General features: G+C 39.1%; 5 protein-coding genes across 10 annotated transcripts; 4 read left to right on the forward strand and 1 right to left on the reverse strand.

Moving 5' to 3' along the window:
- Positions 1–4133: 4133 nt before the first annotated feature.
- Positions 4134–28098, forward strand: sft2d1 (SFT2 domain containing 1). The gene is made up of 8 exons (XM_084390930.1): positions 4134–4316; positions 5274–5360; positions 7079–7164; positions 14439–14520; positions 16454–16489; positions 16583–16641; positions 20654–20683; positions 27612–28098. Exons 1-8 carry the CDS (start codon positions 4251–4253, stop codon positions 27649–27651), a joined length of 486 nt encoding a protein of 161 aa, XP_084247056.1. The 5' UTR covers positions 4134–4250; the 3' UTR covers positions 27652–28098.
- A 2442-nt stretch (positions 28099–30540) lies between these two features.
- prr18 (proline rich 18) lies at positions 30541–32673 on the forward strand. The gene has a single exon (XM_084390524.1). The coding sequence runs from the start codon at positions 30769–30771 to the stop codon at positions 31531–31533; it is 765 nt and encodes a 254-aa protein (XP_084246650.1). The 5' UTR covers positions 30541–30768; the 3' UTR covers positions 31534–32673.
- Positions 32674–62391: 29718 nt separating this feature from the next.
- On the forward strand, positions 62392–70417 carry tbxtb (T-box transcription factor Tb). Its single transcript, XM_084391916.1, has 8 exons — positions 62392–62603; positions 63017–63281; positions 63374–63508; positions 63617–63678; positions 64138–64199; positions 65277–65453; positions 68558–68687; positions 69671–70417. The coding sequence occupies exons 1-8, from the start codon at positions 62398–62400 to the stop codon at positions 69939–69941; spliced, it is 1308 nt and encodes a 435-aa protein (XP_084248042.1). The 5' UTR covers positions 62392–62397; the 3' UTR covers positions 69942–70417.
- Positions 70418–81194: 10777 nt separating this feature from the next.
- On the forward strand, positions 81195–216251 carry pde10a (phosphodiesterase 10A). 5 transcript variants are annotated; one of them, XM_084390925.1, is made up of 22 exons: positions 81195–81570; positions 172209–172340; positions 186781–186809; positions 189732–189855; positions 192261–192310; positions 193088–193228; positions 196723–196878; positions 198187–198237; positions 199240–199298; positions 199959–200010; positions 201506–201648; positions 203526–203618; positions 204401–204587; positions 206547–206689; positions 207199–207282; positions 207784–207934; positions 208882–209037; positions 210282–210454; positions 211434–211545; positions 211700–211780; positions 211973–212061; positions 215616–216251. In XM_084390925.1, the coding sequence occupies exons 1-22, from the start codon at positions 81336–81338 to the stop codon at positions 215734–215736; spliced, it is 2562 nt and encodes an 853-aa protein (XP_084247051.1). In that variant the 5' UTR covers positions 81195–81335; the 3' UTR covers positions 215737–216251. The 5 variants fall into 5 exon arrangements, with proteins under 5 accessions (XP_084247051.1, XP_084247052.1, XP_084247054.1 ...); XM_084390926.1 differs by having other exon boundaries at positions 81196–81570; positions 189735–189855; XM_084390928.1 differs by lacking the exon at positions 81195–81570 and adding an exon at positions 133158–133576 and having other exon boundaries at positions 189735–189855.
- LOC311279337 (uncharacterized protein) lies at positions 99755–107248 on the reverse strand. Of its 2 annotated transcripts, none has more exons than XM_084390756.1 (2): positions 103452–107248; positions 99755–100307 (listed from the first exon to the last, which is right to left on the reverse strand). In XM_084390756.1, exon 1 carries the CDS (start codon positions 104376–104378, stop codon positions 103455–103457), a length of 924 nt encoding a protein of 307 aa, XP_084246882.1. In that variant the 5' UTR covers positions 104379–107248; the 3' UTR covers positions 99755–100307; positions 103452–103454. The 2 variants fall into 2 exon arrangements, with proteins under 2 accessions (XP_084246882.1, XP_084246883.1); XM_084390757.1 differs by having other exon boundaries at positions 100163–100282.
- Positions 216252–244139: the final 27888 nt, after the last annotated feature.

A 244139-nucleotide genomic window follows, 5' to 3' on the forward strand; every position in this document is an offset into this window, starting at 1 on the left:
TTTTAAAAAAAGTGAAAAAATATAGTTCGAACTAGACGACCAAAATGTATAACATATTGTTAAGGATTTGGATCAATGATCTTGAAAACACATGACATGCTTTATGTACTGAGGTCATCATCTAATACACTTACATTTATCCATTATAATCTTCTGTTAGATGATGTGAGAGACGACCTTAACCAATATTATATCATTCTTCCATCAGAAGTCATAACTTGCAGTAACACTTTATTTCGATGGCCCACTTAAGACATTCTACTAACTATAAGTAACTTTGCAACTACATGTCAACTAACAGTATAATTGCAGTATTCTTAATACTTAATATCTGCTAACACTTTATTTTGATGCTCCCCAACAGACATATACAGAATATTTGCAACTACATGTCAACTTAACCCGAACACTATCACCGAACAGTCTACTACAGTCTACTCTAATTAGAGTTAGTTGATATAGGTGCAAAGTTACTAATAGTAGAATGTCTAATTTAGACCATTGAAATAAAGTGTAACCCAACTTGCCTATGCATTAGTTAATAACCATGTATTAGAAGATCTGCTCCACATAGCACTCTGTTTAATCTGACATTTTATTTGCATGCCATACACAATGTGTAGCATCCTCTGAAAGTTTAATGATATCAGTAAAGATCAAAATAACCTTACTTTTGTATGAAAAAAAAAAGACTCTAGATTGAAGACCAGTCCAGTATTTTTGAATGAATATGATCAACACCTTTTCCGAAAAAAATTTCATTTTTTGGGCGAACTATCCCAAAAATGTTTGTTCACCCAAAAAGTTTCTTTCTTCTGTTGAAAGAAGATATTTCGAAGAATGTTGGTAACCTACAGTTGATGGTAGCAGTTATAACTTTTTAATTAATCTGTTTGAGATCGAATTAATGCTAAATGGTTTGCTATAAATTACGGACATGGCATCTGAGGACTATTTCTCATTTTTCTCGGTTATTTTGTTTTATTTCCAGATTCAATCATACTTACATACTAGAGCACGTACGCACGCTTCAAAAACGACGCAGAATCTCTTGACAAACATGACATTATGTATTCTAAATAAAATATATAGATTGTACTGAATAAGCTTGATTATTTGGCTCAAGATAAGGACATACTGAGCCCACATGTCATGCAACCATGAAACTATGCATCTAACCACAGGTCTAGACTTGTCCTTCCAACGACACTTTGCGATGCTCTTTGCGAATGTTCGTTGGAACTATGGTTTCGTGGTTTCGGGAAACACCGCCTCGTTGAACTAGGCTGATAACGACGGAACTTGCGACCATAGTTGGCTGAAGCTTTTGGGAAACGCAAACTTGGAGCAACATGTGGGTGAGTAAACGATGACAGAATTTTAGTTTTTAATTAAAATTTGGGGTGAACCGTCCTTTTAATCAGAGAAACACATTCTGGTCTGTGAGGTCCTTCAGCCAAACACTAAATCTTTTGCTGATGCGACTTATTTTTTTACATGTGAAATCTGAAGATTTAGAAAATATATATATATTTTTTTTTTACAAAACCCAGGAACAGGTTTATGTCAGTGCATCAGTGGTTCTACTAGCTAAACTAAACTACACAGTTTATGCTGATCATCAGGTAGAGACAGTGACTAGTCATACACAGCAAATGTATTAAGATCTGTCCTTGCTAAAGAAATAATTACTTTTTTGTTGGCTTGCATAGGCCTACACACACACACAAAAAAAAATATATATATATAATAATAATACAATAGGTTAAAGAAAGAAAATACATAAAAATGTTATCAAACTGGTGTCAATTTTATTGTGTGATATAGGCATGGACCATGAATGTGATCTTAAATGTGGACCTTGTCATTTCTTGAAATGTAGGCTATATGGTTATAGACTAGACTGTGTGCAACTGACCAGTCGTTCTGCATTAAACATATTCATAACATAGGGATATAACATAGGAACAAAGGGATATTTTCAAGTCGTGTGTCCATTTGCAAATATCTGATTCCCAATGATTCCCTTACAAATATGTCCTGAGCTTTTTAAAGTGAAAGAATAAAAAAGAAAGACACCATACCTACTTTCTCCATCCTGACGTCAAAAAACAAACGGTACAAAATTGGAAGCAATTAAATTGAGTAATTGTTCGATTTTAAAATGTATACAGCGGTTTCAAACTCAGTTCCTGGAGGGTCAGTGCAGAGTTTAGCCAAAGTCGTATAGCCAAGTTTTTGGTTCTTTGGTTTAGCTCCCTCCCTCCAAGCCTAATTAAACACCTGATCCAGCTAATCAAGGTCTTCAGGATTACTAGAAACTTTCAAGCAGGTGAGTTGGTTGGGACTATACCCTTGAGTTTGAGACCAATACTATGGCAAGCCGTTTTAACATTTAATCCTTAAAACCTACTAGTATCTATTTTCATGCTACTAGTACTTATTGTTTAGATACTAGTATCTTTTCCATTAAGTACTAGTACTTATTCATTAGCTACTAGTGCTTATTCTTTAGGTATTAGTGCCTATTTGTTAGATACTAGTGCTTATTCTTTTGGTACTAGTACCTTTTTAAAGATACTAGTACTTATTCATTAGATACTAGTGCCTATTAAATTGGTACTAGTACTTATTCATTAGATACTAGTACTTATTCATTAGTTACTAGTATTTATTATTAGATACTAGTACTTATTAATTAGATACTAGTACCTATTAAATAGATACTTATTCATTCCATACTAGTGCTTATTTCAATAGTGACTAGTAACTATTATTTTGTTACTAGTAACAAATTAATTTTTTTGCCATTGACTTCTATGGGGATCTGTCATTCAGATATCAACTATTCAGTTCTGACTAGTATGTATTCCAACTGTGACTAGTACGTATTTATTAGATACTAGTACTTATTCATTAGATACTAGTACTTATTAATTAGCTACTAGTACTTATTAATTAGCTACTAGTACTTATTCAATAGATACTAGTACCTATTTATTAGACACTAGTATCTTTTGTAATTGTTACTAGTAACTATTCTTATTTTACTAGTCACAGCTGCTTTTTTACTCGTCTTATGTTATGACTAGTCAGAACGGCCACTGTAGAGTTCATATTAAAAAATCTTACTAGTAACATTTGGAATAAATACGAGTATCTAATAAATAGGTACTAGTATCTATTGAATAAGTACTAGTAGCTAATGAATAAGTACTAGTGTATATTTAATAGGTAGTAGTATCTAATGACTTAGTACTAGTATTTATTGAATAAATACTAGTAACTAGTAATAGGTGCTATCTAAAGAATTAGTACTAGTACCTAATGAATAACTACTAGTATCTAATATATATGTACTAGTCACAATTGGAATACACACTAGTCAGAACTGAATAGTTGATATCTGAATGACAGATCCCCATAGAAGTCAATGGCAAAAAAATAAAAAATTGTTAGGCTACTATTAACAAAAGAATAGTTACTAGTCACTATTTAAATAAGTACTAGTATCTAATGAATAAGTACTAGTATCTATTTAATATGTACTAGTATCTATTTAATAGGTACTAGTATCTAATGAATAAGTACTAGTATCTATTTAATAGGTATTAGTATCTAATGAAGTACTAGTATCCAATGAATAAGTACTAGTAACTAATGAATAAGCGCTAGTATCTACTAAATAAGTACTAGTACCAATTTAATAGGCACTAGAATCTATTGAATAACTAGTATCTTTTAAAAAGGTACTAGTATCTAAAGAATAAGCACTAGCTAATGAATAAGCACTAGTACTTAATGGAATAGATAGGCCTACTAGTGTCTAAAAAATAAGTAGCCTACTAGTAGCATGAAAATAGAGACTAGTAGGTTTTAAAGATTAAATGTTAAAACGGCTTGCCATACTACTGCGCGAAAATGCCTTGTCTTGTCCAAAACACACGGTCGGGCCCGTCAAAAAAAACGAGAGAGATCGATAAAATCTGCGCATGCACGTTCCACCTACATTTTTGCAATGCCCGCCTTCTGTATCAGGATTGGCTAGCGATCTTCCAAATCTGTCTACGATTGGGTAGTTTAGAAGTCACTCATTATAGCACGCCCAACCATATCAGTCAGAAGTGCGATGAAGGGCGGAGCTCACGGAATACGGGTGGGGAAAAGTAACGTCTGATTTGTGTCAATGCTGAACTTCGAGGAAGTGTTGGATAATTTCAACTGAACAATATTTCACCTGACGAGCAACGATGGACAAGTTGCGTCGTGTATTAAGTGGTCGAGAGGAGAATGAGGAAGTGGGACTTACAGCTCAGGTATTTGACTACGTTAACGTTAAACGTGTGTTTATTTGTAACGTTAGTCTGTAATCGAGAGGCCCCACAGAGTTTGTCTAGTACTGTAACTTGACAGCGTTGGTATTTTTAACTTCATTTTAGTTCTTACGAAAGTACTATAATGCAGACGTGAATGATTACCATATCCATATAACATGATACTCTAGTGTCCTTCAAAGAATACGATATGGTAGTATGGCATTACCATCATTACAGAGTTTAAAAAAAAAAAAAACTTGATATCACCATGCTATTGTTATAACAAATCATATTAATACCAGAGTACATTTTCGTAAGGGGTATTTGTCTACATACAGTGATGACATTGTAATGTTGCTCTTTTTTGAACATTAACGTTACTTCTGCACCTATTTGTTTGCAAATGTTTATGTGATAATGATATTTGTTAACACTGCTGGTTTTACATGCTTCCTGAGGGAAAGGATCATGTGAGGTAAGGTCATGACCTCCGGATGTTGTTTTATTCTTGCAAGCCAATCTGAAATATCTGACACTGGGTTATAAACAGTTGCTAGCCTTCTTTATAGTTGTTTTGTCCTTTTTTAAGACACTACTGTATGTTAAACATACCTAGTTACATTTAAGAGTTCATATAATGAGTAATCACATTTTCTTCATGAAACCATGATGCAACTTCATACTATGAAAACATCCTGTAACAGTAATAATGCAGTGATGTTCTTTGTAGTTATTCAGTTATGTAAATCCTGTTAATCAGTTTGATAGGTGGCATGCATGTGTCCATTTATATGGAAAAGCTAGAACAATAGCATGTTTTATTCCTGTCTTGTTCTTCCTGTGGGTCAGTGGTATTTTAATGAATCAGATGCAGTCAGCATGCTAAAAGCATGATCTTTTGGTCTTTGTTGGAGGGGCATTATGAACCATGTGACATCCTGTGATTCTTCTCTGTAGATCCTGGACGGCACAACACTCAGTTTCAGCACACGGGTGAAGTGGTTCGTCATTTGTTTCGCTTCAGGGATCTTGTGCTCAATACTTGTGAGTTAATTTTTCTCATTATTTCCCCATTAAGGTCTTTATCTCTCCAGTAATTTGTTCTTTCATCTGCCATGCTCTCATATTGGCCTAGTTGATTTCCAAGACCCACGGTCATTTGGTTGTTACCTTAGTCTTTAAAGGTGATATTATGCCCCTTTTCACAAGATGTAATATAAATCTATGGTGTCCCCAGAATGTGTCTGTGAAATTTCAGCTCAAAATACCCCCCAGATCATTTATTATAGCTTGTCAAAGTTGCCCCTTTTCGGGTGTAAAACAAAAACGCACAGTTTTTGTGCGTGTCCCTTTAAATACTCAAGCTTCGGATACAATAACAAAACACGCACATAATCTCACTCATCCAAAATCTCAGAAATAACCCGTAGCGGAGTGCAGCCTTATGGAGAGACTCCGGAAGAGGTTGCAACTTTTAGACGCACCTGGGCGTTTCTGAATAGTTAGTGGATACATACATACATGAATGTAGTTGTTGTGGAGTTACATTGATTAATCTCATCGACTTGCATGTACCATCATGTTTAAGTTTTACACAAGTTGACACAGGTCACTGAGGTCTTTATAAGACAGCTGTGACATTTTTTGGTCAAATAGTGTTCAGTGTTATAATAAGATCCCCTTCCTACATCAGAAGGGGAGCGAAATCTGATCAGCTTATTTTTTGACATGCTTGCAGAGAAAGGCTTTACCAAAACAAAGTTACTGGGTTGTCACTTTTCACGTTTTCAGGGTTGGTAGATGCACAGGGGACACTATTATAGCACTTAAACACGGAAAAAGTCAGATTTTCATGATATGTCCCTTTTAAAGAATAGTTCACCCTAATGAAATTTATTTTCTCACCCTCATGGCTTTTCAACCCCAATTTACTTCTTTCCAAACAACAAAATTGGATGGTTATATTTGTACTGCCAAGCTTAAAAAAGAACAAATAAAAACACACCATTAAAGTAGTCTATAAAGACATTTCTATTATATGGTTATCTGAAGTCTGACTAAAAGCTAATCTTCCCAACAAATCTCATTCACGCTTGAGTTTAAGGCAAGTTTGTAAATAAATACCTGATCATAAATAATATTTGAGAAGTTTGAATAATTTGAATAACTGCTAAGATTTTGGTTTCTCACACACACAAAAAAAGGTAATTGACAGCAAAACACCATTGGTTCTTGCATTTCATGCAATGCAACACATGTAAAACCATGATCACAAATGTGTGAATGCCCTAATGACTCCACCCGGTTCCTACTTTCAGTTTGTATGTGGTCTGGCCACAGTAGAGTGATAACACTTGTACTGATAACACCTACAGCAGCGACCATAAACTACAAGTAGACTGCTGTACAATTTACCAAGCTGTATGAATCAGAAATCTAGACAAGTCATTGCAAACATGGACAACAAGTTACTTCTAATAAAAGCTTGAGAATCATTTAGCATGCCATGTTGTGTGATATTTTGTTATCTGATGCAACAACATTCATACAGTTTTAAGTGTAAACACTTTTTGGGCCCACTCTGTATTTTTATGTAACATTGCCAAAGCATTGTAACACCACTAGGTGGCACAACTGTTTAATGTGTTTGTACCCAGAGTTTGTACCATCAGAGTGATTTTACTTTATAACAGACAAGACATTTTGTTTGATTGAAATGTTTGGAAATGGACTGACAAGCCACATTACATCTTCTGAAACAGGGAACTGCACTCCTTTTCTTGCCTAAAGCTGGCATTAAACTGTTTGCTGTATTCTACACCCTGGGAAATATTGCAGCGATTTCAAGGTAAGTGTAATTATGGCTGCGTATAGGACATGCATACGGTGACACAGTCTCTTAGATGTTGATTCGGTGTCATTATTTTGTGGGTGTGATTTACTGCATATTAAGTACTACATATGGAGCAGGTAATAGACACAAATTCCACATTTATTTGGGAAAATGATTAGGTATGTTACATAAACTATTATCTAACATAAAATTAACAAATAGTGACATTTTATTAATAAATAAATAGTAACAGTTTTGCAGACATTACATTTTAGTGTTGACAAGCAGGTTCAGCCATTCAAACTATCCAAGATTATTGTAGCAATCGCATCTTTAATTTATGGGAATGTTTATCAATAACCACAGCATTTGGTCCCAAACTGTTCAGCCGCTATTGAGTGACCGCTTAATTTTGGTTAAATCTGCAGTCCTGTTATCCTTTTTTCCGCATGCATAAAGTATACTCATGTAAAGCAATATCTACCGTATAGCAAGTCTTAACTGCCTGATTTTTTTATTTCACTGCAAAATGTAACTGTTACTTATCGCACAGCTCTTTATATAAAATTGGATAGTATTGCATACATGCAGTATACTTTTGTAGGGCAATACATACTATATAGCACATCTATAAAATGCTTGATTGCTTTATTGTTGCAAAATCTAAACTGTATTATTGCCCAGCTCTAATATGAATGCGATGAAGGCATGAAGAAATTAAAGTCAGCATGAAACAGAAGTTGCAATAGTCTCTCAACCCTATGCATTTAGCAGATACTTTTATCCAAAGTGACTTAGACTGCATTCAAATTATACATTTTTACCAATTCATAAACAAACCCTTTTTAACTGTTTAGACAGGTCTCATTTTTTGTGAAAAAAAATCAATAAATCAAAATCAGAAAAATCAATAAATTGCAAAACTCATAAAATGATGGCAATACTTTACATTTCTATTTGTTAACGTTAGTTAACATGAACCAACAATGAAAAAATACTTCTAAAACATTTATTAATCTTAGTTCATGCTAATCTCAACATTTACTAATACATTATTAAAAAATCAAATGTTATATCTGTTCATTTATTATATAATGAGCCCAATCTGACATGAACTTACAATGAACAGTTAATTCCATATTTCAAACTCAATGCATTAACTAACATTAACTAATGGAACCTTGTTGTAAAGTGTTACCAAAATTATTTTGAAAGTAACAGCTCATTTGTTATTTCCTGAAGTTTCAGCACCGTCTTTCACAGACCATTTGGTGCAACAACCACAAAAAAACCTTTTTAGGCTCTATGTTCTATCCTGTTTGTGAAAAGTGAATTATGCATGATCTGTTAGCGATTGCTTGCGTTGCTTAGATCAGCTATAGAAGCTGCCCCGTTCTTTTTTTTTTTTTCATATTCTGTTAGCTGAAGACCAAGTCATCAACTGCCACTGACCCAAAGTAGCCACAGTTGTCCTAAAATTAACCTGGACTTCAGGAATCTGTCCATGTCTCTGTTACATATCAGTGGGAGGCATGATTGCATAAAGAGGCTGAGAGGATTAGTCCTGTAAAAGAGTGCATTTGGTATGGTTTCAACACTTTTTTTTTTTCAAGTTGTCAGACACTTGTAACTTCCCTTCAGAAATGTTCTTTGTCTTTTCAGTTGGGCTTAGAAGTTTGTTCTCCTCCTCTTACAATGTTGTTAAGTTGCCATGTGGCAAGATGTTCTCTTCCCAAAGACTGAAACGGGTCTGTCTGGTTCTCTGAAATCACCAGCAGGCTGAACAGTGTCTGGAATTAGTGCAATATTTTAAGTGGAAAGGTTTTTTTGTGTGTGTGTGTGTGTGTTTAGTACAGTGTCACCAACTTTTTGTTACTTACAGGAAAGATATAACACATTGAGAAAGAAACCAGGTCTTCTTGCATGAAGACATCAAGGCCAGATGTATCCTGCTGCTCATGATAGTCCATACCATGGCCATCATGAATAAAAAATCAAATATATAATAATATAATTGAATGTACACTATGTAACTTTTGGCCCTCTAGCGGTTAACAAAACAACGGCATGCATTTGGCAGAAGAACATTGTTTTGGTTATGATTCGGCTCTGCTTGACTGCGGATGAATATGGCTCTTTATCCTAAAAGAAAATGAGAGAGATTATCCTACTGCTCATAAAACATTCATTACTAGGCTTAAGAGAAATAACCAGTTTAGAAGGAAAGGATCTCAAGCTGACTAGCTGAAGACGTTACTGTAGCGTTACCCATTAATAGACGTGGTACTTTTATTAAAAAATAAATTCCAACACAGCTCTACAACAACCCATAATAAAACGACACTTTGCAATAAATAATGCTTTGCAATCAACTCTGTTAGAGAGCTACATATGGCAATTTATCTGATCAATAAAATATCTTACTCGCCTGTTGAGTAATAAACGCCATCTCTGCGTCGCTTTTACAACATTTCAAATCCCTTCTTGCCATCTCTGAAAGCCAAGCCAATGTTTACTCCTGTTTTATTACAAGCTCTGTCGCAGTCTCTTTTTGCCAGCAGACTCCCCTCTTCTGCGTTTTTGTAAAATGGGTGATTTCCCGGAGGTTTGGGATTTAGTGTGCTCCACGTCAACCTTTCTCGCTTGTTGTGACGACCAACCTATGCCTTAGGGCTCCGAACCGTTTCAAGGAATGAAAACAAAAACCGGAAACAGACGAAATTTTAACAGGAACAAAAACTAAATCAAGTTTAAACGTTCTGAACAGAAACACTTATTTGAAATTACCATTAACCGGTTAATAATGTTTATTTTATTGGTCTGTTTAAGATTTTAATTTGGCAGTCAACCAATCATGAATTCAAACACTATGGCCTATGCAAATGTGACGTTGGCACATCCAATGTGAGTGAAATGCCCTCGGTTAGCTGTCAGATCATCCTATGTAAGTCGCAAGGCATTGTGCTGGCACTAGTGGTTGGATTTTATCCGAGGATATGTTACCATGGCAGGTTATGTCCAGCGTGGTGTGTTTTGAAACCAGTGAAAATTGCAGGTTATTGAAGAACCGCTTCTATTTAGGAAATAAATAGGAATAAATTGTTTTCTTTTTTATGATTGAGTCAAAGTTAGTAGTGTGGCTATGTATGGTCAGACACTTACGTGTGTTATATTATTAATTGTCTTTTGTCAGTAGAACGGTCGTGTCTGAGGCTGCAAGTGCATCGCATTAAGTTTTATCAACTTACATGTTAAATGTTATTGTAGATATGTGGCCGCTCAGTTTTTACTGTCATTTAATATATTTGTAAAAAAAACTTGTTTTATAAAAGACAAAGTGTTACGCACATGCTGTATTGGCTACGACTAGATGGCAAATACCAGACTAAGACACGCTACTCAGCTCCTCAAATACATAAAAAATTTGCCTTTACACACATTGTGTTTGAATAAATAAACCATTGTACTTATTCAAAGAGCTAGTTTTTTATTTACCCTTGCACTGCAAACAACCAGAGACAGTCTCCAAAATGTGTGCAGGACTGCAGATGGAGCCTGAATGAGGTTTTTGCCAGTATTTTTTCTAATCAAACTATAATGTTACAGAAGGAACACATGAATAGAAACGGTAAAATACAGATTTTTCTCAGAGTAAACTTTTTTTTAATGTATTTATTTTTTGTTTGTTTTTATACCCTGTCACTCCCACACCATACACGTGTCAAAGTAGCCGGAGCAACTTTTCTCTATTTACATATATGATATAAGTCACACACTGGCGAGTGACAAGTACGCAATTTCCCATGAAAACCATCCTGCGCGGTCTAAAATATAAGTACTTATATTAGGCTTACCATAGTGTATCAGAGTAAAGCAGAAGTGCGTGTTGGAAGAAAGATTGATGTTGACTCATTTAAATAGTTAATTTTGAAGAAAAAAAGTGTCGTACATTTCATTTCTTTCTTTTTTCCCCTCTTTTTTTTTTTTTTTTTTTTGCTTTTGAGTTTAGGGTGAAATACTGGAATGTTCTGGGTGTAAAATGTGTGTAATGTAGCTAAAATTCCAGAAGAGCATGACATTGGTGTAACACAGAACTCTTGCGGTCAGCTATTTCCAATCATGATGAAGGAAGAAGGAAGAAACCCAGTTAGTAACCAGGGCAGTGAGATGTAAAAATGACCCAGAAGAATTCCCCTGGCATTCTCCCATACTGCACCTCTGCATATCCGAAGATTGCTTTTTACTTTGAAGGTCTTAACTCTGTAAGAAATCATTAAACTGAGCCATTCGGCCACTTAAGTTAAAATCCAGTCGAGTTTGATTAGTAACCAGACTCTATCTTTATTCAGAGATTTGTCCTGACAGAGCTACAGAGGTTAAGTCTTTAGTGTGACAGGTCATGCTGTCTGGGTTACCTGCTTTAAATACACACAACATTGGTTCTGGTCATGGTAGCGGTTTGGAAACCTACAGGGATGACATTAACTGGTAGCATCAGGAAACTTCATTTAAAGGCTGTGACCCAGACTGAAAAGATGATTCAGATCATGATATTTATTTACAGCTCTGCATTTACATCCAAAAGACCTGTTGATCTGAATTAAAGTTTGTTGTTATTACTTTTGAAATATTATCTGGGCATGTTTTGACAAGTTTGGATCATTTGAATCTTAATCATATGAGTCTTTTCATTGTTTGCTTTTAGCTTGAAGTAACTCATACTGTAGATTAAAGGAGAAGCAAGTGAGCAAGCCCTGTTTCTTTCTTTAGAACATTAGAAAATGTCAGATTATGGCTGCCCTAGATGCCCGTTCTCATAGGAGAGAGGATGACATCATGACTGGCTCATGCATTAGTGTTTCTGTGATCTAATGAGTGTCCTGGTTAAGGTTGCTTGAGTAATGCAGGGTAGATGGGTTCAGCCCCCTGAGACCTGAGCACAGTCCATCTACTCTCAGTGAGTCTGCACCCCCTTCTGCGTCATTGCAATGCTAACTGATTTGGCTGATGTCTTGCACCATAAATTAATAAAAGGGCTGTATGGATTTAGGAATTATGCTAATTTGTGCAGTTGGTGTCTTCCTGTCACTCAAATGAATATCAATAAGATTTTGCTTTTCTAAGGTCAGTAGGTTTTTTGTAATGGCTAAAAACCAAGGGCTGGGTAATATTTGTGTTGATTTTGCTTGTGGTATTAAAATTAAGCAACATGAATATCACAATGATTCTAATGTGTCTTAAATTTGCCTGTTACATTTTCTAGACATTAGATTATGCATACTTTACATGTTTTAATCGCATCTAAAATGTCTTCGAGTTGTAAAGTAAAATTTTTGTCAAAATGTGTTTTTATGCTACATTTGCTTTTATTAAAGGGTAACTCTCGCCAAAATGCAACCTAGGGTCTTTTTGTTAATCTACCCGAGGCAAACTTCGCTTTTGTTCAAAATCTTTCTTTTTACTAAACTCTGTGTACACAATGTTCTCAATGCTCGAGTTCATGTGTAGAACCCCTGGTGATACTTCGAGCAAAGTTTCATGTTGTGTTGAGCCTTCTTAGTGTTTTAAAAATAGCGATTTCTGATGCTATCATAGTAGTGCCCCAAGCACTCCCATTCAAAAGGCAATTTGACCGAAAACGAAAATACGGTCAAACTTAAAAGTGGTGTTTCCATTAGGGCTGTAATCAACCAAAGAAAATCTTGGTCGACTGAAGTCCTGAAATTATCGACTAAAAATTACGTTAGGAAAAAAAAAACTTAGCTGCGCACTGTGCACAGTACTTGGTAGCCTTGTTGTCCGCCTAAATGAATTATAAATAAACATAAAAAACTAGTAGGCTATTTGCAGTATATTAAATCGTTTTGCACTGAAATGAGTCTGACACACGAGTCTGTCGGCTCTGACAGCGTTGCATCACGTGCACCTGCGCAATATCATAGCCTATGATTTCCGAAAATAGTACTATGTTGTCAACTAGTGATATCATCACAAGAACTTTTGAGGAATATGCAACATAATTTAGACAATTGTTTTTGTTATATTATAATAACTGACAGACACTATCATTTCAGCCGCTCTGTGCAACTGAACATAGGAGCTCAGCTTCGCGGCTGAGACACGAATAGACTATTAACTTTAAAAAAAAAATGCTGCCACACTGCCGATGTCTTTGTTGACATGGTAAAAGAGGACTGACTATGAATTAAACACTCTCACAATTAAATAAATAATATTCAGCAAACCTTCTAGTAGCCTACTTTCTTCAAAGTAGCCTACTTGTCTCTCTTCTCCAGTGGGTTGGGCTAATCCAAAAGAAGTGAAAACAAGGGGGTGTTCTGAAGACAGACTGTTACCTGTGAAACAGAGGTGCTCTGAAAACACCCCCATTAGCAATTAGTGCTTTCCACCTGATGAAATGAACCCGTCAAAACTGATGAAATGAACGCGGCAAAAAATCGACCAATCAGAATTTTGGTCGAGCCAGAACGTATCGACCAATAATCGACTAATCGACTGCGAGATTACAGCCCTAGTTTCCATCCTAATTATGCTTTTAAACGAAAGTTTGCCTCGGCTAGATTAACAAAAAGACCCTAGGTTGCATTTTGGCGAGAGTTACCCTTTAACACTATTGGGTATGTGTAGGGTTTAGTGTAGGTGGGACTTTATTTTCAAACGTGATAGAGCATTAACCTTTTAGCACCACTCACCAGACATTTCAATTCATAACTGCCGTTATACGACCAACGTATTAAAACATTTTATCGGATTCATTTTCATCTGTTTCGGATAAAAGTTTTTTTTTTTTAGCGCAGTCAAAAGTTAACTTTGAAAGTCTTGCACGCAAAACGTGCATGACGCAAAATATTATCATTTTGCAGAAATGCCGCACATACAGACATGTTTTTCCAGTGAGCCTGGGTTGGACTTTTCCCAGTAAACTTTTTACTACTGTTGAAATCTGTATCTAAAAAGCTCAGTGTGATACACAATAGCATAGACAGACAGAACAGTCATTATTGTGTAGTAAGCAGTCGGTATCTAGAAAAGTAGAACAAAAATGAAATTAAACATTGTCAACCTGGTTGGCTATAGAAATTGTTTGGTCAAAGTAATGTTAAAATTACACATTTATGTCGTTTTGGAGGAAATGTATAAATTTCAAGAAACTCAACAAATTATTTTGCTTTTGTAAGTTATTAATGTACTTTTAGTGTTACTGTGAGTGATGGACACATGTGCCCTCCTGTGAATTGAACTCATTCTGTGTCACTGTTTTTCCACAGCACCTGTTTTTTGATGGGTCCACTTAAACAGCTGAAGCGTATGTTTGAGCCCACCAGGCTTATAGCCACCATTATGATGCTGGTAAGAAAGAGCCTCTGGCACACACCACACTGCGTCAGCACTGGAGAGATAATGAGAAAAGACATTTTGGAAAGGCAAATTTAACCTCATAGCTGAACAGTTGACTCATCCTTATTAGATATTCTCCTTGTGTTCTTTTTACCTTGTCATTGTATTAGATAACAAAGTGTCAAACCAAGTGAAATGGGTTTAAGAACAAAATCGCACAAGCACACTTTTCAAATGAAATTTTTTTTAAAAAGTAGATATTTTATATGTGCAAGATATGCACATGCAGGTTAGCAGTGCTAAAGGAATTAGCCTTTGACAGTCACAAATCTGGATGGTCTTAAGGGGACTACGAGGCATTAAGAGATTCAAAGGACTGCTGTAGAAAATCACTTTCCGTTATAATCTGATTTGGTCTGAATCTGTTCACACCCAGTCACTCACTCAAGCACAGCACGATATAAAGATGTTATAACCAGACTATCAAATGATTGTTACATATTTCTGTGCTGAAGTATGATGGGCACTGTGTGGAGTCTTAGACCTTCTTAAAATGTTTTTTATTATTATTGTAATTCTAATTATAGATTTAAAATATGAAGTGCTTCACTGGCTGTTTAATTACTCTGAATTACCGCGAACTATGAAGAGAATAATGGATATTTGACTCATTTCACAAATATAATATTATCTGGGTTATTCCTATATTGTTTACCTCTTCAGCTGTTAAAGCGCACCTATTATGCCCCCTTTCACAAGATGTAAAATAAGTCTCTGATGTCCCCAGATTGTGTATGTAAAGTTTTAGTTCAAAATACCCCACAGATAAATTTTTTTAAGCATGTTTAAATTGTCACTTTTTGGGGCTCAGAAAAACGCACCGTTTAAGTGTGTATCCCGTTTAAATGCAAATGAGCTGCTGCTTCTCATCTCACAGAATGATAATATCAAAACAGAAACTCTCAGTAGCGGTGTTCATTTCGACCCGGAGTCGGACAATAATGCCCACAGAGCCAGAGAATATATGCTGTATGGAGATAGAACAGATATAGTCTAGTTTAATTACGGTTATAACTTATTTTTCATCTTGCTTTTATCCACTATTAGTACAAGCCTGTTGTTGTGGACAGCGTCCGAATGATGGCCAAAAATATACTGATGAGTTTAATGAAGTTTATTGTATCACACAAAAGATGAAGCATTAGGTTTACTCCAGAGAATCACTGTAATAGCTGAATAAACACAGTATAAAAAGTGCGCATTCAAATCTTATCCATAAACTCTCTCTCTCTCTCTCTCTTTCATTATCATCAACATACACAGCGAAGTACACAAAACAGTAAACAGATATACAGTATACACACCTTTTCAGTGGGTGCTTAATAAACGGGTAAACTTTATATTCGTAAAACGACTCAATGAGCTGTCATAAAGTGCGCACGCCTATCGCACAGGAAACTGTAAGCTGGATCACAAACTGTTGATACAGATCCATCCTCGAGTAACAACGAGAGTAAATGAAGACTGCTATGTTCATTCTTACATCCAACAACAAAACACCTCAATCGCTTAGGAGACATTCTTGTCTACAGCTGCTCTGGCGTTGGACTGTGTACAGCTCACTCAGGACGGGTCTATGCTAAAGCTGCAGTGTCCATTAACAGCCGTGGGAGGCAGGGGCTTGTGCAAAAGTACGTCACAATGCCCCGAATCTGAGAACGGCTTTAAAAAAGCACTGGGTGGATTTCTATCATTATAGGGTGGTTGTGTACACACACATTTATGTTCAAACGCCATGTAAAATTGAATTTTGCGTAATAGGTGCCCTTTAATAGGGTCATTGTTTCCACATGTAATGCAAGTATATAATCTATTAAAATAATTTTTGCTATGCCTTATGGGTATTTGATCACAGTCTCTTACCTTGTGTTTGCTCTTCCCCCAGTTATTCCTTGTGTTGACATTATGCGCAGTGTTTTGGGTAAGCTTCATACAAAAGAGGTTTATTGCTGATAATTAGTGTGCTATTCACTTGAGAAAATGGTCATTACTCATTTTTTTTTTCTCCCTGCAGTGGAACAAAAAGGGTCTGGCGATCATTTTCTGCGTTTTGCAATTCTTGGCCATGACATGGTAGGTGATAGACATCTGTCAACCATCCTTTAAAAAATGTTTGTTTCAAATAATAAAATGATTATTGTTTGAAACAAATATCATAAACTCTTTTATTTTCCTCTCTCCTTTTTATTTTTGTCAGACACTTCAGATTTGTGTTTTCTTCAAAAAAATGTTTTGTGTGCTATCAGTGGAACTGATTGAAAGTTTTTCGAGACAAACCTGGAATGTTGACTTGATAAAACCTTAAAGTCCAATTCACACTGCACCAATGTGGGCAATCATCAGATTGCAGGACATCACTTCTCAAATATTCCATGACAACAGGGACAACACTGATCCAACAAAACTTGACAATTACAGTGTGAATTGGCCTTTAAAAGTAACAAAATAAACTAAACATTGATGTAGTTTTTAATGTGATAAAGCATTAAAGAGTTAGTTCACCCAAAAATGTAAATTCTTTAATCATTTACTCTCCCTTATGTATTTCCAAACCTGCATGTAAGTTTATTTCTTTTTTGAACTAAAAAGTTACCATTAATTACCAGACAGTTGACGGTCAATGGCTACCATCAACTGTTTGATTACCAACATTCTTCAAAGTATCTTCTTTTGTGTTCAACAGAAGAAAGAAACTCATACAGGTTAGGAACAACAAGAGGTTGTACAATGATGTCAACAATGATGACAGTATTTTCATTGTTGGGTGAACTAGGCCTATCCCTTTATGTATGAATGGATGGATGGATGGATGGATGGATGGATGGATGGATGGATGGATGGATGGATGGATGGATGGATGGATGGATGGATGGATGGATGGATTTTCATTGTTAAAAGTAGTAATTTCCTCAGTAATTAGAGATCCCACACCAAAACAAGTTTTTGAAGACAAGTTTTACAAACAGAAAACCATTTTTAAAGCATTTACACTCTTTCAGAAGTAAGCCTATGAAATAATACATTTTAATATAATGGTTTTAATTATAATTGATTCTGCACATTAAAGGTAGGAGAGACAAAAAACACATTTCAGTCTGATTGGCATCTGAATGTCATATAGTACTTCCCTCATGAATTGGCAGCTTGTTCAGCTCTTCTCTGGAGCCTTTCTGCCGGGGCGTCTCAACTAGTGTAGGCTGATTACCTGTTCATTAAACCATGTGTGTCGTTTGTCATCAATGTCTGGCAGCAGATTTAGAGGCAGGGGGTTGAGTACTTGGCAAGGTGAGAATATGGGCCAAAAATAGACCCATGATCAGGGTGAGTGATGTGACAAATGAGACGAGTGATTATATAGGTAGATTGTTGGTGTGATTACAAAATGTGTTTATTTTAGTCTTTATGAACACCATTTTCCAAGAAACAAACTAAAGAATGCAAGCATTTTATAATTATTTGTGGTGTATGCTAAGGCAACAGTAACTACATGTCAGTGACAAAAAAGTCTGTTGTCAATAGTGTAGCAATGTATGAAGCACAGTTCGCACACAAGTTACTTTCAAACCAAGCAGTTTTCTGTTGGGCAAATTTAACCTGTTGTGAAATCTGCGTGTGTAAATCTTTTACCCTCATACGCAAAATTCCTGATTGCGTGCAGCACAAGCTAATTAAGAATATTCATGAGCCATGTCAATGTAGTGACATCACAACCCACTCATCTTTGACCCTTTGACACCTTTAAGTTTATTCACACTTGAAGACCTCTTAAAGGCTATTCGCTGCCCAGAATATAAGGTGGAGATGGGCAGATGGGCAGTATTCCCATGCCACTAAAGCAGCTAAGTGGAACTGGGAAGCAGAAATAATCTGATCCTCTAAGCGTGTCTTGACCTCGAGCAGTGTACAGGTGCGGAAGCAGGTGGACGGGGCTCAATGCTTCACGACTCTGCTGCAAACTCCACACGACAAGAGAAGAATGGGATTTTCATTTGCTACATTAAACCCAAACGTCTAACTTTATATGCATCACACACATGGTTTCTCTCAGTTAGATCTAGAAAAGTTCTTAAAAAAAACTAGATGTTGATTTGACAAAGCTTTGCATGAAAGTTTAAGAAAAGTTGAAAAAGGCCTAGGACATTGAAGCATATATATATATATACAGTATATTAAGCTTTTACACAGCAAGGCTACTGGTTTGATAGACAGATGAACAGAGAGGGAACACTGTTTGTGTTTGTGTGTCTGTGTGTGTGTGTCCAGTTTTGCATGCGTCAATAGGCCAGGTTTTATCAGCCTTGTAATTACCGTCAGTTTCACTGTGAGGACATTCTCTTCTTTCACACTGTAACACAGCCTTCCTCTGACAGCGATCACTCTGGCAACCTCTTGAACCACATGTATGAGGTCAGAGGATACTGAGAAATAGGAAAGAAAGATTCCTTCATGCTAGACATGACTGAGAAGCTGTCAGCACATTAGCATTTCATTTGAAGTCAGTTATGTGTAACAAATCCCTAATCATTGTTTTAAAAATCGGTTGAAACATTATGCTAAGCATACAGCAGACTGTATACGGTGTCCTTTTTATATTTTAATATTATACAGTCTAAACTGCATCCACGCGCGTGTGTTTTAAAGAAATTAATAATAAATGCTTTTCTTTTAAACTCTCTTCATCAAAGAATCCTGAAAAATGTATCAATTTTTCATTTAAACATTTAAATAATAAGCAGCACAAATGTTCTTAACATTGATTATAATAATAAGAAGAAAGTTTTTCTTGAGCTTGAAATCAGCATATTAAATGATTTCTGATGGATCATGTGATACTGAAGTCTGGAGTAATGGTGCTGAGAATTCAGCTTTCCCTTTACAAGAATAAATTACATTTCAAAATATATTCAATGTAGCAAATTAGCTCAATGACATTTGAATAATTAATTATAATTCATGATACATATTTGGATCAGTTAATAAAATTAACTTGATGTAGCAGAATTAATATTCAATCAATTAACCTGTTCATTAGGTATAGTACAACACAGAGAATGTAGCTGATCACATCATTCAAGAGACTTTGTTTTGCAGGTAGTGACCGCAGAATCAATACTTGTTAAACTCGTTAATTAAAAAAAACAAAATTATTTAACCCTTATGTTGTGTTTGGGTTATTTTTACCCGGAGAGGATTTCCTTTTTCCCAAAAATGCTTGTTAACGTAATTATATTGGACTAAAACTTACTGACTTTACTCACCCAGGGTATACCTACGTAACCAAGACTTAACCAAATTTTTTTGTAGAATTTTGGTATTTTTTTTACCAAAAAAAAAAAAAAAAAAGTGTGTGAGGGGTATTTTTTAGTTTTAGTTTGTTTTAAAATGCTTTTTTTATCAAAATGGCACAAAGTCACACTTGTGTTATTTGTCAAAAATGACCAGCCTACAAAAAAAATGCTTATAAATCTCTCATTATGCTATATTATCACCAATTATTGTATTCAGCCTTTTTGTCTACTTGTTTTCTTTCAATTAGGACAGGTTTTGTATTTAATTTTTAAACTGACTGATTGTGGGCCTCATTGATCTGAGGCTGAGCTTATATTGGTCAAAAATGACCATTCATTAAAAATGAATGGGGGAGATCAAAAATAAGAGAAACATTTAGTGTTCAGGAGCGTCTTGGCTCTTAGTTTTGTTGTTGGGTTATTGGTCTGTTGAATTATTTATTAAATATAAAGAATTAATTGTGTGTCTGATTGGTCCAGCTGCTAAATCAAATAGAAAATGAGTATTTTTAATTGTAATAATATTTCACAATAATAATGTTTTTACTGTATTTTTGGTCAAATAAATGCAGCATTTGTGAGCATAAGTGTCTTCTTTCAAAAACACTTTAATGAGCTCAATGTAAGCACATCTACTGTTACATCATTTCATTACTTTAAAAGCAAGCTGTTACTGACGTACTTATGGATTTACTCTTATTTCAGATCGTTTTGTTTATGAATCTATTCTAAGCCTTTAATGGGACATTAGGTATTAACACTGTGCATTTTTGTGTGTGTGTGTTTTTTTTTTTTAGGTACAGTATCTCCTACATTCCATTTGCACGGTAAGTAAATACCTCCTCACCTCTTAATGTTTCATATTTACTTCCAATTTTGCCTACATTTGATCTAAAATCTTTAATAAAATTGACTGATTGTTTTATTATTTTATAGAATATATGAAGAGTTCAGACGCAAAAGCCTCTAAGTGCCATCTGAAATTTTCTTCTAGAATGATTCTTTTTATCAAGCTTGTATATTTAAGTTAAGTAATTTCACTTAAATGACAATTAATAGGTAATTTGCATTGCCATTTAAGTGAAATTATTGAACTTAAATATACAAGCTTGATAAAAATGATCATTCTAGAAGAAAATTTCAGATGGCACTTAGAGGCTTTTGCATCTGAACTCTTCATACATGTTCTAGACTGAAATCTGATTAGACTGTAGCACACTTTGCAAACATGGCTCATCCACTGGTAGAAAAGTTGCACAGAAGCATCTAGTTAAACCTGATATAACCTAGGCTTTACTTGTGATGTGCAATACTGAAGTTAACCGTAAGTCAGCTAATCAACTAGATTAGCTCAAATGCCAGTTTAAATCCCAGTTAACTTCAGTGGAAGTCAGAAGTTTGTCTTCAAATGGCAGCATGTCAGACTGTGACACCCTCTCTCTCTCAGTTCATGTTTGTTGGGTGGGATTGGGTTGTGTACACATGGGGAGCTGAATTCCCTGAATGAAAACATGTTGTTATTTACTCGTGGCCTTTCGGCTGTTGGCCTTCACCATATGGCACTAATCCCCTACTGGAGCGTATTGCTCTCCCAGTGCCATGCAAATGGCTGCTTGTTTTTCATCTTGAGCCTGATAAAGTTCTTTATCTAATGCCTTAAAGTTGTTTTGCTTATGTTTCTTTGTTTGAAGCTTTTTTTTGTGTGGCAACTTACTGAGACTGATTAAAGAACGTACAGGCTCTCACCTTGTGAAAGTGTGCTATATCTTGGAAGAATGTTTGAGCTGCTCTTTTCCATACTTTGAAGCAAATAGGGTTTCAAACTTCTAAAAGGGCAGAAAAAAGCACCATAAATGGGCCGTTAAAGTAGTCCAACTTCAGTGGAGAGGAAATGTATCAGTGCGTAATGAATTTTGGTCTGTTCATCAAAAACCTAGCATATTGTTTTCAAAGGCTTGAAATATAACACGCACTGTAAGCTTTTGTTCAATGGAAAAGAGCAGCATGAGCATTCTACAGAATTTCTCTTTGTGTGTTACACTGAACGACATGAGAGTGTGTAAATTACAACAGACTCTTTATTTTGGAATCAAACTCTGTTTTACAGATATTAAAATCATTTTAGGCAAAAAAAGGCATCCAGAAGATTTAAGTGAAAACCCTAAAAAAGGGGAGGTGCAAAAGAAATGAACATAACAAAATGCAATCTAGCTTATGATAACATTCTAAACTAACTATCATAAACAAGTAGGCAACGTAAACAACTTACGACACACACAATACATTCTAGGACGGGCGGTCGCCTCATTCGCTGGAATCTTGAGCATTATTGGATCTCCAAATACAAAAGAATCGTTAAAACGTTTTGCATCTCTTGCTGAACCCGGCAACCCCCCTTCTCTCCAGCCAGTGGTGTTTCTGATGGATTCTGACAGCCAGGACACCCCCCACCCCCCACCCCCACCCCCCCACACACACACAACCTGACACCCTCCCTGCTTCAAGAACCTCTTGAAAGAGGAAAACAATTCCTCTGTATTCCACCTGCTGCTTTCGTTTCATTTTAAGACCAAACCCTTGACTCATCTTTCCATTTATCTGTAGCTGGTTCATCTTTAGAAGCCCCTCTCACCATTGTTTCATTGTTGATTGTTTTCCGAGAAACAGCCGCACCCTTCATCAAGCTCAGTAATGCTGTTTTTGAGTGGCTTAAAACTGTGTGTTAGGGCTCTTTTCATTGTTTTTACTGGATTAGCATGAGCAGGCTCGACGTCATGAGCTGTTTATCCCACTGATCTCTGTTTTGAACGTTGGGCTGTGCACATGTTTTTTTCATGAGCTTGATGCATTTCCACAATCCAATATTTTAATGCACTTTTTGAACCATTAAGATTCCTAGAGACCATGTCATTAGGTTAGATTGATTGTTTTTTTGTCTCTCGAATACGAGTGTTAAGATGGTTTATTAGTGATTTAAACATAGTTTTTTCAAACATGTGTGACTTTCGTCTTTTTTCCATACAATGAAAGTCAATGAAGTTTGGATCCCAACATTCTTCAAAAAAATAAATATACAATACAAATTAGGTACTGATAATACAGTACTGATACATTTCCTTGAATCAGACTGTCAATTTCAGTCAATTCAAAACTATAATTATATGATTTACAGTACATCCCTCAAAAATGCTCTGCGTGGCATTTTTTTTAAATATATTTAATGTTTTTTATGTATTTTTAATGCAGTAATTATGCCTTGTAATGCACCTTATAATGCATTGTATGGTCTCATGAATAATTGTAACCACAGTTATAATACATTATAATACTTATCTATTCATTGAACACACCTTTAGAAAGTATAATGAATTAAAACGCATGACAAACAACCAATTTCAGAATGCAAATATTATAATGCATTTTAACTTTGGTTACAATTAATTATGAAAATATATCATGTATTATAATGTACATTATAAATACCTCTATAATTCTTTATACATAAGGGCTTTAAGTAAAGAATCTTGGCAGATTGGTGCCTTTTAAAATGATGTTTCCCCCAATTTTAAAAATAAAATAAATTAATCAAATATTATCAAAAAACCTGACAAATAACAAGATCCAGCCCTAATATCTACCCCTCCTCCTCTGTTATCTCCTTATGTGTCAAGTAAAAACATAAATTGTTTGTATTTTTGGAAATAATATGCTAATAATAATCCCTTAATGTGTCTGCTTTTGTTTTAGCCCTTAATGTTAGCCCCCCCACAAGTTATGGCTTATTCAGCTTTTTTTTTTCTTTTCTTTTTTTTGACGGAAATCCACCCGCTGTGCTGGAAAGCCGGGGCATACGTTGCGCCGATATTTCATCAGAAAACAGGGGGAGTTAATCATCATTTATTTACGTGCTGTATGTGCAGTGCTTTTAAGGCTACACACTAAACGCTCTCCTGATCGCCGCGTGGGTGCATGTAATGCAAGCGTTCGTCAGTCTCCTTATTTCAGTCTCTCTCTGATTCTATACTCTTCCTTTTAACCTTGACTGCTTTCACACCTCCTCCACTTCCTGTGAATTTTGAGCGTGACAAAGTCTGCATAGCAACACATTTGGAGAGGGTGACAGAGGCGGAGGCTGAGGCAAGGAAGGCACCGTGACCTTGTTCTGCTGTTGCCTTGGAGACCGTGATGGTTACCTCATCTTTTAGCTCCATATCAGGGCTGGGCGATATAGATACAAATATTTTTCATCCAAATTTTTTCAGTATCTCAGTGTTTATTATTTAATTGCTCTTTTTCCTAATCGGAGAGAACCAGTATTTTCAACCAAACTGCCAGTATTGTAATTACTCTAAAAATGAAATGCAGCAAAAAATGTAAATCTTAACCGACTGTGAAATCTGGTTACATCACACACATAAGGACAATCTTCACAGATTTTCTCCTTTCACTCTACAAGATTTGAAAATCGTGGCTCATCACACACTACAAGATTTTCTTGAGATTATCATGCCAGATTTAGCACCTCAATGGGGGAAGCGGATGTAAACAAAATGGATACTGTCGCGGCAACTAGTGTTAATTTCGTTAACGAAATCATGACGAAAAATATTCGTTGACGACCTTTTCTTCCATGACTAAGACGAGAGGACACCAACGTCATTAAACGATAACTGTGACTATATCAACATGCAATATCATTGATGAAAAAAGACGAGACTAAAATGTAGGCTAGTTAAAAAATAAAAGCATTATTAAAACCTGTTTAAAAACTGTTAAAAACTGTTTAACAAGCCGCTACGAGCTTTCATGCTTGTGGTTGCCAGATTTCAAGAATATAAATCCCCAAACAGAGCTTTTCTGTTAAGCAAACAGAGCTTTTCTACCCGATGTTTTACTTAATATTTGCAATCTGGCAACAATGCTTTGCTCTCTCTCTACACTGCTGAAGAAGCGCGGATGATCTGAAAACATAACAAAAACAGACAAACATGTAAGCTGGAGTTTAGCGATCTCCATTTGAGATATTCTGCTTATATGAAAGTGTCATTCAGTCAGACTAAAACTGCGATCAAACCTTCTGTAATAATTCCAAACATGAATCTCGACTATATGAATAAATTCACCTACGCAGCTCTAAATCTTTTTTTTTTTTTTTATAAAAAAACAGCAAAGTAATTTGGAATTATTTCACCGTTTAAATTTTTGAGAGAAATGTCTTGTTTTCATAATGTAGAGAATGGGTTAATTAGCCTATAAAAAAAATCCGGAAACTAGATTAGGTAAAATAAACCATGCATATGAGTTCTATGAGAAATGATGAGACTATATGAGACACTCTAGATTTGTACTTGTATGAAAGTGCAAAAATTCAGATGAAATGCAAATATAAATTTCTCAAATGACAACAATTGTTGTGATTATAATTTTAAGCAAAATAATCGTTAGCCTATTATAAATTTAACCATTATGCAGCATGACGAAAATTTGACTAAGTTTTCATTGACTAAAACTGGACTAAAATGTGACTGAATGAAAACAGGGCAAGGTTGAATAAATATGATAAAAAATAAAAAGTACATTTGCGACAACTTGCTGTAGACATTATATGAGGAGACATTATAGAGGCAGTCGTGTTGTTTCCACATTTCCACCAGCCGTTCCTCCTCCTCTGTCGTACACCGGACCCGTACAACTGCTTGTTGTTTCGCAACAAGTTTCGTAAATAGCAGTCCATTTATTCTTGCCTGTCGTCTGCCATGTTGGTTTATTCTAAAGTCACGTTTGACCGTGAGAGATTTCCATTTGCTAGATTTCCCAGGTGGGACTCTGGTTGTTTGTGAATGGAATCTGTTAGTGTGTGTTGTGCTGTCTTGGTGACATCGTGGCGCTTTAAGAACAAAACTGTTAAATCTATGTTTTTTTTTTAATCATCGTGTTTGTAGTCTCTTACATTTTGAAAATCTGATAAGATTTTAAGGGCCAGATTTACTAACAGTTTACGCCAGCGCAAACCCTCTTTTGGCGTTAAAAAACTACTGTCAGGATTTACTAAAGGCACGCAGTGGAAAAATGTGCACTGAAAAGCCGTGGACAGGGTTATTTTTGCGGCTGACCTTATTGCATAGGCATCTGTAGGAGTTTCCCTTTCAGACGCAACATTTATGAGAGGAGAGTAATTGAATCATGCAAGGTGATTTACTAAGGTTTGCGCTAGTCAATTTATTAGGATTTGCGCCATTATTTAACAGAAAAAAGCATGGCTTAATCCAGACGCCAATTTTCAGATGCTCCTGGTAGATTGTGTTGGTCAATATTGGAAATGAAACAGCTGTGTCTGTGTTCTTTAATTTACGTGTCGTCACGTCAGTAGATCACGCACAGAACTTTCCACTCCCATCTGCACTCTCACGCTAATTTTGCCCTGTTTAGTTAGCCTGACTTCGTCATACTCATATTCTAGGCAGAATGTGAGTGTGATACTGCTCCATAGGGCTTTGATTATGAGGCGTGTCTTAACCGAACCAGGAAAAAAACAACAACTCTGCACTCAATTGGATAGACCTACAACCAATCAGAGCAACGCAGTAAGTGACGTATGTAGAGCGAAGCAACACCGTTTTGGACAGAGCTCAACTGCACACCCGTAGGAAGAAGTAGTAAAGTAATGAGTAAAGTAATAATAAAGCGCTCTATGAGTGCGACCAAAGGAGAAACCACAATGACCACAGGGTTTTCATTGCGTCCCATCTTCTTAGCGACCATCGGAGTCAGCTGATAAATTAAACTTTTGCCGAATCCCGGCAAACACATTTTTCCGATCGACAAATGCCTTGATTGCGGTTCTCTGTTCGTCTTTTAAAATTAATGCGCTGCCGATTTCTTTTATAACAGACGCGATCTAAACACCTCAATTCTCCTAAACATAGCGGAATCTAAACATCTCAATTCTCCAGCTGCAGTCGTCTTTGTTGAAAACCAATTCAACCCAAGCGCTCTTTGGTGACGTGGGTGATTACGTAACCGCAGATCATCTGTCCATCATCGATTAAAGCCCGCCCTGGCAATTTGATTGGCTCGGCCTTCTGGGAGCCGAGCATAATTACTCCTCAACGGATCGAGTCCAGACCGAACTTCCCGACCAAAAAATGTTGTGGGCGGGGTTCGGGCTGGCACCCAGGCTACTGTTTAGTCAATCTGGCCCTTAAAATCTTTTAGTGTGGGCCAGCCTTTAGGAGGTTTGAAATGAATTGAATTTACCAACTTCTTGTAACAGAAGTTTTAATCTGAGACGTGAAATATCAGAGAATCATACTCTCTGAATGAAACATTGAAGCTTTTTTTGTTGTTGCTAGACAAAACTAGCCTAATAAAATGATCTCTAGGAAAATGAATACCCTGAAAAGTGCATTACAATCATCATTATGTATAAACCGTACTCCATACCTGGAAAATGAGATTGATCTGCTTCTTTTCATGCAATGTATTCCCACCAAAACATAATAAAATATGCAAGAGCTCCACCCAGTCACAACAAAGGAAAAAAACAAGCCTTTTTTAGAACAAAGAATTAAATTGCATGTTGAGGTAATAAACCACATTAACAGCAAGCTATCGGTTTATTTAGGATTAAGTATGATTTTCATCATAGTATTTTCATTATCCATCTGTTTCTGTGGATTTTGCTGCGAGCCCCCACCCAGATATAATACTCTGTTGAGCCGTCAGCCATAAACAAATGTCTTTTCATTATCACAGGGATGCTGTTCTGAAGTGTTTCACCTCCTGTTTGAGCTGAAGAGTCCAGAAGTCCTTCTGACGACAGGTCCTGCCGAGTGAATATGAAAAAAAGGATTGTTTTTCCCTTTCATTTCAGAACCTGCCACTTTACTCTCCAAGACCTTAAAAACTTTCATGTTTTGTCTTAATATTTTTTTTAAAATATTGTGTAATATTAAGAGTGAATATGTAATATTTGCATTTATTACAAGCCTTACTTGTTTTTTTCTAAAGTTTTTGTTATTTTTATTTTGTGTGTGATGGATAATTACATGATATACTACCAGTTAAAACGGAGTGAAGTGCTTTATTACGTGTGATGTTTATGAATGAAATCAACTACTGCTCAACTTTTGTACAGAAAAATACCTTTCTACCAAATTTATTAACAAAAAAAACAAAACAAGAGAAAAAAACCTATTCATATGATGCCACATGCACACCAAATAAATAAATACAATACTCATGCTTTGTTCGTTGGATGTTTTGGAATTGATTTGCCTGCACAGGGAGTTAATGTGTCATATGTTATAATCTTCTGACTGGTGTGTTCAGAATAATGATGATTGTCTGAGCCCAGGGCAACAGAGACAGCTGTCTCCCCACACTGGATCTCAGGAGTCTACCTCGCTTTCTTTTTGTGTGCTTAATCTACAAAACAATAGCTTTTTGTTCAATAAACCCTTATGATTGTCTCTTGGATGCTCAGAAACAGGTTTGTTCCTTACCTCCAGGCGTCACATGTTCTTAACGTGACCTAATAACCTAGAGTGGCTGGTCTGTTTTTAGACCGCACAAGCAAGGAGAGACTGATGCGGTTTCCATGACAACTGTGGGAGCGCTCTGTTTTCTTGAGCATCCCTCCTCCACAGCACTCTTCTACGCACAATGCTGATCACGTGCTGATCGGTTCATCACTGTGGTGAGATACTGGGTACAGCTGTTGGTGGATCCTCCAGCTTATGGCTGAGAAGATGCTTTACACTCCAAAACACATTCAGTCAGAACACTTTCATATTCAGTGAGAATATGTTGGCTGTTCATCTGATAGTGTACGGATGTCTGATGTAAATCTTTCCCATTGCATAATATATGAAACCAGCTCTCAGAACATTCTGCACAGCGGGTTGTAAACTCAACTGATGCCATTAAGCATGAAATGGAATAAATTAAGATCGTTTTTCGTTCTATATCACAGATGCTCTTCAAACAAAGCTACAGTCAAACCAAAATGTATTCACATTGAACATTTCTCACATTGTCACAAATGGTAATAAAATAAGGCTAACTCAGTTGATATTTCACTGTTTTGGCCATCCTTCTGTTAGACTGTCTCACAAATGAATTAGATTGAAAATCTGTCAGCTGTTAAATTTAACTACACAATTAGATAATGCCAATTTAGGTCAACCAATTGCAAAGCAATGCTTAATTTTGTTCAGTCTGTGGTGTAAAAAGGTTGCATTAGCAATTAAAGAAAAAACACTTCAAACATGGTCAGGTCAAAGTGTCTGGATCATTTTCAGTCCCAAATTTGTATACATTTTACTGGTAGTCCACTGTATGAAGAATTTTGGGGTATAATATGTCAGTTTACTCTATTTTGCTATCCTCGCTTGCATAAATGAACGATGGTGTCTGAATAATTTTTGTTTTGACTTAGTTATGCGACTGATGCTTGTAGCTTCAAAGCATATACAGTGTTTAATTACAGGCATAGAATCTTCCCTCGGTTTTCACTTTGGATCATTTTAAAGTTATCATTAGCAAAAAAAAAAAAAAATTCTTCACTGTAATCTCTAATTTAATTCTGTCAGCAATCTATGGACGTTGATTGTGAAAATAAACATCTGTCTTTGTGCTTCTGAACAGTAAGTATAAGCCTATTGATTTTGTTCCTCATTTCACTGTGGCTGAAACACTTTGCAGTGGCTGGGTGACAGAACGGATGTCACTGTGAAATTACCAATTGCTGAAAGGAGGGCGACGGATCAATACCGATGGAGGCTGCTTGTCTTTAACCTCCTCTGTGCTACGCCCAGGTCACCAAGGAGAAAATATTGACGATCAGTAAAAAAAAGGTTCTGCATTGTAAAGCTCTGCTAGCTGCATTCCAATACAATACTGTTATTCTATAAAAAATTAAATAAAAAAAAAAACTATTTTGACACTTTTAAGACATATTTAAGATTCAATTCAATAGTTTGTTGCTGACTAACAAATTTTTTTTTTTTTTTTTGATAATTTTCTTTAAAAAGCAAAAATCAAGGTGATATCATTTTATTAGTTGTTACATTATGTTGTCATTGCATCAATGTTGTAAAATTGGCTAGTAAGCGATTGTTGTTGTTTTTTTACACTAAAATCATGTTAAAAAGAACTTTGTTAGGTTTAAATAAGATAAATACTGTAAAAAAAATAATAATAAGACAAAGGGTGTCTTAAAGGGATAGTTCCCCCAAAAATGAAAATTCTGTCATCATTCACCCACCCTTGTGTTGTTCCAAACCTGTATGAGTTTCTTTCTTCTGTTTAAAACAAAATAAGATATATTGAAGAATGCTGGCAATCAAACAGTTGACCATAGCCACTGACTTCCAAATATATCTTTTTTTGTTCCTACTATGGAAGTCAGTGGCTACCGTCAACTGTTTGGGTGCCAGCGTTCTTCAATATGTCTTCTTTTGTGTTCAACAGAAGAAAGAAAACAACTTGAGGGTGAGTACATTTTTCATTTTTGGGTGAACTATCCCTTTAAGGTGACCTGATCAGTATTAAGGTGATGAATTAACTACACCAGTGTTTACAAAGCTAGGACACTTGTGTGAACTTGGCTGTACTATTTTGTATTGTATAATGCAATAAACCTTCTTTATAAGATACATTCAAATACAGGCACTTGCATACGCATGGCTTTGTTGTTTTAACCTTTCTGTTGTGACCACGCCCCTTCCGTATGACACATTATAAATCCCGCGGATGCCCCGCCCCTTGTCAGTCTAGAAGAGAGATGAGGAGTGCAATGGACTACTGCGTCTAATATCCAAAGATCCGGTGGACCGAGGCGAATGGACGCATTTCTCCCATCATTCACGCACAGGTTTCTTCATTATTTTGCGCATCGATAGCGTTCAAAATGCCTTTTCCGCCGATAAACCTGCACTCACGGATATCATCGCCAAGAAAGGAGCTGTTCAGGAGAAAGAAGAGCAGGGACAATGTCGCACCTCCTCAACCCACGTACAGTCAAAGGACAGGAGACGACAAGGAATCGGAGAAAGAGAAAATATCCACATCGTGGCCGTCGGCCAATTTAAAGCAGCTTGGACGAAGTAAACCGAGCAGAGTCCCTCGAGATCCTGAGACGGACAGCAAACATTCATGGTTGAGCGTCCCCAAACCCTTGGCTACCTCATGCGAAAGCGTCCCACGGTCCAGTTCTGGAGAGTCCAGCCATAAATACGCCTCCAGGACCTCTATAGCAAAAGAAGCCGGCGAGCAAGAGATCCACTTCTCCCTTAGCCTGACCCCTGAAGCCATCCTGGTCATCCAAAAGCGCAATCTGGAAAAGCAAATGATGGCCAAGCAACAGAAGTGCTGCGCTTCCGCGGACTTGAGACACCGGCGCGTTTTCCCATCCAAGAGAGCTCAGGGCAGCTCTAATAATAAGAGCTCCGGACCTGTTGCCAAACTGGACGCTTCCAATGACATAAGCACCATTGTGAAGATCTCTCTCCTCAATGATCAGTACAAATATGATGATGTTGAGTATGAGGAAGAGGATGGAGACGTGGACGAGACTGTCATGAGGAAATGTAAAGAGTGGCTGAAAGGTGTGGAAAGCGCTGCTGCTTTTGGGAAAGTTGATAAACTGTCATCTTTGCCTCATCTTAAAAGTTGATGACCTCAAAATTCCACAGAAGAAAGGTCCACTGTGAAGACTTCAGTCCATGAGTTATGTGTCAAACTCAAAAGTCACCTAATTTGCTTTTAGAAATATTGTTGTCTGAGGGTCATTCACACAGGACGCGTTCTTGCGTTCAAAAACAGCGGGACAGAGCGCAATGGTATTGAAGATACGCGTTTGTAGAAGCTGAACTATTATTAATTGGACACGCCGCCTTAAAACGCAAGTCTCGTGACCGTTTGACGTGTAAAACAACACAAACGGAACGAAGGAAGGCGCACATATAGGGCGCGCAACAATGCATATTTTTAACGTGCCTGGGCGTCTTAAAACGTGGCACGAAAAAATTAAAAAATAAAAATGCGTCGCATTGTTTACATAGACCAAAAATGAAAATAGAGAAGAAAATAGTAATGCAAGAAGGCGTCATATGTGAACGTTACCATTCACGCAGGACACGTAGTCGGGTTCATAAACGCTCTACCAAATTATTGGAATGGAACAGAATGCATATAGCTTAGGCCTTTTTAAAAGTTGCATTTTTTCAACTTGACACACCATTAAACGTGCTTGCGCAGAAACGTCCATATGACGCAGTGCACATAACGCAACAATGACCAGCGCAGAATGAACGCAAGAACGCTTCCTGTATGCGTGCACAAACTCAGCTTTCTTCATGGACTGACGGGAATGTCTGAATGTTTCCTGCATTGAGATGTAGGCTATTGCTGATCACTCAGAGAATTTTCTGCAGGTTACCTTTACACAATGACTGGGGAACAGTAGTGTTTTTTGCACATTGCTATTGTTTTCACTTTGATGGGCTGAACGACTGATGTTTGTTTCAAACTGTGGAAGTATTGAAGCGATTGACGACCCGTGAAATGCATCCACAGGCCACGGTCCTTCCTTTGTGCCAGAAAACAATAGCTGTCGAAGACGACACTGTCTGAGAGACTTAGAACAGACACTTAATAGCCTATTTGAGACTTGTTAAAAGTATGTGTGTAATATGAACTAAAGGACTGTTTGATCGACGAACCAGCCGTGTACAGTATTTATTTTGCAATTTGGTGTTTATATGTGTTGTTCCAAGTCATTTTTAAGGATTCTGATAATAAAATCAAAAAGACATGTTTTTTTTTTTTCCTTCTTATTAGCATAATTGAATGATCAAATGTGAACAGTGTGTGTATTTATATATAATTATTAGTTATATTGGTATAGCTAGCATACATTTTCTTAATGTGAAAGGCAGGCACAGTCTTTCGCTACAATCCTTACAAGGGGGTTTTCTTACAAATATTACTTTAATAATTGGGTAAAACTTGAGCACAACAGGGCTAAAATAAACAAAGTGAAATGAATGGGCTTTAAGGAATCAATAGGACTGAGGTTGTGTAAGCTTGCACTATGGCAACGATCCCTTAAACACAGATCAGACCTGAAACTCTCAACACTTCTCTTTGAGCTCTTACTGTCCAGACGAGTTTGATGCTACAGAGAAAAATACTTAGTCATTCAGAAAATTGCTTAGGTTATATCAAATATATAACCATTACAGTAACAGAGTTGTTAGGTTGTTAGAAAAGCTGTTTAGCCTGTTTGTGGGGTGATTCTTCAAACTGTATTTAAGTCGCTTAGAAAACTAGTTGATTGTTAGTAGCCCTAAAATCAAAAGCTCCAGAGAGCAGATTTTTATTTCTAAACTGGTAAGTTTTTATTTATTTATTTATTTCTAGATTTAAAGTTAATGTTTTCTATGTGATAACTAAATTATGGGAATCCCACTGCTGCTGTAATTCAGAAATTAATCTGATTCCTTGTTGACATCAAAATAATGAATTTGGTAGTTGACCATGCAAAATGATTCTAATGTTAATTTTATAATTATAATATATGCATTATGACTTCATATCAACTGAGAGCCAAATTTTAATATTTGTATTTTTACAAATTAATTTCTACTCATTTAAGTGAGTCATCTTTTTACAGAAAACTTACAGCACATCAAATATTTAATTTCTCTGATACTTAAGTATTTTGTCCTAACTACATTACATCTTAATAGCTCACTGGTCTGATTATGACCATGAAAACTGAAGATGTTCATCATGTCAGCTCTCTTCCCCCTATCCTGGATTCTTACCAGTCAGCACAGTGTCCAGAAAAGGTAGGCCTATGTGTTAAAAATAGTACCCAATAGCATGCATAAAAACACAAATGAACCAGACAAAGCAAAAGTTCCCTCCTTTCCCATATACAGTACTATTCATTTGTTACACTGTAAGTGATTTCTGTTGTTTTCACAGCATTATACTGTTTTTCTCAACAGTTTCTTGCTGTATAACCTATGTATAGTATGTTACTGTAGATTGTGTTGCTTTCACAGTATTATTTTGTATTTTCAACAGTTATGTACTGTGCACACAGTTGACAGTATGTTACTGTAGATTTTCAATGCATTCTGGAAAAATATTTGTTACTGTAAATCTAAATACAGCAGAGCAAATTGATATGAGTGGACAGAATATTTATCAAATATTTATCAGTATTTACTATAGCCCTGTTTTAAAGACCAACAGTTGGAAATACTAAATAGCGTATTTTCTTTGGCATTCATAGCCCAGTTTATGATATGCACACACTTTTTAGAATATTCTATGTTGGGTAAATACAGTAGGCTACTTGGAATGCCACCAATGTCCAAAACAAAAAGTATTGGTCACACTTTAGTTTGGGGAACATATTCACTATGACTTCTGCCTCAATAAACTCCTAATTTACTGCTTATTAATTAGTAAGGTATTGTTGTAGTGGTTAAGTTTATGTATGGGGTAGGAATAAGGGACATAGAATATGGTCATACAGAATAAGGCATTAATATGTGCTTTATAAGTAATAATGAACAGTAATATGCAAGTAGTTAGAATTGGTCCCCGAACTAAAATGTTACCAAAGTCTTGTATCAAAACGTTGTGGAATATGGTGTTCAGACTTCTATGGACACTATGTGTCTGTGACAATTACAGAACAGAAGAGACATTGAAGAATAAAGTAGCTTAAATGGGTAAATTAAAGTGTTAAAATCCATTAAGATGCTATTGATTAAGACAACAACTTGAGGATGCTGGCATTTGTAATGATTGGTGAATTGAAAAAAATGAGGGAGAGCTGGATCCAAATGCACAAAAAATAAACAAAGTTAAGCAGTTTTGTTTTCTTAAGAACAAGTATTGTTTCTTAGACAGACAATCAAGCCACATATTTCTGCATTTCAGTCACTCCATGGGGTGTTGACTGAGTTCAAAGTGACAAGCAGCATCAACTCTGAACCTTATACAATCCCATTCCTTTGTGCCCTCATCCCCATCCATGGAAAATAGTAGAACAGGGAAAGTACAAATGAACAACTGCTGAATTGTCACCCTGGTTACAACTATCAACACAGTCCCCAGGTCAACTTCACAAGTCCTTTTTAATAGTCAAAAGCTCCTTTTCTTTCCACGAACCTTTGCACATTCATTACCCAATTCTGTTAGATTCTTTGGTTACACTTTATTTTAAGGTGTCTCTGTTATAGTGTATACATTTAAGTATACACTATACACTATAACACTATAGGGTCAGGGTAGGATTAGGATTTGGTTGAGGGTTAGTTGCATGTAATTATGCATAATCTATTGTTATTATTATGGTAAGTACATGTAACATATGTAACAAGGACGCTGTAAAAAAAAGTGTTACCAATTCTTTGTACCATACTTCAGGGTTCTTCTATAGCCCTATAGGGATGAGAACAGAGATACATTTTAAACAACAGAAAGAAATTATTTGCATGAGGTTTGGTTCTATTGCCAGTTTGAATGGATCGTCATACTAAAATATTCTGAATATACTGCTAAAACAATCCAGCAAGTGTAATCTGATTCCAACTAATATGAGCTGGTTTGTAAGTGAATCAAGAACATTCAGCGTGTGGTGTAGCCTAATCTGTTTCTGGAAGCAGTGAATCTTAGTGAATCAAAAATAATTATGAATCTGTCGGAGCAATTACTGAATTCTTCCCACACAATTACTGTACTAAGTTCACTTCCATGAGGCCTACAGATTTTCCAGCGTGCATTTTTCATGATGATGCTCTGGATGTTTGTTTTTGCGACTTTTTATCTCACAATATTGACTTTTTTCTCAGAATTTCGAGTTTATATCTCACATTTCGAACTTTATAAAAAAATTTGAGTTTATATTTCACAATTCAGACTTTATAACTCAGTTGCGAGTTTATATCACAATTCTGAGGTGGAAAAGTGTTATAAACTGGCAATTGTGAGAACTCGCAATATACCTTTATTAATTGCATGTTTACTGTAGGCTATATTTTACAATTCTTATTTTTTATAAATCACAATTCTGAATTTATTTATTGAAGTTATATCTAGTCTGAATTGCAAGATATCTAAACTTGCAAATGCCAGAAAAAAAATACAGACAACACAGTTAAAGATAAATAGTTGCAATTACCTTTTAAAGTTTTATTTCACGGCGGAAGCAAGCTTCCATGATGCCGATAGAACACTGACTTAAAATATTCTTCTGATAGTGTTTGCTGCACGACTGACACCGTAATACAAGTGCACCGTAAAACCAAACCGATCCCACAGAAAAAAAATATAGCCTAACTATTTTGCGAGGTGGCGATTTCGGCAGAAAAGTTCTCCACGCAGATCGCCTCATGTTCAAATTGGTCATGTGAATTCGCCACGCAGGTCAACTGAAAGCTGTGGTTTGAAAGTGAATTCTGTGTGAGGTCTACTTACACCTCTACTCTGTTGACAAGGGACCCTTTTTTCACACGCTAATGTTACCGCACCTTGTAGACATTCACCAAAACATGTACATGTTTATAGTGCAAAGACTAGGCTATAGTCAGATTCCAGAATGAATGGCTCTCATAATCAGGGGCGATTCTAGCGCTTCTCGCTATTGCTAGCCTCTCCGAAAATTGCCTACCCTACCTTTAAATTTTTAGCTAGGCTACTTATATTGCACCTCGCACTCTTTCACTGTTGGTTAAAAGCATTGTGTTGAAATTCACATGCATCTTCTGTTAAGGGTAAGCCCTGTCTTCTTTTATCTGATTGGCCATCACAGAGTCATTTTGACATTGACCTTTAAGTCATCGTAGCATCAAATAGAGCAGTGCGTAATGGGGTGCAACAGAACAGCATTAAAAATATCATTTACATAGCAGTGAATTATTTGCACCTACAGTTTATTGACTAATGACAGCCTAATGATCGCGAATGTGTAGAATTCATTGAGCGCTAAAAATCTTCAGCGCAGCGACTCATTTACAGTGCCCTCCACAATTAATGGCACCCCTGGTAAATATGATCAAAACTGGCTGTAAAAAATAAATCTGCATCGTTTATCCTTTTGATCTTTCATTCCAAAAATTAGCAAAATTCTAACCTTTCATTGAAGTAAAAGAATTGAATGTGTGTGTGTGTGTGTGGGGGGGGGGGGGGTCACATTATGAAATAAATGTTTTTCTCCAAAACACGTTGGCCACAATTATTGGCACCCTTTTATTAAATACTTTTTGCAATCTCCTTTTGACAAGATACCAGCTCTGAGTCTTCTCCTATAATGCCTGATGAGTTTGGAGAACAGCTGACAAGAGATCAGAGACCATTTCTCCATACAGAATCTCTCCAGATCCTTCAGATTCCCAGATCCATGTTTGTGCTTCTTCTCTTCAGTTCAGCCCACTCATCAGGTCAGGGGACTGGGACGGTCATGGCAGAAGCTTCATTTTGTGCTCCACAACTAATTTTTGTGCTGATTTTAATGTTTGTTTTGGACTATTGTCCTGATGGAAGATCCAACCACGGCCCATTATAAGATTTCTAGCAGAAGGCATCAGGTTTTGATTTTTTATCTGTTGATATTTGATAGAATCCACGATGCCATGTATCTGAACAAGAAGTCCAGGACCTCCAGCAGAAAAATATGCCCACAACATTAAAGATCCAACAGTATATTAAATTGTACACATGGGGTACTTTTTATCCTTGTGTTCACCAAACCCATCTAGTGTGTTTGCTGCCAAAAAGCTATTTTTTTAGCATCTGACCACAGAACCCTGTGCCGTTTGAAGTTCCAGTCATGTCTGACAATTAAATTTGCTGGAGTTTGTTTCTGGAGGAGCAAGGAGGATTTTTCTTGAAACCCTCCCAAACAACATGTGGGGAAGTAAGGTCTTTCTGACCCCAAGACTCAACTAATCTCTGCAATTCTCCATCTGTGATCCTTGGAGAGTCTTTGGCCACTCAATCTTTCCTCCTCGCCGTGCATTAATACAATATAGACACACGTCCTCTTCCTGGCAGATTCGTAACATCATTAGTTGATTGGAACTTCTTAATTATTGCCCTGATGGTCAAAATGGGGATTTTCAATTCTTTAGCTATTGTCTTACAGCCACTTTCTATTTTGTGAAGTTCAACAATCTTTTGATGCACATCAGAACTATATTCTGTGGTTTTACTCATTGTGATGGATGATTAAGGGGATTTGGCCTTTGTGTTTCCTCATATTTAAACTCCTGTGAAACACGAAGTCATAGCTGGACAGTTTCATGTTCAACATTACACCTAGTCACCCTGGTGTACTAAAAAAGGTAAATATTAATGGGAATATACTTCAGAGATATTTTACTCGTAAAAAATTCTAGGGGTGCCAATAATTGTGGCCAACGTGTTTTGGAGAAAAACATTTATTTCATAATGTGATTTCCCCCCACTTTCAATTCTTTTACTTCAATGAAAGGTTAGAATTTTGCACATTTTTTGAATGAAAGATCAAAAGGATAAACGATGCAGATTTATTTTTTACAGCCAGTTTTGATCAAATTTACCAGGGGTGCCATTAATTGTGGAGGGCACTGTAAATGCCTCTGATTGGCTGTTGAGTTTAACAGACATGTCTGTAATTGGCTACAATGCTCAAAGCACATCGTAAGTAGTAACCTTTGAGGCAAAGAGGGATAATATAACTATTATGCATATGCACTTTTCATGATTAGGTAATCGCAGCAGTTGTGATTGTATTCACTATTATCAATCGGCCCTTTACTGAATCAACTTATTCAGACTCATTTATCGAACCGCAAGTTATTACTTTCGCCATATGACAGTATGCTGGACTAAAGGCTTGTGAGAATCAGTGTGACAGTTGTTCATGCATGACAATATGTGCCTCATATTGCCCCGCTGTAATGTGAAACTGTCTAGCTTTGATTCATGATTGCTGACACAGATGATACTAAAACCCCCACTTCCAGCCATCCTTCAATGACATTGTCCTTATTTAACAGACAAGATAACTATGTGCCCCTTCACTCTCCTCTTATTGCTGTGGCAACAAACTGATTAAAAACGCCTTCCTCTAACGTTCTTTGTGAACGACCACAAAGCATACACTTCCTAAACGGGTCAAGCCTGTAAAATGAAGGAATGTTTGCCACCCCGCCTGGCCTTTTCCAGAGATGGACATGCCATGAACTGCCTGTACAAGAAAAAGGACAGTCTGCTCTTCCCATTGTGTTTCATGCTTCCTTAAAAGAGTCATTTATTTCATAATGTCATTCTTATTGCCTTATTTAATACTTGATGAGTGTAGACATTTGATGCTGCTCTTACATAAAAAATATATATATATATATATATATATATATATATATATATATAGCTAGGGAGATCTTTTCATTAGCAAATGTTTCTCATACAGTACTTTTATAAGAAATGGTTGGAAATGTTTTTAATTATCGTAAAGATTATGTTGAAACTCCACCCTCACCTGTTTCTGAAATTCACAGGACACCAGTTGCATTTTCTCAGACACCTTTGAAACAATTCAAACTATAGTATATGTCAAACCTTTACCAGTGTTGTACCAGCCAATATTTCCAGAACATTCCTTAGTCAGTGCACCGGAACAATGCACAGAAAGAGTTGTGCAACAATAAGTGCCCAGCATCACAAGAGGCCATTATTACATAAGAAGTGAGTGCCAGCAGCAGGGAATTATCTGTCCTGGACAGATGCATATTGGGCTTATGGCAAATAACAGCCTTATAAAATGGATTTCTGGGAGACTAACAACAAGTTTACTGGCTCTCTGTGTATTTGATTGTATAAGTGAAATCCAAAGTTTTGACATTAAATGATGTTTTATTAACAAAGTTCGGGAGAAGCACATTCAGATAATTAATCTAAGCGTCATGGGAGGAGCTCATCCAGTCAACTCTTCTATGACAGTTTTCCAGCATCCCTCCACCACACCATCTCTTCACTAACTAGTCCTATCCCAAACCTGGGATGGGGGAGTACTCTGGGTTCGGACCAAATTCCGAGCTCAGAGCCCTGCTCTCGGACAGCACGCCAAATACGCATATCCTTTACTCTATCTAATTAAATGCAAGTGTGAACTCGTGAAACTCTGGATGGCACAGGCTGATAGATCCTTATCTCAGTCTGCTTGCAATCACATCATTCTCTATAGGGCAGAGCTGATTGGTTCCTGCTGTATCAGTAGCCAATGATCTTGCATGCTTAACCTTCAAATACTTGGTCAGCATTTGCTATAACAGTGCAGCGTGCTTTCAGAAACCCTCCACTTCCCCAGCTCCACCTGTATAGATCTGCAATGGATAATTCATGTATGCCTTTTTGTATAGCAGCGGCGTGTTGTGTATGTATTGGCAGTAGCAAGTCCCATACTCGCTCTGCAGCAGCAGCAGCAATAACAGCAGCGACGTAGCAGATCTATTCCTCCAAGAACAAACATATCAACATTGTCACATCCATTACCTACATTTTGATTGTATGAGTCACACATGAAGTAAAAGGACACACCCATGAATGATGATTCTATATTAAAACACCAAGATGCATATATTACTTATGGAAAAAATATTTATTCTAGTTCTTACAATAAATAAAAAAAAGAATTACAGTATTTAGCATTTTATCATATTGATGTTGCTGCCATTTTTAAAAGCAATAAGCCATTTTTAAGGTGTTTTAGGTTAAGAAAACCCAATTCCCTTTCAGTCGGTCACGTTTGACGTAGTCGCCTGATTGATTCTGATTGGGATCACGCTAGGGAGCCTGTCACCTTCGAATATTGTAAAAACGAGCCAATGGACATTGCAGTGCGTGAATTGCATCACACGCCCCGCCCCGCAGCACGGGTATAAATACGGAAGTGGATGCACGCACCAGTTGTCCGTTCCGTTCAGGTTCCGTTGCGGTGGTTCAGCTATCTACCTCTAATGCTGCGTTCACACCGCACGCAAATTGAACGACTTCTTCGCTTCTATCGCGTCTAGTTGGACGCTTGAACATTTTTTCGAGTGTTTGTTCGATCACTTCTGTGCTTCCTTCCTGCAGAAGATGGGTCAGAGCATGGCTCTTCTGCTCCACCCTCAAAATGATGTTGCCCTTATATTAACGCACATCAGGATGCAGCCGAGATATAGGAAGTACGACTTGATCGTCAGGTTCCTCAGCGATGCAAGGAGATGAAATCTTCCTTGCACACCCTCTTTACGTTCTTGGGACCTATCTCCAGTGCTACTGCACTCTGAGACCTCCCCTGAGCACTGCAGGCAGTTGAGTTAAAAATTCTGTTTTTAAGAAACAGTTCTCCTGCTTGCTTGCTCTATCAAGAAGGTAGGGGACCTGCACACATTTTCAGTCAACAAATCGTGCCTAGTTTCGGGCCAGCTAACTCTCACTAATATGAGACCCCGGCCTGGATATGTGGCCAAGGTTCCTACCCGGAGGAGGCGGACTCAGCCCTGACTTTTCTCTGTTCCTCCCGTCTTATGGTTATTCAGGACAGAATGCAAAGTCACAGGACCTCTCCAGCTCTCGTCTGTTTCGGAAACCAGCAGAAGGGAAGGAGGTTTCTATGCAGAGGTTGGCCCACTAAAAGATTAGTGTTGCCATCATCTTGGTGAGTTTCCCAAGGTGCACCGTGCCCACCTGGGTAGTAAGCTCCTCCAAAAAGAGAGTATAGCTCCTTCCTGGGCGTTGACACAAGTGCCTCGCTGACAGATTAAGAGCTGTGGGCTGGGCGACACCAGCACATTCGCTAGGAAAATAGCCTATGTGTCAAGCCGGTTGCTTTCCGTGGGCTCCCTTCACACAAAGCCAGCTTCAACTCAGCCCGGTCCCCTCCTATGGACTGGATAAGTGCGCCTTTTTGCTCCAGTTGAGTTCCCTCTTCTGAACCCTGTTGAGTTCCTCCTCACCCCATCGGTGTTGGACGTGGCGGAGTGTCCGATGCTAGACCTATCACTTGTATGCTTATGTAACTTGTGTTAGGTGGGGTCCATATGTTGTGATCCCTACGGCAATCCCATATGTGTATTCTTCCACGGTTTGACTCCCTGTGGTGAGCTCGTGTCTTCCCTTGGCAGAGCCTGCTCTGCCGTCACTGTCTGGTTGTGTCTCCCCCCTGTTATAGGCTGGAGCCACCTCAGTGACATGCCATATGTTGTACTGCCCGCTAAGTTCGCTCAGTCCATATGTGTATTCTCCACATGTTACCTCCTTCGGGCAGGATGTGGCTTCCGCAGCGCATGCCTTCCAACGAAGGTACGCTTCCCAGTGGTCCTGTGGAACAGCAGTGATTTTCCTGGCCTAAGCCCTGTCCTATATCCACCTCAATATGCGGGAAGATCAGGAGGCTTTTGTTTAGACACTGGAAGGTGGCAGCACTAGTGGCGTTTTAGTAGGGATCCCAATCAGTCGACCGACTGAAAGGGAACGTCTCGTTTACGGATGTAACCCTCGTTCCCTAAAGGAGGGAACGGAGACGTAGTCCCTCAGCCACTATTGCTGTACCACCGCTGACCGGGTTCCGCTCGGCTCCTCAGCTAAAAACAATTGGTGCGTGCATCCACTTCCGTATTTATTCCCGCACTGCGGGGTGGAGCGATGCACGCACGCCAATGTCCATTGACCGTGGATGGATGGATGGAGTGTGATGGATTGTAGGACGATAGAAGATCGGAGCTAAACCATTTACGGCCTTATAATTGTGTAAAAACACTTGGGTGTCTTATTTGATAGTGCACTTAAATTTGATAAGCAAATCAATTTAGTGGTCAAATCAAGTTTTTACCAACTAAAAGCGCTGGCTAAAGTGAAGAGTTTTCTTTCTTTTAAGCACTTTGAAACAGCGATCCATGCTTTTATTTCTTCTATTGTAACTCCCTGTATTTGGGAATAAACAATTCTTCCTCCTTACCTAGATTACAACTGGTCCAAAACGCAAGACTTTTAACTGGTGTTCACAAACGTGAACATATTACTCCTGTTTCAATGTCTATACATTGGCACCCAGTCCGCTCTAGAATTGACTTTAAAGTGCTTCTGCTTGTTTTTAAATGTCGCCCCCTCTTACCTTTCGGACTTGTTGTGTATACACCATTCATCGGACTTGTTGTGTATACACCATCCATCGAACTTGTTATGTACACCATCCATTGAGAACTCTTAGGTCTGCCAACCAGAGTTTGTTAACTGTTCCAAAGTCAAAGTTAAAATCTAGGGGTGACCGATCTTTTCCATTTTCCACCTAAACTTTGGAACAGGTTATCGATTCATATTAGAACTGCACCAACATTACATTTTTTAAATTAAAATGAAAAACGTATCTCTTCTCTGTAGCCTATAACTTGTGATGTCCCTTGTTGTTTTGTTTTATTTGTATTCATTGTTTTTGGCTTTAGAACATTGAACAGCACATTGTTCAACTGTGGTTATTTTTAATTGTGCTTTATAAAGAAATTAAGATTGAGATTGAGATTATAGGTCAGTAACAATACTTAGTAATCGATACGAACTTAATAGATAACCAGTGTAGAAATTGGTGTTATATGATCATATTTTCTTGACCTGTAGCTTGTTTATTGAGGATGCAGGACAACCAGCTAGTAATGCATTACAGTGATCTAGTCTAGAGCAGCGGTCCCCAACCTTTTTTGCGCCACGGACCGGTTTAATATCAGACAATATTTTCACGGACCGGCCTTTATGGTGAGGCGGATAAATACAACAAAATAAAATGAAACGACCGGCATAAAAACTGGGGTATTTTTTAAATATAATAATAAACATGAATCCAATGTGTAGGCTTACTCGCAATTTTATTAGCAGCGTCCTCGTAACATCGCGCCTAAAGTCAACTGAGAAAGCCTGAACACAAACAAAATGCCCCCCAAAAGAAAAAAATCTCCATGTTTTCGGTGCTGATGCGTTCATGTAACGTGTAAGGGTGGCGCTGCCAATAAAGCACCTAAAAGCTGTCACAAAGAACCGGCAAAATTAATGATTATGAATATGTAAAATATAGCAGGAGACATTTTAATTGTTTAATAATAAACAAGTGTTTTCTGTGCAAAGATGAAGTTGACGATGCTGACTCGCGATCTTCGCAGTAGTGAACGCGCCAGAGAGAAATGCACATTTCATACGAATTAGCCTACATAAGCAGAGAACAGTCAGTTTTCTTTCGTTTTGAATTGTTCTGTTTAAAAGTAGACATTTCAAGCTTTCTATATATGTCTCAGGTCTGTAAGGCAAGTAGGCTACCTTATACGCTGAGTTTCGGTTCATTTATGAGACCAGCTCCAGTTCACGCGCCGGCGCCTCCGTGTCGTGATGATCTATTTTCTAATATATTTACTTCTTATTTATTAAATCCAGGCAATTGGTTGATGAAACATTGATTAAAATTAAGATACAATTAATACAAAACGAAATTAAATTTAAAGACAGGCTTTGTGCTTTCTGTTTGAGGTCTCTGTGAAAGTTTTAAAGCAGTCTTTTAGTGCCGCTTTCAGAGCGCTCACGTCTGTGACGGAGAACTGTCCCGTCCGTAACATTTATTATTTTTTATTACTTTTTATTTTTTTGTGAAATACATTTCTAAATAAATGCGACTTATAGTCCAGTGCGACTTAGGCTATATGTTTTTTTATTCTTTATGACGCATTTTTTGACTGATGTGACTTATACTCCGGAGCGATTTATAGTCCGGAAAATACGTTAAGTTATATATTCTTTCTGTGCGGCCCGGTACCAAATGTCCCACGGACCGGTACTGGTCCGTGACCCGGGGGTTGGGGACCTCTGGTCTAGAGGTTTTAAATGCATGAGCTAGCTTTTCTGCAAACAGATAATATGGTCCAATAAATTGGAGTTAATCAAATTCATTACTAATACCTACCAAAGTTTTGCTGTTTGCTTCCAAAAGTTATGTCACTTTCTGGCGTATGTCATTAAGGACCTGGATTTGGTTAAAGAGATATTACAAAATGATAATAAGACTGACACTGAAGACATAATCTATTACCAAATGCAACAGTATCGACCCACCAAAAAATTTTGCATTTTGATTTTAAAAAAAGAGGGGGAAAAAAGAAAAAGAGATACACCAGAAATATTTTTAAATAAATCACCATTTGCTCTTTAAATCATAAAAATTTTATTTTAGAAGTTTTCAGTGCAGGACATAAATGGCAACATCCAGTGAAACCAAAATAGTGAAATTATTTAAAACCCACATTCTTTAGCCATGGAAAAATCAGTGCTACAAATAGCATCTTGTGGCTTATTACTGTAATTTGCGCTCTTTTGCAAGCTTTTACTAGCTTAGTTTCTTTGCCATTTGATACTGATTACTGGCCAATTCAGGAAAACCCATGCAATTACTCACGGGTGTGTTGTGATCTCTGTGACAAGAGAAGACAAGAAGCACAGCTGCTGTTGTGTCTTGTCAACCAAGTGTGATTTCTCTCTCCAAAAGGCAGCCAGTCTATCTGACCGTCAGAAGAGGAGACTACAAAACCCCAGCAGAATAGGGCCGATGGCAATGACTTCTGCTTATGCTGTGGATTCTGATCAAGTCCTTGAAAGAAAACGAAAAGCTCTTCTAGATCAGGTACTTTCAGTAGGCCTATTCTGTTCCTAATCAAATGACAATCAGAATGTGCTTTATGGAACCGTAGAGTAAACATCATGTCAAATCACTCTCAAAGTCCAGAATATTTAAGGTAGCCTGCTTAAATTGGCATTAAATTGCAGATGCGCATAATAAACCCAATTAGTAGGCTTATCCGAATGCATTGATGGATTGAAAGACTAGCTGCATGCCAACAAAGGCCCAGGTGCAAACACTGTCAACTGTTTCTGCGGATTACCATAAACACAAAGTGAAGTCCATATAGAAACCTCACCTATGAGGAAAAAGACCACAGTGTGCTAGTCTCACTTTACTCTCATCACTTTACTAGACTCTCACAGTCTCACTTTATTTAGTATCAATATACACTTCACTGCTGCCCTGTAAAAAAAGAAGAATTTATTTGATTATCTTTTACAGTTTAATTACTCACACTGGTAGCTGTGGTTGCCAGAAATGTGCCATTAAAATGAGCGCATAGGCCTATAAGGTGCGTTCACGCCATGTCGTAATTACCGTAATTATGAGAGTTCAACTTCAACAACAAAAGCATTCACCTACTCGTATAGCCCGTAATTACAATTTGTAAACTGGAAATATTCTGAGAGCGCCTATACCTTGTGTAGGCTATACCAGTAGGTCTATAAGGTAGAGTGGGGGAAAACGCCCCCCTGGGGTAAAACGCCCCCCCACCTGTTTTTCCCAAAATAACCACTAAAAGTGTTCAAGATACATTTTTACTGTTGCTATGCACTACGTTGATAACGGGGATATACAAATCTCTATGGAGAAGCTGACACCAACAACATATTTGAAGAGAAGAGGATTACATGGTAAATGCTATAATTGTCAGATATTTGTAAACAAGTGTTTAAGAGAATATTGTTCTGCAGGATATCACAGTGATGTATGATAGATGAATAGTGAAGTCTGTAGTTTGAGATCATATGCTATTTATAAGGAATATAATTATATATTTTTTTTAAAGTTGTTTTTTTTTTTAAAAGTCATAGCTTGTGGGGTAAAACGCCCCCTACGCTGAGGGGTAAAACAACCTGGGGGCATAGTTTCTCTCTATCATAATTACTATAATAAAATATTTCTGTCTATCAAATCCTTTGTTTTACACTTAATGCAGTATAACTAGGTGGTAAAATCAAAATATTTGAACAAAACATGAAAAAATTACCTCAAGTGAGCATTAACTAGCTAGCTTGCTAGCAAAGTTAGCTCACTGATGGAAGGTAGTTAAATTTGGCTATTTTGGACATTGCTGAAATAAATATTAATATATATATACATGTTGATACATTACTTGCCTTTTACTTTTAGAGATTAAAAACTATTGTCTGTTAATTTTGCTGTTGATCTATGAAGCAAACTGGTTGGTAAGAAAGGGGGCATTTTACCCCACCGCTGGGGCAAAACGCCCCCTTTGTACAAAAATATTTTTCAGTGAAAATACTAATTAATTATGAAGGCTGAGCAATTTTAATATTTGGTGAATAACTCCTGCCATAGTCACTCAAAACCGGGATGGCAATTCTAGTCACATTTATGTTTTGTTTCACTGTAATGTCACATTTTCCTTAAGGGGGACGTTTTCCCCCACTCTACCCCTATAATTTTCAGTAGTCTAATCAACAATTAAACAATGAAACTAAATGATCTAATTATTTATTGTAAGTAATTCTTTTTCTCTATGAGTATATGAATCAATATTCTGTATGGATAAAAGAGTTGACAACAGTTTCACAAATTAATTGTTCTGTTTTGCTCTCTTATGTTCTGTCACACGCTGATGCTTTCGTTCTCTTTTTCTTACATTCTAGCGCCATCTAGAGACATACTACAGAATACACCACTTGAAAGACATGCTTTCATATCAGTATGCTACATTACTGAGGGAAAAAGTTCAAAGACAAAGGCAAGAGATGAAGCCCCTTGATTCAGATAATACCAGACTCGGGGAAGGGCATAAAGAGAAGGTACACCCTCCTGGAATCAATGACTAATTATTGCTAAATTGTTTTCATTATAGAGAGCATAAAACAAGAGTAGCGGTTACTAAATTTCGCCAGTAGAAGGCAGTGCTGAGAAAAGAAGACTTGGATAGAAAAGGTTGGATTGTTTTCCCGTGTTTTCCGTTGTATCTCTTTATATTTTAGGAAGCACATTAGTGGGGGTTGAGAAGAAAATCGCTATATAAATGTAATGCATTATTATTATTATTATTATTATTATTATTATTAAATATATCTATATAGTTTTAACGATTTATTTATTTTATTTTTTATTTTTAGTTATTTTAGTTAATCACGTTTAACTGAATTTAAATGAGAAATGTTGGCTTGGCAACTAGTTGAAATAAAAACAAGTCTAAGATTTTTATTTATTTATTATTATTTAGCTTTAAGTAATTAATGTTTTTTTTTTTTTTATGGTTTTAGTTTTAGTTAACAGCAAAACTGGAAAGGTAACATTTAAAAATATCAATCTATTGTTTTGGCCAATAGAAATTGTAAGTATAATGGTATTTAAATGGTGGACAGAAATAAAAATGTATTGTTCTTATTTAGAATTATGTGTGAACTAGGTTATTTAGAACTAGTTTGTGAATCAATGCTTGGTTTTTGTTATGTTTTTTTCACTGCAAGGGAAAAAACAAACAAGATTTTATGCAACTGGATATAGTCCACTTCCCCTTACAGAACATCCCTTAGAATAAATAAGGTGACCTTCTGCACGGGATAGTAGGTCTAGTATAATTGAAGCTCTCTTCTTTGCACACGGTTTATCATTGTGAATGTTGTTACTGGTGTTGTTGTAAACCAATCTCACATGTCTGCCTCAGACTTCCTCTACCATCTGAAATGAGCTCGTAGACATTCAGGCCAAAGCCAATCACACCCACCTGACACGTACACACATCTCCATACGTTTGAGGAACAAGCACATCACATCAGCCATTAACATTTCAAATAAAGTTACCCGCTTCCTGTCTCTCCATCAGAGCAGGAGAAGAAGTCTCTGTGCTGCAATATTCATGACAGTGCTCCACTGAAACCTTACCAGCAACTGTATGGACAGTCATACGGTATTCATTTCCTTACTGTGGCTGCGTGACCCTGAAAAGTTGCGACCCTAACCTTGCTAAACTCCTATAGAAAAGAAAAAAACAACTGAGAGAAAATTTGTTTTCCTAGACAGCAATTAAATTGAGCTCAAATTGAGGATTTTGCACCCTACTAGTGTCTCCTGTAGAGTTCAGAAGAAATATCAACGTCTCAGACTGTTTATTTGCCAAGACACCAAAGTCTGCAAAAGTTAGAGATCTTACCCTCAAAATGATATTCATCAAATTCTCCCAAGACCAAATAAATGTCAGTTATACTGTCCACATTTTATAAGTCTATACTCCTACTGAATGTCAACAATTGTCTTAATTGTTTCTTGTGTGTATTTCTATTCCTCCTAAAAGGACATTTAGAAATTCAACTCCATAATATTAGAGCACCTACTGTATAACCACACACACACACACACACACACACACAAATTCCTCTGGCTTTACTGAAGTTAAGTTAGGCTAAAACATGTACAAAACAGCATGAGCAAAAATTGATCTAGATGTCCATTTGATGTTGCGCTATAGTGCAACCCATTGTAGAAGAGTAGATGCGTGTCTCACAGTGCCACTTTGAAGTGTTACTGAAGTCCTGAGGATTGAGGAAGCTCCTCATCTTTGTAATATGGGGGAAGTAGTTGGTGTGGACTTGTGATTGACTTTGATTTTGGCCGTCTGGGTTGAGGACAATAAGAGGTAGAAACTGGGGGGTAAGGATGTGGAGAAAGGGTCTTTGGCTTATCAATCTCCTCCTATAAAAGCAAGCCTTCTTCAGTGGGCTGTAATTGTGTCCTCTAATGACCAGCACTGGAGGGGAGGACAAAGGGAGAGCTATAAAGGACTTTATGGGCTGCCAGTAGGAAACCTTTGGTACAAATTGCTGAGCAAATGAAACTGCCCTGTTGTTTCCTCAGCTCAGGCCGAAAAACTTTGTCCAGACTTCATGATGATGCAGGCCGAGCCATGGACACCTGCTGGGGCCTAATTGGTCCCTGTTGCAGTTAATGGCTTCCTGTGGTTGCATGTTTACTTCTCATTCGTTTTGTATGCTGGGGGTTCCCAGCTCTACTAAAAGACAGGGGTCCTCTCTGGAACCTCGGAATGGGAATGCCAACACATAGGAAAAAACCTCAAATGAAATCTCAATTGTTCCTCTTTGACTCTTAAATGGAGAACAATTCGAGCTTAAATGTCAGATTTTTGAAGAAAAATACCTCATGTGTCTCTTCAGTTTTAAAAGAAATTTCAAAAATGCTACGTGTTCCCAGATTTGTTATCAGTGTCTGCGATCAAGTTAGAGATTCCTTTTTCAAAGTTCATTCTCTTTCCATCCTCAATTTACTCTTTCAGTCACAGAAGTTTGTCACCATTCAGAGGGTCACCAGATCAACCCTCACACACAAGGACGCATACTTGAGGTGTTTACCTAAAACATACCACTACCTGGTGAGACCAGCATTACTGCGCATTCTCTCTCCATTGATATTAACTAAGAGATAATATTTGGGTTTAAGAATGAACGTGCATGATTACTCATCTAATGTAATCTCTAATCTGGCCTTCATGAGGTTCTGGAACTGCAGAAACAGCTGACCCGACTCGGGTATCTTCAGAACCGCAGGGAGCAGGAGGTGTTCAAGGTCTGGGCGGAACAACACAGAAGCACAAGTCAACTAGAGAAGCAACTACAGGCAATTGGCAATGGTATTACAATGTTTTTCTATAGTAATACCTTGTGATGGGTAATATAACCCATTATATTACCCAGTACATTATATTGAGAGATAATGTACAAAAATGTACACTATACATTCAAAAGTTTTGGATCTGTAAGATTTTGAATGTTTTTAAAAGGTCTCTTTTGCTCACCAATGCTGAAAAAAAAAAAAAAAAAAAAAAACTGTAATATTGTGAAATATGAATACAATTTAAAACAGCTGTTTTCTATGTGAATATATAGTAAAGTGTAATTTATACCTGTGATCAAAGCTGAATTTTCTTCAGTGTCACATGATTCTTCAGAAATCATTCTAATATGATGATTTGATGCTCAAGAAACATTTCTCATTATTATAAATGTTGAAAACAGTTATTTGCATTTCTATTTCAGGATTCTTTGATGAATAGAAAGTTCAAAAGAACAGCATTTATCTGAAATAGAAAGCTTTTGTAACATTAAACACTACCGTTCAAAAGTTTGGGGTCAGTAAGAATTTTCGTTTTATTTTTTTGGGAGAAAGAAATAAAATAAATCAATATTTTTATTCATCAAGGATGAATTAAATTGATCAGAGTTACAGTAAAGACATTTATAATGTTACAAAAGATTCTATTTTTGATAAATGCTGTTCTTTTGAACTTTCTATTCATCAGAGAATCCTGAAACAAAAATTGTACACAACTGTTTTCAACATTGATAATAATAATGAATGTTTTTTGAGCATCAAATCCACATATTAGAATGATTTCTGAAGGATCATGTGACACTGAAAACTGGAGTAATGATGCTGCAAATTCAGCTTTGATCACAGGAATAAATTACAATTTAAAATATATTTAAATGGAAAACAGTTATTTTAAATTGTCATGATATTTAACAATGTTAAATTAATAAAAACATTAAAATATCCAAAACTTGTGACTGGTAGTGTATACTTGTACTGAAATAGGAAAAACTTGTACTGAAAAAGGAAATAAATCAAACTTACCAACTCTAATGCTATTTTGTTGTTGTTGTTGTTGCTATAATTCACTTTTAAACTTCACTGACATTTCATGCTAGCAGAGAACAGCAGTAATTCCAGCCCAGATGTGACTCTTAAGGACATGCTAAAACAGAAGTCTGGATCTCTACCGAAAATTCAGATCACACCTGATGACTCCACAGCACAAAATGAACATGTAAGTTTCTGCTCATTAAATAAATCACTGACCTTTGCCTTTCTGTCTTATTTCTTTGCTTTGCATTTCTTAGCTACTCATTTTTACAAAAATGGTTTCAGTTCATTCTATGAAACGTTGAAATTAGCCTCTATTTAGACTATTTAAAATATTGCTGGGATTGAAAAGGCCTGCAACTCTCTTCTCTCCCCATGCTGTTTGCACTGCTGGCCTTACACAAGCTCACATTCTGCTGGAAGCCATTTTAACCTCAACTCTATGGGAAAAGAGAATTGATTGTTCACATAGCAGTGAGATGACCCTCAGTAGTGGAGGAGGATCTCCTTCAGTCAGCACATCATGGACAAACATCACCCAGGGGAGAATGTCTAATTCATTTCACACACAAAAGAGACTGACCAATTTGGCCTGGGATGTCACATCAAGCCAGAGGTCAGGGAATGAGTTAAACTGTTTGGAAAAGATCTTCTGGACCTTAAACAAAAGGTCTCTCTCTATATAGACTGATCTCAGATTTCCCCTACACAGCAATGAGTTTAAACCTGGGGGGTCTTTTCTCCTAAAGAAATTACCTTAGCTCATTATCTCATAATATCTCCTGTAGATTTTCAGAATAGATTTCAACAATATCCCAAAACCATGCTCGGGTTTCCAAAGGGTTACTGTGATTTTGCCAGGTAAGACATGTTCCTGAATCAGCATGTTGTTGATCCTGGAAAAACATTCCTGTCCAAAAATGTAGTTCTAACCCTGTTCCTACCTAAACCTAACCCTAACATATCCCTAAAATCAGAGGGAAATGATAGGTGAATAACAATGATGTAGAAGCATATAACCCTGTTTGTAAACCTTAACTTGACATAAACTGTAAACTTGTCCCTTAAATGTGATTCGTTCATTTGAATGTTGTTTAATGATCAACAAAGATTTTGATTCAGGAACTTGTTTGGTGAAATCACGTTCACCATTTGGCAAGATACCAAAGTCTGTTATTGAGAGTTTTCTATGAAAAATTCAACTATGAAATCACACATTTCTCATCATGTTCTTCCAAGACCTAATTATTTGTGCTATGCTAATCCACACTGATTTTATCACCAATAATGGTCTTGGTTGTTTCTATTTTTATTTCCCCTAAGGCATTTTAACTGAGAAATTTGTAACATCTCGTGAGCTATGAAATAGCAACCTCTGAGCAATTGGATTTTCCCCTGGGTCACTGTTACTAAGTTCTATGTGGCAGGCTGGTTACTTAGTTCTGTACAGCTTGTCAAACTTCACAACCACAATAATCACAGCTTTGAAAACTATTAATTATACATTTGAGTCTATTTCTTTTTATATTTACCTTAGATTGTTTGGTTTCTATGACAGATACTGAGTCACAACATCTATCTGCTATGTTGAATTTCACACTTTTTTATTTTCAGGATGGACAGTCAAATTTGTCTGAGGAACATTGCTCCATCATCACTGAGTTGAAAGGAGAAATACACGGAACAAATTGTTCCCACTATATTTGTGCACTTACACACCCATGTTTTTCCCCCAGAACATACATTTTGAATCCAATGTTTGTGGACTCTTCTTATAGCTAAAATCATTCATCAACACAATCTTCCTTTCCTACACAAATTAATGTTACTCTCATTCTCCCTGTCGGTGTCTAGTGTACAGGCTTGTTACAGGTCTTTTAGCTGCTATACAGTGCTTTGAGGAAACACTTCCCTGCACTGTATCACTCTGGAGGGCCAGTTTGCACCCAGCAGACAAAGTGTGTCCTCACCCGGGTGTGCAGTGTTATCGGGTGTGAGCTGGGCTGTGTCCGAGGATCTTCTTGAGAAGTAGCACATAATTAGGAACATATTAGGAACTATGCTCACTCCAAGGATTGCTTGCATGTATAGCTCCTGTATCTGGCCATCTTGCAAAGTGGGAAAAATGTGGAGATCTGTCTCAGAGAGAAATAGAAAAGCAAAGTCATGTCAACCAGGCATTGTGTTCATTATGTTCATCCTCAATAATGCAAATTTAAAAGGATGATTAATTAAACTGAAAAATACCTCTCAAAGTGGTGTTGAAGTGAAATCTGAGTTATAAATTGTAATGTCTGTTTGTAATGTCTGCTCTCTTCACAGATGCCAGTCTCACGAGGGGGTGGAGGAGGGGTGAATGCTTTCCAACAGCAGGGCAAACAGACCTGGGGACAAGACGAAACTGAGCTCATGTTTCCTGAAGTAAGTGTCAAACCACAGCGTCTGATCCCAGTAAGCAGGAACATGGAGGCAAACACACCTGCAGCAGTTGTGCGCTTTGTCATATATCACACACAAACATGCATAACCCTCACAATCATCTACACTTAGAGACTAACTAGAGACTTTTATATTGAACTTTTAAAATAAGAATTCATATTATAAAAAGAATACTAGATTTTTTTTACTTATTTTTTTAAAGTTTCCAAATAGGAACCAAAAAGCCTAATGTCATACGACCTTTTTAAGCTCCTCAAAAAAACAGTGTTTGCTGAACAGAACTGATTTGATATTCCTCAAACATTCTGGTTGCAGGGTTTGTTTAAAATCTTTTTGAACATGAACAAATAAAAATAGACACTTTACAGTTTCGAATGATGTCTTACTCTTATCTGACCAATAATGACAGAGTATTTTAAGTTATTTTCGCTCTTATCAGGAAAATATTAATGTGCCAGAACGCGCTGACGCGTTCATCAAACCGAGTTTTAAACTTCTGCAATTAATTCAATGGCACAGTGTAATTGTGATTGGTCTATTTTCTGGCATCTCTTTGAATTCTGAATTCATCAATTTGCAACATCAAGGACTTTTGTTACATCCAAGCTCCAAGCTGGGCTTGAAACGTGATACCCAGCATGTATGCGCTAGTGTGCCTCTTGAGGCCAGGAGAGTAAGTGTTACCTGCACATCCATCTCGTACCAGCTGGCCTCTGTTAAATTCACCCCTGTAAACCTCACTGTAACACATTTTAAGTTCAGGGAAGGAGGAGGCGGGAACCGGTGAAATAAACATAAACAACAAAACAAAAGTAAAGTGGCAGTCCCTCACGGACTATGCTGCCCAATCAAAGCACGTGACAGTGGTCAGAGAAGAACACCTGAAAAAGGTGACACAGTGGATGATACTCATCTGTATTTGCAGAACACAAGCCGTGGTTTAGCTGTGCATGACAAATATGTGAAAGCACAATGGGTGCGTGCTGCTTCCGCTCTTTAAATACACATCCAGTGTGAAACAAGCATCAGAGCGTGAGCCCGCCACGATGCATGAACCAAAGCCCTGCATGGGGGTGAAGCCAGAAGCCAGAGCCCAGAGCCAAAAAATGCCATGTCTGACCAGGTGCGTGAGCCGACCCTCACTTCCCCCAAGGAGCACTCCTAAGGCTACCGTTGTCCCAGAGCCAAAGCCTAAAAAGGAGTCTGACCAGGTATGTGAGAAAGTCCCAGTGTCTGTTCCAGTAGGAATGGGAGAGAATGGAGTGGAGCTCCGCCCAAAGTACTAAGGCTGCTGTAAGTGTGCTGAATTTGAAGCCCATTGTAATCACAGATAAGAGTGAAAGGATTAGCACTAAGCCTGTTTTGTCGCCTAGCACCATACCCTTTTCGTCGCCCAGCACCATGTCTGTTTTGTCGCCAAGTACCAAGTCTGTAACGTTGCACAGCACCATGTCAGTGTGGTTTGTGATGCTCCTACTCTGCTTCCACCTCTTCTGCCTGTCCCATTTTGGCCAAGGAGGCTGTTTCTGAACTCTCTGCCTGTACCCTATCAAGGAGGCCACTTTTAAACTCTGTACCTGTTCCGTATCGACCAAGGAGGTTGTGTTTGACCTCTCTGCCTTTCCCATATTTGCCAAGAAGGCAGTTTTTGAAATTACTGCCTGTCCTGTCACAGCCAAGGAGGTCGTCTTGTAACCCTCTGCCCGTGCCATCCAGTTCCTCTGCTCTGTCTCCGTTGGCTCCCTTCAGCCCTTTGGCTCCTCCTTCGCTGACACCTCTAATTAGCTCGATTCCGCCTTGGGCTTCTACCCTAGTGTGTCGACCCTCTAGCCTCTAGTCGACCCTCCAAACTCGTCACTCCACCTCAGCCCGTCGATCAGTCGGCTCCACCTTGGCTCCTCGCCCCCTCAGCTCCACCTGGGACGTCATCCTTATGGCTTCACCAGGCTTCCTCGTCCCTCTAGGTCTGACTTGGCCAGTCTAGGTATTCGCCATGGACTTACGAGCCTTCTGCTGTACCTCGTCCCTCCACCCCTTTGGTTCCGTCGGGCTCCTCCTTCCATCCAGCTCCAACTCAGTCCTTAGTTGCACCGGCCTCTAGTTGCACCGGCCTCTTAGTCCTCCTGGCTTTACCTTGGCCACCCGTCCCCGCAGCTCCGCCTCGGCCTCCAGGATCTTTTGGTGTTGCCCGGTCTCTTCGACTCCAGCCGGGTCTCCACCTCCACAAGCTCCGCTTCTGTCAGTCATCCCCCCATTTGATTTGCCCTCATGTGTACACCGGTCTTGTTAATTATTTTGTTCAGTCTCTAGTCTTTGTCAGATCTTGCTGTAATTTTGGTGGTTGGTCTGTATATCATGTTTTGTTTCCAAAGAGCCTAAGAAGTGCAATCCTGAGTTTATTTTGATGAAAGAAAACTGCTTGCAAATATATCCAGCACTTTTTATTTATACCTTTTTGCACCCCCACACTGACAATATGTTTCATAATGTCTGTGAAATCTAGAAAGTAATCCAGCACATCATCCATACTTTTAAAATATTAAAGTTACTAAAAAAAAAGTTGTCTGAAAGTCTAAATGTAAAAAATAAATTAATAAAGCTTAAGTTTGTAGAAGACTTATTTACTTCGAATACTTTAATAGATATTAAAAATATCTCTCAAGTCAACTGAATATTGCCTTAGTAGAACTCTTTGGGATATTGGAAGTAAGCAAAAAGTCAAAACAGCCCGAAGGACTAAGGACTAGTTTAACTGAAAGTTCTAGGAGTTCTTACAGTAAAACATTTTACAGATTACAAAACATACAGTTTTTTTTAGTTGCCTGCTATGTGAAAACTAGCATTTAAGTAGACTAGAGTTGACTGCAAGACACCAGTAGTTGCCAGAGTTCAGACCGCATAGAGGCGAGGTAAGGAGGTTGAAGAGTAGGAGTAAATCCGGGATGTGAGTGGAACCTGCAGAAACACACGAAAGGTTCATTTTTCTCACACCTCCCTGTCATAGTGGATGTGTGCAAACAGAGCATGGGTCTGGAAGAGGGATAGGGGATGGCAAACAGAGTTGGGAAGGACCAGTAGTCATATTAATCGGCCCTGCGGCCCATTTACGGTGTCATCACATAAGAAAACACAGTCAGAATCACATGGAAAAAAGGTACCAGACATCCATCACATGGACAGACGCATGTGTGAGAGAATATAGCCCTTTAGAAGACATCCAAACATCTCTCTTACACTTCCATGAGAAAATGTCTGTTTTACTATGGCTGCCTTTGAGCTGAATACTTTATTGTATTAGAAAATCAGTATTTCATATTTTAAGCAAAACATTTTTTTGTTTCAACAGACACAAGAAATTACTTGGTAAAGTTTCAAGTCAGACTCTAATTAGTGTCTCTGAAGGCATTTTTTTTCTTTTTTTTTTTTCTCGTGTTTAATAAACATAACCTGCTTGCTTTAAAGCAATCTATTGTATAAAGTGCTATATAAATAAATGTGACTTGACTTCACTGGAGTGCCAAATTACAGTGCACATGCAAACATATCCACATCGTTATGATCAGATGTTTTCCACCAGGATGGCTAAATTGGGGAGGGCAACAGATGAGAGAGTGGGGAGCTTCTTGCAACTTAGTCCACCTCAACTTTCATCTGTCAAGCTCTTAAGGTGGTTTGGGGGGTGTTAACATTGTCTTAGCAATGTCACCTCTAGCAGCACTGGGGGTAGAGCAATCGACACAAAACAAAGTTGCATCATTTCACCACAACTAGCATTTTTTTTATTTAAAAATTAACCTTAAAAGGATGGTTCGCACCATGACATCGAGCCAGACACCCCCCCAGAAGCCTTTTTTCCCTTGGTTGAACATTATTGAAGTTAGAGCTTATTTAGAGATACCAGGCGAATGGCTTAGTGCAGGCGCTAATGGCTCCAAATTTGTATCTCGTAAATGACCCCACTAATAATGCCCAGAATGGTACCAAACTTCTACAGTAGTATAGGTTCTGTACTCATAAAACGGGGCATTGGAAAGTTTGTAAGTACATCAGGAGTTTATTTAAATAACACTTGCCTGACGGCTCATGCTACTGCTAACCCGGACACCAACGTCACTTCACTGAGTTGAGAAAAGCACGTAAAAGTCCTGACAGAAAGCGATGCATAAGGATGTAGTGTAACAACGAATTATAATTTTTTCGGAAGTGTTGACAACTTAGTGTTAAATAATAATTGTTATAAACTGGTACTACCAACAAAATATTAGTGCATTCCTGGAACTGGGCGTGCAAAAAAATGTTTCCCTTTTCTCCCATACAATTAGGCCTACTTCTAAAGCATCACACAAAGCACTCACTCACTCACTCACCAGCAGGTGGCAGTAATGGCAAATTGTATGAAAATACCAGCCCATTTCACCTGTCAAATCTCTCCAGTACCACTCAAAACAATCACTTCAACAGCAACTCAGTGTTTTCACTCACCAACAGGTGACAACAAAGGCTAATTGTATTAAAATAAGAGCCAGTTTCAACAGTCAAACAGATCCAGAATACAATAGCAACACACAGTGATTTCAGCCAATCAATTCATGATCTATTTATTGTTTATGTTTTGGATAAAATAATGCAATGTGTAATGCAGGGTCCCTTTTATACGCATGGGCGCTCACACTTGCTTCAGACACTGGGTTCCATGGAATTTATTTGAAATACATTTTGCCCGGTAAAAAAAAAAGAAGCCATATGGGGGATATGTAATTTTGGACTTCTTGTAGTTAGGCATGTAAGTGTAGGCATGTAAAATCAGTTATTACTTCTCATGTAAAGAGTTGAATGTGATCTAATGTCACTCTCACTTTGGTTTACAGGGATTTTACACAATGTTACACCTGTTCTCCACTTACATTACAATGTGCTTGCATATGCATGACTAACAGTCAAGGCTTTACCACTGCAATTGTTGCTGTTGCGTAGAAGCTGTAGACGTGAGGTCCACCTAACATCATTCATTTTGTGACGTGTGCGAATAAGCACCTAAATCAAGTTCAGCTGTCCCAGATGGCTCCCTCGCTCAAATCCTGTCACCTCAGGGTGTGAGACAACACACTGTGTGGCTTGAAAGATTGTGAGGTGCACAGAGTGGCACAGCAACTGAGAGAGATGACACTTGTGCTGTCACCTCTGACATCCCACTGACATCATATAACCCATGGAAGTGATGAATAATCACCAATGAAGGAATACACACAACAACAAAAAAACAGTTCCTATTTATGTTGAATGAACATTACAGGAAGAAACTGAGACACACTAATCAAGAAGAACTGCGGCAACATCTCCAAGATGCCTGAAGAAACTTACTAGCAAAGCTTCCTGAAAAACTATGTGCAAGTGTACCGAGGACAAATGCTGTTTTAAACGCAAAGGATGGTCACACCAAATATTGATTTGATCTGAACTTTGATTTAGTTAATAGAAGTTAATTGATAATTAAAATCTATTTATGACATTATTATTGAAAGCATCCTGACTTTACACTATTTTTACACAAGTGTCTAAAACTTTTCACAGTACTGCAGCTTTGCAGGTAGGTTTCTTCAAGCGTCTTGGAGACGTTGCCGCAGTTCTTCTGGATTTAGTCTGTCTCAATTTGTAATCACAGACAAACTCGATGATGGTGAGACTGATATTTCCTATTGACACAGTACAGTAAAAGATATAAATAACTGGCTTAAAACTTATTAAACTTATATATAATATATATATATAGCTACTGCATATACTGTATATACTGTATATCCAGTGCATTTTGTCTCCACAGGTCTTCACTCGGGAGTTCAAAGTGCCAAAGTTTTTCACTCTGCAGTCTACCTTCCTGGAAAAAGTCAGCTCCAACTTGCTTTTTGGGGTACCTACATTCACATTTATTTATTTAGAAGACACCCGTCTCCAGGGGGAAATCAATACAATTATAGGGCTATCAGTTAGGTGCACATGTTTGGATTATGTGTCCATGTTTCTCTGTTTTCATCATAACAGAGAACCCATGAGCCACTGATCAAGTCAAAGACTACTGACATTACCCACAAAATGAGATTAATGCACAACCTCTCGCTTTCTCACATGGCTGACACCCAGAGGTGAGAAATGTACACGTTCATCATCTAATTTAAATGAATTAGACATTTGATACTATTATAACTTTTTTTATGTGAGCAGAATCATGGCAAAAAATGGAAAATGGAGATTACAATGCACAGATGGTTTCAGCATCAAAGAATTGGTTAGTCACACAACACAAGCTTTCTCAGCACTATTCACATGAGTGAACTTTTTTATAAAAGGAGTAGGTTAAACAAGATGAAATTTACTCACCATCTTGTTGTTTGGACACATTTTGTTTTCTTTCTTCATGAAACCCAAAAGGAGATTTGAGGCAGATTGTCCAAGCTTTTGTTTTGATCCAATGATATAGTTTTGATGATTTATCGTAACAAATGATAAATAAAAGAGTAGAAAAAGAACATAAAAGTATAATGAAAGTAAAAGTAGTCCATAAGATTAATGCATTATATTCCATGTCTTCTGAAATTCAACAGTACCTTTTTCAAAGACCTTTTTTAGACCCTTAATAGTCACTAATGATCTCGCCCTCTACAAGCCTCTATCAAATCCAATTCACACTTTTGTTCACTTCAAAAATTGTGCTTTTAGATGTGTAAATGGTGACTAAATGTTCATTGTGGGGCACCTATTCCTTTACCTATAATGTGCTTTTATAGTTCACTTATTGCTCAACATCAAAACTTTTTTTTTATTTTGAGGAGATGAAGCATGAATGTTCTCACAACGTCCAAATTCGAAAGACCAGATGCCCTGCAGAGCCTGACCCTATACCTGAGAACCCAGAATCCTTAAGTGAATGTTCAAATGCACATTTCTCACCAAGGTCAGGAACTATATGAATGAAGAGTGTTTAGGAATGTGTCAGTCATTTTCACTTTCAAACTTTGTAATATTTCATTCATGCACGTAGTTTCCAGCCAGCTGGGAAAAGCACAGAGGAATCCCCATCAAGTTGTGCTGGAGATCCTCATTTATCATATACAGATGTGCCTCTATGCTTATCTGACATCTATACTGGTCATGCTGTTGAGGTACTGTATGTATTTTAATCATTTAATATAATGCACTTATTGTGTACATTGTATTTATAAAAAATATAAAAAATAAACTGTATGTAATTACAATAATTAATTGTATCTATAACTACACTGTTGATCTATAACTTCCACAATTAAACCTGACCATGCCACCAAACCTGTCCCTAACTTTAAGTAAACTGCAATTTTACTTTGTTTCAGGTGGGAAACTGTGACGTGAAAATGTGGACAAATTATACATAGACCACTGTGATGATCTGTAAACTTTAATGCTGTTAAGAGAACGGGGAAAATATTACCTGCAAATTATGTAATTGTAATTTTCATTGCATTATTTCATTTACTATGAATTTACTTAATAAATAACAAAATGATCATCTAGATGCCTATACGCTTTACGCACTTTCTGTTATGTTTTAGGCTACTGTTTAAATCATGTCTGGATGAAGGCTAAAATGTCAAGCCTATTTGTTTTGGTATATTTTGGTATTCAGATGCTTTTTAAATAAAAAAATAATTCCAGAACGGTTTTGTTGTTCCAATGAAATGTCAAACATTTTTACCGGAAGTTTTGTCGCCTAGATGACGCTTTCACGCTATTTTATGAACTCCCATTGTCCTGGAACGCGTCGAGTCGGATGGCGTTTCCTCTGCTTTTGACACCTCTGGAGAAAGATTCCCACGGGCTTTAAACTCATAAACATCTACTATAACGTTTCATCAGCACGGCCATGGACTTACACAGCCATTGGGTGTATAATTATTTTATTAATCTTTTACAAATCAGACAGAACTTTTTAAAAAATGATCTAGACTACTCGATCAAATATGTTTTTTTTGTTTTTTTGTTTTTTTTATTTCCCCCAGTGGTATTCAGCAGATAACATAGCCTACATCATATTACAGGCATACATTCAATTTTTAATTAAAAACGAACAATTTATTCCCACAGTTTTAAGTAGGCCTGTGAAGACATAGCCTAGGCTTATATGGCTTAAAAAAAAAAAAAAAAAACTTTTCCAACAATGTAACCCTATAATTTGACCTGCATTGATTTTTTTTAATCAAGTTTTTGTGAGAAAATCGTCAATAGATCCGTTTTTAAATGTGCCGTTGTGACTATAGGCTATGTGTAAATATTTACGCATTTCTTTACACCAGATCTCTGAACCAATGACTGGTCAGAACGCACACATCAAAGCGGAGACCAGCCAATCAGAGCTTTCCTGAGCAAAGCATGAAGAGAGTTTTACCTGGGTAGTATTTAATTGGATGCATCTCTTCTAGTCTTGGGCGTGTTTTGACTGAAGAGCTCGCGCAGTTTTGGCAATTTATTTATTTATCGTGTTGGAGCCGATTGGATAGAAGAATGGCATCTGGGGCTAGTGACTGTCCAGAAAAGAACATCCAGTATCGGGTGGATCATTTATTAACGGCAGTAGAAAATGAACTTCAAGCTGGCAGCGAGAAAGGAGATCCAACAGAAAGGGACCTTAAAGTCAGTTTGGATGAAAATGAACTTTGGCAGAAGTTCAAAGAACTGACGAATGAAATGATAGTGACCAAGAATGGCAGGTAATTTTTTTTAGCCAGAAGAAACATTATTCATATTAGCCTATTGTCGTATTTTAATAAGCAATAGAATTACACTCTAAATCCAAATGTGCAATTGTTACCTAGACCATTATTGAACTGTTGATTAGTTGATTGCCATATTAAATAATATTTATAAAAGTAGTTCATTCAGGTTTTGCCACATTCAATTTTAGGTTTCTATTTTATTTTGTCAGTGTAAAAAATTATTGCCATAGTAGGCTACATAAAATAAAATAAAACCGTTCAAAATAACGTTTTTTCCCCTCCTCATTCTTCTTTTACGCTATTATATATTAATTTTAGCGGAATTAAATTATTTAATTTATTTGAAAGAGAAATCAAATACGATGATGCCTCTAAGTCGAAATGTCTCTGTTCATTGTTGTGATCAGGCGCATGTTCCCAGTGCTAAAGGTGAATGTGTCCGGTCTGGATCCAAACGCCATGTACTCCTTCTTACTGGATTTTGTGGCAGCAGACAATCACAGGTGGAAGTATGTGAACGGTGAATGGGTACCGGGTGGCAAACCCGAGCCACAAGCCCCGAGCTGCGTCTACATCCACCCAGACTCGCCAAACTTCGGTGCGCACTGGATGAAAACCTCAGTCTCCTTCAGTAAAGTCAAACTCACCAACAAATTAAACGGAGGTGGCCAGGTTTGTGGACGTTGTCATGCGAAAACAGTATTGGAAAATACAAAAAGAAGTTTGTATTAAGAAGTTGAAAATATGTCCCATTTTTTTCATAGATTATGCTGAATTCGCTACACAAATATGAGCCACGTATCCACATAGTGCGCGTTGGTGGCCCACAGAGAATGATCACCACTCATTCTTTCTCTGAGACACAATTCATAGCAGTTACTGCCTACCAGAATGAAGAGGTAACGCGTTTTATTTTTCTACAGTGTGATTTTATAAAGCATGTCAACAAATGAACAATGATATTGTGCATAATGACACTGGATGACATCTGCAATTTGCTGTTTTAGGTTACTGCTCTCAAAATTAAATACAATCCATTCGCCAAAGCTTTCCTGGATGCCAAGGAAAGGTATATATATACTTTAATACATGTGTATTGTAAATACATGAGTTGCCATTTTTAACTCCAGTTTTTTTTTATGTTTGAAAGTAATGTTTTGTGTAGACACATACCTGTTGTGGTAAACTGTATGCAATAACAATGTATAAAACACATATTTGCCCTAAAATAATTGTAACAAACTTTGGAATTTCACTTTGGAGGATAGAATTAAATTAAAAATGTCCTAATTTGCAAGGGTTTACAACTGTGTTTTAAACCAACTTACAAATCCAACTAAAGAGAAAACAAGCATTTGTATAATTGTTTTTTTAACTCAGGACTTTCACCATGGACAAATTTCCCATGTAACAATTAGCCCAAATCCTCCTCCATGTGAATATTTTTGAGGACTTGTATTGTAAACTAAGAAACTAGTTTTTGTTAGAACTAAGATGAAATATAAATGTATCTTGTTTTTCCCACCAGAAGTGATCATAAGGACATACTAGACGATGTCAGCGAAAGTCAACAGTCTGGCTATTCTCAATGTAAGAGTATCTCAATAATCATAAATGTCATTCATTTTGGAAAAAGTTATTTCACAATTCTTTATTACAGTTTTTCTCAGTCGCTTTGGTGCATTTCTCACATCACTATTTACATTTGCACAACAGTTAGTTCAACCTCCACAACATTTAGTCATTTGTGCACATCATAGTAGCAGTTTCTCATTCCTTCCAGCAAATTACAAATGCTTTTGGACATGCATCAATTGCTTTCATACAACTCTCTGCTGTTTTATAACATTATCATTTGCTTATGTCATGTCAGTCAAAATTAACTACTTGTGAATGCTGAATAGTCATTCCATATAAAACTAATAGTCCTCATTTCATTGCTTGAGTCATTACATACAAAAATGTTAAACTAGTTGACAAAATCTGTCAAGCAAATTTTTTAATCTTTTTTTTTCCTGAAAAAAGCAAGACCCTTTCTCTTTTTCTGATTGCAAGAGATGATATTCGCTGTGATGTAGATGTAAATTATGTGGCCAGACAGAGAGGAACGTCTGGATGTGCATGAATGATTACAGTACTATATATGTTGTATGTTCAGTTCCAATATGTACTGCAGTATTGTTTACAGTTGTGCACAGCTCTACCCAAAGGGAGTTTATGTTTGTTGTAAATAAGGTGTATTTTTTCTTTTGCACAATGCTGTGAACAAATTAGAATTGCAAGGAGCATATGCAGTAAAATGTGAAACATACATATTCAGTGTCTTGTACTCAGTTACCTCACTAAATACAGTAATGTGTAACTTTACTGTATTTTTCAGATGGCTGTGCAAATAGTACATAGTGCTGTCTTGAGCATTTTCAGGTAGTGTCACCAAGATCTGACTTTTTTGCATTGGAAAACATTTACAGAGTAAAGTGTCATAATGAAAACATGACAAAGCCATTTGACTATCTTGTTCATAAACAGTGGTGTCAGGATTTCAGGACTGAGAAAAACTGTAAATGTGGACTGATCCTGTCCAGTTCATGTTGTGCAGCAGTTATAATAATTTCAGTGAAGTGCAAAATGAATTTCATATTGACTCTGATTTTCTTGTTGGTCTAGTCAGTAGCTGGTTTCTGCCAGCCACAGGGTCTCTCTGTCCTTCTGCAAACCCTCACGCACAGTTTGGCAGCCCGCTGTCTCTATCCTCACCCCATGGCTGTGAACGTTACTCGACTCTGAGAAGTCACCGGTCTACGCCATACCCCAGCCCATATGCCCACCCGACTGCCTCTCCCAGTAAGTTACGCCATATTGCGACATCCATATTGTCCAGCTTCTGCAAAACATACTTCCTGCAAACACAAACATACTTTCTGAAATAGACAATGGGCTAAATTGTGTCTCATATCTCATTCATGCTTCAGCATATTCAAATATGGTTGAATTGGATCATCAAAGACATTGTTTCATAAAGTGAGAATAAATGCATTAAGTATATTTGTGTAGTTTAGCATTTAATTATTGTAGGTTTGCATAGTATTATGAGTTTACTTTTCAATGCTTTTATTCACTACAATAACCATCATGTCCATACAATGCACACAACACATCTGCACCGTACTCACAAATTTCTCTCAACATGGGGACAAGAGAGTTGTCAGTAAATACATGGGAAAACAAAGTAACTTGCATTACTTATTTGAAAAAGTTAATCAGATCTTTTGTAAATGTAAAAGTATTGCATTACTTTACAGTTGCTTGAAAAAAAAAAAAGTAACTTGTTTAAAAAAGTTTACAGTTTTTCTCAGTCGCTTTGGTGCATTTCTCACATCACTATTTACATTTGCACAACAGTTAGTTCAACCTCCACAACATTTATTCATGTGTGCACATCATAGTAGCAGTTTCTCATTCCTTCCAACAAATTGCAAATGCTTTTGGACATGCATCAATTGCTTTCATACAACTCTCTGCTGTTTTAAAACATTATCATTTGCTTATGTCATGTCAGTCAAAATTAACTATACATGTGAATGCTGAATAGTCATTCCATATAAAACTAATAGTCCTCATTTCATTGCTTGAGTCATTACATACAAAAATGTTGAACTAGTTGTCAAAATCTGTCAAGCAAATTTTACACATTTTTTTAAATCTTTTTTTTTTCCTGAAAATGTCTCCTAAATTGAACAATTTCTCTCAGGTGAATCTCAGCTTTCACTGATGAGGAACGTCTGGATGTGCATGAATGATTACAGTACTATGTATGTTGTATGTTCAGTTCCAATATGTACTGCAATATTGTTTACAGTTGTGCACAGCTCTACCCAAAGGGAGTTTATGTTTGTTGTAAAATAAGGGTGTATTTTTTCTTTTGCACAATGCTGTGAACAAATTAGAATTGCAAAGAGCATATGCAGTAAAAATGTGAAACATACATATTCAGTGTCTTGTACTCAGTTACCTCACTACAGTAATGTGTAACTTTACTGTATTTTTCAAATGGCTGTGCAAATAGTATGTAGTGCTGTCTTGAGCATTTTCAGGTAGTGTCACCAAGATCTGACTTTTTTGCATTGGAAAACATTTACAGAGTAAACTGTCAAAATGAAAACATGACAAAGCCATTTGACTATCTTGTTCATAAACAATGGTGTCAGGACTTTTCATTTTGATGACACTGACACTTTCATTGACATGAATACTTGCTTTTGAGGAATGAGCTATCCATTTTGAGCAAGTGACACGCTTTTGCAGGTTATCAACTAGGTTTTGCAGTTTGTACTAATTGTTTTGAGAACTGAATTAACTGTTGTGCAAATGTAAGTAGTGATGTGAGAAATGCACCAAAGCGACTGAGAAAAACTGTAATGCGTTACCCCCCAACATTGGGGTACCCAGATAAAATATTTAATCTTTTGGAATGGTTGGAAATTATGCAAATGTGTAAATAAAGCGAACCTAGCACATTGCGTTCCCAAAATGCATGTTGAACTCACTGTTCATATAGAGATGAAGTTTGTGAGAAGCAGCATATTGTGAACTCTAAGATGCTGAAAACACTGTAAACATGGTAACACTCTTCGCTCTGAAACACGCAGCGCTACAGTCTATATATCGTACTTATTTAATTTGATAATTGAACTAAGCTATATTGCGATATCACTTTTACACAATTTACAAATGTATACAATTTACACCTGTCCCTATTTACTTTACTGAATGGGAACAAGATGTTGGATATTCTGCTGAAGGTTTGGCCTTTAAAGGGTTTGTCCTCCCAAAAATGATCCCATAATTTACTCACCCTCAAGCCATCCCAGGTGCATATGTCTTTCTTCTTTCAGCCAAACACAATCGGAGTTGTATTAAAAAATATCCTGGCTCTTCCAATCTATATAATGGGACTGAATAGTAACTGAGATTTTGAAGCCCAAAAAAGCGCATCCATCCACCATAAAAGTGCTCCACACGGCTCCAGGGGGTTAATAAAGGCCTTCTGAAGCAAAGCGATGCGTTTTTATGAGAAAAATATCCATAATTATAACTTTATAAACTGTAATCACTAGATTCCAGTAACGTCCGTTCGCACGTTCACGAGAGAGTCGAGTGAGAGTAGACGCCGCTCGCAATTCAAACAAACCGGGCTGGGCAACAAACTCAAGCTCCTCCCACATTTCTCTTTAAAAATTCTCATTTTAGACTTCTAATTCGTGACTGGTGTTTTGTTTTGCTCTATCCTCTGCGCTCGTCAATACGTCATGCGTCAGGTCAGAGGTCACTCTTCGGCTAGAACTCGACTCGGCCGTTACTAGAAGATTATAGCTGATAACGTTATAATTATGAATATTTTTCTTACAAAAACGCATCATGTCGCTTCAGAAGGCCTTTATTAACCCTCTGGAGCCGTATGGATTACTTTTATGATGGATGGACGTGCTCTTTTTGGGCTTCAAAATCTCAGTTACTATTCACTCCTAATATAAAGCTTGGAAGCTTATTTTTTTATATAACTCCAATTGTGTTTGGCTGAAAGAAGAAAGTCATATACACCTAGGATGTAGGCTTGAGGGTGAGTGAATTATGAGATAATTTTAATTTTGGGGTGAACTATCCCTTTAATCTTGTTTAATGAGGGTTATAATGAGAATTTCCTTCTTAGCCTGAACTGTTTCCTTTAATGAGCCACTCAAACAAGTTCTACTGACCGCAGAGTGTCTGACATTCCTGCAGCTTTTGTGTTTGAGTTCACCCTCATAAACAGGGGAACTTTGGTGGTGGAATGCTTGAACGCTCAGTCACATCACCTCCAGGTGTAAGAGAGAGATTTCTAAAGCTATTGACCGAGCAGGTTTGAAACTGTTCATGTGACTAGATCCTCTGTGTTGTTTATATTGCAGCTGGTTTCTCTGAAAGCTCAACCTGTCTCTCCATGTTGCCGTCCCATGATAACTGGTCCAGTTTGCAGATGTCCTCCCACTCCGGTGTGCTCCCAATGGGCCACGGCTCTCCCCCAAACTCAAACTCTAGGTGAGAATGAATCACACACTTTCACTACTACTTAATTGCAACCAAGTGGTTTTTGAAGTAATTAACAACACACTACATAACTTCCCTTGCTTCTTCCTTCAGCTCTTAAACATCCACATAGGAAAGTAAAATTACAAACACAATCTCTTTAAAGGGATAGTTCACCCAAAAATGAAAATTAGCCCATGATTTACTCACCCTCAAGTCATCCTAGGTGTATAAGACATTCTTCTTTTAGACGAATACAATCGGAGTTGTATAAAAAAATGTCCTGGCTCTTCCAAGCTTTATAATGGCAGTGAATGGCTGTTTCTGTTTTGAAGTCCATAAAAGTGCATCTATCCATCATAAAAGTGCTCCACACTGCTCCGGGGGGATAATAAAGGCTTTCTGAAGTGAAGCAATGCGTTTGTGTAAGAAAAATATTCATTTTTAACATTACAAAGTAAAATTCTAGCTTCCGGCCATACGCAGTCAACTTGCCCCTAATCCGCAACTTACGAAACTTGTGACATCAGAAGTACGTCATGGCGTAGTGTAAATATCAGCAGTACGTCGCATTACTCGCATAAGTTGCGCTAAGACTTACTGGTAAGTCGAATCCGTATGTTAGTTTGGCCGGAAGCTAGTTATTTTACTTTATAAAGTTTTAAATATGGATTACACAAACGCATTGCTTCACTTCAGAAAGCCTTTATTATCCCCCCGGAGCCGTGTGGATTACTTTTATGATGGATAGATGCACTTTTATGGACTGCCATTATAAAGCTTGGAAGAGATCTCATCTATGTCTCAATATGCACTCAAACATTTTCCAGATTCTTTCAAGACATCATTTGAGTAATGTAACATCATGTATAAACCTTTTCACATTTACAGTTTTTAAAAGCCCTCCCTTGCAGACCTCTGAGTGTTTCCAGTTTGAAAACTGCTAATCTGACCAATAATGTTTTCCTCTTGGTTATTTTGTATCCTGTTTGCAGCCAGTACACCAGCTTGTGGTCTGTAGGGAACTCACCTTTGACCCCAGTGTCTCAGGCTGGAAGTATGGCCAGCAGTCTGGGCTCCCAGTTTCTCCGTGGCTCTGCCAGTCATTACAGCAGCCTGGCTCACCCAGTCACAGCGCCCTCTTCTGGCTCTCAGGTATATGACTCCATGGCAGTGACTGAAGTGCACGAGGCCTCACAATATGACAGCTCAGCCCATGTACGCCTTCCTACAGCCTGGACCCAAGTAACACCACCCTCTTTATAGGAAGTTGACCCTATGGAGTAAATTAAAGCTGTGTACAGCTGAACTATTATTGCTTTTATGCAATAGCTTTTGATGCAAATATATTAGATCAGCTGGTTTCTGTTTTTTTTTTTTTTTGCAGTGGAATTGACTCAAGTTAGCATTATTTGCATGCATTACATACAAAACTAATTTCGAGATTTGTATGCTTTACATTAAAAACTAAAGCCTATTAAGACCTAACCGAAATCTATCTTTCTTTCTTCAAAACTCTAATTGTAAACATGTTTACATTCCTGCTAATTCAGTCAGTTAAAGTCATGTGGGGGTTTTAAATATGCAAGTCATTATTTTAAAGCATATTGTACATAATGCTTATTTATTTTGTCTTCTTATGAAGGATACTATATGTGCACAATTGTGAAGAAAACTTTTGTAAAAATAATTAATGTTTATATTTTTGGATTTGAATTCAGCATAGATAAAAATGTAAATGCTCTTCAGATTGGTTTATTAAACACATTTCTGTCAATTTATTTAACAACCTGATTTTTTTTCTTGCTGCATGTTTAGTGAGTGAAAGACCTGGTTTCACAGACAGGGTTTAGATTAAGCCAGGATTAGGCCTTAGTTCAATTAGGATATTTAGGTAGCTTTTATAGACATGCCTTGAAAAAAAAAAACCTTACTGGTGTGCATCTCGAGATAAACCAATGGCACTGACAGATACGTCACTGCAAGTTGCTTTCAATTAAAACAATTTTAGTCTGGGACTATAGGCTTACGCCTTGTCTGTGAAACCGTGGGCATGTGGTTTAAAGATAAACTTAGTCTAACAGAGTTTGAAGAAAATTGAGATATGAATATTGCTATTGGAACCATATAGAGAGTTTTTACAAGGTACAATTTATGTAAATTGATAAAAGAAACATGAATACTTTTTAAGACCACCTATTTTCCACTGTACATATGGCAATATATATATATAATTTGTTTTTAATCTTTGTTACTGGAGCTATTTTATGTCAAATATAGAACAAATAGAAAACAATTATAATGCATGTATAAATGCATACAATAGATGGTTAAAGCTTTTAAGTCCACATCAATATAGTCAATTGTGTCAATTAAAAAATATTAAATCTATCTTCATAAATAATATTATTTAAAACATTTCACAGACATCTTGTCCCTTGTCATTTCAGCATTAAACTAAGTGTTGAACTTTTAAATGGATCTAGATCCTTCTTTTGAGATCGCTTTCACCTCATGGATACTCAGACGTCATTGCACCTTTTTTCCAGGACTTTTATATATGATTCTGCACCCAGTAGGTCAAAGCTGTGTTGTCCTCTCTCATGTGAAAATTCCACTCACTTAGGTGAGGAATTGCATCTATCTTCAGACACTTCAGCAGTTTAACAGTGGGGCCAGAGGGAAGCATGAGTGATTGCCAAAACTTTCCAGTGTCAACACAGGAAAAATACTGAGGTCTCTAAAAAATATTAGTCATTTTAATTCACACATTAGTGAGAATGGAATAATTAAATCCAGAAATGTTGTTCTCTCTCTGTCGTTTTAGTTTTTATTCTCATTAAAATGCATACAATTTCTCCATAACTGTCTATCTGACAAAACAAATTATAGAATAACCAGAATTGTATTAAGAAAAAAAGTAACCTCTTTAATGTAATATAATATAAATTAAATTTATTTGTACAATTTGTGGCACATTTAATAAATGTGACAGACGCACTTAAGACTAATTGTATTAATAATAATAATTACTAATGTATTGTTCAGTTAAATATAATGATTGTAATGTCTTCTAAATCAATGCAATATGAATAACACAATAAGCTCTGTTACAGTTAATGATGAACTGGTGTGCTTGTAACCATTTTTTATTAATTATCCACATTGACCACAAGATGGCAGGAAAGCAAAAATATTTTAAAAGCACAAAGCTGGACTAAAATTTGCCAAAATGGTCTACAGAATAGAAAGATATATATGAAGAAATAAATGTACAACCATTTCAAATAGTTATCATATTGCAAATATTAATAAAAAATGTTTAATCAAATTTTGTGTACAAATAATAATGATGATTGCTGCTCACCAATAAAGCTAGTGAAGCTTTCATGGTCTTTTTGGTGAAGCTGATCTAATGACGATTATAAGACCATCACATTGCAAACCCACTCATATGGTTTTGCAAAGTCCCCAAAAAGAGAGCTGACTTTTGTTGTGAAACTAAACATGGACAAAACTGAGATTTTTATTGGAACTCAATCACTCGCTAGCAATATTCCTACTGATTTCACCTGGCTGGTACTCACATCAAACCCTCAAGTACTGTTAAAAATCTTGGTGTTTTTGTCTCCTTTCTCTCCTTTCAGGCTCATATTAACTCTATCACCAAATCTGCATTATTTCAATGTTCCGTCCCTTCATAAGTGTCTGTCATCCATGCATTGTGAAACTGTCATCCATGCATTTTTCTCATCATGTCTTGATTACTGTAATTCCCTTTTCATTGGTTTACCTGCCAGCTCCATTTCCAGACTACAATATATTCAAAACTCATCTGCTAAAATACTTACCCATACCAAGCGTTCTGCTCACATCACCCCATTTTTGCATGATCTCCACTGCTTTCCAGCAAACTCTTTGTAAACTGCTCCTCCTATGGCCTATCGTATTAAATACAAAATTCTCCTGCTCACTTTTAAATCTTTGCATGGATTGGCTCCCACCCTCTTTGTAAACTGCTCCTCCCCTACACCCCGACTCGCTCACTACGATCTTCTGACTCTGGCCTTCTCTTTGTCCCTCGGTATCGCCTCTCTTCAATGGGGGCAGAGCATTCAGCGTTGTTGCACCTAAACTATGGAATTATGTCCCCAATCACTCTGCTGTGTTAATAATGAATTAAAAAAATTATTCAAAACGCACTTATTTTCTGAATGTTATCATTCTTAAGTTGTGTTCTGTATTTTGCTGTGCCTGATTCCATTGTGTTGTATGATGCCCTGACTATATAATGCTCTTTTACTGTTCTGTATTCGTTACACTAACCTACTTACTATTGTTTGTCATCATTGTCTACCCTATTGGTGTTATCCTTTCCTTATTGCATGTACATTATAAAGCGTCCTTGAGCACTGGAAAGGCGCTATATAAATACAAATAAATAATTAAATAAAACGTATTATTATTGTTCATGCCTGATAGTACAGGCTGGGTTTGTTGTGTTCAATAAAGTGAGGGTACGCAACTATATCTGCGTTAACCGTTCATTCTATTAATAGTACAGCCAAGATAGAATGAAACAGCCTCAACCTTAGCTCCCTTGTCTGCCAGTATCCACCCTAAATTTTCTAGTCAAGTCAAGTCACCTTTATTTATATAACGCTTTAAAGAATACAGATTGTTTCAAAGCAGCTTTACAGGGATAAACAGGAGAATAATGATTAAATAATGTAAACACAGTTCAATTCTGCAGTAAAGCAGCTCTAAAAAGAAAATAGTGTCATTGTTTAGCTGAAGACAGTTCAGTGTTGATTCAGTTCCATTCAATAACTGTTTAAAGATCATCAAATACAATTAAATTAGTAATTAGTTAGTTATATTATTGGTTATCAATTAGGCTATAAAGCAGCTCTGTAGAAAACAGTGATATCTTCATCCAGCTCAGTTCAGTTCTCATCCAATAGTGCTAGTACAGTGAAATCAATAATATTGCTGAATTGTAGAATGGTCTCATTCATCATTCGTCTATTGCGATCTCAAAATTCCGGCCAGTTGATAATACCTAGAATATCAAAATCGACTGCTGGTGGTAGATCCTTTTTAAAGACTTTTGAATCAACATCATCATCATCATCATTATCATCATCTTCTTCTTCAACCCAGTGTGACAGATGACCGGACCAAGACAAAAGATAATGGACTTAGCATCTATCAGTGTTTCCCCTTGGAGGGTGAATGAGATGTTAGAGGGAGAGACTTTTTTTTTTTTAGAACGGTCATACCCTGAAGGACTACGTGGAGGAGTTCCTCAACACCTGCCACAGTGCCCGCTGTGATGATATCTGCCGTTCAATCACCAGCCTCACCTGAGCGAGAGGATCCTTTGGCTCTGCCTCCGGCCTCTGATCCCTTCGCTCCACCTCAGCCCATTAACCTGTCGGCTCTGCCTTGGCTCCACCAGAGACCCTCGAACCTTGTGGCTCCACAGGTTCCCTTGTCCCACCGGTTCCACCGGTTATCACTCTACCTATGCCACGGACTTACAATCCTTCCGCTGCAATCCATCTCTCCACCCCTATGGCTTCGACAGGTTCCTCCTTCCGCCTCATCACACCGGCTCCGCTTTAGTCCTCAGAGACTCTGGATACACCTCAGACGCTCGTCACCGCCACTCTGCCTTGGTCTCCAGTGCCAGCAGTGTTGCTCTGTACCATCGGCTCTTCGCCTGCACCATGGGATCCATCGACTCCTTCGTTGGTCGTCATCGCCCGAATGTCGTCAGCCAACGTAACATCATGTCTCCTCCCTCCTGCGACTCCGCCATGGGCTGTCATCCATGCTGTGCTCTGAGTCTCGACCACCTGGTCGCGCCTTCCGGGAGGGGGCGTTATGTCATGATTCTGTGTATTTAGTTTCAGTTTCATGGATTTTTAGTTGAATTCCAGTCACATGTGTTCTTTTGTTCAGTTTCCTGTCACTCTTTAGTTGTCATGGAGATTCATTTAATCTGCACAGGTGTTAATCATCATTACCCTCATTTGCTTTGTATTTAAGTTGCAGTCTTTTCAGTTCCCAGTTGTCTGGTCATGTCTATGTCAGAGGTAGTGTTTTGTTTGCATGCCTGTTTGGATTGCCTTTTTAAGTGGATTATTAAAGACTTTTGAAACTTTCATCTTGTTCTTCCTTCAACCTTGTGTGACATCACTGCTCCTTTCCTGCCTCCTTCCCAGCTGTTTCCAGAGTGGCCCCCACTGCCTCTGCAACTGGGAATCGCTCTGGTGGCATCTTTGCATACCTCTGTCCTTTCTTCCTATAACCTTCCTTACACAAGCACAGAACCTAGCGTGAGGCTGCCTCCACAATAGGTGCCTGCCCCATTTCTCCCCTTCGCAAGGGGTGTTTTGACCCTCTTAAATGTGATGTGGCATTGCTGTAGCATCTCAGTTCAAGAAGCAGCACAGATTGCGAGCCTTTCTTCTACTTTAATACAAGTTATAGCACAAAAAACATGCATGAACATCAATGGGTATGTTGAAAAATACAGTACAACTAACCAAAATGTGTCATGTCACAGGTCAATTTTTTTTTTTTTTTTACAATATGACACAACGTTGCATTTACCTCAGGAAAGTTATTCATTGTTCACAGTTCGTTAATTAGCTATAAAAAAAAACTCTAGAGAGGAGCTTATTTACTGTTAATTATGTATGTTTGAATATATTTGCCATGAAGACAAGTGTTTTTGAAAACTACCTTATGTGCAACTGAGTTGCATATTTGAGTGAAAATAAATATTCCTCTATTATTATAGTTGTATACCAAATATAGTTTACAGCATTAATTGGGAGAGTTTTTCTTTCCCTTAGGAAAATAATAAATTAAAACTACTTACTACACTAGGTTGTTTTGAGGCCCACTTGTCCAAATCTCCACTTGCCAGCAGCTATCTGAGATGGTCAATCAGCTTTCTGGCCCCATCAGCTGTGTTTAGGCTCTGAAGACAATTGTCAACATAGAAACTCATAGACATCCACTTCTCTGTCTCGTTCCACATCCTACAGCTACAGAATACTCTCTGAATCTTATTAGGACTTCAAGGAGTCCAGACCAAGTACTGGGCCAGGTGAACTGGAATGAGCAGTTGAAGATCTGTCGATTTTTGTCATTGAGGCTGACCATATGATGTTGTATGAATCACCTCTCTTTGCTCTGTGGTTCTTTGTCTGTATCCAGGTTGGTCACATACCCTTCTTCCACCAGTTTCTTGATTTCTGCAAAATAGGTTGCTGCGCATTCAGGGTCTTTCAAGAGATGCCTTTCGGTTCTCTGAAGGTGTGGCATTACTGCTTCTTGGTTAAGACAAGCCATGCTGGATTTATATAATGGGAGTAGCATACCTCTGGATGTGGTTTAAGTCAACTCTGACAGTTCCTTTGTTCATGAGTTTATGGGCCGTGCAGTGACTTTCATCACACGTAGGGCGAGGTCCGTCGCTGTGCGCAGCTCCTGCATCCACCCTGGGTCAGAACTACCCTCGTACAGCCCTTTGAGTGCCTTGGCCTGGTTGACAGGGTGGAGGTGGCCTGTCCAGCGGCTCTGTAAGCCTTGGCCATAAGCACAGACGAGAACTTTCAGGCCTTGGATGGGAGACACGGATTACCCCACCAGGCGCCAGCGCTTTGTGGACACAATTGCATCACAACCGCACGCTCCACTGGATCTCCACGTACTCCTTGACCACCCCACCATCAAGGTTAGTGATGGCAGAGGAGGCACCAGCTCGGTTTCGGGCAGAAAAAGGTGCCTTCCATGATCTGGTAACCTCATTGTGCACTTCCTGAAAGAACTGGGGAGGGATGCTGTTGGTGAGCGTGCGCCGCCCCGAGATGCCAATCGTCCAGCCTCAAGTGTTCGGGACATGGTGGAAAGCATGGCCGTTAGCTCTGGGTCAGACTCGAACAACACCACTCTCTCGGAAGGGGGCAATGCAGCCGAGTCTTCATCCCCAGAGGACTCTAGCCCACCCTCCAATGCAGCGATCAACATCTGACCCTCTGCTGGAGCCCCGAATGAAATGCTAGGTCCCCCATGAGAAGGAACAGCAATCTCACCCGGAAGCTCCATAGCTTGCAATGCGCTAGAGGAGTGGGGGGCCCACAGAGATGAACTCTGAACTCAGAGATGAACTGTGATCATCAGGTCACCCCGTGTACTCATCGAAGTAGCCCTCTGCTGGGCAGAGGAACTAGATCGGTGCAAAGCAGAGGGGACTCCACCTGCAGCACCACAATGGTCATCTTCCCCCAATGGGTACATGACTCAGAAAAAGCCACCTCAGCGTGCTTTAAGCCCAGACATGTGAGGCAGGTATCGTGACTGTTAGACGGGGCCAGGAAACATCTGCATCCAGAAACACATGACTGGAATGGCATCTTTAATAAGATGCAACGTCACACCTGTGCTTGCTCTTTTAGGGAAAAAAGCTCTTTTTTGTGCTGAATCGCACAGGGAATGTTAGCTGCACAGTGTGCAAGACTATTGGAAGCTTGCAGTGTGCAAAGGGAACTCTTTTAGTTCAACTGCAATGAATGCAGAGAAAATGCTCTTTTAGGGTTCACCGTCTCTTTAAATGGCGACCACCGCTGACACGCCGTCACACTGACACTCTCTGGAGAGCGTCCTCCAGGTTCGTAGAACACTCGTACTGATGATTGCAAAGCAGAATCGACGAAACGCATTTTGGCTTCGAATCGAAGCTTGAATGTGTGAGTGCAAGCGCACTTCCTTACATACCTGCTTCGCGGGGTGGGGTGCGCAATGCAAATCTTGCAAGCCAATGTCCATTGAACTGTCACACAGTGAGATTCGAATGACAAACGACTCGTTGATGTGTAAATAAAAAAACTTTATTTATCGTGCACTTTCGACTTTACAACTTTGCAGAATGTTTACATTGACAAACAGTCATTACACTACACACTGAAAGGGAATATTCGAAAACCATATTAGGGGTACTTTAATTACTGACTATGAAAAAAGGAGCATGCACCAATTTGCAAATCACTCCTGAACTGCTCACACTATATCACGCAAGAGCAAAGCATTTATGATGCTGCACTGGGAGAGTAGTCAGGCCTAAAAAAACATTGACGTCATAGTTTCGTATTGCGCTAACACGCAAAGGATTTATTCTGCTTTCTAATGTGTTCTCAGAAGGGGGTAGGGGTAATATTCTGAGTCTGCCCCCCTACAAAAAAATAACAAAAAAAACATAAGGCATTGATACTTTTTTATTTATTTAAGCTGTGTTGGATTGCAAAAAATATGTGCCTGATTTGTAATTTTACATGTTGTGAATAGTAGGTTCAAATCATGGACCTAAAAAGTACTACAATTTATATTGAGCGCACAAAGCCTACACCCCATGTGGATCTGTAGAGTAGCCACACCTATAGATTATACATTATAGTTCTATTTCACATTTTAATATAATCCATCACACGAGGGGCTGAAAGTGCCATTTTACCAGCATTGAAAAGGCCTGTGGGCATTTTTCTATAATAATCCTATTAGGATCCAAGAAAAAAAAAACTCTTTCTGTCAAAGAGAGAGCATTGACGCAAGCAGCTCTGACGTCAATAGAGCTGCAGTGTATGGGGGGAGGGGGGAGGAGCGCTAGCAGCCTGTTTGCCCACAGAAAACACTGAAGGCGAACGTCACTCGAAGTGCTAGGGTGATCTGAGATAGTCCTCTCACAGCAAGTGACAATGCAGCTGGTTAAATACAAAATACAGAGTTATGAATGTGAATTATTTATGTCCAGGATTACGAAGGAACCCACGTTATTACTCAGCAGTCGCTTATTATTGGATTTGTTGCATACCATTAGCCACACTTGTTAAAAAAGTACCCTATGGCATTTTGTTTACGATTTATTCGGAAAATTCTTTTTTCAATTCACATTTATTTGTATAGTGCTTTTCACAATACACATAGTTTCAAAGCAGCTTTACAGAAAATGCACGAGTCCACATTACAATTTAGAGTGATCTTTTATCAGAGGTAACTGTCTAAGTCATGCAATTTAGAAATGTACATACGAATCATAGGTAGCTAAAAAAAAATTAAACAATAGTTTCATGCAAAAAATGCAATACAATGAACAATGTAATAATTTAAGGCAGAAACAATTAGCTAATTGAAGTAATGAATTTATCTACAATGATCTACAAACATAAACATTGTGCCTCAACAGGTTTCCAATGACTGAACTTGTGGTTAACTGTCTTAATTCTTTTTCTGAAAGAGTGCTTTATTGACGATTTGTTTAGAGCGGTTTTTGACTTAAGAAAATTTGCCAACATTTGTTGAAAGTGAATGAAAGGGATAGTTCACCCCAAAATTAAAATTCTGTAATCATTTACTCTCCCTCATGTTGTTCCAAACCTGTATGAGTTTCTTTATTCTGTTACACACAAAAGATCATTTAAAGAATGCTGGTAACCACAGACAGTTGATGGCACCCATTGACTTCCATAGTATTTTTTTCCCTACTATGGAAGTCAATGGGTGCCAACTGTCTGGTTACCAACATTCTTCAAAATATCTTCTTTTGTGTTCAACAGAAGAAAGAAACTCATACAGGTTTGTAAAAACCTGACGATGAGTAAGTAATGACAAAATTTCCATTTTTGGGTGAACTATTTCTAATAGAACTGGCAATCCAAATAAAAAGAAAAACAAAACAAAAAAACAACCAAAACAAAAAGAAAACCGGGAGATTAGGGTTAGGGTTAGGTAGTAATGGCAGAAACATGGAACAAACGAAGAAATAGACTGTAGCAATTAATGAGTGCATGCGTTTACATGCTAGATATCTATTATTCTTAGTAACCCGTGAACATGCAATTTAGAATGTGTTCTGGAAACTGTTATTTAATGCACTTATTTTGTCAGCACACAGAATTTTGCCCATTGTCCTGATTTCGGCATATCCAGTGTGTGAATTCATAGGGTGCTGTTTTTGGTTTCAAAAATTCATGTTAACATTTTCTTATCTTTGTGTGTGTGTGTGTGTGTGTGTGTGTGTGTTTGTTTGTGTGTGTGTGTGTGTGTGTGTGTGTGTGTGTGTGTGTGTGTGTGTGTGTGTGTGTGTGTGTGTGTGTGTGTTTTACACACACACACACACACACACACACACACACACACACACACACACACACACACACACACACACACACACACACACACACACACACACACACACAAACAAACACACACACACACACACACACACACACACACAAACAAACACACACACACACACACACACACACACACACACACGTGTGTTAAAGATGCATATGGGTAACAGCTAAAAAAAAAAAAAACCTGGTTAGCCTAAACTGGTTTGCTGGTTTTACATGGTTTAAGTCAGAATGACCAGCGTGTCAAAAAATCGTAAAACCAACCAACACAGTACAATCCCTCACGTGAGCACATCACCTAAAACATGTTTAAACGTGCTCCAATGTGATAATTGCACAAAAACAAATAAGTGACTGAATGGAAATTTATTTGCTTTACTTTTCTTTGGCTTTTTCTATTGGCAAAAAAACAAAAAAAACATCAGATTTTTGGAGCCATCACATGTGAGGTCTGGCAAACGGGTCATTTCGAATGTTATTACGTAAAATACGCGAGATTATCTTTTGAGTCAATCTAAGCTGTAGCCTTGGCACCACTTGCGGAGGAGGCTACTGACGTCATCCTGTCTCTGGAATGGAAACGCCAAAGCCCTGATGATGATGCTGCTGCTGATGGAGCCTTAATGATACAGAATTCTTAAACTGTTTCGTGCCACCAAACACACACCGAGCGTTTACCCTCAAAAAAATACGAAAACTATCTCTGCGCAAAGTTAAAGTCACATAAAATCATAAATTATGAATCCGTTGTGGTTTCCTAGCAACCGGACTAAGAAGTTTTGAGAAGAGGCGACCGTCATTAATGCATCGTTGGACAGATGATTTCTATTTAAGAGCAAAGGTACAGTTTTGTGTTCTGTCCGTCCAGTATTTGATGGTATCGATCGGAGCTCTACCCAGACAAAGAGAAAATCTCCCTAGATGACTCTTGTTTTTGCGTTGATTTGAGTAACAGACAACGGTGACTTTTCAAATCGACTCTTTGCAGCTCGTCAACAAGAAGTTCACTGGCTGTAAAGCGATCTCGGCTGACGGACAGTTGGATATATCTAACATACCTGAAAATGATAGTACTGTTGTGTAGCACAATAACATGGTCAATACTGTGGGTGTTCGTGCTTCTGCGAAGAGACGAGTGCGATTTGAGTTGCAAAATGTTGTGGATGCGTACTTTTCTGCTTCAGTATAATCCCGGGCACACGTGATGCCCAAACCACTTTGTAGCAACATCTCTCATTTGTCAGGGGAAATCCGTGCGTGTTTCTTATACTTTAAGCCTGAAGCTTAACATATTTGAAGGTTTTTTTCGTCTTTCTTTCTTCTTCTTCATCTTTTTTTTTTTTTTTATTCACACGTTTCTTTACCAGCATCATCACCCGCGCACCATGCCAACTTTTGCTCCCGTTGCGCTTGTTTCGTAGTGGAGAAAATTGGACACTGGATGCCCAAATGAATGGGGATCGTGCTTTGTGAAGATTTCAACTGTCAGCATCCTGTCAATTTTATGTGCTTTCCCAGACAATTGAGTGTTTATCGTCCTTATTCGTACATCTGTTTTGAGCCAAGAACAAATAGACACCAGAGATCGCGTCATATTAGACCGCCAATGTCGAAGAAACGCAAAACTCCAGACGACGGTGGTGGAGGCGGTGGGGAGCTTGCGGGCACTGAGGATTCCCTTCAGCAAGGTATGAGCTAATTCCTCCATACTTAAACTGGATTCTCATGGTGGGGTCATTTCAGAAAAATGACGGAATCAGCACAATATGCAGCTTACCTATTTCAAAAACCAAGCGTCGTGTTTATCACTGTTAAGAACGAAGAAAAACATAATAGTATTTTCTTATTTAACCTCTTATTTTCCGTCAGATTATCTGAAAATGTTCTTCTAACTTGGTCTAAATCTTGGCAGAAATAGTTGATACTTAACCCCCTATTGTATTAACCCATAGGTAAAGGACAAGTGCCGCACTGATGATAGATAGATAGATAGATAGATAGACAGAAAACTACAATTACAATTATTAATATGGACAATTGGCAAAAAAAAATACGGTGTACATCATTCAAAAAAAAAAAAAAAAAAAAAAATGGAAAGTTCATGGAAAGTTTAAGTCTGTTTTGATTTTGTGCTGAAATGTGTCTTTTAGCTGCAACATTCTGACAGAAAACTAACACTTTTGAGTGAGCCACTATATGGCCAAACTCATGAGAAAGAGAAGAACTTTGAAAGAAAGATGGAGGTGGAGTACAAGATAACACATTGGAGCTCCCACAGTGTGAATTCAGTAATATGCAGTCAAGCACTAAATGTCTACCATTGCTTGCATGAATTATAAACTTAATAAATGATCAAGTATCATGACATCACAACATATTGCATTTATAATGTACCATATAGCGTAATAGTCCATGCACCCCACAACATGTATTGTTGACTTGGGCCTTTCAAGAATACAATGACATCACAACACATTGCATTTATAATGTACCATATTAGCGTAATAGTCCATGCTCTGCACAACATGTATTGTCGTCAAGAGTATAAACCTCTCAGAATGTATTTACATAGAAATTTTTTATCCATATTCATTATCCATTTAGCATGTCAAAAGTTTGTTTGCTGCATGCATTTCACCAAAATAAGCAAACACACAAGCACAGCTTTGCTGCTAGCAGGCTCTGTGTTGCTATGTGAATCCATGTGAAGGTCAGGCCTCTCTCGGGGTGACTGGAGGAGCACTGTCATGTTGTCTACACACATTGTGTGACCCAGCAGCAAGTTTGTTGGCTGCATTTTGTGAGTGTGAGCCAGAATGCGAGTTTCCCTTGGCTAGCGCAAATGGGGAAGTGGGCACTTCCTTTAGCCTGTGGAGTGTGGCATCTGCGTAACTGTGCAGGCTTGTACACAGTTCTCCATGTCCATCGTGATCTCACAAACAAACCATTAACAATGTCTACATAACTCTATGTTGAAAAACCAGGTAACACTTTAGTTTAGGGTCAACTTTTCGGATATTTGCTGTTTAGTACTTATAAAGCACATATTAAAGAAAAAATTCACCCAAAATTTTTAATACTCTCATTATTTACTCACCCTCAAGTTGTTCCAAACCTGTAAATATACAGTTTACAATAAAACCTGTATTTGTTCTGTTGTGGGGCACTATTGACTTCCATAGTATTTGCATACCATGGAAGTCAATGGTGCCCCACAACTGTTTGGCTACAAACATTCTTCAAAATATCTTCTTTTGAGTTCCGCAGAAAAAAGAAATTGATATAGGTTTGGAACAACTTAAGGGTGAGTAAGTGATGACAGAATTTTCATTTTTGTGTGAACTATCCCTTTAATGTCTTATGCTGCATGACCATATTCTACATATCTTAATCCTACCCAGTACTGTACATACACCTAACAACTACCTTACAAAGGTAGTTACCTTATTAATAAGCAGTAATAGAGTGGTGCAGGTATGACATTACTTTGTAGGCCAAAACGCGGAAGCGAGTAAGCATTTTAGCCTTTCCGGTTCTATCATCCCGAAGTCAATGGGTTTTTTGAATGGGGTTTTGGTTAAATGGCTGAAATAAGGTCTGTTTAGCTCAAGACACTTTCACGTTTTTATTCTACGACATAAAATACATCAATATTACCCCACTCGTTATTTTTTAAGCTGTTACGTGTCTTGAAAAAGGCCATTGCTAACAAATGGCTAAATGGGACTACAGAGGCTTTCGAGGAGATTAAACATCATCACGCCGAAAAGGTAAGCCCAGTCTGCTTCTACAGCAGCGTTATGATTATAATTGTGCTTTTACAAACTATTCTTACTCAAACTTTCTGGGAATTTTTTTTTTGAAAAATACTGAAAGAGTTGTCAGAAGCTTAGTGATGGTGACATTGAATTCGTGGGACTGTGGTGTAGTTCTAGCCTACCTTTGGCTTTTAACTTCTGGCGACTGCATTTAGGCTTCAAAATTCATAAAAGTTGTGTTCATCTCTGATAATTATCTTGATTGACAAAACGTGCAAGTATCATAAGCTTTGTTGTCTCAGAGCTTGTTTTTGACGATAATACAAAAGCTATTGGGTTTTTGTCGAGGGAACCAGCGTGAAGGCTAACTCCCCACAAAGTGATGTCATACCAGCACCACTCTATTAGAAGTTTATTAAAGGATTAGTTCACTTCAGAATTAAAATTTTCTGATAATTTACTCACCCCCACGTCATCCAAGTTGTTCATGTCTTTCTTTTTTCAGTTGAAAAGAAATTAAGGTTTTTGAGAAAAATATTCCAGGATTTTTCTCCATATAGTGGACGAGGGCTACACACGTGACTACATACGTAGTGTGTTTCTAATACGTTTTTAAGGAGTTAATCAGTTAATCGACGATTAATCGCCTTATCGCGAACAACTTCCCATGCCACGAGTATATGGAAGCATGCAGCACTCACTCATTAGGTTTTCGTTGAGGAGCCAAGCCAGTGCCCAGTTGCTCATCGGTGAACACAGGGATTGTGATGACAGGACTTAATGTCTCTGTTCCCTCCTTCAGGGAACTGGGGTCACATTAGTGACATGTTCCCTATCAGTCAGTCACGTTCAACGTTACATGTTACATCTGACAAATTGGGATCCCTAAGAAAAACGGCACAATCGCTAATCAGTCTAATCTAAGATAGATAGCTAAGCCAATCTAATCCCCCCGCACCTGTTGGGGCAGAGAAATGACAGGGTTTTACATAGAGGATACCAATCACTGCTGTTCCTCTTACCTATACAGAGAGACTATTGGATAACACTGGGGAAGAATGCCTATTCCAGGCGGAAAGGGATGCTACGGAGACCACGTCCTGCCCATAGTGAGGTAACATGTGGCGTTACACATATGGACTGGCCATATGTGCTACATATGTAAGACTGGCCATAAGTGCTACATATGTAAGGTCTCTGCGGTAGATCCTGCCTTGCTAGGGTTGAGTCAATACCATGCAGAAATGACAGTGATGGCTCTGTCAAAGGAAAAACACAGGCTCGTGGAAAGGGAAGCCTTAGTGTGGAGAATGCACCCATGGGATCACCCAGGAATCACAACATATAGGCACCTAGTCTAGCACAGGGGCTGACCAACTGGGCATGCACACAAGTGCTAGACCTGGGATCAGATGCCTTCACAGTGTCTGACTGCCGAAGGGTGCTGGAGGCTCCATCCAGGATTCACCAGCCAGGTAACTCGCCTGGGCAGCAAAATGGGCGCTCATATCGCATCCTCAGAGGGGAATGGCACTGCAAGTGAGACACAGAGCCAGCCTCCCACATATTACCTTTTTGTTGCCAACACATGGGAAGAAATAGGCTCTACTCAAAGATTGTAGAATCTCGCAAAAATATTAGGTGTCACCCAGCCCGCAGCTCTACAGATGACGCCGTGCGTCAACGACCGAAGGAAGACAACACTCAGAGTGAAGTGAGCTCTCACCTCAAGGGGGCTCATCTCGCCTTGGTACTGGTACGCCAAGATGTTGGCATCCACTGTCCAGTGGACCAACCTCTGCTTAGAGACAGCCTTTTCCTTCTGCTGGCCTCCATAGCAGACAAAGGGCTGTTCTGAAGTACTGAAACTCTGCGTGCGGTCCACGTACAATCGCAGAGCGCGAACGGGACACAGGAATGCAAGGGCTGGCAAGCGCTTGCAAGTTCACCACCTGGTCCCTGAAAGGAGTGGTGGGAATTTTGAGCATGTATCCAGGCCAGGGTCTCAGGATTAAGTGAGAGTTAGCTGGCCCGAATTCCTGGCACGTTTTACTCACCGAAAATGCCTGCAGGTCCATAACCCTCTTGATGGAAGTGAGGATCTTAATCTCAACTGACTGCAGAGGCTCAAATGGAGCTCTCTGTTGGGCTGTTAAGACCAGGGAGAGGTCGTATGAAGGAATGAGGCGAGGTTGAGGAGGATTCAACCTCCTTACGTTCTTCAGGAACCTGATGACCAGGTTGTGCTTTCCCACAGACTTACCGTCTACTGCATTGTGATGTACAGCGATAGCGGCAACATCCACTTTCAGGGTGGAGGGAGACAGCCTTTGCTCCAGCCCTTCCTGTAGGAAAGAAAGGACTACTCTGATCTGGCATTCCCGGGGGTCTTCTCGGTGAGAAAAACAACAATCAATGAACAGACTCCACTTCAAAGCGTAAGCGCACCTCGTAGAGGGGGCTCTAGCTGAAGTGATAGTGTCTACTATTGCTGTGGGTAGGCCACCTAGGTGCCATATGGTGCCCTGTCCCTGAGAAAGCAGGTCCTTCCTCAGGGTAATGCGTCAGGGAGGGGTTTTCGTGAGGAGCATGAATTCTGGGAACCAGCTCCAAGTGGGCCAGCACAGGGCACAGGGCAAGGAATACTGCTAGCAGCTCAAGGCATTTGATATTTGCCGCTGCAGACGAGGTCCTGTCCAGGAGCCTGAGGCTGTGTTCCCGTTGCACATGGCACCCCAGCTGGTGGTGGAGGCATCTTTTGAGACAACAACAATCCTGGACACTTGTTCTAGGGGAACTCATGCCCATAGAAAAGCAAGGTCTTACCATGGGCTGACAGGCCGGTGTGATTGCCACCCAGTGTGTGCCACAGTGCCATGCCCATCTCGGGACTCGGCCATGTAACCAGTGCTGAAATGGTCTCATATGAAGCAATCCCAGCGGCGTGACTGCGGCTGCATATACCATATGCCCCATGAGTCTCTGAAACAGTTTCTGTGGAACCACTGTCCTGTTCAAGCATTTCAGCACTGACTGTGCACACTCGCTCGTGAGACATGCTGTCATGTTGACAGAGTCCAACTTCATACCAAGAAAAGAGATACTCTGCACGGGGGAGAGTTTGCTCTTTTCCCAGTTGACCTGAAGCCCCAGATGGCTGAGGTGCTTGTCTGCCACTGAGGTGAAGGCTGTGCCGCCTTCCTACGGCCAGCTCCACGTTGCAGCCTGGGTGAACTGTGCTGTTGTGGCCACACAGGAGTGGAGATTGAGGCCACGGGGGATGCCCTCAGCAACGAGCAGGTGGGGGGACTGCCGCAGACGGATTGGTGGAAGCAGCAGCAGACCACCAGGGCAGGATATATTTTATCGCCTCGATCTGCTTCTGTACTGCCAATAACTGCTGGGCAAAGTTCTCGACAGCGTTGCTGAAGAGGCCGGCCTGGGAGATGGGGGAGTCAAGAATGCGAACTTTGTCGGATTCCCTCATCTTAGCCAGGTTGAGCCAGAGATGGCATTCTTGGACCACAGTGGGCCCTATCTTACACCCGGCGCAATGCAGCGCCAAGCGCGGTGCAAGAGTTTTTTGCTAGTTTCAGTCCGACAACAGTTATCATTTTTACGTCCTTCGCCACGTTGTTTAAATAGCAAATGCATTTGCGCCCACTTGTGCGCCCATGGGCGTGCTGGTCTGAAAACGAGGTGTGTTCTGGCACATTGTTAGCGCGTTGCTATTTTGAGGCAACATAAATAGACTGTGCCATTGACCAACTGAAACCTGGTCTAAAGTCAATGGCGCAATACATATATGTATATATATTTTTTGTTATTTAAAGAGCGCGTTAGTAATGTGTGCCTATAGGGGGGTCCACAACGCGCGTACATTCTGCTTATTAAACACACAGGGTTTACAGCAGCACACAAACATGCCAAATATTACAATTAAAAGGATTACAATGTAAAAGATTATTATTGTGTACACAAAGATATGGTGGAATCCGGCTTGTCCCGTAGATGGTCTGCTTGCACACTTTTACCTCGCACACGAGCAGTTCCGTTTGCGCTCTGGAGACGGCTTCGGTCTTTCCACTATCAAATTCCGTCATGTAAATAGCGAATCTGCCATGGTGTGAGCGCAACTGGCATTTAAAGGGAATGGGAGATGAGACTCTGATTGGTTTGGAAAAGCATGGCCGTTAGCTCTGGGTCAAACAACGTTACTATACCCGAAGGAGGCAACATTGCCGAATCTTCATCCCAAGAGGTGTCTAGCCCACCCTCCGATGCAGTGATCGGCAGCTGATCCTCCATTGGAGCCCCGAATGAGATGCTGGGTCCCCCATGAGAAGGACCAGCACCACCACCCGGAAGCTCCACAGCTTGCGATGCGATAGAGGAGTGGGGGGCCGTGGTGACTGACCCAGTGGGAGAGCCCCTACTGTAACCCTCAGATCACCCTCTGTATCAACCAAAGTAGCTCTCTGCTGGGCAGAATAACTAGAGGGGGGTAGCAGAGGGGACTCCACCTCTTTCAAGGTACTTAAAGGGATAGTTCACTTTGAAATTAATTTTTGATATGTTTTAGCTTACCTCAAGGGCATCCAAGATGTAGGTGTCTTTGTTTCCGCAGTAGTTTCAATTTTGATATTTTTAGGTCAAACCGTTCTTGTCTGTCAGTCATATAATGCATGTCGATGGTCACTGGCTCAAAACACAAGCACAGAGTCCAAATTAAAACAATTCCCCATCGTCCAAATGAAACAATTCCCCATCATAAGTACACATTGATGGCCTAAGACACGAAACGAGTGGTTTGTGTGAGAAAACGAACAGTATTTATATAGTTTTTAGCTCTTGAAAACAGCACACGTCCAAATGGTCTGACGGCGCGGGCGAGTATAGATGTATACATAGATGTCGCCTTGGCTACGGTTTCGTTCCAATGAACTGCAGTAGCGAAGGCGACATCTAGTGTATACATTTATACCCGCATAGATATATACACTAGATGTCGCTTTGCTACGGTTTCGTTCCAATGAACTGCAGTAGCCAAGGCGACATCTATGTATACATCTATACTCGCCCGCGCCGTCAGACCATTTGGACGTGTGCTGTTTTCAAGAGCTAAAAACTATATAAATACTGTTCGTTTTCTCACACAAACCGCTCGTTTCGTGTCTTAGGCCATCAATGTGTACTTATGATGGGGAATTGTTTCATTTGGACGATGGGGAATTGTTTTAATTTGGACTCTGTGCTTGTGTTTTGAGACAGTGACCACAGACCTGCATTATATGACTGACAGACAAGAACGGTTTGACCTAAAAATATCAAAATTGAAACTACTGCGGAAACAAAGACACCTACATCTTGGATGCCCTTGAGGTAAGCTAAAACATATCAAAAATTAATTTCAAAGTGAACTATCCCTTTAAGTCTTGATCTCAGCATCGCGATGGTCATCTTCCGGCAGTGGGTACATGACTCATCCACAAACACTGTCTCATGTTTACAGCCCAGACACATGAGACAGTGATCGTTGACTGTCAGCCGGGGCCCGGTATCGACCGCATCCAGAAACACACGGGTGAAATGACATCTTGAAAAAGTCACACCGGTGTTTTTTTCTTTTAGGGAAAGAAGCTCTTTAGTACTGAAGTGAACTGAAGTACCATTTTTTGAGCTTCGAAGCTTCGGTAGTAATTCATTACTAATGAACATCGAATATTCGAAGCTTCGGAGAGAGGGGGCTGAACATATTCTTCTCTCTAATAAAGGCAGGAATCTCTATGTGTCTGCATGTCCGTTTGCATGTTGATTATTTCGAGAACCGTTCATCCAGTCGACTTCACAAGGGAGTGCAGTGTGCAATATCACGCGAGACACGACACATTCAGAATGAATAAACTTTTAGTAAACTACAGAACAGTGCGTGCGGGAAGCGGCGCACCTCACGCGGGCAGGGTTTATATGCTCTGAGAACGGACACTGCACTAGTGATATCAAATGCACACAGGTCTGTTAACTTAAGCAATACTTTTAATAAGGTAGTCTAATATTTTTCTGACTAACAAATTACTGACACAGTAAAGGGTAGATTTAAATAAAGAAAAACAAAATTTAAATAAAGAAAAACGAAATTTAAATAAAGAAAAACTAAATTTAAATAAAGAAAAACAAAATTTAAATAAAGAAAAAACGAAATTTAAATAAAGTAAAAAGAAATTTAAATAAAGAAAAACTAAATTAAGTTACATTAAAAACGAGATTCATTTAGATTGATAATAACGGGTAAAAAGGCTAATACATTTTGTTTCTATTATTCTATTTTCCACAATGTCAAAGCAACAGCTTAACCCAAAACACAAGCTCAGGCATGCACTTCGGTCCATACAAACTCCACTGTTCTGCACTCTAGCAAGAGAATACTCCTGTTGCTGGAACACTTAGGCGTCGGTTCTATTTCTAGCATGCACACATTTTACGCGTGGCTTGAGCCGCGCCTGAGAGGTGTCTCACTCAGGCAGTGTGCAAACTCCAACCTGTTAACATGGGAGCCGAAATAAAAACGGACACGCCACGCAGCCAGTGTGTCGCCGGCCTTATTCAAGCGCGAATGAGAACCGTTTCGCGGGGGATCCCAGGTGTGAAAAAAAAAAAAAAAAAAAAAAAACGAATATTCTAATGGCAGATTTTCAAATCGAATACCAACCCACCGAACGAATATTCGAATATTCGGCTCCAGCCCGAAAATCTCACTCGCCAATGTCCATTGCTTGTTCTGTTACCAATCGAAGGTGATTGGGCTCCCTGAGATCTATTCGTCAATTTAGTTCTGAGGTTACGTCGAATGTGATTGACTGATATAGGGACAGCTTGCACCAGCGTAAACCCCCTTGTGGTGTTAAAAAAAACCCAGAATATTATTCGGCTGTTATTATTTTTGCGGCTGACCTATTGCATAGGCATTTATAGGAGTTTCCCTTTCAGACGCAAAATTTATGGGAGGAGAGTATTTAAATAAATCATGCAAGATTTGCGCTAGTCAATTTACTGGTATTTGCGTCATTATTTTCCGCCCAAAAAAGTATGTTTTAAACCAGATGCTAAATTGCGCTGCTCTTGGTAGATTGCGTTGGTCATTATGGAAATAATCCGGCTGCGTCTGTGTTTTTTAATTTGTGTGTCGTCAGTAAATCACGCGCAGAACTTTCCACTCCCATCTGCGCTTTTTTGTAATTGCGCTCTCATGCTAATTTGCCCTGTTTAGTAAATCTGGCCCATAGTTTCATAGTGTTGATATGGGCTTGGGTTTTATATGGCTGATAAAAGAATGTAAATATAGTCTTATAAAAGCTGTTGGTAGATTTGTGAACTGACACTAGGTGGAATGTCCACATTTAACAAGGCAAATTGCGGTTATCTCAAAAATTAGCTGACAACTAAACGAAACCCCAGCAAATCTCTGACACTGTAAAAAAAGATCTGCATTGTGTGTATGATGCTTGTGCAGCCCTTCTAACAGTAATAATAATATACCAAGCACAATAAAAAATATAATCTGAAAAAAATTCATCCATGAAGATACTGCTTGTCTGTAAACAGATAAACATAAAAATTGCAATAAAAATAATCAACAATCTTTATAGGAAGATTTATAAAAAATTAAAATAAAAGTTTGAAAATATACATTTTTGAGTATCTATTGAGTACAGTGCTTAACCATCATGAAACACATGTAAGTCTCTCTGTCAGGCGTGGTGCAGTAAGCCAAGGATGTGGAAAAGGATGAAAGTTAGGCTAGTTAACCGAGAAACTAATAATTTATAGCATAATGCAATAATGTTTATTGATGTTATTATTAATAAAATATATTATTGTTACTAAGAAGAAAAAAAAGGCATAGCTAAACCTTTTAACCACTAGATGGCATTAAAGGTTTGAGTCACTTCTCAGGCACTGAAGCAATGATTATCATTCATCAGCATCACACTTATCATACAAAACAGTCACAAAAAAGATTTTTATTTTACTTTTATTAGTAGATTGTGAAAAAAAAAAAAAAAAAAAATATATATATATATATAAAATCAACAAAAAGAAAAAAAGAAAGAAAGAATGTATGAAAATGTCCATGTTATATGATGATGTTATATAGGCAACAATTTAGATAAATGAGAATTAATACTAATAAAACACTTAACTTGTGTAATAAGGGTCATACTAGAATTAACATGACATTATAGAGTTCTGATAAATATTAGAAAAACAAATGTTCCATGTAATGTGTGTGTGTGTGTGTGTGTGTGTGTGTGTGTGCGTGTGCGTGTGTGTGCGTGTGTGTAGTCCTGGTAAAACCCTATGTTATGGGGACAAAATGTCCCCATAACCACCTTTATGAGGTGACAGTAATTGTAAGAATATTTTTGTAAACATATTTCTCATTTATTTCTGTATTTGTTTCCTTTCTTCATTCAACTGTTACGTTACTATGTTGAAGTTGAATGTATAAATTGAAAAGATGGTGTGGTATAGTGATGAGGCGTAGCCAAATACTTATTTTAATCAGATAAATTTGATTACCACAATACATATACTTCTAGTTGTAATATTACAGTTTTAATTTTAATATTCTACTTGAATATTTCTCATATAACTAGCTCAAACAAAATGTGTTACAACACTCCCTGGTCTCTCCTAAGACAATACGACATCTTCTAAGAAAAGATTTCAATTTTATGTTAAAATCTATCTAAACAGAAATTATATTTAGGATCTGTCAAGAGATTAAAATAATGAATCTTGAGTAATTTTTTCTCTTCTTTACAACAGTACAACTTCAGTTGTTCCCCAGAACTGTCAAAGCTTGTGATAGATAGACAAACTTAGTTGACTTATTAACATTTACATTTTGTACATTTTTAGTAGTGACATAATACTGAAGTTCAAGAGTAAAACATGATCGTACAAAACACAATGTGTTCATAGGAACCATAATTTTATGGTTATTATGGATGATAAATAAGGCATGTAACATGCTGTGTTTCTTCATCATGGGCACTTTTTGCCTGTGGATCCTTAAAAACACACTCACTTATTTATTTAATGAACATTTCCACAACGATATCTTTTCCACCACATTTCAAATTACTGTATGTGTTTTATGTGTATTCTCTTTAAAAGCAAATGGTGAAAATGACTGTGATAAAAATAACATTTCAAAAGGCTTTTGTCTTGCTATAAGGCTAATTTCATAACCAGCATTTAAAATTTAATTTAATAATATTTTCTCATGTTTGACATAATTTGACATAATTACAGTTTACTGGAAATGACACACACACACACACACACACACACACACACACACACACACACACACACACACACACACACACACACATACACACACACACACACAATATTCTGTTCATGAGTGATTTTCACCTTGATTTTTCTTGAGATTTCTTTACTCATAACATGCCTTGATGATGCCACAGCTGTGGGACAGTTTGTTTAAAAATTGAAGTTAATCCTTTATAAGTATTCCACCCTTTGTTTAGATTAGTAGATTTCACAATGTAATAATTAATTTCTTCATATTTTAAGATGAAATGTCTGGGTCTGTGGTAAAATAATAACATCTATATATAAAAATGCAGAAGGCATGGTAAAAAGTTTCCAAGATGACCCCATGGAACATAAAAGTGCCCATATTTGAAGAAACACCTAATGGCATTAACAGGACAGTCATTATCGGTGTGTATTTTCCTTGCAATTATTGTGCTGCCGTAATTTCATGAGGAATTCAAATTAGATGGAGACTATTCACCACTGCAGAATAAATGCATTATTCTGAGATCGCTCGGCGACCCAAGTTTGTTTTAAGCACAGAACACGGCATACTTCCACGAGAATGGCATGTACTTTCCAGGGGTTTGTGAGCCAGCATTAGAAAGACACAGGAGGCCGTATTACTTCTTTGTTCTTTCTTCTTGAGAATAAAATATTCTGTAGCAGGCATAGTGGGACCCTGACGGCAGTATGACATCACTCGTGTGTAAAACGGTGCCGTAGACGTTAGGTGGGGGTTGAAGCGGATGCTTTTGTGCAGGATGTACAGTGCTGACAGCCTCAAACTCTTAAACTCTTGAAGATCTGTAGTGAGCATGCACACTGTTTTTTCCATTTTTCAAATTGAAAAAGGAGAGCTGATAAAGAATGATTAAGGGAATAGAGGTTATACATCCATCCTTTGAAGCCTCTGACATAATGAAATCACTGAGCACATGAAGCATGCATGGACACACTCATATGAATCAGTATAAACTGACACATTCATATACATTATACCTTTTCAAAAGTTTGGGGTCAGTAAGATTTTCTTTTTTTAATTTTTAAAGAAATGAATACTCTTATTTAGCAATAAAATGAACTGTAAATATAATGCATTAAATTAACTGTAAAGACTCTTACATTGCTACAAAATTGTTTTTATTTCAAATAAATGCATGTGAACTTTCTATTCATCAAAGAATCCTGAAAAAAAAAAATGTGTCATGATTTCCACAAAAATATTAAGCAGCAAAAACCGTTTTCAACATTGATAACAATAAAATAAAAATTCTGAAGCACAAAATCCTCATATTAGAATGATGTATGAATGATCATTTGACACTGAAGACTGGATGCTGAAAATTCAGCTTTGCCATCACAAAAATGTATTATAATGTATTAAAAGCAACTCTTTTAATTGTAATAATATTTCATAGTATTTTTATTTTACTGCGCTTTTGATGAATAAATGCAGCCTTGCTGAGTGTAAGAGACTCAGAAACATACAGTAAATAAAAGAAACATACAGTAATGGTAGTAGTAATAATAATAATACAGTAATAATTGAATGGTAGAAGGGTAAACCTGCATATCAAGCTGATTTCAGTCACTTAAATTTAAAGAATGTTCCGGCTTCAGTAGGCTACAATAACCACATGTAACATGTAAATATGTAATATAATATGCATTTACATTTCTCGCTCATTAAAAAGAGAAGAAGCAAGAAATGTGGTTACACTAACACACTGAGAATTTTTTTTTTTTTTGCCGAAACGTATTACTTATAAAAACGTACAATAATAAAGCTTGAATTTATTAAGTAATTTTTTATTTGAGTTTATTAAGTAAGCTATTATGTAAATAAAAATAATTCATGGTTTAGTGTAGCGCACAGATTCAGAATTATATCTGCTGATGCCGATACCGATTTGTTTGATTTTCTTTAAGGAGAAAAAAAATTCTCCCAATTATTCCCAACTACACAGGGAATCCACTCATGTGATACCGTTTATTGGCCGATACATGGGTGCATCCCGAGTTTAGTGTGTGGGTGTATATACTGATAGTACAATTTGTACAATTATATAAATAAATAAAATAATATAATAATTTTAGACTGCTCTTTATAATATTTTCATGTCAATGTTTTTTATTTATCAGTAAACCTCATGCAAAAACCTTCAACAACACATTATTTTCAAAGGTCAAAGTAATATCAATAAATACAATAAAAATATATTTTTATTCAAATTAAGTTATCAAAATGTGCAGTTCTGTGACTGTTGTACGATCCAAAACTATATGTGTTGTTAATGAATTCTTAAGATGATTGGAATACATGAAAAGTACAAGTGTGTTTCAGCGAACAGGGGTGTGTTACGTGTGCTTGGTTTAATGTCACACACGCTTAGGAAGAAGTGTGAAGAAAAAAAATGTGTGGAGCCGTAATTGTGCGAGCTTTGATGTTACAGCACGGCAAGCTCTTTTAGTCGTCCCTCACTGACGTCAGCAGATCACAGAGTGTAATATATGGTGCCTAAATCCGTGCTTGTTTTTTTTTTTCATATGTTTTTTTCCCCTCTTCACGAGAGCCCAGGAGATAGTGACGTGGTCATATTTATCATCATAATCAGCTTTCGGAGTTAATGAGGGCAATGATTCAGGTTCAGAACGGCCTCTCTGAAATTCCAGGTCACTGGTCTCAATGGATGTCACATGCGAGAGAGTAAGTGTGTGTGTCGTCCTCCATATTGTCTTCAGAGAGTCACAGTGACGTAGAAAGGGAATGTTTAGGGAAAACTGTGTCAGGTGTGCTGATTGATTATGAGAATTGTCTGACGTTTAGCCATCACGGACATGTGAGGCCTCCTTCCCTTCCCTTTACCTCTGTACAGATAAAACGTTGTCGGGATAATTCTGGTTCACATGGCTACGCGGAAGCGCTAAAAAATTCTGTATTATACATTTTTCAAGGCTTGTACCTTGGAACCTATTTCATGGTTTGCGTTCTCGAGCCACCAGGCACTGTTTTGTACAGATGGGCGTTTGGATCACATTAAGGGTTTTCTGTTAGAACGGTGTCGTGTAAGCCTAAGTTAATAACTAATGATCATTGCGACGGGAGTGAATCAATCAAAACTAACTTTAGCTGGACAATAACTTTATTCTAGAGCTGCTGTAAAGCCCAAATAATCTCTGTTACTTTAATTTCCTATTATCACTGTAAAGCTGCTTTGAAACAATCTGTATTGTTAAAAGCACTATATAAATGAAGGTGACTGGGTTCGGGTGAACTCAATGGCTTTATTGGTGTGACAAAATTCTCGTTAATGAGATGGAATCCAAGAAATCAGCCTCTGCTTTTTGCCCTCCAGACCACTGATAAAATATTCTGGGAGAGTCTGTACAGAAAACACAGAAGCTCTTTAAAATGGGAGAGGCAAGGCCCCCCTCCTTTGTCTCTGATGCTCAGGCTCGACTCGTCTAATGAAGTCAATGTGCCACAAAGCCCTTTCTTATTTTCATTGGTTTTAAGTTAGCAAGCAAAGATCACTTAGGCTTTGTGCTTTGCAACAGCACGAAAAAAAAAGATAAATTAGAAATAAAGATTTTTTTCTAACCACAGGACGAGAACTGCAGTTCCATCTAGGGCTGGGCGATATGGCTAAAAATATTATCACAATATTTCTATCATGACAACTCTCTGAAGATTTTTAGCATGGTAATTGATATGACAATATTAATGTATTTGGTCTTGGCATGGATCTGCTGCTGCTGCAGAGCAAGTACAGGGACTTGCTACTGCCAATACATACGCCGATACACTGCTGTGAGTATGTAAGACATACTGCTGCTGAACAAATAGCATCTAAATAGCAAATAGCACCCTCTCCCTCTCCCCTGCTATCTATGTGTGCCTGGGACTGCTTTGCCGAATGGCTTAACGCTAGTGGACTATTGTTGTGTGTACCTGGTCGCTATTCCAGATACTGTAGCTTAAAACTAGTGACTTGACTTAAAATGTGTATCTGGGCTAGTGAAGCCAAGATAAATTAAATAGTGGCTTAGCAATGTGAACCTGAGTGCCGTACCCTTAGGTTTATTTAACTAATGACCTAAATAGCTATGTGTGCCTGAGCCAATATAGCTCAAACTTACCTAGGTAGAAACACACACTATGTCTATGTAACAAACAGGATATGATGTTGCAAGCTGATAGAGATTAAGAAAACAACTTCTAGCAACCACTTGAGCAAATCGTTTTAAATTCTTTGCCATTCGATTGTTGTCATACTTTTCATTATAGTCAAGTCATGTTCATTTATATAGCGCTTTTACAATATAGACTGTTTCAAAGCAGCTTTACAGTGATAATAGGAAATTATTGTAACAGAGATTGTTTTGGCTTTACAGCAGCTCTAGAATAAAGTTATTGTCCAGCTAAAGTTAGTTTTGAATGATTCACTTCCGTTGAAAAGATCATTAGTTATTAACTTAGGGCCGCTTACACGACACCGTTCTAACCGAAAACCCTCAACGCGCTCCGGCCCGCTCATTCGCACAACAGTTTCTGGTGGCTCGAGAACGTAAACCTTAAATAGGTTCCTAGGTGCAAGGAAATAGGTTCCTTTTTTATCTCTGCACAAGCTTTAAAAACGCAAACCTGTGAAACCGCTGACGGCATGCACATGCGTATTACGTGTTTAGTCTATATGCACGTTTGAATATAAATGTGCGCAGGCGTGCAGTCTTTCTTTACAAATTGACCTCAACAAATTACTTGTCTGGCCTTAAAAATGTATAATACAGAATTATTTATCGCTTCCGCGTTGTAATGATTCAGGTCTGTGTTCCTCTGTCATGTCCCGTGTTCATCTGTTCCCCATTATGTTGATTAGTCTCCCCAGGTGTTTCAGATTGACCACGCCCCCTTGTTATCTTGTTTAGCTTGTTTGTCCTTGTATTTAAGCCCTGTGTTTGAGTTCAGTCTTTGTGTGTTCTTGTTTGAGTTGAGTGCTGTTGTCTTGCTTTCCTGTCCTGAGTCATGTTCCTGGAATCTATGTTTGTGAAGTCTAGAGTCTATTTAATAAACTACACTGCATTTGGATCCCGCTTTCTCCTTGTCTCCGCCGCAGCATCACAGAAGAACACAACTAAAAATGGATCCAGTAGCTGTAAACAACGGTGCTCTAAGAAGTTGGCTATCCTCTCTGTTCCAGGATGGCCAGCCCATCGAGAGGTATGCTAAGGACTTTTTGACATGCTGTCATTTAGCATCATTAGAGGACTCTCAGCTCATGGACATATTTTGGAGTGGGCTAGATGAGGAGATCGCTCTGATGATGCCAGATGATAATGCTGGATGGACCCTAGAGGGGTATATCAACCTTGCTCTTCTCCTGGGCGGTTCATCATTTTCTGTGGGCTTGGTAGTTGAAGAACCCCACAAGCTCACAGTACCCCCTGAGCCAATTCACGCCCCGTCCGTCCAGCCTGAGTACATTCCTGTCGAGCCTGCACTTCACTTCAGTCCTGTTGAGCCTGCACTTCACGTCACTTTTGCTGTTCCAGAGATGCTTCACGTCAGTTCTGCAGATCCAAAGATGGTTCATGTCATATCTGGCGATCCAGAGACTGTTCACGTCATATCTGTTGATCCAGAGACTGTTTACGTCACGTCTGCTGAGCCTGAGTTTCTTCACGTCAGCCCTTCCGAGCCTGAGTTTCTTCAAGTCACGTCCGCCAAGCCAGTGTCTTCTGACAAGATGGCCGCCGCTGAGCCAGTGTCTCCAGACAAGATGACCGCCGCCGAGCCAGTGTCTTCGGACAAGATGGCCGCCGCCAAGCCAGTGTCTCCGGACAAGATGGCCGCCGCTGAGCCGGTGTCTGTTCCTGAACCGGTGTTTGTTCCTGAGCCGGTTTCTGTTCCTGAGCCAGTGTCTGTTCCTGCCCATGATCCCATGGACGCCCCCAAGGAAATTTTTTGGGGGGGCAATAAGGCCCTGCCGTGGCCGCCCGAAGGGTCGTCGTCTCCTCCCTGGCCGCCCGAAGGGTCGTCTCCTCCCTGGCCGCCTGAAGGGTCGTCTCCTCCCTGGTCACCTGAGGAGTCGCCTGCTCCGCCCTGGTCGCCTGCACTGCCTGCTCCACCCTGGTCGCCTGCTTCGCCTGCTCTGCCCTGGTCTCCCGAATTGCCGCAGTCTCCAGACCCTCTTCCGTTTCATGGTCCAGGCCCACCATTGCAAGGTATTGGTCCCATTCCCTGTGCGGGTCTGGCCCTCCATCCCTCCCCCGGGACCGCCTCTGCTTCACCACCCTCCTGGACTTTTGTTTTCTGGGGAGTGTCTGGAAGCCACTCTTAAGGGGGGGGGGGGTTATGTAATGATTCAGGTCTGTGTCAGAGAATGTCTAATATGGCGAGAAGTTTCACTCTCACTACACTTCCGGCTTCTGAACTGGTTGCAGTTCCACTCTGATTCCATATGAGGGCGCTCACAGGACGAGTGCAGAATGAATGGAGGTCAATGGCGGTATACCCCTCAAAATCCACTTTTCTCAGGATATAATTTTTTGTCTAGTAATTTGAATGTTGTATTCGAAAGGAGATGAAAAGAAATTACACATTGCTGGGTGTTAGATTTTTTAGAGTCACTTATTTGCTTTAAAAAGTCTTTCAAAATGTCAATGACGTCAGAATGCTGACGTCATTAGCAGAATGCTAGCGTGTTATGGGCAACAACAACTCAACCTGTAAGAAATCAAAACGACATAATTCAATTCAATTCAATTCAATTCAAATGTATTTGTATAGCGCTTTTCACAATACATATTGTTTCAAAGCAGCTTTACAGAAAGTGCATTTCAGAAATGTACATAGAGAAATACAGTTAGTTAATCATGTATTGATTTAGGGCATAAACATATCGCCAGCGTCGAGTCGTCTCTTCACGGGCGTCGAGTCGTCTCTTTACGGGCGTCGAGTCGTCTCTTCACGGGCGTCGAGTCGTCTCTTCACGGGCGTCGAGTCGTCTCGTCACGGGCGTCGAGTCGTCTCTTCACGGGCGTCGAGTCGTCTCTTCACGGGCGTCGAGTCGTCTCGTCACGGGCGTCGAGTCGTCTCTTCACGGGCGTCGAGTCGTCTCTTCACGGGCGTCGAGTCGTCTCTTCACGGGCGTCGAGTCGTCTCTTCACGGGCGTCGAGTCGTCTCTTCACGGGCGTCGAGTCGTCTCGTCACGGGCGTCGAGTCTTCTCTTCACGGGCGTCGAGTCGTCTCTTCACGGGTGTTGGGGCATCTGTAGTTTCCATGGGAGGCTGGATACAAACTGGAGCTGACGATCTGTATTTATAACAACAGAAAAGCAGATGGGAAATAATTAGCGTAGCTGCTGTTCATAATATTAATGCATTCAATCTGATTCAACTGTGGTATAAAAGGTAATTATTATGTGAATGCTTGGCTAAAGAGATGCGTCTTTAATCTAGTTTTAAACTGGGACAGCGAATCTGAGACTCGAACAATATCAGGAAGACTATTCCAGAGTTTTGGAGCTAAATGTGAAAACGCCCTCCCTCCTTTAGTGGACTTAGATATCCTAGGAATGACCAGAAGCCTCGAATTTAGTGATCTTAAGGAGCGCGATGGATTGTAGGGCGATAGAAGTTCCGTTAAATACAGGGGAGCTAAACCATTTAGGGCTTTATAGGTCAGTAGTAATACTTTGTAATTGATACGGAACTTTATAGGTAACCAGTGTAGAGATGATAGAATTGGTGTTATATGATCATATTTTCTTGATCTAGTAAGATAGCGGCTGCATTTTGCACTAACTGTAGCTTGTTTATAGAGGATGCAGGACAACCAGCTAATAAGGCATTACAGTAATCTAGTCTCGAGGTCATGAATGCATGAACTAACTTTTCTGCATCAGAAACAGATAGCATATTACGTAGCTTAGCAATGTTTCTAAGGTGGAAAAAGGCTGTTCTTGTAACATATGAAATATGATTTTCAAAAGACAAGTTGCGGTCTAATATAACACCCAGGTCTTTTACTGTAGAGGATAAAGTAACAGGACATCCTTCTAAATTGAAGTTGTATTGTAAGAGGTTTTGTGGGCAGTTTTTTGGACTAATAAGTAATACCTCCGTTTTATCTGAATTTAATAGCAGAAAATTACACGTCATCCAGTATTTTATATCTTTAACACACTCTGTCAATTTAGATAATTTATTGTTTTCATCTGGTCGTGATGAAATATATAATTGAGTGTCATCAGCATAACAGTGGAAATTAATTCCATGTTTTCTTATAAAATTTACCAAATGGCAGCATGTATATTGAGAATAGCAGAGGGCCTAACACAGATCCTTGCGGCACTCCATAGTTTACTGGAGTTATGATCGATTTTTCCCCATTTAAACAGACAAAATGGTAACGGTCTGATAAGTACGATCTGAACCAGTTTAATGCCTGTCCATGAACACCAGTGTAGTTTTGTAGTCTATCTAAGAGTATTTTGTGATCTACAGTGTCGAACGCAGCACTAAGATCGAGTAAAACTAGTATTGAGATACAGCCTTGGTCAGAAGCTAGAAGTAAATCATTTGTAATTTTTACGAGCGCAGTTTCAGTGCTATGATGCGGCCTGAATCCTGACTGAAATTTTTCATAGATATCATTTTCTTGCAAGAAAGAGCCCAGTTGAGCGGACACAACTTTTTCTAGTATTTTAGACATAAATGGAAGATTTGAAATCGGTCTGTAATTTGCTAGATTATTATGATCTAATTGTGGTTTCTTAATAAGAGGTTTTATAACTGCCAACTTGAATATTCTTGGAACATGACCTAAAGATAAAGACGAGTTAATAATATTGAGAAGAGGCTCTTCCACTACAGGTAACACTTCTTTCAGTAGTTTAGTGGGTATTGGATCTAATAAACATGTTGTTGTTTTAGATGAAGTGATAAGTTTATTTAGCTCTTCCTGTCCTATAGTAGTAAAGCGGTGTAGTTGTTCTTGAGGGATAATTGAGGCTGAATCATAAGACACCATTAAAGATTGTACATTTACAATTGTGTTTCTGATGTTTTCTATTTTCTCAGTGAAGAAATTCATAAAATCATTACTACTAAACTGTAACGGAATATTTTGCTCAGGTAACGTCTGTTTATTTGTTAGTCTAGCCACGGTGTTAAATAAAAACCTTGGATTATTTTGGTTATTTTCTATTAGTTTGCGGAGGTGCTCAGCCCTGGCTGCTTTTAGGGCCTTTTTATAACGTGACATACTGTCTTTCCACGCGATTCTAAAGACCTCTAAATTAGTTTGTTTCCATTTACGCTCTAAATTACGAGTTTCTCTCTTGATAACATGCGTAGCACTGTTGTACCATGGTGCTTTCGTTTTCTCTCTAACCTTTTTTAATCTAATTGGTGCAACGATGTCTAATGTACTAGAGAAAATGGTGCTCATAGTGCTAGTCATTTCCTCTAGTTCATCTGTTTGTTTGGGTTCACTGAGCAACTGAGATAGATCAGGCAAGCTATTTGAGAATCTATCTATAGTGGTTGGAAGGATTGTTCTGCCTGGTCGATAACGTGGCGCAACATGACAAATTTCAGCAGTACGTAGTATGCAAGTTACCATGTAATGGTCAGTGACTTCATCACTTTGCGGTATAATATCTATATCGGTTGGATTGGTTCCATGTGATATAATTAAATCTAGCGTATGATTAAGACGATGAGTGGGACCAGTGACGTTTTGCTTGACCCCAAAGGAGTTTAATAAATCTGTAAACGCAGCCCCTAACGCATCATTTGTGTTATCTACGTGTATGTTAAAATCTCCAACAATTAATGCTTTATCGACATTGACCAATAGATCTGAGAGAAAGTCTGCAAACTCTTTTAGGAAATCAGCGTAAGGCCCTGGCGGTCTATATACAGTAGCCAAGGCTAGAGATAATAGGGATTTCTTTCTTACATCTAAGAGAGTAACATTTAGCACAAGTACTTCAAACGAATTAAACCTGTGACCTGTTTTCTGGGTAACATTAAGAATATCTTTATAGATTGTTGCAACACCACCGCCAAGACCAATCAGACGGGGCTCATGCTTATAACAGTATCCAGGAGGAGTAGACTCATTAAGACCGAAATAATCATTTGGTTTAAGCCAGGTTTCAGTAAGGCAAAGTACATCGAAACAATTATCTGTGACCATTTCATTCACAATAACCGCCTTAGGTGTGAGTGATCTAATGTTTAGAAGACCTAGCTTTATAAATTGTTTTTGTACACTAATATTGAGATTTTCTGGTTTAATCACAATTAGATTTTTCCTAGATTCTACAGTAGATTTAATGTTTGACCTCACTAAACGAGGAATAGACACAGTTTCAATATAATGTTCTACATTGGTACTTATATCAATTAAGTTTGGACAGCAAAGAGTGTGATTTGGACTTTGACTTACTAGTCATATGGTGTGTAGCGTCTTGGAGATGTTGTCCGACAGAATAGCCGCTCCGATTCTGCTGGGGTGAAGGCCATCAGCGCGGAAGAGCCTAGGTCGCTCCCAGAACAGATTCCAATTATTTACAAAGAGCAGTTTCTGTTCATTACACCATGACATTAACCATTCATTTAGAGCAAATAATCTACTGAACCTTTCATGTCCTAGTCGGTACGTGGGAAGCGGTCCAGACACGATGATCGTTGTTTCAGGCGATGTGCTGCGTACCGTCTCGATCAGGCTCCTGTAGTCCTTCTTCAGAACCTCCGACTGCCTCAGCCTGATGTCGTTCGTTCCCGCGTGCAGTACGACAGCTCCGATGCGCTCGTCACCGTTCAGGATCTCGGGGACCTGCGCAGCGACATCAAGAACACGAGCACCAGGAAAGCAGTGAGTGCGCACCTTACCTTTACCTATGGTGGCGTGGACATGCCGGACGATGGAACTGCCGATGATCACAGCGTCGCGTTCCGTCTCGCGTAGAGGGGAGAAGCGGTTCCGTGTGGAGATCTCGAAGGCCGGGAGGGGCGGAGAGGTCCTTGCTCTGGTCCGGGCTCGCATCTTCCGCTGTGGAATCACCCAGGGTCCATGGTGTTGTGTCGGTACCGGAGTGAATGAAACTAGGGATGATCGCGTCCTGGGCAGAGAAACACACGGAGTAGACGAGGTCGGAGTAAAAAGGTTAACGTTACTAACCACTGACTTGTGAGCATCGGCGCGTGATGTTTCAAGCGCGGATCGCCGATCTCGCAGTTCGGCCTGTCTCTCTAGTAGGTCGCGGATCTGCTTCTCCACGGATTCCAGCTCTAACTGCACAGAATGCAGCTCGAACGTGTCCTCACCTGCACTCAAAGGTAACGTTAGACACACATCCGTTATATTCGCCATTATAGCAGATGTGCTATGATGGCGAATTATAGCTTTCAGTGATACGGGTGTAAATAAGACGATCGATTGGCGCGACCACGCGTGCAATGCTAGCGGGCTGAGGCTAGTAGCGGAAGTTTGGATATAAGTAGCGATATCAAGGCAATCCGATTGTTTTTTAAAGAGAATAGTATTCCAGATATGTTCACACGCTATAAAAATGAAAAAGTTCGTTTGTAAAAGAGTGTAAAGAAGAAAATCAAGGTTTCTGAATTAATTCGACGGAGCCCCAAACACAACAACGACATAAGTACTCGTTCATTCAACTTTCGACCTAAAACCCATGTTGAACTTGGAAAATCTACAATCAGATCTGAGATTTCTCAATGGCAATCAGGTGAACGAGACAAATTTAGCCGTCTAGCCCCATTGACTCCCATTCATCTTGCACTCATGGCGATCGCCCCCAGTGGAACTCTGGTGGTACTACAACCAAAATTCGGTACAATAGGGCTTAATAGGGAGTGGGCAGGCTCTCCGTAGACGGGCTCTGTCTGTGTTCCTCTGTCATGTCCCGTGTTCATCTGTTCCCCATTATGTTGATTAGTCTCCCCAGGTGTTTCAGATTGACCACGCCCCCTTGTTATCTTGTTTAGCTTGTTTTTCCTTGTATTTAAGCCCTGTGTTTTGAGTTCAGTCTTTGTGTGTTCTTGTTTGAGTTGAGTGCTGTTGTCTTGCTTTCCTGTCCTGAGTCATGTTCCTGGAATCTATGTTTACTCTATGCTAGAGTCTATTTAATAAACTACACTGCATTTGGATCCCGCTTTCTCCTTGTCTCTGCCGCAGCATCACACGCGTAGCCATGTGAACCAGAACTATTTTGACAACGTTTTTATCTGTACAGAGGTAAAGGGAAGGAGAAGGGGGCCTTCACAGGGGAGAGCCTAGTTGACACTTCAGGACTGCGTTGTCGTCGTGTCCAGGCGCAGGTCCTTCATCAGATCTGGATACGGCGGACTGTGGTAAACCTCGGGATAAACAGAGAGACTAATATTAGCGTAGATGCGTTATAGCACTAAGACAACTGCATTCGGCTATTTTCTTCTTTTTTTTCTTCTTTTTTTTAAGAAAACAGACACGCAGCTCTTGGGTTCGCATGCTAATAAGCTCACCCTTTGAAAATAATCTATTTTTGAAGGTTTTTGAATGAGGTTTATGTTGAGGCATGGAATACTGTTTCACGCTCTCAGTAGTAGAAAGAAGTAATTACCATTCATCATGAATGGTTGCATTCTTGCCTGGCGTGTCTCAGACCAGCACAAGACGAACAATTTGAAGCACTTCAAAGCCCTTTGAAACTGCATTGATTTAGACTTCCACAATGTGGTTTACCGTTGAAGTCCATTGTGTGGAGAAAAATCCTGAAATGTTTTCCTCAAAAAACTTAATTTAATTTCCACTGAAGAAAGAAAGACATGAACATCTTGGATGGCATTGGGGTGAGTAAATTATCAGGAAATGTTCATTTTGAGGTGAACTAATCCTTTAAGCAAGATGCTGCAGTAACTTTATTTACGAGGGGAAGGCCCTCGATTGAGCTTCATGGACTTCATTGAGTGGGTGCTGGTGTCCTGTAAATTGCCACTCACCGTCGGTCCCATTGACTACGACACCATCCCTACTGAGTATCCAGTGCCCAACCAAAACCATTCCGACTGCGAGGATCGGCATCATGAGCCCACTGCAGGCTGCAAGAGGGACTTCGCCGTGACGTTCGAGCCAATGCCAACAAGGGCGACCAAGCAGAACATCACCACGGAGCCTGAGCAACGCGAGTCTGACCAGGTGTGCCAGCCGGCTGCACCATCTGTCGCCGAGGGAGTGCTAGTGGAATATGAGGGTATGGAAGTGAGCCCCACCCACCCAGAGCAAGTTTTTGGCAAGTTTTTTATTTTGGAGAGGTTAACTTTGTGCCCAGTTTGCTACCATCTGCCGTTTGCCGTTTGCCTGGCGTGTCTCAGACCAGCACAAGACGAACAATTGTGGTTAAAAAGTAAATAATTTTTTTAGAAAATGACCGATCGTTTCGCTAGATAAGACCCTATTCCTCATCTGGGATCGTGCAGAGCCCTTTGAAGCACTTCAAAGCCCTTTGAAACTGCATTGATTTAGACATCCACAATGTGGTTTACCGTTGAAGTCCATTGTGTGGAGAAAAATCCTGAAATGTTTTCCTCAAAAAACGTCTCAGGTTACGACTGTAACCTATGTTCCCTGAGAACAGGGAACGAGACACTACGTCAGAATGACGCTATGGGGAACGCCTCAGGCGTGACAGGTGTCTGAAATCAAATATCATCTCACAGCAATCATGCTGACCGGCGACAGCCCGTGAATCATTAGCGTGAATGATTAACGTGCAACCTGCAAGTATAAAAGGGGCGCTTTGCAAACATGACACCATCCTATCGTCTGAAGGGACTGTTGCAGGCAGGCCCCGAGGCATGGCAGGAAGACGTAGTGTCTCGTTCCCTGTTCTCAGGGAACATAGGTTACAGTCGTAACCTGAGACGTTCCCTTTCGAAAGGGAACTCTACACTACGTCAGAATGACGCTATGGGGAACGATATACCAACGCCACCATGCTAAGGGGAGTGCATGCCAAAAGGCAGTGACAACTGTCAGAACCGGCAATTCAAATGAACGCTAGTACCACTCACCCCCAGGTCACACTGAGCTGTCAGTGACAGCACTCCCTACGGTCATAGCCCAAGCTAAATGACACCACAGAAAACCTCCATAAACATAGTTTAGTGAAAGGTCTACCTGGGCCTGCTCAAGGGCCAAGGACCACAACTTCAACTTCTTAGAAGGGGTCCCTTCTAGGGAATGTGGCTAGGGAACCTGAGGAACCCCAGCCAGTCACTATTCAGGGGAACGTGCCACCTGAAATGCCACCAGGCAGGCCTGACCTGGTGTCACCATATAAGACACTACAGTCTGGCCACTTCCTGTCTGTCCGAAGACAGAGCCTCTGGACACTTGCCTTTAGGAAGGCATCCAACCCGAGGGACTGTGAAGCAGGCAGTGAACCACTCGGACCGGATCTCAGAGACGGGATATCCTGGAGAGTATGACTCAGCATAGTGCTTTACAACCCTTGCCAGCGAGGGGAGTTTCTCTACTCAATCCACGGATCAACTCAGTGTTTGTTTCAAAACACTGAGGAGGCCTGTGAGGGCCTAAGGGCTGATCTAACTGGGAGGCCTCAAGAGAGGCCTACGACCGACTGACCAGACTCAGGAGACCACATACTCATACTGACCCTCAGTGAGGGGAGGAGCATTAGATCTACCTGGTAGGCAACCAGGCTGTAGCAGGAAAAAGAGGTTCCAGGAGGGAACCCGTAGCAGAGAATAAAAACTTGAGTCGAGCCAGGGCGCAAGCTCACCTTCGCTAGCTGCCTGATAAGGTCTGCTAAACTGAAAGTAAGCGGCCACTAGCTTACAAAACCCAGCACCACAGTGAAACTACTCAGGGAGACCTGGAGAGGCCTACTACCTGACAACCACAGTATGTGGGAGCTCACCTTCAGAGAGGCCTGGTGAAGCCTACTATCTGATAACCACAAACGTGGGAGCTCACTTTCAGAGAGGCCTGGAGAGGCCTACTACCTGACAACCACAGTATGTGGGAGCTCACCTTCAGAGAGGCCTGGTGAAGCCTACTATCTGATAACCACAAAACGTGGGAGCTCACTTTCAGAGAGGCCTGGAGAGGCCTACTACCTGAAACACCATGCTAAGTGGAAACACACAGTAAGTGGGAGCTAACCTTCCAAGGAGGCCTGGAGAGGCCTACTACATGATAACCACAGTATGTGGGAGCTTAACTTCAGGGAGGCCTAGTGAGGCCTACTACCTGATAACCACAGTGCATGGGAGTTCACTTACAAAGAGGCCTAGAGAGGCCTGCTACATGACAACCACAAAACGTGGGAGCTCAACTTAAGGGAGGCCTAGTGAGGCCTACTACCTGATAACCACAGTGCATGGGAGTTCACTTACAGAGAGGCCTGGAGAGGCCTACTACCTGACAACCACAGTATGTGGGAGCTCACCTTCAGAGAGGCTTGGTGAAGCCTACTATCTGATAACCACAGAACGTGGAAGCTCACTTTCAGAGAGGCCTGGAGAGGCCTACTACCTGACAACCACAGTATGTGGGAGCTCACCTTCAGAGAGGCCTGATGAAGCCTACTATCTGATAACCACAGAACGTGGAAGCTCACTTTCAGAGAGGCCTGGAGAGGCCTACTACCTGACAACCACAGTATGTGGGAGCTCTCCTTCAGAGAGGCCTGGTGAAGCCTACTATCTGATAACCACAGAACGTGGGAGCTCAAGAAAAACCACATTAAGTGGAAACTCAAAGTATGATGGAACTCAACTCCAGGGAAGCCTGGTGAGGCCTACTACCAGAGAGCCATGACATGAAGGAGCTTACTTTCAGGGAGGCCTGGAGAGACCTACTACCTGAAAACCACAGCTGACAGTGGGCCAGACTGGCAGTCCAGTTGACTGTCTATGGGGCTTTGCCTTCAGGGAGGCCTTATGAGGCCTACTACCTGATAGTTCAACCTCAGGGCCACTTAGTACCACAGTATGAGGGATTCAGCCCTCAGGGAGGCCTAGTAAAGCCTACTACCTGATCCCCACAAAAAAATGTGGGAGCCCATCTTCAGGGAGGCCTAAAGAGGCCTACTTCCTGAAACGGTCTAATCAGCTGGATGTGTACTGCTGCTGGGGACTCGCCTAACAGGGAGGCCCGGTCGAGCCTACTAGCTGATAGCGAGTCTTTCTGCTACTTTAATGAACACTGCTGGAACCATACTAATAAAAAACTTTCCTAAAGTTTTGACCTAGTGTATGCTCCACAATGTTGTGACCCACCTCCGAGGAGGCCTGTTAAGACCTACTACTCGGTAGTGAGTCTTCTGCCCGAACTACCAGGGCCAACCAACGAAGGTGAGCTGGCCTAGGAGCCCTATCTTAGGGGCTACCCGGTCAAGGAGGCCTGCTGGGGCCTACTACCTAACTGTGCAGCCTTCAAGGCAGAAAAACTGTTACTACAGCGCTTACAGCATCCTGGTACCTAATCACATTGCCAAAGGCAGTGTACTCAGCAAAAAGCAATACCCTCATAGCAGGGGAGTACAACATACGCCACTCTGCCTAGTGGAGGCCCCATTTTAAGGGCCTGCCTACTAAATGCATGGGCGTCAGCTCATGGCAATGCTCTGGCTTCAAGGGAGCGGAGTTCAAAAACCGGAATGAAATGTAGTTAGAACTCCCTGCTCAACCGGAGCCATCGTGGTGTGAGGTAGATAATACAGAGCTGAGAATGGATTACTCAAAACTACCCCGCGTTTAGTGGGGGAGTAACACCATATGCCCCTGAAATGTTAGACAGGGAGCGGGCCTGCAAGTGGCTCCAAAGGGTAACAGGGATTTGTCCTGTGCCCAGCCTGGGGAAGCGGGGCTTGCTTGCAAGCCAACCAACCTTCACCCCTCGTTCGAGTGGTTCAGCTCGACGGGCTGAGTGGAGCCAGCTCTAGAGGCCTAATCCAAGTAGCTCTGTTCGGCAGGGTCTGGCAAACTATCACATCGCAGAGCGAAAGACAGCCTAACCCTGCCTGAAGGATCATACCTCAACTACCACCCTGCATTACTCTACCACCCCTGAATGCAGTGAAAGGGGCGGGCCTTGGCCAACAACTCCCATTTAAGGGAGGAGGCTGAAATCTAGGGGAGGAAGCCTAACACATAATGAATGTGGCAGCTATACTTAGCAGAACGCCTCCAACATCCCAAACCTAGCCTAGGCCAGCTACAGAGGCGGCCCGGGTTAGGGCCGACCTACAAGCATAGATCTACCTGAGAGCTCGGAGGAGCCACAGCCTACTTAATTGAGAGGCTGAAAAACACTCACCTACTGACACCTTACAGAGCTCAGGGGAGCGAAGTACTCAGGATACCAATGTCACAAACCAATAGGTAAGACATAAGATCTATCTGAAGCGCCAGCGTCAGTCTAAACCTAAAGCAAAAAAGTTCTTTTTTTTTTTTTTTTTTAGGAAGACCAACTACTCTACCCCAGGGTGGCTAACAGCCCTGCGGCTAAAAAGAAATGAGCGGTGGCCCACCACGCATAAAAAATGTTATGACAGGAAGGCCATCACATACTCAAAACGGAAACCAATTTTCCTTGAGCTTCTCGTTAGATCGTTCCAGCCACCAACAGGGGAGGCTTCAGGGCCCTGAAGTTCCATACTTTACCTTTTTATTCTAAGAATGACCCCTAGGTCTATACAGGGAACAAGGCTTCTGTAGAGAGATACAGATAAGTGTTAGTTATACACACAAATTCTCCAAAAACCAAAAAAAAGTTCACCTGCGGCGTGCGGAGTGAAGACTTCACCAGAAAGGTCTCAACGAACCTGGGGTCCACCACTTTTACATGCCTAAAAGAGGCACTCACATCAACCAGTTGCTACGGCGGGCCATCAGAACATAGTTCTCATCATAGGCCCAACCCCAGGACTGGTGTAACGCAAACGCCTGGGGAGTAAAGAAGAGGGAGAGGGCCGGTAGAAAAAGCCCTCCAGGGAGGTCATACCCTTACTTCCGCTGAGCGCTGCTCCGCTTGCGCTGAATGACCTCCCTTAAGTCCCTCTTCTTGCGGGAGGCTCGCCTTCTCTGCGTCCTACTCCTCCCTGGAGGGGGCGCACGAGAGGCAACACTAGACCTCTGGCCCTGTCTATGGTCCTCGGACCAAGACGGACCAGGTCCTCCCGCCTGCCTGGGCCGGGGCCCGGATCTCAGCGGTATACAAGTTTTAAATGCGGCTGAGCGCGCCTTCGCCTCCCTAAACTTTCCAACCACCGCCTCAACGGAGGTGCCGAAAAGTTTAGTGGGCGAAACTGGTGAATCAAGGAGAAGGGCCTTTTCCTTCTCCCCGATATCAGCCAAGTTGAGCCACAGATGCCTCTCCGTGGCCACCATCGCCGCCATCGACCGGCCGATCGCGGCAGCAGTCTGTTTAGTGGCCCGGAGAGACAAATCTGTGGTCCGGCGCAACTCAGCGACCGCCTCAGGGGACAGCCCCGTCCCCTGGTCGAGATCCCGCAGCAGATCAGCTTGGTAGGCTTGGAGCACTGCCATGGTGTGAAGGGCAGCACCAGCCTGACCTGCTGCCATGTACGCTCTGCCATTCAAGCGAGCCGTGACTTTAAGAGGCTTGGATGGCAGAGTCGGAGCTTTTAGTGTCGACGCCCGCCCAGATACGAGATAGTTCGCAAACGTCTCGTCAATGGGCGGCATCGACACATAACCATACTCCCCGATCCCCTCAACATCAGCGAAATTACCCCGCTGATGTCGATGAATACGGGCCGAGTATGGTTTCTCCCATGCCCTCTCGATCTCAGAATGAAGATCCGGAAGGAATGGGAGGCTCCGTTGAGCTGGTGGTCTATGTTCAGGGAGAAATCGATCGTCTAACCGGCCGCGAGCGATCTCTCCCTGAGCGCGCTGTTTCCATGGCAACTGAAGCTTGTCAGTGGCGCGCTCCATAACTTCCACCAACTCAGCGTACATGGGGCAGGATGGCTGACGAGGTTGAGGATCTGATTCATCCTCCTCAGCCATCTCTTGCCCAGCCTGAAGAGCACTCGCTGCAGTATCAGTAGGAGAATCTTCTCCGTCATCCACCTGCAGCTCACTCTCGTCAGTCGATGACTCGTCCGAGAGGTGAACAACCCTCTCGAGACTGTCAGCGAGCTCCATCTGGGAGCCCCATGAAGCGCGTCGCCGCTCTGCCTTGGCACGAGCGGGACCCGATCCGCGAGGACCAGATGCTGAACTCTCTCCCCTCGAGAAGAGAGCCAGACGAGAGCGGAGCGTTCTCATAGGAAAACACTCACAGTTTGCACAGGATGCTCCCTCGAGAACATCCCGTGCGTGCTCTTCACCCAGACAGTACACGCACATCTCGTGAGTGTCACCCGGCGACAAATATCTTGGGCACGGGTCAACACATTTAACAAATTCCTTAGGACTTGCCTTGGACGTGCGTTTCATTTCCTTGCTGGAGTAGACGTTTTTAATTTACAGACAAAAACAGTCCCTGAAGACGAAAAGGATGGTGTCATGTTTGCAAAGCGCCCCTTTTATACTTGCAGGTTGCACGTTAATCATTCACGCTAATGATTCACGGGCTGTCGCCGGTCAGCATGATTGCTGTGAGATGATATTTGATTTCAGACACCTGTCACGCCTGAGGCGTTCCCCATAGCGTCATTCTGACGTAGTGTAGAGTTCCCTTTCGAAAGGGAACTTAATTTATTTTCCACCTCGGGGGGTCGTCGCTGCAGCTTCGTCGCGGTCGCCAAGGCCATCGGTGTCCCCTCGCATCATCGGCTCTCCGGCTACGCGGTGGGTTGCAACATATCTATGGCTCCTCCCTCCTGCAATGCCGCCGTGGGGTGCAGTCTCAGCTGTGGCCTGGATCAGTCACCATCTCCCTCTGTTCAAGGCCATTCCCTGGATCACTCCTCTACCTACTTCACCCTGGACTATTCTGTTGAACCCTCCCCCGGGTCCCCGTATTCCACCTAAGCCATCCATCTGCCGGTGCGGGGTCGTGCTTTCCGAGAGGAGGCGTACTGTCGCACACATACACACCGTTTGGACTTTGTTTTCAGTTTGCAACGTTTCTCTTAGTTTATTGTCATGGTTATTAATTGATTAGTCATTAAGTTCAGCTGTGTTCACCCGTTATCACTCTGTTTTAGGCTTTTAGGTATGTGTATTTTTTCCACGGCATAGCTCCTAAATGGAAGCCCGTGTCTTTCCTGCCGTCTCTACCAGGTGTAGCCTCCTCCCTAATAGGGCTGTCGCGATAACCGCAAAATTGTAAAACCGCGCTACTGAGAAGCCAACCGCAGAAGAATGCAAGAAACCATAGCAACCGCGATATTCGCATGTTTTCTTTTTTCATAAGGCTATACCCTTCTTGTTTTGAACTTTGTGCTTGTGTATTGAATGTTAAATAAGTTAATAATGATAACAAGACTGTTTTTATCATGGTGATTTGTACAGAGGCTTCATTGATTTGCTCTTAAGACTTAACAGACAGTGAATGAGAGAGATCGACTGAGCGTGTGCAATTACCTGCGTCTGTCTTTGAGGTCAAGTCAAGTCATATGCGTGAAAAGCTTTCCGTGTCCAAGGAAAGCGAAATATTTGTCGTGTCATCCTCTTAACGTTTAAGGGGATTTACCATGAATGGCATCAGCGACAGCGCTGGTCAGCATTCCACAGCGCAAGGAAGCCGCGGGAATCAAAAAGCAATGAGTCACGCATTGAATCAATGCCATTTAAGCGTCAGCTTCAGCGTTACCCATGCGATGCATTGCGCATGGTCAGCTCAGCCTTGAAAAGTGGAGCTTAACAACTTGTTTCATTACTATCTTTTAAAGAATCAGCGTTTTTGAACGTGTTCGTTGAATGAACGGTTTAATGATTCACTCAAAGACAGTCCATTGCTGTAACAATGTAATGCGCGCTGATTGACAGCCTTTCAATGCGCAGAGACGCTGTTTAGTTTCGGTTACATTGGTTACTGAAAATGTAGGCTACTCGTTTTTGTGCATGCTGACCACATGGTAAAACCTTTTTATATAGCAACAAATAAATATAAATATATCTAAATAAATAAATAAATAAATGGCGATAATACCGCATACCGCGCTATTGAGCCACTCAAAATTACCGCAACGGAAATTCCTTCACCGCGACAGCCCTACTCCCTAACTGGGCCAGAGCCACCCTAGGGACATTCCATGTGTAGTATGGCCCTAAGGGGTTAGTCCATATGCTTAAATTCCACAGAACACCGCCCTGCAGTAGGTTGTGGCTTCCGCAGCTTTCCACTGGAAAAGTGCACGCTTTCCCAGTGTTATCCAATAGTCTCACTGAACGGGTCATGCAGAACAGCAGTGAGTGACATTCTCTGTGTAAACCCTGTCCCATCCTCCACAGAGGGATCAGGAGGCTTTCACAGGGCGCTGGAAGGGGCAGCATCTGTGGCGCTTTGGTAGGGATTCCTATCCGTCGGTCAGTCCGACGTGGCGTTGAATGTGACCAACTTAAAGGGAACATCTCAGTTACGTATGTAACCCTCGTTCCCTGAAAGAGGGAACGGAGACGCCACGTCCCATCGCCACAGTTGCTGTACCACCGCTGGGCGGCCGGGTCACTAGCTTGGCTCCTCAGCGAAAACCTGAAAATGCAATGCACCGTGCTGCAAGGCGGGGCAGCAGATGTAAATATCACATGCTAATGTGCATTGGCTCGTTTAGTTACACTCAAAGTAAATTGGCCTCTCTAATGAGATTCCTATTCATGGTCAGTCCGACGTGGCGTCTCTGTTCCCTCCTTCATGGAACGAGGGTTACATACGTAACTGAGACGTTTCTTATTGTAATAGACTTTATGTTTGATTCTGTTATGATGCATTAATTCTGGATGTACTGGTGTCCGTTGTATATATGTGTGTGTGCAATGCTTTTTCCCCACAGGGCTTGCCACAGATAGGCAAGGGTCATGCACACTTTTGTACTGGAGTGTCGCAGGCTTTTGGGTTTCTTCGCACATGTGTGTGATGCTTAGTAAAGTCGAGGAGAGTTCAGATGGCTCTCATTTATTGTTTTCTTATTCATAAGTATTTAGGCAAACCCTGCACAAATGCTCGGTCACATTATGTTAAAAAGCTTATTTTTCAGGCTGGACCAGCCAATGCGCATGTGCAATAAGCACGCATCTCAGAACATTGACTGTTTCTATAGCAACTGGAGCTTCTAACGGCACCTGCAATGACAAGATGACTTTATCAATCAGCGATTGGCGCTTTTATTTATAAGGCATTGCACTTTCTCCCATTCATAGAAATATGAGTGCACCACCTTTCTACATATAAAGTCTTATTAGATACAAAATACAGATGCTTGTTCACTTTACTCTACAAGCTTGTGTCTGCCAACAAGCGGACAAACGGAGGAGTAAATAGAAGCGTAAAAGAACGTTAGTTTTGACATGCCTGTTTAAAAAGCTAATTTGCATCGGGCCGAATTGGCGATTTTATGAAACGGTGTCAATCGCCAGTTGGACGGTAACATTTTTATGAATTCTAACAATGCAATATTGTGAGAACATGAACATGAACAAATGTGAACGATGCTTGGGACAGTTAATGCTTGGAACAGTTAAACTAAACTAAATAACTAGGATTCATCTGTTTCATAAATATATTAAAAGCAGAAAGTACTTTTTTTTCATAACAAAACGGTAAGGAACATGATTCATGACAAACCAAATGTGTTATGCTACTTAAATATGTCTTAGTTATATTTTAGTTATGTATCCCTTGTTTTTATCCAATAATTGTGTTAGGCCTACATGTTCACCGGTTTAGTTTTTCTTGGTTTTGCTAGTGCATTTTCATTTTCATTCAGATTTTTATTCATTTGACTCGTGGGCTATGTTAACGTTGCTGCTCAGTGCAAAATTACTTTGATTAAAGTTTACGAGGACACATGAATAAAAATAAAATAAAATAAAAAGAAATGCATGGAGTATTTATAATAAATACTGTAATATTTCATTTAAAAAAATTCAATTTTGATTTTATGGTGACTTCACCCAAAAAAGGAGGGTTACTTATGTTGATCAAAGACTTTTATTTATATTGATTTATTTATACTGAAGACAATTGTGTCATTATTCAGCTCAATTTAGATCAATGTTGAATCAGTTTAGTTCAGTAACAGTGTCAATGTTGCAAAGTTTCACACTACCACTATTTCCAAAGCTCATCGGAGTTGCTAGGGTATTCTTAGTGGTTGCTAGGCAGATGCTTACTGGCCCTAGTCAGCAGAGCCCAACCCCAAGAATAATAAGAAAAAGGAACAAATTATATTGATTGTGATCAATATTTAAAATCAAATAATTATTTTGTTCAGGAATGAAAGATTTCATAGTGTGCACATGCTGGAGCTCGTCCTGTCCTAGATCAGTTTAATGACGGTGGGCCGACAGATATGAATGTGGTGTCTCCCCCCGTGCTCTGCTACTGTGGCACCTTCCGCTCATATTCTCTTTACGGCACTGCTCTGGCAACACTATAACGCTGCCTTAACGTCATTCTAATCTCAATATGCATCAGCGGTACGTCAGTGAATTTCGTTTAACCAATGATCACTGAGATTGACTGGCTTCAGAATTACATACAGTACCAGCTATACACATTTAAAAAAACTGTGTTTTATCTGTATTTGCTGATTATCTGGTATTGCTCACAAAAGATATCTTGAACGACACAGGCAGCAACGTGGAGCTCATTTAAAAAAGACAAAACTGTCCAGGGAAAAAATTACAGTCATGATCTAGACCATAATAATATGAAAACCACAAATGGTGTGTGTATGAAAGCACCGTCATGCATGTCATTATAGTCTGGATGCATTCTGGGGTTTTCTTTTTAGGCGCTGTCTAAATAACGGCTAAATGCTTGCCTCTTATCATTGTTGAAATAGTTACTAGCTGTGAAGATGAGTATAAGTTTCCTCAAGCCTCTAGGGACTCATTTTCTTTCATAGGCCTGTCTCTGACGTCAATGGCCCGGCTGTCCTGTGGATTGTCACAGCAGACGTTTAAAGAAAGAGAGAATGTGTGTGTGTGTGTGTGTGTGTGTGTGTGTGTGTGTGTGTGTGTGTGTGTGTGTGTGTGTGTGTGTGTGTGTGTGTGTGTGTGTGTGTGTGTGTTTAAAGATTGCAGTAGAAGCCTGTAACCTTGCACAGCAGTACGTAGAGGAGGAGTTCAAAATCATGTGTTGTGTTTGTGGGTTTTAAGTACATGTGCATGTGGGTGTATCTGTAAAGAAGGCTTTTGAGTGTGCATTTGAATAAAATTTTCAACAGAATGTTGAATAATTCCTTAAATGTTTTGTCATCGCATCATTAAGGTTGGAATATATTTTATATAGGTGGCATTTCAAACATAATGTTTTTGAAATACTGAATAATGGTGTGTTTAAGTGTTGTTTTTTTTTTTTTTTTTTAATTCTTACTGAAAATGTAATATATTATTGAAACTACATTTACAGCAGTTTCTTTGAATTTCATTGGATTTCAAGTCTACTTCCTTATATTCTACTTATAATGCGAATTATAAGCAAGCAATAACTTATTTTCTATATTGTATTTAGAATAAAATAAAGCACCACTAACCATGATCCTAATATTTCGCTGTTAGTGCTAAACTGCCACGTTCAAAATAGCTTGAAAAAAGATTTTTTGCATAATAGAATATTATTCAATAAGTGCTATTCACAAAATGGACTACCATATTTTAATTAAAAAAATAAAAAATAAAAAATCTTTGTTTAGAGGTTTAAAAGCATCAGAGATATCAGCAAGCCGAGTTTAGTTTGTTCTGTGATGCATGAGGAGGCCTATTTAGTTATGCATTTTAACAACACAGTTAAAAAGCTTTGTTTCCATTACTTTTGTTTCTTGATATGGGATTTGAATTACATAAAAAAGTCAAGTCAAGTCAAGTCATCTTCATTTATATAGCGCTTTTAACAATGTAGATTGTTCCAAAGCGGCTTTACATTGATAATAGGAAATTAAAGTAACAGAGATTGTTTTGGCTTTATAGCAGCTCTAGAATAAAGTTATTGTCCAGCTAAAGTTAGTTTTGATTGATTCACTTCCGTTGCAACAATCATTAGTTATTAACTTAGGGGCCGCTAACAAGACATGTTTTTACACGTTTTAACAGAAAACAAACAAAAAAAGAGAAAATGGTACAATAATCAAAAGAATTCAAATTTATAACACCTGATTTAAAGTAGCATTATAACATAACTTTCAACACACTCAAATGTATCTAATATGATAAAACAACGCTGCGTAACCCCACATACTCATGACCGGAAGAAGCGGAAGCGGTCGTCTGCGGGATAATAAAAGCTCCACTGCTCTAGAGCCTTGTGTCGTGCTTGTCTCTCTTTAACAATCGTTCCATCGGCCTCGTTCCGCTCCAACGGCAAGAAGTAACTGAAACACAGGAATATATATACAAGATACAAACAAAGGAAACTAGATGAGAAACAGGTGAACTTAATGAACTAATCAATGAGTTTGACAATGAACGGAACAAGAACTAAACACAGAAGGAAACAGGAATCAAAGGACATAATCAGGACAAAGGGCAATGATAGCTAAAACAACTTTGTGTATGGCAACAAAAAAGGTGCTAATTGAGTCAATTGAGAAGCTTAATTTGTTACAGTGCATAACAACAATGATGACTCTGATTAAACTATGATCTCCAAAACTCCACAGAAAGCTAAGCAAATTTATGTAGAATATAACACCCACTATTCACAAAGTCCCCTTGCGTATTTGTTTATTACTATATGCAAAATATGATACGGTTTATTGCAACCTGCTCACTTTTACAGGTACTCACCCTGCACCATCTGTGAACCAGTGACATTGCTATGCCCTCTTCCTCTCTCAAGGCAACTTCTTCCAACTTGGTTGAGTTAAGGGCGGGGAGGGATGCTTGAAGGTGGAACCAGTGTCCTAGTTCCACTCCCGCTCTCCATCTCCAAACTCAAGATGTTCTTGGCCCTTCGCCATATTGGTTCTGCCACCACTCATTTCGTTGTATCCATATCCACCGGGATACTGACTCTGTCTGGTAATGTTTGCTACTTCATGTCCTGGCCGTCAAACCCAAGCAGTCCAAGGGTCCTCCAAAGTGACTGCCCTGTGAAACCCCTGTAGCCAACCTCCACCAGCAGGTTCCAAGCCTTCTATCCTTCCGGTTGACACTCGTGAATCAACGTCTGATATTTCTTAAGCTTACGCTTGTGTGCTTCCCCCATTCTTTCCTCCCAGGGTACTGTCAGCTTGACAAGCCAGGTACTCTTCAACCAGAGCACAGTGTCAGGTCTGAGGCTAGAGTGGATTATTTCCTCTGGGAATTTGCTTCTTAATGTCTGCCAGCATCTCCCAGTCATTTGTCGTGGCCAGGACTCCTTTACTCCTCATCTCAGTTGCCACTAGACCTAAGAAACTGAATGAAACAAGGCCCCTTAACAAGTTGTCTTGGTTTCTTTCTTGCCTGCTCCACTCTGGCAGTCAGCTGAGTCAAAATTTGGTCATGCCGCTACTGAAATTTTCCATCTGCCAAACTTGTTCTGCGTGAGGAAAGGTCATGCTTAAGGTTAGCTGGTCTTCCACAGAGCATGCAATTGGGGCTTTCTGCTACCCCCTATGTAAGTAGGTTTGATGGAGTAGGTAGGATGTCATACACGGAATACAACAAAAACTTCATCCAGTGCTCTTCCATGCTCCAGATATTCTGTCAAGTCAGAACCCTCTCCCGCACACCCTCCCACCTCATCCAGCTGCCCTGCTTATTCATCGCTGCGAACTTAACATGCCACCTTTTCTCCTCTGGCTTACGGACCTCCCTCTGCACCATGCCACGCTGGTCCCTCGGATTCGCCTGCTTCCAGCTTGCCCTGGTCGAGCAGCCTAGCCCTTGCCTTCCCTGGATTACTGACCCGACAATGTCAGCATGATGCAGGCTCTTCTCCGCCTTTGACCATGTACGACCCGTCCTGACCTCAGTGTCTGCCTGATGTACTCTTGGATCTTTACTGTCTCGCAGCATCATTGCCTGTCGTGTTTTTGTTACATTATACTCCTCCACCACTGATGTTACAGGCAGCTGCAGCTTGCTGCCTTTGCTATACAGTCCAATGGGGCTTTATATTTTAAATTTTAAGCTACAATTAAGAGTACAGGCCTATTATCAATCGGTTTAACAGACTGCACCATATTTATATCTTCTCTGAAGTAATGTTTGAAAAAATTAACAAATTAATTTCTATATTTACAGAATTATAGGTGAACAAAATGTAACATGAGATCATACATGCATGTATGCATCATTTTCCATTTTACTTTTCTATTTAATTCTATAAAGTCTATTGCATAAACACAACAAATAATGTAAAATTACATTATACCTTACATGACCCATTTGTAGTTTTGGTTAATGTGTCATTGTTCACATGTTACAAAACAATGTATTTCATAAGTGTTTGCGCAGCAATTTTATGATTTATTTTATGTTTATGTTTATCCATTTTATGAAGATGGTTTTGAATCAATTTTTTTACAATAATGTTTGCATGTGTGCAAAAACTAATGCAATGTGCTTGATTTCACCTCCCATTTGCAATAACCTTGACATAGTCAAGGCACAATTCTTTTACATCTTTCATATACTCATGATTTGACTGAAATAAAAATGTGAAATAAATATTATATTCATAACTTTCTGAATTAATAATGCAATGTTGTGAGGATATGGTGACAATATTGTAACACTCATTGTTTAAAAAGATTTATCATTGCATACTGCATACAGTTTCACATATTGTACTTAAATAAAAGTCAGTATACAGAACATACTGTGCATTGGGCAGTAAGCAGTAGGCTGAATAATTTAATTATTCAGATTATAATTAAAATAATTCAGATTATTATTAAAATAATTTAATAATTTAATTATTCTTATTAAGCTTTTGCCACGTTACATCATCACAACCACATTCACCCATTTGCAAAAGAAAACGGGGGCTCATGTTTCAAATAATCTTTTTGGCCTGTAACCAGAATTATAGCATAGCACTGTATTTCAGTGACAAAATACTTTTGGATAAAGAAACATTTAGTACTTCAGTAAAAAACTATATTATACTAAATTTTACATTAGAGAAAAAAAAAAATGAAAAAAAAAAAAATGTTACAGGATCTCAATAGAAATCTGTGACATGGAAATCTTCATTTCCAGCACCTCTAAGCTCGCTGATGTTAAGAGTAATACCACTTGAACATACAGAGCTTAGGAAATCCCTAAAAGCCGAATGACATAATAACCACAGTCTGGTCTGTGAATATTTCCTTTGCCTCCTGGCTCTAAACACTGGGTGGTTAGAATTGGAAAAAAGAGGTAGCTGTAAAATTACTCTTTTAATGCCTTGTTCACAAAGTCCCGACTGACATTTCTGCTTTACATTTTCTTAATGGATCCGCATTCATCAGCCCTGAGCTCCCCACCCACGTCACTGTTGGTCTTCCCTGATGTGGCGTTTTACTGTGTTACAGGGCAGGTTCCATCATCTGGTTATTACCCTGTAATTCGCTGTGCCAGGGTATACACAACTATTTACAGTGTGGTTGCATGCTAAAAGCAATGAAGTGGGGAACTAGAGAGCTGCTGTATGTCAAATCAAACAGGCAAAAGATCTCTAATATGAAAGACCTTCTTAATGTAAGTTTAAATTGATTGTGTTCCTTCAAAATTTCGATTAGAACACCTTTCTGGGATTATTGGACTAAAATAATTGAATTTAATTCCCCTCACATTATAACATCTTAGATGTCCTTTGATAAAGGTAGTGACTTATCATAAAGGCTGTTACAGTGCAATTAATGAACATATTCATTGGAGCATGAAACTGAAGTTGTGATCTTTTCTTCCCTATTGTGATGTATATCTATGAAACAGCTTCTCGAACAAGAATAAATGTAGGTAACTTGCTGCTTAATTACCATAGTACGAAGCATAATTGATGAAATCAACTAGCTAGTCACATCTGTTTCCCGAAACCGTACTCTCACAAATATGTCATTGGTTAGTGATGTCACGCAGGTGGTGGAGTAATAACTACTTTTAATGAATCTGTTTGAGTTCAAATTAATGCTAGATGTTTTGCTATAAATTACGGACATGGCATCTGAGATTGAATTTCCAGATTGAATCATAGGCTCGTTTTTCAGAATCAGAATCAGAATCAGAATCAGAAAGAGCTTTATTGCCAAGTGTGCTTGCACCCACAAGGAATTTTTCTTGGTACTGAAGCTTCCAGTGCACATATACAAATACAAATACAACAAGAACATAGTAATACAAATTCTAAGAATGAAAATATATAAAAAATAAATAAAAATAGTATAAAAGTAAAAAAGTAGGGTCACAAGTAGTTTTACATACTAGAGCACGTTCGCACATGCGCACTCTTCAAAAACGGAGCTTTAAATCTCTTGACAAACTAAAAGACGTAAATTTCTATGTATTCTAAATAAAAGTTATAGATTGTACTGAAATCAGTGTTCTTATTTTGCTCAAGATAAGAATTTATTGAGTCCACATGTCATGCAAACAAGAAACTATGCTTCTAACCACAGGTCGAGATCTGTCGTTCCAAACACACAACTTTGTGATGCTGTTTGCAAATGTTCGTTGGAACTATGGTTTCGGGAAACACAAACTCGTTGAACTATGCTGATAACCAGTGGTTAAAGTGGGATTTGGGAGGTGGGGGTACCCTCAAATTTTGTGTAGGTGCAACAGGGAAAAATGTGAGGTAGTTAGGGGGGTTCGGAGGCATGCTCCCCCTGAGGAAATTTTGATTTCTCTGACCTACATATGTGCAATTTAAGACTTTTGAAGGCCAAAAAATGGATAAGAAATAGCTTTAAAACCATGTCAGTGGGCATTAGATTATTTGTCAATACCTGCTCTCTCCTCATCTTCATCTTTCTTTTTCTCTCAGTCTCCTTATCCTGTCCTAATTCTTCCCCTCCTAAAGCTGAACTTTGACTGATAGTCTTTTCATTTTCGTCTGTGTCAGTGAAGAAATTAAACATAGGCTCAACTGATATTTATATGTACGGAAGAGGATTAGGGCCAAGCAATAATAAAAAAAATAAAACCATCTCGAGATTAAAGTCATTATAATGCGAGATTAAACTTGTTAAATTTCGAGAAAAAAAGTCGAAATACAATCTTGAGAATAAACTCATTAAATTTCGAGAATAAAGTCGTTGTGTTTCGAGAAAAAAATCGTTAAATTTCGAGAAAAAAGTCGAAATACAATCTTGAGAATAAACTCATTACATTTCGAGAATAAAGTCGTTGTGTTTCGAGAAAATACTCGTTAAATTTCGAGAAAAAAAACTCGAAATACAATCTTGAGAATAAACTCATTAAATTTCGAGAATAAAGTCATTGTGTTTCGAGAAAAAACTTGTTAAATTTCGAGAAAAAAAGTCGAAATACAATCTTGAGAATAAACTCATTAAATATCGAGAATAAAGTCGTTGTGTTTCGAGAAAAAACTCGTTAAATTTCGAGAAAAAAAACTCGAAATACAATCTTGAGAATAAACTCATTAAATTTCGAGAATAAAGTCGTTGTGTTTCAAGAAAAAAAGTCGAAATGAAATGTAGAGAATAACGCATTCGATCAGTGTTCATTGCATAGCCTACTGATATCAACCTCATCGAGGTTTCGTGGTTTCCCAGGATACCATAAAACGCATTATTAATCGTTGTTGGTTGTGTACGCCTCCATCCACAGAAGGTAACGACTGTAACCATCTATACAGCCATTAAAGGCAATGCCGTACGGTTTTAATTTATCATAGCTGTCCATATGCCAGAGTGCATTTGGGCCAGCACAAGTGTACTGGCGTCTTCTCAAGCGTCTCCTTCGTCGAAATTCCACACCTTGAGGATCAACAAGTTTAATAATGCGTCTTATGGTATCCTGGGAAACCACGAAACCTCAATGAATTTCATGTTGGACAAAAGCGAGTAGGCCTACATCGCGCAAATTGGACTGATTTTTTCTTCTACAAAGACCTAGCCGACCTAGACCTAAGAATGTTCTATTTTACTTCAGTAACTAATGTTACTGAAAGAAAGTCTAAAATATAGCTTGACTAAGTGATCCAACTCTGCCATGTCCTCTATCAGTAGGCTATGCAATGAACACTGATCGAATGCGTTATTCTCTACATTTCATTTCAACTTTTTTTCTCGAAACACAGACTTTATTCTCGAAATTTAATGAGTTTATTCTCACGATTATTTTGACTTTTTTTCTCGAAATTTAACGGGTTTTTTTCTCGAAACACAACGACTTTATTCTCGAAATGTAATGAGTTTATTCTCAAGATTGTATTTAGACTTTTTTCTCGAAATTTAACGATTTTTTTCTCGAAACACAACGACTTTATTCTCGATATTTATGAGTTTATTCTCAAGATTGTATTTCGATTTTTTTTCTTTAAATTTAACGAGTTTAATCTCGCGTTATAATGACTTTAATCTCGAGATGGTTTTATTTTTATTATTGCTGGGCCCTAATCCTCTTCCGTATATATGTTTTATTAATCATTTTCTTAGTTAATTTACTTGAGGCTACCAGGAAATCTGTAGCCTAAGTCAGTATTGCCAATAAGAACCTTCTACAAGCTTTGGAATTTGAAAATCTGTTTTTAAATGTTAAAAGTAATTTTAAATAATACAAATTACAGGCTACGTTTAACGCAGTTGGTGGAATTAGCAGACGTTCCCTTAGGCATAATGCGCTGTGGAAACATGTCAAAGCATTCTCAGGTATAAATATGCAGCATTAACGCACATAGGTGATTTTGAATGAATATTTCATGTCGATATACAATGGTTACATAATGTTAAAACTAATCCTGCTATTGATATCTTTGTAAGACTGCTGACCCTATAGAACAGTGGCATGGGAAAACAAAACTAACCTAAAACCTAAAACTAACTTTACCGTGCTCAACCACCGTGAGTGCATTTCACACATTTGTAATTGCTGGCGTTCAGCGGGGAGGAAGGGAGGTCGGCCCATCTCGGGACCAGGCCGGCCGTTGCCGATTGGGCCAAATGCTTAACATTTACTATTATTATTATTGAATTATTATTATTATAACCACAATGAAATCGTGCAAGCGATAAAACCTGTCCTATGCGCTGTCATCATTTAAAAACAATGTATTAAAAAAATGGTCTGGCCCCTCTGGCATATGCCAGAATTCGCCCCTGGCAACTGTAAACACAATGACTTTGTCTGCATGCGTAAACCAGCGTAGATGCACTCAAATCAGACTGGAGAACCGTGACTTAGAACATAATGTCGGGAAGCTTGTTTGTGAAGGCGGGGCCAGGGGGTGATATTATGTTTTGATTTGATGCAGAAGGACTCCTTCCAGGCTGGCTGCAATTTGACGGTGCACACGTCTTTTTTTTTAACAATAGCCTACCATCGCGCTATCATTGATATTAATGAATCTATTTATTTATTAGGCTAATTTATCTGAGGTGCCGGAACACAGTTCCGGACCGTTCTGGCCCACTTTAACCCCTGCTGATAACGACAGAACTTGCGACCATATTTGGCTAACAACGCTTTCGGGAAACGCACCCCAGGCCAGTGTGCACACGACGATGGCCAGAAGTAGTCCCATATTGGATTTCAATTAAGTCATTCAACTGTGCTTTCAGAGTTACAAGTCCGGTCCGGTGTTGCTCATAACTGATAGGGATCACGCTTAGGGAGCCTGTCATCTTCGAGTATTGTTAAAACGAGCCAATGCACATTGGCGTGCAATAATTGCATCACACGCTCCGCCCCACAGTGCGGGAATAAATACGGAAGTGGTTGCTCCGGCACTGGTGACGGGTCCCATTTCCTGAAAGAGCAACACGGGTGTGTTTGCGTCTTTTTCAAGATGCCATTCCATCTGTGCGTTTCCTCATTGAAGGGGGATCCTCATCTCCCCTTTAAGGCCTGTAAGTTCTCATCCGTCTTTACGCGCAAGGCTTACAAAGCCTGTGGGCAAGCCGCTTCCTCTCTGCATGCCGTGGTGCTGCTTCAGGTCCACCAGGCCCGGGCACTCATGAACATGCACAAGGGTAGCCCAGACCGTGAGCTCATGGGTGAGCTCCGCACTGCAACCGACCGTGCCCTCCACGGCACCGAGGTTGCAGCTCACGCGATCGGTCTGGCGATGTCCACCTTAGTGGTCCAGGAGCACCATCTCTGGCTCATCCTGGCAGACATGAGGGATGCGGACAAGGTTCGGTTCCTGGACTCCCCAGGAACTTCGCCCAACAGTTCTCTGCCGCCATCCGGCACATCCTGCCCTGGCGGCCCACTACGGCCTCCACCCGTCCGCCGGGGGCAGATCCTCCGCTGGGGGCAGCCATTTACCTACATTTTCAAAGAAAGAGCAATTTTCTCTATTCCTGGGTCCCAAGAGGGCCAGACTGGCAGTGTGCGACCCTGTTAAGCTCCTCAGCCCTCAGTCCTTAACCCTCAGCCCCCTCTTGTATCGCCAGCTGGTAGCTGGGTGCGGTTCAAAGACCTGGTCACGCCTTCTCACGCACTCTCTGTCATTGTGTAGAGACAGGTAAGTGTTGCACCGCACACTCAGACCCCGCTTAGGCCGCCTTCGGGCCTTCTGAGCCGGGTCCCTGTCCTCTACCTCACTGCCTCACCCCGGATATGTCTGTGGTACCTCTGGTCCCCCTGGGCCGGTTCGTAGAAGCCTAGAAAGTGCTCCCAACCGATCCAGCTGGCTCATCCATACCAGCAGACTCGGCTATATGATTCAGTTCGGCCGGCATCCGCCCAAGTTCAGCGCTATTCGTTACACTTCGGTGTTGATCAAATGCGCGCCTGTCAGGCGCGGTCATCTCAGTCCTACTGGTGAAGGATGCGATTGGGCCGATCCCTCCAGCCGATATGAAGACCGGCTTCGATAGACCGTACTTCATTGTACCCAAGAAAGGTGGTGGGTTACGGTCAATCTTGGACCTGCGTCTCTTGAGTCCCTTTACAAGTTGCGAACGAAGAAGCACATTTTCAAATGCTCCGTCCCTGAGATTGGTCTGCAGTGTTCGACCTGAAGGGTCACTTCTCTTCAGCGAAGATCTCTATCCTTCCACAACGCAGGCCATGCCTGTGTTCTTGCGTTCAAGGGGTCGAAGTTTCAGTACAAAGTCCTACCCTTCGAGTGCTACACAGCCAGTTGGGTCTTTAGGTCAACTGGGAAAAGAGTAAACTCTTCCACGGGCTGAGGATCTCTTTTTCCGGTATGGAGATAGATTCGGTCCAACACGTCTCCTGAGAAGAGCGTGCTCAATCGTGCTGCTGATGAGGCCTCATGACAGCCTGTGGCCTGGAAGAGTGAGACTCCATCCCCAGGCGGTCCAGCTGGTCGGGGACCACTTCGAGGCCTGTTTGCCTCTCCGGACTTGTCCCGTTGCCAGTTGTTCTTCTCCCTGATCGAGTGGAAAACCCTCGGCACGGAGACACTGGCACACAGCTGGCCCCGGGGCCTACGCAAAGATGCGTTTCCCCAGTGAGCCTTCTTGCACAGTACTGTGCTAAATCAGGGAGGAGAAGGAGCAGTTCTTCCTAGTTGCCCCTTAATGGCCCAACCGGACCTAGTTCCCCCGAACTTATGCTCCTCTCGACAGCCCCTTCCTGACCCTTTCCTCTAAGACATCTCTGGGACGGGGCACCGTTGGCACCCGCGTCCAGACCTCTGGAACCTCCATGTCTGGTCCCGAAGCGGAGGTTCTAGGTGATCTACCACAAACATGTCGTAGACACCATCACTTCTGAGAGAGCACCCTCTAAAGATGAGACATGCTTATGCCCTGAAGTGGAACCTGTTTGTTGAGTGGTGTTCTTCTCACCCAGAAGACCCCCGAAGGTTTTCGATCACTTCCGTGCTTTCTTTCCTGCAGAGATGGGTCGGAGCGAGGGCTGTCTCCCTCCGCCCTCAAAATGTATGTTGCCTTTATATTAACACACATCATGATGCAGTGGATGTAAATCCGTGGGGAAGCACGACTTGATCGTCAGGTTTCTGAGGGGAGCAAGGAGACTGAATCTATACCTTCTTGGGACTTATCTCTGGTGCTACTGCACTGCAGAGACCTCCCTTTGAGCCACTGCAGGCAGCTGAGTTAAAAATCCTGTTTTTAAAGAAACAGTTCTCCTGCTTGCTTTGCCTCTATCAAGAAGGTAGGGGATCTGCACGCATTTTCGGTAGACGAATCGTACCTGGAATTCGGGCCGGCCAACTCTCACGGTATCCTGAGATCCCAGCCTGGATATGTGCCCAAGGTTCCTAGCTCTCCCTTAAAACGGGACCAGGTGGTGAGCCTGCAAGTGTTACCCCGGAGGCAGACCCAGCCCTGGCTTTTCTCTGTCCCTTCCGCTCCTTGCGGTTATAACTGGACAGAACGCAAAGCCTCAGGACCTCAGACCAGCTCTTGTCTGTTACGGAGACCGGCAGAAGGGAAGGCTGTTTCCAAGCAGAGGATGGCCCACTGGATAGTGGTTGCCATCATCTTGGTGTGTATTTTCCAAGGTGCACTGTGCCCCCTGGGTGGTGAGCCTCTCCAAAAAGAGAGCGTAGCTCCTTCCTGGGCATTGACACAGGGTGCCTCGCAGACAGATGTTTTTAGGGCTGCGGGCTGGGCCAGAAAAGATTTTCATAGAAAAATATTTGCTAGAAAAATAGCCTATGTGTCGAGCCGGTGGCTTCCCGTGGGCTCCCTTCACATGAAGCCAGTTTCACTGTTAGCCCGGTTTGAAGTGTCGGCTTGCTGCGCCATTCCCCTCCTATGAACTGGATACGTGCGCCATTCTTGCTCCAGTAGAGTTCCTCTTTAGCCGAACCCTGTTGAGTTCCCCCACACCCTTCGGCAACGGACGTGGCGGAGCATCCAATCCCAGGCCTAACACTCGTATGCACTGGTGGAACCTGTGCTAGGCTGGGTCCATATGTTGTGATCACTACGGCGATCCCATACTGTATGTGTATTCTTCCACGGTACAGCTCCCTGAGGCGAGCCTGTGTCTTCCCTTGACAGAGCCTGCCCTGCCGTCGCTGACCGGTTGAATCTCCCCCTGTTATAGGCTGGAGCCACCTCAGTGACATTCCATATGTTGTACTGCCCGGTAAATCGCCCAGTCCATATGTTTAACCCTCACATTTTACCTCCCTACGGGCAGGATGTGTATTCCTTCCAACGAAAGGGGAACGCTTTCCCAGTGGTTTTGTGGAACAGCAGTGACTTCCCCGGCCTAAGCCGCATCAATAATGCGGGGGGATCAGAAGGCTTTTGTTTAGGCACTGGAAGGTGGCAGCTCTAGTGGCGTTTTAATAGAGGATCCCAATCATTCGACCGAACTGATAGGGAACGTCTCGGAAGGAGGGAACGGAGACGTAGTCCCGTCACCACTATTGCTGGACCACCGCTGACTCCGGGCTCCGCTCGGCTCCTCAGCGAAAAACAAGTGGTGCGTGCATCCACTTCCGTATTTATTCCCGCACTGCGGGGCGGAGCGTGTGATGCAATTCTCGCATGCCAATGTGCATTGGCTCGTTTTTACAATAAAGAAAAATATTAAATGAACTGCATGTTAGCTTGCTTGATCTATGTAAATTCACATGTCATACCACAGGTGTAATCCACATTTTAAGATTTGGGTCACTCTTCCACTCTTTACTGTAACTACAGTTTATATGTATGCCACTTTGGCATAGCGATCGATCACTTGAAGCTACAAGCTAAAAACCCATCACTCATGAATCATCACGTCTGCCTGCTATTGCTCGTGACTGGCTAAAAGTGTGGGCTCATCAGCGACGTCAACACCAACGCCAGCTAACTCTGCAATTGGCATGTGTGTTTAGTAACGTCATGATGACTGATTGAATGGAGTACATGGACACTTGGATTTTGTTTGTTAACCAATTATCCTATAAAATTTTAATGTTTGAAAATCACCACACTGATCCCAAAACAGCCCAAAGTTTGTTCACCCGCCCAAACCAATTTTGACTCGCACAATCAAATTTAAAACTGCCCAAACTGGCAATACTCTTGTATGTTACATGTGCACAAGTGCAAGCATGAGCAATAAGTTGCTGGCTGCAGTTCACTTAACGGCCTCCGATGTTGCTCATAACAAGGGTTTCTGAATTCTACATATAGCCCCTTTAAATGGAATGAAAGATATGGAATGTACTGCATGTTAGCTTGCTTGATCTATGTAAGTTCACATGTCATACTGACAAGAAACTATGCTTCTAACCACAGGACGAGAGCTGTAATTCTAATCACACAAGTTTGCAATGCGGTTTGCGAATGTACGTTGGAACTATAATTTTGAGAAACACCGATTTATGTTGGTAACGACAGAACTTGCGACCACAGTTGGCTAATGATTGGGAAACTCACCCCTGGATGGTTGGCCAGTTCATCACAGATCTATCATCACATTGCAAATGAGCATGTTACTGTATTCCATCCCAGAGTGACATCAAAAAGACATTCAGTTCTTGCAGACTTGTTATGAACTTGGGAGAACTCCATGATAAACTGCTCCAGTGATGTTCACACTAATATACAATCCAGAAAGCAACCAAAAAGCAATAATTTTGTTAGTTGTTTAAACAGTACAGTAGTCCCATTACTAAAACACTCATGTCTTCTCAAACTAGTTTCTCTAACGTTTTAAACTAATTAACTGCAAGTCTTATTGATTAACCACGTCTGACTATGCACAGTTCTTACCAGATGTACTCTTACCAGATGCAAGCTCTTATTTTCTCCAATGACTCGAACATCTGAATGCTCAGTCACCAGATGAAGAAATATTTCTAAGTTTTGGAAAGTGTGGGGCCCAACAGACGTCAATGGGACGTCAAAATGATACAGGAAATCCTTTGAATAAACCTCAGGGTAAAAAAGGATTCTGGAAAAGAAACCCAACTCCTGTAATAATTATAAAGAACTGAGCTGCAAACTTGTGCACAGCATACTGAAGCAACAAACTGAAACTTCTCAAAGGTGAAGGTGAAAGTGCATTATTGACTCAAAATAATATGAACAATACCAGTGAAACCATATTTTGCATTATTATTTAATTTTTGCATGAATTTGGCAAATGGAAACCTAAAAATATTTTAGCATAGTTATCTTAAATGTTTGTTCTTTCGGTAGTCTGAAGCACTATACACATCTTTAGATGTTTCAGGCTATATATATAAAAAAAAAAACAGTATTTAAGAAATGAATAGATTCTTTACATATATAGTGTGTGTATATTTAAAAGGATATTAAACCATGATGAAGTTTAATCATTGTTAGTGCTGTAACTGACACTGATCATTTTGGACAATATTCAGATAATGATCATACTGTGCACTATGGCTTTGCAAAAAAATATATATATAAACAAACACAGAAATCACATAAGTACATAAAAACAAATAAAATATAATGTAGTATAATAACAGGCCAAGGGAGAAACTTTTTTTTTATTTATTTTTTTTTATACAAAGTAACATTTAATTGGAAATGTATTTAAAAATTGGATAACAGCAATAACACTTAATCTTATTTCAAATTTATACAAGACTGATTTAACCTCTTCTCTGATTGTTGTCCTGGCCTATTTTTCCTTTTCCCTTTACTATCTTTGTTCCCCTTCATTGGATATTATAAATTTATTCTTTATAGCTAATATTATAGTGATTGAGTCAGCAAAATAGAAATAACTATATATATTAAGCTAATTTAACACGTGGTCTTAATTTTCTAGACTGAATAGGAATTGCACTTTCATGATGGCCAAATATGAATAGAATTTACTTTTAGTAATGGAAGAATACTGTATAGACATTTATAATTATGAATAAGCCTACATTGAAAAAAAAAAAAAAAAAAAAACTAGTGTTGGATTTACTTTGGAAAAAATGTCACTCATGAATTGTTAGTAAAATTCAATGCAAGTAATGCATTAAATCAAACATTTTAATGTAGAAAGACTGAAATAGTATTTTCTTGTAAAACATACTTTGAAACTATACTTGTGTCCTGGATCTCAAAATCTTGTTTTTTACTCTCTTCAGATCCACTGTACAAGCTTACATTGCTTTCATTTTATTGTTTTAGATTAGGAGCAAACAACATATGGTGCACTTGAGATAACATAAAAAATATGTATGTATGTTATTATTATTATTATTATTATTAATAAAGGGATGTGTTTTTAATGGCATTTTCAACATTAATTAAAACTGCAAACGAATGTTTGCACAGAAATAATGCTACGTCTGACGGTACCGTCATTAGTTTATATAAATATACATTTTTGGAGGGGAAAAACGTCGTTCCTGCAATAGTTTGTCGTTAGTACGCTGTACCAAAACGAAAAACAGATTTGTCCTCAACCACACACACACACACACACACACACACACACACACACACACACACACACACACACACACACACACTCTCTCTCTCTCTCTCTCTCTCTCTCTCACACACACACACACACACACTCATTGACGCGTGCTGACGTCAGAGCGCGTCAGTCCGCAGCAGCAAACAGTTGTTTTCTCCAGTTCTGCTGCCTGCCTTGTCACTTGTCTTGCAGTCGTTTATGGCTCCTGACAGTGTTGTTTTTACGCACAAACAGTCTTACGTGTGTTAAAGTAGTACTCACTGTGACATCTAGAAGTCAAAGAAACAAATCCGAACTGTATGTACTGAGAAGGACCCGAAATGCACCAACATGTCTTTATAGCGAAGAATGGCCTCTAGTGGAAGCACTTATACGCACCCATATGTCCTTAAACGCTGCTTTTTATATTAATTCCCCAACGTCCTGCCTCGACACTATAACATAAGAGGATGTCCAACCCTGAGAAATGACGCCCCCATTCCCCCCCGAGCAGTGGGAAAGCACACTACAGCAGTCCGGAGCTGAGCAGCTGCGCCAGAGTGCGGCGAGCCGGGGAGGAGATACGCGAACGCCGTTCTCCGGCTCCACTCGAGACGAGCCCTCTTCGCCTCTTGCCTTCATTTTATAACATTATTCTAAGAGGAGAGGACGTGGCGAGACTACATACTGGACATACATCAGATACATGTGCGTACGGGGCGCATACAAACACGGCGTTCTGTAGCGTCTTTTAGATTTGACGCGCTTTGATGTCATCCGGCGTCTCAGGGTCGGATCGTGTCATTTATAGCAGCGGGTCGACATTAAACTAGACGCATATCATATCAAGAGTTATCATTACTCGCTTGCGGTTAGACATGGAAGATGGTCCGCCTTCCACAAGCTGTTTCCGAAGATTAACGGACTGTTTCATTGGCTCAAGTAGGTATACTTTTTGTTTTCCTGGTATTAGTAACTAAGGGTGTTGTAAAATGTAACGTTTTTGTTGCGTACTTGCACTGCGTTGCAGCTGCATACTGGGAAACTTTTGGTTTGCTTAATTTCCAACGTGAAGTTTGGGTGGCAGTATTTGCGCAACGGCTGCAAGATAGTGTGAATGATTATGTCCATTACAGTTAAGTTGTTTCGTGTCTGTCATCACCTGTTATGTGTGTTTACATTAAGTTTTTAGTGCACTAGCTGGGTGGGGACATACATGTGAAAGAGGGTGATGTCTCATCCTTTGAATTAAATAAGTGTGGCCCTAAACTTGTTTTTGTGATTTCCTCTCTCATTTAAAATGCACAGAGAGGATACACAATACACAAGTCAACTGTTGTCTACTGGAATGTTAATTAACAAGTGTCATTTTTTTTTAGAGCAATCTAATGCAGGACAAGGCATGGAATGCAGAGACTTTAATTTAGTCTTTGATTAGTTTCACATGCAAAGAAATTATTGGAATTATTTCCCACAGCGCATAGCAGCTCAAAGTGTGCGTGTAGGACAACAGTGTGGAGATGTTGTTGTGGTGACCTCCTCTGATGAATATCATTGCAGAATTAGTATTGAACCAATTGACTTGAGAGCAAAAGCTGCGTGTCGTGGTACTAATGACAGACAGGTAAGCACGAATGTCACAGGCTTTACTGAAATGCCTGCTTATGATGGTTTCTCATAATAGGCAAGGTTTATTTCATTGCAGTCTCGGAGGATACATTACATACAAAATTAATACTATTCATACTTTAGAGCATGTTCCTGCAATAGGCATTAAAAGGCCAGAATAATAAATCGTATGGTACTGTGTTTACTATATATGCAACTTTACTTGTAGTGTGTTGACTTAGGCACAGGCCATTTTTTTTTGCATCAAAAATATATTTATTATTCATGCTATTTATTATTATTATTATTAATAATCACTCAGTTTGCTATTTGAGCTAATTTGTGAAGAGGTGTTTCTCTTGGCCAAGGAGATTTCTCTGTTATTGATGGAGATTGATACATTAATATATGTATGTTCCATCCAATAAGAGGTAAAAAAATATATATACATATATTTATATATATTTTTTTTACCCAAATTTAGGGACTTTTTAGGCACTAGTAGACTAGTGTAAACTAAGTCTTAAACTACTACATTTTAATATGAAAAACCGTTTAATACAACAGTCTTAACCGGTTTTGCTTCAGGATCTAGATTTCTTATTGTAAATCGAGTGTTGCAGAATTGTTTGATGTATGAAAGTAATAAAAAAAACCACATTGAACCTTAAACCGCACAGGCTCATCAATATGCAAAAAGATTTACAAGACATAGGCTTAATAGGAACACAGATATTTTAGTTTTACTTTGTCATTAAAAATATGTCTCATGAATTACGATTGTTTCGTGTTGTCGGCACATGATAAACCATGTTTATCCACGCTGTAAGTGAAGCAGTATTTAATGTAGTCTGGGTCATATTTTCCATTACTTTGTGTAGTTTTGTTCATGGTTTTCAAGCATGTCATGCAAAGTGCAGTATCTTCCTAATTTGACTAGATTACAAGTGAGAGGATTATTTGCATCAAAATATTGTATTGATTTTGATTGGACGGGTGGCCCTTGACACCAACAACAAAAGATGTGGGAGTCCTATTTTTTTTTTTTTTTTTTTTTTTTTGCTGTGCTAACTATACAGGCAATTTAGTTTTATTATCAGTTTCTCTACATATTTTAATGAGCACTTTTGTTTCTATTAGACAGGATAGTCTAGACCAGTGTTGCCAACTCTCGTAAGACAAATAAGCAACCGCAGCTTCAAACAAGCCCAATATGATTTATTATCAATGATTTATTATCATTAAATGAGCCTGCAACATATTAAACTGAAACCACTCTGAGTTTGTAAAGCAAAAACAGAAGTTATTTTACAAAAATCATCAAATTGCAACAAAGCGGGAGGGCACGTACCTCCGATCACCTGTGAGCAGAATAGGCTTGGCCTGTGATAAGCCTACATTATAAATATATTTTAAAAATATCTCGTCCCTGCACCGTCCATCATCTCCTGTGTTTCCTCTCCACATCTGTACATCTCTGTTGGTGACATTGTTTGTGAAATTGTAGGCTGCGCTACAGCGACCATAAATGCAAAGAAATTATAGATTTTTCTAACAAGCAACAAGTACATTTTTTTCAAAATAAGCCCCCCAAAAAATCGCAACTCATGCCCCTTGATTTTTAACGTGTCTTATCAAAAAAGAAGCCAAAGCGGCACCTCTGGTCTAGACCAACAGGAAGGTGGATGGAGAGAAAGGGGGGATGAGACTGGGACATGATGACACAGGCCGCATGATTTAGCTGTTTAACTAAATATTAATGGAGACTCCCAGCAAAACATTCCAAATCAATATCAATCAGGAATAATGGAATATAAAGAATCATTCTGTTGAAAATGTATTATTATTTTACATTAGTGTTATTGCGATATATGCTCAGCGGTACGACTCCAGGAGTAGAGCGGTGTGGTGGTGAAGGGATCTTGCGGCTGGTGTGTCATTGCATCTCTCAGAGACAGTGCTGAGTCTGGGCTTCTTGCTGCTGTCTGTAAGGCTGCTGATATCAGCAGATCACCACACGTAAACAATGAAAATTCAGCATTGATTTCTACTTAACTTTTTTTTTTTTGAAATTTAGAATTTCTGGATTCTTATTATGCAAGTCTTATGAAATTACATAAACCGATAAATTGATTCTGACTAGAGTTGATTCACAACTTAACTCATTAACTAAGAATGAACAATGCATTTGATACATTATTTCTTATTTATATCTTTGTTAATGTTAGTTAATACAAATATAACTTCACTGTTAGTTCATGTTCTCTTAATAATATTAACAGATACAACTTTTGATGTTAATCATCTATTATTCAATGTTGAAATGAACTAAGATTTTAATACATTTTAGAAGTGTTTTTTATTGTTATTTCACATTAACTAATGTTATCAAATAGAACCTTATTGTAAAGTGTTACCTTGGAATCTGAATGATAGAATGAGTCAGTTCTTTTAAATAAAACAGTCAGAAAGACTTAGAAATCAGTTTTAAATTCCTTGTAATTCCCCCTAAGAGTGACTTTAGAGGTTGGAATTTTGTGATGAGTTTTTTTTTTTTTTTTTTTTTTTAATAGGATGCCTGCATTATATCTGAAAACATTTTATAACCAGGTGCACTGTATAGTAACATTAAATATCGTTACAGCCATATATTCTGTGTTGGTAGTCAAACTCCAACAGTTTTGTGCTACTGTACTGAGGAAACACACACTTACGACACATGTATCCGAACGCAACGCTGAACAGGCAGAGGTGAACGAACAGAGCTGAAACGGTCTTTCGTGACCTTTCAATTCTCCGCTGTAATGCGATCTCATGCATAATACAGCGCAGTGATTGGATTAAAACCGTTCATTCTCATGAATAAATGTAGAGAAAAGCTCAGAAACTGATGACATAGACGCACAATTGCAGCCAATCATCACTCCAGGTAAACTTTTCGTGACGTTGATTCAACATTGCTTTTTAAACCGGAAGAACGAAATAGCTAAAAACTAAAATAAAGAATCACTTTTTTCTTGATAATAACCATAATGAGTGCTTTTGTTGTTTTCGTTGAGGTGCAACCTGTACTGTAAACATATCGAAAATGCGTTTTAGGGTTTCATGACCTTTTAAATAATATGCTTAGTAAAGCCAAACAAACACAAAGCATGTTATTTAATTTGTACCCAAATTCAATTTGGCAGTATAGTAAGATGTTATCTCACTGATTAGATGTGGAAAAAGCTTTTTTTTTTTATTAGAATGTCATGTTACCGGTGGTGTGGTGTTGTTTTATATCAGCTCTGCCCTAGTGTATGTGATGGACCTCTGAACAGAGGCCGTTTTTGAGTCTATTCCAGGTCAACACTAATATGATCTGACAGGCCATCTACAGAAAGCTTAACTCAATGAAGAACGCTGCATTGTCATGCAGGAAACGCTCATCGAAGACACTTCCTCCCCCAGCTGTATGTCATTTAATCATCCCAGTGAATTCCCTCTTCAAACGGCCTTTCACTAAATACGAGTCAATGAAACAGCCTCACGTGATATACATTCAGCACTCTGCCAGACGTATAAAATGCCAAGTTGCACTTGAAGTCCAACTGGACAATTACAACGTTTTCAAATGAATCTTTTCTTTCTTGGTTCACTGTGTGGAGGTAGCAAGGCATTAACATGTTTGAATCCAATGTTTGCAAAATGTCCTGTCTACTGTCCTGCCTTCATCAATCATTTTTGAAGGAAATACAAATGTGTTCTTGCTGCTTATGATATCCCACAATCCTGTTCATGCTGTTCGCTTGTTGGTGGAAAGAATACAAATGGTGTCTGATGGAGCAGTTGGAAACGTTCTAATGGTTTTATCATTAGAACAACACATTAAATCATTATATGTGGAATCAGAAGTTTCCAGGACGTGCCTTCATTCACAAACAATGCCACTGACTTCAGTTTTGGCACATCCAAAAAAAGCCCATTAGTCATGGCATATATTGGCATGTGGGTGATGCAAGTTCGTGTCTTGCCTGTGGACTAGTAGTGTACTTCTAATCTTAAATGTTTTTTTTTTTTTTTTACTGTACTTGCAGATAACACTGAAGTACACTTTTGAAAAGTGCACTTTGTAATAATGTCAAATTACTATATATAATTTATATATACAATTTTATATATATATAAAAACACAGGACATAAGTTTCAATGGAATTGACATTACAGTATTTTTCATAAATGCTTGTCAGTACATTGGTAGTGCACTTAAACCATCTTCCAGAGACAAAATAATTATGAAATGACTTAAGTAAAGAGGTGTTAAAAAGCACTAAGTTCAACTAATTGCATTTAATACGCATTTAAACTAATTTAAACTAAATAGTTTTCAATTAATTGTAAATAACATCTTATAATTGTCCAAAAAAAGACTACATTCAGTTTGCACTCAAGCATGTTCTTTTAAAGTATATTATTTGTGTAATAAATACTCTTTTCTAAAGGGAATGCAAGTACATGAACACAAATGCCTCTAGCTTCGCAAGCTCGATGTTGTAAATTGTTGCATTCTGAAATGTCACTCTGCATTTCATTATGCAATGCAAGTACGGTTTGCATTCTTTTTCTCAATGCCACAAGGGCCACTAAGCGATCATTAGTGTTAACCAAGGGCGTCGCTAGACCCTTAAGTTTTGATGTTTTTCTGAAAATCATTGTCTGATGATGAGGTAGGTTGCAGTAGATGGATTCTGTACATCTGCAAAAAGGCTTTCCTATTCATTGAACGTTATCATATACCTAATTTTAATTATTTAAAACTTGAAGGCTGATTGTAATGCCAGCTGAAAGTATCCTGCACGTCCTCTTCAATCAAACGCCACTGCTCCACCCCTCGCTGTGCTCCTCCTCCTTCACTTTTCAGTTGCAGTCGAGTTGCAGTCAGTCGATTATATATAAAACAACATTGTAGCTGACAAGAGGTAACTACCAGGCTAACGCTTATTGCTGTGATAATGAGTAGTATGTGAATTTGTATTATTTAGTTGAATGAGGACATCCCGTTCTCCAGATCTAATTTACTTGGCACAGATTTGATCAATAACATTAGCTTGTTAACTGCTAAAAGAATGCTTGCTTATATCTTCTAATTTGGCATTGTTTGTGGCTTGATTTAAAGGCCCACTGAAGTGATGCGTTGACGTTATTTCCACTAAAACAGGAAGCTAAGGCTGGACATATGGAATGGCACCTCCTCCTTTTCAAATAGCCCTTAAGCATTTAGTTTACCTCACAGACTGCGAGTCGTACTTGACAGCACCATGAATCCGAATGCGGATAATACGTTGGATTCAATAACAGAGATGTGAAAATTTTTTAGCCATTTCATTCTTAACCAACGTACAGTTGGAAAAAAGAATAAAACTCAAGCGTTTGAGCAACCGAACACTCATCTCCAACCCATATACCCCGTGACGTATTTATAGCATAGGGACGGGACACTTTAGATTCTAGAGAGCATTTGATTGGACAGAAGATGTGATGAGAAGCTGAAGTCCGCGGTGATGTCTTTAAAATCTGTGATCCATTTTAGCGGAAGTGAGAGACTGTTTTGAATGCTTATATCTCCTAAATGCGAATATTGTCATTGTTTTGGAACAAACCATCTTTTTCATAATCTTAGCCTAAGGCTAATATATTCATACTAAAAGATAAAAATAAATCTCGGGTTACGACTGTACGACTGGTAACGAGACACTGCGTCGATGACGAGACTTTGGGAAACGTCCCCCAGTGTAGCGCCTCTGAAGCATGTATGAAACTAAGACAATCGTGATTGGTGTTGCGTCATGATGTAACGTGTGACGGCATACACGGAAGCTAAAAAGGGACGCCGGCACACAACAGCGTTAGCTTCTGTGATGAAGCAAGTCAGGGAACAAGGGTTACAGTCGTAACCCGAGACGTTCCCTTTTGAGGGTACTCGTACTATGCCACAACGAGCCCGGCCTGTCCCAGTGTGAAGCTGCGCACAGGCACACTTAGGATGAGAGCACTAGAGTGCCTGGCGTAGAAGGAATGTTCAGGCTATAGAATCTGATAAAAGTATGAGGGATGGCCCATCCTGCTGCATCGGATCGGGGCACCTGAAAGGATGACTCTAAAGGACGCCATGCCTCTGGTTGAATGAGCCCTCACGGCCAAAGGTGAAAGCAAGCTGCACACTTTATAGGCCATAGAGATAGCCTGAATGATCCAGTTGCTGATGGTCTGTTTGGATGCGGGAAGCCCCTTGTTGGGTAAACCAAAGCACACCAGCAACTGGTCTGACTTCTGCCATGAAGAAGACCTCTGGACATAAATCTTGAGAGCTCTGACAGGGCAGAGCAAATAAAGTCTTTCTTCATCCGCCGTCACGTAAGGTGGAGGATGAAAAGCCTGCAGAACTGTAGGCCGTGCCACATTACATGGCACTCGCAGGTCTCATCCTCCAAGCACCACAGAGTAAACTTATGACCAGCTGATGTCTCCCCAGGGGCCCATCACCCAAAGGAGCGTGGAAAGCCGCAATGGCAGCCACGTACACCTTGAGTGTGGACAGGGTAAGACCAGCCGAGAAGCGATCTTGGAGGAACTCCAGCACTGAAGCCACCGGGCAGTTAACTGGGTCCACCTCACGCTCGCTACACCAATTGGTGAACACATTCCATTTTAGGTCGTACAGTTTCCTCGTGGAGGGAGCTCTAGAGCTAAGTATGGTCTCGACTACTCCTGCTGACAGGCCAGCCTCTCTGTACTGTGCCCCCTCAGAGGCCAGACCTACAGTTTCCATAACTCTGGCCGAGGGTGAAATATTGAGCCCTCTGCCTGCGTCAGCAGGTCCCTCCTGATGGGAATCTCCAAAGGAGGGCCATCTAGGAGCGATATGTTGGAGATCCATACTCGGGCCGGCCACAACGGGGCTATCTGACTCCGTCTCGGCGAACCCTCTCTAGAACTCCCGGGAGCAGAGCGATCGGGGAAAATGCGTACAGACGCAGCCTCAGCCACCTCTGCACCATGGCATCAGACCCCAGCGGGGCTGGATGTGTGAGGGAGAACCACAGTGGACAGTGTGACGTCTCTCGAGATGCAAGCAGATCCACGTCCACAGGGCCGAACCTCTCGCATATCGACTTCACCACCTTGGGGTGAAGTCTCCATTCCCCGGGCCTCAGCCCCTTCCTTGACAGGATGTCTGCTCCCTGATTCTGGTCCCCTGGGATGTATGTTGCTCTGAGAGACAACAGTCTCCCTTGGGACTACAGGAGGATCTGATGCGCCAGTCTGCATAGAGGGAGGGATCCCAGAACCCCCTGATGATTGATATAGGCCACCACTGACATATTGTTTGACCTCACAAGGACGTGGTGACCTTTGAGGTCTGGCAGAAAGCCCCTCAGAGCTCGGAGAACCGCCAGAATTTCCAGGCAATTTATGTGCCAGGAGGAAAGATGGTCCTGCCATAGACCTCTCGTAAAGCGGCAGTCCATGACCTCGCCCCAGCCTGTGAGGGAGGAGTCTGTCAAAACGGCTTTCTGGCGACAAGACGCTCCCAGCACGGGACCTTGGGACAGAAACCAAGGTTTTTCCACATAGATAGGGAACGAAGGCATCTGCACATAACCCTGATCATGCGTAACGGGTTCCCCCTTGGGGAAAACCCCTGCAGCAGGCCGAATGGAATGATGTTGGACGCTGCTGCCATGAACCCTAACACTTTCTGAAAATGTTTTACAGAGATGGCTTGGCCTAGCTTTATCCTGGTCACCATGGCTAGGATGGACTCGATCCGTGCAGGAGACAATTGTGCCCACATCGTTATCGAGTCCCATACCACTCCCAGGAATGTGGTTCTCTGGGCTGGCGCCAACACCAAGCTCTGGATTTGGACATCTCGATGCCAAACTGCCAGCTCTTGTGATTGGGCCATAAAAAGCCAGTCGTGGATATAGCACCCTGATACCCTGAAGCCTCAGCAGAGCTAGAGCTGCATCCATGCCTTCGGTATATGTGTGAGGGGAGAGAGCTAGGCCGAACGGAAGGATACGATATTGGAATGCTTCGCCCCCAAAAGCAAACCTCAGGAACTTCCTGTGAGATGGAAGGATGGATATGTGGAAGTATGCATCCTGCAGATCTATCGTGACAAACCAATACTCAGATTTGATTTAACTCACGATGATGGGAATAGTGAGCACCTTGAACCTGAACCTCCTCAGAGACCGAATTCAACTGCCTGAGATCTATAATTGGACGCAACCCCCCATCCTTCTTGGGAACTATGAAGTAACGCCTGTAAAACCCGGACTCCCTGTCCGGCAGAGGAACACGTTCTATGGCCTCCTTTACCAGCAGGGAGTTTACTTCCATATATGTTCCAATACCCGACCCTGCTCTGGGTCGACTGCAGTCTAAACCACCCCGCTGAAATTCTGCAGTCTGTATCCTTTCTGTATGGTGCGTAGGACCTAAGGAGAAATATTCATCAGATTTTTCCATGCCTCGAAATATTCTACCAAGGGAACCAATCTCTCGAGGCTGGTTTCGGGTATCGTTTGAGATTCATTCTCGACCCCCTGAATCAGCTCTCCGGCAGGGTTCGATCGGAAACTATTCTCGGTGTACGGACAAGAGCGCTACCTGGCCACAAGCCTGTGGGGCAGACAGAGCAGCGAGCGTTCGCTGGGAATCGATGTGTCCCGAAGCGCACCTGACGACGGGATACAGACATTGATTTCCTGTGGGCTCCGTGGAGGAGACGACCTCGATCTCTAGGTCGTGGGTAGGGAAGCCCGAAGAGATCCTACATTTGCTAGGACCTCTTCCCGGAAGCCTTTTTCGCCTGCAGGACGGCCCTCAGGTCACCCTGCTTTTGCTGAGGCTTCGGCTGAGCGTGCTGTCTATGCCCCCAAGCTCCTTGAGGGGCGGCTCTAGAGGCAACACTCTTTTTGTGCCTGTCTGTAGGCTGAGGAGCTGGTGGATGGCTGCGGTTGCCCATTGGGGGCAGACGGTGAGGTAAATACTGCTTTAAGGCTACAGACTGTTTTTCCGCCTCCTGAAATCTGTCGACGACAGTGTTTACTGCGTCGCCAAACAGGCCAGAAGGCAAAATTGCGCCATCAAAGAGGAAAGCCCTGTCTTTCTCCTTGATGCCCAACAGATTTAGCCATATATGTCTTACCATAGCCACCATGGAACGGCCGATACCGTGAGCTGTTTCCTAGGTGACTCGGAGAGACAGGTCTGCAGCCTTACGCAATTCCGCTATGTCATCTGGAGTTGGTCCCTCGCCCTCATAAATATCCTTTAGAAGGTCGGCCTGGTATGCTTGTAGTACTGCCATGGTATGCAGACTCGACCCGCAGCCATATAAGCCCTGCCCACCAAAGCAGATGTATCGCGGCAGGGTTTGGTGGGCAGCACCGGGGTTTTTAGGGATGATGCCTTTCACGTGACCAGCTGATATTTAATCTGTCCACGGCACGAGAAAAAATAAAATCTTTCTGGGTGAGCATGCCCCCCCAAAAAACAGTGATGTTCAGACACTAGAAACGCCCCTGGTGTTAACTATCTTCATGCTACAGTTACAGTTACAGTTTGAAGAGTATCTTTTTGAGCAAGTTAGTTCAAGTTTATTAAACTGTCAACTTCTTTTGACATTTTTAAGATGTGTTGAGTCATATATAGTTTTTTTTTTTCTTTTTTTTTTTTTTTTAAGTATCTCAAGACCTGCATTCTGTTCCATTCCTGAACCTCTCACAATCTGCCCACATTTGAGCCCTGCTGAAACCTCAAATATTTCAGCTACATTGTGACAGTAAAAGAACATTTGAAATGTGGAAAACTAAGAAGGAATCTCGTTTGATATACTCATGGGTCATCATATAAACTTTCCATGGGATGATCACACTCGCTCTGTTACTCAGCACCCTGCTCTTCTGATGATGTCAGTTGACACTCAACTCCAGAGCTCCTTTATGACCTTGTGTTTAGGGATCTCCAAAAGCAGACCGTGAATCTGCTGTTCTCATCAGAGCTTTCCTTTGGTCCCATTGCTCTGCTGGAAACAGGAATTCTCCAGATGTGGCGGCATCTTTGGCCTCATGCGAGAGCAGCTCTGTCAGATCAAACACCCCCCCTCCATCTTTTGAACAGAGGCATACAGGAAGTATGGATGAGAATCGTGAGAAATTTAATAATTCTGGTTCCGATTCCACTTAAAGATACAATGAGCAATTTCTGAGAAACACTGTTGATATTTGAAGTCGAATGGGCTACATTTAAATCATGGCTGTGGATTGATCCCCCCTCCCCAGGTTACAGGTTGCCCTATCGAGCAAAAACTCTCGAACGTCTCTCCAGCACTGGAAAGCTTGTATTACTGCGGATCCTTGCTCTTGCCTGACCATAACCCTTCTTCTTCCAATTATATTCCTCTGACCTTTTCCTCTTTGGTAATATCTCAGCCATCTCTCATTCTACAGTCTTTCTACATATGTCCTGCTTGCTCACTCTCTCTCCTCCCCCATTATGAGCGGATACTATTGCTGATTTGCTACTAGAATGTTTTGGTGCTCCCTGGATCGATTTGATCCACTTTGTTTTTTCTCCTGTTTACACAGCCAGGACTATATACAAACACTATTTTTTTTTTAAAGCACACGCACAGAACTGACATCTAACAAATATTCACAAAATTGTTGGTTTAGGTGGTTTAGCTTAATGATTCAATTTCCTTAGTTCTACCAACATACATTTAAACCAGTTCTGAGAATTGAAATTAGAATTGATTCTCGATTCTCGATTCCCACCCCATAAAGATGTGTTGACTACTTATCCATTATGTACCTACATCCACTATATCTTATACATTTCTCATACTGTACAGTGTACATACATTAAAACAAACCCCTTACCCTAAAGTTCCCCATTATTCTATTTTAAACGTTCCTCATTTTGTAATTTTGGAGGTCTCCTACATTAGATTTACTTGCATCAAAGGTCAAAAAACACTTTAATTTTCTCGTAATATGCAATGGACGTCACCTCATTTCTCAAAGAGTCTGAACTCCTACAGTCTCAGCTACAATTGCAGTGTTTGATAGCAGATCAAATTAGAAGTTGTTTTTGGGCAACCAATGAAAACCATAGGCTGGCATTATGCAAATGTGTTACTTTGTTACGTAGGTATGTAACAGTAAGTGAGACTGTTATTGCTGATAATTCTTTCACTGCATCCTTGAGCGAATTTACTTCATTACATTTACAATCACAAACAGCTATATTACACACTGCACTTTAGCGTCTGGCGCATAACTTATCCCGTACTATTTGTGCTACAGACATGAGTGATTGTTTTTTTAATTTTTTAATTTTTTATCATGCTTATGCTGGTTGTCTGGTGGGTGGGCTCTTTTGACTTGGGGTAAACAACTACTCAGAACGCCCTACTGTTGCAACCACACAGCAACAATCTAAAAAACATGCACTCAGAACACCTTAAAAACTATTGTCACACATAAATAGGCTATTGTAGTTGAGCAAATTTTGCTCTATGTAATCTATTTATTTCTTCCCAAATTCAGTGTTTACCATTTCCTTTTAATGGTTTAATTACATTTTAATAATAAAAAGAATGATGTGTAATGAGTTGAATTCAGAAAACTTTTACAATTAAATAATTTATTAAAATTTTAACAATAAAAGTGTTCCATAAAAACGGTTTTAATTTTTCAGAAATTCTGTGTTGTCTGTTTTAATTTGCCAGGATTCTGTGTTTTATGATTTAATAAAAATTTATTATAAAAAAAAAAATTATAAAAAAAATTGCGGTAATCATATGAATGCATAAAACTTTAACTTTTTTAAATGTAATCAAATGAAATTCCTTTAAAAAAAATTGTCAAACACTGCTGCACAATGGAGGTTTACAGTTTAAATAAATACATGGACAAACATTGTGTGATATTCCTAAAAAAAAAGTTTTAATGAACTGTATTATTATTAGTGCTAACATTACGTTGTGAAGAACATTATGCTATATTTCTGTCATAATTTCAAGTTCAACCATACTTTTGTTTTGGCAGGTGGTAGTGACGGCATTTGAGTTTCTATGTGTTCTGTGTAGTTTTTTCAAAGAAATTGTGAAATTTTCATATTTTAACAATATATTTTATATAAACATATTTTATATGATTATTAGCAGTAGAATTAGTAGTATTATTTTATGTCAATAATTATGCCAGTAGCATTATTTGACCAATAATGTTTCAGGCATCACAATGTGTCTTGTTACATCAATCACAGTGAAGCTAAAATATGGACCTGTTTTTGTGGTGGCAGACGTTCAAAGGTCATGTTTTCGAGACTTAGGTATGTTGTTCTTGTTTATGCATTGTAACCGGAGTGGAATGTTTTCTTTGTAACATTTTCAAAAATACATAGAACTGGAAAGCTAGCAAAACAGCTTTAGGTTGACTTAAGTCAAAAAGAATTTACTTAAAACTATTCATTTAGAAGGAAGTGTGAGTGTAACTCACATTCATCAGGATTGTTTGTGCATTGGATTTCTCATACATGGTGATAATTGTATATATTTGAATTGACTGGTAAAAGATTCAGCATTCACAACAGGCCTGAGAGCAAAAGTGAATTTCTCACTCTGTATGTGATGGAAAACTTTGGCCGCTGGACTTCTCAGAGCTTCCAAATCACAAGAGTCTGTACACTAACCTCTTAGAGGTCAATTTACAGTGAAAACATATCAGTGTGAATAACTTGGCTGTGGTATTATAAAGGGCAAGGCCTTATGAACATGGGGTAAAGGACCAGTTGGGGAGCACACAGATACAGCGGTGGCTTATCTCAATCTCAGCTGGTCATTTATTGCCGATACCCTTTCTTCCTAATGACCACAGCCACAAGAGTGGAAATAATGCAAATTACTTTTCCATGAAAGTCACTGTGTGTGTCGTGTTACTGTAAATCTACTATGCTAGGGTAAGTGTACCTATTAAGTCTAGTTTTTTATAGATATTGACATGGTTTATAAGAAAAATAATTTGTTAAAATGCACGATTATCTCTCATTTGAAAATGTATTAATTAGTTGATGTACATTTTAGAATATAAAATTAAGATATTTTAGGAATAAAGTCAGAAGTCTGGCATGGGCTTTATTGGTACTTTGGCACCATTTAAGCTCGCATGTGTTCCAAATAAGCCCACATCATCATTGATTCACAAAAGATAAAAATGTATTGATTTTAAAGAAGTAAAACATCAATATATTTATTCAGTGACAGAAGTATTAAAAAAATCATTTTGCTAATGTTTGATTAGAGGCCTGGGTGGGATGGGTAGGTGTTAGTGGCCGGTGGTCTGGAGCCTTAGAGGGATTCCTCATTGAAACACAGTTCCACAGTGAGTAATGGTGAAAAAAGACAATGTTTGCCTTTAAAAATGTAAGATATGTTTACAAATACATGCATGGAGCTTAAATTTAAATTTAAATGTAATGTCCCCATTTAGATAGCTAAAGGCAACCACACACTACAAGATAATCAGGCAGATTTTGGGCCAATTCTTCCCTTCCAACAATTCTAGGTAAAGTCTCGATTATCTTGATGGTTCTACAGATTATCTTATCACACCTGGTGTGAGGTGTGTTAAGAGTGATTGTATCTGCTCAGAAAAAAACGTTGGGGCCGCACCGACACTCCAACATATTGAATATTTCCAATCAGAAATCCTGTTGTTTTCTGTAAAAAGCAGTTCAAACACTATTATCGCCATTTATTTTTGCCCGCCATGTTTTTTTCTTCTGAAGTCGCGACCACAAGAGATTTTGCAAGATTTCCTGTGTTTACTGCCGGGACTCTGGTTGTTTGTGAATGGAATCTGTTAATGTGTGTGGTAGGAACAAAACTGTTAAAATCTATGATTATTTTTTAATCATGTTTGTGGTCTCTCACATTTTGAAAATCAGATACGATTTTAAAAATCTTTTAGTGTGGGCCAGCCTTAAGTAAACGTGTGTCAATTTATTTTTTTTTTTTTTTCATTTTCAACATAACATTCTATCTATCAATCTATCTATTTCAGCCACACTGAAACTCTTCCTTAGATAAGAAACATATGCTCTTCCCACCTCTGGCAGGGGAGTCCCAGGCGGACCGCTGACGCAGGCACTCAACCCCCTCCACACACACACACACCTTCGTCACACACCCACCCACCTCAATCATGTCAGGCAAGTGAAAAGTAGAACCTTGGCAGTCTGCCCTTGACACCACTCCAGGAAGAGAGCAGTTCTCAATAAACCAGCTCTTCTCTCTCAGGCGTTCCTTCAGTTTTGCTCTCTCCTGGTTTGGTCACTGTACGGTTTTGAAAGTTCCCCAACTCTTTGGAAACCAGCAGCGAGAGGCTGACCCCACACAATGTGTAGGCCTCTCAAATCTAGGATGATTATAGGTGAAAAAAATTGGAACAGGTCTTAGATATGCGGGCGACCAGTACAAATCTGGTCTGGTGTGATTTAAGTTACGATTTGTTTTATTTCCCAATGGTCTGTAAAGAATAGAAAGTAGAAAATAGTTTGGATGCATCTAATCTTTGGATACACATATCCAACTTAAACTCTCATTTTGATATTGAGCTCTTTAAAAAGTGTATGTACAGCAATCAAGCCAAAGCAAATACTTATTTTCAAGACAGTGTCCCAATTGTAACTCTGTCTGGACGTGGTACTTATAAGATTTTATCAGAATGTCTTGTCACCCTACTGTAACCTCCTCCTCACCCTGTAATAAGGAAGATATTATGACTCCAATGAAGTAGTTCCTTCTTTTTACTCCTGTTTTTCCACATATCATCCCTCAAATAATGGAGACAATGCTTTGTAAACAGGTCTGTCAGCTTAGTTTGAATTATGTAGGGGAATGGATGGAGAAAAATGCTTTTTCTGGCAGATTCACTGGACCAAGTGTTTTATTTTTACATCTCTCGAGTTGTGTGGGGAAATAGAGCCACTCAGACGGCCAGCAATCACACAGCGCTAAAGGATTAGACTATCTGTCATTTTAACTATAATCTTTTATGGTTTCGTGCATTTTATTTATTGTTTGGCACACATGTTATCATGCTCTAAGCAAACATCTGGATTCTTCTGCGATAAGAGTTTCTTAACAGTGTGCGTATGACGTCATGCTTTTTCTGTAAGTCCTCCAGCAGAGTCTGAATGTGCCATGATCTTTGGTTAAAAATTAACCTTGAGCAGCCACCTAAATTAAGGACAAATCGTTTGTGACTAACTTGGGTATGTTTCACAAAAGACGCAGTTTGTCAATTATAGTTTTTAATTTATGATCTATGAAGGCATGCGTCAGGTACTTGGCCATTGCACCACATCTTGCTGTTTTTTTAGTTTGGGCTTTTAGTTTTTAAGGCTAAGGCTATTTTAAGGCAAATAACCTTAAAATGCATTAAAAAATGCATCTTAAAACCCTTGCATTCTGATCCCTTCTGTTGTGCTTCGTAAAGCCTTTTTTGAAAGCAAAAACACGTCCTGAATGAACAGCTCTTTGTTCATTCTGTACTGTCTGCCCTGAGTAGTGGTTTGCTGAGGCACGTGGTCTGTAGTAGTTGGTGCTGCGCTGACAGTGAATTCACATACTTTTAGGTTTGAGTTGTTGCGAGATAGTTCCTTAATACACATATTACATATGGTTAGGCGGCATGAATAAATGTTCATTTATTTTGAAGTTTTTTTTTATTTTTATAATAATTTAATATATAATGTTTTAAAGCTAACTTTTATACACATTTTTTTCTTTTTTCTAACACGAGTGTACTGATTTAAAAATCAAAATCCGAGTTCTTTACATAAAAATCTGTCTACATGCTTTCATAAACCACCTAGGAAGTCAGGGAAGGTCTCTTTTCATTACTAAAGTTTCGTTACTAGCTGTTTACACATTGTCAATAATAAAACATTTAATACATGAATATTCTTACATACACCATCTTTAAACTCTGTCAAAAAATCTAAACACAATGAAGCCCTTAGTTTAACTCATGTAAAGCTTCTATTCTATCTAATATTTCTAACCAATCATGTTAGAACCATGCTAACAATGTGAAATCAAGTTAGCAACATGTTAAATTGTTAACAATATGCTAAAACATTAGCAATGTGCCAATTCATGTTAGAAACATGCTAGCAATGTGTTAAATAATGCTAGAAACATGCTAGCAACATGGAAAATCATGTTAGCAACATGCTTAAACAAGCTAGCAATGTGTTAAATCATGCTAACAGTGTGTTAAGACATTCTAGAAATATGATAGCAATGTGCTAATCCATGTTATAATCTGTTTGCGTCATAGACTGCATGGCCTTAAAATTTAACTTTCAAACTTCAAGCTTTTAGGCTAGACTTTCTCAAGCCAACATAAAGTTTGCCTACAATCAGTTTGTCTACTGCTTCTTTTTTGCTCCTGTTTCAGCTAGAAATTAAAACAACTCAACCACAGTCTCAAGTTAAAGAGCATAACATTTAAAAAAAAATAAAGTTGGTAAATTAAATACTTTCTTTTTACGAATGACAACATTGCACACTATACGTGTGTAACAGTGAGTCACACATACTGCTGCCAACTTCAGAAAAGGAAAATAAGGGACAATCGTGGTTCTTTATAAGGTACACTCAAAATATTTACTGTACCACACAGTGTATGTCATTTCAGTGTCTGCAGTTAAGTGTGTGTATAAAAGATTCTCAGATATATACACATTTGTTTTGCTTAAGCTATCAATGCACAATTTACTCCTAAAAATAATTTTAACGTCATAGAAATAAATGTCAATTGTTACACACAAACCATCTAAAGCTTTTGTAGCATTAGGCCTATACACTAACTGTTCTAAAGTTTGGGATTAGTTATAATTTATTTTAAAGAAATTAATAGTTTTATTCAGCAAGAATGCATAAAAAATGTGTCAAACGTGTCAGTAAAGACATTGTTATGTTACAAAAGCTTTCTATTACAGATTAATGCTTTTTTTTTTTTCTACTTTCTATTCATCAAAGAATCCTGAAAAAAATGTACACAACTGGTTTCAACATGGATTTCCCATTACAGTATCACCGTGAATATCATAATGATTTGTTTGCAATTTAATCTACAAATGCATACACAAACAGATGTTCCTGCCGCATTTTACTCGCATACACCTAGTTTGCAGAACAAATTAAACCGACAAACTAAACGCTCTTGTGGTGTCTGCCGTTGCTAAGCAATCATGAGCCACGTTCTCCATGATGATGAAGTTGTTTCAGCAAAGGATAAATGGATTTCGAGCCCTTGCATTAGCTCTACTGCTAGATATGGAGATGAGTAATAAAAAACCCACCTTGTACTATGATCAGCTGTTCGTCCATCTTGGCTGAGCTTTCAATGTTGTTACGGAAAGGCCAAAGCTGATCGGTTGGTTCAATGTCACATGACCTGCTTGCGGCATTCTGAAAAGTTGAGATTTTTTCATCTCGCTGCGGCATAAGCCGCTTTCCGACCGGAGGAACCTTTTCACAGTTCCTAGAACTATTGGCTAAAGTAACCCGTATGTTCTTGCGGTGCGAACACGCCGACTAGGAATGACTTTAGTTCTAGGAACTCCATTTGGAGGAACTAATTTAGCTTCTACTTCAGAGTAGGGTCTAAACCAGCACTATAGGAACTACCCGTGACGTTAGTGTACGCTGATGACCGAACGCACGCAAAACACCAGCACCTGCCAATTTTAAAACACGTAAACATGTAAACACACAGATTATAGCCTATATATTTACTCCAGAAACCAGATACAAACATGGAAAACAGTGATAGATGGGCCTCTAAACCTTTATGTTGAAGAGAAAATCTGACGCAACTTTGAGGGGACCAAGTCAAACATGATTATGTATTTCTGCTCAGCTAGCAACACTGGACATCAACCACACGGCATAGGCTAATAACTTTTTTTTTCATATACTGTGTACTTTCTATTACAGTTCTATCTAATAACATGTTAGACAGATCGCTAACTAATGAACACAGAGAATGCGAGCATTGTTTGCTCTGGTGTTCTCAGCGCCGTCAAAATAAAGGTCCTTCGCTCCATCAAAATAAAAGTCGCCGTGCTTGCGTCACTCCCTTACCCCTCCTACCAGTTCCTATGGCCACTTGGCCAGTGCGAACGCAAACAGCAAAACCGAGTTTGGGGATGAGTAGTTCATAGAACTGTTTAGAAGTGGACAGTTCCTATAACTAAGTTCCTGTAACTACTTGGTCGGAAAGCAGCTATAGACGTGCCTGGAAAAAACAAGTGTCGCAATGGCGTTGCTCTCTATTTGAGCGTGCTTGTTGCGCGTCTACATTTAAAATAACAAACTTGGTGCGCGCAATAGACACAACATATGTGAAGCTCCTTAGTTAGTGGATAGATCAGCGTAGCAGTCAATAAACGGGACAAGGGAGGTCACGTACGGGACAAATCATTTAAGCCCAATATACGGGATGTCCCGGCTAATACAGGACAGTTGGCAACCCTAGTCACACAACTATACTAGAAATCTTGGTAGATTATTCAGTAGCCTCTTAACTTTGGATAGGGCCAAGTCTCTACAGTCTGTACTCAAATTTAAGCCAAAATTAAAAAGTATGACACTGTAAAGTAAGATCAGATGTTGCAACGAATAACTGACGTCCATGACCCCTCTCTCAAGAAGCATTGCACTTTTATTCAAAGCAGAACTAAAAAAGGAGAAAAAAACTTGGATGACGCAATTAAAATGTCTGGGGGGATCTGAGACTGTGCAGAACTAATCTAAAAAAGAGGGAAAAAAAGGAGCAGCATTATAGAATAAGGACATACGCAGAAAGGAAATGAGGGCTCCTCAAGATAGACTATGGTGTAATCCACAGACATTTCAAGCCGGTCATTGGGACTAACAGTTCTCCTGGATTCTCTCTCAGTTCTCTTGACGTGTGCTGTTGGTGTATTTTTGACATGACTGTAGTCTGTTTTCATCTTATACAGTAGCATGAATAAGTTTGTGATGTCTGGATTTCTGCATTGATTACTCATAAAATGTGATCTGATCTTAATTTAACACACAATTACAGACAAACACAATCTGACTAAACTACCATCCATCCCCTCAAATCTGTTTTAGTGTATGAATATTATAGGTTGTCTTGATAGTACAGTCCTCTTTAGGTAATGCCACAGCATCTCAATTGGCTTAAGTGTTTTCAGGACTCACATCATTCTTTAGTTGATTTACTTATGTGCTTTTTGTTGTCAAAGCTAAACATCATGAACTGCTGTCCTGATATTCTCCTGTAAAACGTATTGATGCACTATTGAATTCATTGTTCTAGGGCAGCATAATATACCAAAATACAATCGATATAGTTATATAGCTTAGTGTGATTGTCAAATCATGCAGACTGCGATTAAATAAAATAAATATAGGCCTGTGCTACTGGCTCCCGAGTGGCACTGCTAATCCACACGCGTGCCACCATTAATACAGTGCTTCACCGGACCACTATATTGAGCCCTGCTATAGCCTACCTATTAAAGGTAGAGCTAAATGTGACATTTATTATAATGAGTTTATATGAAGTTCAATTACATTTAAAAGTTGTTATATTTTTCATTAAATGTACAAATGATAGCTTTTTAATTATACTGTGATGTCGAATGGCTATAATTAATGGCTTAAATTGGGAGAAACAAAAATCCTGTGTTCAGTATCAGATGGTCAGTGAATGGATAGTGGGTGGTTAGTAGGCATGTTGTCTGAGACTGAGACTAAAGTTCGGGCCTGAAGGCCTCTGGGGGCAAAAAGTGCTCAAATATATGATAGACAAGCAATAGTTCATGTTCATGTTCCAAACCTGTTTCCATGCAATGAAAGTAGACAGAGGCCAAGAGCTGTCAACAAGCTCCTACAAAGACAAAAAAAATAATAATCTTATTTGACTGTATTCCAAGTCTTCCATCCAAGACTGTATTCCAAGACTTCCACAATGTGGTCATATGATAGCTTTGTCTGAGAAACGGAGCAAACTTTCATCTGACTTAAATTTTACAGTATTTGCACTTGCTCATATTCAAATTTGGTGGCTAAAGATGCGTCATTGTTGATTCTCATGTGGACTATCACATAAGTGTGAATGAGATTAGAGTGCTAGGACAAAGGGGAAAAAATGATTTTGTTGTATGGAATAGAGTTACTTGGACTTTTGGCAAAATATCTGGTTTCTCATACAGGGGATAGTGAGGGAACCTCAGGGCAGATGATGAAAAGCTAATAATTAATTAAATTGAATGTAACAATCAAATAAACAAATGGGGCTGCATAGGTTGGGCGACATGGCCTAAAAAATTATCACGTTCAATTATCACGATAAATGTCAAATCTTTTTTTCTTTCAACTTTAAATGCAGATTTTTGCTCCTGAGTGAAAGTTGTAGAAACCAGGCCGTTAATTGTGGTTCCTCTTCAGTCGGTCAGTCGACGCCACGTCGAGATCGGCGAATAGGAATCTCGCCAATCTACTTCGAGTGAAACTAAATGAGCCAGTGCACATTGGCGTGCAATCATTTGCATCAGCTGTTCAGCCATGCAGCGCAGGTGCGAATGCACTTCAGCTTTTTGCTTCGGAGCCGAGCGTTTCGATGCTGTTTAATCTACTGAGTGATCAAACAACGAGCAATCGCTTCAGGAGGATCTCTCGTGTGTGGTGCGCGGCCGACTTTCTTTCTCTCTCTCTTTTGTTTTTGTGTTACTGAGCAAAACAAAAAGGCTGTTTTCACAGCTGGTAACGGTGCGCCAAGAGCGCTGAATAGCTGTTCTTACGGCTGGTAAGACCGCCGTGAAGAGAGACAGCGCATTTCCTTTCTGTGTCCGCTGCAACCGTGCCCCTGCCTTTCCCCTGAAAGAGCTTACATGGGTGTGAGTTGCGTCTTTCTAAAGATGGCATGTCCTCACTGACGGCCACGATCACTGTCTCACATGCCTCGGAAACATGTGAGACTGTGTTCGTGGGTGGTTCATGTTTTTGCACGGGAACATGGCCACATCGGCCGGCTCTTCTTTCTCCGGAAAGCTGGAGTCCCCTCTGTTGTTGGCCAGCTGCTGCTTGTGTGTAAAAGCATAGCTGCAGGTCTGATCGATACTGTTGGAGACCATGGAGATCAGCAAGGGCTATGCGATTCAGTTCGCCCAGCGTCCCCCCAAGTTTTGGGCCATCCACTCCACTATAGTAAGCCACTACGCTACGACTAATCTTGGACCTGCGAGTTTTGAATCAGAGTCTCCACAAGCTACCGTTCAACATTTTCGAATGCATCCATCCCTGAGATTGGTTTGCAGCGATCGACCTGAAGGACACATACTTTCATGTCTCGATTCTTCCTCGACACAGGCCGTTTCTGCGCTTTGCGTTCGAGGGTCGAGCATATCAGTACAAGGTCCTGCCCTTCGGGCTATCCCTGTCTCCCCGTGTCTTCACGAAAGTCACGGAGGGGGCCCTTGTTCCCATGAGAGAACAGGACATTCGCATCCTCAACTATCTGGCTCATACTAGCACACTCTCGAGATCAGTTACGTGAACACAGGAACCTCGTTGCTCAGGCACCTAAGCCAGTTGGGACTTCAGGTCAACTGGGAAAAGAGCAAACTCTCCCCTGTGCAGAGGATCTCTTTTCTCGGTATGGAGTTGGATTCGGTCGCACAGACAGCACACCTCACAGAAGAACGCAATCAGTCAGTGCTGAACTGCTTGAACACATTCAAAGGCAGGATGGCGGCAGGCACGGCGCCAGGATTTTTTCTCTACTGGTGCTAATGGGGAGCTGGACCGATACGTGGGGGTGCTAAGAAAACAATCGATTTTCATTACTTAAGTTACTCTATAATAGAGGTTCTCGTTTTTTTTCAATAAAAGCAGCTATGATACACAGCAGTGATGCGCGGGTTGATCCAAAATGAGCGGGTGCCTGCGGTCACCCGCGGTTACGAGTCATCCAAAAATATTTTTAATGATATTCGGGTTGCGGTCGGTCGGGTCGTTTGAAATAAAGATGCCAATTAAACCTTTGTAATTTATATAGTACTAGACACAATTTTCTATGAAATACATAGGCCTACACTTTATTGGCTGAATAACTGGCAAGAAGTACGATGACGCACGAGCTCAGTCTGCAGGTAGAGATGGAGGCGGCAAGAGAAAAGGTGAAGACTGGGGAGTGGAAGCTGTGGGAGTGTGGGAGACATTTGCCGAAATAATGAAATGATGACCAAAGTGCTGGCTTTGTCATGTGTACTTTTTGCGATGCTATTTACACATTTGATAGCCACAAAACTGGCACGACCAACCATGCACGGCGCCAGGATTCCAGTTTTGGATAAGCCAGACCAATTGTGGGTGGGCCTTAAATTAAAAACGTTAAATGAAAAATAAAAAACGTTATCCAATCACTGCTTAACCTAATAAAAAATATTGACTAATATAGCCTATGTTATATTATCTGTGCGTATACATAATATAGATTTTAACAGCTTGATGCTCTTTAAATATTTTGTAGCATTGTTAAATGTTTCGGTGCATAGGACAGACCTATCCGCGATCGCTCTCCATCGTTCTGACCAAAGAAGAGCGCTTTGGAATCTCCATTACGCATCATACGCATGGGGCTGCATTTTCCGATAACATTGTCTCTTAGCGCGCTACGAAGACTCTTAAGGTATAACTTAACTAAAGGTATACTACCACTAAAGGTAGCCTATATCATTGCTAGGCGTCTTCAGGGCTATCATCCACTCGCGAGGCAGAGGCGCTGACAGGCAGAGGCAATTATGAGCTTATTGACGATTATTGCGTGTTGAGGTCAGATCAGATGTACTCCGGTACGAACTAAGAGCGCGGGTCTTTTGCACCCTGCATGGTTGCGTGGGCTTAACTGGGGCTACACAGATTTTTGACGGGGCTTTAGCGCCCCCTAGCCCCGGTGTAGCGCCGTGCTTGGATGGCGGTCCCACTGAAATTCTGTCAGAGGCTCCTGGGGCATATGGCAGCGGCAACTCCGCTCGGGCTGCTCCATATGAGACTGCTTCAGCACTGGCTTCACGGCCGAGTCCCGAGATGGGCGTGGCATCACGGCACTCACCAGGTGACAATCACAGCGGCGTGCCGCTAGACCTTCAGCCCGTGGTCAGGCATGCTGTGGTGTTCACAGATGCCTCTGCCACCGGCTGGGGTGCCACGTACAACGGGCATGCAGTCTCAGGGGTGTGGACGGGCCCCCAACTGCATTGGCACATCAACTGCCTCGAGTTGCTAGCAGTACGTCTTGCTCTGAGCCGCTTAAAAAGGCCGCTACAGGGCAGGACTTTTATTAAAATGATCAACTGGTTATCCATAGTGTCATAAAACCACACACGCATATAGCACCTCACTAGCGTGGTAAAATGTAAAAAAAAAAAATTTTTTTAATGGCATTTGAACTGGCACGGTTCAAACGAATAGCGCTGTTTAAACATTACGCTAAACATTTATCAAACATTTATTATAATTGTATTGAGGGAAATTATATTGCAATAATTATCATTATTGTTTTATCGTCCAGCCCTAGGGCTGCACAATTAGGCCTAATCAAAATAAAACTGAAATAGAGATATATCTCATAAAATCGTGTGATTGTTAAATCAAAGGCTGTGATTTATTTAAAGAGTATACAGTCTGTTTTGCTGCGTATTGCAAAGTGTAGAGTGGCACTTATGTTCATTTACACGTGTGCAAACACAGCATACTGTTTTCAGCTTGGCTCACAGTAAATGCTGCTTCTCACGATCTTTGGAAGCGCTTTGAGATTAATGTGCATTTGAGAACACAACATGCGCTAGGTTCACTTTATTATTTTTTGCAATGTTGTGGACAGAAATTTAGAGCATTTCACCCATTTTCCGCCAAAACAAAAGCTCAAGGAAGGATAAGACGTTAAAAGCTTGAATGTTTGAAAGTGAACATTTTAAGACATAAATATTTGTATTTCAACTTGTAGTGTTAGGTGATTCTTGTAAAGATAGAACACAAGTGTGAACACCCTTAAAAGTAACTTGTCCATTAGTAATGAAAAAAACTTCGTCATATTTTTTTTAAACACATTTGAGAAAGATTAGATGTTTTATCTGTTTACTGTCATGTGAACGTTAACCAACATCAGAGAATCCTGAACATGCAAAATGTTGTTACATTTTTTAAAATATTATCTTAAAATCTCGGTGGTACTTTAAGTAAATATTTTACGTCAAAGGGGTTCAGCTGACAAAAACGCTTGGGAAAAGTTACTGGAATGCCTTCCCAGGAGACTGAAAGCTGTTAGGGAGGACCAGCACCTTCTTACTGGCAATGTTTTTTTTTTGTTTTTTTTTATGAAACAAGCACATATGGGTGTGTGTGGTGTTTGGGTGTCCTCATACTTATGGTCATATAGTGTATAATTCCCCAGACCCTCCAGTTCTCAGATTACTGTAATATGTACATTATTTCGACCTGTATAAATAAAGAGCATCATCCATCACTATAAATATAGATTTTCTATATATTTCACATGCTTCCTGCTTCAGACATGTAATATGAAACTAAATATGTATGTTTCCGTTTGTTAGAGGGTGATTTCCAATAAAAAAATAAAAAAATGATGCTTGTATTTGAAGGGATGAGACCGCGGTTGTGAATATCCAGTGTCTAAACTCTACTGTACACTCCAAACATGGTAACTGGTTCCAGCTCTCTTAGGTCACAGCCTCAGTCTAATTAGATGACTTAGTGTTGAGGATGGGTTGATTCATCAGCAATACAATGAGTCAGGGTGACGTCATTTAGGCATATCATTATCCCAAGAGGGAACACTTTTGACCGTGTGATTTTTAGACGTATACAAAGTTTGAACATTAAACCTCACTGCATTAAAGGCAGGGTTCTGTATCCTAATTAAGGGCCAACTGTCTGCATACCATCTCTGATCCCTGCAGCGGGGGCCACATTAGCTGGGAGCGCATGGGCCGAGAGGGATCTGTTTTAAGCCCATGAGATAGCACTGGTCCCAGAGGTTCGATGTTCATTCACGTCACATGTACTCTCATTGCATGTGCAAAGAGATGAAGAGCTGCTCAGAGGATTCTCTGGCCGATGAAATAAACACAAATGTCACTAAGGCAGCAGATGAAACCAGATCCCTTTCAAATGACTTCCCACAAGCCTGATCTAAACTTAAAATAAAATCACTTTTTATTCCATTGTTTGCAAAGCAGCACAGTGTTGATAATCCCAAAAATTCCATTAAGAGTTGGTTCTTAACATCCTATGCAGGTCCATGTGCATATACATATGCAGTGTGTAAAGTATTGAAATGCAATTAATTCAGACCCAAAAAATCAGTGTTCAGACTAATTTTGTCCTAGTTGTTAATTTATTTATTTTTTCTGAATGAATATGGTCCCACTTTATATTAGGTGTTGCTGACTACTATGTACTTACATCAACAAAAACAGGTATTTTATTTACATATAAGTACAGTGTAAAAACATGTACACAATAAGTGCATTGTATTAAATAATTAATTAAAATGTTAGTCCATAGTAGTTAAAGACACTTACAGGCATAGTTCACCCTAAAATGTAAATTAAAGCTGCAGTCCGTAATCTTTTTTGTTCAAAATTTACAAAAATTGTATAATGAGCAAGTACATAATAAATCTGTGTTTTTGTCTTATCCTGAATCAGTACGGTACACCTATAATAAGTGTTCATATTCGGACTATTTTAGACTGGTTCGGGTCATATACCATTGTGGAGTAAGCCAGTATGCGTGACTCATCACAGACATAAACAGAGAGAAGTAGCTCTGGCTACAATGTTCTTCCACAAGAGGCATGCAGTTGCGCCAAATGTTACGGACTTCAGCTTTAAGTAATTTACTCACCCTGGTGTTGTTTTAATGCAGTATGCCTTTTGTTTATTTTTCGGACCACAAAAGGAGACTTTTATTTATTTTATTTTTATTTTTTTTACGCGTTCATGTAACATGCAAGGGTGGCACTGCCATTAAAACTGTCACAAATAACCAGCAAAAGTAATGATTATGAATATGTATAGCAAGGAGACATTTTAATTGTTTATTAATAAGTGTTTTCTGTGTCAGTGTCGGCTGCAAAGATGAAGATGCGGATTACATAAGCAGAGAACAGTCTGTTTTCTTTCATGAAATTCACTTTAAAGAAAGGTTTTGTGCTTTCTGTTTGAGGTCTCTGTGAAAGTTTTAAAGCAGTCTTTTAGTGCCGCTTTCAGAGCGGTCATGTCCGTAACGGAGAACTGTCACGTCCGTAACATTGTTTTTTCCTCATAAATGCGAACACGAAAAATAAAATTAAATGAATATTTTATGTTCGGTGGAGAGCCAACCCTTCTTCATCCGATGGGTAGTATTACTTTTGGTTTGCTTAGTGTAATTCACAGAATTAGTAAAAAATATTTTGCCACCTTGTTAAAGATTTTTTGTGTCACGTCCATGTGTATTTCCCTCATATTAAATATAAAACGCATGTGTAGACTCATATTTTTCTAATGTCTGGACTCCTTTATTAAGGGAGTATGGATATATAAACAGACGTTTCAATATATTGGTATTAAATGCATTTTCTGATAATTTATATTTCAAGTTTTTACTGCAAACGTTACGTCCGCTTGAATTGCCCAATTTTAAAGAATTTATCCTCGACTAGTTTTGTGGTGTAGGTCTACGTATTTTATAATGTTAACTTCAAATAGTAATTTAAAGATGTGGTAGCATTGGATCTGGACGGGGTGTGTCGCGATTTCCGTTTCATATCGCATATCGTTACAGCACTAGTGCTCATACAATGGCAGTGAATAACAACCAGCATTAAGTGTTAAAAAAAGATTCAAAAGTATCACAGAATGCTCATACATCATGTCGCATATTTCACGTGTTCTGATGGTATACTATAGATTGAGTTTAGTAAAAACTGAAATGTATTATTTAACGGAAATCCTGAGCTTGGCTGTTGGTCTTCTATGTACGACTACGTGTTCATGAGACACTATTAGCGCCTAAGTTTACTCTGAGAAAAGCACACAAACTGTGAGAAATCAAGATTAATAAAACACAATGCCTAGAAATCCCCCAAAAAAGTGTCCCTGTACTTTCTCCACTCAGTTGAATATCTCTGGAACAGAACTCAAATTGTCTGCTGACAGTCAGAATGAAAGTTGACAGATGTAAACGGGATATCTGTATACCAGAACACAACGGATACATTCACCTCAGAGAAAATAGTACATGGATTGTATTTCATGTTGTATTTTTATTAATCTTTTATTAATCTCTGCGCATTTGGCAGGCACGTTCTTGGCATCATGATCCACACTTTTAGATACAGCTGCAGGATTTCATTTACATTCAAGCAAAGTCTAAAACTTAAACATACCTAAAACTACAACACTATTCAAAACCTGTGTAGGCCACAAATTATCTGGTATTTTCAAAATATTGCTATCAAAATATAATCTTTGTTGATGTTACAAATCACTTCTATTTTTTAAAAGAACAAACTGAAGGGATTAGGGTTAGGGTGAGGTTAGGTTCTGTATGATCATATTGTTGTGATGTCTGATGACTGATATCATATCATAAGCTACAGTTTATAGTTGCTAACTTTATTAGGAACAATATTCTTTGTGTTCAAGGACAGCGTGGGTTGTTCTAAGAGACATTATCAGCGCCTACGTCTACATATCACCACTCTAATCATTTGATCATAGTTCTCCTTGTTTTTTTTGTTGTGTCTTTGCCCACTGTGAAAAAAAGTACAGACCTAGAGCTTCTCTTGTGCTGTGTGAAGCGAGTGATTTTGCAACCCAGGAGGAATGTTTTGGATGTGCAGCCAGTGCTTTCCAAGTACCACTGGCAGGGGACGTAACAAATGCAGCTGTTTTGTTTGAACCTTTTCTTTGTCCAAGTTATGCCATGATCACTTCCCCATGTCTGGAAGATGCCACACAAGACAAAGTGTGAAAAGTACCAGCCTCCCTGGATAATGCATCTGCTTAGCAAATGAATAAATAATGGGAACATTTCTAAAGTGCTGCTGTGTGCTGTGGCTTCATGTGGCAGAATATAAAGCTAGATCTTTACGTTTTCTGCAAATGAAAGAAAATGTAAGTGGTGTTGCCTGTGTAAAACTTACAGCCACAGTGTTCGGGCAAAAAAAAAAAATATGTAAGAATTGGCTCCCTTTGAGTTTACACTAGAAAAGTAGAAATTGAATTAAATTAGCCACACAGGATGTTAAATTGGAATTTGATTTGGAATTTCGCACACAATACTGAAATTTACATATATTTTCATGAATACTTTTTTAAATATTATTATCATGCCTATTATATTCAATTCAATTTAAGTTTATTTGCATAGATCTTTTCACAAAACATAATATTACTATATATCATTCTGCACAATAGGGAAGTTTAAGTTTTGTGACAAAACATCATTACATTTCATGAATTATTCCTATTATATATTATTATGCATGTTATATAATATTATGCTTGTTTCCAGATATGTTGTTGTTTGCCTCGCATGATAAGACTTATTTCTCTGTGCTAAGTTCAGTACTGTCATAACATTTAATAGCCATCAAAACAGATTTCAGTTTTGTCACATTATTTTCACATACATTTTACAGAACTTAAGTAAATATTTTATTAAAACCTATATCTGCAGTATAAAAACTTTTTCATTCTAAGTTTAAATTATAATTATAATTCTACATCCTGTTTGCCACCCTCAAATTCAGAAATTGAATTTAAATTAAAATGTTTTGCAATTTGCAATTCATTTCTACATAGTGCAAACATGCATGGTTGCTATGGTATTCTAAATGTAGATTCTATAGGCCCAAGTCTAAAGAGCCCACCCCTAAATCCCTCATATGTCCCCCTTCAATGTAAGTCTGTAGATTTTTGCATGAGGCTAAAAGTAAGTCTAGCACACTTCTAAGCAAGCTGCATGTTTTGAGTTTTCATTCACTGCTGTGGGATGAATTACATGCTGAGTTCATTACTTAAAGTTTAGTCAAATCCCAAACTCTGATTGTGAGCAATAGTGAAGCTAGACTTAGCAAACACCACTAATAACCATTAAATTATAAATATACACTAATATAAATAAATATACACTGAATATCACTTAATATTTCTTTGAATGTGGCTTCACCCTCCACAAGTGGAACAAAGAAACTATAGCTGATTTCCATTTCAGCTTGCAACGATAACATTCATTAATGTTCAGTTCAGTTTGGGGAAGTGAAAAAACGGTTGTTTTTGTCTTTGTGGAGAAAAAACCCATGGGGCACAGCGGTCCAGTTATCGCTATTGGCTGTTTAAAGTGTTATGCAGGGATAGAAAGGGTGGTGAGTCTTGAGTGCTTTGTGGTTTTGGGCTGTTGCTTTGGTTTGCTGTTGTGATCTCTGGCGTCATGTGATGCATGCAGAAGCTTTGATGATGTTGCATGTGATTAGACCACTAATATTTTTTTTACAGCTCATTCTGCTGTAACACAACAAACAATTAATAAAATGGTACAGGAACACTGCAAGGTGGACTTTGTAATGGGGTGCCAAAGGGCTGTGGATATGTGCCCTACTTTTTCTGTTATGCAGCATTTAAAAAGGACTAGGATAATGAGAGGAAGTATTAGAGGTGACTCATTTGGGGGTTTCAACATCAAGATTTTAAGTTAAGATGTACAATCATTTGTACATAAACATGTCTTCGGTGCTATGACTGTGCACCATTTGTCGTGCACAAGCTAGGGTTTCAGTGTTAAGATATTTACATTTGTAATTATCTCAGTTTAATATGCAAAGACAACTATAAGTTAGAATAATTTACTATAAAACCCTGACTATGTGATACTTAGCCAACCAGACAATTAGTTGTCGACCGATATATAGTCAAGGTGTTAGACAGGAACATAGTTGAACCAAGGTGTGGGAGTTTTATTAGATCAGAAGCACTGGAGAAACAGGCAAGTAGCAATAGGGGAGTTTCACAGGTAAGTAAACACTGCCCTTGTACAGATGACTTGGGAACATCTGGAGGACCGGCTGACTTGCTGACGTCTGGCAGGCTAGCATCGGCAGACCTGATGAGACACAGTCAAAAAAACAAAAAACAGATAGTTCAAGGGCGGCCATCAAGACTGGGACGGGGGGGGCTAGAAGTAGCTGAGACTTGAGAACCCAGCCTCCGTTGCCTCCGTGGCCGAGACGAGGGGACTAGGCATGGTCTTTTTTAGCCAATACTGGTAGCTAACTCCGAAGCGGCCGATACGGAACAGCTAAGTAAAGTTGGAGTACTCGAACTCGGGCTCTGACTCGAGTCCGGAATCCAGTACAGCTTTTTGCGAACTTACATTTGTCACGTAAAATTAACGTAAACCCCGAGTTATGGAAATTACATGTACCTTTGTACACAGTGCACGCCATTGTAAATACTGTAGGTCTGTCCCTTCCCCTGTCCCCTTACCACTGTATTTTCGGCTCTTCAAGTCCCAATAGTCTGTTCCCCTTCTATTCACCAAGCTATCCCGATTACCACCCCTTGCCTTGAATTAATACATTTATATTGATGGATAAATAAAGTCCCTGCATTTTTTACATTCAAAAAGCTGTTTCACTAAGGAATATCACTACACAGAAATCAAGTTGGCCATAACTTCCATTACATTAAGTTTGTTAAACAGAATAATAATTATGAAATTATGCAATTGCAAGATGCAATTAAGGGTTTGCTTTTGTTACATTTAAAATTTATGTTGTTTTTTTAGAAGTTGTTAAGATAAAAAAAAAAAAGATATTGACTTATATCGGACTCGACTCGGACTTGACTTGGACTCGATTGGTTAAAGACTCGTACTCGACTTGGACTCGACTAAGGTGGACTCGAACCCAACACGTCAGCTAAGGGTTTCAGGGACAATCTCCTTGGTCATAACAGAACAGGCAGGAACCTCTGGAATTGTGTATGGCCAACACTGGACGGGTAGCCAACTCTGAAGCGGCCTTCTGTCACACCTTGTATCAAATTCCCAAGTGTTAACTGTTGAATACTCAGTGTATCATAAAATATAACATTTCTGATCTGCGCTGTGTCCTCTTTTTAAAGAGAGCAACTTTAGGGTCTGTATTCAAAAACATTCATGATTTTTTTACTATTTAATTTCTTATGCTCAAAAAAGGGGGGTGACAGTGATCAGGTTAATATGAAGAGAGACACAAATTGCAATTATCTGGTGCTGTTGTCTAAGTATCTCATTTCATTGAGTCGATGCAGCAGGAAACCTCACAGAAGGTCGTCTAGTGTTATTTCTCTCTTCTCACACTCAGCCTGTGTGTCTGCGTCCCCTCCAGTGTCTGATTTATGAAGCAGTGTTCTCTCCCCATGTGCGTCAGCACTGGCTCTGGGAGTCTCGTGAGGCGTTGCGCTCCTGAAGAGCTGTGTCTCGTGTCTGGACAGCGTCAGTCGGCAGCAGCCCTCGGCCCCCTCCTGGTTTTTTTCTCTTTCACTGTCTCTCTCTGTGCGTATACAGACCTGTACCTCCATACATCAACATGCTTTTTCCCCTGAGCTAAACCCAGCTGGTTGCTTTAGCTGACAATTTCACATCATTTACTGAATAAAAAAACAAACATTGATGGATAATTCAAAATGCTTTCCATAATTTTTACAGATAAAATAACGTGTCTACTTGTATTTTACAAACATTCTAACAGTGAAAGAATTATAATAGGGATTAGAAATGAAGGTTAAAAAATAATGTTTTAATGTGCCCCTGCAAAAATAGACCAGATAAAATTTTGTGAGTGATAGTTTAATGAAAGGACCGAGAGATTTCAGTCCAGTGGAATAATTCATAGGATGAGCCATTCCTGTTCGGCAGTACCTTTTGATCTCTGTAATGTTTAAAAATGAATATGCTTATACTTTATGAACGTATTTCTATAAAAGGGACTTTCAGCTAAATTCTGGTCAGGGTCAGTCACTTTGTTTAACTTATATGTACTTATTATAATTTGATTATTTACAAAATATTAAGAAAACAAACAGGATGGAAATGAAAAGGAAAATTAGCCATTGCTCAGCAAGCAAAGACGGAGAATTAGCTTACATAAGGTCAGTTGAAGTTCATTTTTTAAATTTTAAATAAAACAATTTTGATGTTTTATAGCGATACATCACATAATTAATCAAATACATTGGTAATACGTACTGATATTTGTGCTATTTTCCAACCAAAAATGGTCACTTCCTGGAGGATGATGTAATTAAGTACTTATTAATCAGACATTACAAAAAACTAAGAGAATGGAAAGTGAAATTGAGGACACAGGAAAAATCTGTTTAATGATTACCAATTAAAACAATATAGGGGACAACAGCTCATACCAAAATAGTCATCATTGTAAAAATTGTCAGTTTAATATTTTATATAATATAATGAGACATATATGATGCAGACATAAAAATGTATGAAGGAATGACTCTGATAATGAACATTAAATTTGGTAGGACCGATGGCAAAATATGTTGTCTTTATTATGTAGCAAGCACAGAATAAAAAGATAAAGCCACAAACCCACAATACAACAGTGTTAGTTTAAATATAACAAGCACAAACATTTTTTTACAACCCAGTCCATCCACCCCATATGGACCAAAACTCTATCAGGTGACAGTTGTAAAGAAAACGTGTCTACATCCCTACCAGACGCCTACGATCGATCAACGAGCGACGTCTCGTGGTTCCATCACAGAGAGCCACAAAATCACTTTCCAGAACATTCTCATTCACAGCTCCATGCTGGTGGAACGCTCTCCCCGGCCTCATCCGGAATGCAGAATCACTGGCAACATTCAAAAAACAGCTGAAAACCCATCTCTTCCGTGAGCACTTAACCTCATAAAAAAAAAAAAAAATAAAAAAAAATAAATAAATAAAAAAATCCTTTGAAACATCACTTATCAGACTTATGCTACTCTGAATAATGCCTGAACTTTGTATTCTGAGCACTTCTTGCGTTGTTGTTGTTTTTGCCTCTTCATGATGACTCGCTTTATTTAGTCCTAATTTGTAAGTCGCTTTGGATAAAAGCGTCTGCTAAATGACTAAATGTAAATGTAAATGTAAAACAACCTTGGAATAACCTGACTTATTCCAGGCTGTATCACAGGTCAGACTTGTGCATTGACATTATTCAAAATTTTGCATTCAGCTTCTTCTGCTTGGAGATCGGGAAATGCCATGGTAGAACTGGGTGAGAAAATGGTAGGGTTGTAGTCTGACGTATATAATGTTTATTTGTAGTGCAACTTCTGCTACAACTGTTTGTGTATGGATATGAATATCTTTCAAACATCTGGTTTGTTTTTAGTGTTCAAAGAGTGGAGGCTCTGCCATTTTCATCTGTTTTGTCTTTTATTGTTGTGCACCAAAACAGTCTATACCCTTTTTCTGCTTGTGGGAGCTCTTGTGGGCTAGTTTGGGTCTCAATATCTTCCTGCTAACGTGTGTGTGTGTTTGTAGTGTGGAACACATGCCTCCCAGCTGTGTTTCCCCCGAGTTTGTACATTAAGTCAAGACTCACGTATGCTCAAAGTCTTTGGTTTAAGTTGAGTCCATCCTGGCATTTAAAAAAATAAATAAAAAATCAATACATAGACCAGTGATATTTAATTAAAGTTCCTGGAGGTCCAGTCTCTAAATTTTAATTGACGCAAAGCTCCGAACAACTGTATCTTAGACAGTTTTAGTGCTGTAAGAACTTTGCATTTAATTTCAGGTCTTTTTTTTTTTTTGATAAATGTTTAAACTGGCAGCTGTAACTTTAAAAGTAAAAAAAAATTAAATACATTTTCTATAATATGCCGCCATTGCATTAATATGGGTAACTGCTATGGTTGGAGAAAAAGAAAGGGATTTTTTAAAAACATATTGAGAAAATGATTCATGATCTATGTAGAAACTTTCTTTGATCTGGACGATCATCCACTAATTGGTGACCTATGGAGTAGACTGTAGAAGTGGGTCTCTGAAGGCTTGAAAGAAATTTAAAGGGATAGTTCACCTAAAAATAAAAAATAAAAATAAAAAAATCCCACGATTTACTCACCCTGAAGCCATCCTAGGTGCATATGACTATCTTCTTTCAGACGAACACAAAAAAAATTAAAAAAATGAAAGCTCTTCCAAGCTTTATAATGGTAGTGAATGGCGGTCTTGATTTTGAAGTCCAAAAAAGTGCATCCATCCATGCATCATAAGATTATAAGCAGATGCAAGTCGTCTTACGCCAAAAGAGTAACCCCTGATATTATGTATGACATAGTATGTAGGAGTAGCATAAGCTTTGACGCCTCTCGTGGTTAAAAGAAAATAGGGCTCCTCTTCTCTTATATCAAAATCCTCCGACATTTCTCTTTAAAAATCCTCGTTTTAGACTTCTAATTTGTGACCGGTGTTTTGTTTGGTCTATACTCCGGGCTTCAGCGTTCTTTAATACGTCATGTGTCAAGTCAAGTGTTACTCTTTTACCCTAAATCAATGCGTACGGCCGTCTGTCGGAAGCTAGTTATTTTAGTTTATAAAGTTTTAAATATGGATATTTTTCTCACACAAATGCATCGCTTCAGAGGTCCTTTATTAACCCCCCGGAGCCGTGTGGAGCACTTTTATAATGGATGGATGAACTTTTTTGGACTTCAAAATCAGGATCACTACCATTATGAAGCTTGGAAGAGCCAGGACATTTTTTAATATAACTCTGCTTGTATTCGTCTGAAAGTCGTATACACCTACATGTAGGATGGCTTGAGGGTGAGTAAATCATGGGCTTATTTAAATTTTGGGGTGAACTATCCCTTTAAGACTAATGTATTTACGAAATGTAGTTTTTTCAGGATGTTTCAGCCAAACTTTGTTCATAAACTTAAAGATCAAGTCAAGTCAAGTCATCTTCATTTATATAGTGCTTTTAACAATTGTTGTTCCAATGCGGCTTTACAGTGATAATAGGAAATTAAAGTAACATAGATTGTTTTGGCTTTATAGCAGCTCTATAATAAAGTTATTGTCCAGCTAAAGTTAGTTTTGATTGATCCACTTCCGTTGCAACAATCATTAGTTATTAACTTAGGGGCCGCTAACAAGACACCGTTTTAACAGAAAACTCTTTCAGCGCAAATTTCAACGCGAACCTGTGAGAACGCTGATGGCGTGCACATGCGTATTACGAGTTCAGTCTATAGGTATGCGCGTTTGAATACATGTGCGCAGGCGTGTAGTCCTTCCCTACAAATCAACCCTCAGCAAACTATACTTGTCTGGCCTTAAAATTTATAATACAGAATTTTTTGCGCTTCCACGTAGCCACGCGAACCGGAATCATCCCGACAACTCTTTATCAGTGATCAGTATCTTTTTACCTTTTTTTGTCTTTAGCCTATGAACAATTGCAGATAATACTTAGCAGGAAGGTGACACACTTAAATATTGCTTATTTATTTCCTGCAACAGTTAACCATAGGACAAGTTGAGCGTGAGCAAATATAAAAACAATCATTAAAAAATAAAATGGGGTTCTACTAGACCTACCCACACAAGGCTGGCTTGTTTTTAGCTAACCAAAATGTGCTTGGCTTCAGCAATGGCCCAGTAAATTGATGTTTGCCCTGACAACGAAGACAATAAACAACAGCACTTAGTAAGCTCTCAAACACTTAATTGCCTATTAAACACAGTCAACTTGTCATTCTTCTTCCTGTGCCTCCAAAAGGGCCTCCTTGTTTGCTGGGAAGCCCCTTGTACTATAAACTAAACTAGTTGTTGAATGACTTCAGATTTTAAAGTCGAGTCGACGTTGACTAGTCACTGATGATGCCATTAATTAACAAATAAGCTTGAACCTCGAGCTGAGACTCGAACACGGGTTGTCTTGTGCACAGATATAGAATATGACACAGCGCTGCCCACAAGGCTGTTGCTCCTACATTACAGCTTTTTATCAGTTCTTTTGTCTTTGGGTCATTATATTTCTGTTTTAGATTTCTGCTCATTCTAAATCAGATACAGATGAAGTAGCACTGTAAAGATTACATAAATATGAATGCATTATATAGAGAGATTGCGTGTGAATTAATTCTACCTGGCAGCGTCTCTCTACTAATTGTGAAGCTGTGGGTTTTAGTTACTAAGAAATATATCATAGAACTTTTCAGTTTCTAAGCTATTTTATTGATAAATCACAGAACTGCATTGACGATACATTTCTGCGCTACTGAATGTTTCTGTGTGTGTGCGCGATCTGCATGTGATGTGCAAGCAACTGTCGCACTGTGTATGTGTGTGTGTGTGTTACAATGCAGACTGGAATTGCTGTCGACTCGTTTCAGCAGTTTTATTAGTCTTCTTTTAGGAGACAATAACTTTTGTCGCGCACTTTGATCTTTAAAACTTTGCAGACCTTTTACATTCACAAACAGCTTTATTACGCACTGACTGCATTAAAGGTAATATTCGAAAAAGCATAACAGGGCCACTTTAAGCTCTGAAGGAGATATTGGGGTGAATGCCCGAGCTGCAGTTTTTCATACAACTGCAAAAAAGCTGAACAAAAGTTGTCCATATGAATTGTGAGAAATATTTAGCTGGCAGGCCAAAAAAAAAAAAACATTCTTTTACATTACAAGCTATCAGAATTTCCTCTTAACCCTTATAAGCTATTCGTTTTTAATGTACATTCAGGATGTTGGGGTCTCCAGAGATCTTAGGCAATAAAATGTGATTTTGTAACATAATAATGTTTTTTTTTTTTTTTTTTTTTAACAAGTGTAATATCACTCATGTTATTAATGTTTTACTCTACATTTGTGCAGTATTGGGGGGAGTTAAGGTATTTTTTTAATTTATATAAATAAATTACATTATTTATTTATTTTAATAGGTAGGGGTGTTGTGTGTGTTTACTCCATCATGGATGTGTTGTGGTGTCGCCCGTTCATTTATTGTGTTTTCTGCATTGTTTTTATAGTGTGTGCGTGCATGCGTGTTAGCATGAGCGTTCCACATTGTGGATGTTCTGTTGGGTTGCCACTTCCATGTATTTGTGTTCTGTGTTGTGGCTGATTTAGCTTTTTATTTGACAAATATATATATTTTTTTTTTATTTTTTTTTTTTTTTATTTCCCCATTCATCCTATTTTAAGTTATGCTAACATACAACCAGATATCATTCCAATTCATTTTTCTGTCCGTAAAGCTAGCAAGTCTCAACCTCGACATCAGGTCTCATGCCATTTGGATGAAGGGAAATTTTTTTTTCATAATTTTCCATCAAAAAGACCCAGAATAGTAATGTTTGACCATGTAAATATCAGCAGCTGCACCAAATTTTATATTAGCATATTTTTACTCCGTTTGGGCTGAATAAAATTGAGGTGTTTTTGTCTTCCTTGAATATGAGCTCCATATTGTCCTGTATTATACTGCATTAGCCATAAAAGCCAAATCAAATATGATACAACAACAACAAACACATATCCAATAATATAAAAACACATCCAAACCTTTTGTAATATTTTTTTCTGTTCAGTGTCAAGAAATAAATGTATTTTATTTGTCAGGCTTTACAGGGTTAAATACAGTCAACTATTTTGCCAGTATTGATGTGTTTTCTTTAGAACTAGGAACAATGGACAACCACGTCTATTTGTGAATAAATGTTAGGGTAAGAAAATAATGGTGATGATTTTGTTGCAGGTCTGACGGATGAGAAAGTGAAGGCGTATCTCTCCCTCCACCCGCAGATGCTGGATGAGTTTGTGCTGGAAAGCGTGAGTGCGGAGACGGTGGACAGATGGCTGAAACGGAAGAACAGCAGTCAGCCTGCAGGTACGGGCTCGTGGCGTGTGCTAGAATATTCTGCAATAGTGCTGTCAAAAATAGTCCTGCGTTTACAGTGTCTTTGATTTTTTTTGAGGGTGACTTTTTAGATGGCATTTCACACAATTGTAAACACAATATGGATATTTTGAATGCATCATTTGCATTTTGTTTCCATGCTTTATTCCTGGTTAACCTTTGCTTCTGGAAAAAGTATATGCATTAACAGTGGTTCTCAATAAAACCCTTTAAAAAAAGCGTTAAAAAAACTAAATAGTTAGTTGAGATAAAATGCAACTAGCCATACAATTGTACATAACAAAATAAATAGATTTTTTCCCCCTCAAAGAAATAAAAAATACTTCCCAAATAATTATTTTGTTGCTGTTCTCTTGGTAATATGGCTATAATTATCATATCTGGCCCTATGTTTGCTTCATGGTATATAAACATTTTTGTTACTTGAAATAAAATAAACGTTAACTGAAATTAAATTTTAGCTAGTTGCAAAGGCATCATTTCTCAGTTTATTTTAGTCTAACTTGAAGTATTAAAATAACCAAAACTGAAATAAACGAATAATATATACATATATATAGACGAACTATATAGACAATTGGTAGCACTTTACAATAAGGTTTCATTAGTTAACTACATTAGTTAGCATGAACTGATAATGAACTGCACTTATACACCATTTAATCTTTGTTAATGTTAATTTCAACATTTACTAATACATTATTAAAATCAAAGGTTGTATTTGTTAACATTAGTTAATGCACTGTGAACTGACATTAACAAACTGTATTTTATTAACTAACGTTAACAAAGATTAACAAATACAGTAACAAATGTATTGCTCATGGTTAGTTCATGTTAGTTAATACATTAACTAATGTTAACTAATTAACCTTAAAGTGTTACCGACATATTAAGAAAAATAACACAAATGACAAAACACACAAACCGGTGATAAAATTAGTAGACTAATGAAAAATGAAAAAATATAAATCAAAACTATATAAAGAATATATTTTTATATATTTATATGTAAAATTAAAATACAGAATATTAATAAAAACCCGGTTGTACAAATTAGAAATTTAAGACATTTTGTATGTTCATTAATTATCATTAAAATTTCTTACACATCTGAGGCAAAACGTATTATTTAAGTCAAGTTTTAATATCTTAATATGAAAGCCATTTATCCTTTCCATATAGACAGGAATCTGTTTGGCACACTAAATGTCTTTTCAACAGGACCCTAAAACAGTCCTGGAGCACCACCAGCAGCGCACATTTTGTACGTCTCCCTCATCTGACACACTCACTTCAGGTCTCGCAGTCTCTACTAATGAGCTGATGAGTTGAATGGCATTTTTTGGTTCTGATTTTGTTTATTTTTACTTATTTTTGATCATGTGAAAAAAAAAAATCAAGAGAAAAAACCCCCCATCAATAGACTTCATACACCTCTTCTGTGCATGTGTCTGTGTTTATGTAACCTGAGCAGCAAAGACTGCAGAAGGCTAAAGGGTTAGCGCACTGGTGAAAGTATGAGAGAGAGGGCCTGCTGGGTCCTTACGGGTCATTAGGGCTGTTTAAGCGGGACTGGCTTCTCTGTGCACAGCATGCTTCGTGCCTCGGCCCGCTCCACTCGACCCATCACATCCATCAAGGGCCCACAGGGCTGGCGGCCGGCCCAGCTCAGCTACTGACGTCAGAGCCAGCCTCCAGGGGCATGCAGTCGGTCGGCGGGGAGGGGGGGCGTGAGGAGGGGGAATGTGTCGCATTTTGGGAATGTTTTCTGCATGAGTGCAGCAGTGCTCTCTCACAGGCAGCCGGCTGATGGTTAACCTCGGCTCTGCTTCTCAGGCACCGTTTCAACGTCAGTCTCTCTGTAAAGCATGTGTGCCAGATTCTGTCTTGGCCTGTGATGCATATCAAGCAGTGCTTTGAATTAGTATGCATGTTAGCTTTCAAATTCTTTGTGCACGTCAATGATTTTTCTTTTCAGCCAACCAAGACACATTTTACTTTTCATATATATAATCATGTTAACACTGAGCATCTTCTCACAGACCTTAAAGGGACAGTTCACCTAAAGGGATAGTTTAATACTTTCTTCCGTGGAACACAAAATATCTGCAAAATATCTTCTTTTGTGATCCGTGAAAGAAAGAAAGAAAGAAAGAAAGAAAGAAAGAAAGAAAGAAAGAAAGAAAGAAAGAAAGAAAGAAAGAAAGAAAGAAAGAAAGAAAGAAAGAAAGAAAGACAGAAAGAGGTTTGATGTGACAATGGACATTGAGTAAATGATGACAGAATTTAAAAAAAATTAGGTAAACTATTCCTTTAACATTATGTTGTACGCTTGGAAAATTATTGCATTTTTTGATTCCAAGAATAAGAGACAAATGGTGCAGGTTACCCACATGACTCCAGTCCTAAAGAGAGCAAAACAAAATAAAAAGTCAAATCTGAACATCTTATACTTTTCCTTTGATAGGTCACAAGTGTACTTGTGAGATCACTGATCAGTTTAATAATAGATTGTCCTAATCTGGTGTGCTCCAAGCTGTCCTGAGCTGTGGAGATACCCGGACATCATATGATTCCTCTGTTGTGGTGTATGAGAGAGCATCACTTCAGGCCCGACGGCAGCACCGTCAGCAGGGCCTAGGGCTTCAGTCCATGTGATGCTCTTCGTATCGGTCTGTTCCAACTTTTGCAAATACTGTGACCTGTAATTCCTCTAGTATGTCAGGCCCTTTTGCAATTCATGTAGATTATACAGTCAAAGTACCATCAGCTTTTATGTCGTGTTTGAGCATTGTCTCACCCATCATATATGAATACACATTTACAGTATATAAATGTTAATAGTGTATATTCTCTTGAAAGTGCTTATTGGCTTTTGAAATTGAGTACCTCTGCATTAAAAATAAAGTGTTCCAAGCACTAAAGTCATCCTACTCTGACGATGTGACATTGAATGACTTGTCAAATCAATAGGCTAAAGGACAAGACCTACTGGTGACATCTAGCTCTTTCTAATTCTGTCTCCTTCAAGGATTTTCAAGCATAGATCTTTTTGCTTGTGACAGAGAATGACTACTTACACTGCAGAGGCAACATCTGTTCAATAAGACACTGTTGGGTATTATTATATTGAAATTTAGGATTAGGAGCTTTTACTTTGAAGGTGCAGCTTCTCTGTGAAATGTGATCAGTCATATTTTTATATCTTGTGATCATTTTTACCCTGGAAGCACACATTTCCAAACACTCCAGCCTTTATCTCTTTGTGGACTGTGACATGTATTCAAACTAGTGTTATAATAGCTATTTAAGCAAATAATCTATAGCTCCTTTGTGTGTATTTATTCTCTATCTTTATATATTAGGCTCCACCTTAAATTTAAGTCTATAGATTTTTTTTGTGCACATTTTATTGTCCACAAGGCAAAAAGCGCATATCCGAAAGTAATAAGGTACGTAAAATGTACATTGTGCATACATGTCGTCCAGGTTGAGTTATGTTTTAAAGTTTAAAGTGTTTCTGTCATTGTTTACTCGCCCTCATACCTAAACCTCATGTTTTTTTTTGGTTTGTTTTTCTTATTAATTTAATCTGTGGATCCAATTCATAATACCAGTGTGAAGGATTTATTCACAAATTGTGCTGATCCTGCATGCAGTGATCCAGATGCAGCAGAATGGTTATTCAGTCTATTCTTCACAAAAAACTCCCATAAGCATTATGAAGACTTGGAATATGGGCCATATATCAAGTCACATTTATATATATATATATATATATATATATATATATATATATATGTATATGACTTTATACAATACAGATTGTTTCAAAGCTATTAAAATAACTGGGTGGGTTGCACCAATAAGGGTTAAGTTTAAATCTAGATTAAATCAAGGTTAATGTAATAATTCTGTTGCACCAAACTTCAAACCTTGTTTAAAAACAAGCAGGCTTACATTTAAACCATCATTTTGATCATTGTTCTCCTTTACATTTCAGATAGATTAAGTTTAATCCTGTTCAAAGAATACTACTCGACGTTGCACCATTCTTTGAAACGTCAGGGGGCGACTCGTGGTAATTGAGTATTGGAAGCGTTTCAGATATTTCAGTATCGATATGTATTAAAATATTTTTGACAACACTCCAATACACTTAGTTTGTTAATTCAGATGTCTTGTTAAAAGACTACAACTGAAAACTGTATATATTATACACAGTGGCGGTCTTAACATAGAGGCATAGGTAGGCGGCGGCTTGGGGCCCCCTACCAGCAGTCGTAGTAGGGGGGCCCCCAACCAACCTAAAAAAAAAAAAAAAAAAGCATCTTATCATCATGAACGCTTCAAAAGCATGGTAAATTGTATTAATATTCTTAAGAAATACGTTGAAACGTTGAAGTAGTAGTTAAAATGTCCAGTTCATGCCTTCATGGTTATCCGTCTCTACACATACACCCCCGACTTTCACAATGAAATGGACTAGTCCGTAACGGTGCGCGGCGCGAAAGATAAACACGCAGTGACAGGAGGACTGGGACGTACACAAACAGAGACGATATAAAACGAGTCTAAATGTGAAGATGAAACGAAGTTACCCAAGCGGCTCAAATAAAAGAAAAAAGCGAAAAGACGCAGATAAGTATTTGGCAACGCTGCCAAAGATGACAATTTTTTTACGGCTACTGTTGGGGATACAGACAGGAACAACAACGTCCAAAGCGTTGAACATGCCTCTAACAGCAGCAGCATCTAACTTAACGTTAGCTGTGAAGTGGCGCTAGGTGAGAATAATGTTAACACACTCACATGGATATACGTGGATTTGCTTGGAGCAAAATGCAACATCACCTCTCCCAAGTTCGCCCCTCTTACGTTACCCCCTTACCAACGGCTCTGCCCCTTACTATACCGTTTTGGCGCTTGTAAATGTGACGTGACAGATCACTAGCAGCAGGTGAACCGAATCGATCCTCTCTACTAGCTAATAGTGAATAAACACGAATGAACAATGTTGAAAGATATAGTACAACTTACCGAAATGTATATTCCTTATCGATCAATCAGTGTTTTTCAACCTTGGAAAGACGTCAATAAAACAGCTGGAGAACAATTATGTCACTTAACGTTACGTTACCTCAGGAAAGCCGTAATATATGTTATAGCATGTTAGTTGGCTAGAAAAAAGATTATTTTGCTAAATATGTGTAATATATTACATATTTAGTATATTTTTTTACTTACATTATTAAAATTGTTATTATAATAAAAACACATTATGTTTAATTTGAGTTTAATATATGTTTACAGCATTATGTGAGGTTTTTTTTTGCGTACCTATCTTGGTACAGGTATCTTGCGTACCTAATATTTATCCAAAAATGAGTCAATATTGAATCAAATCACAAGAATTGAATTGAAATCGTGACATTTGTGTCAAGCAATAAAAAAACCCCGTAGCTTACCAGAAATTGTACCATGTAAACATTGTAACATGTTTCTGTTTAGTTACTAAAATGTTTTGATATCACAATACACTTATTGTGATGCTAGATTGTTCTGGTGTTAGCTGAAACTGTATTCTCTGTTGGGTGCCATTGTGACTATTAGTTTGTGTAGTGCTACACTTTGTGTGTTCTCTGCTTTTTGGATTAAAGAAAATGTATGCAGGATTTAAAGGGAAAGTTTTTTTTTTTCCTCTCCAACCTTTACTTCCCTGTAGATTAGCTTTACCTGCCTATCCACCATTCAGTCTGTAAAAAAAAAATTTGTTCTCTTTTAAAGATCGAATGGAGGGGCCCCATACATACTTTCGCCTTGGGCCCCCAATTTGCTAAATCCGCCACTGATTATACATAAAATTCAACCCGCCAAAGTGGCTAGTAGAGTGACTGCGTTACACGCCACTGCTGAAATCCACCCGCATTTGACGGGTTGGCGAGTGTTAACATCAAGCCTTGGACACACCTCTTAATTATTGAATTCAGGTGTTTCAATCAGACACGTTGCTGCAGGTGTATAAAATCAAGCACCTGGCCATGAAGTCTGCGTTTACAAACTTTTGTGGGGAAAAATGTTGTGGGTCGTTCTAAAGAGCTCAGTGGATTACTGTGCCATCTTTACTATAAATCGGTTCATGAAGTTTCATTCCTGCTGCTAGTTTCATTACTATCAGCACAAAAACTGTGCGGCGGGAGCTTCATGGAATGGGTTTCCATGGCCGAGCAGCTGCATTTAGGCCTCACATCACCAAGTACAATGCCAAGTGTCAGATAGAGAGGTGTAAAACACACGCTGCCACTGGAGTCTGAAGTAGTGGAAATGTGTTATGTGGAGTAATGGATCACGCTTCTCTGTTTGGCAGTCTGATGGGTGAGTCTGGGTTTGTCAGATGCCAGGAGAACGTTACCTTCCTGACTGTATTGTGCCAACTGCAAAGTTTGGAGATGGAGGGATAATGGTAATGGGGCTGTTTTTCAGGGGTTGGTCTAGGCCCCTTACTTCCAGTGAAGGAAAACCTTAATGCTTCAGAATACCAAGACATTTTGGACAATGCTATGCTTCCAACAGTTTGGGGAAGGCACTTTGCTATTCCAGCATGGCTGTGCCCCAGTACACAAAGCAAGGTCCATAAAGACATGGTTGGATGAGTTTAGTGTGGTAGAACTGGACTGGCCCGCACAGAGTCCTGAAATCATCCCCATCAAACACTGTTGAGATGAACTGATTGCGAGCCCGGCCTTCTCGTCCAACATCAGTTCCTGACCTCACAAATGCTCTACTGGATGAATGGGCAAAAATTCCCACAGAAAATATCTAAAATCTTGTGGAAAGCCTTCCCAGAAGAGTGGAAACTGTTATGGCTGCAAAGGGGGGACCAACTCCATATTAATGTCCATGAATTTAGAATGAAATGCCATTACAGTCCCTTTTGGTGTAATTGTCAGGTGCCCCAGTACTTTTGTCCATAGTATGTTGTCAGACTGAGAGTTTCTAGTAGTCAATCAAAAAGGAAATGGAATAATAACACAATGTTTATTGCAATGGCAAATCCATTATAGTGCACAATATTAACCGTAGATGAAAGATTTAATCACAGGTTATAATTATAATCCCTAATTTGTTAGTCTGTGTTTAAAAATAAGTAAATTAAAATAAAACCTAGATTAGCAAATTATTAGATTGCAAAATTAAACTTTTATTGGTGCAATCCACCCTTAATGTTGTAAAATGAATAAATTATGAAACAAATTAAATGCAAGATGTAAAGCAGCTCTACAGAAGATAATAGTGCCATTATTCAACTCAATTTAGATCAGTATTGTTTCAATTCAGATCAATAACTGTGTCAATGTTGCAAAGTTCAATTATGAAACAATTTCAATTAATCTATAAGCAGCTCTGCAGAAGACAATAGTGTCATTTGTAGCAAATTAGCTCAAAAGGGAAATATGTATAATTAATTACAACGAATTATAAACATTTGGATTAGTTTCAGAATTGACTGTAGAAGAATTAATATTACAATTATTTAATCAGTTCGTCCACCGAACAAACAGTATAATTAGTTATTAATTCTAGGAAATAAATAATCTTCTTGGCCAAGAAAGAGTAACTTTTTCCTGATGCAGTACTTGCAGGGTAATAGCATATAGCAAAATCAAAAAGTTTAAGTGACTTTAATTTTAAGCGGCAAACACAGAGACAACAAAGCGTGGAGTGGATATAATGGTTTAATAAAGGAAACTACGGTATACTACATACAACTAAACTAAGCAAAGAATATATACAGAATAAAGAAAGTAAAGAGTGAGAGAGAGAAGAGAAGAGAATGGCTAGATTACAATCAGTTAACCACGGCCTCTAACATCAAAGAATCAGGATCACCTTAAAGGGGCACAACTTAGAAACTCATCTGAAGGCTGCAGACGGTTACTTGCATTTGATTTCGGTTGCTGAATAAGTCCAGATAGTCCCGGTAAAGATTCTTGAGGATTTTGCTAGGAGTGCGCTGAAGCGTTCGTTCTTCTGGATGGTCCACGTTGAATCCAACGAAGTTGCCGGAAGCAGTCAGGAAATGTGTCTCAAAAGTGATTGAGCGAAGATGTGCTTGATCAGGGAATTATTGAAGGCCCTATCAATCACACCCATTTCTGACACAAAGACCAATCAAAGATGACTGGGAGAAAGTCTTTGTTTTATCTTCACCCTATTTGCGTGTTTATGGTGGCATGGAGAATTTGTGCAGTATTATGTATTTTTATCATAATATACTAAGCACCATTATGAATACCAAAAAAGATGGGCATAAAAAGATGTTAAAGCAAAACATACTTGCACCTGTATATCAGCATTTGAAATTACCCTAACATAACTAACGAATCATAACTAGGCCAATATAACATGGGGACATACATACAACACAGGAAAAAAATACTATACAGTTGGGAAAGTTTGATTGTGGGTAAAAATGCCAATGTCCTTTTTCCTATGTGTATTGAAAGTTTGTCTCTAGTCTTTGAAGCTTGCAAAGAGCTTCAGACACCGTCTCCACTCGGGTCATTCAGGGGAGCGAGGTGACATCAGCCTTTGAAGAGAACTCGTTTGGGCCAGGCCAGTGATCAAGTTTAAACAAAGGGAAAGAGGGAAGGTTTTTATAATATCTAGAGCACTTTGATCACATCCATTCATTACACATTGTTCAGCTCATGTCTGTTCAGTGTTGATTCAGTTTAGTTCAGTTTAATAATGGTGTCGATGTTGCAGAGTTAGTGTCACTAATCCAGCTCAAATCAGTTCAAGTTAATTTTCTTATCTGTTAGTGTCAGTGTAGTTAAATTGATAATATTACTGAACATGAATAGTCTTTTAAATGCCTTTTAAACAGTAAGTCATATGTACTCCTTTTAGGATATTTTTTTGGTTCCTTTGTATTATTTTTGAGGCCTGAAAGCTCTGGTCCCCATTCATTGTTGGAAAATAGTGACCACATTATTCACAGTTTCTCATTTTGTGTTGCACGGAAGAAAGAAGTAACATGACACAAGGGTGAATAAATGATGACAGAATTCTCCTTTTTGGGTCAACTGATCCTTTAATACGGTAGTGTAGTTTTTTTTCTTTTTCAAATCCCTAACCCTAAATATAAGCGAGCACTACTAATAATGCACCACTGTATGTGTGTACAGTAGATGATGTGTCTGTGCTTTGGTTGAGACTAACAAGGACCCCCAAGGCTCCAGTGATGTCAGCTCCCTGCACCTCATTCCCAACTATAGCGTCCCACTGGCCCTGTTTTCTTCTCACACATATGCAGTCTTCAAGTAATTGATAAATCCCAAACCTTTCGCCGCTCTGCCTCCAGAGAAATGCTACATCTGGACTGATCCTGTGCCACGTTGTCGCACACACACACCACATGTGCACAGTGTGATTCATGACCTACTCATTCAGTCTGTCTTTAGCCTAGTTGCCTTGATGACCTTATCCATACAGGAGAGCCGCCAATGACGTGCGCCTAGAAAATCCTAAAATGTGCTGTAATTCAATAACAGAAGAGGATGCCGCTTGAATGTGTAGTTTGTGTCCAGCTTGGCGCCAGACAGGGAATGTCTGGACATAATTCTAATAATTGCTAAGAATTCATTAATACATTCACATTCATCATGTTAGTGATAATCGCATTTACCATTTTGTAATTTTCTTAGTTCAGTGTGGTACATTCCCCAGCACTCCATTATTAAACCATTTATCCATTCTTTGACGTGAAACAGCATTTTACTTCCATAATACCATATTGACAAATTTTCAAGTGAAATGTAAAATTCAATAAGAAAAATGTAGGGCAGTTTTGTGTCCATCAGATATTAACTGAATGGTGAAAGTGGTTTAAAGTATAGGTTGAAAAATAAAGAGCTTGAGGATGTCAGTTATTTCAAAGATTGTTACAGTTTGTTGGAAAATTATTTAGAATAAATTGTTTAGAAGACATTCTTTTTCATTGTTGACTGGTGTGTGTGTCATTTCTGCACCAGACCTGTGTTCAAATGGGTTTCTGTTCTCCATAATCACCATTGGTCAGTAGCAGTGCTGTTTATATATATATATATATATATATATTATAATATATTATAATAATTAATTCATAATTTATAATAATATATACAAATAAAAAAAAAATCATAACAAAGTGTCCATAAACATGGCAGCATCTAGGTTGCGTAGTTCCGGGACTATATGCACCAGCCAAGCATTTTTCATTGAGATCAAGTGGAATGTTTACAACTCTCTAGGATAACTGATTTTTATTTTTATTTTTTTTAGTAATGTTCTGTGATCAGTACAAGTTAAGCTCTAATGACAGCATGTGTTGTACAGAGGTTGTAATGTCTTGCCCAATTTTAAGTACATGTTTTTTGATTGTCAAAATAATGTACTTATTGACAGAAGACCAAACCGAAATCTGCTTTACTTTTCATGCTGAATGGAGAGATTTCATTTCAGTTTACACAAACAATCTGGAGCAGATATTTGCCCACTGAGAGCTTGACAGAAACACATCTGCAAGTCCCTGCATTGATTACCAAAGATTTCCATCTGGGAATACCAGAAATGGAAAGTATGACGTAAGCATAGGTAGCCTGTGGTGCAAAGTGGAATATTGCCCTCCCTTAAGCTGTCTAGCAGAACCTGGCTAGAGAGACACTTCTAGGCTCTGTTCTAAAACCCTCAGGTGCGCTTTCAAAAGGTAGACACCTTACCGATTCATAAAAATACCACAATGACGAGAATAAACTGTGTTAATGTAAATGTAAAAGACAACTAATTTATTCAGTACCCTACAATATCAGTTAAAAAAGTTTTAGGCTATTTAAACCAATATTTGTCTGTGCACTTTTAAACTATGTTTAAATCTTCGCAGCATTAGCTTAGCAAAATGCTAACCGCAAACTCTTTTGTAATCAGTTGTCACGTCTCTCGTTTGCTTTGCTTTAAGGTAGTGACACACCAAACCGACGCCAAAGAACTAGTGCTGATGAAAGCCGACTGTGTTGTCGCTTTGCGTCGCCTGCGTCGGGGGGAAAAGCTGCACTTGAACACACCGAGAGAACTACAGCTGACTGTCAGCTAGCATGTGCGTTCTGCGCCTGCATGTAAATGATGCAACTGTCTTTTTCTGCAGATATTTTCATCTATATTCGTCATTCAAAAAGGGAAACCGATGCTGCAGGTTGCAGATACACAAACCGTAAACAAAGCAGTGCGTGCTTACGGTTTTGAATATCAATCCGCTAAACACTTTCTTTATTCCACTCCGCTCATGTTAATATTGAAATATTTGCCAAGGAATACTCAGGTAAGATGACGTCAAATTAGAACAGCCTTCTATCTGTACCGTTTTGACTTCTTTGCTCGCTGTTTTGCTATTATTCTTGTTCACTAAGCTGAACAGCCAATCAGAGTTTCCTCTTCGGCCCGAAGCATTTTGAAAAAAAAACCCCGACTACATCCAACTAGAGCCAACACACCGGAAAAACTACGTCGGCCGACGCTCAAAAATGGCCCGGTGGCCGATCGTCGGCTTGTGCAATTTTTGTCTGATTTGTAAGTTGCTGCCTATATGTGTTGTTCCAAATCAGTCACATGTTGGTTCATGTGGCTCTATTTTGTTTTGAAGGAAGTTGCCTATCTAGATAGACTTGTCTGTGTAGGCCAGGAACTCAGCCAGATTGTCATCACATGTGTTTGTAAGAAGGAACATCAGGAGTAGACACTGCCATACTTGCAGGTCCCGCAGTCAGCCATCCATTGTTCTCTTGGACATGAATTGTGCTGATCTCTTATATAAATATATAATAAAAATGACCGTTTAGGCATATTGCCTGCTTATGTCAACAGGGGATCAAAAGAGATCAAAAGCTTTGACACAGCAGGATCAGTTGTCCTTGCATGGCTGCCTCTATCCACCCCCAGATTGATCCACACGGGCCTGTAATGTATCAACAATATTTAGGCGGGCTGATACAAGTGATCTGATGTTGGGAACAGTGCAAAGGCCACCATGTGCTTGTCATCATGAAGTCCACATGACCTTAGAGCAGTGGTTCTCAACCTTTTTGACTCCAAGCCCAAACCTTGCCACACCAAAATCTGAAACAACTAATAAGGCCCCTAAGAAAGTGGGATTTTTGTTGTTGTTTCGATTCAGTTCCAATTGTGTCATTGCAGTTAAAATCAGTAATATTTCTGAATACTTATTGTCTTTTAAACCCCAGGCAGCTGAGCAAGCCAAAGGTCAATCAGGTGATGATAGAGGAAAAAATAAATTGAGCAGGTGAATTAAAATAATAAATATCGTGATTTGAAGTTGTTTTAAGCCCCCTGGTTGAGAGTCTCTTCCGTCATTTTAGGTTTCAGAAGGGTGCTCATCATGAGCATCCACTATGCTCCCCCGATCACTCGATTACGAAAGTGTGAACCGCAATGACTTAGGTTGCCATTTGGGTCAGGACCTTGGGTCCAAAAGTCTTGAGAACACATTGAAAATTTGGGATTCACAATTTTCTACTTTGAGCAATTCAACGAATTTTATGAGGTGGCTAATTTGTACGAATTCATACGATCTCACTCGTACAAATTCGTAACATTTTTGGTAAATCGTACATATTTTACGAGTTGCCCAATTTGTATGAATTCGTACGGATGACCTACCCATCACTGGGGTTTAGACAAATCATAGGAATTTTACGAGGTGCCTAATTCGTACGAATTCATACGACCTCACTCATACGAATTAGCCACCTTTTACTCACTCGTGAGATTGTGTTGGAATAACTGGAAATAAAACGTTTTAGGATTTAAAAAAATGTAAAACAAATAAACATATTAACCCATCTGTACATACATACAGTTTATTTACACTTATATAAGTGTGTCCAATGCCAAACTTTCTCTGAAAAAAACAAACAAAAAAAACTTGGAAATCTGAATGCTGCAGATGGGTCATTGCTGTTTGCTGCTTTGGAATTGGTGTGATTTGGTCTGTACATGTGAAAAATGCATGCCAAAAATTTGGACTTTATTTATTTATTTATTTAGATTCTATGCTAATTACTTACTGTTTGTTCTGCAGTGCAAATGTAATAACGTAGAGACTGTTTAGCCACTCAAGTAGAGTTGTGGTCATGTTTACATACCCCTTGCAGAATCTACAAAATGGTAATAATTTAAAAAATAAAAGGCATCATAAAAATTGTATGTTAGCTTGGGACCACATCGGTACCCGTGAGCAGTCTGACGTATGTCTGTTGCGAGTGAGCTATAATGCTTGCACAGAGATACATTCTACACGTTTATATGCATCACTTCCTGTGTTCTGCACACTGACTGAACTTCGGTTTAAATGGGGGAAGCCAGTAGGAAGAGTTAGCTGAACGTCTCCAGGTTTTTACAAACTCACTGACCTCAGAAACAGGTGTTTTCTCTGGAGAACAAAAGGAGGCAAATTCTCACAAATTATTTTTATCCCTATTCATCTGAATGTGGATGTTCACAGCTGTGTCTGTATGTAATACATGGCATGTGTTTGAAGGTTGACAGAGCTTTTGCAAGCCATTCTATCTTTTGCAGTTTGATATTTACCAAGGGCTTGGGTATTAGTTTCTAAAAACTTAGATTTTTGCTTAAGATTTGAAGCTTGCATAGCCTGAGGAAGAACGCTTATCAATGCAGTGGAAAATTGTCAGTTTGGCTACATGAGTTACTCATTGAATGTTCCCTAACACCGTGTTCTAACCAGGCAGGGGAAAAAATGCTTTTTTTTTTTTTTTCTTAATCAGTTGCAAATGTGACAATTAGGAAAGTGACAGAAGTTCACAGAACTTCTTGTTGGTTGTTTGGTTTCTTATTCTGCTCTCATTTGCCCAAAATTCTTCTCCACAGAGCAAGGTTTTGTATATTGTTCTACTGCAATTCTGTCAAATGTGTAGTATGGCACCTGGTCAGGACACTGGTGTCAGTTTCAGTGTAGCTACACATCACATTGTGTTTGTTTTTGTGTTTGTGTTGGAACTGTGGCACAGCGGTCAGTGTATGACACATTGAGCTGTGTTGCTCATGTCGGTGATGCAGATTTTATCCTGTTTCTCATGCTTTACTGTTTTCTCTTTAAAATCCCACAAATGAACTTAATTCATATAATTAAAGACATAAAAAGTCCATAAAAAATTTTTTTTAAGTAAACGCACAAGACTGTGTAAAAATGGGGCGCATAATAAATCTAAATAAAACATGCTTTATGTAAATGAAGGGACGTTCTGCCCAGTCATCCATGAAAGTGACTTTGTGTTACAGTATATGCTCATCTTCATTTGTTTTGACATGGTTTTCTTTTCTATTTTAACAGATGACTCCTCAGCTAAAGAAGTTAGCAGGGTAAGTGAGGCATCGCATTTGCTTTTGCCCATTTTGTGTGTGTGTGTGTGTGTGTGCGCGCGCGTGTGCGTGCGTGCGTGCGTGTGCGTGCGTGCGTGTTCCTTTAACCCTGTAAAGCCTGACATAGAAAATAATAGTCTATATAAGTTATATAAGTTTTTTTTTTTTATATATACATCTGGCTTTTATGGCTCAAATTATGATAGAAGAGAATATCTGCTCATACTCATTTGAACAATTCGGAGGCCTAAAATATGCAATTTGATGCAGTTTCTGATACTTATATGGCCAAAAAGTAGACAAAATTCTGATAGCTTTTAATGTAAATGAATGAGATCTTATAACAGTATAGCAGACCATGGGCCCTATCTTGCACCCAGCGCAATTGACTTTGTACACGGACGCATGTATCATTCCTATTTTGCACCCGCGCAAAGCGGACTTTTCCCTCCACAGACGCACGTCGGTTAACTAAGAAATACACTTGCGCTCCCCGGGGCGGTTCAGCGCAAAGAGGAGGCGTGTTCCGGCGCAAACGTTCCCTCATGCTATTTTACAGGTTTAGAAAACAATTGCGCCACTAACCGAAAAAAAACAGTTTAAAGTCAGTGGCGCGTTGCGCATGTTATTAATATGCTATTTTAAGGGTGCATGCTTGGCCTTAATCAATGTAGCGTGTGCACAATGCGCATACACTTTGATTCTCTCATCTACACACAGACGCAGCAGTTATCATTTTTGCAAATCATACATTATTACGAAAGATAGATAGATAGATAGATAGATAGATAGATAGATAGATAGATAGATAGATAGATACAAAGTTACTTGCGCTTTGCGCTTTGACACTTGCGTTTCAGATCGTTAAAATAGGGCCCTATGTGTCTAAAATGCATATAAATATAAATTGTCGTTCTATATCTCCCAATAGCATTTTTACAATTTTACTGAAGGACCTTTTACTTGCTAAAAAAGTATAAACTATCAATCAGACGACAGACAGCATGTAGATGATTATGTACAACAGGTTTTTCAGCAAAATTTAGAGGCCTTAGAAATGTGCTTATCAAATGTGATGCAGTAGCCTTTATGGGGTTAACCTTAAAGCAGTCATAATATGAGAAATCAATGTTGTAGAATGAAAAGGATCTCTTACATGTAAAAAATTGTTTTATTATTATTAAAGTAAGTGTGTAGCAAAAGTGTTGACATTCATGCCAAAATGGGACGGTTATCGGGGAGAAGCGCTCATGGAACACTTCATTGAAAGTTTCTGCTAATAATCACTATAAGCAACACACACACACAAACACACACACACATACATACAGCTGCTAAATATGAAAGTGTCTGTTGTATGAAAAAAGACATTGAGAACACAAACCATGTGACAGATTTAAATGAGCAGAGGCAATGAGCTGTTAATGAGATCATTGCCACTTTAATGGGCTAGGGTTAGGAGCACACACGCTGTGCTCTGAGCACTTAGGTCTGCTGATTTAGGGGACAGAGATGAAGAAATTAAACTGGGCCGGTGGAGAGGGACAGGAATAGCAGAACAAGGACTTTTTGGAGAAGGACAGCGGGGACGTCGCCTGTCCTCAGTGCGTCACAAGTTCATGTACATAAACAGGATGTGTAGGGAGCCGTTCCCGTGGGGGAGCACCTCACACACCCCTCGTCCACCGGCCCACTCTGACCTTTCACACAGGGACAGAAATAGATATTCTTGTTTGGGCCTGCCGTTCATTCCTCCTGATTTGGATGTTAAAATAGGATTTAGAACTAATTTCTGTATATACAGGTTTTTTCATATTTCATGTGCATATTGTGCGAGAAAAGCTTCATTATTGGATGTTCATGATTGTACTGCCTTTTAAAGTGAGAATTTTTTGGCCTAAATGTCAAAAGGTGGTCCCATAATGCACTGCAATAATTTCAGTGAAAAAATCCACCCAGAATGGAGAACAAAGCAAGACGGTTTTCAGTCTGATTAAATGGTGGACTGTTTTACACTGTATTTGTATTTTTATGTTGTTCCCTAAATGCAAAATTCTAAATTGATTTTAATGGTAAATTGACTCTCCTGTGTGGATGGCTAAATCTGAGCTACCCACATACCTTTCATTTAATTTAGTGGAACATCCAAAATGTTCAACTTTTAGCAAAAAAAATTAATTACTACACTAACATTCAAAAGTTTGGGGGTAGTACGATTTTTTGTTTGTTTTATTCAGCAAGGATGCATTAAATTGATCAAAAATGACAGTAAAGACTTTTTCATTTAAACACTGTTCTTTTGAACTTTCAATTTGTAAAACAACCCTGACATTTTTTTATCACTGTTTCCACAAAATTATTCAACATTGATAATAGTAATTAATGTTTCTTGAGCACCTATTCAACATATTAGAATGATTTCTGAAGGATCATATGACACTGAAGACTGGAGTAATGATGCTGAAAAATTGTAGGAATATTTCACAATATTACTGTCTTTGTACATTTTTGATCATATTGATTATTTAAAATAACTGTTTTCTATTTGAACATATATTATGTAATTTATTCCTATGATGAAAAGGCTGAATTTTCAGCAGCCATCAATGTCACTTGATCAGCATATTAGAATGATTTCTGAATGTCTCTGAAGACTGGAGAAATAATGCTGAAAATTCAGCTTTCCCATCATAGGAATAAATAACATTTGAATATGCATTAAAATATAAACTGTTCTTTTAAATTGTAATAATGTTTCACTGTTTTACTTTTTTTATTTTATTTTTTTTATTATCAAATAAATGCAGCCTTGGTGAGCATAGGAGACTTTTTTAAAACATTTTTGAGGAGTAGGGTACTTCTAGCTGTAGTGTGTAGTATACAGTGCATGTGCATGTGAATGTGTGTGTCTCTTGTGTCCAGCAGTACCAGGACACGGATATGCAGAGCGTCGTATATGAGCTCAACAGCTACATGGAGCAGCGGCTGGACACTGGAGGAGACAACAAGCTACTGCTCTATGAGTTGTGCAACATCATCAAAACAGGTCAGAGTCTTTCCGTCTCATCCACACACACAAACACACTCACAGAGGCCAAATTACCCACGTCAGCCATTCATAACACTTAATAATTCTTAAAGGATTAGTTCACTTCAGAATTAAAAATTAAAACTCACTCCCATGTCATCTAAGATGTTCATGTCTTTCTTTCTTCAGTCAAAAATAAAGAAACATTTTTTTTAGGAAAACATTCCAGGATTTTTCTCCATATAGTGGGCTTCAAGGGGGTCCAAATTGCAGTTTCAATGCAGCTTCAAAGGACTCTACACGATCCCAGTCGAGGAATGATGGTCTTATCTAGCCAAACGATCGTTCATTTTCAAAAAAATACAATATATATATATATACTTTTTAACCACAAATGCTCATCTTGCACTAGCTCTGCGATGCATCACACATTATGTAATCACGTTGAAAGGTCACGTGTGTTCCAGTTCTCATTTTCTCCTCCAGCTTCAAAATCATCCAACATCGTTGCTTTTTTTTTTTTTTTTTAATGCCGTTTGACTAAGTCTTTGCATGCGTGCTTTGTAAACACTAGGTCTGTACTTCCGCCTATGCCACGTGTGTATCACAGCTAGTGCAAGATGAGCATTTGTGGTTAAAAAGTATATACTTTTTTTTTTTTTTTATATGACCGATCGTTTCGCTAGATAAGACCATTATTCCTTGGCTGGGATTGTGTAGAGTCCTTTGAAGCTGCATTGAAACGGCAATTTAGACCTTCAACCTGTTGGACCCCACTGAAGTCCACTATATGGAGAAAAATCCTGAAATGTTATCCTCAAAAATCTCTTTTCGAATGAAGAAAGAAAGACATGAACATCTTGAATGATGTGGGGGTGAGTAAATCTGAAGTGAACTAATCCTTTAACTGTTCTTATTAATATTATAAAACATTACTATAGTTAAAATGTTACTAAAATTTTTACCAACTGACACACTTGGAGACGAACATAATTCGGAATTAGGCCTTAGAATTAGGCACCAACAATAACAAGTTACAGCGTTCACATGGTTTCATAAACAGCACATTGCTCCGAAGCAGAAACGTGAACGCAACGTAGCTGCCAGTAGAGAGCCTTACAGATGAAGGTGTAGTGAATCCAGGTTAAAAGGTCTAAGTATGGGTGTTCCCCATCTCTCTCCTCACACACGCTGATCAAGCAGCGCTCAACCTGTCACTTCCCATCCACCCACGCTTCATCTGCATGCTGAAGCACTGCAGAGCACTGGGATTCATTCCGGCCCCCTGCACATCTCACGCACGCCAAGCTGAAGCGTGCGCACCGGTTTCAGAAATTTACTTTGTTTTCTATTTGGGAGCAATATTTGGATATAGATTTTCAGGGGCATTTTGTAACTTGATGAGGTACCATAGTTGTTTTTCAACTCTATAACAGTATATACAACTATATAACAGTATTCTGTCCATTTATGTCAAATACTTATTTGAATCAGTTTCCGTCCACCTATTTTTCTGGACATCGCATAAAAAAATATTGGATGGAAAGTTGCGTGTAAATTCTAAAAATGCACATAAAAAACATACTCAATTGAGGCAGATGATTTTTTTAATCTGATAAGAAGTCATGCGCATAATCTACAGTGGAAACACTTTTACCGAATAAATCCCTCGATACGCAACAAAAAACTCACATGACTTTGCCTCAGAGGATGTGATTGGATAACTGGACTAACCAGTGGATCAGTTTAATTGCACAGCTTCTCAAATGTTGGTTTGATCATTCTGAAATGCCTGAGCCAAAGTCTGTAATCAGAATGATTTGGTTTAATTCCCTCCTAGAAGCATCTCACATAATTGGGTTCCCAAATACCAGGCATCCGAACGCAAGATAACATGACAGCGTTTATTGCGTTCAATCTGCTGAGACGCAAGTCATTTATGATGTAGGATAAAAGAGCCACAGTAGCTTCCCTGATTGCAGCAGCTTCCGTTTTCCATTAGAGATATTTTGCGGCAATTTCCCAGGAAGTGATGATTTTGTACTCTTGAACACATGGGATTGAAACGATGCTTTATTCGCAGATGTTTTATGCGATATTCCAATTTTGAATGGAAACATGGCTAATGTGAAATAAATGATAAAGCTTCCAGATTAGAATACTTGAACTATTTGTATTACTTTCACTGGTAATTTTTTCTCTTTTTTCCATTCTTTTGGTCCCTTGGAATACTTGGATCTTCTTCAAAAGCAAGAATCATTATATCTGTTAAAAACATTAGCCATATGTATTAGCTCTTTGCGGTCTTTTCCCCCTAGAAATGCCATGCTGAATCTCGGCCCATTTTTGTCCAGTTAAATTCTTTTGAAATGTCTAAAACATGATACATCATCCTGTTTTTTGTTTTGTTTTGTTTTTCACAGCCACAAAAGCTGATGGATTTGCACTTTACTTCCTTGGAGAATGCAACAATGTAAGTATTTCCAGTTCTGGTTGAGTTGATACATGTTTAAGATTGTTTTGTGGATGTTGACATTAAGAAAAATACTCAAACTCAAGTGTAAAGTCATTAAAACATTGATTTAAGAAAGGATGTAAATCTTTTAGTGACCATTTAAAAAACTATTTTAGATTATTTAAAGAAGACAGTTTGCTTAAATTAAACTAGGAACAATCTATATTTGGTCAACAAAACTAATTTCTAAGCACTGAAGCATTAGAGGTCTTAAGATCATGAGAAACATAAACTCAGCCAAGTGAGTCCAAACCTTTGATTGGTCATGTACATGTTCTGTTTGTCTCAAAATGGCCTGGAATTTCTATAGCATTAAAACACTTGAGAACCCTGCTTCATTTCCTCTCTTTTATCCACTTGAGTGGTTTTGCTTGGATGACTAGTATTGTGGCCAATCAGATAACTATGTTTGAAAGGGCTTCTCTTTTGCCTAATCTGTCTTATTCTGTGGAAAATGATGAATGGATACACCAATCAGTTGTTGTTTTTTATTTGTAATAATTTGCCTGCTATGTTCATTTAATAATTATGTAACTGTCAGCTTTAGTGGGTACAGCTAGTCTTCATCTTATGAAAGTATTGTTAACAGTTTTTAGGTCAATGTTGTATTTTAGCCAGGATAGGGATATATAATACGATTTTTAAAGTACAGACAAATATTATAGTTACAGTGACGAATCAAGACATTTTCCTTAACGTCATGCTGTTTTGTTGATGTTGCTTTCCCTGTCACAGAGTTTATGTTTGTTCACTCCAACGGGGGCAAAAGAGGGGCTTCCTGGGCTCATCCCCTCTGGTCCCATCACGTTTGGGACCACCATCGCCGCTCACGTTGCAAAGACACGCAAGACACTACTTGTAGAGGACATCATAGGGGTGAGCCACATGCTGTTTTCACTCATTTCCAAGATCCTCAAAATAATTTTACTGCATCTCAGTTTGACAGTATTTGCTATTCTAACTGCTATTTATACTATTTTAGCAAATATATATTTTATAAGATTACCTAAAGTGGATGTGAAATTTGTCGCTACTCTGAATGTGTAATGTCACATCCAGTTTGTCATACACTGGGAGCAATTAAACCATCTTAAATGTTCAGTACCATGGACCATTCAGCTATGAGATTCAGCAAAATATGTCTTAATTTTCATAAGAAATCCATTGGTAAAAAGACTGACTATGCATGACAAAATAACAATATAGTTATTTTAGAGCATTGTTTCTCAATTGTGGGGTCGCAAGACCCTTTTGAGTGGGAGTGAGTATAGTCAAAGAAACAACAAAAACTTATTTCTAAAAAAAAAATTCTAATGGGAGACTTTTTTTTTTAAAGATTTGCATGAAAGCTGTTGACTCTTCAGCAAAGACTTTGCTCTTCTGTTAGACAAGACTGTTTTGTGCCAGTATAGAAAGCCAAACATGCCAAAATCTGCTTCAAAGTTTTTCCTATCTCACTACCCATGATGATGGGGCGGTCAGGGGTTTCATGGAGATTCCCCAGGGGGAGTGTGCAGTTGCGATGCATGCCCGCAAAATGCTGACACCTGGTTAGGATCATCTGCAACTCCCATCCAGCACCTGTGAGACCACAGCAGTTCTGGTTGCTGTGCCTTATAGTGCTGCTGGACAGGCCGCCTCTGCCCTGCATGCGATGTCTACCAGGCCAAAGCACTCATTGCACAAGGGCAGTTCTGAGCCAGGGTTGATGCAGGAACTGCGCACGGTGACTGACCTTGATGAAAGTCCCCTCGGTCAAATAATGTCCACTTTGGTGGTCCAGAAGCACCCTCTGGCTAGACCTTGCAGAGATTGTGAGATGTTGACAAAGTGCACTTTCTCGATGCTCCCATCTCACAAGGTGGCCTTTTCAGTGATGCTGTCAGTGACTCTGCCCAGCAGTTCTCGGCAGTCCAGAAGCAGGCTCAGGGGAGATCCCAATTCGTCAGTTTACGTCTGATGTAATGTCTCCGTTCCCTCTTTCAGGGAACGGGGGTTACATTAGTAACCTTGACATTTTTCAATTTATAAGTAAAATAAAGCCTGTGGTAAACATAACTTGAGGATACATTGACGTTTTGTTCTAGAACGTAAATTACACACACCCATACCAAAAACGCACATTTTCAAGCAGTTATGTTTTTATGTGAAAACATATGTTTCTAATTTCTAATTCTAACTAGATAAGACAGCTTGGGGTGTGAGTGTGTGCAGTTTACATTGTAGAACAAAACGTCTAAGTCTCGTCAAATACTGTTTACCACAGGCTTTATTTCACTCATAAATTGGAAAACCCTAATATAAAACCCCATAGGAAAATCTCAAAGGGACCAGCGGGTTCTGACGTCATCCCTGCACCACTCTATTCTAAAACAAACTTGTTAGGGCCGATTCAAACAGTATGTGTTTTTTTGCGTTCAAAATTAAATACATACAACTTATATTTTATGTAATTATGATGTCAATTGCCAAAATTACCAAAAATTATCAATAAATTACCAAAAATTATCAATAATTTATCAATAAATTATAATAAATTATCAACACATACTAAGTGTTATGTCATCTGTTAGCTGGAAAGATTTGCGTGCATGTTTGATGTGCGTTCCATTCATCAGGATCAGTGTCCATACCATAACTATATTTGGTCTCTGGCCTTCTAATTTAAACCATCTTTAATTTTTAATCATATGTGTACAAAACTGTAGGAATATGACCATTATGTGTAAAATGTCTTTGATACTCTAAAACAGTGGTTGGCCATATGACCTACATTTCCCAATGGTCATTAAGCCGTGACCCAAATTAGTTACAGTAACAAGTTATTTAAAGCAAGCTTGTAGTCATTTCAATACATAAAAAAAAAAAAAAAAAATTATATATATATATATATATATATATATATATATATATATATATATATATATATATATATATATATATATATATATATAAAAAAGAAATACATTCACAATATTTGTAAAAAAAAAAGTGGCTGCAGAAGCTCTACGGTTTGTAAAACCTAAAAATAGCATGTTCGTGAACTGATGGACTGTGTTATAATGTGCCAAATTGTGTAGCAGGGTTTCTGTCTTAAAAAGTCTTAATTCGCCCTTACACAAATTAAGACCTTAAAACGGTCTTAAATCAGAGCAGAAAGTCTTAAATTCACAAAGTCACAAATGACTTAACAAAAATAATTTTTATAACAAAAAATTATATCTTTCTCAGTATTTTGTCCTGTTTTCCAGTACAAATATCTAAACAAGTTTAAATTAAGATACATTTACTTGAGATGCAAATGTAAAATTAAGTCTTGAGAAAATTGAACAAAATTAAGTGAGTTTATGCTTAAAACAACAAATATCTGTCAAAACTTTGTATTTGCACTGGAAAGCAAGATAGAAATACTGAGGAAGAACACTTATTAGCAGTGTGATCAGAAGGTACAGTAAAAGTTATTTCCACATGGTAACACTTTACAATAAGGTTCATTAGTTAACATTAGTTAACTACCTTAGTTTACATGAAATATGAATGAACAATACCTCTTCAGCATTTATTAATCTTAGTTAATGTTAATTTTAACATTTACTAATACATTATTAAAATCAAAAGTTGTATTTGTTAACATTAGTTAATGCACTTTGAACAAACAATGAACAGCTCTATTTTTATTAACTAACATTAAAAAAGATTATTAAATACTGTAACAAATGTATTGCTCATTGTTAGTTCATGTTAGTTAATTAACTAATGTTAACCAATGAACCTTTTTGTAAAGTGTTACCATTTACATTATACTTGACGTATACATTTACACTGAGAACATATTGATGTATTGTGTTACCTTCACTTTATTACTAAACATTCCTTTACTTGGTCTTAAAAAGGTCTTAAAGGGATACTTCACTTTAAAATGAAAATTCTGTCATCATTTACTCACCCTCAAGTTGTTTCAAACCTGTATGAATTTCTTTCTTCTGCTGCACAGAAAGATAGATATTTTGAAGAATGTCAGTAACCAAACAGTTAACTGGAACCATTGACTTCCATAGTAGGAAAAAGAAGTACTATGGAAGTCAATGGTTCCAGTTAACTGTTTGGTTACTGACATTCTTCAAAATATCTTCCTATGTGTTCAGCAGAAGAAAGAAATTCATACACGTTTGAAACAACTTGAGGGTGAGTAAATGATGACAAAATTTTCATTTTAAAGTGAAGTATCCCTTTAAACAAGTTTTAAATGTACCTTCATAAAATATGCAGAAACCCTGTTATAATAATTTTAGACAGACAGACAGACAGACAGACAGACTTGACTGACTGACTGATTGATTTCCCTGTGTGATCCCTGTGTGCTCCTGTAGGATGAGAGATTCCCTCATGGCACAGGGCAGGACTCAGGGATCCGTGTACATTCTGTTTTGTGTCTACCCATCCTCACCGCCATCGGAGACCTCATCGCTATCCTGGAGCTGCACCGTCACCTGGGCAGAGAGCCCTTCAACCTCAGCCACCAGGAGGTACTCTAAGGGAGAAAGTGCTGGTATTTCTTACATGTCTAGTACCCATGTGGCTCTGCTCTCAGTTCTTCTAGCCAGGCTGCACTTTTTCTTCAGGACTATTCAAGGAATTTTTTTTAGGTTGCTTTCGATGTAATGTCTATGTAAAACATCTGTGGGTTGCCTCAATTACAACATTTAAATTTTTGACAAATGAGAAATGATCAATTCTAATTTCTTAGTAGTGTTAAAAAATAAAACGGACTGAGACTGAGTCTGAGTCTGAACTTTCAATCTATCTATTTCAGATAAACCAGCCCCTTAATTGCACAAACTGTAAAAATAAAAGATAAACTGTAATTGGTCGCTTCACATGTTGGTCAGACAGACAGTCTCTTACTGTTTAAAGGTAGTCACATTTACTGTTCTTTGGCGACATTTTATAGGCGAAATACAGTCATTTCAATAAGAATCCCTGCGATTTGGAATTTCGTGTGAGGGACAAAAGATTTCCCAACGCAAATTTCGCAAAGGGTTCAGGTTTTTCAAAGTTTCCCCATGTTGACCAACAGAAAGCTACTTGGTTTTAAAGTGACTTCTGTGGTGGCTGTGGTTTTTATAATGCTACACTATTAACAATACAAAGTTATTTTAAATGGGTGGTCCTATCTTGTTCAGTACAAGTTTAAATATGGACCAGACCTTATGCCATCTAGCAATTTACAGTACGTCGAAGTAAATTACATTATAAAAGGTTTGGTTAGTTCCTTTGAATAGTTCTGTTGTGTTATTGAGAAAAAAAGGGATGGCCAACTTCCCTCCACTGTCCTGCAGAATTTAGTGCCATCCCTAATCAAACACACCTGTCTGTAATTTTTAAGTAAACCTAAAGACTTGGCTATGCCTAAAAATCGCCTCTATACCCTTACATAGTGCACTATTTGAGGGGACAGACATTTGTAGTGTGTCCATAGTGGACGTTGCACTCATGCAATCCCATGATAAACCTCAATAACGAGTGTACAACCGATGTACACATAACAGCTAGCCGCTAGAAAATACCCATGCCCTGTGAGCATTGCACCAAATAAATTCACTGAACGAGGGTACAGGGTATAGGGAGCGATTTCAGATACAGCCTGATGTTAGATTTTACAGGTTTCTTTGATTAGGGATTGAGATATGAATAAAATAATAACAATAAATGTGTAATTGTATTCAAATTTTGGCTAACAAGACATTCAACTGAGCGAGGCACACAGAACTATGAAGTTCTGCCTGTTTATGGAGTGCTATTGCATCTTTGGCTAAGTGTAACATGTTTTTTAGGTTGCAACAGCAAATTTGGCCTGGGCATCTGTAGCCATACACCAAGTTCAGGTGAGTTTGTTTGAGAAAAACAATGCATTGATTAAACCTTGCTTGCTTGACAGTTCTGTTGCATTAGCTTTTTGATTTGGTTGTACACATGTGTTTTGATCTCTGTAATCCACTGTGTACATGGATCAGGTGGGCCCAGTGTAAGCAACCAGACCACACATTTAAACACACCCTCGTCTCAGGAGGTGCAATTAATGACAACGCAGTCTTGTTTGTACTTAAACGAGTGCACAACGTGAATGACAACACTCTGGGCTTTAATGTCCCTGTGCATCACAGAGCTCTCTGGGAGTAAGTAACTCTCTCTGTGGGACACAAACCTTCTCAGAAGTTAGGGAATCATCAGAACATGGTCCCGATGAGCATAGTAGACAAGGAAGACCATAAGTAACACATTTTAATGAAAGGGCTTAAAGGAGTGGATCACTCACTCAGAAATGAAATTGAATCATTATTCAATTGAATTCTGAATAATTTTACGCAGCTCTTGTCCATAAAACAACAGTTCTTAGTGGCTATCTGTAATTCTCCAAATAGTTCTCCTCTTAGTGTTCTACATTAAAAAATAACATCATATGGGTTTAGCATGAAGGTGAGTAAATGATGACTGAATTTTTATTTTTAGGTGAACTATTTCTTTAGGGTGTGTTCATCCAAAAATGGCAATTCTTGTAATTTCTTGTCATCATCTAACCCTCTAGCCGAATTATGTATGTTTTTTTTTTTTTTTCTATGTAGGACAAAAAGCCTTTTCTAGCAAAAAAAGAAAGAAAAGAAAGAACAAGTAGATGTAGAATAAAGCAGTGAAGTGCTTTTATCAGCTTTTTATTCTGCAGATTATAGACGTTCTAAAAAGTTTAATGGCTTGGCCGGTGATCAACATGATCAGTAATGCATGGAATACACTTAGAGAATAATTTCTTAGAAGACAGAAATATCAGTTCGGACACCGACTTGTGGTGATTGCCATCTTCAAACTTCCGGTTCCTCTTTTGTTCGCAGGTCTGCAGAGGTCTCGCCAAACAGACGGAACTCAACGACTTTCTCCTAGATGTGTCAAAGTAAGCGAGTTTATGCCTAGAAAGTGAGAATTGGTGGAATCTCATGAAGTGTGTGTTTAGTAAAGTCAGGATGACTGATTGGATGGAGTACATGCACACTTGGGTTTTGTTTGTTAACCAATTAGTCTATAAAACTTAAATGTTTGAAAACTGCCAAACTGATCCCAAACCAGCCAGAATTTTGCCCACCAGCCCAAGCCAATGTTTACCCTCACAATCCAATTCAAAACCATCCAATCTGGCAACACTGGTCCTCACACCAAAAATTTTGCTTAAAGAAAATAGTCTATTTTTGTTTTAGAACCATTAAAGACTTTTTGCATTGTGACATTATTTTTGTGACCCTTAGGTATTACAGTAATGGGTAGGAAATATGTTTAATTACCATGCAAAATAAAATTCTTAATTCTAAAACAAATTTCTTAATCTTAAAACCTTTCAATATCCTTTTGATTTTGGGGTTAAATGCACCCTGATAAGTTTTCCTGAGATTCCTCCAAGACCTTCTCCATACTGTGGAAATATTTAAATGTTTATTGGCTTTTAACATTATAATAAGTAACCAATGTTATAAAAAAAAAAAATGCATTTGTGTTATACTGTGCCATACGTTTATCCCTTTAAAATGACAGGTGTTTCCCCCTTTTCAATTTCAAACAGAACATACTTTGACAACATAGTGGCAATAGATTCTCTACTTGAACATATCATGGTGAGTAGGTTTTCCCTCTCTCAGTAGGGTCACATGCTTGGTCATGAGGACAAACATGCTGTTCTTCTGTCGCTCATCTGTGTCACCATCAACGCCATAGAGATTTGTGCTATGAAAGACCGTCTCTCATTTGTTTGTCATGTTCTGCGATAACCCCCACAAGTCACTGCTCACCCCACCAGCCTTGGGCTTGTTGTTAAATGTTCTTTTTCTCATTGACTCACATGTTTGAGTTCTCTAGGTCTCACTTGCACAAACACACAAACGCAAATATTCATTCAATCCAAGTATCAGACCACTGAAAAAGGCCCCCTCATGTCTCTGTCATGTTGAGCAAAACAGCACGGGAAGTGATTCAGATTCAGTGAGGTCAGGGAGAGGACAGGCATCTCTCTGAGCTCTTGGCTTCCCTCTCAGGGACTTATTCAAATATTACCTCCGGTTTTGGAAGCATGTCCTTGGAAATATTGAAGTAGTTAAACGTCTTTCTTAGTTTCAGGAGATTTCTCACTTGTCAGCAGTTTCATAAAGTAGAAGTTTATCTTGGAGGGGATGAGACGCAATGTGTGACCAAGTTGTGAAATCCAGAGGGAAGAACAAGTTCCTCAGTTTCTAGTTTCACATAGACACGTGCATATTAGTATATCAGAGTTTTTCATAATGCAGATATATATATACTCCAAAAATATAATACAATTTTAAGACTGCAAATGAGATGCACACTTGAGATTAAAGGAGAACTCCGGTTGATTTTAACATTGAGCTCATTTTTTGTACATTTGGAGTGCTGTCAGTACAGAGAACAACGACAAAAATCGGTGTTGCCTACAACGTGTTATCCTCTTTTTAAAATTTGCACCCTGTTGACTTCAGTGGGGCAAGTTTTAAACCTGCTTTTAGCCTCTTAACATCCTTGATGTGTCATTACAAGTGCACAGGTCATGTGAGTGATTCCTTCTGAGTGAACGCGGGTGAATCTGACTGCAGTAGATGTGAAAGATATGAATAAAAATGATGTTTATTCAGCCAGCGCACATACCTGTATTTACATCCTGTTTTCGGTCGAAGTCCACAGTAGTCGATTGTCGAGTTCACGCGCGTGATCATAGGTACTAAACCTATGTGCGTGAACTCGACAATCGATTACTTGTCAACACCGATTTTTGTCGTTGTTCTCTGTACTGACAGCACTCCAAATGTACAAAAAAATGAGCTCAATGTTAAAATTGACCGGAGTTCTCCTTTAACACATATAAGATTTAATCAAAAGTCACTGATACATTTAAAAACAAATATATTATCCTTCAACAAGGCTGACAGTAGATTGACATGAATCACAAAACAAATTATGCTTATCGATGCTGATGAACTCGCTGCAGATGAACCACACTGTAATAATGCTGTTAAAATAAATTCTTCAACATATGTGTTAAACGTGTTGCATTGCGTTGTGGAGAAATGTCATTAAGGAAATGCCTGTTTATTTGTGTTTCAGATATATGCAAAAAACCTGGTTAATGCGGACAGATGTGCGCTTTTCCAGGTGGATCACAATAACAAAGAGCTGTACTCTGACTTGTTTGATATCGGGGAGGAGAATGAAGGGAAGCCCGTCTTTAGGAAAACCAAAGAAATTAGGTGAGCACCCACAGTTCCTCAACCAGTCATGATGGATTCTTTACCTCCTCGTAAAGTAGTTACATTTATTTATTTATTTATGTAAAAATGTAGTTGAAAATGAAAGGAGTTACACAAAGTCACAAAATTTAGAATTGAAGAACTGACAGTTGACAGTAAATCTGTATAATATCAGGCTGCTCAATGACAGGCAGTATGGCATCAACATGTGTGTTCAGTATCCTTTATAGTAATGAATGAGACATTCCCTTGTTAAAAAGAGGTGTGCTTAATTATTGTATTTAATTATTGTAAGAATTGAATGTACACTTGTAGTGTACAGCCATGGCCAAAATTATTTGGGGAATTTTGTGATTTGCAAAGTTTGCTGCTTCATTTGTTGTGGTGATGATTCACATTGTTTCTAGATTATTGTGCAGACTGATCAGATGCCTTTTAAGCTTCACTGGCCAATTCTTTTTATTATAAAAACCTAAATTTCATTGTTTTTTGCCCCTGCCATAAAATGACCAGTTAACATAATTTCACTAATTATATCATCAGCACATGGGAAAGTGTGAACAAGTACTAGTCAGGTGAAATCCCTCTATCATTCTGATAGAATTATAAGAGCAGACTGAAAGGTGGGAAGAAGTTCTTCCAATCATTGTGTTCTTGAGTTAGAAATGGTTACCTTCAATGTAAGACGTGCAGCCATCACACTTTGCGTCAGAATGGGAAAGAATTTGGACAACAGCCTGATGTCAAGAAGGGCAGCAAAGAAGTCACTTCTTTCCCAAAAAACCATCAAGGACAGACTGTAATTCTGCAGGAAGTACAAGGATTGGACAGCAGAAGACTGGTGCAAAGTTATTTTCTCTGATGAAGCCCTCTTCTGACTGTTTGGGACTTCTGGAAAATCGATTGTCCAGAGAAGGGCAGCCATTAAAAGTTTGGATCCTTGGCCAGGCAACTCCCCGGATCTTAACCCCATAGAGAACCTGTGGTCAGTCTTCAAAAGGCGGGTGGACAAGCCCACAAACTGTGATCAACTTCGAGCACTAATAAGGCAAGAATGTATCGCTATCAGTCAGGATTCAGCTCAGAAGCTGATTTCCAGCACGCCAGAGCAAATTGCAGAGGTTATGGAGAAAGGTCAATACTGTAAATATTGGCTCTTTGCACATATTGAATGTTTTTGCCAATGAAAGCATTTAAAACTTATGAAATGCTTATCATTGTTTTTCAGTATACCTAGAAACTGTTACTGCCAATACCTTTGGCCACGGCTGTGCTTCAGTCTTATAAGTATATTGTAAAATACTGTACTTGCAGATTAAAGGCTATAATATTAATGGAATAAAAGGCCTTAAAGATAGTACACTTTCATGACTATGTTTCTTAACACCCTTAAGTACACTTTTCATAATGCATTTTGTAAAAATTGTCAAATTAAAAGTTTTAATTTAAAGGTACATTTTAAATCATTATGGTTTAGTAATATTTTATCATGCTTTAAAGAAGTATACTTGACTTGTTGACTAACATACTTAAGCAAATGCAAAGTACTTGATTATAATTTAACTGTTGCGTTATGTGATATATGTAATATATTTTGATTAAACGTCATCATTACAAATGTGTTAATTACTAATATATTTTAATACATTACATACAACCGAGTGGAGCAGACGGTAGCGTGTTTGCCCACGAAAAGCATATGAGCTGGGACTGACAGACATAGACAGACAATTTGGACAAAAATCATAATGGTCATAAACATTTTACTTTTGATTTCGAGGTGAAATGTGACCTGGACATGTTTTCATGAGATTCAATTTCTGAGACTAAGTATACATCATATATATTGGTAACTGAACTTAAACACTCACCCCCAGGTTTTCTATAGAGAAAGGAATAGCTGGTCAGGTGGCACGAACAGGAGAAGTTTTGAATATTCCGGATGCCTATGCAGACCCCCGTTTCAACAGGTAATACAGATTTTCATTTTCCATGTAAAACATCTGAGATTACTTTAAGCCACTTTGTTAAATAACCAGGCTCTACAATTAGTATTTAAAGCTTGATGAATGACTAAAGTAACATAATACTCAGTTTTGCACTGACATGTTGTTCGAGGTCTTAGTTACAGTATCATGGCAATGATTATTAATTAGCAGGGTGAATCTCACAAAGCCTGTCATATGTCATATTTTAACCCAAGAAAGAAAGAAAGAAAGAAAGAAAGAAAGAAAGAAAGAAAGAAAGAAAGAAAGAAAGAAAGAAAGTGAGAAAGAAAAAGAAAGAAAGAAAGAAAGAAAGAAAGAAAGAAAGAAAGAAAGAAAGAAAGAAAGAAAGAAAGAAAGAAAGAAAGAAAGAAAGATTTTTTTTTTTGCCATGGTGCAAAATAATCTCATGCTCATTACTCTAATGTGGAAATAATAATATGTTATTTAAATAAAATATTTATGCATCATGGTTTGTTGTACTGACAATATAATACAGTATATAGTCCTCAAATAATATGAGTGTATTGTTGAGTTGGACATATGGACGCACAGTGGTCTGTGGTTCTAGGTGTTAAAGTGGACATGGCTTCTGGATTTGTGTAAATCTGGAATAAGATGATTATGCTAAAACCAGATGAGCCAGCGCTAGAACCCGTTGTGTGTTAAACTCATTCCCTAACTCAATCATATACAAGCAAGCACTATGGGTGTTCAGCTCTGAGTAAGTGTGCATTTGTGTGTGTCGTCTGCTCTGCTTTTCACAGAGAAGTAGATCTCTACACTGGCTACACGACGCGGAATATCCTGTGCATGCCCATAGTCAGCCGCGGGACTGTGATTGGTGTTGTACAAATGGTGAACAAGCTGGGAGGAAGTGCCTTCACTAAAACTGATGAGAACAACTTTAAGATGTTCGCCGTCTTCTGTGCTTTGGCCTTACACTGTGCAAATGTAAGTGCGCAGACATGTAGCATGACCTGGAGTCTAATAAAACATCTGTCAGCAATAACATCACACCTCTTAGAGCAGTGGTTCCCAAACCTGTCCCGGAGTATCCCCAACACTGCACGTTTTCTTTGTCTCCCTAATCAAACACACCTGATTCAACTCATCAGCTCATTAACCCATGTGATAATGAGCTGATGAGTTGAATCAGGTGTGTTTGATTAGGGAGACAAAGAAAACATGCAGTGTTGGGGTACTCCAGGACAGGTTTGGGAACCACTGCTCTAAGAGAATGGGAACGTTTGGAAAAAACAGGCTCAGGACTGTCAGCCACTCGGCCCTCTGTGGGGCCACTTACGAGTCTCGTCTCATAGCAGATTTTAAAATGACTGAAGCATGATAATATTTATGTTAATATTATTTTTATTTAGACAGAATTCGACACCTCGTGTTATGCCAGGGATTTTACTCTTTGTATGATTTATTAGAGGTAGAGTGAAAGTTGTGGTTGACCGATATATTGCCAAGGCTGATATTTTGCATTGTTTAATTTTCAGCATTGGCCGATTAGATTTTTCTTTGGCCGTTGTGTCGATGTGATAAAGACTTTTATTTTGACAGCGTTGAGAACGCCAGTGCCTGAGCATCGGAGCTTCCATTCTCCATCTTCATTAGTTTACTGTCTCTATTCTAATAAATTATTAGACAAAACTGTAAGTACAAAGAAGATAAATGTATGCGAAAAAGAATGATAAAGTTTACTTTTTTATTATTAGTAATAGAAAGGCAAACTTTAAAATATTTTCCCATCTGATCGACAAACTTTAAAGCCGGCATGAAACAGAAGTTGCGATAGTCTTTTTCTTTCCTACTGTGGCGTATATATGAGGGAAATGGCTTCTTGAACAAATGTGAAAAGTAAACCAAACAACTTGAAAATAAACAACTTAACCAAAATGCGGCTTTATGATTCGTATTTATTTATTTATTATTTATTTCAGATGTATTACAGATCCATATTTCCTTAACCACTTGAATGCGTAAGTGCTCACACCATAAATAATGTATGAAAACTATCTGTGTTTGTACAGTAGCGCTCATTTGCTTCATGGTTCAGCTTCTCTCGGTATAAGGAATCTTGTACTTGTTCCGTTTAAGTCCAATAAAACAATGCAAATCATTTCAGAGCTGCATTACAGAGGGCCATACTTTTGTTATCCCTTAATGTTTTAACATTAAGAAATTAGGGTGATTTGATGATATGTTTATTAAATACGTTATCCACTGGCTGAGATCAAGCTATATTATATTTGTTATTTTGCAACTTTTTAGTTATTAAAAAATAACCTGCAAAAGAGAAATCAATTTGCTCTTGTGTGTGGTCCAATAGAAGTTGGTCGCATGATTTATCTGTGTATGAAATGTGATGAATATGTGCAGGCAGTTCTTAAAAAGTTTTTTTCTCTCTGGCGATTTGTATTTATCATTGTATGCTCCTGAGTGTGTCCTAAAATATGGCGACCACTACCCAGAATGCAATGCGTAACGACGTAGATTCCCATTCTCTGTTGCTGTGATGTGAGTGGCAGGTTGCTGTAGAGGAGAGGTTATTGTCCTTGCCTTTCGCCAGTAAGCAAGTCATTAGACAAGAGATGTAGTAAGAGATTTAGTAAATATTATGTAATATAAATATTAATTTAATTTTAGCAGTTTGCTATCTTGATATAGTGTGATATCATTTATATCGGTCATTTGCCACCCTGCTCTCTAAGGTATTGACCATCAAAAAAATGTATATCAGTCGACCACTACACTGGAAACACTGAACATCCATAGCAGATTATAGAAAGATACATAGAAAGAAACCACAATATTTTCAGTGGGTTAGACTGTTTTGCATGTTTATTTTGCATCTGCGTAAACACGTGATGATATATGTGTGTGTGTGTATGTGTTTGTGTGTAGATGTATCACCGGATAAGACATTCAGAGTGCATTTACCGGGTGACTATGGAGAAGCTTTCGTACCACAGCATCTGCACATCAGAGGAGTGGAAGACCCTCACACAACTCTCTCTCCCTGCTGTCATTTATAAAGAGATCGAACTGTGAGTTTACACTCTCATACATCCAAATCACTGCTACATAATGGCTTTCAGTAATAAATCAGTTAAATAGCTGTAAAATAGGCTCTAAAAGCATTGGACTGAACATTCGTGTTATGTTTATTCTCATAGCTGGAATAAATTACAAAAAATAAATTCATTTTTCATATTAATTTGATCATATTTCTGTTGCCAACATTGGCTGCCAGTGAGGCAGACGAGGTTGTATGTTACACTATAACACATAGCCTCATGTTGCTCATTGTGTGTGTTTTTTTTATATCACAGATGTGTCAAGGTTTTAATGCTTTATTTTCATTATAAATTATTAAAGTGCTGTCATGATCCACAGGAACTAAACGTGCATATTTGTTTGGTGTTATTTTCATGCGTAGATAAGTGGGCATGATACACGAGTGCAGTTGTAATCAGGATGTTTTGAGCATTATTCATGTTCATATTTCACCTGTCCAGATTTGAATTGCAAACAAACTGTCATCTTTCTGTCTAAGGTTTCACTTTGACATTGCCCCTTTTGAGGAAATGTGGCCTGCAATATTTGTATACATGGTTCACAATTCTTGTGGGAAAAGCAGGTAAGAATGTGTACATTTCTATAAGCCCTGTATGTTTTATCTATCTATCCATCCATCCATCCATCCATGTCTGTCTGACGTTTTATCTGTCTGTCTATCTATGGCTGTCTGTGTCTGTCTATGTCTGAATATCTATCCATCTATTGTATGTCTATCTATCTATTGAAAGTCTGTGTCTGGGATAATCTGTCTGTCTATCTATGTCTGTCTGTCTATGTCTATCTGTTTGTCTGTCTGAATATCCATCCATCCAGTGTATGTCTATCTATCTATTGAAGGATTAAAAGTCTGGGTCTGGGTCCTGGGATCAGAGTAGAACGATACAATATATACATGAAAGGCATTTGAAAAGTAGCAAAAATAAATTACCCTGATATAAAAATATTTAAATCCGTCGTCTTAATAAAAAAAATTTTAGACATAAAAGTGTGCGTAGGTGAAAAAACACCTCGCTTTGACAAGGCAAGAGTGTACAGTCACACTTTCTTTGTGTTATAACAGCTTTGAGCAGGAGAAACTGTGTCGCTTCACTATGTCAGTGCGGAAAAATTACAGACGAGTGCCATACCACAACTGGAAACACGCTGTGACGGTGGCACACTGCATGTACGTCATTCTGCAGAAAACCACTGGGATATTCACAGAGCTTGAGGTCAGTATCATTCTCATTATAGCACATCTTACAGTGAACTTACACAATAATCATTTCACATCAGTGTTGTGTTGGGGAAGCTACTTTTGAAATTCTAAACTATGAGCTATTAGCAAGAAGTTAGCCAAGGTACTGTACCTGCAGGGGTCCAGCAACCCTTAAAGTCATAGTAATCTTACTCTGGCTAGCACTCACATGTCTGCCTTCCAGCATATCACTCAGGGCAAACGTCATATGATGCAATTAATATTCATGAACCAACAAGTGCCTGGCACAGTGTGCCTGAACCGCTAAACAACAAGGACCTAATTGTTGACAAAAATGCAATTGTGAGTGATATTTATGGCAAATGTAGGTTTTATGCTTTACTTTTACAGAATAATGTGATTTTTATGAGCTGATGAGACTTCTTAAGGGGACAATGTCTTTTAAAATATGTAACTAATGAAATAATGTATTATTTATTACAGTTTCTGGTGAAAAAAAAACAATGAGGTGGCAGTATCTAATTTAACAATTAGTACATTTACTAGGAACAATATAAAACACACTAATTTATAGTCAGAAACATAGTAAGAAACAAAATCATTTAACTAAAGATTTCCCTTCTTGTCTGATGGAGAAAGTAACTTGTTACTGATAAAGCTGCCCTATTTTAAAAAACACACAAGTTACGGTCCGTTCACTCCAAGCACGTTAACTTTAAAGCTTTAATAATAATTCTACTTCTATGAGAATAGCTATTACGACACGGAAGAATGATAACACTGGAATTCCTTAAAGAGCTCAAGCATTTAAAGCTACAGATACACTTTAAATAAGCAGAACATTATCACCTGTTGGTGTGGATACTGTGGAAGTTCTCTCTTTATAGTTATTTTTCTTGGTTTGAACGGGCCTTTACTGTTAGTAGCTCCACATAATAACTTTCTTGCTCGCTCACACAGAGGAAAGGCTTGCTGATAGCCTGCTTATGTCACGACCTGGACCACCGTGGCTACAGTAACAGTTATCTGCAGAAGTTTGATCATCCGCTGGCCGCCCTGTATTCCACATCCACAATGGAACAGCATCATTTTTCACAGACGGTGTCCATCCTGCAGGTAAAGCTCCTACACACTGTGCCAGCTCAGAACGATAGTCTCAAACATGCTCGATGTGGTCGGAGGGTCGTGCGTTTACACTCACCATATATATACAAGGCCAGTGCCCACAAGCCAATTTTATACAAGTTTAACTGACATAGTCATTGAAGAATCTAAGGGAGTCTGTGCACTATGTCAGTTAAACTTATATAAAATTGGCTTGCGGGCATTGGCCTTGTATACGATCTTAGTGCTAGTTGTATCAAGCTGCAGTCCTTATAAATACTGTTATATCAGAGCAGAACTGGCTGGAACCACAAACTTTATTGTCTTTTAGGCAAGACACCCCAGGTGAACAGGGTAAAAAAAAAATAACTTGACTATACTGTTGGTTAAATACATTTAGAATTGCAAATATTTTGTTTGTATTACAAGTTTTATGTTTACATACGCAAATGAGGCATTATCTAATTAAATGTACACTATTTTGCATATACTTACATAGGGCTGGGCGATATATCGCATGAAATTGTTATGCGCATCTCGTCAGTAAAGCCGGTTCCTTGATTAGTAGTAAATCGCCATCACCTGCTTTCAGATGGAGCGGACGTATCGCCTGCGATAATTAATGCGATATGGCTCAGCTTGTCAGTGAACTACGGCTCTGTGTAGTAAATGCCGCTCCATCTGAAAGCAGGTGATGGCGATTTACTACTAATCAAGGAACCGGCTTTACTGACGAGATGCGCATAACAATGTCATGCGATATATCACCCAGCCCTATACTCACACTAGATATAGCCAGGTTCGAAATTATTTCATTTTCTTGACATATTAGAGTCAGTAGTTTTTACAGAGGGGATTTTGGATTTCTATTTTAATCACTCCATAAATTAGAAAATATTGTCAAAATCGCCATGTTTTAGGAATAAAATATTCTCAGTAATAGGGCAGAGAGTTTGGAATACACAGCAAAACCAACTAGCTTAACTTTTATACATTTTAAGCATTATTAAAGACAAGTAAACACTCAGTAATTAAATAAGGAAATTGTTGACTTTTGTTAATCAAAAGTGCAATTCATCCTATAATCTCTATAATTTCAACTAAAATTTTTTAAGAAATGTCCCATATTAAACAGAGCATTGTCTTTCCGTGTCTGTTGTCAGCCATCTATTTGGCTTTGCTGCCACTCTCCAGCAGAGCCAGATGCCTCATAAGTGGAGCTTTTGCTTTTTTATTTATCTCTTTTTTTCTCATAGCTGGAAGGGCACAATATTTTCTCCAACCTGACTTCCAGTGAGTATGAGCAGGTGCTGGAGATCATCAGGAAGGCCATCATTGCTACAGACCTCGCGCTGTACTTCGGCAACCGCAAGCAACTGGCTGAACTGCTGGCTACAGGGGCGCTGGACCTGAACAACCGTGCTCACAGGTTAGAGGTCGTACTTTTGCTCCATTACCACAGAACTCTTGGAAACGTTACCTCAACATCAGAGATATATTCAGGGAGCCACCGAAACAGGGTCATAAGCTGTGCTTGGACTGGAATACTAACATGCTTGAGTGAATCTCACGGAAATGGTCGCACTTTATTTTAAGGTACTAGACTAATTACACAAATATGTACTGAGTAATATTAATTAACTACATGTACTTCAAGGTTATGGTTTAGTTTAAGGTTAGTGGTTAGTAATTATGCATAATTTACTGTTATTACTATAGTAATGTGTAACGCTGTAAGGGATGGATGTACAGTGGTGTTTTTCCACCACTGAATTAAAAAGGTAATTGTGACATTTTATCTCACAATTCAGACTTTTTTCTTCGCAATTGTGAGTTAACATCTCGTAATTCTGACTCATTTTCTGACTCTGACTCGAATTATAGTCCGAATTGTGAGACTGGACTCAGAATTGGACTCACAATAGTGAGTTTATTAAAAAAATATATAATTCTAATAAGAATTTTTAGACAAAAGTCAGAGTTGCAAGATATAAACTCACAATTGCAAGAAAAAAGTCACAATTGCGAGTAAAAAATCAGACCTGCGAGACATAAACTTGCAACTGCGAGAAAAAAGTCAGACTTGCACATTTATATCCCCCAATTGCGAGTTTATATTCTGACATTATAACTCACAATTCTGAGAAAAAAAATCTGAATTGTGAGATAAAAAGTTGCAATTATCTTTTTATATATATATATATATATACCGTGGCGGAAACAGGCTTCCATAGATTATGCAGCTGACAAAACATCTTTCCAAAAGACTAAATAAAACAGTTTTTATAAATCAGCGCATGTTATTGTAAAGACTGTGTGTCTGTCCCTCGTAGCCTCGTTTTCATCGGCATAAAAAGCCTGATTTGATCCCTTTGATTAATTGCTGGTTGATTATTGGTCCACCACAGGGACCGTGTGATTGGTCTGATGATGACTGCCTGTGATCTCTGCTCTGTTACCAAACTATGGCCCGTCACACGAATCACAGCCAATGACATCTATGCTGAGTTCTGGGCTGAGGTAAACCATATAATTAACCAAACAGGAATCTTTTTGTAGTAACAATATTTATATGTAATAAAGTAAATCATTGTTCAGATCACTGTATTGTTTTGAAGAGTATGTCAAACTGCAAGCCATTCAGTGAAATTGTACTTCTTGTGTGTGATGACAGGGGGATGAAATGAAGAAGATTGGAATGCAGCCCATCCCTATGATGGACAGGGATAAAAAGCACGAGGTTCCCCAGGGACAGGTAAATGAATACTTTCTGGCATTATCAAGCTCCTTGAAGGCCACCTAGCAAAATGTTTATTTTCCTATCCCATGCTTTGGAACAGCCTTAACATTGGGGGTGTGCCTAAAATGTGGCTTATACTGTAGGAAGGCGGTTCTTTTTTCTCTTCTTTTTTTTTTACCTTAGTCCCGTTTTTACCCATGTATTCAGGTGGGATTTTACAATGCAGTGGCAGTTCCCTGTTACACCACCCTGTCAGAGCTGTTTCCCCCCTCCAGTCCTCTGCTTACGTCTTGCAGGTCAGTCACACACTCATACTGTAACAACGGTTGACTGCATGAATGCTCCTGTACCATGGTATAATACACCATCCCCGTAAAGCACTTTTATTAAACAAATGAAGGAGACTAATATATCTAAATCTGTTTGACAAAGCTAATATTATAAGTCAGATGATGAGCCTTGTTCAAATCTGTTATAATCGCACACCTGTGACCTCACTTCAGTTACATTTTATATTAATGAGCCAAATTGGCTACCATTAACAGCCTACAAGCTGATGAACTATATTCAGTGTTGCCAAGGTCTGCGGTTTTCACGCGGAATTGGGCTACTTTTATACTGTGTGTTAAAGCTGACTCCCCTAAACTCGGGACTCGATTATACACCCCACCACCCTCCCCCTGGACGCGATTGGGAAGGTTTTAATAGCAAGTGGGCTGGTTTTGTTATGTAAACCTGGCAACCCTGACTATATTACTTAGTGGAAGCATTGCTTATTGTGATTATTATAATTTTATATTATTAGTTGATTGGTTTTCTTAATTCAATCATTTTAAGCTGATAAAAACTTAATTAAAAGTGCAAATAAAGAATAAAATAAATTACAAAATAATGGTAACTAGATAAAAACATTTACCAAATCAAACTTTAATGTTGGGTTATTTAATAGATTGTTTGAAGTTTTAAGGCCTCGCTGTGAGGTTGCTAGTGTAATCTAGATAATTGCCAGGGTGTTGCTATGTGGTTGCTAGGCCATTCTAGATGGGGTTTTGTGGGTGGTTGCTAGGGCATTGCTATGATGTTGCTGAGGTATTCTGGGTAGTTGCTATGGTGTTGCTGGGGTGTTCTGGGTGGTTGCTAGGGTGTTACTATGCAGTTGCCAACAACACTCTGGCAACCATCCAGAATGATCTATGTAGTTCCTAGTATGTATTATCACATTGCTTGCATGTTTTAGCCTGCTGCTAACATGTGGTTTAAATTGATGCTATGCTAGTTTCTAGATAAATAGACAACTAGATAACTGGCTGTTAACTGAACTGCAGCCAGCAACTTATTACTCTTGCTCGCACATGACATACTACTGTATGTACACAGAGAGAGTGGCTCTTTAGGCATTATCCTGAACACTGTATAAGAATTCGTTTCCTGTGCTGTTGTAGTTGACCTTGTTAAATCATTACGGATTAATATTGTTTATGTCACTGTTACCGTGAAACAGCAAACCTTTTATTTTAGTTTGTTGTGCTGTGTTTGTTGACATTAGTGGACTCTATCTCTAAGCTAACGTTAGCTAGTGTTGCACACTTTGTCGCTGCAGAGAACAGAAGAGAGGCCTTCACAAAAAAATCAGTCTACAGGCTTTCATAGACAATGTAGGAAGTCAGGAAAGGTCTCGTTTTTCTTTTTTTTCATTACAATCTGTTCACAATTGGCCATAAAAAAAAAAAAGAAATCCTCTAAAATCTCTAAAAGCTTCAGTATGCTACTTACACTGCTTTGCTCAGGTCACATTAACCAGCTTCCATGATGTGGCCTTTGTGCTAGTTCTGATGTGAGGATGGGTCTGTGTGTCTGAACTACTCCCCATGTGCCCTAAACTGTGACCTCTGTGACCTCTTTGAACTCGATCTGTGGGGAATGCAAACACAGTTGACGGCGCAATCTGAAAAGCCATGCCACGGTGTCAGCACCAGGTCTTTAACTGGAATCTGTGGGCAGCGGGTTCAGACGTTCTGGAGCCCTGGTCATTGTGAGATCAAAGAGGGACCAGTAAATGACATCAACCTCACTAATTGAAAGGGAGAGTCAAATAGCCGACCATTTTCATCCTCTCTTATTGGCCTGTGTGCTACATATATGGAACAAAAAGGGCAGATCTAAAAAAACAACTCGGCAAATTGAGTGTGACCACCTCTTTCCTTCGTGTCTAGGTCAGATTGCCCTGACAGCATTGCCTCAATTACTCTAGCCACAGTCTATCAGTTGACATTTGCAGGGCTGTAGCAACCAATCAATATATTTTATAAAAATCAGTCATGAAAATAGTCAAAAACAAATTTCATTAACAATTAGTTGGATCCATTATAAAATATTGTAAAAATAAAATAATTGTAATAAAAATAAATAAATAAATTTTGTGAAATTCATACACAAGCACAATTTAGATATTTGTTTTATATAAAAGATTTAAGCATAATTGAATTTTATGATTTAAAAAGAAACAAATTCAATCATATTTATCCAAAGTTTTGACTAGTTAGCACATTATTTAACTTAATATTTTACGTATAATAATATAGCAGAATACAAAATGTAAGTGTTTTAAATAAATGAAAATCAAATGTAAGTAAATTATAAATCAGAATGTTTCGATTTTACAAAACATCAACTGAAAGTCACTGTTACCAAATCCTTCATTAAATGGACGCGTTTATGTGTCAAGCAACTGAAACAATAATTCTGACTAAAAATATTTTATTTTGATCCAAATATTTTGTTGTTGGATGTTAATAAAAACATTTTTTATTTAAAGTCCTTTTTTTTAAAAACATTGTAGCTTATACAAGGTAAAAGATCAATGACATACACATACAGAAGAGAGACGGACATACAGAACACCCACACACAAAAAAAGAGAAAAGAAAAGAAAAGAAAAGAAAAGAAAAGAAAAGAAAAGAAAAGAAAAACAACTAAATATAAATATATCAATATAGTGATGTATGCAGGTACATTGGTAAGTTTAAGCAATGAGATATTTTAGTGATATAGATAGAGGCAATTTAAAAGACTCATAGTAATTGTGAGAGAGTTGTAGTAAAAGTAGTATTCATACTACTAATAATAATAATAATTAATATAATTATAACAAAAATAATAATAGTAGTAGCAATAGTAGTGGTAGTAGTAGTAACAATAATATTCATGATAATAATAGTAGGAGTAGTGGTAGCACTGTAATTTATAATAATAATAGTAGTAATTATAATTATAATAATAATAATACTATATTTTAGGCCAGTCAATACAATTATTGTAGATATACACTATTCTCTAGGCCTGGGGGCCACTCTACCACTGCCAGTGAGCACAACCAACTTAGTTAATTTAGTAAATATCAGTAGTTTTAAAGCTGTTGAGATCATTGAAAATCTTTTGTACAGCAATTTGTATGTTCTCAAAAGTCACAACTGCAAACATGGGTCTTTTATTGTGAATTGACAAGATAATAACAGTAAACGTGGATAATATATCATCCAGAGGACCCCAACTGATCCTTGTGGCAGAGAGAAAAGGTTTGTAGATCTCTCTCAAATACTGATAAAAAAAATGTTAGGTGATCTTGTTAGGTGTTAAGGAAGTGCTAGTCATTGCAGAAATTAATTACAGATAGTATTTGTACATAATATTATCTCGACTTTAATCTCAAAATATTTTTTTTTTTTTTTTTTTTTTTTTACGTTCCTGTTCAGGGCTTCCGCAATTAAGCCAGTTGTTCTGCCACATTCAAAATATGGACAAACAGTTGTTGTTTTTCTGTAATATTGTGAAGAGCTATCTGTGTTTGCAGGGAAAACCTGGATCAATGGGAACGAATTGTTCGAGGAGAAGACATCTCTACATGGGCTTCCACTGAGGAGGACGAACCGTGCGAGACATCAGACAGCGGGCCAGTGAAAGTGGACAACTAAATCTGTGGCACCTGTCCCACAGCACCACCTACACCCCTGCCAGAGACCCTGGACTTCCTGTGGACAGTCCCACGTCCTGCAGAGGCACGAGGAAGTGCAGAGGGCAGGCCGGGACGGATACATTCACAAAAATAAACAAAACATAATGTTACCTCAGTGGGTGACGGAGGCGTACTCTCGAATGACATCAGGGCTCCCTCGTTGATGGCTGGGACTCAAGTCCGCTCTGTGTGGGATCACTTCTGCAGGATGGCCATCATTATTGACAGTACTTTTCCTTAGGAGGTTGCTTCTGCATCTTTTCGTTTAGGTGATTATTTTTCTTAGTTTTTTTTTTTTTCGGTTTCTTTCGTGGTCTTACATTTGAAGAGGCCTTAAATACGTACCTGCGCTACGATCTGGTTGGGTGACTCGTAACTAGAAGACTGTCCGTCTAGTTTAAAATGGTACTTTTTTATCCTGCTGTTGTCAAAAGCATACGCAAAGCTACTTGAGTGGATTTATTTTTTAAGATAGACAGAAGGAATGTTTAGTCGAAGCTAATACATGAGGCACGGTGAACCCATCGCTCTGGTGGTCTGATTGGATGTTTTATATAATATTTAGAGCAAAAATTGTTTTGCAGTACTTGAAGAAATACAGCCTATTCTGAGTGGAGTTAAAAAACAAAAATCCCCCGCAGCGTGTCCTTCCAAAGCAAAGAGCTTTTGTGACGGCATAAGTCTCACTCTGAACCTTACTGGAGTCACACACTAGTCACGGTGTCCCACACTGAAATCTGCAGCATCTTCCAACCTGATATGAAGTTCAGCTTTAACCCGTTGAAGCTCGTAGCATTATTGAGTCATATAAAGAATCAAACATTTGCAGTGTACCTGAAAAACACACTGTTACTTTTAAAACTCAAAACCTTCTTCCTAGTGTTTATTGAAACTAAGCTTCAAAAATGCCTCATTCAACTGCCAGCATTTACACGTCAACTACAGCACACCTATTGAGTGTTCAGAAACAGAGGTCTTAGAAATGCCAACTCTTTTTAATTATATCAATTGGATAGGATGGATAAATGGTCATGAAATACTAAATTATGACTTTACCAACATTATAAGTCAACCTCAGGGGGAAACAAATGTCAAAATTAAAAATCTGATATGCATGGAAGCTTGTTTCCGCCACGGAATAAAAAAAAAATGGAAAAGATAATTGCGAGTTTACATCTCAATATTCTGCTTCTTTTTTTTTTCTTTTTTTTTGCAATTGAGTTTATATACTGCAATTCTGACTTCTCTCAGAATTGTGAGATATAAACTCGCAATTGTGAGTTATCAAGTCCAATTCTAAGGAAATATCGCATTTGCCTTTATTTTTTTTATTCAGTGGCAGAAACAAGCTTCCATACACATGGCCTATTTACATCATTGTTGTAAGAAAGGAACTCAGTGTGTGTACAAAGTAATAACCGCTGTAAACTAAAAAACAACAATGATGCCTAGATGACAGACTGCAGATATATTTATTGTCATGATTTTTAGGGTAAGCGAGCATATTTCTGACAGGTCAGGTTATCCAAAAAGAAAATATTCACAACCAGTCCGGTTGCTTGATTATGATAACATAAAATGGAACTATTTCTGATTCTGAAGCTATTTTAATTATTTGCCTCAAACAATTATTTTTATTATATAAGGTACTACAACCCCACCCAATCTGTAAATTGATACAACAAATAACTAAATGATAAATTACTGAGCATGTAGGTAAAATGCTGCACGCTTCAATGACTTACTTATGTCCCGCCTTAAAAACATTACTGACCAATCCTGCTCTAGCAACTGGTGCATCCACCACAAAGAGGAAAGTCCTTAAATTTGATTGAAATCCTACAAAAATGTTGCTGTAGCACTTCTAATAATGACAAGAGATAAACGCTTTACTTTCCCTTTTCCAAATCTAAATAAACCTTGTGAAGTTCATTCTTCAAAGATTTTACTCGCGTTACTGTGTAATTTATCCATTTGTTTTACACAAAATCAGATGAATAATAGCAACATCACTCTTCTTTAACACTTCATGAGCACATTAAGCTAAAATCACGTGGTTTACTGAAATCTGTGGCACATTCTGTAAAGCGTGTCTGAGCGAGTAACAGTAACCAACATGGCGGAGCTTAGTGAAGCGTCAATTGAAAATGCATCTGACACTGACAGTTGCGCATTTCAGAGAGGAAGATTTATTTCATCTTGGCTACATCATAAATTGTTGAATGCAGGCTAAAGTGAATTTCAAGTCATGACCCAACAAATATCCATATAATGTCATTGTTTCAAATGGCTGAATTCAGTTCCACTCTTTGTTTGTTTTTTGGACCTGTGAGGCACCTGTAGTCCCTGCAGATGATGATGGAGCTCTGACCGACTGATGGCCTTCTGTAAATACTGCAGGACTGATGAGTGAATGTAATCAATACTGTCACAAACTGCTTCAAGATGCCTGTTAGTTTTTACGTGTACCAAAGGTGTACACCATCGGATGTGGGAATGTTAAACATGGCTTCCAAGGGTTGTGTTGGCATGCGAGCGACATGCGCACTGTGTAGTAGAGAGATTGAGTTTAGAGATGTAAGCTACATTCTAATGGTGCTATCTTAGGCAGTCATGCACTTTCTGATCATGTGCGTGTGCGTGTGTGTGTGTGCGTGCGTGCGTGCGTGTGTGTGTGTGTGTGTGTGTGTGTTCGCTCTGGAGTAATGCTACCAACCCCACCTACGGAGTTGAGAGGATCTTTTCAGCACCGCTCACCTCAGTCACCAAGATCATCCACAACCAGTCTTTTCCCTCATATGCACTATGTTTAGAGACTATTATTATGGTTATTAATATTATTGCTCCTATTATATTATTATTGCCACAATTATTGATTATTACCATGGTTATTTTGTTAATTAGAGTTAAATTTTAAATTAACTTATATTTTTTATACAAAGTTTAGCATTTTTGTTTTGTACAGAACAAATTGTACATTATGGAATAAAGCGAATGGTCATTTAGAGAAACTGCATACTGTTGCCTGAGATAACTGTCTCAACTCTAAATGTGAGAGACGTAATTACTTTTATTAAATATTTCTGACAAATTCAAATTGTGTAATATTTTATTCTGTGAATTTTTGTTTATTTATATACATGGAAATTTTTATAGCAATCCGTCTATTTGCTTTGGATATTCATATTTTACAGGAAATGGAAGCGTAGCACTGAGTTTAATTATATTAACATTTAAAGGGGCTATTATGTAGAATTCAGAAACCCTTGTTATTAGCGACACCGGTGGCCGTTAGGTGAACTGCAGCCAGCAACATGTTGCTTGTGATCGTACTCGTTCACACGTAACGTACAAGAGACTGAAAGTGGTTCAAGGCCCCGACATACTCACTGCGAAATTTACTTTTGGGTTACACTTTATTTTATGGTGACGTAGTTACATTGTACTTACTCAATTAAGTACTGAGTAATATTAATTAACTAAATGTTACTTGTAATTATGCATAATTTACTGTTATTACTATAGTAAATACATGTAGTAACGTGTAAGAGGTGGACAAAGTACACAACTTCATTACTTGAGTGAAAGTACAGATACTACTGGTCAAATATTACTCCGTTACAAGTAAAAGTTGTAAAGACTGATTTTTACTTAAGTAAAAGTACAGAAGTACTCGTTTTTAAAAGCACTTAAGTATCAAAAGTAAAATGTCAATGCATTGCTTTATTATTGTTGCATTTCTGTATGTAATACTTACAGTACCGTATCCCTCTGAATCTATGCCTGCCTACCCTCATATCAATATCAAATTTATTTCTTGAACACAGTTCCAGTAGTGGGATTGAATGTGAAATTGAATAAGTGCACTCAACTTCCACAATGGTTGCGGACACCCAAATGGCTGTTCCCTCAAATAGTGCCCTATTTAAAGTTTTTGGGCTTTTAGTATGAATATGTCAGCCTTACTGTTATCTATAAGCTAGTGTGCTCAAAACAATGACAAAATTTGCATTTAGAAGACCAAACCCAATGTTGAAAATGAAAATCAGGTTGATGTCAGAATCCAATGTCAGATTGACATTAATCTCCAACGTTGGACAGACGTTATATTGTTGGTTGAAAATGAAAATCGGGTTGACGTCAGAAACCAACATCAGTCGGGTCAGACGTCAACCCAACTTTCATTTCCAACCAAAATCATCCACTGACTGACGGTACTACTTTCTACTCAAGGACCTTGACAGAATTGTGGTGGAGTAAAAACTACGATATTTGTCTTTCAAATGTAAAAAGTTTCCAGAAAAGAATAATACTAAGTAAAGTACAGATACTCGAAAAGTCCACCTCTGCATGTAACTACGTCAACTTAAAACAAAGTGTTACCCTTTTTTGTTCTTCACTTATAAGTAAAAATTTGGAAATACCTTTGCAGCGAACATCATGACGCCGTCCACACTGCTGAAAGTGATGTTTAGATGAATATGTAAATATACTGCTCGCTTTCCTCTCAATAACAAAATAAACGCACAACAAAAATGACAGCGGTGAGAAAGCAGCAGTTCAGGTCATAGCGACGATGTGGATATGTTTGCACCAGCTCTGCGATTCAGCGGCACCATGTCTAAAGAAGAGGTCATTAAATTTACTCTGTTATGCCAGTTTGATTATTAAGTATATTGAGACCATCCAGACAGCAACAGTGTCGGCCCAGATCCGGCCCACATCCGGTACATGTGGATTCCACACAGTCCAGATCTGGGCCGACACTATGTTGCTGTCTGGGCATAGACGACAGATCTGGCTATGTGAAACTATAGTTTGAATTAATCCCTTTTCTTTGCATGACACATTGAAATTAAAGTACAGACTAGCTCTTTCAACATTATCCTGAAGACTGGCTCTCAGGAGCGAGCGTAAACATCACATCCTTTGGATTTTCCCGGCGAAACTGGCTCGAGTCCTTCACATACAAATCAGCCTACAGGCTTTTATAGATAACCTAGGATACAAATTACCAACTTTTGACTTTTCGGTCTTGTTTTTTTTTACATTGGCAATACAAAAAAGAAAGAAATTGATTTCATGGGGACATTAAGCAACTGGTGGCAATGATTATTCACACAGGTATCCTACCAGAGTAACCACAAATAAAGTTAATCTTATTCAGAACATATCTAGGATGAATACAGGTAAAGTTGGGACACTTCAGTTTATCATCTTTATTAAAAGCATTAAGTTTATCTTAAACTATTATGGGATTATACAAAAGGGTCTACTTGCCTTATTTCAAGCATGTCATACCACATTTGAACAGCAGGGGTGGGAAACATTACAGGAAGTAAAATGACAAAGCCTTCTGAGACAAATCCTGTTGAGGTTATAAAACAGTGTTGTGTTATTTTGAGACAATAGTGAATCAGATTTTCCAACATTCATTTTCATGGGGAGGGTAATATAGATGAATCACAGATAAACTGTTTGGAATCCTGCTGTGAGGGAAATAAACTAAGGTACACCATGTACAGTTGGAACAGTTTGTTTCTTTTTACATTTCCATGCAAAAACTAGAAGTTAAAAACAAAGTAATTTTTTTCATGTGATAGGCCTATTTCTTTTATTCGTCTACTAACGAAATTATTGTCAATGATACATATAAATCGTTTATATTTCCCACAGTTACTTCATAAACACAAGTTTTGTTCCCATTGTACCCATGTCAGTTGAAACACTCATCTTTAATGCTCTAAAGTAGCCTAACCAACAATTTACCACCAGCAAATGTGTAGTAGCCTAGTTATTTAATAATAGGCATTGTGTAATATTGAGTGATATACTATAATGTCTAAAGAAAATAAACAATATCGATGTTTTCTTTGGCTTTCAGGTTTTACCTATTATAATAAGACTTGAATGACTGACTGCCTGCCTGCCATGCACTATGATGCTGATATAATGCATTTTAATGAATAAAGAGAAAATGAATAATTGAATTATATTGTATTATATTGTTGTGTAATGAAAAAATTAATAAAATAATGATGTGTTCTTTCTATGGCTTCCAGGTTTCATAAATTATTAGACTTGAATTGTAATGATTTGACTGCTGTGTAGCCTATGTTTATGATATAGTATAGCCTATGCTTATGATATAGTATAGCCTAACGCTTTTTAATGAATGAGAGTAAACAAAGATTTGAATAAAAATGTATTCTTTCTATGGTTTCCAGATTTCAAGAATTAAATTACAGTTACACTTTTAGTGGATAGTATCACTGTATGTATGCCCAATAAAGCTGTTTTTAATGAACATATTCAAATTCGAAACAGAGCAGCAACTCACGCTCTTTTTACCGCTCAGTAAAGCACATTCCACAAACATTGCAGTCCTGTACGTTTACTAGCGATATGACACCAAATAAAGAACATATTCACAAGACAAACGAGCTAATACACAAGACACACTGTGTGTAACGTGACCTGTAAATGACTGTCATAAAAGTCTGAACTCTGGCCACTGATGTCACTGCCATTGATAGGATGAGGTGACTCACGTGATCCACGTTAGCTGTTACCTTTTTCCAATGGTGAGAACCACAGACCACTTTGTTAAATATCTTCAGATTAAAGAACCCTACGTCCTTTAAAAATGTTCCCAATTGAAGAGGACATGCACGTGTGGAGCAAAAATCATTGGTCAGGTGTTTCAACTGTCCCTCTGTTCCAAGTGTAGGCTACACGACACTTTCGGCAGTGCTGAAGTTTTGTGACAAGTTTATTTGTATTCCTTTGTGTCTAGCGCCCTCTACTGACAAACATCTATAAGGTGCTTCTCAAATGATAGGCTGCTAGTGAGGCATGCTTGAATAGGCTAGAGTCCTCCTCAGCATTAAACCCTTGAAAGAAACAGTCTAGTAAGTGCGCATGGCGACGTAATAATGTTTCCACCCCGCGGTCACGTCAGTGAAAGCTATTTTCATACTTAATTCATATTTACGAATTAAGTATTCCTTTATTTTAAGCTTCCTTTATTTTATTTATGCTGTCATCCATTGCTACTTCATTGTTGTAAGTGTTCAATTATCCTTATATTTGTTATTTGGTTGTTCTATAAGCAAATAAAAAATACAAATGAATAAAAGTCTATTTATAAGTCATGTTTTTCTTTGAACTCAGAATGTTTTCTTTTCTGAATGTTTTTTTTTTTTTTTTTAAATGCACAAAATGGAATTATTACAAGCAATCCTCACTGCCATTAGCCTAAACATTAAAATGCAGCTCGTTATTAATCGCTGAACGCTGAGCATGAGTCTCGTTCGGTTGAGTTCAGGAGAAAAAGACAGATGAGTTATTAGCAGTGATATCAGAGTGCTGATATTTGCTTGTTGATATTTCATCTTTAGATGATTGATCAATTTACTGCATAACTGTCAATCCATTGTGATCTATTGCAATCTATCAGCAGAGTCCTTGGTCAGCAAAGCATCTTCTTACCAAGACACCACTTAAAAGACGGTACAGTAAGACAACTTAGACGCCCCATCCAGGGCCCTTCAGAACATAGGTGGAGGAAGAGAGAGGCTATGAGGACTTTCTTGTTGAGCTTAAAATATTGCCACATTTTTTATTCTGAATGACTAAACATAATAAGATTAGCAATGCCATATTCTCAATGACCCATAGAGTCTTATAGAAACATAATTTAGTGGCCCATGAAGATGAAATTCCATATTATCTTCTGCAAAGTTTCACTCTACTACCTTTGTGTAGCTTTTTAGATTTTTTGTTTGTCAATCAATTACAGAACATTAGAGTTCCAGAAAAAAACTCAGCCCTTTCCAGACAGCCCAATGAAATAAACTTTAACAGTCATTCGCTGCCCTCTAGAGGTACTTCATGGACTAAACCTGGAGAACACACTGTGCTGTGCATATATATGGGGTCCAAAAATCTAGCTGAGACCATACCATAGTGAAAATCAGTCGGGTTAAATTATTTTTCAAAAGTCAAAAGTCTAAATTAGACCAAGGCTCAGAATCCCTTTGCTTGAGTTGTTGTTTTTGTAAATGTATATCCTCACTTGTTTAGTAAAATGATTTCCATGCATGCCCTTGTACTGTGTCCATCCATGGTTTGGCATTATCATTTATGGAAAGTCTTTGAGCTTTTTGTGTCACTGTGTTTTGACCTTACAACAAACTCAAGGTCAGTGTTGAGGTATAGATTTTAGTCAGATTTAGTCAATGTTGAGTCAGATTTTAGACATTTGGTGTGGATTGTTTTCATGCCTTCCATGTGGTTTATACAGTAAACTGTGGAGAGGTGTCCATTAAAAGCGGAGCATGAAACAGACCCGATTCAAATGTTTATGCATTTGTGTGTCCCTAACCAAATTACTATTTTTATTATTATTTTCTTGTGTTTTATATGAATACGAATAAACAGAAGTACTGCTCTGCATACAGTAGATGTGATTTATCAAAACATATTGCACATTTTGAGGTGAAATATGAATCACAACCATTGGCAACATGGTTACTGACACAGTAGTGGCTAAAAAGTGATGTCCGGAGGGGATAATTTGCACAATATTTGCTTTTAATGACACTATTAAACAGTCACAATTTGAGGAGTATGTTATATTGGGAAGAAGAATACACTAAAGTATTAAAATAGCAAAACTATTTGGCAAGAAAGGCAAACTCCAGCATATAATTAAATACAGGTTTTATGGTATTATGCAAATAAGGCATTGAAAAACAAAGCATACATTGACTACAGTTATAAATATTTAGTTGATTATCCCTTGTTTTTGATTACAGCAGACATTCTCCTAGGCATTGACTCACTAAACTTTGAGAGTGTGTCATTCTTAACATTTTCCAACACTCCTTAAGTTATTCGCAAAGTTGAGCTTCATTGGAAGACCTGCATGATTTATTCAAATTTCAGGTTTATAATTTACCAAAGGTTCTCGATGGCCTTAAGGTCACGGGACTGAGTAGGCCATTTGAAGACTTCAAAATGCTGAGCATGAACACTTTCATTGCACGCGACTTTGTTGCATGCAAAGTGTTATCATGTTGGAAAAAGGTGCATTCAAGCCATGTCATAATTACAGTAACGATTATGAACTGTAAAAAGCCTTCACGTGCTTGTAGAACTTGTAAACTTAGTAAACTTTTAAATAAAGCTCATACAGAGCTTCATTTACTGTAATTACAGCATGGCTTGAACGCAGTAAAGTATACATTTGATCTCAAAACTATGGAAGCTTGTTTAAAAGATAATTGCAACTTTTTATCTCACAATTGTGAGTTTACATATCGTAATTCTGACTTTATTTCTCAGAATCACGAGATATAATGTCAGAATTGCGAGATATACAGTATGACAGAATTGCGTCAAAGTCGCAATTGCGTGTTATAGAGTCACAATTGCGAGATATAAGCTCACAATTGCGAGAAATACACTCGGAATTCTGACTTTTTTCTCGCAATTCTGACTTTTTTAACAAGCAATTGTGAGTTTATATCTCGCAATTCTGACATCTTTTCTCAGAATTGTGAGATATAATCTCGCAATTGCGAGTTATAACGTTTTTCTTTTAATCGTATACAGTAAATAAAATGCACTTGTTATTTTGTGGTTTAAAAATTGTGTTGTTAATAAATGTTAATATTTGTTCATTGTTAATACATGTTTATATTGAAGTGTATTTGTTCATTTTATAATAAAAACCCTTAATCTTTTTAAATGGTTGAATTTGTGTTTCACTGCCAGTTTCTGGGCCACATCTGGCCGGGACCCAGCCGACTCTCAGCCAGATCTGTCTTACAGTGCCTGGGCCAGACCTGGGCCATATCAATAAATAAGAATCATTTTACAGGATGTGGGCCATATCTGGGCCAGAGGAAGTTGTTTGAGTCCTTTTTGAGTGTGTTGGGCCAGTTTTGGGCCGGGGACCCAGCCAGAACTGGGCCAGAATTGAAGCAAGGATGAGGCCCAGAGGTGGGCCAGACAAATTTTGCTATCTGGGAATTCTAAGGGAAAAAAAGACTGACTTTGTTCCTCAGAACTGCCAGTTTATATCTCACAATGCTGACTTTATAAGACGCAATTCTGACTTTATATCTCCCAATTGCGTGTTATAAAGTCAGAATTGCGAGATACAAACATGCAATTCTGAGAAAAAAATGTCAGTCTTTTTTTCCCTTAGACCTGGACTTTATAATTCGCAATTGCGAGTTTATATCACAATTCTGAGTTGTGAAATCGCTGTTGTGAGAAAAAATTGTCAGAATTGTAAGATAAAAAAGCGCAATTACCTTTTTTAGTTTTTATTCTGTGGCGGAAACAAGCTTCCATACAAAACAGATCCTCCCTAATCATCTAGATTGTGCTCAGCAGGATTCCCAATTATTAGTCCATTTTAAAAGTGGAGACAACTTTGTAGATCCTTACAACACCTGCTGTGGACTTTTGTCCCCAATACCATTATGTTTCCCTGCCGTACTGGGACCACGTGCAGTATGCATTTGGTATTAAAACACTCCAGTCGTCTCCTACAAACATACCTGACACCATCCAATGCTAGGTTAACTTGTTGGACTTGTTGACTAGTATTGACTTATTGGACTGCAGAACGTGGCCCCAATCTTCCATACTCCAAATCCTTATTATGTTCTATGGCAAACTGCAAAGTGTTTTTTCTGCTGTTGATAAAACTAATAAATGCTTTCTTTACTGATATACTGTTATGTTATTGGATTTTAATATGAAATCTTCTGCTAAATCCCTCAAATTGGAACCTCTTCTAAATAATTTACATGTCTCAAAGGTAACTGACAATGTCTCAAAGGTAACTATTGCGGCGTATAAACTCAAAAACCAATGAAAACGCCGCAGCTAAGACATGGGTTTATACTGAAGACGCGTCACGCTGAACCGTTGCACATGATGGGATGTCTTTATTGTTCCATTTCACGAGCTTAGAAAGAATCAACACTTACTTTAATAGATGCATTTCATCAGCCGTGCAAAGATACCTCAGACAGTGCAGTAACAGAAGATGGTGACGGTCAACAGAAAGTTTCTCCACATGCTCACCCTGCAGCCATAATCCAAGCACCCCGCCGTGCCACACAGGTGAGCACACACACTAATACAGACACCACACCCCCGGTGACACCCACAGTAATCAATGACGTCACTATGCGCATGCACATACACAACAGTAAAGAAAAAGGAGGAAATATCAAAGAAGACAAGTCAAACCCAATATATGGCTCCTACATTCTGGCCCCAAATTATTTCATAGTAATAATTGACCACCATCATCACCTTGTGGGAGACAGACACCAATCAAAATGCAAAGTGAACTTTTATTCCTTTAAAAGTCCTTTAAAGTCCAATAATGTCAAAGTTCATGTCCGCTGTATCCAAAGATCTTAACTGCCCCTCTGCTTCCTGCAGAAGGCAGACTTTGGTTATTGGCCGGTTCAGATAACTGGTTTTAGTTTTAATCCATACACTTCGCACCAGTCCATTTTTGTCCGGAACAGTATACACAATTCTTCCTGTAATCCAAGTATTGCGAGGTGCCATATCATCCACTAGCACCACGAGATCTCTTGGAACAAAGTTTCTTTTAGCAATATTCCACTTCTGGCGCTCCTGAAGTCCAGGAAGGTACTCCTTCACCCAGCGCTTCCAGAACAAATCCGACATATACTGCACTTGTTTCCAGCGACGACGAGCATAAACATCCTCCTTTTCAAACAATCCTGGTGGCAACAACGGCTGCGACTTAAGCAGAAGTAGATGGTTAGGGGTCAACGCCTCCAAGTCTTGAGGATCTGTTGACGCTTTCGTTATTGGACGGCTATTAACAATCGCTTCAGCCTCACAAAACACCGTCGCCAAGCTTTCTTCGTCCAGAGTCTGAGTCTTCAAAATGGAGTTTAGCACTTTACGGACTGACCGAATCAATCTTTCCCAAGCACCTCCATGGTGTGATGCTGCTGGGGGATTGAAAACCCATTTCACACTCTTTTGTAACAGCACGTCATTTATGAGGTTGTGGTTCAGATTCTCAATGACCTCCCTCAATTCACGTTCAGCGCCCACGAAGTTAGTACCATTATCTGAAAGGATTTCCAGGACTTGACCACGTCTCGCCACAAACCTTCTAAAACCATTGATGAAGGAGTCTGTGTCTAAAGATGAAAGAACTTCAAGGTGTATGGCCAAGCATGTAAAAATGAGCCCATACCTCTTGACCACAGCTCTTCCACGTTTAACCTCAAACGGTCCAAAGCAGTCCAAACCAACTCAACTGAAAGGAGGCTCATCAGGAGTTATTCTGTTGTGAGGAAGGTCAGCCATTTTCTGATGTCCAGGTGAAGCAGACAATCTACGACAGATGACACACTTAGTCAAAACCTTTCTAACGGCAGCACAGGCACCAGGAATCCAATACTTCTGACGCAGATGAGAAAGCATGTGGTTTCGTCCACCATGGCCTGTTTCTTGGTGTACATGACAGAGAATAAGATTGGAGATGTGTTGATCTTTAGCCAGTATAACTGGGTGTTTTGCTTCAACTGGCATAGCTGCTCTACTAAGCCGTCCTCCAACCCTAATGAGATCACCGTCCAGGATCGGGTTAAGCTTGTAGAGGTGACTCGTCCTCCTTACACACTCTCCTTTCTTCAACTTGGCCAGTTCTTCCGGAAACCTTATTTTTTGACAAAAATGGATAATATCTGATTCCGCTACAACCATATCCTCCATGGACAGAACATAATTTGGCACTTGAGCCTTCACACCTTCCATCTGGACCTGTAGCTCTTTCTCCAGCTGCTTAGCACTTAGGTCCGATCCAGAAAGGGTTTCTCTCAGAAGCTTTCGATGTCGCACCAGGGACAAAAGCAAGGTCTTAAACTTGAGAGGCCAACCAACAGCCCTTTTAAGACGGAGCCAGGAGGAAAAGTAATCAATGAGCTTCTCCACTGGACTGACCTGCTCAACTTGAGCAGCGTTCACCACCACAGCCTTGACCTCCGGGTCTCCAACAAGAGGGTTTTCCAAGGTCTCAGGGTTATCGGGCCACCTGCTCTCAGGCTCATGAAGAAAGTCAGGACCACAGAGCCATGCACCAGTCTTTAGCAATGATTGAACTTTAACACCTCTGGAGGCTAGATCCGCAGGGTTGGTTGATGTATTCACGTACCTCCACTAGGATACGTTAGACATTTTCAATATTTCAGACACTCTGTTTTCTATGAAGATTTTAAATCTGGATGTCTCGTTTTTTATGTATTTCAAAACAGAAGTGCTGTCTGTCCAAAAGACCGACTCTTGGAGGTCCATTTGCAGCTCCTTCCTCCACAACTTGTCCAACCTGCTAGCCACCACCGTGGCAGTCAGCTCCATACGGGGAATGGTGACAGGTTTTAGAGGAGCTACTCATGCCTTTCCCATTACAAATGCACTATGAGTTCGCCTGCTATCGTCATGGAGCAACAGGTAAGTCAAAGTCCCAAACCTTTCCTCACTTGCGTCTGCAAAGTGGTGGAGCTGAGCAGAGACAAGACGACCACAGTCTACAGGTTTTAAGCACCTACTGACCTCACAATTTTCAAGGTCATGAAAGTCTTCCAGCCAAGCCATCCATTCATCCAGCAACCGAAGAGGGCAAAGGATCATCCCACCCCAGACGTCTCCTGCAAAGGTCTTGGAGGATTTTCTTGGCGGACAGGTGCCAAGAAACCAAGAGGGTCGTAAATTGAACTAATCACGGACAAGATTCCTCTTTTTGTGAGTGGGTGGGTTTTAAGTGTGATTTTAAACTTGAATGAGTCAGATTGGACACACCACTGTACACCCAAGGCACAATCTACAGGCAAAGCATCACTATCCAAATCTAGATCTTTCACCTCTTTGGCTCGCTCCTCCTGAGGGATAGTAGCAAGGACAGTGCGTCAGTTACTTATCCATTTCGTGAGCTTAAAACCGCCTTTAGCACACAAGGCACTAAGCTCTCGACTCTTCAGAGCCAACAGACACCAAACAATCATCGACGTAGAAATGGTGCAGGACAGTGTTAACTGCCATAGGACTGAAGCACTTTTGATTGTCTTCAGCACACTTCCTCAAGGCGAAACAGGCATAACTAAGGGAGGAAGTAGCACCAAACAGATGCACCATCATTCTGTACTCCACTAGCTCCCGACTGCAATCTCCATCAGGCCACCACAGGAATCTCAACAAGTCAGAGTCTTCAGCCGGCACCCTGACCTGATGAAACATGGCCTCAATATCTGCCATGAGCACTACAGGTTCTTTGCAGAATCTTGTGAGGACTCCCACTAACAAATTTGTAAGATCTGGTCCCCCGCAAACTCTACCTCAAAAACTACCCGCAGTTTTTTCTTTTTAGAATGATACACCCCATGATGGGGTATATACCACAGCCTTTCATCACAACGGGCCAGCTGCTCAGTTGGAACTCTCTCTGCATAGCCATTAGCCAGCATCCTGGACATGAATGTGATGTAATCAGAGCGAAAAGATAGATCTTTATTCAAACGCCTTTTGAGACTCAATGCACGCTGTTCTACAACTGTCTTATTGTTTGGCATTTTGAGGTATCTTTGTCTTACCAGCAAACTAATACTGTAATGACCATCAATGAGCTTGGCAGACTCTGAGACTGACTCAATGAAGCGCTTGTCCTCTCTTGACAGACCAGGTTGTTCATCCTGCAGAGTTTCAGGGAAATCCACCTTCAGCTGCTTCTCCCAAAGCTCATCAAGCCTCGCCACTGAGATCCGATTGACTGTGATGTCGGGCTGCAAACACTGATCACTGATCTGACAATCTCCTCGGAGTGGGCCATTCACCGTCCAACCCAGGATGGTCTAAATTGCATAAGGGTTCACTGCACGAACCACCTCCCACGGCTCCAGAGCTTGAGGGACGTTAGTGCCGATCAGAAGGTCCACATCAGCATCGATCTCTGGTATTTTTATGTGTCTCAGGTGCAGCCATCTTTGAAGGTCTTTTGAGCGTGGAATAGTACCTCGATGAACAGGCATGCTCCTTTGAGTAAAAATCTCAGGCAGGCCACAAAAGTTCCAAGTCTGACAACTTATAACTGTCCACCACTTTCTCTTGTCTCATAGTTTCTAAGGAGGATTCCCAGCTTCTTCCCTATAAGATTGAGCCGGTTCATGAGTCACTTTGTACAAAACGAGGCAGTACTCACCCGGATCCAAAAACGCATACGTGACCAAGGTCTCTTGCCCCCTTTTGGATTTCACCTGAACAGGCAAAATAGAGAGCGTACAGTCCTGCTTACCGGCCCCAGTCAAGCCACTGGACTGAACAGACACCACAGCGCCTTCTCTGGCCATTTCAAACTCTTTTGTTTTGCTTTGGGGTGGAAATGCAACAACGTGGGGTGCCTATAATTGCATACTCTACATATCAGACGTTTTCTGCAATCTTTACTCATGTGCCCAATGCACAGACATCCAAAGCACATACGGTTCTCCTTCAAAAAAGATTTTTTTTCATCTTGTGTCCTTTTATCCAAAAGAAGGCAAACATCTAACGAATGTCCAGCTCCACAAAACAAACAAACTTTCACTAGTGAGTTCTTCTCCCTTTTGTTCCCAGGCTCCACTTACTTCTCAGCAGGTGTTACAGTAGTGGCAAAACTACTGCCTCTAGCCTTTGAACTAGTTTAAAACTTGACCATTTTTAATTCCTTTCTTCCTGTCACAGGTGTATCTTGTATATTTCCAAACAGAGGGTCACTTGCTATCTTGACTTGGCTCTCAACAAACTCCACAATGTCCGAAAATGTAGCTCCACGACAAAACTTCTCCTCAATATCGCAGGCCACAATTCTCCAATGATCCTGCAGCTTATAAGGCAGCTTTTTCACAATGGTTTGCATATTTGTAGGCACATTCAGGTCACTTACGGCGGCTCCCATAGAGTTGCAACATTCCTGCAACAAGACTGTAGACTGTAGGCCCTTAAAGCCTTAAAAGCACCTTATCCATGTAGGCAGAGGCTACTTTGAATGGATCGCCAAAATGATCCTGAAGTAGTGACTTTGCTTTAGTGTATCCATGGGACGGAGGCAGATGTTGACAGCTTCGGATCAAATCCCTGGGCTTACCTCTCGTATACTGTTCGAGGTAATACAAACAGTCCTTCTGACTTTGTGTTCTCCCTTCAATGTTGTGTTCAAATCCTCTTATGAAGGTTTGATACTGCAACGGATCTCCGTCAAAAACTTGTAGGTCTCGCTTAGGTAAGAGAAAAAGTGACTGTTGTCCAACCAATAAAGATGCCATTTGATTTTGCCTTTCCAAAACTGTGAGAAAACGCTGATCAGAATTATTCACTGTTACAGGTGCAGCTTCGTACTGAAGGTGAGTAACTGGTGGATGAAAAGCACATTCTGGCAGAGTGGGTATACCAACCCCAGTCACAGCAGCAGGCAGAGTAAGCAAAGTGGACGGACCGGCCCGGGTCACAGCAGCAGACGGCTCCATTCTGTTGTGTGTCTTGGGCCTCACAGCGTCATGGCTTAACTGTGTTATTTTCCCTCTTTCCAAATAAGAGTTCATCCCATCTGATTCCACAGAAACGTTAGACACACGAGATCCTTCTGAAGCCTTGAACACACTCACTTTAGCAATAGATGCTGCCAGCTCCATGTCCAGCTCCTCCTTCTTTCTCCTCAACAGTTCCTGCTGTTCCTCTAGGGCATGCTTCTGACTCAGCAGCCTTTGACGAGCCATAAGAGCAGCTGTCTCAGCCTCAGCCCTTAATCTGGCTGATGATGTAGTGGACATAGATTTACTCACCACTGTACTACATTTCTTTGACCTCACTGACACATTAGAAACACTATCACTTGGCCTAATGCAGAGGTCTTCAATCCTGCTCCTGGAGGGCCACTGTCTTGCAAAGTTTAGTTCCAACCCTAATCAAACACACCTGAATCAGCTCATCAAGCTCTTCAGAATCGCTTGAATATTCAAAGGCAGGTGTGCTGAAGCAGGTTGGAACTAAACTCTGCAGGACAGTGGCCCTCCAGGAGCAGGTTTGAAGACCTCTGGTCTAATGTCATCTTCTACTGCATTTTCCATAATTTTAAATATACGTGCCTCATCATTGGAAACAGTAGATCCTAAACATGGGGCAACAATGCCCTCTGCTGGTTTATCTGGCGCCTCCAGCAGCCATTTATTTGTCTCCTCCACAAAGGCAGTTTTATGTTCTTAAACACTGTCAAACCAAGCATTTTGTTTTTCTTGTTCTTCAGGTGGGAGCATAGGAACCACAACACCATAAAGATGACTTAATTCTTTAAACAAGCTCGATATATTTTCAAGACATGACCGTATTTTTTCAGCATTATCAGCACTTTGCATTAGGTCTTTAATTTCTCTTATTGCATCTTTAATCTTTCTTATTTTTTCTTGCCGTTCTTCTTGGAGCTTTTCCAATTTATATTCAAAAGTGTAAGTGTTATTTGTCTTTTGTCATTTGACCTGGTATCATTCAACTCCATTTTTCATTTACAAAATAATCCAATAATCACAAAAAAATATCTGCTAATAACACTAAACACAGCGCCCCTTTTATGACTTGTGTTTCCACGTGAACAAGGTACAATGCATTGTCTTTGATTCCCCCTAACTTCTACCGAGGCTAAGCTAAACTCAACCCTAGTCTTCTGTGCATACTAGCGGTGGGTATTTATGTACCTTAATACCGATAGTCTCGAACCAGAACTACGACAGCACTCCCAAGCACAATGCTTCACCCGCTTGACGCACAAACCAAAACACTACAAAAAGTCCCAAAACAAACAAACCAGTACAATCACCTTATGCGAAAGTACCGCTGAGCCTAGCAGGGAATACAATCCGTCATTGACAAACAATCCACAATGTTTATAAACATAGTGTACCTTTCAATAGAGGCGACTGAGATGACCAAATAAGCATCGTAACAGCAAATTTGTGAATGAATGGGCTTTAAGCCCAATTTATACTTCTGCAATTTATTTGATCCAAGATGGCGGCGCGAGTACATCGCGAGGCTCGCGGTCTCTCCAGATTCTGTAATTTAGCAGTATTTTTCTTGCTCATTTCGGGTCTGTTCGTCCAGAACAGTTGTGCCTTAACATCGTACACCCAAGGTGAGCTTTTGGATATTGGTTTGCGAATTTCCGACAGTTTTATGGACAACCTTCGACTCCTTCCTGAGATCGCCAGATCACCCGAGGCTATGCACTCTTCCCGGCCGGGCGGAAGTGCTCGCAGGCGGCGGCGAGATCGTAAACAAAGGCGGGGGAAGCGCGGAGGACTAAGAGCTAAGCTAAAGCTAACACCACACCGGCTCTCTTTACCCAGCATTTTCCTTGCCAATGTACGGTCGCTGTTGAACAAAATGGAGGAGATTCGACTCAACATCACATACAGCAAGAGACTTTTGAACTGTAATGTTCTAATTTTCACGGAAACATGGTTAAACAGCGGAATACCGGACAACGCTATTGAGCTAGCGGGACGCCATACATTCCGGGCGGATAGAACATTAGATGGCTCCGGTAAGACCAGAGGTGGTGGATTGTGCATTTACATTAACAAAGCTTGGTGCACAAACTCTGCTATTGTTGGGAGACATTGTTCAGCTAACCTTGAGTTTCTCATGGTTAAATGTAGACCGTTTTATCTACCGCGGGAGTTCACTTCCACTATTATAACTGCAGCCTATATTCCCCCGGATGCTGATGCCAAGTTTGCTATGAAAGAACTTCACGCAGCCATCAGTAAACAACAGACCGTACACCCGGAAGCTGCGTTTATTGTTGCGGGTGATTTTAATCATTCAAACTTAAAGTCAGTGCTACCGAAATTTCACCAGCATGTTTCCTGTCACACCAGAGGAAACAAAACCTTAGACCATGTTTACACAAACATGGCTGAAGCTTACGTCGCGACACCCCTCCCCCACTTGGGACAGTCAGATCACCTTTCTTTGTTCCTCACCCCCAAATATGCACCTCTGATCAATCGCGTGAAGCCATCAGTGAAGACCATCAAGGTGTGGCCTGCGGGGGCAGATTTCTCACTCCAGGAAAGGTTTCTACACACAGACTGGAGTATGTTTGCTTCTCAAGCCACCAGTGGCTCTCACACGGACATTGACTGCTACACCTCCTCTGTACTGGATTATATTAATACCACCATTGACAGTGTTACAACCCAGAAGCAGATCACCACATACCCAAATCAGAAGCCATGGATGAACAGGGAAGTGCGACTCCTATTGAAGACACGCAATACTGCCTTCAGATCAGGAGATGCACAAGCCTATAGCACATCCAGAGCAAATCTGAAAAGGGGCATCAAAGAGGCCAAGCACTGCTACAAGCTTAAGATAGAGGGACACTTTTCCAACGCTGACCCTCGGCGCATGTGGCAGGGCATTCAGGCCATCAGTGACTACAAACCCTCTCACTCCACCCCCGCAGCCACTGATGTCAACTTCCTGAACGAGCTAAATGACTTTTATGCTCGCTTTGAAAGAGACAACAGAGAAACTGCCACCAAGCTCAAATCCTCAGCTGACCACCCACCGATCACACTCTCCTCCACAGATGTCTGCAATGCACTGAGCAGGATCAGCGCGCACAAGGCTGCTGGACCAGACAACATCCCTGGACGCGTACTCAGGGCATGTGCGGAGCAGCTCGCTGGGGTTTTTACAGACATTTTCAACCTGTCTCTTGCCCAAGCAGCTGTACCAACATGCTTTAAATGCACTTCCATTGTGCCAGTGCCAAAACACTCCAGCCCGAAGTGCCTTAATGACTACCGCCCTGTAGCACTCACACCCATCGTAATGAAGTGCTTTGAGCGGCTGGTCCTGGCACACCTAAAAGACTCTCTACCATCCACATTGGACTCACACCAGTTTGCCTACCGTAGCAATAGGAGCACAGAGGATGCAGTCTCCATGGCACTGCACTCTGTGCTCACACATCTGGACAATAAGAACACTTATGCACGCATGCTGTTTGTTGACTTCAGCTCAGCATTCAACACTGTCATCCCAACTAAGTTAATAGCCAAACTTGGAGACCTGGGCTTCAACACCTCCATGTGCAACTGGATTTTGGACTTCTTGACCAACAGACCCCAGAATGTTCGATCAGGCTCCAACTGCTCCACATCCATCACACTCAACACTGGTGTACCACAGGGCTGTGTGCTAAGCCCGTTCCTCTACTCCCTCTTCACCTCCGACTGCAAGCCTGTGTACGGATCTAATTCCATCGTCAAGTTTGCGGACGACACTACGGTGATTGGTCTCATCAGCAACAACGATGAGACTGCCTATAGGGAGGAGATCAAGCACCTGGCCACATGGTGCACCGAAAATAACCAGCTCCTCAACACCACCAAAACGAAGGAGCTCATCGTGGACTTCAGGAAAGTGTCAAGAGGCACACACGACACCATCCACATCAATGGAATGGCTGTTGAGCGTGTCTCCAGTTTCAAGTTCCTGGGGATCCACATCTCGGTGGACATGACCTGGACAACCAACACCTCCAGCCTGGTCAAGAAGGCTCACCAGCGCCTTTTCTTCCTGAGGACACTGAGGAAGAATCAGCTTTCCTCCACTATCCTGGTGAACTTCTATCGCTGTGCAATAGAAAGCATCCTGACCAACTGTGCTACAGTGTGGTATGGGAGCTGTTCTGTTGCAGAGCGCAAGGCACTGCAGCGGGTGGTGAAAACCGCCCAGCGCATCACTGGGACTCCACTACCTGCCATCGAGCACATCCAGAGGAAACGCTGTCTGCATCGAGCTCGCAGCATCCTTAAGGACTCCTCTCACCCAGCCCACAGACTGTTTTCTCTCCTGCCCTCCGGCAGGCGTTTCAGGTGCCTCCGGACCAGGACCAGCAGACTAAAGAACAGTTTTTTCCCCAGAGCTGTCTCTTTATTAAACTCTAACCCTCATTGATCCCACTCCCCTCATATACTGATTGACTCTCCTCTCCCTCCTCACACCTGCCTCCATTTTGTTATTTGCAATACTATAATGTTCATTTGCACTGCTGACTGTTATTACAGTAACAACTGTTTACATATGCATCTTGCACTACTACCTTGACTGGAATATGCTCAATTTGCACTGCCGACTGTTTATTTACAGCACCGACTGTTTATATATACATTGCAATATCGTACCTTAACTGTAATATGCAATTACTTTCCACTGCACTTTCACTCGGATAGCTTCTGTCCAAACTTTATTTGCACTACTTTAAATCCATTGTTATACTGCTCATTAGCCTAACTTATACATATATCTATTTGTAAAATTCTGTTTATAGTAATAGCCATCTGTATATTATGCTCACATTCTGTTTATAGTAACAGCCATCTGTATATATATTCATAGTACATATCTATCTGTAAAATTCTGTTTATAGTAACAGCCATCTGTATATTATATTCAGTACATATCTATCTGTAAACATTCTGTTTATAGTAATAGCCATCTGTATATTATATTCAGTACATATCTAGCTGTAAATTCTGTTCACAGTAATAGTTATCTGTATATTATATTCATAGGACAATCTATCTGTAAATTTTTGTTTATAATAGTATTCAACTCTATATTTATTCAGTACATATCCATGTTCTGCACTTATGGAACCACTGTATATCCTGCACTTGCTGCTATTGCACTTCTGGTTAGACCTAAACTGCATTTCGTTGCCTTGTACCTGTACTTGTGTAATGACAATAAAGTTGAATCTAATCTAATCTAATTTCATCAGCCGTGCAAAGATACCTCAGACAGTGCAGTAACAGAAGATGGTGACGGTCAACAGAAAGTTTCTCCACATGCTCACCCTGCAGCCATAATCCAAACACCCCGCTGTGCCACACAGGTGAGCACACACACTAATACAGACACCACACCCCCGGTGACACCCACAGTAATCAATGATGTCACTATGCACATGCACATACACAACAGTATAGAAAAAGGAGGAAATATCAAAGAAGAGAAGTCAAACCCAATATATGGCTCCTACATTAACTTATAATGTCTCAAACGTAACTGACAAAATTGAAATATCTATGGACGAACTTTTAGTTGCACGACTCCAGAAAAACCATGCCAGAGAACTTCATAAAGCTAAGAAAACGGAGAAGAGGAAGAAGAAGGACCCAACTCCCACGGAATGAGCTGACCTATCAAAGCAAACAAATGATGAGGATTCTCAGGCAGATGGAGAGATTGTATAAAAGATTACTTAGTATTGTTAGGGGAGTTATGTATGAGAATCAGTTTAAATGTCCTAATTGTGAAATATCCTGTTTACAGGAGAGGCTCGAATCACTTGATACGAACTTGACCTGTGATGATAGTTTGTAGTTTAAATGTCATTGCTTGCAAAAGAAGCTTGCAGCGCTAGAAGCATGTTCCAAGCTTGCTTTGCAACCACAGTGTTTGTGGTTTTCTTTGATCTCTCTGAATAGGTTCAGTGGAACAATAGATGTCGAGGCCATGTCTGCTTAGTTGACCTTTTAACATGATTTAGGAAGAAAGAAAGAGGCCTCCTCACAGTTAGTGATGGGGCGAGAAGCGGGCTGTGGTTTTAACACCTGCAGGTGAAGAAACGGTCAAAATGTATATTAAGCACGTATGGCACGTATGAGATATACACATATGTTTATTGCATAATAGCCTTAAAACTGTGGAATATTCCAGGCCAGTTATTTTACCTTTTAAAGATTTGCTTCATTGTAAGGGACAGCCCTAAACGCTTAAGACGGCCCCAATCAAACCATATAAAAGGTTTTGTTTCCCGTTGCTCGGGTCGCATTTCGAGGTGAAGACCTATACGCATTTCTGTTATTTTTTCCTTTTTTAATTTATTGTCTTTGTATTATTCTGAAACCTTTTTTAAGTAAAACGAAACCAATTCTTGGTGATTCGAAAAACTTTTAAAATAAGTCTCAGAGTGATTTTTTTCCCTATCTTTATCTTTACTTTGTTATAGTTTAGATATTAATACTAAGCAAAAGCCCAGTGAAACGGACCCAGGACTGAACTGGATCGGACCCTGAGACCATTTATAGCATCTTTAACCGGCAGGTAAGGTCAATCTCTGATTGTAATAGGTTATGGGTATGTTGTAGAAGGACTCAGATGTTACAGTGGTATAGAAACACAACAATACACTACCTCTCAATCCAGCTTCTTATAGCCACTGGCTTACAGTTCAAGATGAAATTGGAAGTTGGAAGTCTCATCCAGGGCTTTAGAAGCTGTTTTGAGGTAGTCCCACATTCAAGTGATTTTCATCCTTCTGTCAAAATGCTCACTATAGTCTTCTTTGACCAGCCACAGCACTTTACATTCTGCATGGTACAGTAGTGGTCTCGTAGTGCTTTGAAATAATTTTGTGGACATTGTGACCAATTCTGCACATGAGCAATATCCAAAACTGACTGACCAGATTACGCCATTTTAGCAATATCCTCCTTGGTTGCAGAGGACAGCTCCTTCCATCTGGCCATTTTCACTAAAACCCACAAAATAACACAGTGTATAGTGTTATAATATAATAATATTGCTGCGAGCAGCGATGACGGGCCCGAGTTACCCACCGGTTTGGGCCCGTCATCGCTGCTCGCAGCTATAAATATATATATATATATATATATATATATATATATATATATTTCACATACTATTTATATATATAAAAATACATAGATTACATTATATATATATATATATATATATGAAGAGTTCAGATGCAAAAGCCTCTAAGTGCCATCTGAAATTTTCTTCTAGAATGATCATTTTTATAAAGCTTGTATATTTAAGTAATTTCACTTAAATGACAATTAATAGGTCATTTGCATTGCCATTTAAGTGAAATTATTGAACTTAAATATACAAGCTTGATAAAAATGATCATTCTAGAAGGAAATTTCAGATGGCACTTAGAGGCTTTTGCATCTGAACTATTCAAATATAGTATTATTTTTTTAAGGGACAAGACACAGAGAATATTACTTGCCTGACCTGATTAGAACAATGAAAAAAAAATACTAGGGAATCACTAAACCGAGAGATTTATTCTGATTTTATGATACATTCAAAATATTCCACAACAAATCCTTTAAATGTAATGATATTCATAACAAAACAAGAATAAAAAATTAACTATAAACAAGCCTAAACGAAATAAAATAAAAATAAAAACGAAAGTAAGCAGTGTTGGGCTCACGTAACTCTCATTAGAATCAAAATGTTTCAACATTTGCGATGTATTTGGATGCTAAACTATTCTTTATTATAGGCTTTGTACTTCACTCGTGTTCCAATATCGACGGAAAAAATCGCAACACACTCTTCACACTCGCAAAAATGTGCTTGGAAACATCACAGTGGAGCGGTGCTTACCATGAATGATACAAATTGTAGGCTACTACTGACTATTTAAACAGAGCAGTGTAATTTTTATATGTTAGGTTGGCTATTTTATTATTATATTTTATTAAGGCTATAATGAACAGGCTGCCATGCCAAGATTGCAATACTGGAGTGTGTGTGTGTGTGTGTGTGTGTGTGTGTGTGTGTGTGTGTGTGTGTGTGTGTGTGTGTGTGTGTGTGTGTGTGTGTGTGTGTGTGTGTGTGTGTGTGTGTATGTGTATGTGTGTGGTGCGGGCGCGATTGAACAGTAGATACACAAAAACATACTCCGTCATTTTGTTCATACAGGACATCATTTAAACTGCAAAGTGTTTACTTATATTTATGTACACTCGCAATAAAACACAACATTGTGCTTTTGTAAAATAAATGTAAGCAATCCGCCCCCGAAATGGCGCTAATTTTAAATTTTAACTAAAAGCTCACGGCTAAACAGGCATTCATAACTGTGCGCGCCCACGGTGAGGAACGAGCAGAACAGAGCGAAAGTTTTTTGTTCATTCCTACTTCCATAGGAATTCATTGAAAACGCTCGCTCTACTCCGCACCATTATTAATGTCTGAGTGGACGTCCGTATTTTACTTTAGGTTAGCAATTTAAAAGCCCCCAGCAGTGTCACACGTCCCTAATATATTTATATATAAATACAATAGGCCTACCGGAAAGAGAATTTTACTTACCCGACCAGACGAGTAGCCTGATTAGAACGTCAATGACAAAAAAAAAAAAACTTGGGAATCACTAAAACGAGAGATTATTCTGATTTTATTACATTCATTTTAAGTTGCGATCGATAGTTGATAATAAATGTATTCCTGATCAATGGTAACAAAGTTGCGCTGCTGAGGCTCGTGCAGATTCTCCAGGAGAAATGTAAACAAATGAGCGCAGCACACAAAAAAGAAACCCAGTTAACAACATACTGACTATTGTATGCATTTAAAAATTTGGTCGGGTTGAAATCATCCCTCCGGATCTTCTGTATCCACTCATGCCCGTACCGCAGCGTCAACGGGGAATGCATGAAAGCTGACGTCTTTGTTGTAACGTGACGAAATGGTACATAACGGCACACAACGATGAACTGCTGAGGCTGTCAGTGGCACCCTCTGAAAGGCAAGTCGCCTCTCTTGAATCCTAAAAACACTCATTGTGAAAAAATATCTCTGTGGTAATGGAGCTCGGTCGCTGTTGATCACCTAAGTTTTCACCGGAAGTACTGGCCCACACACTCAAGTTCGAACGTCAACTGTCGCTGTGCACGGAGCGAATTAAAGCAGGGCTATGCAGGCCCGCCGGCCCAAAGTTGCAAGGGTGGTTTTTCGGCTCACAGGCACTTGGGGGGTGCGAGACGACCACCATTCAACCCAAAAAAAGTCATAACTAGTCCAATGACTCCGAAGTTGTTCAGTTAAGGTAAAAAAGTTACTTAGTTCACCTTTAAGTCACTTACATTTTAGATGCAATATTGACTGTTTTTGCAGCGAAAATAGTTAAACAAAGATCACAGCAGAACCATCACGCATCTCACAGCAACGTGTTTTCTCATTACTGAATGATTCTGCATTTTGAACGAATCGGTTGACTCAAAGATTGAATGATCAATCCATAAACATCTGTCTTAATCATGAATGAATCGTTTGAACGAATGAATCAATGACTCGCTCATTAAGACGGTCGCCTGACGACACCTAATGGCGGTTTAGTGTTATGTTTAAAAGTATCATTCTTTCCAACGTGTGTGTGATTTGTGTGTGCACAATTATCAATGTCCGTGCGGACGAACGTATTTTACTTTCACTTTTATATTAGCGATTTAAAAGCACCCGCTCGTGTCACACGTTGATTAACCGGTGGGAAAATATCCTCACAGTCACATACCTAATACATTTATATTTAAATACAATATAGGCAATATATACCTGGTAAAAAGTTTTATATACTATTGTGATATCCTTTTGCACACAGGAGGGCAGTATAGCCCTACGTATGCTTTTTTTTGTTTAACCAAATAGCACTAAATAGCCTGTTTTTAACTTTTCATACTTCTTGAAATGCAAAAACAGAATAAAATGGGTTTAGTTCTAATATTTGTATAATTTTATATAAAAATAAATGGTGTATAATTAAATTTTTAGAAGATATGAGACGTTTCCTGCTTCCTTTTTGACATTAATTTAATCCCTCGCCATAGCTAAACCGTTTGAGATATTCAATATCCGTTTATAATTTAGCATCATTAATATATTTTTATCATGTTGAAAAAGTTTGGTGGGAATAAAATAAACCACTTAAGAGGAGTGGCTAAAAATTCAGAGGCTGATTTTGCAAAAAATCCACATTCAGACCAAAATATCTGACTTCCTGTTGGTCGGAGCTAATGACTGTAAATTAGAAAGTTGTCCGGCTTGATAAGAACAATATACGTATTGAGTTTTATGACTCTAGGTAAAACTAAGCCCCCATTTTTGACTAAAGGTGGCGCTACTGAGCCCCTCACCACGGCCGTTTCTGAAACTTTTCACATGTCTACTGGCTAATAAATGTGATATGTCTGTTGAGTTTCATCCAATTTCAAGCATGCTAAGAGTCTCAAAAACATCAGAAAAGAATATTAAAGCTTGATGCGTTGCCACGGCAACAGTATCTAAGATATCAATAATCCTTTCACAGGTCTACATCTGCCGTGTGTTTACATTATACACATAAATTTTGAAGCAAATCGGGTAAAAATAAGAGGGTGATTTCAAAGCATTTTGAAAGTGACACACTTCCTGCTGCCAGTTGATGGCGCTATAACTTTGACTCACAATAGTCACATCCATGTGATCGGCCTCATACAACGAACACACTACTGAAGTTTCATCAAGATCAGTTAATGTATGCAGAAGTTATAACACACTTCCTGTTTCATTTTCTCGCTATAAATTCGTTTCCTCACCACGGCCAAACCGTTCGAGATATTAAAAATCCGTCCGCAATTTAGCATCCTCAATGTCTTCTTGACTTCATGCTGACCGAGTTTGGTGGCGATTGAATGAATTCCCTAGGAGGTGTATTTCAAATTCCCCAGCATGCGTTTCCAAACAACCCATAATAGCCGACTTCCTGTTGGGCTGGCGTAAAACTTAGAGCACGAAAGTTGTTCAGCCTGATGAGATCTATATGTGTACCGAGTTTCATATTATTACATGCAAGCGTGTTTGATTTATGGACAAGTGTTCGGATCCCGTTCCAGGGGGCGCTGTCGAGCCCCCTGCCACGCCCAGGTACCAGCTTCAGCCCGGCCCTGATGGCCGTGGGTTCTGACCTGTCAGGGCTTGGGCCCTAAATATAGTGAATACTTGCCCAAATAGTGATTTATTGAATTAAAGACTGTGAATAGTGAATGCAAGATTGTTATGACCATTTGGTCAAAAATGCAATCCTGGCAAGACTTTTCAGCAAATAAGAATCAAATGTACAGCATCATCAGGATATTATTTTTAAGCCTGTGTTAAATAGGCATAAACATACTGAATTTAATTATTTCTTTAGTTTAATAGTAATGCAAATATAGAGTATGTCATTTAGATTTATATGGATAAATTTTTTTTTAAGTGATAAGTCAAAGGACTCTTGGATGACCCTGATTATCAATAAACCTTTCCTTATTCTTCTTAGACCAAATTTGTGAATGATCAAAAGATTCCGAGAGTGTTATTTTCCTCTGTTTGACACAAATTTAGTCAAATTTACTAAATGAACTGAGTTCATTTTACTCTAAATATACTAAATATAACCTAAAG

This window comes from Rutilus rutilus (genome assembly GCF_951802725.1).
Source record: "Rutilus rutilus genome assembly, chromosome: 20".
Classification (NCBI taxonomy): Eukaryota; Metazoa; Chordata; class Actinopteri; order Cypriniformes; family Leuciscidae; genus Rutilus; species Rutilus rutilus.

Coding starts and splice junctions, on each gene's coding strand:
- sft2d1 (XM_084390930.1), top strand. CDS start 4,251: ATGGACAAGTTGCGTCGTGTATTAAGTGGTCGAGAGGAGAATGAGGAA. Junction 4,317..5,273: donor AAGTGGGACTTACAGCTCAG/GTATTTGACTAC, acceptor TCTTCTCTGTAG/ATCCTGGACGGCACAACACT. Junction 16,642..20,653: donor CAATTCTTGGCCATGACATG/GTAGGTGATAGA, acceptor TTTTTTTTTTAG/GTACAGTATCTCCTACATTC.
- prr18 (XM_084390524.1), top strand. CDS start 30,769: ATGCCTTTTCCGCCGATAAACCTGCACTCACGGATATCATCGCCAAGA.
- tbxtb (XM_084391916.1), top strand. CDS start 62,398: ATGGCATCTGGGGCTAGTGACTGTCCAGAAAAGAACATCCAGTATCGG. Junction 62,604..63,016: donor ATAGTGACCAAGAATGGCAG/GTAATTTTTTTT, acceptor TGTTGTGATCAG/GCGCATGTTCCCAGTGCTAA. Junction 63,679..64,137: donor TTCCTGGATGCCAAGGAAAG/GTATATATATAC, acceptor TTTTCCCACCAG/AAGTGATCATAAGGACATAC.
- pde10a (XM_084390925.1), top strand. CDS start 81,336: ATGGGGATCGTGCTTTGTGAAGATTTCAACTGTCAGCATCCTGTCAAT. Junction 192,311..193,087: donor TCCTTGGAGAATGCAACAAT/GTAAGTATTTCC, acceptor TCCCTGTCACAG/AGTTTATGTTTGTTCACTCC. Junction 203,619..204,400: donor GCAGACCCCCGTTTCAACAG/GTAATACAGATT, acceptor TGCTTTTCACAG/AGAAGTAGATCTCTACACTG.
- LOC311279337 (XM_084390756.1), bottom strand. CDS start 104,378: ATGGCGAATATAACGGATGTGTGTCTAACGTTACCTTTGAGTGCAGGT.